Consider the following 288,358-nt stretch of genomic DNA (forward strand, 5'->3'; position numbering starts at 1 on the left):
CGACGAGCAGCAGTGCCCCCACTGTTCAAATCAGAAGCAATGTGGTTTCCCAGGGCATCAGATCAAAGCCATGATCTGTTCTCAGTAGGGATCGTTTGTAGGAAAATACACTGGAGCAGCTGAGCCCCGCCGATCCTACCTGTATCTATGAGGCAGTCCAGGGCATCAGGGGCGAAGCTGCCCGCACTGTGCATCAGGGGCGGGTGAGGCACTGAACAGCGTCATGCGGCAGGGGTGTCTCGGCCCGTCGGCTCCCAAGCTGTGTTCAATGGCATCAGACCGTGGCATCAGAGAGCGAAAGTGCAAGTGGGGTGGGGGGGGTGACAGACCTCTTCCCGGTCTACGTCGCTGACGAGCACAGCCCCCAGCCTCGGAGGACCCAACGGAAGGGAGCATCAGGAGCAGCACGCTCGAAAACAATGCCGACCAAGCTCCAGGGGGGCCCGTTCCAACAGAGGCACCAGGACGTAGAGCGGCGGCTGGCGAACAAAACGCGGATGCAGCGGTCGTCTCAAGGGGGGCCACAGCACCCAGACTAGAGGCGGCGTCGAGGGGGTCCCATCAATGTCCTTGGTTCAGAAGAGGCCTCCTACGTAGGGAGCAGCGGACCAGGTCTGTGACCAAGCCAATACAACGTAGCTGAGGCAGCAGGACGGGGAGCAGCAGCTGGCAATCCAAGTATAAATATCGGAGCTCATAAAAAACCCCAATCCATAATCACATAGTAATAAATCAATCACAGATTTCCCTCAATCTCAGGGTGGCTCTCAAAAAACATTAAAAATAACTTCTTCAGGTAACAATTGCAAATACAGAAATGCAGGATGCACCTGACGGAAATTCAGCAGAGGTATTATAAACACCTTTCTTGGAACCTCATACAATTTAAAAAACATTTTAAAAAAGCAAATAGTCCTGCATAAATGTACCATCGCCGCCACAGGACTCCCCATCGCAGCCACAGGACTCCAAAGGGGGATCCAAATTCCTCACCCTAGGGTATACCAACAACAAATGTAAAATACCAAACCTAAATCTGGTCAACAAGAATCACTCATATGTGCTTTTAACAATTACCAGATAAGGCTCAATAGAAGGGTGTACTTCAGTAAAAGATGTCCACGAGGATTCAAAAGAGCACCCTCTTCTCTATCGGAAGACCTAAGGCAACAAATGTTTTCTTTAGCTCATTTACAATCAGACCTCATGATTCCCTGCCGTGAGCTATACAGTTCACTTCTGCCTATGCTCTGCGAAAGATCATTCATATATTTAAGCCCAGCAATTTGGGATGACCTATCCAACTACATACAGTGTTCAAAAATCTCCTTGTTTAATTTTGACGTGGCTCTTGATCAAGTATCTAACCACAGCGAAAAAGGACAAAATGCAAATCTGTTTGGTATATAGCCCACCCCTAGTTCTTCGTGCACAGAAAATGTCAGTGCACTGTGCGGGACACATTGGAAGTGACTTCAAAACAAATTTTCCAGTTGGCAATTCAGCCTGATCAACAAACCCCCAAGCCTCACTTCTGTAAACTACTTTGGGGATATCCTTTCCCTGCTCAAGTTGTAATAGTGGCTGAATCAATCTTCTGCCAAGTGATTAAGCTAAATTTAAACCTTGAACTTACCTTCTAAATTTAGCACAGATGGTCTTTTATTTGCCTGCTAAAAGTTGTCGAGGGGAATAAACACTTCAAGATTATACTTACAATGTAGTCATCCTTTAAAGACCACAGACTCCGAATTCGAGTTTATTGATTTTATTATAAGGCCATAAATAATTGGATATAAACGCATCGGAGAATGAGCAAATATAGATACATGAAAATCAATACAGAGACAAATCTTCACATATAATTATTTCGGCAAAGAAGACAAAGTAGTAAACTCCAAAATTAGTATACAGCCCAAGATGGAGGCGGAATCCAAGTCATTTGTCATTAGGAAGGAAAGCATAAATTACCTTTCCCTACACTACTCTCATTGGTTATATTCCTGGCTGCTTCCCCATACCTCAATTCCCAAATGTGTCAGCACGTGTAGACTTCCTGAGAAGTACTCACATCAATTGGGTCAAAATAGCTTAAGACTATGGAGCTCGCTCTCAGGATGCTCCCTCTCCTCTGAAAATCTACAAGTCTGATTTTCCTGTCCCTGCGCATAATACAAAAAGGACAAACTCAGCCCCCTCCTAAATGTATCACATGACAAATCATTTCAATTCTAAAGGTTGTGGTGAATTTCCATTGCTTCTTTAATTAATTCTTCTTCTCTTCTAGCGACCTTGCAGTGTAGCTAGGCCAGGCACAGAAGATATCCTCCCTTCCCGCTTCCCAGACTCTTCAAAGACATTCCAGTTATCTCCTTAAATTAAAATAACAATGTTGAATTCTTTATCCCTGCAATGGGATGAGAGTATACTGTTCTTGTTCACGAAAACAACTAATTTAATTATTTATTTTAGCTACCAAGAGTATCGAAACTATCAACAACCTGCAGCTCTGAGCCTACTGTGCAGGCAACTTAAACAACACACAGTTACATTTATATGAATATAATGTCATTCTGCACATTCTGCATACAGAAATGATGGTGTCTCTACTACATGTAAATTCTATTTAAAAGTGTATATTGCATTCCTTGCTTGTAGATTAAATGCATTTAATAAACATAATAGACTGCACACAATACAAATATGATTGAATGAGTTTAAACCATGAGTATGATGCACCCATATATTTTAGTGTGCTGTGAGCACTCTATCACAAGTCTAGAGGCAAAACAAAACACCGCTGGGTTTGCCCTTATAAAAGCCTACTTCTTCCTGTGCACCAATGGATGCCAACTCAATGAGGAGTCAAATTACAGCCCCAGATAAGAGAAGACTCTAGTCTTTAAAAGAGCACTTATGTGATGGTGGTGGGCTCACAAAAGACTAAGACTTGTTAGTTTACTCAGGGCGTGGCCAAGCAGGCTGCGATGGCGGATGCGCTCTGCTGAGGCTCTGCGACCAGGCAGACAAGCAGATGACACCACATCGTCAAATCCGACACCTAGTCACTTCCACTGGTGTCAGAACAGAAGCTGCGAGTAATAGTGCCAACGACCTCCTGCATACTGTGGAACCCGTCGTGATTACTAAAGTTCTTTCCCCCGGACCCCGACTGCAAGATGGCGTCTGCCCGCACTTGACCCTGACTGTCGCTGTGACCGGATCACCGAAAAGCACGCCCCCCCAGCCCGGGGGTACATAGCTGCTGCCCCAGACGAGGACCGGACAAGGCGGCGCTCCCTCGCCCGAGATCCCTCTCGCCAGCCGCCATATATACCGCAGGCTACGGAGAGGGCTGGGGGCAATCGGCGGCAGCCCAGCACCTATGATAGTGCGACCTCACCTGAGCGGCAGACTTCCGGGGCATGCGCCGAGTGTGGCTGCCGAGTCGGTCTTTGCCCGTGCCGGCGTGCGGCTGCCGGGAGACGATTCGTTGGTGCCTCCCGCCTCGAGGCATCACTTGGGGCCTGTTCGCACCGAGTCAGCCTGACTCCAAAATGGGGCAGGCAAAGTGAGACGCTCTGGACCACTAGGAGAATAGCCCCGGGAGATCTACGAGCGGCGCCGCAGGAGGTGAGAGGCGGGGACTGGATCGACCCCACTGGCGCTGGTAATGCGATCCCCCCGCCCACTGCAGCGCCCAAGAGCTGGCCATATACAGAGACTACCCCTGCCTGACCTTAACATGGAGGCCTTAGGGGTGCACTGTGCCCGGTGTGCATACTAAAGCTTTGCCCACAAAAACAGCGGACAGGAACCTGAAACACCCTTGGCGCTGGCCCTAAATACTGCGCCACCAGCAGCGCGCATAACCGCCAGAGACTAGCAGCGCAGCCTTGAGTGCACAGGTTCTCTCTGAACACCATATTCAGTGAGGGCTGCCGGTATAGGGATTCCAATCGGGGGACTGCAGCTGAAATAACCGGTGAGTCCAGATACCACCCACCACACGTGCTAGGACGCACGTACCTATCCGGACAGAGCGCAACTGTCGCTGAGGGTGCCCACCACAAGCGTGACTGGCGGCTCGGCGGGGAGGGCCCCACTGGGGCGTGGGTGACCTGCGGGCGCACTATGCCCCTTACACCAAATGGTCGACAAAAAAGATAACTTGGCCACACAGTGACACCAGACCGACTACGCCCCCGCCGACGACAGCAAAGGGCATGAAGAACCTCACCCCAAATTTAGCATGGGGAAGCCCAGAGCTACGCAACAGACGATGGTCCCGGAAACCGCACCAGAGAACCTGCCGCGCACTCATGCACTGGCCAAGCTGTCCACAACCCAACCGGAACCGACCATCTCGGACAAGCTGGACCAAGTGATAGCGGCCGTAGAACTCTCTAAAGTCTCCATGGAGGAATGACTCGGCACCCTAACCACAGACGTTAGTCTCATCAGAGACGATCATAGAAAATTGGCCGACAATCGCACAACAAAAAACACTCAGATCTGTTCTGGACTGCCTAGCCACCGTGGAGGAACGTATGGATGATTTGGAGGGGCGCTCGCGGCGCTGCAACATCTGCGTCCTGGCCCTTCCGGAGGGAGTCGAAGGGACGCATCCACTAGAATACATGGAAGCCTGGGTTAAATCTTTCGCGCCAACCACGGACCGCATGGCTTTCTTCTCAATAGAACGAGCCCACCGGGTTCCAGCCCGCAAACCGCTGCCCGAAGATCCACCCCGGACGATGCTCGCTACATTTCTGCACTTCCAGGACCGCAACGCGGTGCTCAGGGCTACCAGAAATACAGGCCCCCTACAGGTGAAAGACAAACACATCATGGTTTTTCCTGACTATGCACAGGCATTGCAGAAACAGAGGTCATCGTTCCTGGAGGTGAAACGCAGACTGCGGACCAACAACATACAATACTCATTACTATTCCCTGCCCGCCTAAAAGTCATCCATGCTGGCACCACCCACTTCTACTCCAATGCCGAAGAAGCGTGTGACTGGGCAGACCACCACTGCACACAGAGCTCCACAGAAAAGCACCACGCAATAGCCGGCGCAACTGATAACAATCACAGACATAGAGACTGTAGGGAATGAGAGAGTTAACAGAACGTTGCATCCTGGAATCTCCGGATCTGAAGTAAATCATGCAGAAGCGGTGCAAGGCCCTGCAGGCGGTGACAGATTTGGGGACTACTCCACCGGGGGGAGACATAGATGGTGCCCCCCACCTTTTCTCATCGGAAGGAGAAGATGATAGTGATGAGACTCAATCCAAAACCGACTCCGTCACCTTGCCCCAGGTCACCCCACAAACTGACGATAATGTGCAATAAGGAAAACACGAGCCAGCGACCAGAAGTATCCCGTAAGATCGGCAGACATAAATTACAGCACCCCAATGGAACACACCCACAACATGCATCACGACACCTATGATGATTTACTGACCAGATAACGAACATTGATCCTACAAATGCCCTGCCGGGACCTCACCTCGCAGGCACGCCCTGCCACCCCCATGTATCTATTGTTCACTCTCACATGGCTTGGCAGTTCGGGCTGGACTGTTCCCGTGAGGCACAGGGTCAAGACTGATTTGCATATGGCCATGTCTGACCTGGGGTGGTGTGGAGTGCAAAAAAAACGATGGATTTAGGCCCAGATCTCTGTACTGGGGTGAATGTATGACATTGTTCTGCATTCTGTCCATCAATTGTTGTTTTTGCATTTGTCACCCCGAGTGGGATGGGTATGCTCAGATGTGAGTCCCATGCTCTCCACACCACTGGAGTCAAGCTATCCAGGCTGATGACGGCTGATAGCCAGAAACCGGTCCTTGGATGCTTGATTCCGGTCCAGAAAAGACATGGCTTGGCAGTTCGGGCTGGACTGTTCCCATGATGCACAGGGTCAAGGCTGATTTGCATATGGCCATGTCTGACCTGGAGTGGTGTGGAGTGCAAAAAAACTAAGGATTTAGGCCCAGATCTCTGTACTGGGGTGAATGTATGACATTGTTCTGCATTCTGTCCATCAATAATTCATTTTGCATTTGTCACCCCGAGTGGGATGGGTATGCTCAGACCTGAGTCCCATGCTCTCCACATCACTGGAGTCAAGCTATCCAGGCTGATGACGGCTTATAGCCAGAAACCGGTCCTTGGATGCTTGATTCCGGTCCAGGAAAGACATGGCTTGGCAGTTCGGGCTGGACTGTTCCCATGATGCACAGGGTCAAGGCTGATTTGCATATGGCCATGTCTGACCTGGGGTGGTGTGGAGTGCAAAAAAACGATGGATTTAGGCCCAGATCTCTGTACTGGGGTGAATGTATGACATTGTTCTGCATTCTGTCCATCAATTGTTGTTTTTGCAACTGTCCATAGCGTCTCCATGTACGAGGACGACCTCCTACTATATATCAGAGATATCACCATGGAGCTCACACCTATCTGGATTACCCTAGCAGAGTTCGCGGAGACGTCTGGTCTTAAAGTAAACTGGGACACATCCGCACTCTACCCGTTGCACCCAAACCTTGTGCCGCAAGAGGTACGAATTGGTACGCAGAACCTACCTTGGAGCACACACAGCGCCAAGAAACCGTCCGGTGAACGCAGCGCTCTACAAATCCTTTTTACATTACATTACATTACATTACATTACATTACATTACATTACACAAGCCCCCCGATATCTCGGCGTCCACCTGTACCACTCCCCCACCGACATATATGAGGGCAACCTTCGCAACGTGCTGGCCGGCATTAGATCGGCGGTGGGATTTTGGAAGAACCTTCTGCTGGCCCCGATAGGCCGTGTGGCCTTAGCTAAGAGGATCATTGTCCCCTGTCTGCTGTACCACTTCATGAACTTACCGGCAATCCCACCAAGGGCCTTGTTTTCGAGACCTAGACTTGGTCCTCCGCTCGGTCATCTTGGGGGCAAACAGACAACGGAAAGCCCTCACTAAACTGCAATTGCCCACCACACAAGGGGCCTAGGCGCCCCCTCCTTCGAATCATACTTTTTGGTGGCGCAGTTACAATGGCTCTCGTACTGGACAGCAGGTAGGCATACAGGAGAAACACACACGACCCAGGGCCAGGTCCCTACCCCGGAACTCCGCCGCCTACTGCTTCCAGGTACCAAACCTCGACGGACATATCCGTTGCAGGTGTCGGTGGCCCGTTGATGTATGCAAAGAATCCACCGCATGTCGACAAAGACCCCACATTACTCCTCTCGGCTACCGCTGGTCGGTTGGCCCAAGCGGGAGAAATACTATATGACAATAATGCCCGTATGTAGATGGATTGCGCTATAACAGAGGTGGAAGCACTGTTCGCAGAAGGGCAGCTCAGACCATACGACCAGCTCATGGAGGACTACGAACTACCCCCGGGACAATTTTAACCCACCGACAGCTGGAACACTTTCGGCCACACTCTGACCTTTCTACAGGCGAGCCAGCGACACACCCGGTCATTCACACCATCCTGCATATGGGTACAGGCCGTCATCTAGTGACGGCTCTATAAATCCATAAGAGAACTTACAAATAAACCACTACTTGCTCTCCGAGCCAAATGGGTGGACGAGCTTGAACGTCAACTGCACGACAGGGAGTGGGAGAGGGCCCTAGAGTTTCCCAAAAAAGTATCAAGGAACTCACTTTTAAAAACATACAGTTTTATATCCTACATAGAGCGTATCAAACACCAGCACGCCTACAGAGGTTCTACCCGGTCACCTGATTTCTCTGCCCCAGATGCCTTTCACCAGACGCTCACTTTCACCACATGTTCTGGAGCTGCCCCACCCTACGATCATACTGGTCTATAGTCCTAGAGACAGGTAAAGAACTCACATGTCTTACAGATATACACACCTGGGAGGCAGTCGCTCTCGGATATTCCGAAGACCAAAAACACACAAAGTGCCTGTCCTCTTCGCATCACTAGTAACGCTACTAGCTAAAAGAAGCATTGTCATGAACAGGCGAGCCCCACTGGGCCCCCCGATAGAGGCGTAGGTGGGAGCAGTAAAAAAGTGGGCGGCAGCAGAAGTAGAAACGCTTCGGGAGGAGGAGGTTAAAGGACTGCGAAAACATCCCATATCTATGGAATGGGCCCAATTATCAAACCAATTCCGACACTTACAAACGTGTACCGACCCAAACACATCTCAACATACCGCAACAGACTTGGAAGCATGTACCCCAAACGAGAGTACACATGACACCACCATCACCTCCTCGACCAACGCGTGAGGCACACAAAACCCCACAGTGCACTACACGGCATACTGTAACTGGCTCAATTTTCTAAATGTTTGCCCAAAAACCAGTGCCTTGACATCTACACACTACAGTTGAACTGACTCGGACGCCCTACCCAATCCACACGCCCTGGCTGCCCCCTCAATGCATCTCCAGTTCCATTCTCCCCAGTTCCCCCCGATGTCACCTTACAGGGAAGATATGTAGACTGTAACAACAGGTACCCCCTCTGAGTACAGGATATATGTCCTAGGACTGAACAGCACTACTACTGTCGATCAAATAAATATAATGAGATGTGATGTGATTGTGTTGCAAAAATGTTACTAACATTTTTTTTTTTATAAAAAAGACTTGTAAGTTTACTCAGTCAGTAAGTCACCCGGGCCTGGGGATCAGAAGGCCAGGCTGCAACAGCCCTTATAAGTGAAATTAGGCCATCATGAGCAACAGAGTGAGGGTGGGCTGAAAAAGTCAATCAATCAATCAATCAATACATTTGTAAAGCGCGCTACTCACCCGTGAGGGACTCAAGGTGCTGGGGGAGGGGGGAGTGCCGCTACTGCTCGAAGAGCCAGGTCTCGAGGTGTTTCCTGAATGTGAGGTGGTCCTGGGTCAGTCGTAGGTGGGCGGGAAGGGAGTTCCACGTCATGGCCGCAAATTAGGAGAATGATCCTACTCCAGCGGTTGTTCTGCGGATCCGTGGGACGGTGGCGAGTCGAGGCTAGCGGAGCGGAGTTTGCGTGTTGGAGTGTAGAACGTGAGGCGGTTATTGAGGTATTCTGGACCTATGTCGTGGAGCGCTTAGTGTGCGTGGGTGAGGATCCTGAACATGATCCTTCAGTTGAAGGGGAGCCAGTGCAGGTCTCTCAGGTGGGCTGATATGTGGCTGTGGCAGGGGATGTTGAGGATGAGTCGTGCGGATGCGTTCTGTATGCGTTGGAGTCTTTTCTGAAGTTTGGCTGTGGTTCCTGCGTATGGGGCGTTCCCGTAGTCTAGTTGGCTGGGGACGAGGGCCTGGGTGACCGTCTTTCTAGTTCCGGTAGGGATCCACTGGAAGAGCTTACGAAGCATGCGGAGGGTGTTGAAGCATGATGATGAGATGGCGTTGACTTGCTTGATCATCGTGAGAGAGGAGTCCAGGATGAATCCCAGGTTGCGTGCGTGGTCAGTGGGTGTCGGTGCGGTGCCCAGTTCTGTGGGCAACCAGGAGTCGTCCTAAGCGGATGGGGATGGTCCAAGGATGAGGACCTCCGCCTTGTCTGAGTTCAGTTTCAGGCGGCTGGGTTTCATCCATTCGGCGACCTGGAGGTTGAGTTTGGCGGTGGCTGGGTCTTTGGTGAGGGAGAGTATCATCTGGGTGTCATCGGTGTATGAGATGATGTTGAGGTTGTGTTTGCGTACGATGGTGGCGAAGGGGATCATGTAGATATTGAAGAGGGTTGGGCTGAGCGATGAGACTTGGGGTACGCCGCAGATGATCTCGGTGGCCTCAGAGCGGAAGGGAGGGAGGTGGACTCGGGTTCTGTCGGAGAGAAACGAGGTGATCCAGTCCAGGGCTTTAACTTGGATCCTGGCGTTGTGGAGGTGGGTTATTAGGGTGCGATGGCAGACTGTATCAAAGGCGGCTGAGAGGTCTAGGAGGATTAGGGCGGTAGTTTCCCCGTTGTCGAGTAGGGTCCTGATGTCGTCGGTGGCTGCGATGAGGGCGGTCTCGGTGCTGTGGTTGGCCCGAAAGTGCACACAGAAGCGGCTCAAGTGCTCTAACCAACCGAAAGTAACGTACCACGCTTGCACACAGAGGTAGCTGCAGGACTCCTCCCACAGCCTGCCCTTTCAAAAGCTAAACTACAACGTAGGTGGGGCCTGCAGTTGCCAATTGACTTGCCTTGCCCAGCCTTTACAAACTGCCTGTCGCTCAGCTTACTAATCTCGCTTGGGCCACACCAGCCAAAGCCCCAGGCCAGGCATATGAAGCCATGCCTAAAATGGCCATGCCTACTATCATGACATCACTAAACTGTGACTGTGTCTTGAGGGCGATTCACAGCATGAGCCTGCTAAGCTCACCCTCTCCCTAAAAGACTCGATCACTGTTTTTTATCCTATGCTAGCTCTGTGAAGAGCACCTTCCAGGTATTTTCCGTATGCTCCTATTTATTTTAAAGGTTTTATATAGCGCTGGTTAGACCCGGAGGTATCAGAGCGCTTTACATGAGCATCAGATCGTAGTTACAGGTTACATCGTTACAAAGGTTACACAGTTATTAGAGCATGGCAACATAGTTACTTGTAAGGTCAAGATAAACAATAAGCACAAATATGAAAGGGGAAAAGCAAGCAAGGGAAAAGATTCAGGGGAGGGGGGAAGGAGCTGGGGAAGTAGATAGGTAATGAAGGCGGGAAAGAGGAGGGGAGGGGGAAGGACATCGCAAGGAAAGAGGAGGGGAAGGGAGACGGGGACACAAACCAGTAGACGAGTCAAAGCAACGTCCAAAGTTCAGTAAGCTGTGATCCCAGGGGAAGTGGTATCACTTCCCTATCTATGTTGCGGGAGGCTCCCTTTACGCAGTGGATTCTCTCAGTGGGGTCTCTGAGACTCCAGGCCTACATACTGGAACCTTCCCCAAAAAGGGGAGAGGGAGTGCTTCGGCAAGGGTTGCCATACCATACCTCAGCTGTGAGTGGCTCCCTTGGCGCAGTGGACTCTTCCAGCGGGTACGCTGAGACTCCAGAGTATAAATATTGGATTTTTCCCCAACAAGGGGAGAAGGAGTGCTTAGTCAAAGGGCACAAAGGACAGGGGGCTAGGCAGACTAGCAGGTAAGGTGAGAGATTCAGGGGAGAGAGGATAGGAGCTAGGGAGGTAGACAAAGGGAGAAAGAGTACTAAATGGGAACAAATTTAATTAATGAGTTATTATATAGCGCTGGCTAGACCCGATGGTATCAGAGCGCTTTACATGAGGGACAATAATGTTGCAAATTACATCAGTTAAGAGTTACATAAGTCTCAACAAAAGCATTTAAAGAACATAGGGGAACAAGGTGAATGGAGCGTTAAGGGGATAGGGTAAAGGGGTAGGAGGAAGACAGGACGTAGAGACGAGGGGAAAATAGTTACAAAAGATGCCAGAAAAAACTTTTTAGGAGCATAGAAGAAAAGGAAAATGGGGTGAGGGCAAAAGGGGTAGTGTATAGATACAGCGTACAGACGAAGGGCAAGTTTGTCCAAGGTCCGGCTGGGTAGGTGACGGCCGAGGGGGAATCCTCAGTCCATCTCCTCTTCAGCTATCAGGTAAGTCCACCGGGCATCGGTCAAATGGCTAGGTCTCAACAGAAAAACATTAAAGGGGAAGAGGGCGAGAAGAAGGGAGCGTAGAGGGGGAAGTGGTGGGGTGAAAGGGTAGAAGGGGGAAACGACAGAGAGACAAAGGAAAGTCTGCCCAAAATCCTACTTCCTCCTTCAACGTAACTGATAGGGCAATGCCCCTTAATTCCAGCCGCTGCTGGGCTGTAGGAGGTAGTTTTTTTCCAGCACACACATACATGCCAACAGACCCAATTCAGTCCAGAGAAATTGGATTTTTTTTAAAAGTACAAAATTGCCTATTTTAGCTGTCTCCCACCTAAAATTGCCTCTACTCCAATGCAAGCCAATAGGGAAAATACATCCCCAATTTTTATTCTGAAATCTCCCACTTCTCAGTTTTCAAATTTTGGCATGTATGTGCACAACAAAATGTAAATACTATATAAATGAACTGCACACATATTTCAAAATTTGGGGAGAGGATGTAGCCTTAGGGCTAGTGCGGTCAACTTCGAAGCTGGGGAACCAGGTTCGGGTATTGGCAACGACGCTCAACATCCTGTGATTCTGGGCAAATCACGTAATCTCATGTAACGAAACTGGTGCTCATGTAATGCGCTCTGATACCCGATGTGTCGGGTCTAGTTCACGCTATATAAAACTCAAAAAAATATAAAGCATAAAAGAATCACATTTTTAATTCAAGGCACTTGGTGATGCACAAATGATACATATTCGTCGAAACTTGTTTGCCACAAATAAACGTACGCGTGCTGATAAATCAAATGTTTTATCTGCTTTACAGAACGACCTGACCTTAGTCCCAATAACCGGAACATTGACCTAAAATTAAGAAAAGTGTCACTTAGGACACCGGGGTTGTCCCGGGAAATCCGGGCCGCCTGCCCGCCCTAACATAAATGTATTCCAGCCAGGGCTACTTCGGTACACAATTCGGGGTTACCTTCCACAGCGATTGCCGATTGGTACGAGTCTGCGCACTGATCGCCTATCCTCATTTGTGATTGGATAGAGGGTGGATACTTTGCCACGATTGGCTAAACTGTCTCTGAGATCCGGAAGTCGGAAGTGAGCAGCTAGCTATACTGGGAGGATGGCGGCTGCCGCAGGTGCAGGTAATAGATTGTGCGACCGGACGGGATGTTTCTCTGGGACGCGGGCATATTGTCTTGGAAACCGTCTGAACTTTTTTTTAAAAATCAGAATGACTTTATGTTACAGCATACTTCCCAGCTGTAATTAGTGGGTTTATCCACATGGCACAGTGATAGGGCTGATCGGAGCACTTGTCAGCTTTTGCCTGGTGTAATGGGTTTTAATGATATGGGTATTTGTATAACACTTACGGCCCTCGACAATGCGCTAACGCCCTTTGAGGAAGGATAGCACCTTACTTCGTGGGAAAACAGTGTTACGGATTAAGCAAGTCTGATGCTATTTTAGTGACATTGATCTGATAGGATGCTTCATTCATATTAACGACCTTGTCATGCATGCATGTAATACATTTACCCACAATTTGTGTGAGGTTTTAAATCAGTTCGCCATGATGATGTGACAGTGCCTTGATGCTAGAAGTATATTGTTTCCCTGTATGTCTCTGCCAGAATGTATTCAAGCCAAAGTTGGAAGAGCCCCTAAGTGGTGTTATTGTATTCAGAGAAACGTGAAATGTGCTTGCCAAGTGTCTGCATGCCATGTGACATTTCCAGGAAGCATATTGTTCTAAAGTCTTGTAATGTCGATTGTAAACTGACATTTTTAGCCTTTAACATGCTACTTGCTAACAATAATAATTACGAGCAGTGACCTTTTTTTTTTTTTTTTTGCGTAAGACATTTATTGTACAGACAAAAGGGTAATAGGTACACTGCGTCACGCCAACAACCCGGAGGCAGGCCGCTATGATAATCACATCTTATATCCAGCAGTGCAGTAGTCTGAGGGGAACCAGCACAGTGGTCCTCGTGAACCCCACAGGGGGCATACAAAGCAAAGAATTACACGCATCCGAACAGTGTAACTTTTAGCATGATCAATGGTCTTACTTTTCACGTTTTACCAGTGCTGTAGACAAACAAGTGAACATGAAGGTTCTGAGGCCGTCACAAAGCTGGCATCAGAGCACAGCCTGTGGAATCGGCAAATCCAAAGGATGCATCTACCAGCACTATTGTCACCCAACCAGTTCACACACACAAAAGAAAAACTCGAACAACAAACAACGGTGCAGTTGAGAAACATCATGCAATCGATACCTACTCGCAAGTGGGGCAGTGCGCTCACGCGCCGGGCAGCCGTGTGCGAATGTCCAGAGACTGTGGGTGTATGACCGCGCACGTGCCAGGTCCCCAGCACGGGGTCATAAGGCAGGGGGGGGGGGGACTATAGGATCAAGTGGCCTAGGGGAGTTAGGGGGTGACAGCATCCTCTGGCTGCGGAAATGGATGCGGACCCTGGCATCAGGGCACGTCTCACCTCCCAGAGGAGGCCACATTTGCATCAGACACAGAGGCAGTAGGTCCACATGTACTCCGCACCCCTCTCATCCCATATCATCCGACACACCTACGTCCGCAGCACCATCAGACACGTCCGAGCCTGCCCGCTCCCTGGTCCAACACAAGAAGGGTTCCCAAATGTCATGAGGCCTGGAAGCAGTGGGCATTGTTTCCCAATAAGTAGTTAATTGTGCATGTCCGTATGTCACATCTTTCACCCAGTCTATGTATTTTGGAAGGACTGTCCTGCCCCAGTGTAATGATATTTGCCGTTTGGCGTATAGGAGGAGCAATGCATGCAATTTCCTATCACAAGGGATCGTGTCTTTGACATACCCTAACAAGCCTAGGAGCGGTGACGGTGCATCTGCCCTATGTAGAATCTGGTTAATGGCAGTGAAGATTTCTGACCAGTATCCTTCCAGCTTGGGACAGCTCCACGCCACATGAAGGAAGGACGCGTCTGCTCCGCCACATTTCCAGCAACTTGCATCCTCTCGGATGCCCATGCGGTGCAGTAGAGTCGGTGTGCGGTAATATCGGTGCAGAAACTTGAAGTGGATGAGCCTTAAACGATAGTTTGGAGACAGGGCTGTGAGTTGCGTGCAGCAATATTCCCACATGTCGTCCGTCAGAGGGTCAAGCAGGTCTGCATCCCAAGCCTGACGGGCCGTGGATATGGCAACCGGGGCCTGCTCTTGCATGCAGTTGTACAGTCTGGACACTATTTTTTTCGGGGAAGGTCTGGAAAGTAGATTTTGGAGGGCGTCTAGCGCCGTTGGTTCCTCAGGAAATTGGGGCCCCAATTTCTTACAGGATTCCCGAAGGGAGTGATACAGCAGTGCATCAGCAAAGGAACCAGGCTCGTTCTCACTATTTGCAGTCAGTGCCATAAAAGTACCCTCGGGATAGATGTCCGCAAATGTGTGCAGCCTCCGCCCCCGGAGCGTGAGTGTGTCCCCTCTAGTACTCAAGCAAGGCAGCATCGGGTTGCCCCGCAGGGGTATAGCTGGCGTATAAAGCAAGGAGAGGCCCGCTCTGGTTTGTAATTCGCGCCAAGACCAGCGAAGCATTTCCACAGTGTCCACATCCTTTGAGGGTCGTTTGACTTTACCATAAAGCGCCACCCGGAGTGGCATCGGGGCAGCAACCGCTAGTTCCACCGCCACGTGCGGTTGGTAAGGGGTTGGGAAGGCCCAGAAATGTAGGAACTGCGCCTGAGCGCATAGGGCGTAGAGCTTGAAGTCGGGAGCACCGAGGCCTCCCTGTCTCAGCGGGAGTGTGAGCAGGTTCCAGGCGACCCTCGCTTGTTTCCCCGCCCAAACCAGTTGGAGTAACAGGGAGCGGACTCTCGCATGGAAATGCGCAGTCATGGGCAGCGGAACATTCACAAACAGATACAGGAATTTGGGGAGTACTACCATTTTCACCAATGCTATACGTGCCACCAGGGATAAGGGCAATTTGTTCCAGACCTCAATCTTCCTCTCAAGCCAGTCCACCGCTCTGCCAAAGTTCAGAGACCACAGCTCCTGTGTATCTCGACTAATCCAAATCCCCAAGTACTTAACCGCGTCCGTTTCCCAACGCAGGGGTAGTCCGGTGACGGCTGACCTGTCTCATCTGTGAGGGGGAATGCAACAGACTTCGTCCAGTTTATGGACACTCCTGCAAGGCCTTCGAATCGCACAAATTCACGGAGCAATGGATTCATGTTGTCCCTGGGATTGATGATATACAATGTCACATCATCCGCGTATAGCGAAATCAGTAAACTCCGTGAGCTAAACCCAATACCCCTTGCAGTGTGGTGTTGTCGTATTCTGGCCGCAAGCGGTTCCATTGCAATGGCAAACAGGAGAGGGGACAGTGGGCATCCCTGTCTGGTCCCTCTAGAGATCGCAAAGGGTTTGGAAACGAGGCCATTGACACTCACTCTGGCTCTAGGTTCGCTATAAAGGAGTTTGATGAGGGTTATAAAATTACTACTGAATCCCATCCGTTCCAGAACCCTGAACAAATAAGGCCACTCCAAGGAGTCAAACGCCTTAGTGGCGTCAAGGAACACCACTGCAGCCTGAACAGAGGGGTGTAAGTAATGTAGGACCGAGAATATTGTCCTGAGATTATGGGACGTGGCACGACCAGGTATGAACCCGGATTGGTCGGGAAGTGCGATGATCGGCAACATTGGCTGTAATTTATCCGCAATTATTTTGGCATAGATTTTGGCATCAACATTAATCAGGGATAGGGGTCTATAGGAGTCTAGAAACAGTTCATCCTTGTCAGGCTTTAGTAGTGTAATTATTAAGGCTTCATGCATGGAGTCCGGAAGAGAGTTCAATTCAAGGGCCTCAACAAACACCGAATGCAATTTCGGCGCCAGTTCTTCCGCGTATGTCTTATAAAAGGTCGTAGTCAGACCGTCAGGGCCAGGGGCTTTATTGGCCGGCATGCTTTTTTATCACTTGAAGTATATCCTGAACTGTCACTGGGAGGTCCATATATTGTCTGTGGTTATTATTGAACCAAACCAGGGCGATGGAATCCAAAAAGCTCTCTAGGGAAGCCGGAATTTCGGACAGCTTGGTGGTATATAGGGACGCGTAGAAGTCCGTGAAGGCGTGTAGTACTGCTTCCTGGCCAAGAACCAGGGACCCTCCAGTGTCATGTATAGCATGTATGTAATGCGATTGTGTACGGGGTGCTATCAATCTCGCTAGGGTTCTGCTGGGCCTATCCCCCTCCCCATATCTCCGAGCCTCGGCCTGTTTCCCCAGGAATCTCACCTCACGTTCCGCTTCCTCATTAAAGGCGAGGAGCTTGGACTTGAAATCGCCTGCAGTTTGCAAGGATTGGTCACGGCAAAAGGCCGCATCAAGGTCTTTCAATTCACGTTCTAATCGTGCTAGTGTAGTGCGAATGGATCGTAACACCCCCGCCTTCCTCGCTATGCACTGCCCCCGTATCACCGCCTTAAAGGCGTCCCATACAATGGCCTCTGATGACACTGATCCCGTATTTTCAGCAAAATACTTAAGTATGTCTTCCCTGATCTCTTCGACAAACACTGGATCCGTTAGGGCATGTGGGGGAAGGCGCCATGTGAACTCCCTATGAATGGTATCAGGTAGACACAGCTCAAGCATGCATGGGGCATGGTCTGACAGGGATCTAGCTTGGACGTCAACTGCACTCACCCATGTAGCCACCTCAGGTGACACCAGCCAGAAATCCAATCGCGACCAAGCAGACTGATGACACGTAAAGCAAGTCCCCACCTTCTCCCCGGGGTGTCTAATTCTCCACACATCTGCCAGTCTCCCCTCTCCCATTATATCCAGGACAGCCTGTCGAGCTCTAGTATGTGTAGGTCTACCCACACCCCTACGATCCATGACATCATTCAGCACAACATTAAAATCGCCCCCAAGAATCACCGATTGGCAATCAAGCAAAGCAATACGTGCCCATAAATTCCGAAAGAAGTCTGGATCGTCCACATTTGGACCGTATATGGCAGCCATCACCACCGGGCGCCCTTGCAAGGTGCCCTTTAGGATAACATATCTCCCATCCGTATCCTGCACACATGTGTGTTCACGCCAGTCCAGCCCTCTGCGCACTAGTATAGCCACCCCTCTCGCATACTGAGAGTAAATAGCAGAATACACCATTGACCACCTAGCATTTCTCAGTCTAGGCGAAGGGACTGCATTGAGGTGAGTCTCTTGCAAAAAGCAAATGTCCACATTATGTCGGGCCAGCGTACTGTGCAATAACCGGGCTTTCTTGTAGTCCCCAAGGCCTCTAATGTTCCAGGTCCACAGCTTAACCCCCCCCATCACAGAAGTACAAACAGTTGTTCATGACATCCAACAGTACCATCCCTCCGGTTTCGTCAGGACCAGCCCGCCGCACGTTACGCGCCCCTGCGTGTGAAAATGCATGCATATAACAGTTCTCAGTGCACCAATAAAAATCTACAAACAACAGCTTCATTAACTCCCCCCACCTCCCCCCACCCTCACCAACCCCCCAATCAGGTTGTGACAAATCCCTTAAGAAAGCACGCACAACGTGATAGATCCCCAACTCAAGAAACAATGGGATGCACCCCATGGGGACGTGGTGCACCAAGCTTACACCCCCGTGTTAGCGGGGTGGCTACATTTAAGTAGTAAGTCTCCGTGGCCCCATTGTAACCCCCGCCTCTGGGTCGACCAATCCCACCACAGTCACTGCCATTTGCTGTGCAAGGTCCGGGCAAGCATAAATGGGCAGCTTGTAATAGAGCTGTGTCGTACCCCACACGTTCTCCAAGTCCACTGCACCAGCCAAAGGTGCAGGGATGTCACCGACCAGCAGTCCAAGACGTGAGGGCAGGAAGGATAGTGGTATTGCGCAACAGACGGGGAGCACTCATTTAGTCGTTGTCACGGAGTTGTTCAGTCGTATCCTCCAGCCTGGGGGACTTCCGTCTAGCTCCCGTACCAGCAATGTGTTTCGCAAATTTGAGCGCGGATTTCGCATCAGTGAAGAAGTGCGTTTCGTTGTCATGTAGCACCTTCAGCTTTGCCGGATATAACAGGGAATATTGCACGCCAGACTGCAGCAACACTTTTTTGGCTGGCAGAAATTCCTTGCGGGCCGCCTGCACCAGAGGGGTGAAATCCGGGTAAAAGGAGATGTTATTCCCTTTGTGTGTTATCCTCCCCTTCTCCCTCGCCAGCCGCAATATTAGATCTCTGTCCTGGTAATTTAGCAGTTTGGCCAGTATCGGACGCGGCGGCGCACCCACCGGCGGTTTCTTCCCAAGCGACCGGTGAGCCCTCTCTACCGTAAAAACTGGCGATAGGGCCGGGTCAAAGAGTTCGTGGAGTAGGTCAGTCACGAAAGCCTCCATCTTGCCTGTGTTCGCCGTCTCTGGAATACCCGTGATGCGCACGTTGGATCTTCGGGAGCGCGCTTCCAAATCATCTGATTTAGCGCGCAGATTGTCCAGTTCTTTCTCCAGGTTCGTAATATGTTTCTTAGCCTGCTGTTGAAATTCGCAGCACTCAGTTTGTCTGTTCTCCAAACAATCCCGTCTGGTCTCGTGCGCGCCCACCTTGGACTTGACTGATTCTAACTGTTCCGACATGGCATCTAGTTTGGTATCTATACTCCTCAAGCTAGATCTAACTTCCATCATAAGTGCCCCAAAATCTATTTCCGCCGGTGCACCTTGGGACGACATCTCACCTCCAGATATATCAGGTGTAGGGGTCTTTGGTGGCCTCTTATTATCAAAGCTTATTTTAGCCTGCCTGGCCTCAGCTTTACCCATGGTTATGGCCGTGTCCGGGCAGCAAGCAATTCTTTCGGCACCGCTTGTGTATTTGCAGCACTTAAGTACCTGTCGCGCCCACCAGCAGCCTTCCCGCAGCAAAGAGCACAGTTCAACACGCAGGCACTCCGGTCACAGGCATATCACCCCACCAGTCGCCCTCCACCAGCTGAATGCTGCTCCGAGTGTAGTCAGGCAACAAGATGGCGGCAGTCCCAGTCGCAGTTATCCGGTTTGCGCGCCAAAGCCAGCCCAGGATATGTCCACTTTACGGGGTCGAGGTCACAGTGGGTGGCCCCCGAACCCCCGATCCCTTCGGGTGGAATGTGCGTGATTGGCCGGCCGGGCCTGATTCGGTGGGCTCGATGCACCCCCGGCAGGGCAGTGTGTCCGCAGTAAAAGGCGGCCGCACCGCACCGCCTCCACAAAGTTTCCGCCTCACCTCATGTAAGTGCAGATGATCGCCGTGCGAGGTTCGTCCCAGCCACCAGACGGGTCGGTTCAGCGCCGCTGATCTTGCGCCGGTCACAGGGAGCCGGTCGGCATTCCGGAAGGATCACAGCCGGTCACAGTACCTCTGCAAGGAACCCCCCGCCTTCACCATTTCAGCAGGCTATCGGATATCCCCTCAAAGCAGCAGGGGGGTCCGTCAGAGTGTATCGCCGAGGTGGCCTCACCGCCGCCGGACCCAGCGATCTCCTGTACCGGATCTCTCAGGGCCTCCGAAGCCGCGGCCCACAGTAGCCCTCCGCAGCCAGGCCCCAGCTCCACGGTCGCGGGACGTCTCCGGCGGTCAGTGCAGCCGCGTGTAGGATGTCGGGTCCTTCGCCGTCCGGGGGTTCCCGCACCTCAAACTCCGGCCACAGGATCTCTATATGACCGTGGTCAATCCCCAGGTGTGACGGGGGTCCGCAAGGGCTGGAAGAAGGATCAATAAAGGATTTCTAGATGTAGCCGGCGGAGCTCACTCACTGAGCGGCCATCTCGCTGCTCGGCTAGCCACGCCCCCCTCAATTACGAGCAGTGACCTTGATGTCATTTATAGCATAGGATCACTTGGCAACCTTGATTCTAGAACGGGGTTACTCACAAACGTTTTCCAAGGGGCTGCAAAGTTTGGTCTTTGTTGTGACCGAGGTCCGCACTGATGTAATCGGGGGAGGGGGTGTAAGGTGGGTGTAGGGGAAGCGAAGCATGTATATCTATTGGCTGAACCCAATTGCGCAATGTGAAACCAGAAAACCTGTGATGAATCCCGGCTTCTCCACTTGACCAAATTTGTGTGATCCTAGGCAATTGCTTACATTTTTTGTCATTGTCACATACAAGAGGACCTTGAAATGCATGACTTCAGGATGTGTGCTGTACAAAACCATCTCCTGGTGCTTGGATGTAATCACTAATGGCATTGGTGGGGGGGGGGGCATTAATGTTTCTAGATTTATGTTTGAAAACCATCACTTAAAAATTATACTTCTGAATGCGCTGCTATAATTTGACTTACTAAGGTGAAATGGTTCTACAGGTCAATGAAATACTCTTTTTGAATTTTTACACGTCTGCTGCCTTTAAAAAAGGAAGCTGTGTCCCCAAAGTTAAGGGTCTAGTTACTTCCTCTACCTAACTGCACTTAACCTTTAAATAAGTGTTTGCTGTTTTTTTAATTTTTATGTTAGTGCTGAGTGGAGTAAACAGCAGCTGGGCTGCATCATGTAAAAGTCAGGAAGGCCGCATGGGACCCCGGGCCTTACTTTGCGTATCACTGCTCTAGAACGTCCACACCATACTCAACTATGTGTGCAGTGTATAAACTTCAGTGTGCCTATAAAGTTCATGAACATGTTCATTATATTGTATTGATTGAATAGCTTTTCCTTAGCACATTTATCATTTCTTTAACAAAGAGGTGTCTGCAGTGGCATATTTTTTTTTTGTATCCAGTAGGGGCAGAAAATAGAAGTCCATGCTCATCCTAGTGACCGCTCTTGCTAGGTAAAAAAAGAGTAGAGGTGCATGCAGCCCATCCACTGAAACCACTTTGATGGCTCCTCTGGGGCATGAAGTACTATATAAAGCAACAAAAATACAATGCAGTGCATGGCATCAACATAAAGTTGGATTTTGTTTTCTCAACTTAGGTACCCTGCTTGTGCTTTGGGGTCTGAATACTCAAAACTGTGATTGTTCTTGTGCCAGCTGGCAGCTGTATTTGCACTAGATGACTTTATGTACTCCCTGTTTGTTGTCATTATACCACATTTCCTGTTCGGGCCACGTGTGGTATAACTATTGATTCAATACACTTGCATACACTTCAAAAGTTGGTCAAGAGATAAACCAAACATTACTTTTTCAGGCACTTTAGAAAAAGCAAGCATTTCAGAGGAAAAGTGAAGTATGTATCTGTGATACTAGCATAACTATCCGGGACAGCTGAAATTACTGGAAAGATATATTGCGTTGTGTATTAAGATAGCCCCCAAACTGCATATCTTTTCAGTACACTTTTTATGTAATTTAGGAATATAGATCTGTGTCCGTGATATATTGATAATTTTGACACTTAATAGGTGTTAATTACGACCCAAGCCAATGTGTTGTGATTTTCTATAGCATCCAAGTTGGAATGTAATCCAACCTTCTAGAAGTGTAGACTAAGGTAGAGAATGTGGTGGGTGGTAAGACTCTAGGTAGGCAATTGGAGGTGGACACTGAGAAATAGAGACTGCTCCTGTCAGTCGGTGAGATATGATCAATAAAATACCAAAATTTACTTTGATTGGAATCTGGATCCTTTTTTTTGTTCCAAACGTATCAAGTTGTGACGAGGATGGGTTTACCTTTCCTGGTTTGTACCGATGACATGCCCTTGACACAATAGTTTGCTACAAGGAAGGATGATGAAGTCACACCTAGGATTAAGTGATGGGTGTCACACCTAGGATTAAGAGATGGGTATAAGGTGTGAGTGCCTTTAATTTCCATGTTGAACACATTCCTGGCAACAAGAACAGTGTTGCAGACTGTTGATCCAGACTTCCCATTGATAGGCCGATGTTCAGGATTGTCAGGAGTTGTCATTGTCAGGAGTTGACATTTTAATTGGGTCTGTGAAGATGCCATCCAGAAGGAGTGGAGAGAAGCAAGAGAAGGAGACACTGAAGCTCATCTCGCAGAATTAATTGTAAGAGGGTGGCCTGAATATAGATCTATTCTGGAAAATGTTTTGGGTTACTGGAATGTCAGAGAGGAAATGAATTGGACTGGGGATTAGATTTTCAGGGATGGTAAGGGTTATTCTTGCTAAGACTCTGAGAGAGAGAGTGAGATAAGGTCGTAAATTTGGTATATGAGGGTCACCTAGGAAGAAGTCTCACCAAGGCCAGGCTACGGGAACTGTATTGATGGCCGGGTCCAGACCGTCAAGTTGAGGCAGTGGTAAAAGATTGTGACTCGTGCCAGAAATGAGAAGAGTAAGACAGTTCTTAATGCATCATTATCCCTAGTTGCTTTTCCAAATGAACCTTGGAAAAAAACTTGAATTAGACTTTGCTGGTCCTTTTCATCTTTTACTTGAGAATGATCGGTATGTCATACTGTTGGTGGACTATATGTTCAAATGGGTGGTCATGAAGTGTGTGAAAGAGTTTGATAGGAGGGTGGTGATACAGTTTTTGAAGGCAGAGGCCGGGAATACCCAGTTACTTAGTAACTAACCATGGAGTCTTATTGACGTCACAAAAGATGCAAGAATTTTTAAAGAGACTCTCAATTGTCCATCTCAAAATGGCATTATATTTACCACAAGTCAATGGCTTAGCAGAACAGATGAACAGGTTGGTCAGGTCAAGTGTAAGATGCCTTTAGCTAAAGTTTTGGATGAGTTGTGGTGGGCTCCTTGCATTGCTGCCAACCTAGTAACTTCCAAATCTCCCTTCTCCTGGATGACGGGAAGAATGGGAAATATTAAGCTGAATCCTGCTTGGATGAATGATCGAATTCATGATTCAGGACGACTATATGATGAAGCAAATTTAATAGTTGCGGATGAGGGGAAGGATGGGAAATATTAAGCTGAATCCTGCTTGGATGAATGATCGAATTCATGATTCAGGACGACTATATGATGAAGCAAATTTAATAGTTGCAGAGCAAAAGGTAAAGTCTTGAGGAAGACTTACCAAAACAAATATAAGGTATAATCAAAATAAGTGTGTAAAAAAGGTATCTTAGACTGTTGGTAAATTAGCCTTGGTGAAAAAAAAACAGAGTTTGTGAGGAAAGGAATTTCTAAATTCATGTTACCTTTTTGTTATAAAAAATGTAAAGAAAAAAGTGGTGGAGTTTGAGAATGGTGATGTTTGAAGTATGCCCATACTGGTCAAATGGGGAAATCCCATTGGTGATCCTTCACTGGCCAGAACAAATTCTGACCATGTTCCACAGTTGTCCAATGATAGCAGAGTTTTATTGGGGTGTGGACGTGGTGTCAGAACATCACATAGACCTGGGTGATGGAAGGATTATCAAATAGTAAAATATTGAATGGAGGTAACTAGTCATTTTTAGTGTCTTATTCTGAACACATACATCTTGTGTTTGGTCTCCTGTGTGTTCGAACGAGTAATGTTCAGATTAGCCTTATCAAATGTGGCCATGTGGCCATGTTTAACTTATTGTTTTGTATTGCTTATTGTTTTGTATTATTTTATTTATTGTACTTTTGTGGGATTAATTTTAATTTTTTAAACATTTTTATAAATCTTTTTATTAACTTTGCTCAGTGACTCAAAAGATACACGGCAGTGCCTAAATGGCGTGTGCAAGGATAACAATACATTTGCATAAAAAAACAGACAATATAGTACCCTAGGACAACAATCGTCATCAATCCTACCCCCCCTTCATGGCTCTGTATTTACGCCAGGGACTCCAGACCTTCTTCCATTTCTTTTTTTTTGTAAAAGATATTTTTATTGCATTTCAGGAAGACAAAAGGAAAAACAAACAGAAGAAAACAAGCGGCATCAATGCTGCAATATAACCCAAGCCCCATCGGAGTATCCAATTCAGCCAGCATTAGACCCGAGCAGCAACTTGTCATAGTAAGCTGAACCTGTAAAGACAGGATCAGGCAATCATTCCGGCCTTCAATTGCTACCCAGAAAGTCTGTTGACGAAGGGGAGCCAGCTGAATGAACTGTCAGAGGGGTCCCGCATGGGTAAGGTCTCTCTCCATACTAGCATTGCCGCAACAATAACCAAGCCCCCCACCCCTGTCCCCCTCCCAACCCCCCCATAACCCCCCCCCAACAGGTGGTGGTGCCCACACACAATCACTGGCAGAAACCGGTCCCCGGTAGCTTGTCTCCTTTGTGGTGAAGAATTGGCTTGGTAGTTTGGTCTGCCCTGTTCCCATGATGCACTGGGCCAGGGACAGACTAATTTGCATATAGCCAGGTTCTGAGCTGGGATGGGGCAGTGAGCTAAATAACGGTGATGGATCAAGCCCTGATCTTTGGACTGGGTAAGAGTGGTCTGCTTAATTCAGACACTCTGTTCATCACCACCCCCTTTTCTGAATCATTTTGTCCACCATAAGCGTGGAAGGGTATACTCAGACATGAGTCCCTTGCTCACTGCTCCATCAGGATTCAAGCAAGCCGGGCCGACGACGCCTGAAATGGCAGAAACCGGTCCCCGGTAGCTTGTCTCCTTTCTGGTGAAGAATTGGCTTGGTAGTTTGGTCTGCCCTGTTCCCATGATGCACTGGGCCAGGGACAGACTAATTTGCATATAGCCAGGTTCTGAGCTGGGATGGGGCAGTGAGCTAAATAACGGTGATGGATCAAGCCCTGATCTTTGGACTGGGTAAGAGTGGTCTGCTTAATTCAGACACTCTGTTCATCACCACCCCCTTTTCTGAATCATTTTGTCCACCATAAGCGTGGAAGGGTATACTCAGACATGAGTCCCTTGCTCACTGCTCCATCAGGATTCAAGCAAGCCGGGCCGACGACGCCTGAAATGGCAGAAACCGGTCCCCGGTAGCTTGTCTCCTTTCTGGTGAAGAATTGGCTTGGTAGTTTGGTCTGCCCTGTTGCCATGATGCACTGGGCCAGGGACAGACTAATTTGCATATAGCCAGGTTCTGAGCTGGGATGGGGCAGTGAGCTAAATAACGGTGATGGATCAAGCCCTGATCTTTGGACTGGGTAAGAGTGGTCTGCTTAATTCAGACACTCTGTTCATCACCACCCCCTTTTCTGAATCACACACAATCACTCATCACTACTCACTCGCATCAGTCGGGTAATTATACTTGGAAGAGGTGAAGCTCTCTCAGGGCCGGTGGACAAACGGCAGAAGGTAAACCAGTCGATAAAAACCTGACCAAAGGTCCCCAGCGAAACATAAAATTCTTAAAGTTGCCTAGGAAGATATCCGCCATTCTCTCCATGTTCATCAGCTTCCACAACTTTGCATGCCATAAAGACAAGGCCGGGGCCGATTGTTTCTTCCACGCCGCAGCCAGTGTCAGCTTAGCCGCCCCCAAGCACAGCCACATAATGTGCTTATCTGCCTTCGTTTGGTATTCCAGCAGCGGGTCTCGGAGACCCAAGATAACAAAGGATAGGGAATCCGGAATTGGATATCCCAACACGTCTTTGATATGCGATAGAATTTCGGCCCAGAAGGGTCTAATGACAGGACAGTCCCACCAGATGTGGCGAAAATCACCCAGTAAGCCACAGCCTTGCCAACAGCGATCCGAAGACGCCGGAAAGATGCGATGAAGTTTTGAGGGGTATAGATACCAATCAAACATGGTCTTGAGATGGGCGTCACGCAGGTCTGCCGAGTGATTGTGGGTCTTAATGTCCCGCCAAAGACTCCTCCATTCAGTCTCCGCTATGTCCCTACCCAGCTGACCTTCCCAATGGTCCATATAGCGACGCCGTGGGGAGAGTACAGTGTCCAGTAGTAGTTTATATAAAAAGGAGATCGTACCCTTCATCGTGGCAGTGCGCAACAGGAACGCTTCGAACGGTGAGGGAGGTCTGACATCCGCTTCCCTTAGACCGAGTGAGGTTGCCCAATGGATCAGTTGGGCATATCGGTATCGTTCCGTAGGAGGGAGGTTGTAGTCCCGCATGCAGTTAGCAAAGGTCAGGGGCTCCGCACCATGGAAAAGATGCGTAAGGGCCCTACAGCCACCCTCCCTCCAAAGGCGAAAGGGTCCTTCTTGGAACGCCGGTGGGAAAGCCGGATTAAAGTGCAGCGGAGTAAAGGGGGAGGGAAACGATGTCCAGTGCTCGTCCCCCGATACCGTGTCCCACACTTTCAAGACTGTACTCGTGGGGGTGCTAATGTAGGCATTCTTTGGTCTGTCTGACTTAGGTTTCCAGGCTAGATCCCAAATCGACCACCCCGCCACACTCCTATCCATGTGCAGCCAGTGCTTTTCTGATTCCTGCTGCGACCACTCCACTAACACTCTCAATTGCGCGGCCTTATAGTACAGGTGCAAGTCCGGGAGACCCACTCCACCCCCCCCCCCCCCCCCCCCCCCTCGGTCGCCTCAGAGTCGCATAGGAGAGGCGTGCTCGTCCACCCTGCCAAATGAATTTCAAGAGGAGGGTCTTCATCCGCCGGAAGAAATCAATCTCTATCGGTATGGGTAGGGCTTGGAAAAGGTACAAAAACTTCGGAAGGAGGACCATCTTAATGGCATGGATCCTGCCCAGCCAAGAAATGTATTTCGGCTTCCATCTGTCCAGCTCCCTCCGCACAGCCAATAACATAGGTGGAAAGTTTGCCGCAAACAGGGAGCCCACAGAAGGTGTTAAGCGGACCCCTAAATAAAGCAGGGAGTCCGACGCCCACAACAGTTGCGTAAGTGACCGCAATCGCTCCACCTCAGTTGGCGGGAGCGTCAAGTTCAAGATATAAGATTTATCGAAGTTAACCTTAAACCCGGCCACCTCTTCAAAGCTGGAGAGCAGATTTTGTATGTGTGGTAGAGACTGCGCCGGATCCCCCACCGATAGGAGTACATCGTCCGCAAAAAGGGAGATCTTATGCTGCTCACCCGAAAAGGGGAGTCCCTTTATTAGCTTATGTTCACGTAGCGCAATGGCCAGGGGTTCAATGCTCAGGGCAAAGAGCAAAGGCGAGAGAGGGCAGCCCTGTCTTGTGCCCCTGGTGTGAGCAAATCCGGCGGAACGGTGACCATTGACTATCACCCTGGAGCATGGCGCCTTGTAGTTCGCACGGATCATGGTGAGAAAACGTGGGGCGAACCCAAATGCCACCAGGGTGCGGAACATGAAATTCCAGTCTACCCGGTCAAAGGCCTTTTCAGCATCCAGCCCTACCAGCACCGCTGGGAGGCGCATCCTCGAGGCCTTTTCAATGAGGTGAATCACCCTCCTCAGGTTATCATGCGTTTGGCGTCCCTTAATAAACCCCGACTGGTCCGGGTGGATGATAGCCGGCATCAGATCCCGTAGTCTATGCGCCAAAATCGCGGAGTAGAGTTTGGCATCTATGTTAAGTAAAGCTATCGGACGGTAGGAGGAGCAGTGGGACGGGTCTTTCCCCGGTTTAGGAATCACGGAGATTCGAGCCTCAGCCATGGAGCCCGTGGTACAACCCGTGTCCGCCATTTCGTTAAAGAGGGGCACCAAAAAATCGCAGAGCTCTGCAGCAAAGGACTTATAAAATAAGGCCGTGTAGCCATCCGGGCCGGGAGCTTTGTGAAGCTTAAGGTCCTTGATAGCGTCCAACACTTCCTCCCTTGAGATTGGGGCCCCTAAAAGCTCATTCCATTCTGTTGACACCTGGGGGATGGGGAGAGCAGCCAAAAAACGATCTTGAGCTGCCTGATCTCGGGGGTCACTCTTGTAAAGAGCCTCATAAAACCGGCCAAAGAGACCGGCCTTGTCTGCATCGCTGTGGCGAAGTGTGCCCGAAGAGTCCAGGATACCCCCTACATATTCCCTTTCCCGTTTGTCTCGCAATTGTCGTGCCAGATGTTTACCTATCTTGTTTCCCTGGGAGTAGGAGGTGCGCCGAAGTCGGAGCAAGGTGAACTCCGCCCGGTTGGCATAGTGGGCCTTCAACTTACCCCTGACAGCAGTCAAGGGTCTCAGGGTGAGTCTAGTTGGGTTATTTTTGTGGGCCTGCTCCAAGGCAGCCAGTTCCGATTCCAGATCCTCCCGCTCCTTCCGCCTCATCCAGTTGAGGTTGGCGTTGAGGTGAAGGCACGTGCCCCTTATCGAGGCCTTGCACGCATCCCAGGTGTTAAAGAGGGAGGTATCCGACGCCGGGTTAAGAGCCCGGAATTCCCCTATCGCCCTACGTAAGGCCTTGCAAGAGGTATCATCCCTGACGAGCGCTGGCGGAAAATACCAGTTTTTCACACCGTCTCCCCCGGACGGCCAACGCAGCCCCAGTACCAACAAGCTGTGGTCCGAGACAGATAGGGGAAAAATGCTCGCATCCCTAATACCCCCTCGGAGTGCCTGGCTTACAAAAATATGGTCAAGCCTGGAGTAGGAGTGGTGGACATGGGAGAAGAATGTGTAATCCCGCGACTGGGGGTGCAGAAATCTCCAGCTGTCAATCAAACCAAAATCCCCAATCACACTCTGGGACTCAGCAGAAAAAACTCCCGCCCCCGTCCTCTGCGCCCGCGAGCTGTCCAGGACTTCATCCCAAACCATGTTAAAATCAGCCATTAGTACCACAAGACCCTCCGCAAAGTCCCCCACCCTGTCCAACAGGTCACGTAGAAAAGCATTCTGCCCCGAATTGGGGACATACACCACAACAAACGTGCATGACACCCCTCCAAGCATCCCCTTGACCATAAGCCACCGCCCCTCCTTGTCACCGCTAATCCCCAAGGGTTGAAAGTGCAGAGACGCTCGGAAAAGAAGCGCTACCCCTCTATGCTTGGTGGAGGCAGAGGCCCTGTAAATCAATGGGAAGTGCCTATGGCGTAGCCGAAGCTCGTCCTTACGTGCCAGATGGGTCTCCTGGAGACCCACAATATCCAGATGGTGATCAACCAGGTATTTCCACACTTTTTGGCGTTTCTGCGGGGAGTTAAGACCCTTGACATTCCATGTCCCAACACTAAACGGCATAAGGGAACTCCATCCTCCACCCCAGGCCAATCAAAGCAGGTGCCGTCCTGTCCCCCCCCATTGTGGCACTCAAAGGCACCGGGTCCGATCGACCCCTCACCATCAAAATTCCACCTTGCTCCCCATCACATTGAGAGTTCCGTGCTGCATGAGTGGGAACAGCAAACGGCCAACCATGAAGCTCCCCATAAAGTCCGACAAGCCAGAGCCCCGAGATTCTAATCTCAGAGAGATATATCACGCCAAACATCCACACTAGGCACCACCACTCCCCAAACCCCCCACCCCCTCCCCCACAGTCCCCCACAACACCCCCTGGTTCTCTCCCCCCCTCAACAAACCCCCCCACAAACCCCCAGGTCAAAAACCAACAGAAGTACTTAGCAGTCTCAACGAGTAGTCCCAGATAGGTGCAGCGCACCATGTAGTCACTGGGGTGGGGGTGGGAGACTCCTTCCGGGACTCCCAGGGCCTCGGTCCGGGGTGTCTTCTCACAAAGTACCTGCATACCCACGGAACCGCAGAGCAGAAGCCCCCTCCGGCGCCATCAATCGCAGCCCACAATTCAGGCCGCTCCGGAGCTCTGCTGTGACGCCCTCAGTGTCGCCGATGCAACGGAGGCCACTGCATCCCCCCTTTCCTGCAAGGTGGCCGCCCGTTCGGGCCGTCCGCGGCTCGAAGCTGACCCCACTCTGTGCCAGGAGGAGGACCGATGTCGTCGTCTCGGGGACGGACTGCCCGCCCTCGAAGGTGGAGAATCATCCTCGATACCCAGGAGGTTCTTTGCCGCTTGAAGCGAGCGTAACTGCACCAGTCTATTCTCCCAGCGGAAAACTATGCGGAATGGATGACCCCATGAGTAGGTAATGTTACGATTCCGCAAAAAAGCCGTCACCGGTCTAAACTCCCTCCGCTTCTGAAGGGTCGTTGCTGCCAGATCTTGATACAGTTGCGGGCGGTGGTCACGGAACTGTAGAGTAGGAGTGTCACGAGTTTTCCTAAGGATCCGCTCCTTGAGTTGAAAATCATGGACACACACTAAAATATCAGGAGGTGGACCTCCGCCCCTCCGTGGCAGACCAACTCTGTGGACTCTATCCATCCGGATTTCCCGAATATCCTCCTCAGCCAGGATCTGAAGGAAGAGGTCCTGCACATAGCCCCGCAAATCACCCGCCTCACCATCCCATGGCACCGCTCGAATGCGAATGTTATTTCTTCGAGAGCGGTTCTCCAAATCCTCCGCGTGGGATTGCAAGTCCAAGTTTTGCTCAGTGAGTCTCAGCACGTCCTGTTGCAGTTGATGGACGTCGTTTGCCATGCTGAGATCGTGATCCTCTAGTGTGGCGACTCTCTCCCCCACCGCATCGACGTCCCTCCGCACCTCCCGAAGATCGGATGTCAGTTGTGCCCGGAGTTCCGATATATCGTCTTTGATAGATCTAAAGAGGTCAGTCATGAAAGCTTTAGTAACTGGAGCCTCGTCATCCGACCGCCTCGGAGAGGAACTCGGGCCGGGCGACGGCGGTTGCTGAGAATTCTTCGGTTGATTATCTTTACCGGTCTTCTTGCGCACGACGTTAGCCATTGCGGCCCTCCTTGAGTTCCCGGGAGACACCACGACCGATGCCCCTCCGCCACCAGGGGAAACGTTAACCAAGCTTTCGCCAACCTCCCCTGGAGTCTCGCCCAGAGCACCAGAAGCAGCTTCAGTCCGGTGCGAGAGATTGAGCAGGTCTGTGCCAGTAGAGGGAAGCTCTCAGCGTCCGTCCCCACCTTGACCGTCTGGGAGGAAGCAGTGGTCCAGTCACAACGTCGCCGGGTAGGCCAAAGAGTAGGGAATCCGCCTATTCTCACGTTCCTCCCCCACACAGGGAAATCAAGAACTCCAAGCGCAGTCCACCGGGGCTCTCTCGGTACCATGCGACAGCCCGATACTCCCTGTCCGTAAGCCTCAGCAAGAGTTCTGGGCCAGCGTTGGGGGCAGGAGGGGGGAGGGGAACCAGCTCGCCGCACCTGCCGCCACTATAGCGCCAAACGGGTCTCCCCCGCCGCAAATGTCTTGATATCCGACTCCTTGGTCCCCCAAAAGCTGCGGTGAAAGTCGAGCTCACTGGAGACCGGTAGCGGCACTTGAGAGGGCTCCGGGGGCCCCCGCTAAACAATGCTATGCAGGCCTGGCGCCGGAGGGGACAAAGAACGCGTCCTACTCCGCCGCCATCTTGGCCACGCCCCCTTCTTCCATTTCTTAACGCTACCCCTCGCCTTGTGGACTGTATCCTCCGCCCTCTGACACCAATCCAAGTCTCGCTGCAACTGGTCCCATTGGGGGGGGGCGCCTGCGCCACCCAAGCAGTAGCAAAATACTGTTTGGCCACGCCAACCAGATTTCGTTGTACTGTGACCAGTTCGTCGGTCCCTTCACCATCAACAGGAGCCACCTAAGCTTCACAGGGACCGGGGAGCCTACAACTGTTGCCATAGTCTGCACCACCCTGGACCAGAACGCAATTAGAACACAATGTCCTGAGAGGTAGAAATTAGCTAGACAATTATAAATAGCATGCACATAGCATTACTAGGGTGGACAAGAAGGAGAATACATATTTTTTAGTACAAAAGATAGTTACTCATCTTTATATAGCTACAGTAGTTGCAAGGTCGGATATATACAGTTAAACACAGCACTGCATAATTTGTAATAATGACAACCACATAAGACTTGGTGCAAAAAACGCGTTGAAGGTGGCGACGCAAGTGAAGGGTGAACAGCGTTGACGGGGCACTGTGCATAAAGTGCAAGCTATTTACAGTGGGTGGCTGAACGGCGCATGTGACATAGTGATATCACAGTGGGCGCGATTAGCAGCCTGATCTATAGGCGTACCTCTTTCTTGTGGCCTTAATGTCTAACTGAATCAATCGCGCCCACTGTGATATCACTATGTCACATGCGCTGTTCAGCCACCCACTGTAAATAGCTTGCACTTTATGCACAGTGCGCCGTCAACGCTATTCACCCTTCACTTGCGTCGCCACCTTCACCTTGTACACGTTTTTTGCATAGTGCGGCTAGTCCCATCAGGGAAAGAGGCAAGGATCTCTAGTGGGCAACGTCTGATGCTAACCGTGCCAAGTGTGGCTCAAGATTCTTTGCGAAGAACTCCATCCTGTCCCTAGTTTACAACCAGGAAGTAAACGGTTAGACGCGGTCGGTGGCTGAGCGAAGAGCATCTTGAGCACATCGGATTGATTCCGGCGGGTTTTTACACGTCCAAGGAGGCTGTACAAATCAAGTATGATGCGGTCTACCTCCAGGTGAGTTTCTACTTGTGGAGGCTTAATGTAAAACCCGAATTTCTACAGACCGATGCTCCCAGAACCTGCAGCTCATGACAGGCGTTCTCTAATAAAATCTGGTCGTGGTAGCACGAAGTTTTTAAGCACTTAAAAGTGTACAACTTGCACAGAATCCATCCTGTCTGCTATCCAATTGAATCGTAGTGGTGACCAAATCAACAATCCTTAAGAATCTTTTACTGTATTGTCAAGACGCCCTGAGAACCTTCAGAGATTAGAGGTGAATTACAGGCCACGTTAGAAAATATCACTTTGACCGGGGAGAATTCACCTTCTGTTGATCCAGCCCCTCTCACCCCCAGCGATAGGAGGTTGCCCACCCACAACTCCCTTTGTCCTGACGAAGACCCACTCTGTAAGGAACACACTCCTACTGTTAATCCGGGTCGAAACGTAGACTACAACACCAACGACCAACTCCGACCCCAAGCAAGACATTAACGGCTCCAGCGGAGTTAGGCCCTTGTTCATCAGTTATTTTTTGGACTCTTTACGAGCCTCGTGATGTGGCCTTTGGCTTAAGGGACCACGTTTACACAGTCTTCAAATTGAGAATAAGACTTGTCACTGAATGAATCGGAACATCCTTACCCTATCCTTGACACTTCCCTCACTTCACCCCTCCCCGTTGTGAATGTGGGCACGCACATTTATAGAAATTTATTATGTATATAATCAAATGTATTATGAATTTCAACCATTGAATAGTATGTATATGCAAATCAGAATTAAACTTTTTTGCAGTCAATAGCTTTGCTCTTTGAATTTATTGAATATAAACGCAATAAGTTTGAATCATTTGTTTTGTGTCTAGGACCCCTTCCTTTCGTACTGACACCTCTCACTCCAGCGGCTGATGTGCGGAATCTGGGGGTAGTTTTTGATAACAAGCTGATCATGGTGAAACATGTAAATAAAACAGTTGGTACTTGTTTCTTCCTCATCAAGGCCTTGCAAAAGATCCTCCCCATGCTGCGTCTGTCAGCCAGGGCCCTAGTAGTTAGAAGTGTCATCTTGAGTTGGCTAGACTACTGTAATGCCCTGCTTCATGGTGCACCTAGCTTTCTCATCAAGAGACTACAAAGAATTCAAACAATAACCGCCAAGTTAGCCTTAAAAAGGAGATGGGATGACTCTGCATCGGCAGCTCTTATCGATCTCCACTGGCTTCCTCTGGCCCAGAGAATCCAGTTCAAAGCTGCATGTATTGTGTTCAAAGCCCTTCATGGACTCGGAACACCATCCACTCCGGCTCCCCAGCCGACCCCTGTCCACACCACATCTTTAACAAAGCCGACTCCATCATCGCACCCCAACTCCGGAACATCATTAACAACTCCTTCGCATCTGCTACCTTTCCCGAGAGCTGGAAGCATGCGGAGGTCAGCGCCCTCCTAAAGAAACCCACCGCCGACCCCACGGACCTCAAGAACTTCCGCCCCATCTCGCTCCTCCCTTTCCCCGCTAAAGTCATTGAGAAGACCGTCAACAAGCATCTAACCGCCTTCCTCGAGACAAACGGCTCCCTCGACCCATCACAGTCCGGATTCCGAGCAAACCACAGCACCGAGACGGCCCTCATCACAGCCACCGATGACATCAGGTCCCTGCTTGACAACAGGGAAACCACTGCCCTCATCCTCCTCGACCAATCGGCCGCATTCGACACAGTCTGCCACCACACCCTAACAAACCGCCTCCACCACGCCGGGATCCAAGGAATGGCCCTGGAATAGATCACCTCCTTCCTCTCCAACAGAACTCAGAGAGTCCGCCTACCTCCCTTCCGCTCAGCGGCCACCAAGATCATTTGCGGCATACCTCAAGGCTCCTCGCTCAGCCCCACCCTCTTCAACGTCTACATGAGCCCCCTCGCAGCCATCGCACGCCAACACAACCTAAACATAATTTCCTACGCTGACGACACCCAGCTGATCCTCTCCCTCACCAACGACCCCACCACCGCCAGAGCCAGCCTCCAGGACGGAATGAAAGACGTTGCGGAATGGATGAAGCTCAGCCGCCTGAAACTGAACTCGGACAAGACGGAAGTCCTCATCCTTGGACCATCCCCCTCTGCCTAGGACGACTCATGGTGGCCCCCTGCTCTGGGCACCGCCCCCAAGCCCACGGACCACGCACGCAACCTGGGTTTCATCCTGAACTCCTCCCTCACGATGACCAAGCAAGTCAACGCCGTCTCGTCATCATGTTTCAACACCCTGCGCATACTCCGAAAGATCTTCCGGTGGATCCCCACCAAAACCAGAAAGACGGTCACCCAGGCCCTCGTCACCAGCCGACTGGACTACGGTAACACCCTCTACGCTGGAACAACAGCCAAACTACAGAAAAGACTCCAGCGCATACAGAACGCCTCGGCACGACTCATCCTGGACATCCCCCCGACACAGCCACATCTCTGCCTACCTGAGAGACCTACACTGGCTCCCTGTCAGCAAAAGGATCACGTTCAGGCTCCTCACCCACGCTCACAAGGCTGTGGGCCCCATATACCTCAACAGCCGCCTCACGTTCTACACACCCACTCGACAGCTCCGATCCACCAGCCTCGCCCTCGCCACCGCCCCACGGATTCGCAGAACCACCACCGGAGGAAGATCCTTCTCCTACCTGGCTGCCAAGACGTGGAACTCCCTCCACACCCACCTCCGACTGACCCAGGAAGATCCTTCTCCTACCTGGCTGCCAAGACGTGGAACTCCCTCCACACTCACCTCCGACTGACCCAGGACCATCTCTCCTTCAGGAAGCAACTCAAGACCTGGCTCTTCGAGCAGTATCAGCACCCAACCCCCTCTCCCCCCTCCCAGCACCTTGAGACCCTTGCGGGTGAGTAGCGCGCTCTATAAATGTGTTTGATTGATTGATTGATTGATTGACCCCAGCCTCTGCAGAAAAAACTTGTCTGGTACTCTCCTTCAAGAATGCTTCGCTCTTCCACTGCATATCTGGCCTGTACCACCAGAGTACGAACTTCTAGATTTAGTGGCAGAGCTTTCAGCTGGACAGCGGTACAGTTGTGGAATAACCTCCCATTTAATATCAGAGAAGCAGAGGAGTTTGTTTGTACAGTTTAGAAAAAACTTAAAACCCATCTTTTTCCCAGGGTGTAGTGTTCATCACTAGTGGTGGGCTAACTCTTCGTGTGTATTGGAACTTCTATCTTCAGTGCCAGGATACCCGTGGGGTGATAGAGCGCTTTATAAATATTGGATACATTACATTACATTACATAAATAAATACGGCCATTCGATACTGTCGAAGGCCATGGAGGCGTCCAGCGCCATTAATACCGTTTGAGTGTCGCCGATGTCCTCCGTCATATATAAGACTCCATAGAGCCGACAGAGATTGTGCCTAGTACTCCTGTGGGGCATGAATCCTGACTGATCCACATGGATCAGGTCCGGCAGAACCGGGAGCAGTCTAGTCGCCAAGGCTTTAGCCAACACCTTGGCCTCCACATTAAGGAGCAATATCGGGCGATAAGATGAGCATTGGTCCACCGGTTTCCCTGCCTTGTGTATAACCACGATCGTGGCCACGCGCTGGTCCGGCGGGAGCCTCCCCGCTTCCCTCGCCTCAAGGAACATTCGTCTGAGGGGTTCAATCACAACACTGGCGTGCCTCTTGTATATTTCAAGTGGGAGCCCGTTGGGCCCCTGCGTCTTCCCCGCCTGGAGTGCATTGAGGACCTCCCCCAGTTCCAGCGCCGTGAGGTCTAGGCTATCGGTCTGCTCCTGAGACAGCATTGGTAAGGCGAAGTCCCGAAGGAACTCCTCTGGTGCATACCGGGGGGTAGACCCCTACGTAATAGGACACAAAGGCCTCTGCAATAGCCGCCCCGGAAGATACCAAGGATCCAGACTCGCCCCTCACCTCCGTCACCCAGGATTGCTCCCGGTCCCTGCGCTTGAGCCAGGCCAAGAGCTTCATACTCTTATCTCCGGCATCATACACCCGGTGTTGCGTGGCGAGGGAATAGGCCCACGCCTCACCCTCCGCCAACGCGCGGAGTTCCCTATGCTTGAGAGCCAGCTCGTGACTATGCTCTACCGAGGGACCCTTCCTTTTTCTGAAGCAAAAACAACAATTGATGGACGGAATGTTGCACAATGGCAAAACATTCACCTCCAGTCACAAATCTGGGTTTAATCCATTGTTATTTTGCTCCCCACACCACCCCAGTTCAGACATGGCCATATGCAAATCAGTCTTGACCCTGTGCCTCATGGGAACAGTCCAGCCCGAACTGCCAAGCCATGTCTTTCCTGGACCTGATTCAACCATCCTAGGACCGGTTTCTGGCTATCAGCTGTCATCAGCCAGGATAGCTTGATTCCAATGGCATGGAGAGCATGGGACTCACGTCTGAGCATACCCATCCCACTCGGGGTGACAAAAGCAAAAACAACAATTGATGTACGGAATGTTACACAATGGCAAAACATTCACCCCCGTCACATATCTGGGTTTAATCCATCGTTATTTTGCTCACCACACCACCCCAGTTCGGACATGGCCATATGCAAATCACGCTTGACCCTGTGCCTCATGGGAACAGTCCAGCCCGAACTACCAAGCCATGACATGACACTGGCGAGTGATCCGAGATTCCCCGGGCAGTAATGCTGGAGTCCAGGAAGTCGCCCAGTTGGTCTCCCCGGGTCAAGAGATGGTTTATTCTGGAGAAGGAACCGTGCCATGCGGAATAGAAAGTGTAGTGTCTTTGTGAGGGGTGGTGTACGCGCCATATATTGCTGAAGCCCAATGCTGCTGTAAATCCGTGCAAGCCTGCTTTCCCCCTGCTTCCCTGTCTCTCCCCAGAACGGTCAAGGTCTGCATCCATCACCGCATTAGTGTCACCTCCCAGTATCAATGTGCCTCGGGGGACGTCAGCCAAATGGGACCCCAGCTTGACACAGGTCTGCGCGTGCAACCCTGGTGGGATGTATCAGGAACTGAACACCAGCGTGCACCCCTCCCATCTGACCGCCACAGCCACCATACAACCCGAGTCCTCCTCCCACGTACCCGTGACTACCATCGGGAGGGTTTTACGCACAGGGATCCCCACCCCCTGGAGCCAGACATGAACCCCGAGTGAGCCACCATCTCAAAACCGAATCGATCCAGAGCCCTGCACATATTGCCCCTGAGGGGAGTCTCTTGTAAGAGCACTACATCCGGAGCGTGGCGTTTCAAATACTGCAGGACTAGAGTCCGCTTTATTTTATTTCCCAACCTGTTAACGTTCCAGGACCAAATTCTGATGTCTGGTTGCCCATTAAGGTACCACTACTTAAACTGTCATTGATCCTCTCCCCGCCAGTGCCTGCCATAACAAGATGCCGAACAAACATTTACATAAGAGTCGCCATGAGCCAAACTTAAACTGTCCCAAATGACCCTAGCCCCCCAACTCGTACCCCCCTCCCTGCCTCCCTGCTAAGTAGGCCCCCAACCACCCACCTCTTAAACAAGCAGAGTGCCTGTCGACCCGTCAACCCTATACCAACAAGAAGAGGGAACATAAGCCTGCAGTCGCAGAAGAATGCATACGTAAATGACGGAGTGCACACCCCAAGAATGGATCTCTCTGCCTAGACTCTGCCCCACCCACTCCCACTTCTCCCACTTCTCCCCCAACGCAACCAACATGTGGCAGGGACCCTCAGTGATCAGTCACGAACCCCATAGGAGTCCTAAACTAGCATTAGCAGAAGAGTCCGCCACCCCAGAGCCTCCTATCCGACCACCTCCAAAGAACAAGGAGCTAGGAGGCATACCACCCCCGCCTCCCTCACCCGCAGTGCCCCAAGTCCTCTTTATCACCACAGTCACTTGAGGGATGTCTGCTCGATCTGCTGGGGCTCTCGTGGTTGATCGCCGTTTTTCTGGGACCCCTGACTGGCCCGGCCTATGGTAGAGCATATCATACCATTCTGTCGACCCACGGTCCGCCATCCCTCCATCCAGTCGCTCGCCTCGGCCGGTGAATCAAAGAAGTACGCCTTCTCGCCTTCCAGGATCTTGAGGCGCACCGGGTATAACATCATGTACTTTATGCCTTGGGTCCCTGAGGGCTCTTTTGACCACTTCAAACGACCTCCACTGGCGCTGTACATTTAGTGTAAAATTGGGAAAAAGCGAATCGTGGCGTTGTCCAGGTGCAGATCCCCGGACACCCTTGATGCCTGCTAGATGGCATCCCGGTCCCTGTAATTCAGGATGCGGACTATGATGGTGCATGGCGGGCCCCTGGCTTGGGCCCCCCCCCCCCCCCAACGCCCGGTGGGCTCTCTCCACTGAGAAAAAATGTGATAGGCGCTTCGGCTTTAGGTGGTTGAGAATGAGATCCTCCACAAACCATGCCCTCCGGAAACTCCCACGATGCAGACATTGTTCCGGCGCGCCCGGCCTTCCTGATCCTCCAGGCGGGCGGCCATATCTGCCTGGTTTTTGTTAAGTTCGGCCACCTGCTCCTCCAACCTCTTCGTCTTGGATTGCAAGCCACCGATGCCGCTTTCAGCCTCCGCAACCTTGTCAGACATCTTTCCCAGGTCAGCTCGGAGCAGGTTGACTTCCTCCGTCACAGAGTCTAGCTTGGGCTCCATGGTTCCTTGCATATCTTTTATAGCGCCACACACCTCCATGATGGCGAGCATGATGTCCCTAAGTGACGGGTCGGTCACACTGGTCGTCACCTCACTCCACTGGCTCCCTCCTGGCGATTTGTCCTCCCGTCCCATGTTGACGGTGTACTTGTCAATATAGTTGGTCTGGCCCTGTGTTCTGTTGCGGCCCATAACTCCGGGGCACCCTGACAGCAGGCGCACCCCTTCTTACACCCCCTGGACCAGTCCCAAGATCCTGGCCGCTATGTTGTTCAGATCCCGCAATTTGATGCAAGTCCCACTGAGTGCGATGCCTCCACGCCCCTCACAGTTACTCTGGTCCACACACCGTCCTTCATTGTACTACGTGGGGCCTATAGCGAGTGACGAGCTGCTCACCCAAGCCTGGCGTCGCCCTCACGGTTCCAGGAATGGAGCAGGTCTGAGCTGTCGGGGGGGGAATACTGTCTCCGGCCCCAGGGACCACACTTCCAGGCATGCCGTCACACTGCTTATTGCTCGAGGACCAGTGTCCACGATACCACTCCAGTGGGGGCAACTCCCAAGATCCAGTTGCTCCTGGCACCAGGCTCCAATGCCCACGGGCACTTAATCTGCCTTCTTACCAGAGCCGCCTCACCCACTGTCAGCCCGGGTCACTCCCGTACAGCCTCCTCACCTCCTCAGGACAGTCGGCTCCACTGTATTGGCAATGGTCCGTCTCGCGGCGCGGGCCCCCCACTCCTTCCCACGGCCCATGCCTTTCTTTTAGCACAAGACGTACGTGAGATTGTGTTCTCTGATGGTGGAATTGTGTTGACATTCCAGAAGCTGGAAGGAGGAGACCCAGACACGGAATTGAGAGAAGAAGAAATAGGGCTCCTTTCAAATTTAAGATATGCCTTTTCGCTAAGCAACACACTTCTGATTAGACTTCCTAAACTATTATTTGGTGGGCAGTAAGGGTGAAGGTTGAGACTGCAGCGCCAGTTGTGCACAGTGAAGGGAAATCTCAGAACCTATTTGGGGCCCATGGGTCAAGCACGGGCTACTGATCTTCATCCATGGACCCTGGAATCATTTGCCTTTGATGTCCTGGGACCCGTTCTAATAAAGTTCTGTAAAGTGGGCCGAGTACAGCCCATTCAACTTCTGACTCTCAGTGGTAGTGATGAACAGCAATCACATGCTTCATAGAAAGATAGTGTGAGGGTGCACAAACTCGGCACTCAACAATCACCATGCATTGCAACAACTGAATACCCAACTCGGTGCTTTTCTTCGATTAAAAAATAGTACTTTAATCTACTTTCTACACTTTTAAAATGTAACACTTCACAGCACAGAAAATAGGCACAATTCTCTTTCTGGTGCTTGGACTTCTGCACCTTGTATTCTGCCGCACTTTACCCATCTGTCAGGTGTCCCCTCCCACCTTCTTATGTCCCATGGCAAGTCTAGGTAGGTCTCCCCCGGGGTTTAGTGTCTCAAATAAGTATCCAGGTTTTGGTGTTGTTTACTCTTAAGTTCAGTTGTCAGCATTCAGCGCCTTTAGCAATTCTCAAACTTTACAGCCTCTACACAGTACACGCCCTGGAGTCTGATTGTAGCAACAGTAGGGACCTGCAGCTTCGTTTTGCTTAGCTCCTGCTTCTGTGAGACACACACAGGCTGGATGTATGATCCACGATTGGGCGAGGACCGCGACCGCAGCAAAACCAACGCAGAAACCTATGTCCTTACCGGCAGCTGTTGACATTGGCTAGTAAAGGACCCTCTTCTGGTTCACTGGTGAGTTATAATTTGCGGGCCACCAAGATCACAACAGTATGATGGCAGCCACTGTAGAGGGGTCACATGTGCAGTTGCACAGCACTTGTTGGGCACAGTTGCAGAATGGCGGTGGCAGGGTTCACCTCAGCGCATAGTTCTGGAGGGTCACGAACTCCGCCATGGTGACAATACTTCTTGGTGGTGGTATACTCCACCTTGGCATGCATATTCATGATAGAGGCACTGTCCACATTGGACAAAAGCTTCTTGGGGGCATTGACAATAACCATGATTCCTCGGGAGTTGTCCACTTGAAGAGTCTGCTGCCAGCATGTCTCAACGCATGCAGATCGCTTTCCTCCATTTTCCTTCATCTGGCGGACCCACGCAGCACCAGGGGTCAAGTTGCTGTGGTGTTTCAAGTCATTCACAAGTCTGCAGGGCTGCAGACCCTTTCCTTCTCTTAGCAGCAGGTTGGCATCAAAGTACGTCAGGTTAGAGATTCAGCTTTTTCCAGCAAGGTCAGACTCTAGATGATGTCCTTTCCACCCCTATGTAGCTGGCTGAAATGCGGGCTCACATCTCTGATTACACAGCAGTCCCCTGATTACTCTGCAGTGATGCTCATTGCAGCAGGGTCCTCTCAAGCCTGGAGTAGCCTCAAAGGAGGCACGAAGAGTTTCAAGCTTTCTGGATACAGCACATCTACAGCCACACTGAGGAGGATCAGGAAAGAGACAAAAGACTAATCCTTCTAAAAGGAACCTTCTCAGTCTTAACAAGTGAAAGAGCAGTCCCACCTTCACCGCCACCCACCACCATCCACGAAATGTCAGTGCTCAGGAAGACTAATCTGCAGCTCCTCTCAGCAAAGGGACCTAATTCAACTTCTAAAGAAGCCTTGTCTCCCTGTCTCCACTTCAGAGTCTGGATCTTCTCCCTCCAGCTTTAGAAATGTCAGCAATATAATACCACTGCCTGAGTATAAGTAAACAACCATACCTCTATTATGTGTAAAGCAAAAGTCCAGGGGCTTCTAAATTGGAATCTCTATTACATGGTTCACTCATACAAACGATGCATGTAACACGTAGGCCACTTGCACCCATAACATACACTTGGGATGTTAGTGCCAGGATCTTGGCAGGAGCAAAGAAGCAGAACTTTACACAAGTGAGCCAGTATGCCTCCTCTCCAGTGACAGGTGAAAAGATCTGTTCACAACTATGGATTCACCGCTGTAAATGCCAAACACATGAGAGGGACGGTAGTCCTCTGTCAGTTAAGTAAGAGCTTTCATGGTGCGCCTCTCCAATTCACAGGACTGGTCCAAGGCCTTACTCGTGTCAAGAACAAGGCCTAGATTTTTGCACACACACACTGGGGGGGGGAAAAAAAAAGAAACGGGATACTTAAGACTGTGTCAGGCACTCAGGGCAGGGTAACACTTTTGTATACCATGCAGGTGACTCTGCCCTCCAAACAGGGACTGTTTAGGTGAGACCCAGACTTTGTCTGCCCAGGGTTGCACTTTCAGTTGGCTGATGACAGCTAGACACAGGAATAATACACCTCGTTGAGCCTCTGTTGTGGGTTCTCTAGGCTGGAGATAACCCTGCTGTGAGAGCCATTGCTCTATATAAAGGCTGTCTTGAGAGCCTGGAAAGGACACCCCGGAATCTATTCTGACCATGCAGAAAGTGGATACACATATCCTGTTGGCTTTTGCTCTATAAAAGTGAGACCCACATCCCCATTTGTTGTTCTAATTCCAAGTCCTCTATAGCCAAGGAAAGGAGTGCTACTCTGAGAACTCGAGAAGATTGCTTTGAAACCACAGCTGGTGTCTGCCTGACAGCCAGCTTCTCAGAGGTGAGAAGACATCCACTTAGTCCCATTCTTTGCTGGAAGAGCTGCATCAAGCCAGCCTGCCTGCTGAAAGAGGGAAGGTACCTGCCAACCCTGCAATAGGAGTGACTATCAAGAAGGATTGAGATGCCATGGATCCCTGGTACAGGTCAGACATCCAGAAGAGGAGGACTGAGGAAAGTAGTCTGTGCAGCCTGGTCTGTGGGGAACCTGCAATCTCTCAGGAAGTAGTTCCTGGCAGGAACTGTGAAGACGTACCCTGAGAACCCCACAGCCTGGTTGTAGCTCTGATCTAAATCCAAATAAGCCTGTATGTGGCTTAAATGGCCAGACGAAGATCCGTCTGTGTGTGGTGGTATTGGCCTGAAGAAGTTCAGCTGTGTGTGGCTGCGTTGCCCAGAAGGAGATCGGCCTGTGATGGCTGCTCTGCCATATAATCCGCCTTGATATGCCTACACCAATCCCAGAAAGCATGTCCGCACAGGGTCCCACCGGTCAAGTACCAATACACAGGCCTTGTCTAGCTCTGAAAAAAGAGCCCTTATGGAGCTACTGGTGAGTCCACTTCCTTCCAGACGTGGGAAGGAGTGGGTACGCTGAGATGAAGTTAGGCGACTGCCCAAAATGACTGTTCCACCACTGATGATAAGAACTGAGCCACGGAACTGTATCAGACCTGAAACTACTGAACTGCATGAGACTGAGTGCCAATACCATAATGGAAAAGATCTGCACCTGAGCCGTAACCTCGCTTTTACTTCAATCCTAAACCATGAGGGAAGGAGCTGGGGCAAGGTAACAGATAAAGGTACAGCCCTACCCAACATTGGCCAGGACACTAAATTGTGATTTGTCTATGTTTGTGTTAGTATTCTGCTTTTGTGGCCGTTTAAGTACTTTTCTTCTTGAAAGAATAGCATGGGTTGAAAATTCATTTATTGTGTTGATGTGTGATTGTTGAGTCCTGAACTCGAGCGCCCATACCCTCCCTCCTGAGAAGCCTGTGACTGCTTGTCATCACTACTACTTACAGTCAACTGGTGAAGGGTATTGTACTTGGCCACGTTTCCAGAACCATAGTAGGACAGACCCTGAGACATCGGAAGAACACATTCTCAACCCCTATGGTTAATGCCCAGTAGCCCCTGCTTGCCCCATGATACCCTGAACAAGGTCTGACATGCGATCTACCAAAATGAAACACAGGGATGCAGGTGAAGGTAGCGCCATGGATAACTATATCTTTAAGCCAGATACTTTAACTAGGGTAATTATCTGTGTCGAATACTGCAGACATGTTAAGATGAAAGAGATTCCTTGCTCTGTTGTGGTCACTAATTGTTTTGAAGTTATCCCACATGGAAATTGTCAAACTCCTTTTTGGGGGGGGGAGTTGAGATCTGGAGGTTCTGAGAACTTTGTAACCCCTGAAGGGTAGAGTGCTCCTCTTAACTGAGGATGAAAGGATATGTCCTCCGTATGTAAATACTAATGACAAAAAAGTATCCCTCCTGAATTTCATGAACCTCCACAATGAGAAAATTGGAGGTATCTTATGTGCTGTATGAACAAGATGTAGTTGATGAATTGCCGCTACAGCTGTATCCGGTCACTAAATGGATTATTGTAATGGTGTTCTTTCCTTCAAACCAGCTCATGTAGAGGCAGGCAATGCTTGGAGCAAAAGTGCTCCCCGTGGAAGTCCCATGGTGCTGTAAATTGATGCGATCTTCGAAAGTGTAACAATTCTCAGTTAGTGCTAAATCTGTCAATTTCATTATCCAATGGAATGGGGCAGCCCAAGTCCATTCCTGTTCTAGTAGGAGATTATTGTTGCTCACACGTAGACTTTCCCCCTGCTGGATTCTCGTATAAAGTGCCTCAACATCAAGAGCAGATCAGTGTTACTGTTGTAGGGTCCTATTCTTCCTCTTTCAGTGTCATGAATGGTGAATCACATGATGGCAAATATCCTCCAACCATATATAATTTTTATTTACAGGTACAACCCTGGGAGGCAGTGCATGCTTTCAGTAATTTGCATGCCACACAAAAAAGACACATAAACACATCATTGGGGGAGTGACACATTTACAAACCCAACCTGACCAAAGCCCAGGACCTTCTTATGCCCTGAGTATAGGGCTAAAACATGTTGGTGATTTTGGGTCATAAGAACATTCCATGCTAATACCCCTACATAATATTTATTTTAACGGTTCCCATACATCCCACTAATAAATGGATACGTTGGGAGTGGATGAGGAATTTTTATCTTTAAAGTTACGCCCCCTATCTGACTATCTTCATAAGAGCTCCATGGACTATGGTCGAGCCCACCCTTACCTTTAGGAGTTAGGGTGAATCTGATGATGAAGCATGCCACTACTAGAGTGGATGAGGGTTATATTAAAAAAACTTTTTCCCCCCTCCCTACTCCAGTAGGAGTGATGTATAGGTGTGGCACGTAGGGATACTACTTGATCATTTGCCATTGGTGTCCATCCTACCATGGCTCTGTAAACTGGGCCAAGTACACACTTGACTCTCAAGGTAGCATGGGTTATGTTATGTTATGTTAAGCGGCATTTTTAAAGCGCACTGACACCATAAGTTTCCTGGCGCTGAAAGGTGCAGTGAGACAGGCTTAACCGGTTTGAGTAAAGAGCCAGGTTTTTAAAAGCTTCCTGAAGTTCAGTAAAGAGCAGCTTGTCTTGACAGACAGGGGGAGGGATTCCAAAGTTTGGGGGCCAGATGGGCAAACCTGCGTCCGCCCCACTGAGTTTTATGGTAGGGGTGACTAGCAGGTGGAGGTGAGCCGACCGGAGATTGCGTGCCGGACGGTGCTGCGCGATAAGGGTTTTGAGGAAGTGAGGACTGGTGCAATGAAGGGCTTTGAAGGTCAGACAGCCAATCTTAAAGGCTGCTCTTTGTTCGATAGGTAACCAATGTAGTTTGCACAGCAGGGGTTTTGCGGATTGCCATTTCGGAGATTTATGGATTAATCTGGCAGCCTGGTTTTGTACAATTTGGAGACGGCGGAGCAGAGACTTAGGTTGACCATGATAGAGGGAATTGGAGAAATCGAGACGGGATAGTACCAGGGAGATCACTACCTGTACCCGTTCCGCATGCGTGAGTAAGTGGGCAATTTTGCGGATTTTGCGCAGTTGGAACATGCTGGATGAGATCACAGCCCCCACTTGAGCCTTGAGGGAGAGCTCCGCATCGATGACCACCCCGAGGCTCTTCACTGTGCTCGCTGGGGCAGGAGGAGGGCTCAGCTCGTATGGCCAGAACTGGGGGCCCCAGTGTGCAGAGCTATTTCCAGGCAGGATGAGCTCTGTCTTTCCTGGGTTTAGCTTTAATTGGTTGTGATTCATCCACTGCTGTATGTGGAGCATAACTGTTTGAAAGCAGTTTGCAGCATCATGGGAAGCGAGAGGGAAAATAATCTGTAAATCGTCTGCATAGTTAAAAACCGTGATGTCCCACCTCTTTAGCGAGTGGATCAATGGCCGAAGATACAGATTAAATAATAAGGGAGAAAGGGAGGAGCCCTGGGGGACTCCGCATGCCGTGGGTGCCTTGGTCGCCCTGAAGGGACCCAGACTGACTGCTTGCGCTCTACCCGAGAGGAAGGACTTGCTCCACTCGAAGGCAGGGCCCTGGATGCCGGCCTGTCAGACACGGTGGAGAAGGATGTTGTGGTCCACCGTGTCGAAGGCAGCCGACAGATCCAGTAGCACAAGTGCCTGAGGGGTCCCCCTGTCCCCATTCCCCCTCAAGGCGTCCAATACTGCCAGGATAACGGCCTCGGTGGAATGGGCTGGCCTAAAGCCAGCTTGGTTGGGTTCAAGGTAGCAAGAGCTCTCGATGAAATTAGAGAGACAGCAGGTGACGTGGGCCTCAAGGAGCTTGGACAGGTAGGGCAGGATGGAAATGGGACGATAGTTAGAGAGGTTGGCAGGGTCTGCTCCTGGTTTCTTCAGCAATGGCACTAGAATGGCCTCCTTGAAAGAGCTGGGGACCGTGCCAGTGCTGAGGGAAGCATTCAGCAAGGGAAGGATACCATCTGGTAGAGTGAGACAGACGTCTCTGAAGACTGAGGGAGGGCAGCAGTCATTGGGGGAGCCTGACTTGATACGGGCCGAGAGCTCTGACAGGGTGCTCGGGTTGAGGGCGGGGAAGTGGGTCAGGGACAGATGATTTAGGGGAGAGGAATCCCCAGACCTTACAGGGGTGAGGGGAGGGCGTAACTTCAGTTTCTGTGCTTTAAGTGTACTAGAGAACCATCTGTGCGAATTACTGTGTCTGGTGCGTGGAAATGCAGTGAGAGGAGCAAACCGGTCACTGGCCGTTTGCAGCCATTTGGTGGTGTCCCCATCCATTGACTCGATACTGGCGTCAGTTGGTGGTGGGGCAAGTGTTGGCCAGGAAGTCGAGGAAGCCTTGAGAGTCATAGGAGCTCCATTTGCGCGAAAGCCCACCTGCCAGGATAGGGGCCTCGACCCTGCCTCGGACTGAGATGGTCGCGTCAATCAGGTGGTGATCCGATCAAATGCAGGGAGAGATGACTGGGCGAGATAGTACTAGGTCATGGGTCCAGATGTGGTCAAGGGTATGGCCCTTAATGTGGGTGGGAGTAGTGATTTGTTGGACCAGGTTGAGGCTGGTTAAGGCTTCGAATAATTCCGTAGCATGAGGACCAGCTTTGTCATCGTTAAACCAGTAGTTGAAGTCGCCGAAGAGGGCGATTCTGGCGTAGTGCGTCATAAGGTTTGCCATCTGTTCACTCGGGGAGATAGGGAACGAGGGCATGGATTGGGGGGGCCGATATGAGCGTGAGGGCGCCAGCCTCAGTTTCTAGATTAATGACCAAGTTATCCACCTCTGGTAGATCAAGGGAAACCGTGGTGATAAATTTAAATTGTTTCTGTATGATGGCTGCCACCCCACCCCCAGGACGGCCTGATGAGTGGTTTGCATTGAGCATGTAATAATCTGGGGGGAGGGCTGCCAGGATGTCCAGGTGGGAGTCTGCAGTAAGCCAAGCCTCCGTAATTAATAGTTAGCAGTCAGAGGCTTCTCAGGGAGGTGGTGACAGCACAAGAGCTCTGAAATCAACAGCCCACCTTTAGATTCAACACTGTATTGTCTAGCCCATTGCTTTTCATCTAGTTCAAAGAAAATGTTTAACTACAGTCGAAAATAAAATACTACACCGTGCAACTGGGAGTCTCAGTTACAGTGTTGAAATCCTGTTTGTGATTTTCAGTGAGATTCTACTTACCTTCAGGCACATGAAGTTTGAGTCGAAAGTATTCCACTGTTTAGATGCGCACAAAAGTTCAGTTTGCTTCACCAATTCAAGTTCACTTGGTGAAAATCTTAATTTTGTATTACAGAATTATTTTGCTTTTCAAGTCAGTTGTTCTACTTACAGTAGCACCTCTTGGTTACCTGTGTAACTGTGGATGCAACTCTAATGGTGCAGGCTGGGTGCATTGAGCGGTCTGGCTCCTGCAGTTGCAGCTTTTCTGCTGCTGATGGGGCTGTGGCTGTGACCTCACTTGAAATATATTACATAAGACAGTGGTCCCTATTTTCTGGAAACAATGATATAAAAACAACAATCAAACACTTAATAAGTGAAATGTCTTTGGTCCAGCCGGACAAGAATTTTAATTTTTTGTTGGTCAGAAGAATTTTTGAAATGGGAGAACCATTCAGTGTCAAGCGGGACATCTGTCCAAACATAAAGCGAAGGAGCACTATCGCTCGAATCGATGGCAGCCCAATGGCTGTATTTGTGCGTCCCGCGAGTCGCAGCAGCAGTGGCAGTGGCAGCGGATGAGTGAGTATGTTTGGACAGATGTCCCCCTTGCCACTATAAGTTCGCCAAGGAACCAACACTGAATTCTTGCCCTCCTTATGCCAAAAATTACCCGCGACAGAAACCACTAATTAATGTGACTAAAGGCATAGTGCAATTAATGCTCAAGACAACATTTGTTAATTTCTGTCGTGATGATGATGCCCTAAATGCAAAAACGGCATCGAAACGTCGTCGACAATGTAAACCCCAAATGCAATATATGATTTAAATATTGACAATTGCAGTGGTGTGTTGTAAACAATTCAAGTCTGTAAACACTGACTAAAAGGATACAGACGTAATTTTGCTTTGCCCTTTTGGCCACCAGTTTTTGTTGTCTTGTCTTATATGTTAAGGGTCACGGCTGTGCCCGCTTGACACTGAATGGTTCTCCCATTTCAAAAATTCTTCTGACCGGCTGGACAAAAGACATTTCACTTATTAAGTGTTTGATTATTGTTTTTATATCATTGTTTCCAGAAAATAGGGACCACTGTCTTATGTAATATGATACTACCCAAGGTCCCTATGGCATACCTTTTGGGTTCCCTTGTGTTTGTGTTAAAAAAAAAAAAACTCACTTGAAATATGACCACTGGGTGGGAACAACCCAACGGGCTCACACAGCCGCCCGCCTCTTCAGCAGTAGTGGCTTCTCAAGGACTGGTGAGTATGGGGTGCTTGGATAGGTAGATGCAGCTTCCAGACTTGCCGTTAGCGGAGGGAGAGGGGGGGTCTTCTGCAATTACAGCCTCCAGGCGGTTCATTCAGGGTTTTGCATTGGTCACAATGATTAGTGGTTGGCTATTTGAAGTCTTGGGGCAGTTAACAGCAAGAACCTATTGAGGAGACTAAAAGACCCCTCCCCCCCACACACTGTTCATTTACACACTGGGCTTTTCCTCCTGGACGGTTTTTCCTTCTTTACTGCTAGATACAATCCTTCCCTCTCTAATCAGACGTTTCTACACTGTAGGCAGACCCTCAAATTTTCCATCAGAAAGTGCAGACTCCCGATGATGTGCTGTCACTTCTGGGTGACTGGCTGTCATGCACACTCCACATCAGTCAACACAACATTCCTTCAAGTACTTTGCACAGTACTCCCTTCATTGGTTCCGAATAATTTGAAATTGGAGCAAAGTGGAGGTGGTTTGTATTCCACTTTTATACACATTTCCCAGATAGGGGATGTGGATCCAGTATCTAAGGTTTCGGTACCGGTTTGGGTTGGCTCTCTTTCAAATATTTTCTGGCTGCTCCTCAGACCCAGCCTTTGCGTAAGGTGATTGCTCTCACAACATGTAACAATGATGCTGGCTTCAAGCAAGAGTATACAAAACAAGGGTGCATTTATATATATGATCTTTGCACTCAACTGTCATCAACTTTCCTGAAGCAGTAATCAGAGGCAAACCAAGGGCAGGACGTGCTTATATGCATCCTCGACTGAAACTACAGAAGCTGCAGTCCCACCTCTACTATGTAATAAATGGAAGAGCTCTGGGAGAACTAATCCGCAGTACTCTGCTAACAGTGTTCTCACTGTATTTCTAATGTTAGCTCTGTCTCCATCCTCCCTCACTTGAGTTCCGGATCGCCTCCCTCAAGAGACAGGAATGCATTCAATATAATTGAACTCTCTGGGGAAGCTGAATCCACCACCCATCCTGTGCCATGCAAAACGGATCCCAGTGATCCTAGCACTCATTCTTACCACTCATAGTACAACTACCATACATGCTGCACACTCACTGCATATATAACTCACTTGCCACACATATGGAATATCAACGCCAGGCCTTTCAGCTCACCCAGGAGTGCAACTTTACAGAAGAGCGTGTCCGTAGACAACACTCTCTTCCACACATAGAAAAAAGGTCACAAACAATGGTATACCAACACCACTGCTTTATATTTACCCAAGGCATGGACAGTATCCACTGCCCATTATGAAGGTAAGATTTGTGGGGAACATGCACTAGCCTTTCTTCTACTGGCTTTTAGAGAGTTAAAAACATCACACTCTGAATCATTGTGGCAAATAATGGGTGATTTTAGTACCAACTTAATGAACTCAAGGCCAAGTGAGAGGTGGCAGGATCTCAACAATTAAATCGAGCTATCCCGTTGATGCAGAAACAATTTCAAAGACCAGACAAACCTGACCAAGATCTAAGCAATGTTTTAAGCAACCTACGCCTATGCACAATAAACAGCAGGTTTGAGGCTGAAACACCAGCTGCTTTCTCCCATTTCTCAAGCTCGAAGGTAACCACACTTGACTGCATTTGTGTCATTAGTCCACTTCCCTTATGTAAGCAAGTTCGCAGTACATCCATCCACGGCGAGGGACCATGCTATGTTAAAATGTGAAGTATTAGCGCTAAGAACCCGCCTTCCCAACACAAAACCATATTTGTACATGTACATGTATTTATATAACGCAAATCACCGACACGGTATCTAAGCGCTTGCTTAGGGAACCCGTCCTGGTATTCCCCTGTGAGATACCCCGACAGGGTATCCACAAGGTGAAAGCCAGGCATCCCGCCGCGAGGGGCCATAGTGGAGATTAAGCAAGCTATTGCCCAGAGTTGCAGAGTGTGACCCCGAGAGTCGAGTAGGCACCGGAGCGAGAATTATCGAGTCCGTGGAATTTTAGAGCCCGAGACCCGCCGAGGCGGGGAATCGAACCCTGGTCCACGGCCGATCTCAGCTTCCGGGTGTGCCGCCTCTAACCACTGAGCCACACTTCTCCACATATTGGGAGGCAGGGGGACCTGGAACCCATCACAAGAATAAAATGGAGCGAATACTGAATGTAGATCCATTGGGACCTCGGGCCACAATCTTACAGTAGGAGGATGGGCCCAGAATGAGCCACGCCAATAACAGAATCATTGTATAGATTAAGAACATGACACATATAAGTGAAGTAAAAGGGAAATATCCAGTTTAAAATTGAAACTAAACCAAGCCCTCAGAGCTCAATGTCTGGTCAAGAATGGAATTTAATTGTTGAGGAAAAGGTAGGCAAAATAAGATTGAGCTATAGGAAAGCTTTATACGCCAGATAAAAGGAAGAGAAACCAACAGGTGGGGTCAATCACATGAGATAATCAAATCAAAAGACCAAGGAAGTTTTGGATATCCATAAATAGCATGTTGTATGTAAACTGCCAGCAGGAAGCGCCTAATATGTCCCCAACGGACTGGGAAACTCACACTAAAAGTCCACATGTGGACCCATCCGAAAGGCAGTTCTACGCTTGCAACATCGTACCAGGAAAGACGCATGGGCATAATGGAAATAACAAAAGACCAATTTTAAAAGGCAATCATTGTAATGCGCGCAAATGGCACACTAGTCCAGAGTGGCATCCCATCTGCAATATTTAAATGTTCCTCCAGAAAATGGGCAGTCGTCATGTCTCCCATTTTCCAATCTTATATAATAGGCGCCACTATACCAGATAGTTGGAGAGGCTCGCTTCTGGTACCCATATGTAAGAAAGGGGACCGCACTTGCCTGAGGAATTATAGGCTGATGGCTCTCCTTGACACAGGGGGGGAAGTGCTATGCAAGCATAGAATTGCAGAAACGGCTGCAGGTAAGAATCTGGTTCCTTCCACCCAAACATGATTGCAAAAGGGCGGCCACTTTGAATACAATCTGATTTGCATCTCTGACAAGATCGAAGAAACAATGGCAGCCAAAAACAAGGCCCTATATGCAGGATTTATAGACTTCACAACAGTCTTTGATATTGCTTCAAGAGAGAAACTCTGGTCTAAATTAAACAACTGGAGTATTCCATCTCCCCTATTAACAGGTTTACTGCGGCCGCGATTTTGCCGAAGTGCGGCACTTCCGCAAAACGGGCGGGGCCGCGTCGGCCATTGGCTGACTGCAGCACTGGGGAGGTAGTGCTGCCGTCGGCCAATGGCCGACCGCAGGACGGAAGGGGTTAAAGGCCATCATATCACTGTATTCAAGCACCAGAGTAAAGATAAAAGTGAGCTCTGGGTTGTCAACAACTGCAAAAATTACGATTTATAAAGGCTGTATGCTGGCTCCATTATTATTCAACCTTTACCTGTCCGACCTAAAAGACCACCTGGAGAAGGCAAGGATGTTTCCGCCAAGGGCAACGGGCCTAGGAATCCAGACACTTCAGTATGCATATGACCCAGTGCTCCTCGATAGGGCGTAGATGGGCCTGCAGAGACTCTTAAATTTGCTGCACAATTATTGCGAAGTCAATAATTTAAATATGAATGTCACAAAGACAAAGGTTATGATCATTACCCTTAAGCGTATAAAAAGATAAGCATAGTTCATTCAAGTTAATACAATTGATACAGTCGACTCCTACAAGTATCTGGGGGTGTGGCTGGACAGTAGGGGTCGTGCACCACCCCACATTCTTACTCAACAGGCAGCAGTAAGCTCTTTGACCTGGGTGTTTTGTGAACTTCAAAAGTCAATGGTGAGCCTCGATCTCTGCCCCATTTTAAGGGTGGTGGCTAGCAAGCTATTCCTAATGAGCGCATATGGGGCACTGCCATTTAGAGAGAAACTGGCTGAATAGGGAGCAAATCACTTGCTATAATAAGGATCTTTGCTCTACGTGTATGTAGTTCACATGCTCAAATTCGCTTAGAACTGAACATCAGATAATGAATGCAAAATCTTTATCCTACTTCCTAAAACCTAAGTTAGAACAAACTGACACCTTCAAACATACTATTAGGACAGTAATAAACTCTTCACAGCCCAGCTGGCGTTGATAGTTGGACATTTCACTGGCTGATTTGGAAGCCCAAGACATTTGGACAAGCAACCTCACAGCTATCCAGATATCTAAACTACTTTTAAAACAAGCAAAATGAATGGGGATGTGCGGTCATTGATGGGAAAGGCACATGGTAGCTGGGTAGCCATGCTTTATGAATCAGGTGTTCTCCCAAGTTACTTTTCCCAACCATTGGGTAAGGAAATGAAAAAAACACTTGATGAGAGTAAGATTTGGATTAATTCCCTTTAAAAAGATCTTGATACGGCTGTAAGGAACTTGATGATAACAGTCACTGTAGACTATCATCATTAATCCACATTATCTGCATTTGTGTAAAGTTACTTCCGTATATTAGCTTCTGGCAGCCACCTATTCTTCGATCGTTAAATATTCGGTTATTCCATGATGCTGTACAATACTCCTTGAAAGGCAAATCCACAAAGCTATAGGCACGCTTTAAAAAAAAATGTAAGTTGCAATTTCACGTTAGTTTGGTACAGAACAATTGAAATACTTCTATCAGCCAGACAACAGATATTGCGGTCACCACAGGCATGCCCATGCGGATTTGCAGAAAAGGGTTGTCCAAATGCCTGCAGGACCTGATGCAAATGACACTTTGACTACCCTTCAATCGAAGACCCCCAAAATACACTCCCTAGGAGCCACAAATTTCACTTTAGCCATATTGTAAAATCCTTCGAACATTGGCTCTAAGAGAGAGCTGAGAACGTTTGTTAGACTTTTAGGCCAATCTCTTCTAAGCACTTTAATTCGAGGGTATACCACTTATAGAGTTTTACTAAAGTGGGTGTTACATTTTAAATAAAGAAGTTTTTAATTCGTAGGGACTTATTACTTGACCAGTTGTAAAATAGCTATTTTGAGAAATATTGTACTATTGTGATGATTTTAATTAATTCCGCAATAAAGACTGATTCTGATTCTCATTTGAATGCACCTCTAGGTCGCAGAACAAGACCTGGACCTTGCATTGCCCAGGACAGCTCTAGACCTCTACCCCACAAACTCTAGATTAGTGTAGTGGCAGTGCCAAAAAAGTCAGATTACCAGTTTCATATGCAGTCTGGAGCTCAGGGCAGAGATACACTTCCATTTAGCATGCAGGGAACTTTCCAGTCACAACAGAAATTAACGCATATTTAATGCTTATTGAGCTAATGAGCACTTGAGCTGGGGGTAAGAGTTTGTTTAACATGGTAAAGGAGTTTTCCCTTGGTGATATTGAACTTCACTTTCTCTAGAAGGGATGTGTAGTGTAGGTGTTTTGTGGGATACTGTGGATATGCTTGGAGAATAGCTCATTGTACGTGTATTAGATTTTGTTGGAGAATTGTTATGTTAGGTCTTCATATAATTCTTCAAGAGGCATACAGCATTGATGCATTCATTTAGATTTCTTAATCAAAGTGCTTTAATTGCTTCAGTGATTAACATATAGGTGCGATTTTGTTCATTTTGCCAGTTTTTTTTACGTTGTGCACTAATTCTCTTTAGTGTCTTTGTTGTAATTACCATGCCATCAGGTCATTGGAGTGATAGGTTGTTTTCTGTTTTCACTCCAGGTTACATGTCTGTTAGATTTGGGCGTCTATGGTTAGCACAGGTAGGTACTTGTGACAAATAGGGACCCTCTCCTCTAGTCAGGACAAGGGATTACACTCCTAAAATAACCCCTGCTCACCCTCTAGGTTGCGTGGCACGAGCAGTCAATGCTTATTTCAGAGGCGTTGTAAGTTAAGCAGTTGTGACTACATACAGTAACCCAGTGACAACACTAAAAATGGACACCACACAGGTTTTATATAAAAAATAATTGACTTTATAGAGTTACCAAAAGACCATAAACGACAAAAACACACAATGATTACTTTAAGATGGTAGATTTAAGCTTAGTTCAGTTCAGTTCTTAGATGCGACACTCTGCGTCAATGTACCTTAAGTTGCGCTTCCAGGACAAGCAATGTCGCAGCGGTGAGAAATGCGGCAAAGTTCAGATTCAAAGAAATAAAGACGTGTAGATCTTTCAGATGCGTCACGCTTCTCGGGGATGCGAGAAGTCCTCAGTACAATGTGTGGACTGGAGCGGCGACACCCTTACGATGCGACGGCAACAGCTCCAGCGGCGATGCTCTTATCCACGATGCGTGAAGCTTCCGCTCAATGCGACAACTACAGCAGTGACATCCAAGATGCTATGACAGCAGCTCCGACGGTGGCGCGCTTCTCGTGAATGCGAGGTGCTCTCGGTCGATGTGGTGCAATGTGACAGTTCCAGCGGTGACTCTCTCCTGCTTCAGAGTTGCGACGGCAGGCAGAGAGACGGCGACACGCTCCAACCTCGTTGCGAGATTCTCCTCCCGATGCGGTGCAGTGCGACAACTACAGTGGCGACACCCTCCTTCTTTGGAGTTGCGACGGCAGCAGAACGACGGCGCCACGCTTCCTCTTCGTTGCTGCACACTTCTCTCCGATGCCATGCAGTGCAACAGTTCCAGCGGCGACACCCTCCTTCGGAGTTGCGACAGCAGGCACAGCGACGGCGACACGCTTCTTCTTGTTGAGTCGCGCTTCCAGCTCCTTGCGACATGCAGTTCCTCAGAAGGCCCAAAACAGCAGCAGGCACTTCCACAAGGACTCTGGGGAGCTGGGGGTTGAAGTCGGTTGTCCCTGAGACTTCAGCAGGAGGCAAGCTCTTTTCCAAGCCCTTGGAGATCCTTCACAAGTTGAAAGCAAAGTACACAAAGTTCCTTTCTCCTTCCTTTGGCAGTAAGGCAACCACTGCAGGCCAATCCCCCAAGCAGCACTTCAGCTTGGGAACAGTCTCTCCTCAGTTTCTTCAGGTTCCTCTCCTCAGTAAAGGTGTTTTCTTGTAGTCCAAAGTGATCTAATTTCATGGGATCAGGGTCCCAATATTTATACCACAAAATTCTTGGTTCTCTGAGGGGAGAGGGGCCTTTGCCCAGTCCAAACCAGTTCTGAAGCACTCTGTTTACCAGACTTCTCCTTTCCTTTCACAGTGCAGGGCAGAAACATCAGACGCCCCACAGGAGGTAGAGCCAGCATTGTGGACGGCAAGTACAGTCCTGGAGCACTTTGTTTACAGCACTCCTTCTCTTCTCTCAGTGTGCAGGGCAGAGTCATCAGCCACTCCGCAGGGGGTGAAACCGGCATTGTGGAAGGCAGGCACAGCCCTATTCAAAGTTCAGGTACAACTTCTCCCTCCCATCTAGATGCAGATCTCTCTATTCACCACAGGGTGACTCAGCCTGTCTCCTGCAATTCCCCAGCCCGGTCACTCTCAAAACCAGACATAGCAATACACAACCTAGCAGAGGCAGGTTTGAATGGTTAGACAAGCAAATACCTACTTTCTAAAAGTGGTATTTGCAAACACAGAATATTAAAATAAACTTTACTAAAAGATGTATTTTATTATTCTGAGTTCAGGCATACTAAACTCGAATTTCTACCATGTTCTCTGAGACAGTTAGGATTATAAAATGTAATGATTCTAACAGCCCATTCTGGCCTATGGAGAACATGGTAGCCTTGCAATAGTGAAAAACGAAAATGGCTGTAATTCACTATTAGGACATGCCACACACATCAGGGCTTGTCCTACTTTATACTTACAATGCACTCTGCCGTTGGGCCTACCATAGGGGTGACTGATATGAAGAAAAGGGACGGTTTAGGGAAGGGAAGTGGGTGTACTTGCCCAGTCAGCGTGACAGTACCAGACTGTACGCAGGCTCTGCAATGGCAGACCTTAGACACATTTTACAAGGCTACTTCTGTGGGTGGCACAACCAATGCTGCAGGCCTACCAGCAGCATTTGGATTTACACACCCTGGGCACACTCAGTGCATTAGACTAGGGTCTGACAAGTAAACCAAATAGCCAAACATGGAACCACTGATTAATACATCAATTTACGGTAGGGAGCACTTGCACTGTGGCACTGAATAGCAGTGGCACAGTGCCCAATGCATCTAACACCCGCAAAAATACATGAGGCAACAGCAAAAATGGAAGGGGGACCCACACCAATGGTGCTAGGTCTAACAAAGTCTATCTTTTTTTAGGTCTGAAAAGTATAGGGAGAGCCACCTGCTTTCAGGGTCAAATTTACTGTTTATATCTGCGGGGAGGCACCTCATCCAGAGATTTGATTAGCTATTTGTACATTTTGTAAATGACATGCTGGTTGAGGAGGAAGAAGTTGAGGTCAATATGACAGTCGGTACCAGCATGTTGAAGCCAGTGTTTTGGTTGAGGAGGCCAATGTTGTTCCAATAGCGTTCCTTATTCTGCTCTTAGAGGGCACTGTCCTAGAAGGTCATGAGAAAAGGGAACAACTGTGTAAGCCCACCAGTAAGGTAGTATTGGTGCAAATGGAAAAATCTGGTTTGAGCTGGAGATATTAAGGGTTTGGTCTCTAGGGTGCATTGGACTTCTAATGTCATAGGTTACATGTTCAGAGGTTGCCGAACAAGAGACCTGCTAAGGGTCTGTTCAAAAAGTGAAACCATTTTTTTGCAGTTTTTTAGGATTTTGGAGGAGGTGACTGAGGATTAGGTTTGTGCTTGAGGTAGTGTGTCTGTGAACGGTCAGGATAAGAGTGTATGTGTGTTTCTATCACTTTTATTGCTTACTGCAGGCTTCCTGCTTGTGGAAACAGAAATCTGAAAGCAGGCCGGCTACAGTGCTGGTAAACCACTTAAGGTTTTGGTGAAGCACCAGGTCCCCAGTGATATGTGATCAATCTCTTAACAAGAAGGATGTACAGGTACAGTTGTTTTTTCCTGAGTGCAATAATGTTTATGTTTACACAAACTATTTTTCAGTGGTAGGTGCTAAGGACATATATTGATGTTATTGTGTTTCCATGCAAGACAAATTATTACTGTATTGATATTTGTAAAGTGCAGCAAATACTTTGAAAGGTGCCCCATGGCTGAAAAGACAGAGCTTTAAACAAGGCTAATAGCCACTTGTGGAAATACCAGATCTTCAAAGACTTTCTGAAATTCTATAAGTCAGAAATCTTACGAAGATTGTAAAGAAGCTCATTCCACAATGTAGCTGACCTGAGCGGGAAAGATTTCCCACCTGAGCGAGACCTCTTAACTGTAGGAACAACCAGCAGGCAAGCCTCTGAAGATCGTAAAAAGACGAGAACGATTGTAATTAATGAATCTTTTAGCTACATATTGTGGCCCTGTGTGGTTGATCGTTTTAAAACATGACATAATGCCTTAATAGTGATCTTTTTATTGACCAGCAGCCAGTGAAGAGCTTACTAGGCTTCAGAGGCATAGCTTGTAAGCCAGAGGGCAAGTTTGGGTGCTTTTTTCTGGACTCTCTGTAAACGAAAGGCCTTGGTCCATCCCTATGAAAGGGAATTACAGTAATCCAGGCAACTCAATATAGTTGCCTGGATAACTAGATGATGGCCTTTCATGGGAAAGCATAGCAAGATTTTCCTTACCAATATCTGAAGGAAAAAACAGTTAAAACCTTGTGTTTTACCTGTTCTGAGAGTAGCAAGTCAGGCTCCAAGTAGGCCCCATATTTTAGACATTCAATCAATTAATCATGGGGTATTTATTTAGCACACATATCACTCGTAAGTCTCATGGCGCTAGCAGACAACTCTGAAAGATCGGCTATGGGTTTGTGCAAATAGATGTCAAACAGCCATGACTTTAACTTCCTAAGGAAGCAGTTATGGTCATGAGTGATGCGTAGATGTAAGGGCAGTTTGTTCCAAAAAGTCGGAGCATGTAAGGAGAAAGTTCTCCCTCTATTTGTGGCCTTGCGAATTCTGGGAAGTACGAGAAGTGATTGATTACTAGATCTCAAAGTTCTGCCGGGTTGGTACCAACGTAGCTTTTTGGCCCAAAAGCTAGGGCCTTTTCCGTACATATTTTTGTGCGTTAAGCACAAAATCTTAAAACTTATTAGTTTTCTGACTGGCAGCCTATGTAGAAGTTTCAGGTTGGGTGCCGACGGGAATCTTGGTGGAAGATTGAGAACTAATCTGGCTGCGGTGTTCTGCAGAACCTGCAGCCTTGAAAGAAGATCTTCATTTATAGACGCCAACAAGGCATTTCCATAGTCCATGCGGTTGATAATCAATCCCTGGACTATCGGTTTTCTCACCTCCGTCGGAATCCATTTAAAGACTTTGTGTAGGTTACGCATGATGTCAAATCAGGAGCTAAATGTTTTATCTATTTGGTTTGACATTGATAATTTATTGTCCATTTGGAGACTCAAATTCTGGACCACCTGTTTTGGAGTTGGAAAGGGGCTGAGATTTGTCGGCCACCAATCATGTGACCAATGCTCATGAGCCTTGCCGTAGAGCAAGATCTCAGTTTTGCCGCTGTTTAATTGCAGATTATTAGTACTCATCCACTTATCAATGCGGGACATGCAGTCTTTGAAGCGTGACTTTGTTTGAATTGGATCTGGGCAAGAGTGATCAGAATCTGAGTGTCGTCGGCATAGGACACAACCTCCAAACCATAGGATCTGATCACCTTGGCCAGTGGGGTCACATATAGGTGAAAGAGTGTCTGGCTCAAAATTGAGCCCTGTGGCACTCCCATTTTGACTGGTCTACTGCACAAGATGATATTTCCCACCTGTACTGTCGTAGCTCGGTCGGTTAAGTAACTCTTGAGCCACTGTAGGACCTTCCCTCTGACACCAATCTCCCAGAGCCGATGTTCAAGAATGCTGTTGGAGGTGGTGTCAAACGCTGCTGATAGATCTAACAGGACGAAAATAGATGACTGACCTCTGTCCAATGCCTGTCGGATGTTATCCATTACTTCCAACAGAGCTATTTCGGTGCTATGGGCTGCCCTGAAACCCGATCGTGAGGGGTCTAACGATCCCTGGCTCTCAAGATGGACAACAAGCTGTTGGTTCACCAGCATCTCGAGCATCTTCCCAAAATACGGGAGCAGTGATATTGGACGGTAGTAGGAAAGAAGTTTAGGATCTGCAAAAGATTTTTTTAGTATTGGCCCAACTCTAGCGGTTTTCCATATTTTGGGGACTTCAGATTGTGTCAGTGACATATTAAATAAGTCGGTAAGGTTATCTAACAATGCTGGGGCTATGATTGAAAGAAATCTCGATGGCAAGGGATCTGTTGGTGAGCTAGATTTTATTTTTTGCATAACTTTGGTCACGTCTTCTGAGTTACACTTGACCAATTCGTCCAGAATGTGAGGAGGGTCTAAAGCTGTCCTGGGAGGATTACCTAAGACATTAATGATGTCTTGTGGGGGAAAGGAGATATGGATTATTGCAATTTTGTCATTAAAGAATTTAGAGAGGGAGTCACTGCAGGCTTGTGAGATAGAAGCTTGTGTCTGAACAGGTGGTGTTGTAAATTCTTTTAAAATTTGATAAAGCTCCTTATTGGAGTTAGCTGCCTTTTTAATCCGATTTAGGAGAAATAGTTTTTTGGTTGTCTGATGTTTTCCATATAATTGTGATGGATACATTTATATGTTTCACGATCTATTAGATCTTTAGTTTTTCTCCATTTCCGCTCCGCTGTCCTACAGGAGAGCTTTGCTAACTTTAGTTGCTCCGTGAACCAAAGGGCGGCTCTGGGTTTAATTTTTACCCTTGTAAGAGGGGCAATTTTATCTAACACATTGGTTATTGTTTGCTCAAGGGAAGTTGCTACCTGATCAATGTTGTCATTTTGGCAAAATTGGATGGGGTTGTAGTAGGTTGTAAAAAGGGGTAGGGTAACTTAACGCCATGGTCTTCGCCAGAGTAGTTCTTTCTTGTGGTCGGTTTTGATGGTGTAAGCTGGGATAACAAATTTTAATAGGTTATGATCAGACCATATTACTGGTAATGGTGGGTCAACCTTAATCTCTGTAGAATTAGTAAACAGTAAGTGAAGCATGTGACCAGCGATGTGTGTGGGCTCTATTACCAATTGGGTTAGCCCCAATGTGCTCATACTTGATTTTAGCTGATCTGTGTCAGGATCCTGAACTAGTTCAGCATGATAGTTAAAATCTCCTTTTAAAAGAAAGAGATCTGAGGCCAATACGTATGGAGCGATTGTCTCAAGTACCTTATGTGAAAAATCGTTTTTAGGGCCAGGAGGTCTGCATACTAATGCTCCTCTCCATACACCTTCAAAGAACCCTCCATTTTAAAGACACATAATTCCAATTTGTCAAAACTTATGGTTTCTAAGGAGGTAATACTCACACCGGGGATAGTGCCTATGAGTAGGCTTCCTCCTCTATTATTTTCCTATCCACACATATTGTATTGTGGTGGAAAGGCAGTGACCACATCTGTGGAGGCATACTCATGTTACCAGGTCTCTGTAATGAAACAGATGTCTGGTAACTCAGTATCCACGAAGCTCCATATTTCAACCGCATGTTTGGGAATAGAACGAGGGTTGACATATATTGCTTTTTATGGTTTTGGGATTTTGGTGTGATTCTGGTAACAAGATGTTTTGGTTATGCTTGGTGGAGCTTATGTATTAGGACACGATGTCCTTTGCACCCTACTAACAGCTGTGTCTCCTAGTGTGGCTGAATGTCTATGGTATGGATAATTTAAATCTTTCAGCTCCTGACTTGAATATTTAAACAGTCATCGTGGTAGCTTACCGGGTTGAAGAAGGAGACGCAGGGAAGTATAGAAATGGGCAGGGGATCAGGCAGCTGGCAGCGTTCTGGCGCAGACGGGCTTGCCTTTGGCACGCCTTGGCGCACCACTGCACATGTCCGCTGCCCTGCCCTGCCTTTTGTAGGGCTAGAGGCTAGTTGGAAAAAAGTAGTGTGCTAACTGCACTTCCAGTCGGCAAACCTGCAGACCGGAAGTAATAATTCTCCAGTATTAGGGGTGTCTTTCATAGATTCACATACTTGAATATTCCCCGTCGTCGAAGTGGGAGTCCCACGGTACATAGAATAGCAGTAATATATACATATATACACGAAAATTAATATAATTACATATATACATACATATATGTGGTAGAAAAAATATAAAGTTTAAAAGTACCATAGAACAGAATAGGCCCATAGAAAGCCTAAGGGAGAACTCACTTTAGTAACATATCAGTGTCATTATGTATCGTTCCACATTCTAGCCAATCAGGCTGTAGCTCCCTCTAGAACCTTCTCCTCAGAAGCCCAAGACCTCAGATTTTCTACCGCACGTCGTGTGAAGGGAGTCTCCCTGAGCTCTGCTCAGTTTTTTCTTCAAACATAGCTGTTTTTCTTCTCAGATGTCTTTCTCAAGAAAATCTTTGTTCAAGCCTTGTCCATCTTGTGGAAAACGACGTCTCTTTCATGAGGATCCACACAGTAAATGTCTCTACCCGGACCATGAGGTGAAGAACTGTAAGTACTGCCGTACTTTTCCACCTAAAACTTTAAGGGACAGAGAGGCCCGTCTCCTTCTGTGGCTACAGAAGTTGAAGACTACTGACACGGTGCTCTCGGAGGTTGAGAGTGTCTCTTCTTTGCAGTCTAAGACCTCTCAGAAGCGTGGGTCGGAGACGGAGATGTCTTCTCCTTTTCTCAAGAAAAGTAGACTCGTGGAAGTCTCTAAAGATGTCTCCCCACAGGATTTGCCTCCTATAACGCGTACGGGACCTGGCTCTCTGGCGTCACTGTCCAAAGCCATGCCATCATCCTCTAAAACGGGCACTGGCTCGTCAACGGGCTCATCGACGCGTCCGTCGACGACATCTACGACGACGAAATCCGTGGATGCTGTCTCCACGTCGACGACGACATGTTCAATGTCTTCGAGAACTACGTCGACGACGTCCACCTCGTCGACGACAACCCATGAGGTGAGACCCATTACCTCTATCTTAAAGATCTCGTCGACGACTGCCAAATCAACACCGTCAACGTAGAAGCCACCGTCGACGCGTCATCCGACGACACACTCCTCGTCGTCGACCAAGATCACAACACCAACCTCATCGTCGACGACAACTTCGTCGTCGTCTACTGCACCGTCGACGACTTCGTCGACGGTTGTCGCACCGTCGACGACCAAATCTTCGTCGACGGGATCATCTTCGTCGACGGGCAAGGCTCTACCCCCGTTGACGGCGAAAAAATCTTCGTCGATGAAGGTAAAATCAACTCTGTCTACATTTGCGGATTCCCAGCCGGTTCTTGGATCTTCCACCACTACGTCGACGGGCTCGTCGACGTTGCACCATCCTTTAGCCACAGCTACCACCTTCACAGTGGTCACTGCTTCCACATATAAAAAGGTGCCTCTTATACAATTGAGTCCGGTCAAGAGTGGTTCTACTCTTCCTGAACAACTATTTCAGTCTGCGGAGGAGGACTCCAAAGATGGTTCAGAGGTGGACAATGTCTTTGGCCAAGCGTCTAGCCCATCCGAGCTAAACATCAAGTGCCAGGATTATGATGAAGAGGAGGAAGAGAACATCGAAGATGGGACAGATCTATTTCCGGTGGACACTTCAGAGGCACCTATGGCAGAACAAACGACACAGATACCATTGTCTCTGGTAATGAATCTGCAGCACATGCGGGACGATTATAATCGCAGATTCCCACCGTCTAGGCCTGTTTCTCCAGTGCCGCAACCTCCTCCACAGCCTCAAATTCCTGCACCAGTTCAACCCAGGTCACCAGTGCGTACCCAGCAGGATACGGATAATGAGGATCAAGACCCTCACAACACAGATCAAAATGATGATGATGACAACGGCCTTCAAGAGTGGGACGACTACAGGGCTCATACACCTTCGACCCCACCAACGTCGCCTTTAGCTTCGCCTCCTGTGGATATTGGCAGTTTCCATACCTTAATGGTCCGCGCTGCGAAGAGGTTTCACCTCACTTTAGAAGCCCAACAGACTGATTGTTTTCTATACGATTTCAAGGACTTACCTCAACGGCCAGCCCACACTATTCCGATCATCGACCATATCTGGGAGGAAGGCCTCAAATTGATGGAGCGACCAAATTCGATCCCTGCTGTCTTACCAAGGTTGGATAAAAAGTATAAAGCGCCACCGAATTCTCCGGCATGCCTAGTGTCGCAGCCTAAGGCGGATTCAGTCATTACTCAGGCAGCTCAAAAAAGGTCTTGCAATCCTGCCACACCTCTCACATCTCCCCCTGATCAGGAAGGCCGCAAGCTGGACTCCATAGGGAAAAAGTTTACCACCATGGCAGCCACGACTGTAAGGGCGGCTAATTCCTTGGCTATTCTTCGACGGTATGACCGCCAAATGTGGTCCGAAATTGCAGCATTCATTCCACAATTTCCAGATGCCATCCGTGCGGAAGCACAAGCCATCATTCAAGAGGGGGGAAAAGATCTCTTCAGAGATCATTGACTGCGCCCTTGATATCTCCTCTACGGGATTCAGGCAATTGGCTGGAGCTGCAGTTTTGAGGCGTCAAGGCTGGTTAAAATCTACAGCATTTCGCCCAGAGGTTCAGGCTAGAGTACTCGATCTACCATATGACGGCGATTCGCTCTTCGGCAAACATGTCGATGAAGTCCTCGAATCAATCAAAAAGGATACTGATACGGCCAAGGCTTTGGCAACCCTCCAGTATAGAAAACGGCCATTTCGAGTGGCACGTGGTAGAGGCGGCAATTCTTCCACTTTTCGTGGATCAAACCAATATCGCTCTTACACTGAAAACCGTCAAAGGAATACTTACCAGTCCAAAAATCGACAGACCTCCTCCAGACCATACCAAAGAAAAACCACCTACAGAGGTGGTTCAAACGCAAAGAAACAGTGACAGTCCCAGCGTCAACCTTCCACCGACTGTAAAAATTGGAGGACGAATCTCCTGGACTTTACAAAATTTCCTCCCAATCGCCCTCCTTCTGGTCCCCACCTCCCCATTTCAAGGAACTATTGGCTCAAGTCAAATTAATTATCAGAAAAGAGGCTATTGAGGTGGTACCGCAAGGCCAGCGAGGCAAGGGTTTTTACTCCCGCTTCTTTTTAGTCAAGAAGAAGTCGGGAGAGTGGCGCCCCGTTTTGGACTTACGGGCTCTGAACAAATTCATCACGTCGAAAACCTTTCAAATGTTGACCTTGCTCCAAATTTTGAATTATCTCAATCCCGGAGAGTTCTTCTCCACGATCGACCTCCAGGACGCGTACTTTCACGTGCCAATTCACCCCAGGCACAGAAAGTACCTCCGTTTTACAGTCGGACACCTGCACTTTCAATTCAGAGTTCTGCCGTTCGGCCTCCGCTCAGCACCGAGGGTCTTTACCAAGATCATGGCCCCAGTAGCTGCTTTTCTGCGCCTGCAAGGCATTCAGTTTTATCCATACCTGGACGACTGTCTTATAAAGGCCCCAACCTTCCAGCTGGCAAATCAGCACACTCAGGTTTGTCTCTCTCTTTTTCGGAACTTGGGCCATTCCATCAATTGCCAGAAGTCACACTTTCACCCGTCTCAACGACGAGATTTTCTAGGAGCCTCGCTAGATTCTCAGCTGGCAAAAGTTTTTGTCTCCCAGGAAAGACAGGACCGCATGCTCAAGTTTGTACGATTCCTACAGTCAAAGCTGTACGTTTCAGTCCGGATGTTGAAATCATTCCTGGGCATGGCTTCCTCGTGCATTCAGTTGATCCCCAACTGCAGGCTACATATGAGGGTCGTTCAAGAGGAACTAGACAAGCAGTGGAAACAGATTTCAGGATCGTTCAACGACCGGATCCTTTTCACGCCCCGCGTTCAGGTGGCACTGAAATGGTGGTCTCACCCTCCGAACATTTCCATCGGTCGGTCTTTTCAAGACGCGACTCCGACTCTGACGCTCACAACCGACGCGTCCCTAGAGGGTTGGGGAGCACACCTCGAAGGAATGTCGGTAAAAGGAAAGTGGACCGCAATCCAGCGCACCTGGCATATAAACCGCCTAGAGCTTCTTGCGATCTTCCTTGCCCTGAAATCGTTCCAGAGGTTAGTGCAGGGCCAATCTCTGCTGGTGAGAACAGACAACACCACCAGCATGCACTACCTCAACAAGCAGGGCGGCACGAGGTCCCGTCTGCTTTCCGACAAGCACAGGAGATATGGGACTGGGCGATTAATCATCAAGTTCATCTTACAGCCATCCATGTGCCAGGTGTTTCCAATGTTCTGGCGGACTCACTCAGCAGATCTCTCTCGGACAATCGCGAGTGGGAACTCAACCAACCAACTCTCGAGTTCATTTTCTGCCAGTGGGGCCAGCCGCAGATGGATCTCTTTGCGACTGCCGCAAACAGGAAATGCCAACGCTTTGCAAGTCGTCATCCCCACAGAGAGTCGAGCGGAAATGCATTTTCGATCAACTGGTCGAACGAATTCATCTACGCTTTCCTTCCGATTCCTCTGATTCCGCGCCTGTTGCACAGGATGAGACTTCAACCCTGTCATGTCATCTTAATCGCACCCAAGTGGCCGCGGCGCCCATGGTTCTCGGACCTTCTGTTGTTTTCCCAGAAAGAGCCAATATCGCTTCATCCTCTGCCTCACCTCCTCACGATGAACCAGGGGCAGATTTGCCACCCAGATCCGGCATATCTCCAGCTCCATGCCTGGAACCTGAACACAATGAATTTTCACATCTAACCATCGACGCAGATTGCTGGGAAGTGTTGGCGCACGCTCGCGCTCCATCCACCATTAAAACCTATCAGCTGAAGTGTTTAGTGCCATACCAACGCCTTGGATCCAATGACCGCCAAACCGGAACAGATCCTGCCCTTTATCCTATCCCTTGCAAAATCAGGACTTTCTCACTCCACTATCAAGGTGTTTCTGGCAGCACTTTCCCGTTTCCGTCATGATGGTTCCAAGTCACTGTATTCCTCTAGAGTCATCCAACAGTTTTTCAAAGGCCTCTTCCGGATGTTTCTACCCATTTGTCGCCCTCCACCTGCTTGGCGCTTGAATCTGGTTTTGTCTCAACTCCTCCTGCCTTCTTTCGAGCCCATCCACTCAGCAAGCTTAAAATTCCTCACGTGGAAAGTTGCTCTGCTGCTCGCCTTAACATCATCTAGGCGTGTTAGTGACATCCAGGCATTCAGGATTCAGCCTCCTTTTCTCCAGTTCTCCAATGAGGCAGTTACGTTCCGTACTAATCCAAAATGTATCCCGAAGGTTCCAAGTGATTTTCATCTCAATGAACCTGTCATTCTAAAGACTTTCTTTCCTGATCCACAAACTCCTGCTGAACGTTCATTGCATTCATTGGATGTGAAACGCTGCCTTAAGTTTTACATTCAACGTACTACACCATTCAGGAAATCAGACCAACTATTCGTGGCCTATGGCCCGATCTGCAAAGGACAATCTGTTACCAAACAGACTATTACTAGGTGGATTTCTTCTACCATTACTTTTTGTCACCAACGGTCTGGCAAACCCCTTCCTGCTCCAGTACGAGCTCATTCAACTAGAGCTGTGTCAACTTCTACTGCCCTTTTTACGAGGGTACCTCTACGACACATTTGCAGAGCTGCTACGTGGTCGAGCAGCTATACTTTTACGAAGTACTATTGTCTACAGTCAACAGACGCTGCGGATGCAGCAGTGGGACAAGCGGTGCTGCGGAATCTTTTCCAATAAGGTGAGCCTCTGTTGCTACCCGCCTCCAGTCATAAAGGTATTTTTCTCTTAAATTTTGATATATTGCATTTTAAATGATATCAGATTGTATGCTTGGAGTTTTATATTACCTTTATGACTTATATAATGATTTACTGCTTTCTACTCTTATTCAAGCATGTGAATCTATGAAAGACACCCCTAATACTGGAGAAGAACATAAGTTACTTACCTGTAAACTGTGGTTCTCCAGTATTGGTGTCTTTCATAGAATCACATGCGACCCTCCCTTCCTCCCCTCAGAGGCTTCCTTCTCCTCAGGCACTTTGGTTACTTGGTGCTACGAAAATCTGAGGTCTTGGGCTTCTGAGGAGAAGGTTCTAGAGGGAGCTACAGCCTGATTGGCTAGAATGTGGACCAATACATAATGACACTGATATGTTACTAAAGTGAGTTCTCCCTTAGGCTTTCTATGGGCCTATTCTGTTCTATGGTACTTTTAAACTTTATATTTTTTCTACCACATATATGTATGTATATATGTAATTATGGTAATTTTCATGTATATATGTATATATTACTGCTATTCTATGTACCGTGTGACTCCCACTTCGACGACGGGGAATATTCAAGTACCAATACTGGAGTACCACAGTTTACAGGTAAGTAACTTATGTTCTTGTGCCTTCTCATTCCTCCGCTCAACCGGCACAAGCCGTGGCGGAACAAAGACTCAGGCAGCTGCTTTCAGAGGTAGGTGATAACAAAGTGTCAAAGTGAAAAAAAATACACAGCACAATTAGCTATTTGTATATTTGTATAGCTATTTCAGCGCGAGCGCTATCCATGCAGCGTCTATCTTGTGGCAATTCCAGCTTTTAAAACACCCGTTTTGTATTTTATTTAGAATTTACTTTTAGAATTATCCCCTGGTCTTCCCTTGCCTGGCCTCGCATTCCCCCACCTCTTCCATCTCACCTGCACTCTAATTGTGGTACCTCACCGCGTTTTGCGGGTCCTTCGCCCCTGACTCGTGGCGGCCATCTTGGGTGAGTGGGTTCCAGCGCACCAGCAAGTCCTCTCTCCATTTTGTTTGGAGACTATTTAGGGAGGCTTGATTGTGCAGCGCGTTCTATTTCAGCGCGAGCGCTATCCATGCAGCGTCTGTCTTGTGGCAATTCCAGCTTTTAAAACACCCGTTTTGTATTTTATTTAGAATTTACTTTTAGAATTATCCCCTGGTCTTACCTTGCCTGGCCTCGCATTCCCCCACCTCTTCCATCTCACCTGCACTCTAATTGTGGTACCTCACCGCGTTTTGCGGGTCCTTCGCCCCTGACTCGTGGCGGCCATCTTGGGTGAGTGGGTTCCAGCGCACCAGCAAGTCCTCTCTCCATTTCGTTTGGAGACTATTTAGGGAGCCATGCTTACGCGCAGCGGCTACGCGCAGCGGGGACGCCGGACTGACGCCGGAGTTACGCCAGAGTTCAGCCCGTCTGTGCCCAGACGGGCCCAGGGCCAGTCCTTATGCCCGATTTATTGGAGCCTCTTCGTACTTCTATTGTGTATGGGAGGGAGGAACTCATGTCCTGGCGGCCTTTCCACCCTATTACTTGTAAATTCGCCCAGGTAGGATCATTGCCGTTTCTGCCTTGTAGGGCTTGTACCGTGGGTCGGAATGCGGCTTCCGTTAAGTCAGTGCTCTCCATGGCATTATTGAATTGTCGGTCTCTACCCAGGCATGCTACTGAGATCAATTCCCTTATTTTGGACTATGACCTGGATGTGCTATTCCTTACTGAGACCTGGACTTCCTCCAGCTCGGGCCCTGACATCGTCAGAGCACTCCCTCCAGGCTTTCTCATATCCCATCGGGACAGGCCTGTGGGGAGGGGAGGTGGAGTTGCTATCCTCTACAGGGACTCACTAGTTTGTAAGGCTCAGGATGGAGGAGTGAGCGACTGTGAGAGCTATCAGTTCTCTCTTCGCTTATCACCTACGGCATCTATGGCGGGTTTGCTTATTTATCGTCCACCAGGAAGCTTGGGAAACTTTCTCAACTCCCTTCTAGAAACAACTGCACTTCTGGCTTCCTCAACGGGTAACTTTGTCATCTTAGGTGATCTCAACATCCACCTTGACGACCCTTCTAATTCTCTGGGAGCAGATCTGCTAGGCGATCTCAAAACTTTTGGGTTCAACCTGGCCAACTCGGGTGCCACACATGGGAAAGGCCACCTGCTGGACCCTATACTTTCCAACTCGATTGGCCTCAGAGCATTTCCACCGCTGGCCCTGCCTTGGACAGACCACTTTATGGTGCCTGCCCAGTGGCAGTTTGACATCTCAGCTGCGCGGGCCCCTAGGGTTTACACCATGGATAGAACCTGGTCTAGGCTCCAAGTTGATAAATGGGCGGCACATCTGGAGGCGTCGCGGCCTCCCCCTGGGTCCAATCCGCTAGTCGCGGATGAGAATCTTAACACCTGGCTTACCAACTCACTGGATGCTCTCCTCCCCAAAAAGAAACAACTCACCAGGGGTAAGAGAGTGGGATCTGCGCCCTGGTATACATCTGAGTTGAGGACATTGAGGAAGGGCTGCAAGAGGCTGGAGCGGACATGGAGGAAAGATTGGAGCGAAACGAGCCGGAGAGAATATCGGACGGCTCTTAGTACCTACAAATCTGCTATTCGGGTAGCTAAATCTGGATTCTTTGCGGAGAGAATTGGCTCTGCGGCCAACTCCTCGAAGGAATCATTTCGGGTCATTAAAGAACTTTTGAAAGCCCCCGAACCTCAGGTCATTCACGAGGACCCACGTGAGAAATGCTCCGAACTGGCCTCCTTTTTCAAGACAAAAATTGATAACATCCTTGCATCTCTCCCCCGGCTCACCGAGGATGTTGCCTCGGATGGTAGCCCAGGGCTTCAGCCAAGGGTGCGATCGGTAGAGCTGGTTTCTCTCGGCCCTGTCACTGTGGAAGAAGTTCTCGCAGCTTTGATAACCATGAAAAGTGGTTCTCCGAAAGACCCTGCACCCATGAAGTACTTGAAGCAGGTAGCCCCTACCATCGGTCGGCCAGTGACGGACCTTATAAATCTGTCTCTTGTCCAAGGAGTGGTACCCCCTAGCTGGAAGGGAGCGGTTGTGAAGGCTCTGTTGAAGAAGCCTAACCTGGACCCAGTCGACCTCGCCAACTTTAGGCCTATCTCCCTGCTCCCCGGCCTTAGCAAGGTGGCGGAGAAGTTGGTGAATAGTCGCCTATCTGGCTTCCTGGAGTCCAATTCCCTTCTGGCCAAATCCCAAACTGGCTTTCGTCCCGGTCAGGGGACCGATACTGCCCTGCTGGCAGTTGTGGAGAGTGCAAGGAGCATTTTGGATTCAGGGGGATCGGTGGCAGTGATCCTCCTGGACCTTAGTGCTGCCTTTGACACCGTAGACCATCAGGTGCTTCTCCGTCGGCTGTCGGGGTGGGGGTCTCCGGGATGGCCCTCAAGTGGTTCGCTTCCTTTTTGGAAGGTCGGACATTTGAGGTGTGGGAAGGCCATGAGAAATCACCCTCAGTACCTCTCCAGTGTGGTGTGCCACAGGGCTCATCGTTGAGCCCTACCTTATTTAACATTTATATGGCCCCCCTAGAGAGTGTGGTACTGCCTCTGGGTATCAAGATCATCAGCTATGCTGATGATACCCAGCTGGTGGTAGGTCTTCCCCAGGTAACTCACCATCCTGACCGGCTGCACACGTGCTTGGACAAGATCTTCACGTGGATGTGTAGCTCAGCTCTTAAGCTCAACGGCTCCAAAACGGAACTGATGTTGCTTGGGAACTCCCCTCCCTCCTTACCACCTAGCAGTTGGCCCAGCTGCCTGGGACCTGTACCCACCCCCAAGCAGGAGATCAAGAGCCTGGGGGTGTGGCTTGAGCAGGACCTTTCTTTTAAAACACACGCAAAAAAGATCTCAGGCGTGTGTTTTAGCCTGCTCCAATCAGCCCGGAAGATCCTACCTCTTCTTCCAGCGGCCTCTAGGAGGTTACTTATTCAGGGGCTTATCATCTCGCGGCTGGACTTCAGTAACGTACTGTTTTTGGGCGCCCCAGAGTCCACCCTAAACAAACTGCAGCAAGTGCAGAATGCGGCCGCCAGGCTCCTGACGGACATTCCTAGGCGCCAGTCGGCTCGTCCTGCACTGAAGGCGCTACATTGGCTTCCCGTCAGAGAGAGGGTGAAATTTAAGGCACTCTGTGTAGCCCATAAGATACTACAGGGGAAAGGCCCACCCATTCTCGGGGATATGGTCCAGTCGTACAAGGCCTCCCGCTCTCTTCGTTCTGACCATCAACATCTGCTGCTGGTCATGAGGGCGAGGAAGGCGAGAACAGGTGGTAGAAGATTCTCTATAAATGTGGCCATCCTGTGGAACTCTCTCCCCCTGTACCTGCGCTCGGAAGCGAGTTTTTTACGGTTTCGTAAACTCTTAAAAACTTTCCTGTTCCCTGCCTAATCCTGGTGCTTTGTGTGGTAGTGGCCTTTCTCTGGAAGAGCGCGGGGATGCCTAATGGTAACCAGGCGCTATATTAAAACTCGTTAATAATAATAATAATAATAATTAAAAAGAGGTTGATAGCACTTTCTAATCTCCTCTCGTTCTTGTCTGGGGCAGGTGGAGTATGCCAAGACGGTGGCCAGAAGTCTTGTCTTGTTGGTTTATTAGTTTGAATGAGATCTTCCGCTGTATATGTGTAACTTTTTCTCTTTAAAAAAAAAAAAAATACTGTTTTGTTGGATCATTCTTAGGTCTCGCTCACAAACCCCTCTAACTGCCTGTTGTTGAAGACATCTTGTCTCTGATACATTAAAATCTATACGTATGGTGGATTTTGAGTTAGCCCTTTGCTCTCGAGTTCTATGTTTTTTAAGGAGAATTTTATTGGCATAAACGTAGAATAAGAAAAACGTTGCGTGCAGAGTCGAGGGAACAGCAGGTATCCCTAAAGGGTGCCACATCCCACCTTACACTGCCTTGAGATTGTGCGACCAGTATGGATTCGTGCAACAGGGTCCGCATACAATAAGAAGGTCCAGGCAACAAAACATTGCTCTACCCCATCCAAAGCATGACAGCGTTGAGGAAAATTCAATCTACATGCATCCAGACCATTTTGGTAACTGCTGACCCTCCCCCAGAATTGCCAGCAGCAGCCTAACATTAAGAGCCATACATGTCACGCCTTTGGAGCATTTCATCTTTACTGTGTTCTCATTAGATGGCGTGTCACGTGTGTCCTTCCACTGCTTGTATTAAGGGAACTACATTTTTGTTCTTCATTTAGCACTCCATTTGAGTTAAGTTATTGAATTTTTAAAGCGCACTGATACCTATGCTGGTGTTGTGGCACTGAAAAAAAGAAAATCGACCTGAATAGAACATTGTCAATAAAACCAAGCTTTTAAATTGTTGTGAAAACATAAATGTCCAGAGGTTTTCCGCAGGGTCACAGGGCGCTTGTTCCAACCCACATATTCACAGCTGCCACTGAAAAAGATCTCTCCTCCCCCACAATCCGAGCCCACTTGAATTCTGGAATTCTCACCAGAGGGGCATCAGAGGTTCATAGATTACAGACATGGACATAATAAAAGAACTTATTTTAGATGTAGCCTGGTCCAGACCTGTACATGGTTCTATGGACAAGACACTTAGATTTAAAAGTGATCTATTAAGTCACAGGCTAGTGGAGGGTATCCAACGTTGCTGATGCTGAGCAAAAACAGGGCGTCCCAATGCCAGTCTCACCGCTGCATTTGGAATCCTCTGAAGTCTTGTCAGTGATCCAACAGCTGCACCCAAATGGTGAGCCTTGCAATGATCAAGGATACTAAGACTAGCCTCCTGTGCCACCACCGGGGGCACAGCACATTGAAGAAGTGGGAGAATTTTTCTCAACACCAGGAAGCAGGACAAACCAGGTGGATGAGAGATATCTGTTTTTCAAGAATCACCTTATCGTCCAAAAAGAAGCTGAGATGCTCAACTGGTTCGGCCTTGCAAAAAGGATTAGCCCAGGACAGGGACCAAAAATCAGACATAAAAGGACAGATAGAAAAACATTGTCCATGATTTAAAGCATCTGTTTCGTCTGCATTAAGCTTCAGGGTATTAACATGTGTTTGATGCCTCTCTCCCCAAACCCCTCTGCCTGGTTGCTTCCCTCTCTTCCCATGACTAGTCATTCCTTCCCTTCCCTCCGTTGCTCATCTGAACCCCTTCCATTCCCGCTGCTCCTGCCACTTACTGATGTCAATTTCTTCCCCATACACACCTCTGTTCCTCATCCACCCATCCCTGTTACAATCCTTTTTTTTAAATAAATAAATTAACTTTTTAGGAAGGCCGAGCAGCTGTACTCTGTTAATGAGCCGCTCCTTTCTTTTTCATGTTCTTTTGTGCATAATGTTTTTAATTTGCAGATCTAAGGTTGGTGCCCACCATCTTGCATGGGACAAAATAATTTTACAAAGTGGCTGCTGAATCTTGAAGAATGGCTGTGCATGTTTTTCTTTTATATAAACCACTGTCAAAGCCAAGTGGTCTGTATTAGCAAAGCCAAAACGGTGAGACCAGTTTGCTTTACCAATGCTTGTTGTAACAATAAGCGTTAAAATTTGAAAAGCACTAGAAAATAATGCCACAGAATCTGCAGCATGATATCTGAAAAAGTATGTGCTCCTGTGAAGAAATGGAGAGTATTATATGGTGTGGTTGCGTGACCTCACCGTGTGATACACTTAACCCCTTTTAGGTCCAGCTGGTTTAGTTTGTTAAACCCTCTAGCTCAACCCTGGGTATCGGTGGACCTGAGCAGCAGAATTAAACAATTCAAGAAAAAATCAGTGAGACACTCAAGAAATCCGACACCAATTTGAAAAAATAGACTGTATTTTTAGACACCACAACGAAAAAGATCCACTGGAGGGTTTGGGGATATAGATTTTACAAGGTACCGTAAATATGTACTTTTTACTTAACCATTAACAAGCATCAGCAAATTCAATGAATTTGACACTTAGAAACTTTTTGAGCAAAAACGTTGGTTGCAGTTGGTTAGAGGTACTTCGAGCAACCAACTCTGACATGGAGCCAGTCAGGGGTACCACCAACAAGGCCTAAACAGGTGAAGCAGTCTCAGTCCGTTCCAGGAACGTTTATCCTTTGAAATGGTTTCCTATAGTGATGATGCTGTAGGTGCGATGCAGTCGATGGGTGTCTTCCTGTGGCTACTTCTCAGACCACGAAGAGAGTGAGGCAGTCCTAGATACAAGGTCGACACCCATCGAAGTCCTCTCCGTACTGGTAGAAGTCCAGTCGCCATCAGGCAACCAGTCGTACAGTATCGCTGTCACAGCCAAATCCTTCCCTGGGCGATAACTTGTCTAGTGGGCAACTGTGAGCGGGATAGATGAAGGCAAGGACGCAGGTTCTTTGTGTTCAGGTGTATTATTTAAACTTAACAAAAGTTTCCTTCGTCTCGGAGAGGGGCGATAATATGGTAGGGAAGATTCTGGTTCGTCGTCTGGCAACGGTCAGCTCTTTGGGCTCCGACGTCGTCTCTCCAGGATGGCTCCTCCCAAGGCCGGACCCCAAAAGAAAAGCGAAAGGTACAGTCAGGAAATGCACTCTTTCCTAACTCAATAAAGGGAATTTATTTATTTATTTATTTATTTATAGAGTTTTGTATAGCGCGGACAAGACCCGTGGGTATCAGAGCGCTTCACATGTAAGATAAATTACAGACATTATGGAGGCAATTGTAACAACAGATATACATGAGTATAAGGTCTAAGGCGATAAGCTGTAAGGGAGATTATAAGTATGAGTTCTTCAGCCTATCCAATTAGTATTAGGAGGTGAGTGAGGTAGGGTTGTATAGCATAACAGTGCAAATAACGTGTGTAAACAGCATTAAGGAGTAAAAAGTGTTGCCATGTATCCGAGATCCTAGGCAATAAAACAAAGTGAGGTAGAGGGTATATCGTATTGTCTGAAAGTTACAGATATCGGATCCCCTTGATTTGAGGTAGAAGTAAAGTGTGTGGCCAATGTTTAAACATGAAATCAATCTGTTGACAGATAATTGATCTTCAGGATGTTCCAGTCGAGGCCGTCTCTCTTTGGTGAGGATGTTCTCATCAATAATCAGTACGCTTCTCTAAGAAAGGTATTTGCTCATCATGTGGTTCTTCAGTTCGCGTTTGAATGTTATCGAGTTTTGAATCTTCCTGATGTTCGGAGGTATTGAATTCCAGACTCTGGGGGCGGCTCCTGAGAACGCTCGGTTGTAGGTCTTTTTCTTACGGAAAAAGGCTGGCCTCAGTAGCAGTTCTTTAGCGCTTCTAGTTGGTCTGTTGCCTCCCGATAGCTTAATTTTCTTGGCAAGGTATCTAGGCATGTTGTAGTGAACTGCTCTGTGGGTAATACAAGCCATCTTCATTTGAATTCTCGCTTCATAGGGTAGCCAGTTTAGTGTCTACATGTGCATACATGTGATAGGGTATCTGTGATTCCCGAAGGATCTCCGTGAGAGGTTCAACATACAGGTTGAATAGATCTGGGGATAATGTTGAACCTTGTGGGACCCCGACGGCAGTAGGACAAGGGGAAGAGGTCGCTTGATTGACCAGGAAACGTTGAGTCCTATTCTGCAAGAAAGATTTAAACCAATTCAGCACATTTCCCGACAAGCCCATCCTTTCTTGTAGCCTGGTCATCAGCATTTCATGATTTACCGTGTCAAATGCAGATGACAGGTCTAGGAGAATCAGTAGGCATGCTTGATTTCTGTCTAGGGCTTGTAGGGCGTCGTCTACGATATGCAGGATCGCAGTTTCAGTACTATGCCCAGCTCTGAATCCAGATTGGCAATCATCTAGTAATGAGAACTTAGCGATGTGTTGACTCAGTTGGCCTTGTACGCATTTCTCAATAAGTTTGGCCAATAAAGGTATGTTGGTCACTGGTCGATAGTTGTTCGGGTCAGTTGCATCCGCTGTCGGTTTTTTGATGATGGGCACAACCTGACCTGTTTTTAGGCAGTCAGGCAGGGTCCCTTGTGCAAGTGAGGCATTTATTATCTCAGTCCAGATCGGAACTAGGGTGTGGCTAATTACTCTTACGCACTTTGCCGGTAGAGGGTCTTGATAGTGATTATTCGGTCTGATTTCCTTTAGCGTTTTGGTGATCTTATCTTGGTCATAAAGTTCGAATGTGTCCCAATTTGCCTTATTTTTTGTTTGGGGACTCTCTGTTGGCTCATTGGCCTCTTTTGTAGGTGAGGTAAGGGTCGAGATGTTAATCGCAGCAGTTGAGAGTTCCACTTCAAGCAATTTGGTTTTCTCCGTGAAAAATGTAGAGAATTCCTCACAACTTAAGGGAGTTTTTGGATTCTCGTGAACTGTTTTAGCTAGTTTATTCGACTGTTGTTTTAAAATCTCAAAGAGTTTCCGAGATCTGTTTGAGGCATTGTCAAGTTCGGCTTTTATAAAATCTTTTTTGCATTTAATTATCTTCTTGTTATATTGGCTTCTGGTATTCCTGAGGGCTATCAGCTCGGGAGAGGAGGGATGTTGCCTCCATTTCCTTTCGACCATTCTCAATTTGCGCCTGTCCTCATTCAGTGACTCACTGAACCAAGGATTTTTAGGTTTCTCGGATACTCTTTTCAGTGTCTGTGGCATGGTGTCATTGACGATGTTTCCTATTGAGGTTAAGTAGTGCTCCGTTAACTCGCTGACATTCAGTCTGTTGTTTGGTGGCTTCAAGACTTTCTCACATCTTTCCACCAATAGTTCAATATTAGCCTCTTTTGTGTCTCGGACCAGTTTTTTGACCTTGCGGGGTTGTATGGCCCTGCCCTTTTTCATTGTGGGGAAGGGAGTGAGGGAGGCACACGGTGCGATTATATCCAGATACACACGGTGAGGGTGGTGTACGGGAAGGAACGGTGTGTACGCGGGAGAGGGAGTATAGTGAGGGGATCGCTTCACACTCTTTTCCCCGCCCAGCCTGCTATACGTGCTCGTACCTGTGTAAGCCACTCTTCTCCTGAAGAGCGGCTGGGCGGTGCGTGTGTCCGTTGGCCCCCTGGCTCCTCTCGTCTCCCGCTCAGGATCGCTGTACTCGGACTCCGCTGGGGTTCTTGCTCCGTGCCGGTCGACTCCACAAACGCCGTCTCCTCCTCCATTTCAACTTCACTTCCTTCTAGTGGCTCGCACACTCCTCCAATGGGTGTCCAGGCTTCAAGTCGTCTTCCCCAGTGACGTCAGCGAATGGGGCCAGAATCCCCGCCAACTCCGTCCAATTAAAGTTACAGGGCTTCGAGTCTGATGCCGGTCTAATGCATGGAGGTTGAATGGGCAGGGGACACTGTGGAAAAACAGACGGGGAAGGCGTGAGATCGGGTCTATAAGGCTGTAATGTCTGTCTCAGACCTACTGACCCCTCTTCCCCGTCACAGCAACCAAGCTGCACTCTGATGACTTTCCCGGGCTCAGGGAACTCTAGTGCAATTTTGAGCATTGGTCCTGGTCTCTGGTGCTGCGCAGCAGCGGTTGATGGTGATGTGCAGATTCTGGGCTACCAACTTGCCCCAGCAGACTTCTCAGCTGTTGTGGCCCTGGTCTGTGAAAAGGAGATCAGCCAACTGAACTTTGGAGTCTCTTTTCTTCAGCTGGGCTCCGGAGATGACTCTGGACACAGCAAGCACAGTACCTTCTCCTTTGCAAGCCACCAGGTTCAAAAGGTGCATTCCATGACGGTGCAGCCACTCTTTTTAACAGGTTCTTGGTGCAGCAGGGCGGTCCTTCTTCCAGTCCAGCCAAGAGCTGAGTTCTGAGTGCCAGGGGTGCCCTATGCCTCAGGGTAAAACCGATCAGTAGCCATTGGGCTTCCAGGTTCCCTCCCTCCTTATGACCTCTTCCTGGGAAATGTGTCATCTTACTATCCCAAGATGCACCATTCTACCCACTCCTCACATGGCAGAACCCCTCTGTCAGCGTCTAGAGCTCCCAAGCCCAGCCCAGAGGTGTGGCTACCAAGGGGGCTACACTCTCCTGGAAATCTAGTTTCCCTTCTCTGTCCATAGTGCCAGCCTGTCTGCCTAGACAATGGAGCATCCCTTCTCCCAAGTGTTACCCATTTGCCCTGCAAAGGCGATATTTCCCTTGAAGCTCGTCCTTTAGGAAAACACTCAAGCGGCTTCCTGCAGTGCTGGCTTCTATTGTCTCCTTTCCTAAGTCATAGCACGTCTTCCCAGGAGGGCAGAAAGCTGTCTCAGGTACAAGCTCCTTGTGCAACCCTCTAGGGCATAAGAGACATAATGCAACAAAGTGGCAGCTTTGTAAAAGTTGCAGACTGCAACTCGTCCCGTTAATTTTTACTTTAGAGTCAAGTTGGGCTTAATGTTGTCTGATACCCTGGAGTATCAACTTTGGTCGCACTGTTTAGGAGTTAACACACCTGAGGGGTCATCTTGTAACCTTGTACTTGCCGATGGAGCAACCAAGTCTTTCACAATAAAAATTACAGTTTTGCATTTTTACAACCAGAACACGTAAAATACATGTTCTGACTTTAAAATATTTGCACTCTGCCTTAGAGCATGGTAGGCCTGCCATGGATAACTTACACATATTGCAGAGGGAGGTTTGGCTTTGCCATGGCTTTACATGGCAAAGTTGGGCTAGCACTTTAAAACTGCTCTTACAGTCTGCAACAGCAGAATGGGAAACTGTGTCACACCCAGGGTGTCACAACCAGTGCCACTATCTAACTTCCATACCCCGGGCACTCTGTGCACCATATACTGGGGACTTACAGGTAAGTTAGCCTAAGCCAGTTGGGTTTAGCCAATGTAACACACGTTTTTAGGTCGGGGACTGGCACTGTGGTCTGGTTAGCAGGCCTCATTGCACTCTCAAAGTCGACAAACCTACAGCATCAGTCCAAAAACTTGGAGGTGACCACACAAAAAGAGGCATTTCCTTACTGCTCCATTTTAAAGTGGGGTTATATTGTGGGACCACATTGGTCCTTGCATCAGTTCTAGGGGATCTCTAGGTCTCTGGATGGAGGCAGTGCAGTGAGCTAGTCCTCTGGAGTTTACAGCAGTTTCTGATTCCTTTGATCGTGACGTGAACAGACTTCAGATGATTAGTATACATGGCAGCATAGAGCAATGGTTCAGATCGTTTCTGAAGGATAGATTTTAGGTAGTCTCTGGTTTGTTGCACAGAAAGTACTGTGTCTAAAATAGCCCTGTTGCAGAAACACAAAACTTAGAACCAGGATCTGTGCTATTCACAGAGGCAGACTGTCGCGGCGATTAGGTTAGTTGTGTGCTTGTCAATAATGATACAAGCAATTCCTAGATTGACTTCTGATACAAAACTTACTAACATCATATCCGAGAGAAGGAAAGACAGGGGAACACCCTTCACGGGCAGACGAAACTGGGACAAGGAACACTGTCCCCGGTATATGGAAACATTGTCAACCGAACCTGAAAGTACTTACACTGGCAAACGTAAACACTGTCACAGGAAGCGAAAGTGATTGGCACAAGAAATCCCCAAAATGAAATGCAAACACTGGCTCCAGGTCTCGCCTTTAAGGGATCTCTAAAATTATCAGAAATGAACCCTCATTGCCCCGCAGCACACCACAGGCACCGACATAAATATTAGTCTTCTCCTTAAGAACTCTTAATTTTAGGGCAAGTCAAATGCACACGCACACAACACACATATGCAGACAAACACACTCTCCTGCAGACGCATGCATACGATCAGTTGCAGAGGCAGACAAACATTCATAGGGATTCACAAGACAGTTCGTCATACACTTAAGAAGAACCCACTATCGGCAAATATCACTCTGCTCATCCGAGATGGACTTCCGCACTAATCGGCCATGACAGTGACCGTGAGATAGCTGTTCAGAAAACCACCAAAATAACACTCCGCAGCGTGTATACACTAGGCTCATGGCAGACATACAAATGTGCAATGTTTGTTAGGTATGCAAAGTGTGCGTGGTCGTGGCACCATTCCATGTAGATCACAGAGAGTCTTACATTTTCCTTTACATCTCTTGTTCCTCGTTCTTGGAGCACGATAGGTCTCGTAATTTGACCCCGGATCTACACCCATGAGTATTATTCGAATGTTAGATTGTGTCTGATGTCTTACTAGCTTGGTCCAATGGAGGTAACTCTCCTCAATTTGTGAGTTTACACAGTTTGTACTTCTATTTATGATGATTGCTTGCTTTCCTTGCTATCATCTGTAAAGCGCCCTGAAACCCTCACGGGCCATGTTCGCGCTATATAAAACTGTATAGATAAATAAAATAAATAATCTCAAAACTGTTGTGACATGTTTTTCGATTCCTCCTTTCAATGAACGGACCAGCTGGCTGCACTTGTTCACAGTTAGAGGTTGAATGACTAGGTGGATATGGGTCATTTTCACTGAGATGTGCACCCTCGCAAGATCAGGCATGGAGGTAGATTTAATCGAATTAGCTCTTTTATTAGGCTGCAGTGGAGCTATTAACGTGGAACTGTACCCTTGCTATCTGTGACGAAACAGCTGTGGAACTGTATTAATGGCAATATTAGTGCTCATAACACCACGTAGAAACAAACATGAATGTCCTTTGTGTCCGAACCTTCCAGGTGGCCTGACCTGGCTCCAGATGCAATGTCCAGGTCCATGTTTGACTGTTTTTTCTGTCTTCTGTCCTACAGAGGCCTCTCGTGGGAAATGTGCAGCGCACGCTATTGCAGTTATTGCCATCGTTGTAGGGTTGCCACTGTGGTGGAAGACAACCGAGACCTACCGGGCTTCCTTGCCCTACTCAGACATTAATGAGCTGGACAGCCTATCGGTAAGTATATCTGGTGACCTACCAGATCACACATGCGCATTCAGACATATTGGAACTGGATGCCCTGCTGACGAGTGAATCCTCCGATTTCTCACTGTCCTCGTGGCACCGAAACCTGTTTCACGCTGTAGTCTGATAAAGATATCCACCTGTGAGCTGGAAACTTCTAAATCACCAAACTATAGCCAATAGATTCTTGCCTTTTGGTAACTGATTTCACCACTATCGTAGTATCACCAAGAAGTAATGTGCCTTTCTGCTAGAATTTTTGATCTCAAATTCTGGTTGGTCAGTCAACCCTAGCACGCAATCTTGTGTTATTGTGCAAAACCTACCATACCAGGCTGCTATACATGCACACCTGCTGGTAAGTGAATGTCCATAGAAACACCTTTCCTGGTATTCTAGAGACCCTTCCTAATCCCCAGCCTTCCTACCTCTGGTATCATTGAGCCCATATTGTCTCTTTTGCGCCATGTCTCAATATCACTCAAAATTTCCAGGCCATGCTACTGTGTTCATTCATCGTTGGACTGTGATTTACCACAACATCCCTGTCCTGGAGTTATAGGAACTGAAGATAAGACCTAAAGTGACAGTTGGAGATAGTTCTGTGTCTGCTTGTCATAATGCTGTTACTCATAGTTTTTTTGTACTGCAGTAGTGTGCCAGGGAATTCTGTGTGCTCCAGAGATGGGCGTTTAAGCTTTTGTGCTAATTTCTAAATTAGTTAAACAGCGCCACCACATGGCAGATGGTCATAAGTGCAAGTGTTGACAATTAAGTGCCGGTGCCAGCACCTGAAACCCCAGGCTCAAATTAAGTACTGGTGCTCCTTTTGCTCCTTCAGAGTTGCCAGTTAAAGACTGTTCACATTCAAGATGTTTTTTTAGTGGCCATCGGTGAGGCGCATCAATGAGTTGCAAGTACTGACCGCCTGCCTTTCACATGCCTCTTGCGAGACAAATTAATCCTCAGACCTAAAGTGGCTTTCCTACCAAAAGTGACAACCCCATTCCATCTGGGGTGGTCCAAGGTGCCTCATTGATCTGCATACATGGGTTTTGTGGCTCTCTGCTGTATTCGCATGGTTCGTGTGTATTTGTGATCCCTGTTTGATTCATTGTCGTTCCTGTAGGAAGTGCCCTTTTTGACCTTGTTAACTGAACGTTTTGCCTGGTATTTGATGTGATTTTGACTGGAAGTGCACAGGGGTCCTGCTAAACAGGTCTCCAGTGCCAGAGCTCTTTCCCAAAACTGTGCAATTGTTTGCCCAGTGGCGATCTCTTTAGTGCCCTCTGAAAGTCCCTAATAAGTGGTACGCCCAGTACAACAGAAGTTCCCTAAGGACGGCAGCATGAATTGTGCCACCCTAAGGGTCCCCTCACCAAGCTCATGTAATCTGCCACTGCAGGCTGCATGTCTTGGTGCAGACAAAAGTGAAAACACTATATGGCACAAAATCTGTGTGCCCTGCCTGCCGACACTGCATGAAGTATAAGTCACCCCTACAGCAGGCCTTACCACCCTAAGGTAGGGTGCACTATACTACATGTGAGGGCACACCTGCATGACTAGGTATGCCCCCATACTGGTCATTTCAATTACTGTCAGAACAAGTGATCAAGGAAGCCATCTTAAAAACATGAGCTGGACACTGGTTAAAACGAGTCCCTCAGCTACATGATGGCTTAACTGAAAATATGAGAATAGCATATGATATCCCAACTGGTATAATTCAAAGACAATTAGGCAAGATATGCATACAACATTATCAAGAGGAGGTAAGGAGACTCTGTTTGATTACTGTATGTGCTCGTGGCATCATTTTTAATGTAGAGGTATTAAAACGAAGGAAAATAAGCAGGGCAATTTGCAGTTGTTACAGCACTGCAAATTACAAATAAAACAAATATTGGCAACCCAAATTGTACTTGGTGCTCAGTGTGAGTGAGTGAAAAACACGGTAGCGACGCAAGTGACAATAATCAGCGAGGACGGCGCGTAGTGACTGGTGCTAAATATATACAGTGAATAGATGACAAACTGTGGTTAAAAAATTGCTTTAGAAGTTTGTTTGGATATGATTTGCTGGTGTTGTTCGTGAAATACTTTGTCTGGAGCGCCTATGTTCGCGCTGAACGGTCGACGGCGTTTCGATCCACTTTAAATCGGGATCATCATCAGGACTGGGTTGGGTGCAGTGCTGTAGATAGGGGGCAAGGGAATTAGATTAGTCATGGGAGGCTGTGGTGGAGGAGCAGGGTTAAAAATTAAAATGAATGGGCTTGACCAAAACATGGTCCAGAGTGAAGTGGCGTGGAAACTACTAAATAGCCATGTGTAGGGAGCAGGGTAGCCCGGTGTTCTAATGTGGAGGCAAAACGGGCCTCCTGGGGGTAGGTCAGGGCGATCCGGGTGCCGGGACGCAGTGAGCATACTGGAAGGGTGGCGGGGTAAGCAGGAGTAGATACATGGGGGGTGTCTCACCCACGGATGAGTGGATGATAGACACGGGCGTTGCGAGTCCAGGTGCGCAACGATTATCAGATGGCCCCGGGATAGATTAGGAGAGAGGCCAAATGGCTGTGGTATCAGTTCCAAGGGGGCCGGGAAACGGGGAGCGCGGCAACGAGGGGCAGGTTAAAGGAACAAGAGGGCCGGCGGTGATGAGGGAGCCCAGTCGGGCTGCCTATTAACTGAAAATAGGCATGTTTGGTATCCAACATCTCGTAATAATAAACCTACACTGATGCCAATGTCGGATTTAGTAATACATTGGCACAGAGGGCACCTTAGTGGTGCTAGCTGACAACCCACCAGTTACTGGTATGCTGACTGACTGGTTTTTTACCAGCCTGTCACCAAGGAGGGTTTCTGACCCACAAGGGCAATGGCCTTTGCTCTCAGAGGGACATAAACCAAGCCTGCTCGGGCAGAGAGTGCTTTGCACCCCCGCTCACAGGATGACCTGCTGATTAGCATTCCAAGGCAGGGAAGCTATGGTATGCAAATCTGGCTTCTCTCACAGGAGAGGAAACCTAACTCCTTTGTCCAGAGCCCTTGGGCACCTGGATAGATGGGAAAACTATCTAGGCAAGACAGGCGTGTCCACCCTCAGGCTAGTACGGAGCTGCTTCCCTGCATCCTGCAGGCACCCCCCCCCCCCCCCAAGAAGACTGTGAGACTCCGTAACCTCAAAAATCCGATGCTGCAAGGCACCACTGCACCTGTTCGTCCTAGCCAAAGCTGAAGTGGGCCAACGGTGCCAGCGTGGTCCCTTGGCCTTCCAGTGACAAAGCCCACCTGGTACTTGCCCACTGTGGACTTCCCCATGTCGCCTACAACCTCTGTTTGCATGCCTCCTCTACACCGAGAGCGCCAGGTGATGAAAATCTGACTCCTTAAGACACCTCTGCACTTGTCGCAGCAAAGTGCCTCAATTCTGATTTAAAGTATCAAAAACCTGTTTTCTTCAAACCTGCTATTTCAAAAAGTAATTACCTGATTTCGATGATTTTGGTGCCTAAAGTTACATAAAGTTAAGAGTTCTTTTTATAAATTGGTGTCGATCTCCTTATTGAGCCGTGTGTGTCATTTATTGGCTGTGTGTGTTCTCAGCAGATGTCTAACACTCCTCTTTGATAAGCCTAAGGCTGCTCGACCTCATTACCCCCTAAAAGAGCACATTGGGATTGCTAGAGCAAGCCTCTGTCCACGCTTAAGGGAATACTTGGACTCTTTGAACGGTATACCTCTTTTTGGCATACAATATCAAAAAACTGCTTCCTACAATTCCTTTATGATTCCTGTGTGTGTCAGTGCTGTGCCTTTGTGAACCTGGTATTTTGCAGTGACTTGCATTAGTAGTTCCTTTGTGCCTCAGTAGAGGTGCTCTCATCAGTCCTGTGTGCCTTAGTACTGCACTTTCACAATTGCTGTGTATCTCAGTAGCATGCGGATCTGGTTCCTGTGTTTATGTTCATTGGTTTTCATGGCCGAGTGCTGTGCAGTCAAGGTGCCTACATGTTTCAGTGTTGTTCTTGTGTATTCTCTGTTCCTCAGTACTGGACTCTTCAGGTACATTGATGTCTCAGTGGTGGGCTGTTCCATTCATATGTGCTGTATTGTTTCAAGTGTGACTTGTTGCTGCACTCCTATAATTACTAATTGTTGCAGTGTTGTGCTCTCAAGATTCTGGTGTATTTCATTTCTTTGCCATTGTTGTTCCTGAGTACTCTTCTCGTTTCTTTTGCAGCTCATTTTGACTGTTCCAGTTGAAATTGTTTTTGCTAAAGGTGTCCTGAGTGTGGAGCAGTTAAGGAAGATGCCATCGTCTAACCTCCTGGACAGGTCCTCCAAGTTAAACTGTACGTTTCCCCTAGAAAAATATCTTTGCCTGAATGTTTTTAATCTTTTCTTTGTGAGATGCTGCTTACTTATTTTAGCTTGGCAAGAAATACATTAAAAACGGGTCTAGACACTTATGTTTATTTGTATTGTTTTGATTGTCACACAAACGGGCATTTCTCTCTTCCTACTAACCAGTTTTTAAATGTGCATTATAACACAAGTGGTAATTGATATTTAACCTCAAATTGTTGTCCTTAGTGAAGACCACATACAAGCGGAGGTATGAGATCAAATACAGAAGAGCTACACCGCAGGAAGAGGAGGCGCTTGGTGGCCCAAGTCTGCAAGGTAAGCAGGCATTTTCTTCTTACAGCGCCTGCATGACGCAAGTACTACCAATGACAATAGATAAACACAGTTTTTAACTCTTTTTTTGTTTGTGCTATGTGAAACTGCCAAAATAAATGTGGAGGCCTGTCACATGCTCTAATCTCCCACTCCAAAAATGAACCCTTTCGTTGCTAGACCGCACTCCCCCACCCCCCAAGCCTTTTTTTGGCTATTTGGGGTAGTACGCGCTTAGTCCCCTGTAACATATTATCCACATAAGGTGTGTCTACATCAAAGTTGCGTCCTTTTTTTCCAACATCCTGAGGATTCTAAAGGTACCCAGGGTTTATGGATTCCCCAGGAGAGGACCGAGAAATTAGCCAAAATACAGCAACATTTGTTTTTTTTGGGGGGGGGGGGGGGGAGTGCTGCAGAAGAAAGCGTCTGTTTTTTTCCCCTGCAAATGTTATCACTAAATGGTTTGTGGTGCTAAAATCCCCATCTTCCCAGCTTTCAGGCACAGACAGACTTTTGTCAGAAAACCAAAAGTTTCTACAAAGTATTGGCATTTTACTGGGACATAGCCTATTTTTCCTATTGTTTGTGCTTTCAAACTCCTTGTTATGTTATTTTATCTTAACGGAACTTTTAAAGCGCACGTAGACCAGAATGTTTCATGGCGCTGGAGTCCGAGGGATACTACCACTTAAATGGTCATAGGCCTGGTGGAAGAGCCAGGTCTGTAGAAGTTTCCTGCACTGAGCGTAGGAGGTCAGTAGTCTGATGTCCAAATGGAGAATTCCAGAATTGGAGGGCCAAGAGCCCAAATTTTAGTCCCCCAAATTTCTTGCGTGTAAAGGATGGGATGACTAGGAGTTTCAGATGGGAAGACCGAGAAGAGACGTAACGCTGAACACGAGAGGATACATACACTGGGCTGTTGCCATGAAGAGCTTGAAAGGTTTTGCAGCTCGGCTTAAATACGCTGCGCTCGGCTACCGGGAGCTAGTGTAATCCTTCCATTAACGGGCTAATATGGTGCCATTTAGGATGGTGGTAAATTAGTCTGGCCGCCTGGGTTTGCACCAGTTGCAATTGTTTTGATTGATATGCCGGAATGCCAATGTAGAGCGAGTTGACATAGTCCATGTGGGAGATTACTAGGGCCAATACTACTTTGGTCAGGGCTTCAGTAGTAAGGAATATATTGGTCTCCTTGTTCCTTCGAAGCTGAAAGAAACCGGAACGAACCACTGTCCCAATCTGGGCTTTCTTAGATAGGTCGCTGTCGATGATGATGCCCAGGTTTTTGGTTGAACTCGAGGGAAGGGTGGGGAGGGGTTTCCCAGTTCGGTTGGCCAGAAGTTGGAATTCCAAGAGTTAGATAGCCCCCTGACTAAGATCAACTCAGTTTTTTTCAGGTTAAATTTCAGGTAGTTGTTGTTCATCCAGTCGCTTATGTATTGCTTGGTGGATTGAAAGTTGTAGATTGAGGATGCCGACTGATCAATAGCAAAAATCATTTGGAGGTCGTCTGCATAGTTGAAGATGCAAACCTTCCCTTCGCCAAGTGAGCGCATGAAGGGAAGTAAGTACAGGTTAAAGAGGAGCGGTGAGAGGGAAGAGCCCTTTGGCACCCCACAGGTCAGTTTTACCGGAGGAGTGGTGGGTGAGGCGTACAGCTTGAGAGCGGCCTTCCAGAAAGGATAAAAGCCAGGCCCTGTATCCTGGCGTTACTGACCCAGTCGGCCAGGAGTACATAGTGGACGTTGTTGAACTCTGCCGTGAGATCAAGAAGTACCAGGGCCTGAGTAGTGCCCCTATCGGCCCCCCTCCTAAATTCGTCTAAGACTGTGAGAATGAGCAGGACGGAAGCCCGCCTGGTGGGGGGTCAAGATAGTTGGAATGATCAATAAAGGTGCTGAGGCAGCTTGCCACATGGGTTTCCAGAACCTTGGCTAGCAAGGGGAGCAGGGAGATGGGGCATTAGTTCGTAAGAGCTAAAGGGTCTGCCCCTGTTTTCTTCAAGATAGGTGTAGGAGAGCAGGGTCTGCTTCCTATGGTTACCCCACTTTTTGCTGTGATTCTCTGGTTTTTCGACCTTAGTCTGGCTGTGGCCCTGCTAATCAGGACCACAGCCTAGCTGTTCTCTCTCTAAATTGATACCATGTACTTTAGGTACATACCAGATTGGTTCCTGGGTCACCCTTGTGAGCCCCTGTATAGTGTACCCTAGGTACCCAGGGCATAGGTGCACCCTAGGCCTACCAAGGGCTGCAGCATGTATTGTGCCACCCCTGGTTTGCCTTCCATACTGACACCACAGGTTTGTTCACACACCCTGGGTAAGGTGGTGTAATCACCCCTTACTTAGATATAGTATACCTATATCTATATATACATATAGACACATTAACACCTATAAGCCACTCCTAAGGCAGACCTCGACAATCCTGGAGGTAGAGTGCTTGGTTTTATGTGAGAGGGTACCCTAGCATGAGCTGAACCCCTCTGCAGCTTTTGGGATCATCTCCTTATGATATAGCCATACCATATACTCTTAAGTGCATTATAATCCTCGCGGTTAAGGCTAACTTTGGTTTGGCTTTATCGAAACATGTTGTGTAAGGTGTCAAACACTTTGGAATATTACCCCCCTGCCAGTCCTGGCGGCGGGGGTAGCATTCCACCCTTCTAGAGGGAGAAGACATGTAGTTACTGGTTTACCCGGTTAAAGTTAAACAGAGCCTCAGCATCACAAACTGGATGCTGCTGCCACAGACACGAGCCTGACCTCCTGCTGCTGGATGAAAACTCCGGCAGGGGAGGCCTGGACAATAGGTTTCCTGTCCAAGGAGGTGCTGGCACCTACCCAGACAGGCTTTTGTGTATTGGAGGAGAGAGGGCTGCATACAGTGAATGCTTTCCAGACACTGCCTGGGGCACACTAGGTGCTCCATGCATTTCCCAGTTCAAACCAGTTGCTGGGGCACTCTGCCCCAGCTCTGGCGTGAAACTGGACAAAGGGAAAGGGGTGTAACCACCCCCTTCCCAGGTCCACCCATAGGAGTGACCTTACAGGTAGTCCAACCCCTAAACTTAGTATAAGTATAGGAGCTGTGTCCCTAGGACGTTTGATTACCCTGGACGAAACCTTGTAACACAAATCCTGGACCTTCGACATTCCATTTCCACTGGAAGATGGAATACATCTCCCTTGTGGTCAAGGAGTGACCACCCTGTCAAAACAAGCACCAACAGCAACTTTGCCAGTATTCATTTTCTAGGCTCCCACCGGATCCCGAAGAATCTGCGACACAGGACACGGACTTCCAGACATCTCTGACGCTGCTCGACGTTCCCAGCAAAGCTGAGACCCGTGGCGGACACAAGAGACGTTGGACCATAACTCCTGGACATCCTGCATTTTGCTAACTGCATCGACTCCCGAGGTATCTCGCAGTTGTGCATTGGGGTACGAGAAGCCCCAGCGCCGAGCACCATTTGCACCGAAGCTCAGGCCTCCACACTCCACGAGTGTCCCGTGGGGCCCGCTCTTGCATTTGAGCTGGACGCGTCTTCCCGGTTCCTAGCCTGTTGGCTAGTGAGTCCGTGGAAGACTCCATCTAGAATCTAACTTGCTTTCCTGGTTGCTCCAGGCTTGCTCCAGCTTCCCTACAAAGGAGAAGCGCCACAGACCTTGCTGGTCTGCACCGAAGCCAATCTCGACATCCTGCGTGGATTGCGTTTGCCAAAGCTTGTTGGGTCCAATCCGGATACCGACACCGCAGTCAACTAGATCCTTCGTGGGACAGCTCGAATCCAGCTCCTGGTCATCGTCGACACCTCCTGGACCTCGTGGCTGAAGAGACAAGCTTCATCTTTTCACCTGAAATCACCCGACATCGCCTGGTTCCTTCCTGGTCACTGGCAAGTGACCCAGACTCTGTCCCTTCTGTTTTCAGGTTCTTCAGATCTTCGATCCACCCGGACACTTTTCCTCTGATCGCCTGCAGCACTTCTTTGCAGCTCTCCATTGAAATCGATGACGAAACCCGCCATCAAAAGACACCTATGCACCCGGCTTCCGTGGGTGAGGTAACACGAGTACTCTGGTAGTCTCGAGGGTATTGGCCCTCCTAGTGTCTAAGTCTAAAAGGGTTTCATCGTAGTACATCCGGAAGTATCCTTAAATTGTATAATTGTAACTTCTTTGTTTCCCATAGAAAGTCAATGGTAACCCGCGTCTGTGTTTAGACACTGCACGCGTCCCCCGTGGGCCTCCTACTTCCTAACCTTTGGTTGTTTAGAGTAGCTCCAGTGATTCCACTGGCCCCAGCCCAGGCCTGCTTTCTAATTCTCACGTGGTCCTTATACCACTATTTTAGTATATGGTTTGTGAGGCCCCTAGGGCAAAACTTATACTGTGCAGCTTTATCGTATGCTAATTGAGTAACTTGTATTGTACTTTTACCTCTGACCTCATAAAGAGTGCAGATGGGTTGTGTTTAGAATAAATACATATACATTTGATATATACCTCGTGTGGTGTCATTTCATTTGGTACTCAAGGGATTATAATTGGTAAAACAACTTGCTTAACATCGCCTACTGAAGTCTTAGCCTGATGACTGCTGGTCCATGCTACCACTAGGATAGCTTTCTATAACGTTGACTTTACAACCACCATCAATAAGGGTCGATTAGACTGGTGGAAGGTGCCCACTAGAACTAGTGGACATCATATGCCAGGCTAATGTCTCACAGTAAGGACAATTTCCGCTTCTTTAAATACTTTGGGAACAATGCCCTGATTAAGGGAGTTATTCAGAAGTGCAAGAGGGGGATCCGGACATATGATGAAGGCTTCCCTTAATATGTGCGGAGGGCAGCTGTCAGTAGGAGAGCCAGATCCCTCTTTTCTTAGAAGGTTGGAGAAGGCTTACCTGGTAATAGGAGGAACCTGCTCCAGCAAGTGAGGGTTCCTGAGCGTAGTTGGTTGGGCTTTAGAAGGGGCATTAGCAGGTATGCTAGACTTGATGGTAACGATAGTGCTTGAGTGGGGACGGGTTTTGCTGTGACTCTATCTGGCTTGGATAGTTCAGCCACAATAGCGAAGATTTCCTTTGATTTATTAGTAGAGCTCAATATCTTGTTGGAGAAATAGGCGGCCTTGGTTTGTAAGATGGCATTTTTATATTGTTTAAGATGATTTAGAAATATATCTTTTTTTGTCTGTGGAGTAATTTCGTCTCCAATTGAGTTCTGCTCGACGTAGGGCAAGTTTCTTAAGTTTTAGGTCTTAGGAGAACCAGCGTTGGGCCTCGTAAGGGTCTGGCTATATTGACTTTCTTAAAAACCTCCTTACAGTTAGTGGTAGAAATAAATGGGTGTGAAACCAATAATTAATCCCGGAAAGCTATACATTTCTGTAAAGTAGACAAAATCCTGAATTCAGCAAGGGGTCTTATGTTTAGACCCTTCAAAGTTTCTCATAGAAACTTACAGTTGAAATAAAAAAATATTGTAATTGAGTTGAAAAAAACAGGCATTTATGCCAACGTTTACACCTGTAACTTAAGTATGGTAGATTTTTTAAAGCAATATACTGTCACATCCGCTGGACCCTTCTGGTTGTGGTGATATATCGGACTAGTAGGTTCACCAATAAGCCAAGGTACCCAGAGCAATTACTGAGCTGCGCCTTGCAATGTTTTTTCATTCTGTACTGAGTATATAGCAGTTCTATTTGTAAAATATAAAAAGTGAAAAATGGGTATCATGGACACCTATGTATTTCTGAAATGGGAACAAAATATAGAGTTTAGAAGCAGCAGGTATTTGCACATCTCCCAAATTGAATTAGAGGACATGTGAATTAGAGGACATTTTTCAAAATGACTTACTCTTTACACATTCTCTTACATTTGGAAGGCAGAAATGCATTGAAAGTCAATTGGTAATAAAACTTGTTCTATAATTCTGTGTTAACCTAGGTCTCCCAATAAAAATGGTACCTCACTTGTGTTGGTAGGCCTAGTGCCCCCGTCAGGAAACGGCCCAGAAAGCAACATCGGCACATCAACTTTTCCAAGGGAAAACTGACCCTTTTATCGCAATGTGCCTAGCTGTGGATTGTTAACCCTCGCTCAGCCCGCACAAAGGGAAAGCAAGCAAACCTATACATTTTTGAAAACTAGTCATCCAGTGGAATCCAGGATGGGTTGACTTGTGTGGCACTTACCAGGTTCTGTTGCCTAAAATCCCTTGCAAACCTCAAGCTTTGCACAAAAAAAAACAATTTTCCTCACATTTCCGTGATGGAAAGTTCTGGAATCTGTGGGGTGCCACAAACTTCCACTCACTCATCATTCCCCCAAGTCTCCCGATAAAAATGGTACCTCACTTGTGTGGGTAGGCTTAGTGCCCGCGATGAGAAAGGGTCCAAAATGTAACATGGGCACATCACATTTTGAACTGTGAGGAAAATGTTATTGCTAAATGTGAGGTTCGCAGGGGATTTTGGGTAGGAAAATGTTAGAAGATCCATGCAAGCCGCACCTCCCTGGACCCCCCTGGGTATCTAGTTTTCAGACATGTCTGGGTTTTTGTAGGTTTCTGTAGATGGCCGCTGAGCAAAAAAGTCACATTTTCCTCACTTTTTTGTGTGAGAAAGTTGTGGGATCACAGCAACGGCACAGGTTTACTACCGCTCAGCATTCCCCTTGGTCTCCCAATAAAAATGATACCTCACTTGTGTGGGTGATACAAGTGCCTGCAACAGGGAAGGGCCAAAAAACTGAAGAGACCGAGGGAGAACCAACGTGGGTCCAAAAGGGCAGTTTCTTTATACGTTTTTATGCGGACTCTGCTGTGTGCACCCACAGAAGTGAGGTATCATTTTGATCGATAGACTGGGGTGAACGCTGGCTGTTAGGAAATTTGTACTGGTGCAATGATCCCACAGCTTTCTCACACAGACTGTCAAGAAAATAATACCTTATAGCTAAATTTGAGGTTTGAAGGGGATTTTGCGTAAAACAAACACTGGGAGACCACACAATCCACACCGCCAGTCCACACACACCCAGGTGAGGATGGTGTGCTGGGTGAGTGGCAGGGTGGACGTCGCTGGCTGGGGGAGGTGGGGCGGGTATAGGTGTCACGGGTAGGAAAAAGAAAAAAAATTATTAAAACTTACTTGCAGCCAGCCGCGTCTCACACTTCTCCAGGCAGCACAGTCTCCCAGAATGTCATGCAGCCAGTCCTGAAGCTCCTATTACGCATGAGAGCAGCTTCAGAATTGTCCTGAGCACTTTCAATTGGCTGTCCAGGACAGACTGTGACTCTGTGCCTGCTCTCTCCAACCCAGCTGCGTTTCTGGGTTGGAGAGAGCTTTCACTGCGCATGAAATTTTTTTAATGGGTGGGGGCTTTGGCATGCCCATTCTAGAAAGCTCCCATCCCGGACCTGCAAAATAAATAGTCTCTGGTTCCTAGTGGGCTTTCTGCCCCCGGGGGGCAGATCGGAGGCTATTGCCCCTAACTGCCCCAGGGGATGCAGAAAGACTGTCCAATTAGTTTTCGGGTGTGGGGGGCACTGGCATGCCCGTTTTGGGCAGCCCCTACCCATACTTATCAAACCAACTTAATCCAGGGTGCCTAGTGGGCTTTCTGCGCCCCAGAGGGGCACATAAGGGGCTATTGCTTCCCTCTGCCTCTGGGGGGGGGAGGACAGAAAGACTGTGGCAAATTCTTTAGGGAGTGGGGGCATTATTGTGCCCATTCTGGGCAGCCCCACCCCTCAACTACAAAATAAAATAGTCCCTGGCTGCCTAGTGGGGGGTAGAAAGACTGTCCAATAGTAGAGGGGGCGGCCATAAAAGGGCATGCCAGTGCCCCCACCCCGAAGTATAAAAAAAACATAATTCCTGGTGCTTACCGCCCCCTCACTCCCTGGGGGGTGGCAGCTCAGGGGCTTTTGCACAATTCCTTGCTCACTGGGGCCACAAACGTGCGCCTTGGTTATTGCTGTTTACCTCTCTGCTCGCCCGCTGGCCACCTCAACCCCTACTTTCCAATCACCTTATAAGATTTTACCGGAGTACAGAAGGACGGTTAACCAAAGAAAGAATGCACTGTCCTCATTATCGTACTTGCTTGCTCTTTCCAGCTTCTGTCCTCTGCCCTCACCTGCCCTTGCCCTTTGTCCCCACCCTGTTTTTCTGTGAACCTCTTCCCTCGCCACCTGAGACCGAACTATTTTGTCTGATGCCCGATGGAGCTACCTGGTTTAGCTATAGGGGAGATGGGCCGTGGATTCCCTCCTTGGTCGTCACCTACCCAGTCGGTTTTTAGACAGACTTCCTTTCGTCTCTACTGTTGTCTCTTCCCTTATCCTCACTTTTTCACCTCACCTCCTCTACCCCCCACTGCTTTTCTCTCTCCTTTCTCTCCTCTCCTAATGTATTGCTGATTGTTTGATGTAATGTGTAATTGTTGATCTTTCTCTGTTATATTGTTGAACCACATTGTTGCACTTCCTTTCGTCTCTCCTGTCGTCTCCTCCCGTATCCCCCCTCTATTAATGTCTCTCCTTCTCTCCTCTCTCAATGTATTGAGACTGAACTTTTTTGTCTGATGCCCGATGGAGCTACCTGGTTTAGCTATAGGGGAGATGGGCCGTGGATTCCCCCTTGGTCGTAACCTACCCAGTCGGTCTTTAGACACACTTCCTTTCGTCTCTCCTGTTGTCTCGTCCCTTATCCTCCCTTTCTCACTTCCCCTACCCCCTCCACTACTTTCCTCAATCCTTTCTCTCCTCTCCTAATTGTATTGCCTAATTTTTTATGTATTGTGTAATTTTTTTACTTTTTCTGTTACATTGTTGATTCTCATGTAAAGCGCTCTGATACCTTCGGGTCTAGCCAGCGCTGAATAAATCTCTTTAAATAAAATAAATAAAAGGGGGCAGAAAGACTGTGACAGGTATTTTTTGTGGGGTGTCGGCATTGGAATGCCCCCACCCCTAAATGTACATAAATAAAAATCCCAGGTGTCTAGTGTGCCCCCTCCAGATGGGCAGATACCCGGGGGTGGTAGGGGACAGAAAGATTGTTTCCAAATAGATTTTGGTGGGGGCATGGTCTTGCCCATTGTGGGTAGCTCCCACCCCTCTTTTATAAAAAAATAAATAAAAAAAATCCCTGGTATCTAGTGGGGTTTCCTCCCAGGGGGCAATAACCCCAATTTGTAGAAAGACTGTGAAGGTTGATTTGTTTTTTGTGGGGGGGGGGGGGGTTATTGGCAAGCCAATTTTGGGCATCCTCCACCCCTATATGTACACATAAAATACATCCCTGGTGCCTACTCTGCTTTCTTCCCCCCGGTCTTCAGAAATACTGAATTTTGCCAAAAACATTGGAGGTGGGGGGGTTAGGGGGAGCAGAAGCCCTTGCCCAAGGGGCGCTCCCCCCTCCTTGCTGCTAGTGGGTTGAAATCTGTTCGGGGATCGCCCTCCTGCGGCACATCTTCCTACGTGATCGAGGGGCTGAGATAGCCCCACGAGCACTTAGGAAGTGGAACTGAAATGAGCCGATCAGCTTCAGTGAAGTTACATCAGAGCGCCATGAGCGCTGATTGTCATTTCACTGAAACCCCCAGAAAGGCCTCTGGAGCTGGGTAAGCTATTCCCCAGCTCCTGAAGCTGTTTTGGGCTGTAGGAAATCTCTCTGGTGCCTGCACCAGAGGAATTTCCTGTGCCATGTACACGGACGGTCGGGAGGCATCCGACACACACGAGCACTGTAGTGTTGGACGGATCCCGGCTGAACGAAGTGTTAACCTTTGATGTCAGAGGTAATTCTCGGAGGGGGAGATTGGAGCGTGTGTGGCCGGCATTAACATTGTATTTTTGCCACTTTTACAAAACTCCGAATCGGGAGGTGGGAGACTAGCCTTTAAATCAATCAGTAGTCTCTGGTCTGTATTGTTGGGGGGGTGGTACTCTGGGGGGGTAACGGGGGGCAGTGGGTTGGCATGTCTGCTAGTTAGCATGGGGGCATCTTAACCACTTTACCTTTTCTACCTAAGAGTGAAAGCAGAGCTACAATAAAACTGTGCTCTTCTGTACTTTGGTGTGGGGGCGCAATCGTCGGGGACAATATCACCTACTTAACTCACAGATAAACATATGACCCAGGTGGTGACCGAGTAAGTTGCTCGGCTCCATGCTGTTCGCCCCTGATAGATATTTTGATCCTTGGTAGCGCGGCCCTCACCTCGCCTGCACCACTCTCCGGAGGCCCGAGAGGTGAAGACTAGAGTTCTTGACCACTCCGAAGGAGGGCAACCGTTCATCGGGCTCAGAGACGTGGTAGCTGGGTGCGGCCTCAGAGGCTCCACCAGCTGGAGAGGAGGTGCAGATGTTGTGAGGCCCAGGCGACTAAATGGTGGGTGCCTTTCGGTCTGCCAGTGCGTGACTGCTGACCCCAATCCCCCCCAGGCTCAACCCTGCACAGGAGAATCAATGTCGACGGATGTATTGCTATCCAGTGGGACAACTGCAGGGAGGACTCCGAGGCCCGACCAGTGCGATTTCTGGCTGAGAGCCAAGCCTGCGCTACATGGAAGCGAGAGCGGTGTCGGCCCTACACCTTTGTGGAAAAGTAAATTTTGCCATGTTCTGTGTCCCTACGCCTCACCCATCATATGTCATGTGTGCATGATCAATATGCATATGTTATTCCCCATTTCTGATTGAAGACGCAATTACAGTTGTGTCCACCTCTAGTATGTTAGTTTCCAGTCCTCGTGAATACTACGAATATCAGGCCTATGTAAGTAATGTTGCCACGTCTCTCAGTGTGCACGTTATTCAACTATAAAGTCTCCGTTTCCAGGCCTCAAAAGGGCCCGGACCACAGATTCAGCTCCTGTCTCCTGAAAGCCTCGCTGAGGAGCGATACAGCCCCCACCTGTATCCTCGACCCTTCACTTACTTCCTGCCTCGCAGTGCCCGGTGCACCCCGGCTCTGCCTCTGAGTCTGCCAAAAGTATGTTATAGTTCCTGCTATCAGTTCAGTCCTCCTCCTCTGCATTCCTAAGCTACTGAACTGCATCAATAGTTTCCGTCATTGTCTAGCCTTCTCGTCTCCACGTTAGAGAAATACTGTATCTAATGGTCATTTAATATTCTTCACGTACTACATGTAGAATAATGCATGGTCCAGTCTTAGAATCAAGTTAGCTTTTCCCCTCATGACTTCTAGTTTATATCAACATGTTCCCTAAACATTAGATACCAGATAGGGTTTAGGTACATGTCGCTCCGACCCTCCAGACTCTAGTCTCTGCTCCTAGCACAGAGTTCGTAGCCCCCAGCTTCTCCTAGTAACACGTCATTGCCAGTTTTCGCGCACCATTAGGTTAGAGGTCCCGGCTCCTTAGGTAGCCCCCTCCAATGTTTCCGCCCATTCATGACATATTCTGTTACGTTTTGCATCACATGTCTAAGTAAACTCCCAGTTACACCTCTTATTTCTCTTATCTCTCGCGACTGTTATGCGTCACGCCTTCTACTCCACCTACTGTTACGCCTACTGCAATGTAATGCTATGTGTTTGCGCTATGTATATAAGTCAATGTTTTGTTATTAAATGTTAGCGCGCTCATCCCAGACCCAGCCCCGGCAGCTGCCGGGCCACTCTAGCCCTGCCTTCCTATTCCCATGCAGGTTGTCCTGATCTTGTCCTTATGCTGTAATAAACCTGCAGAAACTCCTACTACCTCGAATCTTGACTCTTATTTATTGAGCTATCTGTTATGCTATAAGTCTAGTCAAAAATAGGGTATTATTTATTTATTTACCACATAATGGCGCCCGAATAGGGACTTGCCCTTTCCCCACGCGTCGGTGAAGCCACGCCGACCCCCTGACCCTCTGCAGTCGTGACGGAACCATACTGGCCAAGTGCAGATATTTCTGCTTCAAGTATCCCTCAGGCCCACGGAGGAGACGGAGGAGGCGGTCCAGCATCCGAACGAGACGGTGGAGGAACGCGGCGAGTCCCGACCAGAGCCCAAGCCGAGAGTCCAAGGTCCGAGGTATCCGGAGGTCCACCCGTAACTGAAGTCCGAAGTTCGTCGTCGTAGTCCAGTCCCGTCCGAGGCCTTCCGTTCCGTGCTGCCCGGTGAGTACCATTGCTGGGGTAGTGTCTAGACAGGGTCAGTCTAAATTGACTCCTGGTCCGTGGGTTGGTGGTACCCAAGCCCACAAACGAAGTGTTCACCTAGGTGGATACGGGTCTTGATGCGTTCCTTTATGGGACCGGTATGTTCCGTACTGTTACAGCAGTGCATCCAGTAACTCTAGTCTGTTCCGTTCTCGAGAATTCTGTTCTGTTTTCAGTATTTTCAGGTAGTATTCTGTTCGAACTGTTATTTATAATGTTGTTTAATGTATTTCCAATGTCGTGGTATGCCTGAATTGTTTTCCCAATTGTTATTGTTTTTCGTGTATTGTATTGTGTTCCGATTCAAGTTTAGAATGCCGCTCTTTTCCAAGTTACGTCAGTTAAAAACTAGAAAGGGTCTGCTGGAAGCAGCAGTTCCTGTTCCGCCTAGGGACAGTCCAGGTCATTTTATGTATCAGAAACATGGCATAAGCGCCATATTGTATCTAGATTTATGGGTAGAGTATACCAAACAGTTAGAAGAAAAGTATAGATGGCCCGTATCGGGTACATGGGATGCCGAATGTATCATGCGAGTAGAAGAAGCATTATGGAAAAAGAAAGCCAGACAGTCACAGAAAGATGCCATCGAGTTATGGCGTAAGGAAGCGCATAGAAGAACGGAAAAGGAAGTCAGAAAGTCAGAGTTAAGTAGAGAATCCCAAGAACGAGCCCAAGAAAGAGAATTAATCGAGATAGGTGAACAAGTCAAAGCCGAACAGTCAGACAGACAGAGGCATGCCCTTATTAAGGGTATGTATCCTCTTCTTGCCGAAGGCTTGCCAAAAGCGACCCCAGAGGCACCCAGTAATTTCCCGCCACCATTAGTTTCGACCAAGCTACGCCACAAACCGACCGCAGCTGATATTTTTATTTCGTCCTATTTGGACGACACAGTTCCAGAATATGCAAATCCAGTTCGCGCTCCACCTGTCCCTGTAAATCAGGCACTTCCCGTTCCTCCAGACACCGGAGTACCTGTTACGGTACCCCCGGGTCAGCCAGCCATACAAGTTCAGCCCACGTTACAATTACCGACCCTGCAAGCACGAAGAATGTCAGTCGACGATTCTAGTCTAGGGGCCGCAGGAGGAGGTCCTCCTCAAACCCCGCCGCCACACAAGCGTCTATCAGCACTCGAATTACATGCTCAAGCATCACAGCGTACTCCTAAAAGTAATAAGTCTGTTACAGAAATCAGACAAGCCCTTGCCGAATGTGTCTATGACACAGTCCCAGGCGAGTATAATATGGTTTTATATTCCGTACGCGTAAGAAGGGTGACCGAGTATCTAGTCACCTTACCAAATATGAAAGAAGATCTAGACAGAATATATCGTTTCATCCGTACAGGGGATGATCCAGAAAGTATTGGCGAGATTATGTCTCAAAGGAAAGCCGAGATTCAGCTCATGATATTAAAGTTCCTGATCAATTGTCTAATAAGAGAACAAGATTACCCGTCTAAAGATCCCGCCGAAATGAGAATCCTAACAAGGTGGAGTGATAATATAGCCGAGGGTAAGCACAAGACCATTAGTGCCATGGAAAGTATGTACAAGAAAATTCGTAAAGAAATAATAAGGTTACACGAACAGCGTAAAACAGCACAAGTAAGCGAGAAAGAAAGTGTCTCTGATCCTGAAGAGGAAGACGAGAATCCCGCCAGAATAGCGTATGTAGGAAAATCCAGATTCCCAGATCGCCATTTACGTCCAGAACCTAAGTCTATTTTTCATCATCCAGCACCAGAACGAGGTTCCCTAGAACAAGTATTTCAAGCTACCGATCACATTCTGAAATCACGAGTCGGTTATAACGAATTAAGTACCATGCACGAACAAGAACTAGCCCGATCAGCAGTCCGATGGATTACTGATTCTACCACTTTTCCAGACGAAATAGTGGCACAAATGTTCCTGAAACTGCCCCCAGCCAAGCAACGACTGGTGGGTATGTATATGATCCAACACCTCATTACTCTGTATGAGGGTCAACATTCTGATCCAGGCCCGTTACATGATATCCTGAACGAGTTACTCCAGTACAGATGGAGAGGTCTAGGTACCGATTTAATTAGTGTCATTCTAGAACAGCGCCACAAGTATAGAACGTTCCTGAACCCGCATTTTGTTCATGTTTCACCACCAGAAAGTAAACCATTCTATATAGACAGACAGAATCCGTTACGAGAAGTCCACCCAGTCCAAGGGGCGGGTGGCGTAATGCAACGAGTGTTTGTATACACTCCGATATCAAAGATGGAACTTCTTGAAATGAAGAAATTAATCCCCTGTCATGACAAAGATCCAGCAGGGTTCCATAGAGAATTAAAAGACATGCTCCGTATGGGAGAATACACTTACCCAGATATCATTAAAATGTTAAAGGTCCTGCTACCCGCAGGGGTGTATGAAAAGTTAAAGGAAAAAGAATGGGAGGTGGGAGAGAAAAAGATCGATTGGACAGCTCTAGAAGCTGAAGACAAGGCACGAGTACCAGGTACCGGTCTTGGAGATAAATGTAAAGATTTACCAGAATTATTGATTCAAGTTTTACCCAGATTATTGACAACTAGAAAAGAAGACTGGGATGCAATCTCAGCCTGTAAACAGAAACAAGATGAGGATATTAGTGATTTTTATTCTAGATTTGAGAAATGTTTCAGTATTAACAGTGGTCTCAAGACAAGTAGTGAGTCATACCCTCATCTTTTCGTTACCAAATTAGTCGAGAATTCAAGTCCACAGATTAAAAACCGAGTTTTGAAAGTCGAAAGCACCTGGCAAGCAAATACTCCGTCCCAGATGCTCCAGATGCTCCAGTATCACCAGAATAGAATTAGAGAAGAGCAAGAACACGAGAGAAAACGTATGAAAGACACGAAAATGAAAGTGCTAGTTGCACAATCTATTCCTCAAGACAGTCAGAAGAGGGGTCCGAATCAAGCCAGTCATCCTGCGGCTCCCGTTAAAGGGAACTGCAATTATTGTAAACAGCCAGGTCATTTTATAAACGAGTGTGCAGTTCTGAAACACAACATAGCTACTGGTAAGACTAAAGAAAGACCACGTCCGCCGAGACAAGAACAAGTTTCACAGACTCCTCAGTCACAGAATGCACCACAGACAGTTACAGTACCGCAGCCTATTGCTGCAACACAGCACGTTACATCGCAGATGTACCAGTATGCACAATCCGAGTATCCAGAGTACCAGTCATATTCATGAAACAGCCTAGAGAGGGAGGTAGGCTTGCCTCTCATCGAGATACCTGTAGACCAAGAAGGTCCCTATGTTCATAGTCAAGTATTAGGGAAAGACAGAAAGTTTTTGATCGATACAGGGGCAAGTAGGACCACAATTAGTCACGCCGAAGTTCCAGGGGCTCCGCTCTCAGGCTCAAGAAATGTTTCCCTTGGATTTTCAGGAAAACCCATAGTTAATGAGATATCAAAGCCAGTTACTCTAGAAGTAGGTCCATTGTCCCGTACTACTGATCTGTTACTTACTAAGTCATGTCCAGAAAATCTATTAGGCATTAAGACATTGAAAGAATTAGGTGCAGTTATTTGCTGTTCCCCAGAAGGAATACGTCTGTTCCTACGTGACTTTAAGGGCCACTATGTATTACGAGATTTTGATTCAAGATTGTCTAATGTTCCGCAGCATTTATGGGCGCAAGGTCCAACTGATGTAGGTTACATGCAAATCACACCCTATCGTGTGACTCTCAAACCAGGTGTAGTATTACCACGAATCAGGCAGTACAGATTGCCACCTGAGGCTGTAGCAGCCTTATCCAACATTATTGACGAGCTCATGGCTCAAGGAGTAGTTGTAGAAACTGACTCCAATGTGTGTAATTCTCCGATCATTCCAGTCATGAAACGTACTGATCCAAATGCACCCCCAGTATATCGATTAGTGATTGATTTACGAGAGCTTAATAAATGTATTATTCCTCAGTACCCAGTTGTTCCAGATATTTCTTCCCTGTTAACAGCCATTGATTCCGAAGCCATGTTTTTCACTGTTATTGACCTCAAGAATGCATTTTTTAGTGTTCCAATTCATCCAGACAGCCAGTTTCTTTTCGGATTTTGTTTAAATGGAAGGAGCTATATGTTCACACGCGCTCCTCAAGGTTTCACAGAAAGCCCTAGTATTTACAGTCAAGCACTCAAGAGACAACTAGACAACATTCACATGCCAACTGACACTGCCCTGCTCCAGTATGTCGATGATCTACTGATCACAGCCCGTTCTGAACGTGACTGCGAGCGTGCATCACTTACAGTTTTGTATTTTCTAGCCGAGATGGGGCACAAGGTGTCACCTTCGAAGCTTCAATTCTGTGTCCAGCAAGTGGTATACTTAGGACACTTGCTGTCCAAGAGGGGTAGGCAGTTGACACCTGACCGTATCCAGGAGGCAGCCGTATCGACTGTCCTCCCTTGGACATCTGACCATACACTTAGTTTTAACGAGTTAAAGAAAGCCCTATGTCAAGCTCCAGTTCTAGCTACACCGAACTACAGTAAGCCTTTTACACTTTTCGTTACAGAACGCGAAGGTACAGCATTATCTGTTCTCACACAAGATCAAGCAGGTCAATACAAGCCCTGTGCTTATTTTTCGAGCACATTAGATCCAGTCGCCCAGGCGTTGCCTGCGTGCCTCAAGTCAGTTGCAGCCACAGCACTAGCTATCAGACAAAGTGATTCTATAGTTTTAGGACATTCCCTGACAGTACAAGTTCCACATTCAGTAGAAGTTCTTTTAAACCGAACACAAACTCAGCACTTGACAATTGCACGTTTAACAGGTTATGAATTGACACTGTTCCAGCCACACATAGAAATTAGACGCTGCAACGTCCTGAATCCTGCTACACTGTTACCATCAGTTAGTTCAAATACAGACACACATGATTGTGTGGAAGTAGTTAACATTACGACAAAGCCAAGACAAGACCTGACAGATATTCCGTTACCAGATCCTGACCTGACACTTTATGTGGATGGTTCATGTATGAGAACTAGTACAGGAGAACTAGTCGCCGCGTATGCAGTGACTACTGACACTGAAGTTATTGAAACACACCGTATTGATACTCTGTCCGCTCAAGCAGCAGAGCTAGTCGCTCTGACACAAGCCTGTATACATGCCAAGAACCTGAAAGTTAATGTTTACACAGATTCACGTTACGCATTCGGAGTTGTACACGACTTCGGAGTGCTCTGGCAGGAGAGAGGTTTTATGACTTCTCATGGAACCAAGATTCAGCATGGTCTCCTTATTCAAGCCCTGTTAGATGCCATACATTTACCGACATCTATTGCTATCATGAAGTGCAAAGCACATACGAAAGTTACTGACATTATTTCCCAAGGTAATGATTTAGCAGACCGCACAGCCAAGCTTACAGCACAGACTCCAGACATTCCAGTTAATCAGACACATATTCCAGATCTGACTACATGTATGACAGTTAAGGACCCTACTCAAGACGTCATAGATATCCAGTTACATGCTACTCCCGATGAAATCAAGAAATGGTCTGTACAAGGAGGGGTCCAGACAGATCAAGGATGGTTAACGAAGGGTAGAGCCACATGGTTTCTCCCCGATTCTATGGTTCAAGTCATTATCAATACCGCACATAGTCCAGCACATTTAGGAGAAAAAGCTATGTTAGACAGTATCCAGAACATTTGGTTCAACAAGCATTTACGAGCTGCAGCCAAGCAGAAAGTCCGTACCTGTATGATATGTTGTCAGTTTAATCCAGGTAAAAGTGTCCCGGTGGAACAAGGTGGTTTCCAGCCCCCTGACCACCCTTTTGAGGTCCTCCAGATGGATTATATTCAAATGGAGCGATGTCGAGGTTTCAAGTATGTCCTTGTAGTTGTATGCGCCTTGTCCAGATGGACAGAAGCATATCCAGTCCCAGATTATACAGCCGCGACCACTGCCAGGCAGTTGGTTCGTGAATTCTTCCCTAGATATGGACTCCCTAGAGTCGTATATTCTGATAACGGCCAGCCATTCTCATCCGAACTCATGAAACATGTTTCCCTTTTGTTAGGGTACCAGTGGAAGTTCCATTGCGTACGCCATCCAGAAGCAGCTGGACTAGTCGAAAGGCATAATCAGACTTTGAAAATCCGTATAGCAAAAGTCTGTAAAGACAAGGGTGTGGATTGGTTAGTAGCTTTGCCAGTCGCTCTGTTTTACATGCGTATGGTCGCACATTCCAGATCAGGTCTGTCCCCGTATGAGGTCGTTTTCGGCCGCCCCCCTAACATGTGGGGTACTCCTAGACCCCGAAGTATTACCGATGTTTCATGTAATATGCTGACAGATTACCTAGCTTCCTTGATGTCTGCCCTCAACTCATGTCGTTCACAGGTTGCCGCCGCATTTCCAGACAATACCGAGGTGGCACCGCACGAGATCGTTCCAGGGTCCCTTGTGATGATCAGAAATTTCGACAGATCAAGTCCGCTGGAACCACGTTGGAAGGAGCCACGTCAGGTCCTCTTGACCACCCGAACTGCCGTCAAGTTGGAAGGCAGGAAGGGGTGGGTCCACCTTTCTCATGTAAAACTTTTCAAAGGATCGAAATCAGTCTTCAAAAACATTTCCAAGAACATTTCCCAGGATTCGAAGGATTGCCAGAACATTGTTTTAAAGGACTGTCCCGCACAAGACATTATTACAACCCCTCCCTTGTTAGAGAAAACTCCGCAACAGGAGTATAAGTTAAAGCTCAGGTCTAATAAGTCAGCCAGTTTGATTGTATAAGTCCTCCCCTAGGTGAAACGGTTAGACTGTTTCTGACATGTATAAAATAGACCCCCATAGTGAGAGAGTCAGTCAAAGCTCAATCAAATGTATCGTTTTTCTGAGTTTCGTATTATTCATCAGCATAATGATTTCCTGCACCAGCTATGCTTTCTATCTGTGTTTTTCAGTTCCTCATGTAAATATGTCTGCTCATGCTACAGTAGAGCACACGTTTAGTGATCTGCCTCCTCACGAATATGCATACCGCCTCGCCATGCGTAATAACACATTTATCCGTATGTTACATTATTCACACCAGACCAGCAATGCCACTAATTGTTGGGTGTGTGGTCGACTCCCCCCTTTCCAGACACCGAAGGGAGTTCTGCCACTCTTTCCTTATCCATTCTCACACAATGGTTCGTGTGGAGCATGGTCCACGTTAACGTCATCCTCAACAGATATGTCTTTTCTTAACAGTACATGTTTCCCAGACAAGCAAGGTTTCCCCCACAGAACAGGTTTAGATTTAGAAAATGAAGTATATAATTTAGGAAATTATTCGTCGAATTTCATGGTTCTGAATGTTCAGTCTGATACTACTCCAGACTCACCCGCTATTTCAGTACTACCAGTCAAAGGCGAATTATGTGTCCGTAGTTATGGTTCTGTACATATAGGTCATAGTGAATGTACTACTGTTATCCAGTATAGTGACAGTGGGAAATCTATTTTCAAAGCTTCACGTCATTCTTATTTTATTTGTGGTCAAACTGCATATGTCCGTCTGCCCCTCGATTGGGAGGGAACCTGTTACATTGCTTTCCTACTGCCACCTGTTTTTCTAGCCCCACCTGACTATCATAGGAATTCTTTCTTAGTACACACTAGACACAAGAGAAATCTCCCGATTGTCGATTATACTGAAACCGCCGCAGAGCAATTCATTGATATAGATAAAGGTGTTTTTCCTTATTTAGGTACAGTTGTAAATAGTAAGCTCATTCGTAGGTTAACAAGAACCCTTGAAGCAGTAGTAGATGAGACTGCCTCCGCTCTAGGTAACTTAACTGAAGAGCAATCCTTTATGAGAATTGTCGTTTTACAGAATCGTCTCGTCCTTGACGTCATACTGGCCGATAGGGGCGGGGCCTGTAGAATTCTCGGATCCAGTTGTTGTATTTTCATTCCAAATAACGCGCCGTCTGTTTATTCAGCTATAACCAGACTCCATAAAATTGCCCATCTGTTACACCAAGATCCAGGCACCTGGACATGGTCCGGTTGGTTCTGGAATGTAATTTCCACATGGGGTTGGAAAGTCCTGTCCTTTCTAGGTATTGCAGTAGCGATCATATTTAGCTGCTGCCTCTGTATACAATGTGGCCCTGCGATTTGCAGTATGTGTGCTACCTCTTGTATTCCCAGTCCCAAGCCCTGTTCTAAATCTCGTTCCAAGACAATTCGAGACGAGCAAATGGTACTGTATGAAATGATAGACGGTATCATGAATATTGATGTTTCCTGATGGAAACGTAGTGACAAGGAGGGAATGTGGAAAAGTAAATTTTGCCATGTTCTGTGTCCCTACGCCTCACCCATCATATGTCATGTGTGCATGATCAATATGCATATGTTATTCCCCATTTCTGATTGAAGACGCAATTACAGTTGTGTGCACCTCTAGTATGTTAGTTTCCAGTCCTCGTGAATACTACGAATATCAGGCCTATGTAAGTAATGTTGCCACGTCTCTCAGTGTGCACGTTATTCAACTATAAAGTCTCCGTTTCCAGGCCTCAAAAGGGCCCGGACCACAGATTCAGCTCCTGTCTCCTGAAAGCCTCGCTGAGGAGCGATACAGCCCCCACCTGTATCCTCGACCCTTCACTTACTTCCTGCCTCGCAGTGCCCGGTGCACCCCGGCTCTGCCTCTGAGTCTGCCAAAAGTATGTTATAGTTCCTGCTATCAGTTCAGTCCTCCTCCTCTGCATTCCTAAGCTACTGAACTGCATCAATAGTTTCCGTCATTGTCTAGCCTTCTCGTCTCCACGTTAGAGAAATACTGTATCTAATGGTCATTTAATATTCTTCACGTACTACATGTAGAATAATGCATGGTCCAGTCTTAGAATCAAGTTAGCTTTTCCCCTCATGACTTCTAGTTTATATCAACATGTTCCCTAAACATTAGATACCAGATAGGGTTTAGGTACATGTCGCTCCGACCCTCCAGACTCTAGTCTCTGCTCCTAGCACAGAGTTCGTAGCCCCCAGCTTCTCCTAGTAACACGTCATTGCCAGTTTTCGCGCACCATTAGGTTAGAGGTCCCGGCTCCTTAGGTAGCCCCCTCCAATGTTTCCGCCCATTCATGACATATTCTGTTACGTTTTGCATCACATGTCTAAGTAAACTCCCAGTTACACCTCTTATTTCTCTTATCTCTCGCGACTGTTATGCGTCACGCCTTCTACTCCACCTACTGTTACGCCTACTGCAATGTAATGCTATGTGTTTGCGCTATGTATATAAGTCAATGTTTTGTTATTAAATGTTAGCGCGCTCATCCCAGACCCAGCCCCGGCAGCTGCCGGGCCACTCTAGCCCTGCCTTCCTATTCCCATGCAGGTTGTCCTGATCTTGTCCTTATGCTGTAATAAACCTGCAGAAACTCCTACTACCTCGAATCTTGACTCTTATTTATTGAGCTATCTGTTATGCTATAAGTCTAGTCAAAAATAGGGTATTATTTATTTATTTACCACACCTTGACCCTACCTTCAGGCTCCCCAACTGCACCAGCAATCGGTAAACTGTGCCGAGTGTGCAGGGCTCAGCTCCCCCAGGAGGAGAATGACCCATCTCCTTTCCCTACCACAAGATCGCTGAGACCCCCACTGAGTGAAGCGACATGAGGTCCCCTGAGAATGGGGCATAGCCACTGGGCCCCTGTCTCTGACTTTTCCTGTGGCCAGAGGAGGTTTAACTTTGAGTGTGTAACCCCCTTCCATTGGTGAGTGGGCACAGCTTGGCAGTGAGGGGTGGGACCCACAAGGAAATCCCCAGCCAGCTTGCAGTAATACCGCAAGACATTGAATACGGCCGATGGGGACACTTCCTAGCATCACCCCTCATCCATACCTGTACTGAGTATGCCACCACTTACAGCCCCATCCTCTGCCTCTACAACCTACACCATGGTGAAACTGAAGTGCCCGAAAACTGGGGGACAAGACAGGCTACCTGACAATGGAACAAGGAATTAGGACCACACTCTGGGGATACCCACCGCTTCGTTGGCTGAAATGCATGTACTCGCCATCAACCTAGAGGATATATTAAGGGCCGTTCACAATGTGAAGTCAACTCTAGAGGCAAAATTGGACACAGTGGCGATCGAGGTGGGGCTGTTTGGGACGGACCACAGTAAACTTATGGAACGAGTGGAGACAAGTGAGTTGATATAGAGATTCTCCTTTCCTCAGTGCGGAACATGCAGTCACATATCAAAGACCTCCAAGATGAAGTTTGCTTTTTGAAACTGAAGGTGAGTGATGCTGAATGTCTTTCCATCTGGAAGAATGTGCGCACTGTGGGCCTACGGGCCAGGTGTCCCAGTATAAAACTCTACCTCAAGACGTGGCTTGTGGACAAGGTGCTGGCCGTTAAACAATTGTGCTTCTTCTCAGTGGAACTTGTACACAGAGAACCAGGGTGGTAACCGCCACTGGGGGCGCTCCTCAGACCAGTGGTGGAGAGACTTTTCAACTACCGTGACAGAGACCACATCCTATAGGCATCCAGAACATGTGGGTCCTGGTGGTCGAGAACGGGAAAGTGAACATTTACCCGGATTACACGACAGACACAATGACTTAGGGACGACGTAGAGAGTCATGGATGGGGAGAAAGTTCACTTCTTTTAAACTCAGGCAGAGGCCTGTACATGATTCGGCACCCATGGACAGCAACCACAGTGACCCTGCTGATCGTTGGCAGAACTGGACATACAAGACACAACACCATAGCTTCTACGGGCTTATCCTACTCTGGAACAATCCGCAAAAGAGCAAGCTATGATAGATGAGGAGATAAAACTTTACACCCGAAAGTCAACATTGGGCAACGACCAGGATTCACACTATGACGTAGACAATACCGATCTGTAAGAGCCTGTATAGGCCCTGCAGCTGGGCCCTTTGCTGACACCCTTGACTTCGGACTTGATTGGGTGACCAGTGGACACCTAAGTATCCTTTGTTCATATGATACATTGCCCCTGTTCGAAGCGGATAGCGGGGCAAAGAAACTGTCGGATCGGGGTGTTGGGCGGGCAGAGGCCCCGGATGGTAGGTGGATGCTGGAGGGGGTCCTGACAGGAAGTTCTGCGACCATAGTACATAACCCTGTTATGCCCCAACTGTCTATCGAATGGACTAGTTAAGTGGGCACCGCTTAAAGGTATCAGTGTTCTGGTGAGATGAGTTTCACGTCCTCGGCCAGGGAGGGGGAGTCGGGGTTTCTACAGTTTTTGCTTCGAGTGCACATGTTGGAAATCAAACCAAAACTGCACTATACATAGGCAGTAAGGATAACTCTTAATATAACATATTAAGCTGGAATGGGCACGCCCACCAAGCGCTACAGAATGCATGTGAATCTCACATATCGTCATACGATTTGCATGCCTACAAGAGACCCATATGATAGTAGCGGAACTTGGCAAACTGTGCAAGCGATGTCACTGCACATTGGTGGGCACCGCATTTTCTAACAATGCCAGGGGTGTACTAATTTGGGTCACACCTGGCAGCCAATTCCTGGTGACACAATCCAGTGCAGACCCAGACAGCTGCTGCATAACTCTAGAGGGGGGTGTTCAGCGGAGAGAGAATTGCATTGTAAGTTTTGTATTCCCCACAACACAAGCGCCACAGCATTATTCAACACACTCTCCTCCCTCTGTTCTTTCAGACCCAGTTTTACCCTGCGTCTTGTGAGGGGACTTCAATGCAGAGCCAGATGCCAACATTGATAGATCTGTTCCCACCCCTCCCTAGGGCTTACTCACTAGCGGTGTCTAAATCCTTGACACAAAGTATGACTAACATCACGGTCATGGAGGCGTGGAAAGCCATGCATACGACTGACATAGAGCACTAGTTTTTTCTCCTGGGTGCACACCCTGCATACAGGAATAGATCTGTTTTACTGCAATGAGACACTGGTGGATAAATTGATCATTACAGAATACCTGGCCCACCTGCTCTCAGCCCTTACCCCCTCAAGCTGACCATCGGCTGGGGACACATTTCTCTCTGCATACCAACTTGGAGACAATCATTAGAAATGTTGCAAGATCCCCTAACTACAACATAGATCTGGGAACACATAAAACACTATTTCACAGAGAATGAGGGGGGTGGCATCTAATAGATTGATAGAATGGAATGCATTTAAGGTGGCACTGAGGGGGTTATATATCAAGACACTCCACTGCATGGAACACACCATAATGCTTTGGAGGACCGCATATGCACACTAGAACGCGAGGCAGTAGACACTGAACTGGCTCGACAAGCTCTTTTCACAACCCGAGCGGACTACAAGACTACACTACATGGGTTAGGGCACCTCAAATATAGGGATGTAACGGCCAGACAACATGGGGAGGGCCACAAGATGGGACACATGCTGTCATGGTTCCTGAGATCAGACACCCAGAGGACCACAATTGCAGCGATTCGGGCGGCTGATGAAGTGGTTGTCAATGCGCTATCCATGATAAACAAGATGTTCCGCGAGTGCTATGCCACACTTTCTACCCCCGGGACCGAAGTGAATGAACAGGGGTGAAACAATACTTGAACATAATCCCCCTTGTCTCAGTGCTGCCTGGAGAACTGCATTGAAGGATCCCATCAGCCTGGAGGAAATACAGGAGGCGACAGCCCAAATTGACAGTGGTAAGACACCTGCTCAGATGGCCTCCCTCTGGAATTCTATGCTGCTTTCCGACCATTACTGGTAGCATGTCTGTTCAAGACGTATGAGTCAGCAAAAGAGATTGGTCAATTACTCAAGTCCGTGAGGGAGGCTTTTATAGTGGTTCTGCCGCAACCCGTTAGGGATCACCTAGTACTTGGCTGCTATAGGCTACTGTTGTTACTGAACCTAGACTACAAAACTCTAGGGAAAATATTAGTGACATTAATATGTAGCTTCCAAATTGTCTTAGTCACAGGTCGTCACAACTTTTTAAACCTTAGGCTCCTAGTTGGGATCGTGAAACGGGCCAAGCACCATTACTAAAGGGGCTTGTGATGGACGGAGCATCTGAACCAATCAAACACTCACACCCAGTCAAAAGATCTGGGTTTAATCCATCACCATTCTAAAGAACCGTGATGGATCAAAACCCAGATCTTTTGACTGGGTGTGAGTGTTTGATTGGTTCAGATGCTCCGTCCATCACCACCCCCTTTTGTACCGCTTTGGCCGCCATAAGTGTGGAAGGGTATGCTCATGAGTGAGTCCCTTGCTCACTTTGCCACTGGATTCAAGCAGCCGGGCTGAAGACGGCTGGAATGCCAGAAACCGGTCCTCAGAAGCTTGTTTCCGGTCCAGGGAAGGCATGGCTTGGCAGTTCGGGCTGGACTGTTCCCATGAGGCACAGGGTCAGACTGATTTGCATATAGCCATGTCTGAACTGGGGTGGCAGAGTGGGCTAAAGAACGGTGATGGATCAAACCCAGATCTTTTGACTGGGTGTGAGTGTTTGATTGGTTCAGATGCTCCGTCCATCACCACCCCCTTTTGTCAAGCACCATTACTAGACTCAATGTGTGGCCTCACTGGACATTGAAAAGGCCTTTGATACTCCAAGTTTGCCTTATTTGCTGGGAGTGCTACGTCGGCTAAGCCTGGGCCCTGGATTCCTCCAATGGATAAGTCTGTTTTACAGAGATCCAGAGGCAAGAGTGCGCACAGAGGGACTGAAATCATCCCATTGTCAGGTCAGTAGGGGCACACAGCAGTGATGTACACTTATCTTCGTACTAGCTATAGAGACTCTAGCATGTGACTTGAGAGCGAGGGCATGCGACTGAGGGATACAGATGGATGGAGAATGGTGCATCGAGTACGCAGATGGCGCCATGATATATTTGCATGGGGGATGACTATCGAACAAAACCTCGCCCCAGTGATGACAGTGTTGGAGGAATTTAGAAGGACCCTGGGCCTCAGAGTGAACTGGAACAAGTAACACCTGCTCTTCTTAACAGCCAGACACTGGCTTCCTCCGAACGCGGTGCTATGCTTAGCAACTGACTTTTTTAAATACCTGGGAGTGCATATCTACCTCCTCGAAAAAGACCTGTTTGATGGTAACTTGGGCAAGGCTTTACCTCAATTCGGGACTCCCACCCTTTCAGGAACGCTCTACCGCTCTAATCAATGGACTGCAGAGCTATATCCAAAAAGTTTATACTTTCTAGTTCCTAGGTTATTATATTTCTTCTTATTTTGAAAACGCACTTCTTCAAAGATTTGTGGTCCTTATTATGGGAGGTGAGGCACAGGGTGCGGTAGACGGATGTTTCCCACTCTCAGGATGATTGGTATTTATCTGCTCCCAAAGCAGCAGCGCAACTGCAGTGGCCCATGCAATGGCTAGCTGGGTCAGCTGATCCTCAGACTTATTATACAAGCACATTTAGATGGTTTGTCATTATTGTTAGGCCTTTAGGGAGTGGATGAGAAGTGGACAGCCACCAATCTGCTGTTTCGAACAGCTTGTTGGTGCTGGAACAGGTACGTGAAGGGTGACCCCAGAAAACTGGTGCAAGCACTGGAACTACCCCTCTTGCCCATACCGTAGAGCGTGGTGCTAGCAGCCATACACAACATGCGTCCCTGGTTGGAGGCAGACATGAAAGTGTGGGGGGAAATATTTGCAGAAGGGACACTGCAACATTTCCATAACTTGCAAGAGGCATGTAATCTGGGACGAGCACATTTCTACTACACCCATGATTTTAGCAGGCATGCTGTCACAGCACTTTACACAACCCTACTACACAGCAATGCACAACAGCCAGGACACCCCAGAGTGGTGGGAACATGCGTTAGGTGTGGAATTGTCAGGACAACAATGGGGGAAATGCTTAAGCGCCTGTTAAAAGGGTCTCCAGAAACACAAGAATGCGATACATACAGTTTATTTACTTACATCATACTTATTTAACCCCACAACAGTTGGGCCGCATGTTTCCAGGATTGGAAACCGCATGCCTCAGATGCGCGGAGGAATCCGCGGATTACCTGCACATGGTGTGGCGCGGCACGGCAATACTGAGATACTGGGATGCCATACTCCAGCATACCTCAACATGCAACGGATGCTGAGAGATGCCTCGATATGTAGGCTAGGACTAAAGGCCCATTCAATAAACAAAAACATGTCCCTCGATTTATTGACCTGGCATTTGTGCTTGCCAAACAGCGCATTGCCATGTCATGGAAGGCCGCAGTGGCACCGTCACGGGGGGACTGGCTGGCATATCTGCGAATATGGGCCTAAGTTGAGACTGGCGTGCTGCGTGGCCCCCTGAATGAGGGGGAAGAGGCACAATCTACTCAGAGGGCGAGACTTGGAAGCTAAATCACACACTCCTCTCCAGTGAACAGCAGGCTCTCTGCAGTGGAATAGCAGTCATGCCTGGGTGGGAGGCTCGATTGACCAGAGCGGGAACCCAAAGCATTTCATAAAGGGACTTGGAAGACATGGCAATGCTACGATAAAGGCCTCTGCTGGTTACATTACTCCTCCGGTAAAACACTTTCAAATGGTTTGTAATAAAGATCATGTAGTTCAGTTGTTGTTACACAGGTATCACTGATGATACTTCTAGAACAGTGAGTATGTCACACCCTCAGCACTGGAATTGCCTAGAAATATTTGATATTGATGTTAAACAGCCCATATACGTTGTCTGTAGGTGTTGTATAAAAAACTAACTAAATAATAAAAAAAACGTAGGGGTAAACATGCTTTATCAGGCTCCACCACCTATCTGCCTTCCCACCCTATACCTGGTACAACATGGGAATCGTGAAATCTTAAAAAACTCCACCTTGAGGAAAACAGGAATAAGGAACAGTTCAGGACCCTGATCTCCACAGCTTTTAATGCCAGTGACCGGTTCCAATATGAATATCTTTTTGTGGATCAATTTGGTAGCTCTGCCAATTGTGCCAGGAAAAGGTCTAGGGACGTGGGGCAGAGAATTCCACTTGTTTGCTTTTGGAATTTTTTCCCCTCAAATGAGCTTTTTTGTGAACTTGAAAGTAGAGCCAACGCTAGTTTTGTCAGCTCTGCAGGGACAAGTATGGTATCACTGCTGAGAATTTCCTCTTTCTGCATTACTAGCAGCCCTTATGCGAGGTCTTGTCCCACTGCAACCCATGGGCTGCCCTGATAGGCCCCTGGAGCCCTTCTGTGTGCCCTCTGCCTGCTTCCATAATCTATCCTTGCCTCCTATCCCCAAGCAGCCTCTCTAGGTACCCTGACCGCCTCTCATATCGTTGCTGGTCTTTCCCACCAGTGGTTTCCCTCTGTGGGCCGCTTTGCACCCCTTCTGCCTCTTTGTTTGCTGCCTTTGTGTTGCCCCTGCTGTTCCTGTGTGTGGTCCCACCCACATGCTGTCACTGTGTGCCCATTTACCTCTCCGTGTGTTCAAGCCCTCCATAGTCCCCCAGTGTGTCCTTGCTGCCTTTGTAGCTCTGTGTGCAGCCGTGCCCTGGCAGCCACTGTGCCCCAGCTCATGTAATACTGGTGAAGTCAATGGGTCAAGTTTGTAAGTGAAATTTTAGCCAGACCTATTTGCTTTACCAATGCCCTGCCCTTGGGCAAGACTTGAGGGCTACTGTTAAATTCCCCCTCGACAATGGACAAGGTGAAAGGGTGAAGGAGATATTCTCCCCAACTCTCCTTGTCCTCGGGCAAGACAAGCAGGGATGATTTGTAAACCCCTACTTGCCTTTTTGTGAGTAGGAGAGGAGGCCATTCCCCTGCTAGCTATTGGGTAAGGTGGAGGGGGGATTAATATACACTACCTCCATATTGCAAACATTGTGAGGAAAACACTTGTGAGTGTCCAGTGCTTACGCACACAGTGTTGTGCATACACACTGTGGTCCGGTTATCCGCACATGCCCAGTCGAGAACACACCAATGTTTTGAAAAATATACATGAGTTGACATGCACACTAAACATTCACATTTTGCCTGTCTTAAACATATCGGAACAGTATTTTACTAAACCAAGAAAAGATACCGAATGATCAAAAGGCCGATGTGCCATAAAATGTTCAGCGTTCTCGATGTTATTCACACACACAAATTTCCAATGGGAAATGCCATTTCACTGGTGACTAAAAACCTATTTATAGTCAAACGCCATGAGTATCACTATGATCCTAAATTAATTTCACATTTCCCTCTCCCTCTTTGATACCTGGACAAGACGTGCTAAGTATACACAACTGACCACCATAGAGGGGTCTGCTAAAGGAAACATGGAATTAGAAATCCAGCTGCTGGAAAAGGGCAGTAATAGTTAGGAGACAGTCAGAGCAAAGCTTAAGACCAATTGCAGGGTCTACTTAATGTGAGAGGTAGTAATATGTGTACATTTGCTGGGCCAAGTGGTAGAGGATCAACAGGCATTGGTAAGCTAGAGTGGCAGGAAGAGAAGGAGATGGGACAGTGCCAAGGATGTAGTTGAGGCAATAAAGGTAGCCTGGTGCAATGAGTCTTCATTTGTATTGAAGCCAAGTTCAAAAGTACATTTGATAAATACACATGCCACTGCATTTTAGTAACTTTTGAACCGTTTGAGCTGGAAACACATTTTTTTGGTTAAAATTTGCAGATTAGCAGCAGATGATGGATTCTGCAGCAATTTGGCAGATCCAGATCTCTTTCAAAACCGCCACAGTCGCATATTTAGAGTGGCCATGGCTACATGCAATATCCCTCTGTGAACAGATGGTTATCCAGATATGTGTTCATATAAACTGCACCAGAGTTGTGAAGCTAAAAGTTTACATCAGGCACAGATGGTCATTCTCAGTGCAGTGTTGTAGTGCAAATGGTCTCATGAGACATTGAATTTTGTGTGAGGAGGTAGGAGATTTGAGTGGGTCAGATACAATATGAAACAGTAAATACCACTCCATAACTTCAGTACCCAGTTAGCACTTCACTTTAGAGAACGAAAAGGATGTTTAACAATTAAATAAATTGGTGGGCAACAAGAAGGCCAGCAAGTCTCATCTGCCAAAGCTCAGACCGCCCAACCTTAATCCTGTTCTGAATCCTACCTCTAGAGCTGCCGCAGGCGACCCCTCTTGTTACCAGCTGCTCCTGGAGGTCTGAGTGCCAACTTGGTGCCGTCGTTACAATCCTCCGTGCAACCGACTAGAAGAAGGTCGGAAATGCATGAAGCAGCCCAAGATGGCGTCATGACTCCAGACCTGGAGCAGCCCCCGGAGGAAAGGGCGGCCTAGGACAGATTCGCTCTGTGGTTGTAGAGGGAACCTTGGAAAGTAACCAGGCGGGGAAGAGCCTACAACAGATACAACCTAGAGGTAGGCTTCCGGGATAGTGAAGACGCGAGCAATTGAGCCCGGTAAGAAGACAGAAGGACGCGTCCCTGCACCGCCGAGCGCTGGCTGAGTGGAGCAGCCTTGTAGCGGGATCAGCAGCAAATACACGCAGCGGGAGATAGGGGGTCCCGTGGGGTGTCCCGAAGAGGCAGAAGATAGTGGGGGGACCTACATTTCTAGGAGCCGACACATGCACGGAGGATGGAGCTGCCCGTTTCTCAATCCGGAACGGGGGCCGGCCTATGAATCTGTGAAGGAGGAGGCGGGAACGGCTGTACGCAACGGCGAGGGAGCCTGGTAATCACCCAACTGGGTCTTCCATGTTTGGAGGCAGTCATATTTACCTTCACAAACACCTGCAGTGACACTGACCGGGACTACTGAAGCCAGGGACACACGGAGCAAATTAGAGGTGAGGCAGTGAACTCAAATTAGAGATAGATACTGGTGGCTGGAAGCGGGGAAGCACGTTACTCTGGACTGGCATTGCACAGCTGAGGGGGCTCAGCAAGCTACAGACTAAGTGAATGTCACTGCGCTCCGCAGCCGGCTGTCAGGGATACCTGTAGATCTTAAAGGGATTCGAGTTGGGCCCAAGCCCGGTTGCATGAAGAAGTAAATTATACTGGAGCCCTGAGAGGACTCGTTCCTAGGCGATTGATAACCTGAGGAGAAAATACTGCTGTACTCCCCTTAAGCATAGCGGACTACCTGTCCTTGTTAAGTCTAAGAATGGCAAGAGATAAGGAACCCAAAGCCCCAAAACAAGGGAAAATGGACAAATATACAAAGGTGCTTACACAGCTACCGACGCCAGAGGGTGAGCCCTCAGGGCCGCCAGACAATGAGGCCATCCTCCAAGCAATTCACGCCTCCAGAGAAGCCATTGAAGGCAAAATGGCGGAGATAAGGTTGAGGTCCCTCTCCTACGCCAAGACGTACGTAACATCGCAGACTGAGTAACCCAAACGGAAACCCGCATCTCCGAGGTGGAAGATATGACTCACATGCTCCAAGCCGAGGTCAAATAAATAAAGGCTAATATGAGGGAGATAATGTGCAAAGTCGATGACGTGGAAAATAGAGCCCGAAGAAACAATCTCCACTTTATTGGGATACCGGAGGGACAGGAAGGCCCTGATCCCATATCTTATGACATGGCTGTGAGATTCCTTACAGTCGACGACATTCTCATCATGCTTCGTTATTGAACAAAGCGATACCAAAAGGGATGATGGACGGAGCGCTAGAGCAAATCAAACACTCACCCCCAGTCAACTTATCTGGGTTTAATCCATCATCATTCTTTAGCTCACTCCACCACCCCAGTTCAGACATGGCCATATGCAAATCAGTCTGACCCTGGGCCTCATGGGAACAGTCCAGCCTGAACTGCCAAGCCATGTCTTCCCTGGACCGGAAACAAGCATCCTGGGACCGGTTTCTGGCTAATCAGCCGTCATCAGCCAGGCTAGCTTGAATCCAGTGGCAAAGTGTGCAAGGGACCCACGTCTGGGCATACTCTGCCAACTTAGGGCGAACAAAGCGATACCAAAGTGGATGATGGACGGAGCACTTGAGTTATTGAACAAGCCCATAGGATACCAAATGTATGACCACCACAGGGCCCCCCCCTCGTCCCATGATTGCAAAATTCCTGAATTATCAAGATCGGGACACAATTCTTAGGGAATCGAGACGAACTGGTGTACTTAAAATGGCCAATGCCAAAATAATGATTTTTCCCCACTACTCACGGGAGGTACAGAGACAGAGGAAAACATTCAACTCACTGAAGGCGAAGTTAAGAGCCATGCAAATCCAATACATGCTCCTCTTTCCCACCAAACTAAGTCATTTTTCAGGACTCGACCCAGTTTTTTCAAATGCCTGAAGACGCGTGGGCCTTGTTGGAAGAACGCCCCAGGTTTAAACAAGGAGACAGCACTGATGTGTCACAACCTCAAGATGCTACACCACAGTGGGAACCAAGGCCGCAAAGAATAGAAAAGTAAAGACTTCTACTTCGTGGATGGAGAAGCCAGTAGGAGAGCACGTGCCTGAATACTCCATACAGACGGAGGAGAATGGCCTCGGACGACGAAGCAGTACACGTTCCCACCGATAACCGAGATCCCAACCGGGGGGACAGTACCCACACCGACCTATCAGACAAAGAATCCCAAGCGGACATGGATAGCGACCACCCACTCCTTAAAGACATTAATCGTACTGAGGAACTGGGCGCAAAGACACAGGGGGCAGGAAACGACGCACGACATCTCCATGACAAAAGTGGCACAAAGGAATGACAAAGAGATTGGGCCAGGGGCAGAGGCGTTACGGACTGATCGCTAGGCCCCCCCGGACTTCTTGAAGCTCAGGCCCGACTGAGCAGAACACTTTTCTTAACGTTAGATATCCTTTTGTGATTTAAGTAGTACTTAGGGACCAGAGGGAGGGTTTGGGGGGGGCTACATACTTCTCAAAGGAACCTTACGCCAAGTTGTCATGATGACGGTTTAGAGGGCAGGCGTGGGAAGAAGTGGGGTGAGGGGTGCTGGGCGGGGGTTGGGGCCATTAGTTGCTTAATTGTTCAACATGTTTTCCAATCAGCTAGTAACAGGTGCTCTAGGATCCACTGTCAGAAATGGAAGACATGGAGTGTCAGGTAGAAACACCAAGGCAGGCAACATCATCACAAATCACACACGCCATAGACAAAGAAATGTACATAGTCTTGACGTGGAACGTCAATGGGTTATTAGGTCAAGAGGGCGCTAGTCAATAGATATATCAAGAGACTCAAACCAGATATCGTGCTATTACAAAAAACCCACCTTAGTGGAACCCATTGCCCCTTTTTGGGGAGAGGGTCCTACACCACTTTGTCCCATGTTGGGTTCTCCCCTGGGGCACGAGGAGTAGCCATATTAATCAAGAAAACCGTCCATTTCAGGTCACTAAAACTTGGATAGACCCCAAGGGGACATATGCTGCTGTTCAAGGTATATGGAAAAGGCGAGAGATTACTCTAATTAGTATATATGCCCACAGAGGCTGCAACCACAAACAATGGAAGCAGTCGCGAAGATACTTCTGGAATCGGTTGCTTCCACACATGTAGTTGAAGGTGACTTCAACGATGTGGTAGATCCGATCATAGATCGTTCACATATCTCCACTGGCACCTGCACTCCCACTCCACTGGCAGACTTTGTGAGGCACAGATCTCTGGCGACGCAATCACCCCACTAAACGTAGCTATTCATATTTCTCAGGTGTACACAAGGTCTTTTCCAGGCTCGACTACTTGTTTGCCCCTTTAGAAGAAATCCAAACTGTACATAAAGCTGAATACTTGCAAGGGGTATAGCTGACCATTCTCCCCTATGGCTGATGGTGGGAAGGAGGGGGCACACACAGCGCACAGACTGGAGATTAAATGCCTGGGAGCTTCAAGATGAAGCAGTGAAGGGGCAATTAAAACCGAGACAAGCCTGTTTTTCCAAGAAAACGAGGACTCGGTGTCCTCAGATGCAATACTATGGGAAGCATACAAGGCAGTACTTTTGGGTAGGCTACAAGACATAATTGCGCAAAAAAAGAAGTGAGGAAACTTGCAAATGGAAGCCTTAGATACTAAGCTACTGGACTTAGAGGAACCATTACCCCAGATACTGAGACTGCTGCATTTAGACAACTCGAGGTAACAAGAAGGGAGGTTCGGGCTCTGGCTGAGGGGGAAGTTAAGACTCAAATTCAGGCCACACGACAGAGACTCTACGAAACAGAAGATAGGGCAGGACGACTCCTCGCTTGGCTGAACCAGAAAGAAAGAGAGGCGAATTGGATGAGCCAAATAGTGGAAGCAGACAGGAATTATACAACAGCACACAGCATTGCGGGTGCCTTTGCGCGCTACTATGGCAAATTATATGAGGCCAAGACGGTAGTGGGTGATTCTCAGATAACGACTTATCTGAGCAGCATAGAGATGCCTACCCTGCGACCAGAGGACAGTGAGGCCCTGGAGGCAGACTTAACCCTAGCAGAGGAACAAGAGGCCATTTATAAACATAAATCTGGGAAAACACCATTACCAAATGCTGAGTTTTTTTAAGCAACATAGTAGCTTACTGGCCACCCGGTTGCTAAATATGTTGTGTGTGGCAAGGGAGGACGGGAAATTGCAACCAGACCTCTATTACACCACTGTGGTGTTCATACCAAACCCAGGCAAACCCCCAGAGAGATGTGGCTCCATCTCTCTACTAAATATTGAAACTAAGACCTTGGCCTCCATTCTGGCGAAGCGGCTCTTAACAGTAATCACCTCATTAATTCATAGAGTCCAGTCAGGCTTTATGCCTAAATGTACAACACGTTTCAACCTCCGCAGACTTACGAAGTGGCGGGACACAGTAAAAGACAGTCCTCTACCGCTGATACTGTTGTTGTTAGATGCCGAAAAGGCCTTTGATACGGTTCATTGGCCATTCATAAGGCAGGTCCTCATAAAATTTGGCTTTGGGAGGAACTTCCGGACCTGGGTTGATCTACTATACGCAAATCCCAGGGCAAGTGTTAAAGTCAATGGCATAAAGTCTGCAGATTTTGTAACCCAGAGAGGTACTAGACAGGGTTGCATGCTGTCCCCTCTACTCTTTGCACTAGTATTAGAACCACTGGTGTGCCTAAATAGGGCTAATCCAGACATAAAGGGGTTTCAGGATACCAAGGGGCAGATGATAGACAAGCGGATCTCTCTTCATGCGGACGATATCCTGCTATACATATCTAGCCCGAACACAACGCTGCCCCTCATATTCCACCTGGTTAAAGAGTTCGGTACATATGCAGGGTATAATATTAATTGAGGGAAGTCTAGTCTATTCCCCATCGGGCTCACCACAGCCCTGCACTCTATAATGGGGCATCTACACATTGCCAAAAATGGCTTCATATACCTAGGACTGTATATACCCACGAATGAAGCCGACTGCCTCACACATAGCATTAAGCGGGAACTACAAGAATTCCGAGAAGACATTGCCAGGTGGAGACGTCTCCCCCCTGACATTGCTAGGGAGGGCAGCCATGTACAAAATGATTACGCTCCCCAAACTGCTTTATATCCTTCAAAATACATATTACAAAATCCCAGATGCGATCTTTAAGGCAATTTCAGATGAGGTGCGAACACTGCAATGGGACGGCGGCCACCCACGAGTAGCACTTCAAACTTTGCAGCGCAGTCAGTACAACGGCGGAATTGCCCTCCTAGACATACTGGCCTACTATAGAGCAGCGCATCTGATAGTCATTAATGAATGGGGACATGCACCCAGTGACCACCCTACATACATTCTGGAAAGGTTACAATTCCCGAAATACTCCCATCTGCATTACATTTATGAGGGACCTGGAACGCGAAGTTTATTACCCGCAACACAGAGGGTGATTGAAGCCTGGAGAGGGGCGGAGAGACAGATGAAAAGACTAACTAAATCCACACTACTATGGGAGGGCAACCGACTGCCAGAGTTAGCAAAACTGCAGGGCTTCAAAAAGTGGAACACAATTGGTATCACAACAATAGGGGGTATAATACGGAAAGAAGAATTTATAACCTTTCCAGAGCTCTAAAAGCAGTATAGTTTGTCCAATAAACAACAATACAGATACATACAACTCCAGCATGCCTGGAGAGCTCAAAAACCTGAGATAACAGATATCCCCGAGTATGCCCAGTTAGAAGGACGACTTCTACAGGAAGAAATACCAAAAAAGGCAGTGTCCTGGACGTACAAAACGATTGTTCATAATATCTCTGACACATTATCTCCACTTATAGGCAAATGGGAGGAAACCACTGGTGCACTAGAAGACATCGACTGGGAAATGGCACTGATGCATCCCAGAGAAGTAGCAATTAAGCTTAGGTTACACCTAATACAGTTCAAAGTCCTACATAGGCTAGATTATGATAGAGCAAGACTCCACACCGTAGGTAGAGCAGAGACCCCAGAGTGTTTACGCAGTAGGGCGGATAAGGGTTCCTATATTCGTACTCTATGGGAATGCCAATTATTACGCAGGTATTGGTTACGGATAGTAACAGAGCTTAACAATTTACTCGAAACGCAGACCCAATCGACCCAAAATACATTCTTCTAGGCATACACCCAGTGGTTGACATTCCCAGACACAATCTCCTACTGAGTAACCTAGGGCTGGTAGTCGCCAAGAGAGATATTGCCAAATACTGGGGTAGCGCAGAATTGCCCACCATAACTGAATGGCGGGCAAGTATGGATTTATACATGGGGACGGAAAAAACGGTATGCAAGGCAAGAGGGTGCCCCAGGAAGTTTAGGAAGATATGGCAGCCGTGGCTGACCTATTACGGACTACAGGTGATAGACGAGGGCCCCAATGCGACGCAGTTTAGTACACAGGAGGAGCGCACAAGAGGGGTAATATGTTCCGGGTCCATCAGCGGGACCAGTTAAATCAGACATGTCTAATGTAGAGGATGTGATGGTGGGGGGGAAATGTCAAAAGGACTTATGTTATGGTTTAGCCTGCATTTGTACCAATACTGGTTAAAGATTATACTCCTAATTTTGTAACATATGAGCTATACCTGCGGATGTTTTGGCTTTTTCTTTTGAAAATGAATAAAAACAGCTTTAAAATAAAAAACAATTAAATAAATTGTTCAGTCAAAAAAAATATAAATGAAGCAACTGACATGGTACTTGCACATTCTGGGCCTGAATTACAGCCCCAAACACTATTGTAGCATTTAAGTACAAGGCACTTAATTTCTGATGGTATTAGTGCTAGGGCCAGATTTAGGTCTTTGCGACTTGAGACTGCCGCGGTGACGCACCGGCGGTAAGACTGCCAAGATGTAAATCAGGCACCAAGTCTTTTTTTAGGTCTCGCCTGCGTAGGCTGCGTATGCGCAGTCTCGCTGGCGAGATTTTATGTTTTTAGGTAGCTTTCACTAGCGGGCTTTAAGACCCGCCCCTCTTTCCCATTGGCCGGCGTCACTGTTTATGCTAAATGGTGGCCAGCCATTGGGAAAGAGGTTAGTGTGACGTATACTTTTCTCTGTCACAGACGGCCCACTTGGACGGGCTCGTTCGACTTCCTTCTGCCGTAAAAGCTTTCTTATCTTTATGGGGCCAAACACATGGCCCCTTAAAGATAACAAACCTTTTATAGACCTCTCTGACTGAGAACGCATGGATGACCATAGAGATGTGCGTGCTGTAGTAATTTGTAAGAAAGAGCGCCTGCATGTTTTATAACAACGGAAGTAAGTTGCTAAAGAGCGGAAGATGTGATTTAGGCTCTCGGCTTCAATGTAAACTAGCTATAACATGGGAGACGCTGTCTTTTCTGCATCCGTTTCACTTGGATGAAAGTGTACTGGGTATGGCGTCTCTCTCTCAGGGATCCTTGGAGTGAGGTGGCCAGCCAATGCTTTCAAAAAGTGCTTTTTTCCCGTTGGTATTCAAATGTATTGTTGCTTTAATTTTTTTCAATGTAAATCCCTTCATGGCGGCTTCTCCATCCTCCTTCTATTCTCTCCTTCCGCGTTGTATGATTTTTGCTCTCTTGCTCTCAATGTCTGACGGAAATATAAGTGCCAGTCCTCACAATGCAACCCCCAACTCAAATGAAGCAGCGAGTCACAGTAGCTGAGACTCTGAATTCCAGCCTCGGAGAGGGCGGTGCAGCCTCAGCTGATCCCCGGCCTACGGGGCTGAGTCACCGACCCCTCCCCGCCTCTGCACACAGCGCAGGTTTCTCTTTCCCGAGAAACGAAACTCAACGCGGTGTAGTTTCGTTTTCAGAGCCGGGCTCCCTCTGGGGGCTGGGCCATCCTGGTTACCTCCTGTTGTGCAGCTCAACAGTCGTGGGCAAATGCCAACTGCAGAGTAGCTGTTCAAGCCTCCCGCTCTCAGAAGGAACTGAAAAGACGGACGATAAACTCCTGCACGGAAGCGGCCTTCTTACTGAGGTATGGGTGTGTAAGTAATACGAGAAATTATTAAAAGAGATTCTCAATTAGCACAGTTTTCCATTTTCCATTTTGATTTTTAAAATCTTTTCTTTCAAAACCAAAGGCATGTTTCAACGCACAACAGTTTTGGTGTGATAAAAACAATTGTATAGAGATTTCGTAAGTCTTCGCTCGGAAAACAGAAACTTATACATAACTGCTTCATAAATACTATTCACTACTGAATTAAGGCATGCACTCTTCGAAGTGTGCCTTTCTTGTCCGCAGAGAACCTAAGAAGCCATCTATGAGTGCACTATGTCTGTTTCGACTTAATTCAGGTAGGACATAAAACAAGCATTTTTTTTTATTTTATGCTGCTCCCAGGCCGGAAGGTTTGTTCATGCAGCTCCTTATACAGCAGTTGCCTTTGATTAAACAAGTTTTACAAGAACCGCATTCACGTTCTATATTCTTCAAAGCGCCTAGAAGCGATCTGTTTTGGATTTGTTGAATGGATACAGAAACTATTTGGATCTCTTAAATGCATACAGAAGTGTCTTCCACTACTGCCTCGGGCATTCCTCCCCTCTCCCTCCGCCGGGGCTCGGGCTGCGGGGCCCTGTTGCTTTATTTGTTTGTGTTCAGCCCAGATCGCAACACTTCCTCTCTCCCTCTCTTTCCATATGTCCCTCCCTCCCTCTCCCTAGTGGCTGACCTTATCTCTTCCTATCTCGTCTTACATTTCCCTTACTTGCCCCGCTGCCCAAGGCATACAATGAATGAAGAAAATGCCCTTAAGGTCTCCCCACTGGCTGTTTACCCCCTCACCCATTCGTGCCAGTAGTTCACATTTACACAGCCAAAAGGGCTGGTCTGTACACACAATTCAGCGAAAATTGGGAACAGGAAATACATTTACTTAAAAGGCCAACTAGGACAAGTGAAATAAAGTCCAGTTGTGATGTCACGTAAAACTGTTGTCATGTACCACTTCATTAGGCAGTTTTAAAGGGACTGGCCTCTTATAGGACAGTGCTCGGCCTGGGGTGACAAGTGTGCAAGGGCTGCTGTGTGCTGGATATATTAATTTCTCTCTTCAGCCATCCACGACGCAGGTGCGTTGTGAGAACATGCTGTGTGATCTTGCTAACCACATTAGCAGGTGCATGTGATCTTGCACTGTTTGTTATCTACTGGCCTGACATCACGGTTCAATGCACTGAGATTCACTTCTGGTGGCCCAAAGCTGCTTCTGTTGGAATGGCACATGGGCTGAGTGGTCTGTCGTGTCAAGGTGTGCCAGAGGCATAAAGCCTCCACCAGCGTGCAAGTGCAATCGCATAGTTATTAAGCCCCCCTCACTCCACCTTTAATCAAGTGTTGCTGTGCTCTTTTTTCCTTCCTCCTTTCAGCACAGGTGACAATCAAGAGACTGTAACAGCAGATGGCTTGCTATTGTAAAGTGCATTAGTGATCTGACCTTGTGATCTGATCTCATAGTCAGATGGAGTGAGGACAATTTTTGTCCTCGTTTAATGCTGTGATGTTAGTTAGTGTAGGTGTTGTAAAGATTTGCAGAATTAAGGGGCAGTGTGCGTTTCCACTAAATTCTGTTACCACTCGACCGTTTCAGTGAAGTTGTCATTTGAGCTCTGACAACAAGATAGTTTACACCAGAATACTCAGTTAACACTGGCTCTGACTTTTAAAATTTATTTTGAAAAGTATTTCTTGGTCCAAAAATCCCAGAGTAAGTGACGTTTGTCTCAGGAGCAAAAGTAAATTAGTCAAAGAAACAAGCATTTACAATGCAATAGGTCTCGCATTTACGCGAGTTTGAGCTATTGACATTGCAAATAACAATGCCTTTTATTTTTGTTTTCGTTTTTAAAACATAAAAAAAGGCGTTGTCATTTACAACGCCATTACTTGATTACGTAATCACGAAGGGAAAAAACTCCAATAACATTCTCATTGCCAATAGCTCAAAACAATGTCATTGCGAGACCTATTGCATTGTAAATGCTTGTTAATCTTTGGGAGCGCTTGAGGGCTGGGGCTTTAGCAAGGGATGCAAGTGTGGGGACCTTAGCTTCTCTGGCCATTTACAAATCTTGTATCTATAAGACGAGGACACCCATGGGCGTATCTGGTTTGACCAGGACCTACTTGGAAATAGTTCTTTAGATTAATGCTCTAGCCATAAATATAAATAACAATAGCTCATCAAGCATAAGGTCTAAAGCATAATTCCAGTGGCTCTGGAATCATGACAAAGTCCTCAAGCTAGCAAAATTGGTTGCTGTGATGTGAAAGGTGACCGCTTCCTGGTCCTTCTGAACTAGAGAAAGGGAGCACCTTAAGAGAATCTCTAGGTGTCAAGGACAGTACAGGCCAACCTTTCCAAATAACAGTAGGTGACATTGCAGCTCCTAAATCGTGACAATGCATTTGTTGAATATTACATCCACATAAGCTGCTGAATTTTTGAGACCTCATGTTTCTGGAGTTCTCTTGGTCTATCCAGATGTTCTCATTCAGCTCTTTCAATCGACTGGGCCTTGTGCCGATCTTCCAGTGGATCAGCTTGGCTGTTCCTCAAAAATGCATTCTGGCTCTTCAGCTGGTAGCTGTGCTAATCGCAGCAGCAAAGCAATAGCTGACTTCCCAGACTCGGGCCAGTCGCAATGATGAATTACACCAATGCAGAGTATCCACTCCTGGTCACGTTGTCCTCTTTTCTACTACTTGGTTAGAGGACATTGGTGCGCTAAGTACTGGCTGAGAGGTTCAGATGCTACAACCCTCTGATGGTCAATACAGGCCACAGCTTATCAGAGAGTGCAACATTTGAAAGTTGACATGCTCCTGTAATCATGAAGTTACACCCTATCCTTGTTGCTGAGCAATTTATAGTAAATGGGGAATGGATGAGTTTCAGCTAGGCAGGTCATACATGCACTGAGCAGAGGGTAATAGGCTTAGACCACCCTCACAACATCCAGGTACCTAGATAGATAGATAGATGTTTATTTGCACAATTAATTAAAATCATTGCAATTCATACGAAAAAACAACATAAAAAGCACTTTCTGCTCTCAGTTTAAAAGAAAAGGAAAGGTACATAGGTTTTAGGGAGGGAAATGGAAGGGTGTATATACATATTTGCATATTCTAAATGGACATATTCGACGTATATTTAACTACCATTATATTTGTAAGAACACAGTCCTAAGTGGAATTCACAATTTGCTGGAGGAATTCCACATTCCACATAGCTGTACAGTTTAGAAACCTAGATGTACGATGGAGGCATTAGACCCCAGTTAGGAGCTAAATTGACCAGTGCTGGTGGACTTTAATCAATATGTTCCCATCATTAGCCATGGTATAGCCTGGGATGAGGAGACTGTACTCACCATGAGTGAGAAAGGAACTACACTTTGAGTTTGTCTCTGACAGGTCTGTTGACAAAACCAAAGTTGACATGAAGCACCTCCAGTAACCTTGCATGACTACCCAGTGTACTCAAGGAAAAACTGTAGGGTTCAAGGGCAGGGCAGGCATAGGATTTTCTGCAGGGTGTTGAGGAAGTAATCTTTAAAAGGGGTCCATCTGCTGCAAAGTTTGTTTAAAAAAAAAAGTTTTAAAGGTTTTGTAGATCTATTCAGTTTGCGTATATTTCTACAGGCATTCGCATTGAAAACTAACTATAAAAGTTCCCTTCACCTTCGATCTATCTGCTGCAAAGTTGACAGAAATACAGCAGGTACTTGCAATCCGCTGTGGGTGTCTACTGTATCGAGGAGCACAGTAAGAGCGAGAGTGTTGTCAGCTAAGAAGGTCTATGGCTGTTAATTGTACACAAAACCAGAGAGAGGGGGGGGACAAGGAGCTACATAAAGGTCCAGTGACTCGTGCTCCCGAAAAATACACTTCAACCAACGAGAGTCACTGTTACTAACAGAGGAAATCAAATAAAAAAAGAAAGCTGTTGTCGTTCTACTACTGTGATTACTGGGGACAGTGTGTCCTGTTCTTGGTGCCCTCACACACCCGGAAGGATGTCATGCTTCATCATTGGGCTATTGCTACTCATCGGGCCGGCGCTGCAATGCCCTACAGGGCCCCCCCAAAGGGTCATTTTTTCGGAGATCTTTTAGATAAGGCCGCAAGAGTGTGTGGGGGTGAGTGGCAGTAGTGTCCTAACGTTAAGTTAAAAAATGACTGGAGGGGTCCCTAGAAAGTTTACTGAGAAAAAGAGTCCCTCTGTCACTAGTAAAAACCAAGAAGTTAGTGTTGCTGTGAGGGATGTAAGGGCCCTCTGTAGCTAGGTTTGTGACACAACCCTAGTAGGTATGTTTTTTAGGTTGACATGTTTCGCACAATTTACCGGTCTCAGGAGGAGATCCTAAGCGCTTCGTCAGGACCAGAACGTGTAGTGATAGATAAAATGGATTTGTTGCCTGTGGAACTTAATCTAGTGCCACTTAGTAGGTAACGAGGTAGTATTCTGGACCGACAAAAGTATAAAAATAAAATAGAATTGAGTTTTTATACACGAATATTTAAGGCCGTCAAAAAAGTAGCCTGGGTCCACCATTGGTGGACTAGGTGCTCGTTCTTTTCTATTATTAGCATACATCATGTGAGGCTATAGTGAGCTATGGAGAAAAGTTAATAACAATACAGGACGAACAACCATATAGGTTTACGTGTGAACGTTTTGAGCCATGGCGAAAATGCCAAATCATGATTGCAGAACAGACAAGACATATTGTATCCAATAACATTGTCAAGATCGCCATGGTCGGTAGGCAAGCTATGGTGCGTATGACATATACATTATACTAGGTCCCACGATTGATGGTAAACCTCAGGTCACTGTGTACAAGTAGGAGCAGGTAAGTATTGGTTGTAATGTGCTCACCCAAGATTAGCGGGAAGAAATCCCCATGAGAATCGGCTGAGAGTCCCTCAAGACCTGTTGCAAGCATTTGTAAATTTAGGCATTGGTAGCGTGACATATAAAAGCAGCAGATGGCCGCTCTAGGTGGCCGATTAAACAAAGAATGCTGTGGAGAAATATCTACTTGCAGTTCCTCATAGGAAAGGAGGCCCGTACATCTACCCGACCTTACGCCGTCTCCGCTGGTACTGGGACATTGCAGATGCAGTGTTTATGTAGCGCTCTGGAGACCCGGCCTGGGGGCGTGGCAGTTCTGGGTCACGTGTGGAGCTGTTAAGCAAGAGATGTGCTTGGAGGCTGCACGCACGTGCGCACTCTGGTGCTATATTGAAATGTTCAACCCGATGAAATCGGTGAAGTGTGAGTGGGTATTACTGCAGGAGAAATAATCAGTTATTTCTAGGAATGCAAACTACGTGTGGGGTCGCCGAGTGAAAATGAGAAAGTTAGAGTACATGTATGGAAACCATGTGTTGGACCGCTGAGCCACGGACGTGATTGGCGATTGTATAAGCGTGGATGGGTGCCATGTTGAGATGGTCATCCCGGTTTATTAAAAAGGTTAATGAAGGTAACCAAATTGAGAGACGCCTAATTTTTGGGATGGCACCTATACCGATCTTCTGCAGGCCACAATGTGGTGAGACTAGGGAAGATAAATCACCGGGTGATGTGATTAATCTTGGTATACAGGTCCTAATGTGATAAGGGTATGCCACTCATGGATCACGTGTCATATTTGTTGAGCACTGAGAAATGCTCAGCAGTGTAAGCACACATTTGCTGGTGTCACACATACGTGATGTGTCCGGTTCTTGGTTTGCATGGTAATTACCATAACCCTTAATAATGTACGTCATGAATGTTGTAGTTGTACTAAATGCCAGGAGGATACTCAATGGGATTTGTAGAGGGCATTCAAGGCCATACTGCCTAGGTTCCAAATGTAGTATTGATATGCTGAGGGCCAAGGTATAAACGAGGCGACTAAAGAGTGTCATATGAGTTCTATCCAAGGGATTTCATCATTAAGACCCCGTGTGTTCGTCTGTAGTCTATTAACCCTCTCTGTTTTTTCTGTAACAGTGTTGCAGTGTTCCACTGAGGGTTGGTCTCTAAAATAGCCCAGTAAAGTTGCTCAGTCGTGTGTTGTTTCTCTATGTAGTGTGTGCTCATTTTTGTAGTGCTGAGTCTGCAGCGCACATTGCTCCTATGTTCATTCATTCTTACCCTGACTTGTCTGGCTGTCATCCCCTCATAGAGGAGATTACAGGGACACCTAATGAGGTAAACATAGTTCTTGGTGTTGCAGTTGGTGTGTGTGCGTTGTGTCCATTTTATGTCACCAAGCTGAAAATTCTCGGTGTTGGTGGTCAGGGTGCAGACATTGCAATTACCACAAGGGTAATGTACTTATACAGTCGGGAGGTCCCATAACGTTGTTTGATCCTCGACCAGTTTAATGCGAGGTCTGGTGTGGACTATTAAGTCTTGGAAGTTCTGTGTGCATGTAAAGGCGAATCTGGGGCGCTCCAGGTTAAGGTCTCCTGTATTGATAATATGCCAATGTTTAAGCACTATATTTCTTACTTTGTTGGACTTATGCGTGAATGTGGTCACGCATGCGACGACGTCCTGCTGTGGTTTAGGGTGACTCTCCAAAAGGGCATCTCAATGGTTTTATCATGCTCTTTTTCTTGCATTTCTGATGGTTTGCTTGGGGTAGCTCCTTTTTTCTAGATTCGCACTTAGCCTGTCAGCCTTTAGTTTGTAGTCATGAATGGTACTGCAATTTCTTCTTAGCCTCAGGAATTGTCCATAAGGCAGATTTTCCCTCAGGGCTTTAGGATGGTGGCTGTTGTGAGGCAAGAGACTATTGTGGAGGTGGCGACCGGGCCAGCCCCTCCCCCACAGATATCGATTGGCTGTGTGTTGTTCACTAGAACAGTGAAGTAGTCAGAGGTTAGTAGTGACTGTGCCTCCCCCTGACTCAGTCACGGCCTGAGACAACGACGGACAGGTAGGATTACAGGTCTACCTGTTTTACTAGCCTGACACTAGGTTTTTCTTCATTGTGCCAGCTATATGCTGGATTTAAGTAGTCTTGAACACCACTGTTTGTTTAGCCTGTAGTTGACAGTGAGGTGGAGAGAGGGTGTTTTGTGAATCTCTCGATGGTTGTTAATTAGCTCCATATACAGAAGACCTTGGATTACGTAGAAACATACATCGCCAGAGTAGATTAATGTCTGACCTTCTGGTCTTTGTAATTTACGCAGTCGGTTTCTGTTATTGTAGAGCGGGGTCTCACATATCCTGAGCCAGGTCCAGGAAGAGGTGAGGTCCACTCCCCGGACACTCTGGGTGAGTAAGCAAGCTGATTTATTCTTGTGAAACAATTTATTATGTTTTCTACAGACCAGTGTAGCTGATTGTGAACTTCCTGTACGTTTGTCCTCTTTACACAGTACATATTCAACCAGGTGCCGAAGAGAGGAGTTGATACAGTCGAAGGAACACTATATCCTTTACTGGTTTTCACTTGTGTGTGTTTTTTTCTATATTTTTTCACACTTTAATCACATTTAAGCAGTAGTATAATTATAGAACACAGACCCTGACGAAAGCCTGAGGAGTTAACCTTTAGTGGCTGAAACATGTTGGTCTCCTCGCAGCTATTTGTGTGGACTGCGATGATGATACTATACTGTTCTTGTTTTTATTAGGGAAGGGGCCAACAATTATTAAAAGTATCCTTGGTTGAGTTCCCTATCCTTTTTTAGACCACCACTCATTTTTGTTTACACTGCACTTCCCATCATATCAACATCATGTGGTAGTACCGAGTGATTGTGGGTCGCTACCCCGTATCTGGTTATCTGGGTATGCCGGTCTCAATGATCTAGAGACACAATACCCGATAAGGACTACCAAATGATAATATTGATCATTACAAGACCGTTGATGGGAATCCTAAACCAGGGGTGACTTACGTTACTGGTTCTTCACATCTTGTGATCTGGTTTGTTAGTGTTATTGTCATCGTACCCTTGTACCATTGATAAGGTTACTAAGAGCTGAGGATTACTGTTGAATCCCTAATGAGACCCCTAAGTTTTTAGTTGTTTGAAGAGACTATTGTGGTCAGTGGGTTTTCGATATGTCTTCGTAGCAGCTGTTATCCAGTTCGATCAATAAATCCAGGAGGGGAATTTCCTTTGTTGAGTTCGAGAGGGTGAACTTCAGGAAGGGATCCTGTTGATTTATCCAATCATGGAATTCAGTACAGCGTTTCTCCGTGCCGGTCCAAAGCACCATGAATGTCATCGTTGTAGCGTTTCCGTTCTTTTATCTCCTTTAAAAAAGGGATTGTTCTCTGTCAGTATATGTAGTGCCTCAAAATTCACCACATGCAGACATGCCAAACTCGGCGCAAATGTACTACCCATGCATGTCCTGTGGACTTGATGGTAGATCTGGCTGTGGAATCTGAAAAAGTTGTTCTTCAAGGTCAATTTGATACATTCCATGATGAAGTCAATAGGTAGATGTGTTGTGGTTGTAGTAGTCCTGAGGGTCTCCTCAATCACTCTGATGGTAGCCTTCTTTGTATAGTGCCACCACGTCAAGAGTAACAAGTAGGGTGATCTCTTGAGGCTCCGGGAGGTTCTCAATGAGGCAGATAGTGGCTTTTGTATCCTTCAAGAATGATGGTGTTGTCTGGACCAAGGGTTGTAAAAAGTGGTGACAATATTGACTGAGAGGTTCAAGGATAACGTTAATCCCAGACACAATAGGCCAAGCACGTCTCTTGCTTGATGGCTCCACGCGTGACCTGGAACTGCCACACCCCCATGCCGGTCTCCATAGCGCTATATAAACACCGCATCGGCAACGTCCCAGTACTGTCGGAGACGGCTTGAGCTCGGGTAGGTGTACGGGCCTCCTTTGCTATGAGGAACTGTAAGTAGATATTTCTCTGCTGCATTGTTTGTTTAATTGGCCACCAAGAGCAGCCATCTGCTGCTTTTATCTGTCACGCTCCCAATGCCTAATCTTATGAATGCTTGCAATAGGTCTCGAGGGACCCTCAGCCGATTCTCATGGGGATTTCTTCCCGCTAATCTTGGGTGAGCACATTATAACCAATACTTATCTGCTCTTACTTATACACAGTAACCTGAGGTTTGCCATCAATGGTGGGACCTAGTATAATGTATATGTCATACGCGTCATAGCTTGCCTACCGACCATGGCATTCTTGACTATGTAACTGGGAACTATGTCTTGTCTGTTCTGCAATCAAAATTTGCCATTTTCGCCATGGCTCAAAACGTTCACACGTAAACCTATATGGTTGTTCGTCCTGTATTGTTATTAACTTTTCTCCATAGCTCACTATAGCCTCACATGATGTATGCTAATAAGAGACAAATTCGACCACAAGCACCTGGTCCACCAATGGGGGACCCAAGCCACTTTTATGACTGCCTTAAATATTCATGTATAAAAACTCAATTCAATTTTATTTTTATGCTTTTGTCGTTCTAGAATACTACTTCCTTACCTTCTAAATGGCCCTATATTTATTTCCAAAGGCACAAATCCATTGTATCTATCACTACACACTTTCTGGTCCTGAAGAAGCGCATGGGATCTCCTCCTGAGTAAATTGCGCAAAACATGTCGACCTAAAAATCATACCCACTAGGGGTGCGTCACAAAACTAGCTACAGAGGGTCATTACATCCCTCACAGCAGCACTACCCTCTTGGTTTTTACTAATGACTGAGGGACATTTTTTTCCACAATAAACTTTCTCGACACCCCTCCAGTCATTTTTTAATTTCACGTCAGTACACTACTGTCACTCACCCGCACGCACCCTTACGGCTTTATCTAAAAGATCTCTAAAAAAGTGACCCTTTGGGGGACTCATAGGGCATTGCAGCACCGTCCCGACGAGGAGCAATAGCACAATGATGAAGCATGACATCCTTCGGGTAGTGTGAGTGCACCAAGAACAGAACACACTGTCCCCTGTAATCACAGTAGTAGAACAACAACAGCTGTTAATTGTACTCCTGGTAAGTTGATTCTTCTTCTAGGGCTTCCTCAAACACCAGGACGTAACTCACATCCAGTTGCATTTGACTATAGACAGACTTTGAGGCAACTTGGTCACTGAGATCTTCCTCTATTTCAGAGGACAGATTCTAGGTGAGCAAGCTTACCATCAGCTTCATGGGTGAAAAGGTAGCTGTAGGAATGCTCATTGTGGACTGTGTTTGTGTCAACAACTATCTTAGCTAATAATGCAACCAGTGTTGAAATAGATGGTGTTATCGTCAAAGGCAGTGTCATCGGTGAAAGGAGGGACATCTATGGATTGGTTGTCAAAGGTGTCATCATTGAATGAATGAATGAATAAAATTTATAATCCGCAAACAATAACCCGAAGGCATCAAGGCGCCTAACAAAACAGATCAAAAGGGGAAACGCTACATTACTACAGGTACGCTTGCGCAAAGAGGTGTGTTTTTAAAGCCCTTTTGAATGCCTGAAAGGTGGGTAGTGATCTTATTTCCAGAGGAAGAGCATTCCACCATTTGGGCGCCAAGGTGCAGAAAGCCCTGCCACCCCATTTCACTCTCCTGAAACGGGGGGCCGCTAGCAGGAGTCTGCCGGAGGACCGGAGATTCCTGACGGGAGAATAGCGAGACAGGATAGATCCTAGACCGGTGGGGCTATTTCTGGCCAAAGCCCTGTATGTCAAGCATACGGTCTTAAAGTGGATCCGCGCCTCAATAGGGAGCCAATGTAGCAGCTTTCTAGCTGCTGTGGCTGAGGTGCGCCTGGGAAGATCCAGAACAAACCTTGCAACGGCATTCTGGACTACCTGTAAGCGCTGCAGAAGGCTCTTTTTCAAGCCCGCATACAGCGCGTTACAGTAGTCCATTCTGGAGCCGATAAGGGCAACAGCCAGCTGTTTCCTTGCCTGTAAGGAAAGATAGTGCCTGATCCTCCTAAGGATATGGATAATGCCCCAGCAGGTAGAGATGGTTCGGCTAACCTGCTTACCCATGTCAAGGGCAGGGTCTATCATAACCCCCAGATTTTTTGCGGAGGAGGTGGGGGTGGGACAGGCTCCTAGTGAGTCTGGCCACCAACAGGAAGACCATACTTCCTCTTTCCCTCCGAACACCATCACCTCAGTCTTCTCTCCATTTAGTTTGAGCGAATTTAGGATCATCCATTTACCGACCGCCTCCATACAAGATCTAAAATTGTGGGCAGTCGGGACGCTAGCGTGGGAGAGAGAGACCAGGATCTGGGTATCGTCCGCATAGGAAACTATCTCCATCCCATAGGATCTAATAAGCCTGGCAAGTGGGGTCACGTAGATGTTAAAAAGGGTCGGACTAAGGGCTGACCCCTGAGGGACCCCACATTGCACAGGAAGGGATGGAGATAGATACTCCCCCAGCTTCACTCTTTGCACTCGATGGGTGAGGAAAGACGTGAGGAGATCCAGGGCTGCTCCACGCACCCCAATCTCCCTCAGCCGAGATGTTAGTACTGAGGGAGAGAGGGTATCAAAAGCCGCTGTCAGATCTAGAAGGATCAGGAGGGTGGTCTGGCCCTCATCAACACGAGTGCGGATATTATCCAACACTATGGTGAGGGCTGACTCAGTGCTGTGTTCCCTCCTGAAACCATGTTGGGAGGGATCGAGACATTCCGAGCTCTCAACAAAAGCGGCAAGGTGTGCATTGAGATGCGCCTCTAGCATTTTTGCCGGAGCAGGGAGTAAAGAAATGGGCCGGAAATTTTTTAGGACCGACGGATCCAGGGAGGGCTTTTTTAGAAGAGGTTTTACAACCGCACTTTTCCATTGGATGGGAAAGACGCCCTCTCTCATGGCTCTATTCATGATGTCTACCAGAGGCGGCAGGAGAATTTCTCTGCATTGTTTAAGAATCCTTAGGGGACACACATCCAGAGGAGAGCCTGATTTAGTTTTTTTAAGGAGGCTATCAAGCGTGTCCACAGAGAGAGGGGGAAAAGAGTCTAGGGTTCCCGGGAAAGATATTTCTACCGGGGCGGGATCCATAGCCCCTAAGACAGGGGGCCCGCTCATGAGCAATTTTTGTGACTCCAAGGCAGAGTAGATATCTGATATTTTTGTCTGGAAGAAAGAGGCGATGTTATTACAAAGCTCTTGGGACGCCACTACAGGATCCGGGGTTTGGAGGGTTATAAGTGAATCTACAACCCTAAAGAGCTCTTTAGGGGAGGACAATGAAGTTGTCAGGGTCGAGAAGTGCTCTTGTTTGGCTTTTATAATTTCGGCCTTGTATTTTCTAAGCAGGATCTTATGAGCTTCCTTATCTTTTAGGTCCCATCCTGTGTGCCAGAGGCGCTCCTGTCTCCTTACCTCCTGTCTCAAGAGTCTAAGGTGTTCAGAGAACCAAGGGGCTGAGGGCCTTTTCCTGGTACGTCAGCAGGGTTGTAAAGGGGCTAGTTCATCTAGAGCTTCCATCATGGTTCTATCAAACTGCATTGCAGCTGTGGAGGCACTTTCTTCCTGTGATGGACACCAGCTGGATGCCCACCGAGAGAGGGAATTATTTGAGATGTCCTTGTAGTTCCTACGGAATTCCTGCTTGCTAGGTATGTTAGGGGGCGCAGATGTATGGGGACAGCTAAGTAGGAATGGGACAGCCAGGTGGTCAGACCATGACAGAGGGATAGATTCCTCAGTTGATAGCCTCTCATCATTGGTAAAAAATACCATCGAGCGTATGCCCAGCTCGGTGAGTGGCCCCTTTCATCATTGTCCATGGTATTGCTGTTGACGGGATTATTGTTGTCGATGACTATCACTTGTCTCATAGGAACTCCAATGAGAATGCTGTCGATAACAATGTTTTTTTTATGATTGATGAGAATGATTTAATAGTTACCAGTGAGGACAGCATTTAAGCCAGAACAGCATATTAATTGGATTTTCGCTCTGTTTTTGTGCATGTTGGTGTTTGTCCTTCCTGTAGTGTTCTTCAGAGAAACTGCAGCTGCATTTTTCTTTCAGGAACTCTGGACATGGGCCATATAGGCACTTTTTATGAAAAAATTTAGAGTACCTATTTTCTTACTACTTTAAAGATGGTTGCTGTGCCTCTGGTTAGCCACACAGATTCCTGGGGACATGGTCACATGCTGCTAACCCTTCCGATTTGAGGAGATTTGACCCACAATCTGCCTTCTCTGCTGAAGAAGATGAAACATGCTGATCCCTGCCAAGCGTGACAAATCAGAATACACCCTACTACTTTAAAGCTGTCTGCAATGTGTCCGACTAGCCAGGCTGAACCCTAGGAAATGGGTCCTATATTGCTATCCCTTCCCAATGTGAAAATATGATCCCCAATCTGACTTTATCGGCATTAGAAGAAACAAATATGAAGTTGGGAACAGAATACTACCTACCACTTTAGAGCTGGTTGCAATGTTAATTCTTGGATACTTGGTTACATCTTGCTAGCCCTTCCCTTCATTTAGAAATGGCCTTCAATCTACTTTTATCAACATTTAAAGATAAAAGTATGTTGAGCCCTGCCGACCAGGAAAATCAAACTATGCTCTACCATTTTATGGTTACCCTGGCTGATTCCTGGGCACTTGGTTCTGTCCTGCTGCAACACCTAATGGCAGATATGTCGCTAACAACATGCTGATATCAGCATTTGAAGAACATTGACACCCACCCCACTAGTAAGTTTAGACACTCCTAACTTGAATCAAAAATATTTTGATGACAGTGATATTATTTGGTGCAGTCTTTGGAACATTGCTCTCAAGTCTGCTCTTCAGCAGATGAGCTTTTACTCACTTGCAGTGTTGTATAGAAGCATTTGTATAGTGCTTATTACCTGTACGCAGCAGGCTGAAACACCCAGATGGATTGCAAGCTACACGATGTAGGTGAGTAGTTGCAAGGGTTTTGTTCTTGTTTTGAGGGTATGTGGGAAGTGTTTTCATGTTGTGCGTGATGACTACTGAGGTACGGTTATTGTGTTATGGGACACAGAGTCTGTCCGTATAATGAACGAGTGTTTGTGACAGATAGAGATGCACATTTGAATTGTAATAAGGAACAATAGCCATATAGGCATATACACTGCACCAGCATAACAATAGAGGCAGCAGAATTATATGTGCGTGTACACCAAAAAGTTCAGCCCTTCTGGAGTATCCCTCATGATGGAGCTGTTAGTACCATGTGTGCAGTGTTTAGGCATAAGGGTGTCCACGAGTTTTTTCGGATGAAGGAGGGACTCATGGAAAAGGCGAAGTAGACTAAATGATATTTTGCAAAGTTTGAAGGGTATAGGGAAGGGTACGTATCCCACTAAACTTCTCCAGTGGATGCACCAATGCCTTTTTTCTAGTCTCAGTTAACATAAGTGTATCAGAATTGGTTTTTCACCAGTTCTTCTTATCCTCCACAGGTACTCCCAGTTTTCTGTCCACTTGGCTTAATATTGTCTTAACAGTTATTAGATCATTATTTCTAAATTGATGATTCTGCCTCAGCACCATCTTATGATAGATCTTTCTTGTTACCTCCATTATTACATGGGTATTGTAACTGATTTTGAATTATGACAAGCACTGCCTACAAAACCCATCATTCCTTCCCATTGTCTTCAGGTATGCTCTAAACCCTCATCCTCTCCCTTTTTACTTTCATGGACCCCAGACACTCAACAATGTTCCTTCCATCATCCCCGTCCTACTTGACTCACCCTTATTCTCAACCCCTCCCACTTTTTATCCTACTTCATTTTCCCTTACCCTCTTTCCCAGACCCATTACCCCTCTGCTCTCATCCACACCCCTCTATCCTCATGTATTTTCCCTGTTCATCTGTATGCAGTCATCATGCTCGTTCCTTCTCTTCTTCACCTTTTTCTGCCTGACCCAATAACTTTTCACCATCATTACCTCCCTCTATCATCCTCACTCCTTATCACTCTTCCACACCATTTCTTCTTCGTCCACATCTCTAACCTTTACCCTTTTCCCCCAGAAAGGGAAGCGGAGGCTTCAAACTTGTCCATACTGTCAGATGTGTCGTATGTTCCAGATGTTTAATGCTTTCTGTTTTCAGACCCATGACTCTTCTTAAAAAGAGTGTTAATGACCTCTTTATCTCCAGGATGTGACGAAGCTCTATATCAGCTGGACAAAGGGACCCAGGGTTCATTAACAGTGTATGTGATCCCAGAATCATCTACCCTTCTTCCTCAGGTAGATTCTTTTCTTTTTCATACAGTCTTGCCACCAAGATGCCACTCTGTCAGAAGAGGTGTTGTCTCTAGCTTGCCCTACCTCTTTAGAGTCCTCTCCTCCAAGGTGCATATGGGGAGGGAGAGGGTGAGAGGGAGAGAGAGAGAACCTTACTATAATATCAATCTGCGGGAAGGACTGGAGAGCTATTTTTATGAAGTTTTTCCCATTACCCTACGTTATAGTATTTCAAGTATTTATTCTTTACAGTTAATACAAAGACAGTACACATGTGTCAAGCCAAAGTATTTGGCAGGTAATGGTAAATTGCAGCTAGATATTTAGATGGTGTAGGTGAGCAGCGGGCCACTGGATGATATGCATTATAATATTTATGGACGGGGCTGAATGTCATTGCAGAATACTTCATATAACTACACTAACTCCCCATCAAATATCGGTGCCATAACAAGCTCCTCTACATCATGCCCTGTGCTCTTCACAAAGAGAAACCTGCCTACCTCACAAATTAAACTCTTCCTTCACAACCAAAGAAGCATATCTCGATCACCACCACTGTCCTTTGCCCCATACAAAGAAAGATATTCACCTTACTGAAGGGTGAACATAACAGTCAACGCTCCTCTTCTCTGGGACACTCTTTTACAACACATTAGAGCCACCACCAACTTCTTGCCTTTGAAGAAACCAATGCAAATCTACCTCTTGTACCATTTTCTTTACTCTTTTGAAGTTGATTACACAACTTATCCACCATCCCTGCCTACAGACTGTCACCTGCTCTGAAGAGAGCATCTGCATCATCATAGAGGGTACACTGGGTCCTCAGTTGAGCAGCAGATTTCTGTAAGGCAAGATTTGTTCTACTATATTTATTGTCCTTTCTACCCTTTCGGCCTTGCAGGGTATTGGTGTCTCCATAGGCAAGCACCGCACTGCTGTGATGGAGAGTCTGCACCTACCTTCTTTGAGGGTGGAAGAGGTTCTGGCTGTTGTGAACAAGAAAGCGGAGACGATCGTCCAAGCCATGTGTTTCAATGATGATGCTATTATGGCTGCATTATCCGATCGAATTCCTATTGGCCAGTTTACCAAGGAGGCTTATGCAGACAGCAGACGAGCATTCAAATCCAGCCCAGGTACATGATGGTGGGAGTTTTGTGATGGTTGCTGGACTTTGATCTCTAGATTACATTATGGGTGCACCATCAGAAAGCTTTTGGCCTCATGCTAAACCTAAATAAAAGCTTATAGTGGTGAGCCAGTATTTAGTTTGCATTCTTTTGTAAATGATATATACTTTTAGACCATGTGGGTGCACTTTACCATCTCCTTCAGGAATGCTTTGTGGTGTCACCCGACATGTTTTTGATGCTGTCTGATTGGTGTCTGTGTTTTCTGCCCCTGCACCCATCTGTGTTCCTTTTCTGTGACTGACTGCCCTAATCTCTTGCTCTGCCCTCTTTGTTGACATAACTCCCTTCCCTTTGATGTGTCCTCTAATTTGCAATAACTGATCCCCTCATGTACATGCCATGATTTCTATCTCTACCTGGCCCCCTTCTTTGCACCTCCCCCCTACCTGATTACTTAGACCCCCATGCCTGTTCTGAACTGTTCATTTGCTCGCTAGAGATCTGTGTCTTCTCCCTTCCGATCTATACTTTGATCACCCACTTGGTCCGCCTTTTGATTGCTTCTTCTGCTGTGCGTAGACTGAGCTGCTTGTGCGCCCTCCATCATGTGCTTGCCTTGATACAAATTTAGTAGCATCCTCAGTTGGGACACCTACCCACTCTGCTGTGGCCCATGCTGCTGTAATCCTTTGCCTTCTCTTAATACCCAATACCTTTGCTCTTATCTCTGAGGTCCTTCTATGCCAAGTACTGATCTCCTCTCTCTTGATTCTCAGGCTACGAGATCACGTTCAGCTTGCTGAACCCAGACCCCAAATCACACGACCTGCACTGGAACATTCAGGGTGCTGTGGACGGCTACATCCAGCCATTCCTGGACAAGCTTGCACCTGTGGCCAATGTTTCTGTAGACTCTCAGGTGGGCTGGACTCCTGATCTCTATTTTTATGTTTGATGGAGTTCTTTTGGAACTAAAATTTACTTCTTTCTCCACTTTAGATTTTGTACTATGCTGTTCTTGGGGTCACACCTCGCTTTGACAAGGCATCTTCCGGTTACATCCTGAATGCTCACAGTCTTCCTCATGTTATTAACCCGATAGAGGCCAGACTTGGTAAGAAGCACAGAGTTATTTAATTTTTCAAGGTTCTTACCTTGTATGACATAACCCAGCTGTTTTTATTTATGTAGTTGCTGAATATCTTTAACAGGCTCTTGGGGTTACTTCAAGTAATACATTGGAACTTAGCCATAAATGGTAACAAAAAGGCAACTTATGGTGACAGGACTATGTTTGGGGACTGATTACATACATCAAACATTATACGTTCGTGGGTAGGACAAGTTCAGGATGTACCCTGTGCAAGTGACTTACACCTTGAAGAGTTGGGGAGCTGATGAGACTTTGGAGCCCAAGGAGGTGGTGTTTGAGACCATTTTAAAGGTGCTCTAGAGGAGGCATTTCTTATGCTTAGGTTGTACTGTTTCAAATGTGGGGTGAAAGAGTGGATAAAGTACTGAATCTGGAGGCATTGAGGACTTGTGGTGCTTAGTTGATGTGGAGTTTGATTATGAAAGGTTGTCAGTAGTCAAGAGTGTGAAGGGAGATTTGTCTATGCAAGGTAAGTGGTGGGCATGCTGATCTGCATGTTTGAAGCCAAGGATGAGAAGCTTGTAACATGACCTGTGGTATACTGTGACGAACGTTCATAACCACGGGACTCTGTTCTAGATCGCGTACATCAGGATGTATGCTGGGTTGGGAGTCATGTGCCTCACAAGCAGTGGGGCTGAGACTAGAACTGGAAATCCAGTCCCAGTACGGAGGCTTATTGCCTGAATCTGACTGACAGTCTGACTCCGAGACTGCAAATTATACACCTTTAGATCTCACCGAATGTCAGTGGCCGTGTAAACCAGTTTCCTTGCTGGTGGCAGTACATCCTCCGTATGCTACCGACATAGGATTCTGAGCCAAAGGCCTGGCTTTCAGTGTAATATAGTGGGACAAGCAGTCTCCCAATAGCTTCAACACTGTCGTTGAGCCTTTTCTTTCTGCCACGTGTTAACTCTAGGCACCATATGTTTGAGGTAAAGGCTCAAAAAATAAACTTTGGGTGGAAGGGACTAGGTATTACAGAATTCCTTTGTTTCCCAACTATTCTGATTTTCCCCTAATGTCAGGGCATCTTCTAAATGTAAACTAAATGTAAATGTCCAATTTTAAATTATGCTTAACTGATGGTAGCCATTTTCTGAGCGCTCCACTTATGGCAGACAAGGAAACTAAAATAAAGAGAGAGAAAATAATTGGCTCAGGATTGCATAGTTAGGCCCACTGGAGAAGTATGAAATAGATAGAATTGAAGCTTCATAGTCAGTGTCCTTTATCACTGGAGGACTGATAACATTTTCCGATGAGTTTAGGGGGTGGGGGTTGAATAGGCAGGGAATAGGCACATGTAATGTGGATAGTCCTGTTAGTGATTTTGCTTTTACAGGTCTGTCTCAGAACTAAACCGTGGCGCAGCTGAATGGTGATACAACAAAGAACGTTCTACCCTTATGTATTCCTTTCTTGCTACAGGTTCCAGTGCTGCCTCACTTTATCCGGTTCTGAACTTCTTGCTGTATGTCCCTGAATATTCCCATTCGCCTCTCTACATCAAAGACCATGATGGAATCCCCGTAGTCACTAATGCTTTCCATAGTCCCCGCTGGGGTGGAATCATGGTAAGGAGCCTATAACTGTAAGCATTCTGTGCTATAAGAAGCTATAAAGTCCGCGCTTGGATGAGGTGAGTGATGGGTATTTGAGGCAATACTAGTAGTCTTGAAAAGTTTGGGTGCATGTAGGGGAAAGTGATGCTGAGATGGAGGTAATCTTGTGGAAAGCAAAGAAAAGTCTGAAAGCATCTTTTAATGGTGCATATTGGATAAAGAGTCTAGCATAAGTGAGCTGTAACCTGTGTGGTACCTGCAGTACTATTCTTTGTGCCAAGACCAAACTGAAACCAGCGTGCACCCATAAGGTTTGTGTCTATATTTGATAAACAACATTTAAATACATCCATTGCTCCTGTAGTGGATTTATAGCCTCTTGTATGCAATGTTTGGCATTAGTTTTTGCTTTACGACAAAAATACAAAACTGGCAGAAATGTGTATAATCTGAAAATTAAGTTATTTCACCCACTGTCACATACACTAGTTGATGACATCTGAATAGATCAAAAATAACTTTTTACAAGGTGGTACTCTAAAATGAGTTCTCTTGTATTGTGAAATTTTTATACAACAAATATGACCAAAATCTAAAGACCCCTCATACCTGGGGAAATATATAACAACATCCCCTCAAAAGGAATACAACCAACCCGATCCTGTCAACTAGTTCATTAACCTGGTATGCACTTGGCAGGGATTTTGTTTTTTTGTTTGTTTTTGTGTGTCTGTCTGTAGAAAGGGTGGAATAGATGCATCTCAAGGTAACCCCAAGGAACCTACTTACACATTTCAATTATTGCAAGATATTAATAATTCTCAACCCATTCCAGCAATCCAGCTTGAGAAAACCTCCTGGAGGCAAAGAAAGTGCAACCATGTAATCGTGCAAGCAGTGAACCTTAATTCTAAGTCAGTCACAGCTTCGCTCCCCTTTTTAATTACATTTAGGAAGAACCAGGCAATAACCACTTACACAACTCATGTCCTTGCTCTTCATGTACCATCGAGGGTATCTCATCATCCCACATCCCTGCCTTCAGGCCTTTCTCTACAGATTCCTTCCTCAGGTGCTACAAAACTCTGCTTGTGTCTCCCTGCTTAATTCTGGGAAAATTGGTACCTAGTTCTTGGAGGGATGTAATAGAGAAGCCCAGCCGAGAAATACTGAGGAAAGGAAGACCCTTTGGGCAAGAACTAGGGACTCTTCATGACTGGCAGCCAATGTAGTCCTGAGATGGGGAGAAATCCAATCATGTCGGGAAAGTTTCAAGATCTGACGCACCACAGCATTCTGGAATATGTTCAGCCATCTGATCATGTCCTGCGGGAATGTAGAGGAAGAAAAACTCTTTAAAGGCCTGAAGCCTTGCAAAGCATGAGCCCCGCCCCCCCTCCACTGAAGACACCTGGGACTAGAAGGAAAGCGGAGTGTCAAACCTGACCCCTAGATTCTTTTCCGCTAATGTCAGTTGGGGAGGTTATGGTAATGTCTCCGACCAACAGCTGTGCTGCCAATTTGTTTGAAAAGGCCTGAACAGAAAAATGTTGGTCTCCACCAAATTGCATTTGATGTGACTAATGCGCATCCTGTCGAAAACCGCTCGTAAGTGGCTTTAAAGTGTTTCCGGTGGCTGTCGACCCAGTCTCTAGAGTGGAGCAGCTGAGTGCCATCCAAGCCAAACACCTCAACAAGGCGTGCCAATGGGGCTATTTAAATATTGAATAAAGTATGCTCTGGGATGAGCACTGTGGCACCATAATGTTGTGGAATCTGATCGCCAAGGAGAAAGGTGCCAAAACAAACTTCCTGCCATCAGTTCTCCAAAAGTGACTCAACCCAACTCAGTGCCTGGCTCACGAGCCCGCTATTAGCAAGAGTTGTAGGCGAATGCCATTGGAGATGGTATCAAATGCTGCCAACAGTGGTTCCTTTGTGGCCACTATCGCAGAGTCTGCCTCTTCCCCAAGCAGCATTTAAAAAAAAAAAGAGAGAATGAAAATTTAAAGTGGCCAGTTTTCCACTGAGTTCTTGTTACAGGAGAACCCAGAATTCTGATGACTTGCAGAGTGGGCATTGTTGTCCAAGCATTTCAACTTTCTCTTCACTGTAGGATCGAGTGAGCCATACTATCCTGGAACTCCAACACCTTGCACTACCTTTGAAGCCCAGACATCGGACTCAAACTACCCTATTTTCACCAGCTTGTCATGTCTGTCATGAGGAGATCTCTGCCCAACAGCATGTGCAGAGATCTTGAGGCTGAAGATATCCTTCTTACTCCCCCAGCCCTTATTCTACTTAGATGACATGGAGCTCCGGTGTATAAGGGAACTACCCCTGAAGATATATGGGCAGTTTGGGAGGGTCGGTTAACACCACCAAACTCTGCCTCCGGAAGGGAAAATGTCCACAGCTTTCAAAGCACATAGACTCAGTCATTCCTTCTGTCTCTGACTGTCCAGCTGATGCTTATGTGATAAGAGAGGTTAGGATTTTCGGAGGTTCGAGGACAGAGGTTTGTGGGCTATACAGTCACCAGTTTTCTAGAGAGTGTGGAAGATGAGTGAGGTGTTTGGGTATTGTTTTCTGGTCTCTTAGCTTGAGAGAGGCCAGCTGGAGTCTGGGATTCTGGTGAGTAGGTAATTAGATCAGTCTCATTGGTTGATATAAAATTTAAGTTTTGTCTGGGGAGAAGGATAGGAGCAGGTTGTGTTTGCTCTGGTGACTGTTTAGGTTAGTTCATTCTTGACTGATTTTCCCTCTTCTTTGTTCTTTCTCAGGTTTATAATGTGGATTACAGTGAAGAGCAGGAACGTGTTCTCCCGGTCCATGTTGATATTGACATGGTAAAAGTAATGGAGGTCTTTCTGACCCAGCTTCGGTAAGATGGAAGAAGGAGAGTTTGTCAGCCATTGCATTTCTTACCCTCTGTGGTTCACCAGCACTCTGACACTGTATTTTCTTTCTGATGTTAATAGCCTGCTTGAGGTCTTCTTTCTCTATAGTATCCCATTATTGAGACTAACTTGTAACCATAATACCTATACCGTAACTACTGGGGGTTTGAGAGTAATTAGATCCACCCTGCCCTGACATAAAATTATATTACAAGTTGACTTTAATAGGAAGCAGTATATATATTTTAAAACAAGGTGTGGAATTTGATTAAAATATGCACTTGTCCATGGGACAGGTTGCTTCATAAATCTACATGTCCTGTAAACAAATCTACTTGTCCCTTTGGTGCCACAAAGTGTGGTGAAAAATCATGGCAGCAGTCTCCTTAAAGAACTTTGATAATAGCCTCTCTGATTATGTGAGGGCTCATGCTATAGTAGAGCTTGAATAGAAGCAATTCACTGATTTTGCCACGTTCCCTCAGATCTCTTTATTGGGCAGGTAGTGGTCAGCAATAGTTTCAGGGTTGGAGTGCCCTTTTGAATCTGCGTAAACCAATTAACTTGCATGTGTTAGGGGTCTCCAATGTTTTCTCATACTGAGAAAGGTTGGAAATTTACTCTTGACAAGGGCTGTAGTAAAACTTATTCCAAGGTTGTGAAAAAAGGAGTTGGAAGAAAAGTGAATTTGTAAACACTCAGCAGATCTTCATGTTAGCAAATCTACACATGCATGTATACTCATGCTAAAATGTAGTTCACAGATATTTTCTACGAGGACCATTTCCTGGCCTACTTCTGTAAATTCTTGTAAGTTCATGAGAGCCGAAAATCTGCACTAATGCAAGTACATATACCAAGGTGCACTTTTGTGACTTCTTTTAAGAATTGGGACCCTACATAGGTCAGGCGTTCACCAAGACATTTTGTTTTTATTAAAGTTCTATCTCTTTATCGATCTGCCATCTGGCCTCACTGTGAGTGACTGCATTTCTCTCTTTTTCTCGGAGCATATTGGTACACAAGGTAGTTTTGTTAAGTACCAGGGACTACTATGGCAATGTGTGTATTTTGAGGCCCAAAATATTTTCACTTTTTGCCACTGTTTGTTATAATTGTGAGGGCATTGCAGCTCCCAAAACATTTAAGTTTTACAATAATCAAGTCAAAACAAGACGTGTATTGACAAAAGCCAAAAGGCCGACCACAATGTCAGACCTATTGGCTTTGCCAGTGCTTGTTTATTTTTTTTCCATACTCTTGTTAAAACTGGTTGCACTGATTTTCTATTATGACAAATCTTGGAAATACTAGCATGTATCAACACATTTTACTACATAATGCTTCAAAGAAATGGTACCAAATTTTACAGTAGTTTAACAAAACGGGTTTCCTAGTTGCATTTTTTTAAACATTTCATTTTGAAAGCAAAAAATCATCAGTCTTGCTTTCAAGCTTCCTCAGATATCTGTATCTAATCAGAGGGCATTCATACGCAGCCGCATATTGTTAAACTTTGCCAACATGTGTACGCATTTTTATACTGGAACCACTGTCAGTAGTGCAGTCTGAACTTACAATATTTACTGAGTGCTCACGCTAATAATAAAGGCTTTGTATTAATGAACCATTAATACAAGTTTCAACAGCATTAACATATGGACGCAAATATTATATGTTATATTATATGTTATTATATAACTGCAGACAATGCCCTTCCCTGATAACGTTGTACTGTCATCTGGCAGCCAGTTTGTGCTGCAGGAGGTTGGGCCTACTTGTCCCAAGAACAAAATAAATATGAAACCTTGTTATCCTTGACCCCAAACAATATATCCTTGGCGTCAGGCTATAGGAGTTCAACACCCCTGTTTAAAACAACACTCACAAATGTACAATAAGGTTAAATAGGACTTACGATACAAAAATGAGTACAGAAAACGTAGTTGTTTACTTATGTCATGATCAAATATTTTCTTTACATTTATTTTTCAATACAAGTTACAGTTACATCTCTGGAAACAAAGAGAAGCCATGGTGGAACCTGAGAAATTCGATACCCCACATATCTGTATTTTTTTTAGGAGGGAAAACATTGGTGAAGCATCACTTCTCCAACAACCAGAGTTGCACCTTTTCTGCTGTTCATTGATCGCAACGTTCCTCGGGCACATCGAACCAGCTAGTTTGGCAGGTGTTTTGTATGGAGGCAGAAACATTAAAGGCTTTTAGTAAATAATACCTATTGATATGTCTAGTACACCTTCCTCAATATACCTGAGGCATTGCAAAGAATCTAAGCTAACATAAGGGTGCTGCACATCTCACTGACTGTCTCACCCAACACTTTTTTGAGTGGATCCTTGCAGATGAACTTCAGAGGTCTCGCCCGCCAAAATTATACTTGGTCCATACTGCTTCCAAACACATAAACAGAGATGCCTCGAAGAGGAGGAGGATGACCTTGCAACCGAATCAGGGTATAACTGTTTGGGCTATTTATGCTTCTGAAATGAACCGGTCTGATGCCAGTATTCTACATACCCCAGATAACTGAGCCCTCATAGCAAATAGATTGTGTTGAATTCATTCAGTCACCTGGTGTCAACTTCTGGTAGATTTGAAAATCTGAATGTTAATGAAAGATTAATGTGTCTGCACAATCTCCGTGAGCCTTTTTAGAATAAAACAAGGAAGGATTTGAGTAAAGCAGGATGAAACGTTCACTGGCTTAACTGGCTTGACAGACAGAAGTTCTTGTAATCTTTAAGCAGTTTTTTGGGAAACAAGTTATAGGCTATGAACTTAAGGGCAATCTGCAAAGCTTTTCAAATCTGAACTGCAGAGATTGTGCACGGAGGAAAATATGTATAATAGCTTATTAGTATGATGTTGAACCAGTGAATTCTGTGCTGCAAAACACTCAACCTCAGAGGTACTTTAAGACACATTGTACAGGGCTCCACCAGGATATTTTCGTCTAAGTAACAAAATAGTCATAACATAGTTAATAAAACTTAGAAAATAGATCATCTCTTTCTCCAAAGCCTATTAAGGTAATGGTACTACTTGTTCAAATATTGCTTTTGGGTGTAAGACTAAGTTGCCATCCCCAGGATGCCTATATTGCCCTGAGAAAGCAAGATGTTGATGACCAGATATTCAGGCATGAAGTCCACAGCCTAAATGAGATGTGGAAATAGGTCACTGAACCCCTTCCTTTGACATCATTAGGACCCTTTAATCTAGATAGAAGACAGAAAAAAGGCTTGGCTGTTGCAGAATCAAATCAGTAGAGCTACCACTGAGACAGCTACATTGGCTCCCGGTGACCAGGAGGATTGAGTTTAAGGCACTCACCCGGGCCTTTCAAGTTTACCGTGGCCAAGGACTGTGCTATCTTAGGTCAAGGCTCATGCCATATCATCAGGAGTGAACTCTAAGATCCAATCAGCGGCGCCTTCTCACTGTCCCCCGTTTCGCAAAAATGCGACAAGGAGGTAGGTCCTTCACAGTTAGTATGTCTAAACTGTGGCACTCCTTGCCCAGCCACCTGCTTGGCTGGATACGGAACAGGAATTCAGAAAAGCTCTAAAAACCTGGCTCTTCAGGCAGGGGCAGTAGTATTTGGCACTTCTCAATCTGGCTAGTCTGCTAGAGCCGGAATACCTCTTCCGAGGTAGCGGTGTGCTTTATAAGTTGCCATTCATTCATTCATTCATTCATTCATTGTGTATGTTTTTCACCACATCTTACTATTCATTCTAGAGACAAGGGGCAAAGACGACAAGGCACAAGGGCATTCCAGGTAATATACATATCTACTATGCAGAGGAAGCTCCTTCCATTGCAATTGTTCAGAAACCTTCAAAGCTGAGCACAGAATTTTGTTTTTGTTACATCATTGGGTCACAGTTATGGCACCTCCGGATAAAAGAGGAAGTCAAACTCTCAGTTTGGAGCACTCGAAAGATTCAAAATTCAACCCCTTTAAGGCCCTTCTGGTGTTGAGCATGTATGTATATAGCTGCACAGTTAGCCTCAACAAGCCAGCCTCTTTGAAAGGATGAACCTGTACCCTGCTCAGACATCTCAAACGGGTAAGAGGTATCATGACACTTCTAAAATACTCCAGCAAAGAGTTAAAAGACTTACATAAACCTCATCTTGGTCCCACGGAAACACTAGAAGGGAAAGTACTTAGAAACCAATATATATCTTGCTCATTAGACCTACCAAATCAAATAAAGTTCCAGTGTCCCAAGGCCTAAATCAATCTAGTTCTCCAAAGCAACTAAGCGCGATCTACTTCAATGCTCGGTCTATCCCAAAACATTCAGTAGAGATATGGAGCCTCATAGATTTGGAAGCTCCAGATATCTGCTTTGTCACTGAAACTTGACTGCACGAGCATGCCTCTACCGATCTGCATATCGCCTTTCCTCCTCGGTACAATGTAATCAGAGTGGATAGGAAAGAGACAAGAGGTGGAAGCTTACTTATAGCTTCCACTGCGGGCGTGACCATCACTGCCCTAGAAACCATGATTATAGGCCACTTAGAACTATGTATCTTTAAGTTAGAAGGATTATCTTTTGGTGCCTGGAGGGGAGCCTTAATATACCGTCCTCCAGGCCCTAAAAGTGACTTCCCAGATAAACTATTAGAGATTATTGCGCCACAAGTACTGGCTTCTGACAACTTTCTCTTACTTGGAGATTTTAACTACCATTCTAAGACACTGTCGAACACTGACACTGAGCAGCTGATCACTAATATGAATACTCTCGGACTCGCCCAGCTGGTCACCGGTTCTACCCACAGTGCCAGTCATACACTCGACCTTCTTTTTACTAACTCCACAGGTACTACAGTTGAACCCTCCACCCCACTGCTATGGTCAGACCACCATCTATTAAAATATTTAATTCCAGCCCATACGACCAACAATGACCATTGAAACGAACTTATATGGTGAAGGTCATGGCGCAAACTCACCCCACCTCTTTTCTCAAAACATTTTTGCCTCGACCACCGAGGCCAAGATGACAGTATTAATCAAGTGGCATATGCCTTCGATGAAGTCATCACGACTACATTTGATAAAATTGCCCCCCTTACCCAGGTTAAAATTAAGCCTAGGGCTGCTCCCTGGTTCACCGAGCAATTAAAGATAACAAACATTCGTGTAGAACAGCAGAGCGAAAGTGAAGAAAAAGCAAAAACATGGCCAACCGTGAAATTTATAAAAAAATAATCCACCACCGCTATTTGTCGGACATCAAACAAGCAAAAAAACCTATTCCTCCTGAATCGGATAGAGCAGGCAGAAAACTCATGCAAGGAACTTTATCAAATCTTGAAAGAATTCACAACTCCCATCAACCAGCCATCAATCCCTGACTTTCAAGAATCGACGGACTCTCTTTCTCACTTCTTTGAAGAGAAAATTATAGCAATCCATAATTTTTTCCGCCTCAACAAAACAATACCAATTCTGAAGATGTAGCTGGTATGTCTCCTGACCCCCTCCATATCTTGGACGAATTTGTTAAATGCGACATCAAGACAGTAACAACTGTCATGCAAAAAATAAAATCTGTTTCTCCCACTGACCCGGTACCACAAAAATGTGTTCCTATTATTGCACCAGTACTGTTAGAAAATCTAACAGGTCTATTTAACAAATCACTTTTGGAAGCTGAGTTCCCTAATCTATGGAAAGCTGCCAGGGTCAGACCTATTAAAAAAAATAACACAGCTGACCCAAAACTTCTTCTGAACTACCGTCCTATCTCACTAATTCCCTATTTTGGAAAAATGCTGGAATCTCTCATAAATCAACAGCTTGTCGGTCACCTTGAGAGCCATGGACTGTTGGATCCCTCACAGTCCAGTTTTAGGACGGCACATAGTACAGAGACAGCACTGGTCAAGGTAACGGACAATATCAGGCTTGCCTTGGACAGACGCCAGTCCGGCATTCTTGTCCTGCTTAATCTGTCCGCTGCTTTTGACACCATCTCCCATAGCATCTTAGAACATCGGCTCTGGGAGATTGGTGTCAGGGGAGACGCCCTCAAGTGGTTCAAGAGTTACCTTACCGACCGAATCACAACAGTACAAATGGGTAACGTTGTTTCATGTGAGAGACCGGTCAAGATGGGAGTGCCACAGGGCTCTATTTTGAGCCTGACTCTTTTCAATCTTTATATGACGCCGCTGGGCAAGGTGATCAGATCTTACGGTTTTGATGTCATATCTTATGCAGATGACACGCAGATCTTGGCCCAGACCCCGTCGAAACAAAGCAGCGCTTTAAATAAGGCATGTCCCACATTGATAGGTGGATAAGTACCAACCACCTTCAATTGAACGGAGGCAAGTCGGAGATTATGCTTTTTGGTAAGGCTCAGGAGCACTGGTCTCATGATTGGTGGCGCACCAGCCTTGGCTCCTGTCCAACCCCCCAAACCGACTGTACGAAATTTAGGATTCTATACTGTAGTGTAGTTCCTATATTCCCAATAGGCTCTGCCCATTGGAATAATATACACTATAGATTTGACATAGGACTAAGGTCAGTATGTCTCTATCAAGTATACTAAACTTAATTGTGTGTGCCAGCTAACTCAGAGGTCACTAGACACTTTCTTGAGTAAACCAGAAGGGATTAGTCTCTGACAACCGCATAAACGTGACAACTTTGTTTCCCCTAGAACCGGAACAATATCTTCAGAGTCGTGGAAACAATAGATAACTATTTCACTCAGTCAATCGTACATGCTTAGTTTCTACAGAGTTGCATAGAAATAGCGAGACAGGCGTTTCTATAAAAAGGGTTTATTGAACAGTCTTATTTCTCATGCAAGGGATATGAATTGCTACAATCGTTCGACAGAATGCGAAGTATAATCCATACAGCGTAAACCGTAATATAAAATAACACTGTAATAGCATGGTCTGTTGCTATGACATATATAAAAATACATACATAAATAACTCAGGCTAAAATACTCAACTGGTGCTTCTAAAATACGCCTACCCCAGTGTACCTAACCTAGGTATAGTACAAGGGAAGAAGTAGGTGCTGTCTTTAGTATAGGTTTAGTTTTGCCAAGAATTGCCAAAGGTTTCTCTAGGTTTTAATCAGCTCCATAGCTTAGAATGAGAGCGGTTGGTATCTCTTTTCCAGGACTCGATTTCCCAACACCCCGTAAGGGAAGTCAGAAACACTGGAGCTGGATTCTCAGCAGGAGGATGACAGATTCTGGTGAGTGCGTCAGCTGGAGAATTGGCTTCCTTCAGCACTTGCTGTAGCGAGCTGCGTCGTGCAAGTAGGTAGTTGAACTGCACCGAACCACACCGTGCTTTGCCATAGCAAGTGAAGGTATATTTATCCCTTCTAGGTGTTTAAGAATGCCAGTCATGGATGAACCCCTAAGGAATAGATGTTCATGTGAAAAATAAATGAGTTCTTGGAGAAATCAATAGTCAAGCAAGGGGATGTCCCTTAAGAGTCTGGTTTTCCAAGTGATAGTTGTGACGTAGATGAACGGATGGAAGTAGCCATGCCTGTATTTGAGTAGCATGGACTATGCCTAAATAAGGACTGGATATTTATGCCTATATACGGGCAATGTGAATTGTACCTATATAAGGGCATGAATCAGGAAAATTCATACGGAATCTACATCGACATACAACAATATGGACAATCAATTGTCCATGAAAAGTCAGACCAACCATATTATCGGTACCTGTTTTGGAGTGATGTGTAGTCTACGAAAGGTATTCAAATAGATCCCTGTTGAGGCCAGGAAACCATTAGACCCAGGGACTGATAATGAATCGTATGAACTACGGATGTGCCCTGTTGTTCTCAATCAATCAAAGTCTTCTTAACAGACTTGAAATCTTGCAGAACACCGCAGCTAGGCTGGTCCTAAATCTTCGACCTAGATCTCCCTCCGCCCCTTGTTTAAGATCCTTACACTGGCTCCCGGTCAGAAAACGAACTCTTTTTAAGATTCATTGTCTGACACATAAACATATGTGTGGCAAAGGTCCAGGATACTGGTCCAAAAAGCTATGTTGGTACCAGCCTCGCAGGGTGTTAAGATCCAGCAATGAATCATTGCTTACTCCTCTTAGAATTTGTACCGTCAGAAAAGGAGGCAGATCCTTTTCCTTTCTCGCCCCGGCATCTGGAACAAAATTCCTTCAAACTTACGTACCATCACTGATCTCAACTGCTTTTATAAGAAGCTAAAGTCATGGCTATTTAACAACTAAGCAAGTACTCTATCAGAGCCGTCTGCAAGCGCCACGAGACTTCTAAGTGATGTGTGCGCTGTACATTATTCCCTGATTTGATTTGATTTGATTTGAATTTAACTGATATTTATACTTTTACAGACCCGAACCCACATGTGCTTGCTGTAGAAGAAAGGAATCTTTTGATAAAGCTCTGTCAATATACCGTCATCACAGAGGTGGACATATGCCATTCTGTTTGCAAACTTGACAGACAGCTATGTCTGACGGCAAAGGAAAATTCCAAAGGCATAGAACAGCTGTCATTGCTCTAAAGGCAATGTTTAATACTTTTCTTAGTTTTCCCCCTTACCCACATCTGCTTTGCTCCATGAGTCTTGATTATTTGTATCCCTGTTCAGATTTACTGATAAAATGGAAAAGCTCCAGTTAAGGAGTGGCCTTGGAGGTCTGCAGTAAGGGAGGAAATTGATGGCAGGTAACCACTCAGCAGATGTTGAAGGAGACTGTTGAGAAGCCTACATAAGATAGCGAGGATTGACCAGAAATAGAACAAGCACTCCAACTGCATGAAAAATGTAACCAAGACCAAAACTTGGATTTTGGCAACAAGGTATTTGAAGATGTCCATCCTGTTGCCTTTCATAAAAGTCGTGGACATATTCAGTAACAGATCATCCCCAAAAACCTATATCAAACTCATTGAAATGTCTGTGTGGGACTGATAGCAATGCTTCTGGCCTAAGGGTTTGATTATAAGTGGCACAGTAATTGCTATCCACCCGGAATTATCAGTATGATGGCCTGGCAGACACAACAGTGTCTGCTGCACAAGAACAATCATCTCTCATGCTATGGAGAGGCTACTGGTGTTACCAGTTCAAGGCAGTGAATTGGACAAACTATATTCCAGAGAGCCCTATGTGCACTACGTCAGCATACAACTGTAAAGCGTCAGCATAGGGCTTCGCATCAACTATGTAAAGAGTCAGGGGGCGTGGCTAGGCACGCAATGAAGGCAGCAGCGCCCGAGTAGAGCTCCGTGCTGAGCTTCCACTTCCCCGGGCTAATTCTCCGGTAATTATCCTCGACCCAGCCTGAAAATGCGGGCGGACCACCAGCGACCTGTTCTCGGCACTCTGGCCGACTTTTAAATTTTGAGTACCGCCACAACGTCACCGGACTTTCCTGAGATTCCCTGGCGGGACTGGCTGGCACCTGAACGGCGAGGAGGACTACGAGAGGCCGTGGTCTGGGCCATACAACTAGGCCCCACCACACGGCCTGCAATCCGGAATCACCTGCACCTACACGCGCCGAGACTCAGGCCTCGGGACCCCCCCGGACATACTGATCCCTGTGCTCCGCCGCAGGAGAAGAGTTGCACGCACCTGCCTGGCGAGCACTGGAGGTATTGAGGGTGAGCGAGGAACGCTGCGCAGACGGTGGCCCAGGCCGGAGATGTGAATACCGGACTACCTACCTGTGCTCCAGACGGCGGAACGGCCCGGGAGGGGCCTGTAACCACCCGGTCAGCGAAGGCAGTTGCAGTGGCCTGAGGCCAGGACCCACTGCCTGGGCCCTGCGACGCGACCCGAGATGCCTGTCGTGTGTGGGGCCCTGGACCCAGGGGCCGACGGGATTTGCTGACCGCTGCCTCTCTTCCACCGCGGCGAAGGGGTCGCAGAAGGCCTGGACCGGCAACGCCTAGCGAACCGCTGGCGAGTAGCGGACGATGCCTGGACAAGAGTCACAGTCACCGGCCCACCTGCCCGAGTGCCTGTGGAGACGCAGCCGACGCCCGCGGAGGAGACCGAGAGTGAAGGTGAGAAGGCCTCACTAGCCTGATATAGCGGGACAGCCTCGAACACCCCCCCCGCCGGGTCTCCCACTTCTAGCAAATACGGCGAGACTGCGAGGGGCGGACATTAACGAACGGCAGCACATGCCACCTGAACGCACGTGCTGACAGCACCGAGAACTCACCAGACCCGGAGCCCCTTTGCGAGACGGGCTGCGTGAAGAGGGGGTACTACTGGATCCGGACCCCTTGCTTTCCCCCTGGGCCCCCATGGGACAAGCCGGCCAGTGAGACGCAGTGGCGGCTGGCTCCCGGAGTTCAAGGCGTGGCCCCAACCCTGAGTGACCGTAAACCTACGCGGGACGGACGCAGTGGGCCCGGAGTGGGGGCACAACCAAACACTCCCTTGGAGACACTAGGCCACAGCTACACTACTCTGCTACAGTCGATTGGGAGGTGAACATTCGCCGCAGTCTGCTAACCCCAAGTTCTCCGGCAACCGCGATCTGAGGACCGACTCTCCCCACTAGCCTAGAGACTGACTGGGGCCCTTGCACCTGTGAAATCCGACCCAGCCGAGGACTCGGCTGGATGCTGGGATCGCAAGACACCTGAGGCTCGGGTCAACGACTTGCCACGGCACACCACTACACAGACCCATCACCCACGCTGGAGGTGCACAGGGGGCCAGCTGCTCTGCCCCGGAACAACGGATACCGGAAACACCTCCAAGCGGGCTAACACCACTGCCAGACCAGGAGACGACGATCGCCTCGCCCCAGGGCTCAGCGGGCCTACACCGTTGATTGAGTCGCCTCGCACATGTCCGGAGGGGTGAGAACCCGCACTGGAACCGGAGGGGCCCCGCCGAAGGGAAAATCTGACAAGTCACTACACAAGATGGCGGCCGACCAAGTAACCTCCCGGCTAGATAACATGCTCGCCGCTATGGAACGATTGGAGCAGTCGCTCCAACAGACTAGAACGTCTCTGGAATCCAAAATAGACAGTGTCGCCATAGACCTCACCCACCTAAGAGACGACCACAAGAAACCGGCCGATAGGACGAAGACGCTGGAGGGAACAGTACACGACCTTGGCCCCGCAGTCTCGCAAACTGATAAGCAAGTACAAGATCTCCTGAACAGTGTGGAGTACCTAGAGGACCGCGCTGAGGATGCGGAAGGGAGAGCGAGACGCAATAACATCAGGCTCGTCGGGGTCCCGGAAAAATGGGAAGGCGCCCGACCGACCCAGCGTGTAGAAGACTGGCTACGTGAGCTATTGCCAGAAGACGCACTCTCGCCGCAGTTCGTGGTGGAAAGAGCACATCGTGTACCCACGAGACCTTATACTACTGGCTCCAACCCGAGGCTGCTGTTTTTCAGGGTCCTGAACTACCGTGACAGAGACACTATCCTGAGGGAAACCAGGCGGCTCGGGGAAGTCCGAATCGACAATACTACGGTGATGTTCTTTCCAGACTACACCATACAGGTACAACGTCAGCGCCATGATTTCCTGGAAGTGAAACGCCGACTACGAGAGGCAGGCCTCAAGTACTCTCTACTCTTCCCCGCAAAGCTGAGAGTGGTGGCGCGAGACAAAACCTACTTCTTTAACAACCCTGTGGAGGTGAGCGACTGGCTCGATAGTGGAACGGACACAACACCCAGGAACGAACAGACTCCTGAGACACGACCTCGGAGCCGTGGGCCGCGACGCCGGCGTAGAAACAAAGACCACAAAACCGGCCGCCCGGACAGCGCGACTCACCACTCCCCACAGCTGGACCAAATGCTCCAAGAACAACGAGACGCACTCCGGAGGGTCTCCCAACACAGCTCTTCACCGACCTCGGAAAATATTCAAGCCACGAGCCCGCAGATGGCTCAAAGCGACGATGAGGCTATCTACGGGATACCAGACTCTCAACTATCGGTGGAACTCCCAGATGTCACGCCACAGACGGCCGACATGCCCCATTGAAGCACAGCGCATGCAACCATCGGATAATACCGGGGCGGCGGGGATGGGACTAGCGGACAGACAATGCCTGAGACGCCTCAACCAGGGCTGAATCCGATGATATCCCTCGCTGCCTTGGTAGCAGACGGAGAAGCACTAACGCAGTGAGTACTCACCCAGAGGTATGGACGCTGTGAGAGCGTTACGTGGGTGGGATTGTATACATGTCATGGCATCAGCCCGCTTCGCAGGGAAGCATTCCTACTCCGTGAAACTGGGGAGTACAGTTTGCCTCTCTCACTTGTACACACATGGTTAACATAACGGCCACACTGTTGGCGATAACACTAACTCCATGAACGCCACATTTGAATACTTGGTGGGAATGACTCGTAGTCCTTGGAAGGGCTACAGATCGACCTCACTTGATTGGATATTGAAGAACTGCCTCATTGATACCTAGCTCAAGCTGCCCCCTGACTTGAACGCTAAAATGTCGTCGTCTTGGCGTGTTTGGACGGCGACATGTTCCGTTGCCGACCTTTTGGTATTTACTGCTACTTAGCACTGTTAGTACACCCTGTTACATTTCCCACTTCCCACCTCAGAGAATTGCCTACACTGTTGATAGAAATGTCGGAATTTGTGCCTGCGGAGGGTGGAGGGGGGGGGGGACTTTGTGGAGACGGTCGCATGGGGGTGGGGGACAGGGGAGGCGGATGCCTCCTACCAGGACAGTTGTTATGGCTGAAATTAGGATTTGCACGTGGAATGTGAGAGGAATGCACACACCATCGAGACGCTACCAAATATACTCATACCTACATCGCCATAAATTTCATGTCGTCTTACTACAGGAAACACATCTAAATAGAGCTGAGGTACACGCGCTGCGCAAACGGTGGCGCGGACAGATCTATGCCACGGAGTACTCCTCCTATGCCCGCGGGGCACTCATATGGATAAGGCCGGGCACTCCTTGGGCAGTCATGGATACGCAGATAGACACAGGGGGTCGGTAGGTAATAGCGAGAGGCAGGCTTGATGGGCATCCTGTAGTTCTTGCCTCCTTATACTCCCCTAACACTGATCAGGGAGGCTTCCTTGAGTGCCTCTCCACGGCGCTGGCACCCTGGCATGGGCTCCCATGGATCCTTGGGGGTGACTACAATTGTGTCCTGGACGTGCACTTAGACAGGTCCACTGCACCCCCACCTAACGCTCAAGCACACAGCACCACGAAGGCTCTCCTCAACTGGGCCCAGCAATGGCGCCTACACGACGTACGGAGGACTCGCAACCCAGCGACGCGCACGTACTCATATTGGTCGGGCGCACATGCGCACTACATGTCCGCTTGGACAGATACATGGTTTCCCCCGATCTTCTTCCAATGGTCCTAGACACCCAATACATGGGCCGTACCCACTCAGATCACAATCCACACACACTGGTCATTGCCTGGGATGTCCCACACCCTCCCGTTCCCACATGGCGCCTCCAACCAGACCTCTTACTTGACGCGACCTTCCGCGACTCCATGCTTACACAATCGGCCCAATACTTCGATCTCAATACTGGCACAGCGTCCTCTCCTCAAACTGAATGGGATGCTTTCAAAGTAGTGACCCGGGGGCTCTGCCTGGGGACGCAGGGGCACATGAGACGCCAAATTGAACGAGACCTGACACGATTGGAATCGGAACTGCTAGACCTCGAATGCCCTGTGGGAGAGGATGCACACGCCCGACTGACGGAAGCTAAGGCGGAACACGACCGCCTACTAGACCGTCTACAAAGTATCAACTTCGCAGCACACTCCGCCCGGGTCCATAGACAAGGCGACAGACCAGGCAAACTGTTGACCTGGCTGATCGAACGGGAAGATCGATCTGCCCCAATATCGGCCATACAGGCTAGGGACGGCGAATTGCTATACTCCCAGCGCCAAATACACGAGGCGTTCACGGGTCATTACACAGGCCTATATCGCTCCCGATTACGTGTACCACTGACTGCCATCACGGAATATCTCTCTGACATACCATTACCTACCCTACCACCGACACAGCAGGATGACCTCGGGGCACCGCTGGATCCCGAGGAACTCCGCGACACCATCTTTAACCTCTCGAATGGCAAAACTCCGGGACCGGATGGCTTGCCGGCCGAGTTCTACAAGGCCGCCTCAGACATTCTGATCCCACACCTGGTGAAGATGTACTCTGCGGCGGTAGATGACTTCGCCTTACCCCCGACACTTAACGAGGCCACCCTTGTCTCCTTACTTAAGCCTGGCAAGGATGGCACACAGATGGGCTCTTACCGCCCTCTCGCACTCCTGAATACAGATTACAAAATTCTTGCCTCCGCGCTTGCTCGCAGGCTGGCCCCTATGGTTCCTGCGCTGGTACATCATGACCAGAATGGGTTCGTACCGACGAGACACACATCCCACAACATCCGCCGGCTGTTCCGATTGCAGGAATACGCCACTAGACAGTGGCCACGAGCAGGGTGCCTCGTGCTCGACCTAGAGAAGGCGTTCGACTCGGTCGAGTGGCCCTACCTACGAGCGGTCATGGAGAAGTTCGGGCTGGGGGATGACTATCTGACCATAGTCGGACTTTTATACCGCAAACCCACGGTCCGAGTCCGCACTGGCGCGTTACTCTCTGACCCCATTCGTGTGCGGAGAGGCAACAGACAGGGTTGCCCATTGTCACCCCTACTGTTCTCCTTAGCAGTAGAACCCCTGGCTGCGACACTCCGGTCACAAGGAAATGACTGGGGCATACCATTGGCGGACGGACTGCATGTAGTGTCATTGTATGCTGATGACCTTCTCTTGTACGTTAGAGATCTGAGTGACGTCCCGGAGTCCCTCACTGCCATCTTCGGCACCTTTGAGGAGGTGTCGGGATTGCGAGTAAACTGGGCCAAATCGGGGGTATACTCCTTCAGCCCGAACGTTCCCGAATGTGACATACATATCGGAGGTGAGAGGTTGCAGTGGTACCCCAGCACGTTCAGATACCTCGGGATACACATCTATCGAGACCCCATAGACATCTTGGAAGGGAACCTGATGAGGGCGATCGCTTCTACCCGAGCACAGGTGGGGTTCTGGAATACATTACCGCTGAATGTCCCAAGTCGCATAGCCTTAGCAAAAATGATAGTCCTACCACGGCTGTTATATTATTTTGCGAATATACCAACGTATGTACCCACCCGGGTGTTCCGAGATCTCGAGATCCTGCAGAGAGACCTAATTTGGAACAAGGGTCGACCTCGAGTTGCATTGACGAAACTCTATATGCCCACTGAGGAGGGCGGACTAGCGGTCCCCAACATGGAGCGCTACTATCTAGCAGCACAAATGCAGTGGGTGTCACGCTGGCTGGGTGGTAAAAACCTGGGCGACACGGCCACGGACACCACTGTCTGGTCCCTAATCCAGATTCACGTACTGTTCCATCCGCTGACGCGGACTCCCCGACCGCCGCAACTGCTACTCGCGGTGGCGCGCAGATGCTTCCTTCGCTGCTTGCGTCTAACGCGAGCGACGACTCCATATGCGCCGATATTGCCACTATTAGGTACTCCGACAGCGGCGGGGACCCTGACCACTGTGAGGTTGGATAGCTGGATCACTGCAGAGGTGGAAACGTTGGGCGACCTTTACTCTGACAGCGCCCTCCTCCCCTTTGCAACCCTCGCGAGAGATACATCTCTCCCGGCTGGACAGTTCCTAACTCACGCGTCCCTCGTTCATGCATTGACTACCGCTTGGGGAGACATGTCAAGTGAGCCACCAACACATCACTTCCTGCAGTACCTTCATGTCATGAGCAACGGCACACACATTATCCATTGGTTAACGCAAGCACTCCTTTTACACACACACCCGACAACCATACACCTGAGGGAAAAATGGGCGACTGACAGGGGGAGGGACTGGACGGATAAAGAGTGGGCTATGATCCTAGCTAGCCCAGTGAACATCCCCCGCAGCCCTCGCTTCAAAACCATACAGTTTTACATATTGCACCGCGCGTACCTCACCCCGGGCAAGATAAATGAGTATTTTTCAGTCACGGACACTGCCTGCGGCCGCTGCTCCCTTCTAGGTGCAGATCTCCTCCACATGCTCTGGCTCTGCCCCGCCCTCCAGCAGTACTGGGACGGAGTGACCGGGTTACTAAGGCATTGTACCAAGGAGCGAGTGCTGCGCACGTGGGAGGCCTGTATATTGGGTTTGTACAAACGCACGAGACTAAATAAAGTCCAGACTAGGTACTGGGATCTTGGGCTTATCACGGCTAAAAGACTACTTACCAAGCGGTGGAAAGCGGCCACGCCCCCACATCTCCGACACTGGTGTCTGTCGCTGACTAACTGGGCAAGGGCTGAGAGCTCCGTCCTGAAGCGGGAAGAGACAGCAGGGCTCAGAAAGTTCCCCATCGCACAACAATGGGACGACATACTACATTCTTTCCAACAGAAATGTATGGAACAGGGAGTTATGTGAGATATCATGTACCGCCTCCCCTCACTCCCTAATGCGCATTCCTGCGAATCATGCACGATGCACCATACGCCACCCAACTGACCAGTCTACAGTGCACACCGCTTGACATGTGTTTTACAGTTTCACACTGACGACTACCTGCCCCACTCCCGAACGCGCGCCACCGTAAGAGACGCTGCAACAGGGGCCCGGGCACTGCACCGGAATACCACACCTAACGAACGCTTGGGGACTCCCTCCCCCCCAATATAATACTGCCTCATGAACAGCCTGCATTGTCCCACCCCCCACCCCGATCTCCTGCCTACCTACCCCGAGAGACACGGCTGACACACTGATTCCGATCCCCCCCTCTCGACATTATGGCGAATTCTGCCCACACTTACCCCTACCCGCCTCCTATATAGCCCATGTTCCTGTTTTGTAGTTCATTATAGATTTGGTTTTATCTCCTCTTAGACCATATCCGTACACATACAACTCCACGTCTCATACCATTTGAGCCTCATGGCACCCTCGGACGTGACAGCTAGGAATTAGACACCTCTCCTGGGCGCTGAGATACAGAGCAACTATTTCCACGGGAATGGGCAAACAAGGCGGTTATGCGCCCCAAACACGCTTAGGCGCTGCATACCCTCATCACTCGTTCATATGAAACAGTACCCGTCTAAATGTCGACCCACACAGAGACACTTCCCAATGACACATGTAAGATATAACGGGTTCGAAAGTTGCAACTGCTGTTGATGAGGGTTGGTTCAGCGCAGCTACTCTGGTCCACTGACTAAATAAGGAAAACCCATAGACCACACACTTACATGACAACGAATGCTTGCATGATAACAGAGATATGCAATGTACTGATACACGCTGCCGGACCCCAGGGTTGTCGGCCTTGCAGCTGTGTTCACTTATCCCACCCAAAATAATGTTCTTTAACTGCGGCTGGCCCGGCTGTGTTGTAAGCTACAACGCTGTGTATACTGTATATCGGACAATAAAGGTCTTTTTCAAAAAAAAAAAAAAAACTATGTAAAATTTCATTTAATTTAATTTAATTGTGGGTTTATATAGCGCTAGGAATCGACTCCCGGAGGAGTATCTCCACGCTTCGAAGAGTCAGCACGGAACTTCGAGTCATTAGAGGGTGCCTTTGATTGATGTCTGAAGCATTTTCAACATGGATACTTTTGTATTCTAGAGAACGTTTATTTTGTTTTTCCTGATACTTGATGTAAAGGAAGTGACCGCCTGCTGTTTTTCCCTCTCTCAACCAACCTCTGCCTATTTTTCTCTTGAAGGCTGCTTTTTCTGGGGGGGTTTCTGGGTTATTACTCTGTTACCACTTTTATGATGGACTGTATTGCATTGTTTCACAAGGCTTTTATTCTCGTCTTCAACTAAATTCTGCTTTAAGAAATGTACTGGCTGATGGTTGCCAGCTTTTGGTTAAATATAGACTAACTTTCCCTCCCACTTTTCTAATCCCAGGTCCTTGTTCGCTCTTATATGCAGTGCTGGTGTTCTTTTGTCCTGTGCTCTTTTTTTCTCTTTTTTACCTGCTTTTTCATGTCATGCTCCAACAGAAGTGTAGGTCTCTTGTAGCTTATTCCAGCATCACTTCTGACAATAAATCTTAGTAACCGGATAGAATTATTGTCTATGGCATTGAAGAACTGCCCTTTTCCAGCCACTAACTACCTGGTTCATTTTGAAATCCCGGATCTCGAAAGACTGCAAGTCTACTCACACATTAGTATTATACCACAATTGTAAAGCAGTCAATCAATCCTATAACCTTTTGCAGACACACTCAAGTAAGTTAGTCTTTATGCTGTCAACTTAAAAGTATCAATGAAAGTTAATACCCAGAGCAATGATTTTAGACCAGGTGGCTTCTATCAAAACTAACTAAGAAGGTGGCCACCAAATCTATTCTATGCCCATAGTATAGCTTTGGACTCGGGGAAGGAAAGGAATCGCTCATTTTGTATGATCCCCGTGCCAGAAATGAACTATACTAAATTAATGGATCAACATAATCATCTTTTTAGAAAGACGATGGGAAAACTATTATTTACAAAAAATCCTCTCTGCTTAAAATTCTGGTCAGAAATTCTTCAAACTTGTCAAATAGTTAAACAATCTCCAAGCCAGCAATAGTAGTATTTCATCATCACTAAAATTACTAAACACCTTTTCCTCTTCTTTTTCTATAAAAAAGTGAAAAACATCAAGGAAATACTTGCTTCATATTTGATGCCACAGAATGGCACACCCTGCCTCAGTGACTTCTGATTCTTTTTAGAGACATCTTTCACCTCCTTTGCTGCCTCTCAGAAGAGAAGTGTTAGAAATAGATAGCCACGCATAAACCCTCAGGCATCCTCTAGATATTTGTCTAGCAGTACAACTCAAACCTCTGAGTCAATCTGCTACTCCAGCTATTCCACAGATCATCCCTGACTTTGTAAGCTCTGAAGAGGAACCTGTAGCCTTCTATAATGGATTTTGTACGCCCTATCCTTAGAAAGTCCAGAGGATCCACCCATCTTCTATCTGATTTCATTTCTACTTTTCATGGCAAAACTCCTGCAGACTGCTGTCACTTTCCAACTACAGTCATTTGTCGAAACCAGTAATCTGTTAAACTCCTCCCAAGCTGGTTGTAGACTGGGCTTGGTAACGAGTAAGAGATCACCTCAGCCACTGGTGATCTTAGAATATTGTCAGGCAGCAGAGATTCGGTAGAATTATACTCCTGGATCTATTCACTACCTTTGCCACCACTGATCACAGTCTTCTGATTCTGTGCATAGAAAATGTAGCCATCAGTGTAGTTACTATCCAGTGGTTAGAATTTTTCCAGATTGACCAGATTGACACCTTATGTTTAAGTGTTCCTCAAGGTCTGGTTTTATTATCCCTTCTCCTATTTAACCTTTGCATCCAACCACCTGTAAACCAATTCAGTGCAATAACCTATCTCTTTGTACATGACACCCAGATCATATTCAACTTAAAAGATGATTCCCGCAATTCTTTTACAGGTTGAACCCTTACACAGGCTCAAGTGAGTAACTGGATGCATTAATCCAACTCACACTGAGCACACCCAGGCCTGAAATTCTCCTGTTTTAAAAGAAACTGAATGTTTGGGATCCTTCCCCATGGTCTCCCTCTATGGGGGTATGTCCCAACCTGTCCTCCTCCATGATAGACTTAAGCATGATCCTTGATTCCAAATTACACCTGGAGAACCAAATTACACCTTGTCATTGGAACTTTTCCTTACTACATATGCGCCCTTATATGTATCTTCGCCTTTGTATCATTCACTCACAGAGTGACTGTGGCAATGCCTGTTTAAAGTCCACAATTGATTATGGAAACTCTTGCAATGAAAATTCAGAATACACTAGCTAGATGCATTTTCAATGTTAAAAAAAGTTTGAGTCCATTTTGGATCACCTACACAAATTACATTGGCTACCGGTAGAAAAGGGTATTTTTTTTTTAAACAGTTTGTTTTGAGGTAATAATTCAGAGGCTTGTGTATGCAAGGGCAATCTCTTACCTCATAATCTCTTACCTACATTTTTATGTCCTGAAGCAAGTGTGTGTGTGTGTGTGTCTCAAAACAATACTCTTTCAAGCATGGAATGACACAAAAATCATGCAAAAAAGAAGCAGAGCACTCTGGGTGGTTCTCAAGTTTAGGTGGAAAGCGGCTCATGTATAGAGCACCCTCAACACCAGTGACACTCTAGATCTGCTCACCTCAAATGCCTGCTTTTTTATCAAAGTCTTTAACCCCTTCAGTGCTGATGACAAAGCCAGCTCGTCATGGGCGTTACCTGCGCTACGCGGATGACGAGCTGGCTTTGTCATAAACAAGCCTTTTTTTTTTAGCGCACAGCGGGAAAACGCGGTAGCGCGGTAGGGGTTAAGCATAGGATTAGTACAATACCATCCACGCTGAGATAGAAAGGGATCAAGTATTTTGCCATTTCTATAGCAAAGTCTTTAAGCATAGGACTAGCGCAATGCTGTGCATGCTGAGCTGTAATATGACGAAAGCCTTTTACCACTCCAGGCACAGTATTGCAGATTTGAATAGGTAAAATACCAACCAAGCCAACCTGAAATTAATAAGAGCAACCATGACACGTGATTCACTCTCATTAGAGCTCTTCAGAGAGGTATAGCTTTGTCCAGACGCAAAGGAGCACCCAGAGTTCTCTGCTTCTTTTTTGCATATGTGTAATATATGTGTGTATATGTATGTGTATATATATATATATATATATGGCAGCTCCAATCGTTTTCCTTTTTCCACAAACGATAACGCACTCACGGGGGTTCATGCAGCAAATTTTTAATTAGCCACGGACAGACAAAAACAGACGCGTTTCAGACCTAAAGTCCTTCGTCAGTGTTTACACTCCCGTGTCTATCTGACACATTATATGCACATCACTTCCTGTCAGTGAAATGAAAGAGGGACATTTTAAACAATTAATGTGGCGGCCATTTCATAATGTTATATACAATAAGAGACACATTTGAAACATTGTTGAGTTGTGCCATTGTCGGTATAAATGGAATCAATCTAGCTGTGTATCAGCATATTACCGACAATTACTTGCCGCAATTTTACAATTTTACAATTTTACAGTCAAATGAAGAATTTGATTGTTTCAACACCACACAGCTACAAATAGCTAACAAAAAAGTATGCAGTCCTCAGTCAATCACACGGGGTTCCCCACAGATTTAAACACAAATGTAATTATAACCCATTAAATAGGAATTATTCCCCTGTCGGTGAATAAAGATGATTATGCCGTGTATCGGCACCTCACCGACTAATGTAATGACAGTGAGACTGCAACGTATTACCTGATACACCCATGGCACCCACAAAATTATAAGTCTCATAATTTGGCCACCAATAGACCACCACAATCACATATGACCATAAACTCCCCATCAATTGCATCTTGGAGAGTTGGTTAAAACCAGAATCTAATATAGGTCAATAACAGGTGAAATTCCATTATAAATTGCTTGGCCAACAATTATGAAAAAAGTACTCATAATTCTATATGAATTTTAAGCAAAGTTCAGCGAGATACGTGCAGAATTCAACAATTGAAAAGGAAGCAGCGAAAGATATGATAATGAAGAAAAAAAGATAAATAAAAAATAAAAATAGAGTGTCTACTGAGAGAGAAAAAAGAGGAAGAAGAAGAAGAAACAGAGAAAGAGAGAGACAATTTTATATACAATTTTATATATGATTCAGTTACTCATTTCTATAAGCTATCCTCTCCCGGAAATTCACAACGTGTTCCTATTAATCCAATCAATATAGTATATGGAGCCCAATATCCAGCCAAACCAATGCCTTATTTGCCCAGATGTACAGTGAGTTCCTCCCCAATATTGAGACCACCCGGCTGTTTAGTCTGCATGTCTATTATATAGCGTGACTCCAGTCTGCGGAGACATAGCAGTCTATCTCCCCCTCTCGGGTTAGGTGAAACATGGTCTAAACCAAAATATTGGAGTAACTGGCGGTTGCTCTGATGTTCCTGCGCAAAATGCCTGGCCACGGGGTAAGATGCATCTTTGTTCATTATGGCCCGTTGGTGTTCCAGCACTCGCATCTTGACGTTGTTGATCGTGCTGCCCACATATTTAAGGCCACAAGGACACACCAGGCAGTATACCACATAAGATGTCGTACATGTGATAAACTTGTTAATTTTCTTAGGGTGGGCTAGACCTGGGATCTGATAGGAGAGAACCCTCTTGCTATTTTCACATGCTCGACATTTTCCACATGGGAAAAAGCCTGCCATGTCCTTGAGGGTGCCCTGTACTGTAATTTTGGTTGATGCTAGATGGCTGTGGACTGATTTTGAAAAAGGGGGGTGGTGATGGACAGAGTTTCTGAATGATGCAGAATACTCTTACTAAGTCAAGAGATCATGGTTTTAATCCATCACCGTTTTTTAGCTCACTGCACCATCCCAGCTCAGAACCTGGCTATATGCAAATTAGTCTGTTCCTGTCCCAGTGCATGATGGGAACAGGGCAAACCAAACTACCAAGCCAATTCTTATACTGGGAAGGAAACAAGCTCCCGGGGACCGGTTTCTGGCATCACAGCCTTCTTCGGCCCGGTTTGCTTGAATCCTGATGGTGCAATGAGCAAGGGACTCACGTCTGAGTATACCCTCCCACACATAGTGTGGATAAAACCGATTTTGAAAAAGGGGGGTGGTGATGGACAGAGTTTCTGAATGATGCAGAATACTCTTACCAAGTCAAGAGATCATGGTTTTAATCCATCACCGTTTTTTAGCTCACTGCACCATCCCAGCTCAGAACCTGGCTATATGCAAATTAGTCTGTTCCTGTCCCAGTGCATGATGGGAACAGGGCAAACCAAACTACCAAGCCAATTCTTATACTGGGAAGGAAACAAGCTCCCGGGGACCGGTTTCTGGCATCACAGCCTTCTTCGGCCCGGTTTGCTTGAATCCTGATGGTGCAATGAGCAAGGGACTCACGTCTGAGTATACCCTCCCACACATAGTGTGGATAAAACCGATTTTGAAAAAGGGGGGTGGTGATGGACAGAGTTTCTGAATGATGCAGAATACTCTTACCAAGTCAAGAGATCATGGTTTTAATCCATCACCGTTTTTTAGCTCACTGCACCATCCCAGCTCAGAACCTGGCTATATGCAAATTAGTCTGTTCCTGTCCCAGTGCATGATGGGAACAGGGCAAACCAAACTACCAAGCCAATTCTTATACTGGGAAGGAAACAAGCTCCCGGGGACCGGTTTCTGGCATCACAGCCTTCTTCGGCCCGGTTTGCTTGAATCCTGATGGTGCAATGAGCAAGGGACTCACGTCTGAGTATACCCTCCCACACATAGTGTGGATAAAACCGATTTTGAAAAAGGGGGGTGGTGATGGACAGAGTTTCTGAATGATGCAGAATACTCTTACCAAGTCAAGAGATCATGGTTTTAATCCATCACCGTTTTTTAGCTCACTGCACCATCCCAGCTCAGAACCTGGCTATATGCAAATTAGTCTGTTCCTGTCCCAGTGCATGATGGGAACAGGGCAAACCAAACTACAGAGCCAATTCTTATACTGGGAAGGAAACAAGCTCCCGGGGAACGGTTTCTGGCATCACAGCCTTCTTCGGCCCGGTTTGCTTGAATCCTGATGGTGCAATGAGCAAGGGACTCACGTCTGAGTATACCCTCCCACATATAGTGTGGATAAAACCGATTTTGAAAAAGGGGGGTGGTGATGGACAGAGTTTCTGAATGATGCAGAATACTCTTACCAAGTCAAGAGATCATGGTTTTAATCCATCACCGTTTTTTAGCTCACTGCACCATCCCAGCTCAGAACCTGGCTATATGCAAATTAGTCTGTTCCTGTCCCAGTGCATGATGGGAACAGGGCAAACCAAACTACCAAGCCAATTCTTATACTGGGAAGGAAACAAGCTCCCGGGGACCGGTTTCTGGCATCACAGCCTTCTTCGGCCCGGTTTGCTTGAATCCTGATGGTGCAATGAGCAAGGGACTCACGTCTGAGTATACCCTCCCACACATAGTGTGGATAAAACCGATTTTGAAAAAGGGGGGTGGTGATGGACAGAGTTTCTGAATGATGCAGAATACTCTTACCAAGTCAAGAGATCATGGTTTTAATCCATCACCGTTTTTTAGCTCACTGCACCATCCCAGCTCAGAACCTGGCTATATGCAAATTAGTCTGTTCCTGTCCCAGTGCATGATGGGAACAGGGCAAACCAAACTACCAAGCCAATTCTTATACTGGGAAGGAAACAAGCTCCCGGGGACCGGTTTCTGGCATCACAGCCTTCTTCGGCCCGGTTTGCTTGAATCCTGATGGTGCAATGAGCAAGGGACTCACGTCTGAGTATACCCTCCCACACATAGTGTGGATAAAACCGATTTTGAAAAAGGGGGGTGGTGATGGACAGAGTTTCTGAATGATGCAGAATACTCTTACCAAGTCAAGAGATCATGGTTTTAATCCATCACCGTTTTTTAGCTCACTGCACCATCCCAGCTCAGAACCTGGCTATATGCAAATTAGTCTGTTCCTGTCCCAGTGCATGATGGGAACAGGGCAAACCAAACTACCAAGCCAATTCTTATACTGGGAAGGAAACAAGCTCCCGGGGACCGGTTTCTGGCATCACAGCCTTCTTCGGCCCGGTTTGCTTGAATCCTGATGGTGCAATGAGCAAGGGACTCACGTCTGAGTATACCCTCCCACACATAGTGTGGATAAAACCGATTTTGAAAAAGGGGGGTGGTGATGGACAGAGTTTCTGAATGATGCAGAATACTCTTACCAAGTCAAGAGATCATGGTTTTAATCCATCACCGTTTTTTAGCTCACTGCACCATCCCAGCTCAGAACCTGGCTATATGCAAATTAGTCTGTTCCTGTCCCAGTGCATGATGGGAACAGGGCAAACCAAACTACCAAGCCAATTCTTATACTGGGAAGGAAACAAGCTCCCGGGGACCGGTTTCTGGCATCACAGCCTTCTTCGGCCCGGTTTGCTTGAATCCTGATGGTGCAATGAGCAAGGGACTCACGTCTGAGTATACCCTCCCACACATAGTGTGGATAAAACCGATTTTGAAAAAGGGGGGTGGTGATGGACAGAGTTTCTGAATGATGCAGAATACTCTTACCAAGTCAAGAGATCATGGTTTTAATCCATCACCGTTTTTTAGCTCACTGCACCATCCCAGCTCAGAACCTGGCTATATGCAAATTAGTCTGTTCCTGTCCCAGTGCATGATGGGAACAGGGCAAACCAAACTACCAAGCCAATTCTTATACTGGGAAGGAAACAAGCTCCCGGGGACCGGTTTCTGGCATCACAGCCTTCTTCGGCCCGGTTTGCTTGAATCCTGATGGTGCAATGAGCAAGGGACTTACGTCTGAGTATACCCTCCCACACATAGTGTGGATAAAACCGATTTTGAAAAAGGGGGGTGGTGATGGACAGAGTTTCTGAATGATGCAGAATACTCTTACCAAGTCAAGAGATCATGGTTTTAATCCATCACCGTTTTTTAGCTCACTGCACCATCCCAGCTCAGAACCTGGCTATATGCAAATTAGTCTGTTCCTGTCCCAGTGCATGATGGGAACAGGGCAAACCAAACTACCAAGCCAATTCTTATACTGGGAAGGAAACAAGCTCCCGGGGACCGGTTTCTGGCATCACAGCCTTCTTCGGCCCGGTTTGCTGTGGACTACCATATCTTTTATGGATCTAGATTTGCGAAAAGTGATCAGGGGTCTTACAGGTACATCGCATCCAATAACTGGATCTGTGCGCAAGATATGCCAGCTTCTTGAGAGCATGCCTCTTAGGGCATTAGCCCCCTCCGAGTACGTAGTGATCATCCTGAATTTGTTCTCAATTTCAGAATCATTCTTCCTTTTCTGATCACAATCCAATAATTCTCGTCTCGGAATTCTGGCTACTTTTTCTAAGGTTCTATTGAGTAGGTCCGGATCATAGCCTCTCAGATGGAACCTATGTATGCTCTGATTTGCTGCTGACATAAAGTCGGTGTCACGTGAGCAGTTCCTTCTTAGTCTGAGCAGCTCGCCATACGGTATACTTCGTATGAGGCTGGATGGATGGCTGCTCTCGGCATGAAGAATACTGTTCCCTGCCGTTGATTTTCTATAGAGGGCAGTCTGTAGCTTCCCGTCACCGACAAATACCCTCAGATCCAAATAATGTACTTGTTCCCTATCGATATCTGCTGTGAACTTCAGATGTAAGTTGTTCTTATTGAGGTCCACAATGAAATCACTAGCTTCAGCGGAGGAGCCCCTCCACACTAGGAACAAGTCGTCAATATAACGACGCCACACCACAATATGCCCTGCCCATTTTGAGTTGTCCCCGACAAGGGCCACCTGCTCCTCCCACCAGCCCACGAAAAGATTTGCGTAGCTGGGGGCGAAGCAGGTTCCCATCGCCGTCCCTGAGGTCTGTTTATATAGTGTGTCCTGAAACAAAAAGATATTATTCTGTAAACAGAACTCTAACATTTCAGTCAACATCACACCATGTTCTAAATATTTGGCCGGTCTCTTGTCTAGAAAATATTTTACAGCCTCCACCCCTTTATCGTGCTGTATGCATGTATAATGACTGGTGATGTCTAAGGTAATGAGCAGAAAGGAAGGATCCCATGTGGTGTGTTCGATCTGTTCAATAAAATGCTTGGTGTCCCTCACATACGACTTAAGCTCAACCACAAATTTCGCTAGGAATGAGTCAATATAGATTGATAAATTCTCTGTCAATCCCCCCTTAGACGAGACAATAGGTCTCCCTGAAGGATTGACCAGGTCCTTGTGAACTTTCGGAAGTTGATAGAAGGTTGGTATGGTCGGTTCAGGATTACGTAGGAACAGGAACTCATTCATATCCAGCATTGACTTATTTCTCCATTTGATTAAGAGGTCATGATACATTTGTCTGCTGTGTTCATATTCTCCTTTATTAGTGACGATGTAATTGCATGGATCTTCCAATTGTCGGAGAGATTCCTGGCAATATTGGTCTCTGGTTAGCAGAACAATGTTCCCCCCTTTATCAGAAGGTTTCACAATAATCTTATCGTTCCTCTGTATATTCGAAAGAGCCACTGCTTGTTCTTTGGTTAAGTTCTTATTGCTCTTCCAGTTCTTATTTTTATTTTTGTATTTGTCAGTGCTGGCTCTGAATTTGATCAAGTCCTGTGTGACAGCATCTGAGAAAGTGTCTATCGCGTCATAAGACATCTGGGGGTTGAATTGCGAGGGCGCACGGAAATTTGTTAGTGGTGATTCTTGTTGGATGACATCAGAATTCCCCTGTGTTTGTGTTTGTTCAGCCCTCAGTTCTTTTAATGTCTGAACAGCATTTAAATCCTTCACCGTCAACACGTCAGTGGGTTGCGTAGCCACCTTTTTCTTTGTTTTGCGAGAATCCATGATACTGGGTTTTGTTTTATGGAATTTATGTAACTTCATTTTTCTCGTAAGTTTAAAGAGATCAATCCTCGTTTGTGTAAATTCCAACTTGTCCCTAGGGCAGAAGGTGAGGCCCAGTTGCAAGGTCTTCTCTTCAGCTTCTGTTAAATTCTGGTCAGTTAAATTGATGATAGTCAGATTTTCACCCGAATCTACCACCTGTTGCCCTTTTTCCGGGTATTGTAACTCAACCCCTTGCCTCTGCCTCTTCCTCTTCCTCTGCCAGCCCCCTCTTCGGGGTTTTCGTCATCTTCCGGGGGTTTGGTTTTTCCTCCCCTGAGCCAGGTTGTTCGAATAAGGTCGAACTCCGAGTGAAGAGGACTCTTCCGTGTTTCATTCTTACTCGAGGATCCTTCATCCCCAGATGGTTCCTCATCCGTGACACTGGATTCAGATGTTGCCGGTTCGACCACTGGCCCTGCCATTTGTTTCTTTTTGAGTGCTGCTCTAGGACCATCAAACTTCTTGGAGAATGTCAATACCCTACCCAGGGCATAATCACGCTCATCGCGTTCGAATTTCTCCTGTTTCCTGGACCTGATTTTTAGCTCGTATTTAGTCAGTCTCTTCTTCATTTCATCTCTCAACTGTTGCACTTTAATTAAATCTGTCTCCTTCAGGAGCTCCTTTTCCAGGGAGGCGATCTCTTCAAGGGCTTTCGCCCGGTCACTCCAAGCAAACTTTACCAAAAGGTCCAGCATTGCTTTACATGACGCTGCTGTTCGCTCCGCCCATTGCTCCAGTAGCATAGGATCCGGGCTTTCATATGCTGGGACGGTATATATTCTGAGCCCCCTTGGAACTCTGTCCACGTCATTGTAATTTTGCAGCGAGGTGGCCTCCCACCATTTTCGAATCTCCCTTTCACTGCACCTCTCCAACTTGTTAAATAATGTCACAAGGGTACTGTTGGTTTTTCCCCCTTCACCACCTGAGTCGGGTGTAACTCGTGCAGTGGATGTTCTTTTTCTAAAGATGTCCAGAGCCGCCTTTTGGCGGTCGCTTTCATCGCACATTCTGTCCGTTTTAATTCGTGCCAATGCGGGAAGTTTCACCGCAGTTCACTGACATAACCCCCTCGCCCTGCTTCGTTCTCAGCCAGTTTGTACGTTTCAACACTATGCAAACGAAGTGAAAGAGACTTACAAATCGCCAATCGTCCTGTCTCTTTAATCTCACTCCTCTGGCTGTACGTCGCGGTGCCCCGATATATATATCAGGCTTCAGGGGCATTCAAACCCAGTTCAGCAGCATGTACTTTGAATAGGTAATGCAGATTAGGAATGGTGTAAGGCGGGAGTAGATCACAATAAATAGGCTAAGGAAAACACTATTGAGTGTAGCATAGTCACCTCACATAAAGACAATTTAAGTCACAGAGATGGGAGAGCGTATTGAATAGCAAATCAACACGCCATCACGGACTACGGGAATTGATGCAGCTGATAAGAATAACAGGTCTATCTGATGTATTCATTTGAATCCTCTTGTATCCATCTTATTGCCTTCTTTCTGTTTACAACAGGTTACTCTTTGGGATTTCAAAAGTGTCCATCCCAGCGGATTTTCATATGGAGAGTCCTGGTAATGAGGTCTTGTCAGACTGGGAGCTGGATCGGTTGCTGTGGACCAGGACTGTCGAGAACATAGCCACTGTGACTACAACCTTGACCTCCTTGGCTCAGTTGCTTGACCAGATTGGAAATATTGTCATTAATGACAATGTGGCCTCAGAGGTGAGTCTTGAGGGCACCGGCTGGGTCTTCAACCATAAACCCTGCCCCATGATCGTTCCCATCTACCGAATCACTTTAGCACTTCTTTTATATATACACATTAGTTCAGCAAGAATGTGTCTCCTAGTAAAGTTGAACAAATTTTCCAATATCCAGGAAAAGGTTACACAGCTGACCATTCAGAGCTCTGTTTCTGAGGATAGGTAAAGCCTTGGAATAGTGAGCCTTCTAGCTTGCAGTATTAGCTCATTAGTATGTGAGCTCTCAAGGCTCTGCCACTTACCCTTTGGTATGTGAGCGTGCATGTCTTAAACTAGGAGGCCATGGCAGTATTTCCTCTTATTGGGTTTAATGTGGTGGGGCAGAGTTGTTACTCATATTGATTTTGGTAATGTAGGATGGGGAATGTCCACTAGGTAGATTTGTTGTGTGAGTGAGCGGGTGGATTGCCTCCTTTATTCAGTTATGGCTTGGTCGGAGAGAGTCCCTCTGTGTTAATAAGGGAAGCGTGTATAGCTAGGCTGAATAGCTGTGCAGAGGGAGTGGCTAGTATATCTATCAATCAATCAATCATTGATCTTTATTCGGATATGTATTATCCATGAAAGTACACACATTTCACATAGTCCATCGTCAGTAAGAAAGTTGTAACTCAACATTGAATATATTATGAGCTTAAACATTTCTCATAGTCAGTTACATAATCCTTCATCAATAGTGGCTAGTATAACCTCTGGAAGAGGTATGAAGCGAGACTTGCTATGCTGGCATCGATGCTTAGAGGAAAGCCTGGTTGGGGGGGAATTGCAGACTGCAACCTCTACTTTATGTTCGTCGATGTCAGAACTGGTCATTATGACAGGAGTCTAAAATTAAGCAAGTGGGCAGTTCCTAATTCTGCAATGCATGGGATTTATACCCTATTCAATATAGCAGTGGAGTTAGGTCATGAAACCTCCAGAATTACCCAGTCTGAGAGAATGTGATGGCTCCCAGGGCAGTGTTCAATCCGACCTCAGTTGCACCACCCAGTATTACTCTTGCATGTGTAAGCACAAGGTACTCAGCCAAATAAAATGAGTACTGAGACTGAATGACGGAGTTGTTAACACAGTGGCCTTCAGTATAAATGGCACAGCAAGGGCCTGTCCAGAAAGTCCCGCAACCAGGGTTTCCAAAGGTAGACTTGAGCATCCAGTGAGCCTATATGTCTAGATGGTGGTGCATTCAATCTGTTATAATTAAATTATATGCTGCTAATATTGACTGATTTCCTCTAACATTATGTGTTCCGTTGCTTGCATTTCTATTGCTCTTTCATGTATTATTATGGTACTGGTGCTCTTTCGTGAACTGAGCACCTTTATGTGGTTAATGTCCTTTATTCTATAAGAAGGAAGGCACTGTTCAAGTGTATGTATATTTATAGGAACACTGCCACTCCAGCACCAGTTCAGTCCTTGTCCAGGTGCACACTCAGAATGCAGACCTGTCAGAGCCTGTTTGGGGGACCACAAGGCAGACTGGGGTTTCTGGGCCCCAACCGTGGTGTTTGAGGTAGTTTTGCTGCTGGTGCTCGAGGTCCATCCTACTGTGACTCTACAAACTGGGCCAAATATATCCTTTCAGTAATAGACTGTCAGGGTAGCAAGAATAAGGAGTTAAATGGAGGGTGAGCAGTTAAATGTTTTTCAGAAAGGTAGTGAGGGAACAGAAGATCAGAACATAACAGTAAAACAACAGACACACGGCGAGACATGTGACTTCCAGGGGGCATGAGGACCCTGGGGCGCGGTGGAGGCCCATTTCGGGAGGTGCCAGCTGTCTGGTTGGACTACTGAGGACCCCACACTTAGTGGGGCTGATGCAGGCCCGTTGGGAAGAATCGGGCCTAGCCCCTCCTCTCTGGAGGACACTTTCAGCATACTGCGGTGAACCCCCCATCGGCTGGGGGGCCCTTTCATGACAAATGCTTCTGCCTGGGCAAGGCTGAGGCAGGCCTGGATGAATGCAAGCCTTTCCTTTCGGCCCCAACTATGCTGTACCTGAGAGCATCCTTGGGCCCATCTGCAATAGGTGCACTGCTGGCCCCGATGTATTCCTGTGGACCCATTGAGCTGTGGCGACGTATGGCTCTGGTGCTTTAAAGTTGAACTGATAGAGGTGAGCGAGATTGGTTTCATTTCCTGCCAACTGGACGCTAGGCTGAACTCGCGATTTGGGCGGGGGGGTCTTCCTTTTATTGGATATGCTTTGCTTGATGCATATGGTGTGAGGGATCAGATTGCCGCCTTGGGCCGGGGTAGAGGCCCCAAAATGCAGCAAACGAGAATGGACAAACATATGGATTAGCCCTGATCCACAACATTCTGCGCTAGGCAAGAAAAGGGAGGAACCTTGGAGGTTGCTGAGGAGCCCATGGGAGCCGAAGTACTAGGGCCATCGCGCCCACAAAGCAAGCGCTAAAGGGTAAGATTGACTCTCCATAGAGGTCAACCTCCTGCATGCAGATGTGCGCGAAGTGCCCTCTTTGTGATAGAACGTGCGCACCAGCCTTAACTAGGACCCCTGCCAAGGGCCTTGCTAGTGAACATGTTTAATTACTGCGATCAAAACCGTATCCTTCACTGGGTGCGTAAGCACGACGATCCTAAATATGAGTGCCATACCATCCGAATAAACCCTGACTATACGCACAGGGTACAGGCCCTGCAGTGCACATTTTTGGACGCCACACAAAAACTCTGATCTTTGAACATCAAGTATATGTTGCTCTTCCCTTCATAGTTACGGGTGGTGTGCTATGGTCAATAACGATTTTCACAAGTCCAGAGGAGGTGTGGACCTGGATCGATACGTTACATCAGGAAACTGACAGTGTGCTGGGGAAATCCACAGGCCCAAGCCTGAGCAGGGTGCCAGGCCCAGTGACTACGCTGAGAGGTGACAGTGGAGCATGGACACTGTTGCAGGCGGCCCCCATTTAGAAGTGCAGCGGGATGGCATGTTGGCTGTTGCGGTGGATGGCTCTCAGGGGGACGTTCTGGGCGGCCATGAAGAAGATGCCACACCATGACAGACATCACAGACATAGAACATATGATGGGCATTGAGGAAGCTTCATGACATTTGAACATGTATTACACGGTGCGTGCTCCACTTTGACATTCAAGATGGTAAATGATGATGCTCTTCCCATCTGGTGTCTGGTTCTCTACATAGGGAGGGGAGAGGGTGTTTGGAGAGTCCTGGATTGCGAGAACGAGGCTGGCTTCGGCCGGTGTGCGACTCGTAACCTTACAGGCCCTCTGCATGTTTAAATAACTGTTAAGTGTTGGTTAGTTATAGACCTTATTCAGACATAGATGCCATATTGAGAGAAGAAAGTGGGGTGACACTCAACAGCATCGTACATAGGAAAACATCTTTGGATTAGAAGGGTTTATGTTTACCTGGGAGAGGGGTTCATTTGGTTCTGTTCATTTTACTGTTTTAAAATTGTTGTAAGGCCGGACTTATTTACAAGCAAAATACATGCACACAGACCACCGAGGGGTTGTGGATAGAGGGAGGGAAAGGGACCGGCCTTCCTACACAGGGCATTGGGAGACGATGGGTAATTTTGCAGCAGAGCGTGCCACTGAGGGGCTTGAAGTGACTGAAGAATCTATGGTAGGAGAGGTGAGAATTATCAATTTAAATGTCAGAGGCATGCAGGACTACACAAAACGTTGCGGGGTGCATACTTACCGTAGACGCTACAGGGTGGGAATAGCCCTTCTGCAGGAGGCTGACCCAGAGGAGAATAAGAAAGAAGAAATGGTGGAAGCAATTATACACATCCACTTACTCCTCATGTGTGAGGAGTATTGCCATATGGATTGCTCCGGGGGTGTCTTTCCGACTAAGAGAGGTGTACGCAGATGTTGAGGGCTGATATCTGTTTCTCATGGGAAAACTGGATGGCAGGGACATAAGTATCTTGAATGTGTGCGGCCCCAGCTACGATGACAGGTCCTACTTCGGGAAGTTGATAAACATGATTACACTGCACATAGAGACAACCCTAATTTGGGAAGGGGATTTCAATTATATTTTAAATGGGAATATGTACAGGTTCCCCCCTAATCATAACACACAATCGGGCATGTTGATGGTCCTGGCGGAGGCAATGGGACAGGTGGACAGTTTTGATGCCTGGAGAGCACTACACCTGACGTGACTGGAGTTCACATACAACTCCGAGATGAACTGTATGTATAGTAGTGTGGACAGAATTAGGCAAGTCGGTGGCCGCTGTGGAGTCCTGGGTTGTTTTTTGTCCGACCATGCCTCGGGACATGTGGGGATGCTTTGCCTATACCCGTATGACCTTTAAACCCAGAGGCTCTGGGAGATGGTGCTTTTCAAGCGGACATACAGGAGGTCCTACACTGATTCTTTGAAGGCAACTAGGGATCCACTGCTACTAGAGCTAATGAGTGGGATGCACTTAAAGCAGTCCTATAAGGGGAGTGCCTTTCTAGAGTGTACGGAATTAAGGATCCGCTATGGAGGAAGTTACATGACCAGGCAGATACATTTAACACATCTTAAATGGGTGCGTAGAGGTACAGAAGGATCCCCTATTGCTGTGCAAGATAGTGGTTTCTAAGTGAGCATTGGGGTAGACCTGGGATCGGCTAGATAAATTTACCCTGAAGGAGTACGGCATTTATTGCATAAGATGGGGACAGACCTGGTTGACTCGTGGCATGGCTCCTCTGTAGATAAAGGCCAACCGCTTTGATTATGTCCCTATGGGCAGAAAATGACAGACTGGTCTACACACAGGTCGCAATCAACAGGGAACTCCAAATATATCTGTCAGTTTTCTACCATAGATGTGATGACTGCCGTCACTGACGTGAATGAGTTCTTGGCGGACTTGGACTTACTGAAACTAGCGGTTTCACAAGAGAAGCCCTGGACATTACGCTAACTAAGGAGGAGATACTAGAGGTGGTAGGGGACATGCCGAGACACAAAACCCCAAGTACAGACCGGTTCCCAACAGAATTCTATGAATACATATGCAGCAGTGTTATCTGAGAAACTGCTAGAAATCTACAATGAAGCAAGGAATAGGGGTGCACTCCCCCAAGCCATGAGCGAGGCACTTCTAGTCATGCTCTTTAAATCAGATCGGCATCCGGAGATCGGCTCCTACCGCCTGCTCTCCATGATTAACGTAGATGTGAAAATAGTTTCCGAAATCTTGGCTAATAGACTGCAAGGGGTAATCGGCCAGATGGTTCCCAGATAGAGATGGCAGTGGTAGCATTCGTAATAGAAAAAGCATTTCATACTGTTGCTTGGGACTTCATATGGGTAGTATTTTTGCATATGGGATTTGGCATGAATTTGCTGAAATGAATAGCTCTACTTTGTTCCCCGCCAATGGCCAGGGTCCGGTCTGCGAAGTGTGTTTAAGATAGTTGGGTATGCAAAGGGGGGTCAACGGGCCTCCATTTAATATCCTCTAATGATATGAAAGAGGTTGGCTTTTTTGTAAATAAAGAAGATTAAGATGTAACAAAAATCCTGCTTTACTTTGGGCTGGTTAGAGATGTCCTACTTAACGCTAAAAGTGAACTAAAATCTCAAGGGTTAAAAATTTCCCAGGAGACCGAGTTGGATCAGTTTGATTCCCCTAGATTGGGCTTTTTGCAATGCCATGGTGTTCTTCAGATAAGTCAAGTTAGACTAGATTAGCACAGGAATCAACTTGGGTCCAGGCATATAGTGGAAAATAGAGAAGGCAAATTGAAAATCACTTTGCCCCAATGGGAGGGAAATAAGAGGAGGCAAACCCATTTGGCCAAAATAGTTATAACTGTCTAGGTTAGGACGAGGAAGTCAGGGAGGGTTGGAACAATTGGAGTACTGTAGACTAAGATGGGAATCGATGCACGGAATTACCTTGGTTTCCTGGAATACACATGGGTTCAGTAATGTATGGAAGCAGCAAATTTTAAAGTAATAATTGATCAGTATGCAATCTTGTCTTTCCAGGAAACATGACTGTGCAAGGACCCCCCCCAGACAGATAATTTATTATCAGCTTTTATTATAAAAGATTGCTAATTTGCTAGTTTCCCGGTAAATGATGCAACAGGAAGAGATGTACCCTTGCCAAATTTTCTTACATTGAATGGCTTTGTGAGTCTTAATAGCTGCGTACCTACTGATATCCCAGCAAGGAAAATCTTCTTTTATACTAACCAGAATTGTCCGATAGATTATGTGTTTGTCCAGGCATGGGTCATTAGTCATGTTAGGAAATTCTAGGTATTACAGATGGAGGGGAGTGATCACTCCCCTTTAAGTACACTTCTTAGTCTGGGCATTGCTTCAGATAAGAAGCTGTTCCCTGTAAAGGTTCAGTATCCAACACGGTTAAGGATAAGAATGTCTGAGAAGCATTTAAATCAACTGAAGGCTCTGCAATACAATTATAACGAAATTACTGTAGAAGAGATACCCCCAGACTTAATTATGTGTAATTAATCAAGGAAGTTCCATCATGCCTAAAAGTCGAACTGAAGATTTTAAGCAAAATGCAAGATGAAAACAAGGTTGAGAAATACTCGAGGAACATCTGGTTTGACAATAAATGTAGACTTATATATAAAAAGCTGAATAAGGAATCTAGAAAAAGAAATAAGGGTCTTAAGAAGCAAAGAGGGTATACCCTGATTCAAATGATTTAAGAAAAGTATTTAAAAATCTGGTAGCAAATAAGAAATGGGTACTTAAGGAGGAATGTTAGAAAGTCATGCTTGAGACAATAGAGTCAATTAACATCAAAACTGTTTGGAGGTTAGTAAAAAATGGACAGGAAAAGCCCTGGGAAATCGACATGTTCGATGGAGGGGATGCTTGGGTAGAATACCTGGAAGAAGCTTACAATAAAGATGCTGTAATTACTCAGAGCCCAGTAAACCTTCATATTAATGCGGAAATAAAGGAGAGGTTTTCAGCACCAATAATGAAGAAGACAATTGAGTTCTTAGAACTTACCAGGGCAGCCGGGACAGACATTCTACCAGCAGTAATAATAAAAACCAATATTGCTTGGCAGACCAGCTTGCTCTATCATCTTTTTCAGAAAATCCTCCTGACCGGACATTTCCCGGATAGTTGGAAGGAAGCAGTTCTCTTCCAGGGGATCCTCATCAATAGTCATAAGCACTGAATATTCCCACCCATGTGCGGGACCCCGGAAACAATATAAAAATATATATGTAAAAAACACATATATCTCGCTCCACATATATGTATGTACATATATTATTTTTCTCACACCAATGCAGCTCCATAACTGAGGCTAAAACAATGTAAACACATATACACGCACTGCAATTAGCAAGGAAGCAAAAGAAAAACACATTAGGTCAAATAACCTTTGAACTTTGTGTTTTAATGAGTAGACCACATATAAATCCTGATAAATTGCTTGTAAATAGACATTGTTAGCCCTCAGGCTGCATTGCAAAACAATAGCATAGAAAATGAAACCATTTTCAACAAAAAACTGGCACCGTGCCTTTAAGGCAACCATGACCCCAGGCTTCCCATCATGCCTCAGGGGTGACAGTTAGGTCAGTTGTTCTTTCCGGTTCCTTCAGTCAGGACCCTGGTGAAACAGCTTCCTTTCTTTTTGGCTTTTTGTCAAAAAATACTCTTGTTACCTACAATTTTTTTGCTTTCACTCGACGTCTTTTAGACCTAGGGTGTTATTGCTACCTTTTTTAGGCTTAAAAAGGGTGATTTTTCTGTCAGAGATGCCTTCCCTCTTTGACAAATGCCCTTCATGTGGAAGGAAGATGGCCAAGACTGATACTCATTCAGTGTGTATCCTGTGCCTACCAGACTCTCATTCCTCGAAAACCTGTGAACACTGCCAGGTTTTAACATCCAGAACTCTGAAAGAACGTGAGAGAATTCGTGTTTATGGGCTTTCTGAGAGAGGAAGATCTCCCAAGAAGCAGAAAAGTCGGAAGGCGCGGTCGACGTCGAAAGAAGCCCCGACTGGTTCACATTCGGCGTCGAGATCGGCGTCGGAGAAGCAGTCGACGGCGACGAAGAAGATGTCTTCAGCGTCAACATCCAAGGTACCTCCGCTACAGACAGCGTTGAGGGATAGGTCACCGTCGAAGCGGAAGAGTTCGACGGCGAGCCACCTGACGTCGAAGCAGCATCATCATGCTGTGACGTCGAGGCATTCTCCGTTGACGCCTGGCCACCGGCGTTCGGCGTCGAGACATCCTCCGTCGACGACTAGTCATGGTCGTTCGGCGTCGAGGGAGCCTCTGTCGACACATCATCGATCGACGTTGAAGCAGCCCACGTCGACACCCGATCAATGGCGTTCGACGTCGAGGCAGCCTCCGTCGCATTCAGACAAGCGGCATTCGGCCTCGAGGCACATCCCGTCGCCGACTGAGCACCGGCGATCGGCGTCGAAGCAGCCTCCGCTGTCGTCGAGCAGACAACCTTCAACGGCGAGATGCTCTATGCCGAAGGACAGTCATCGCCACCCGAGGTCGGCGTCGAGGAAACCACGGTCGACATCGAGAGAGCGTCTATCTGCTCGGCGTCGATACAGCCACCGTCGATGGATCAGCGGAGATCCAGGGAACGGAGCGTTTCGCAGCCAGTGAACATCTCTCCTGCAATGTCACAGGAGAGGTCTCCTTTGAAGCAGGTGATGCAGGAGAAAGAGGGTGCACCATTGGACCAGTCTCAAGTCCTAAGGCCTCAATTGGGTTCTCCAGGATCAGCATCGGCTGCGGAGGTGGGACAATCTCCAGTACAGGATCCTCCTGCCAAGAGAAGGAGGGTCGCAGAAGAGAGATCTCGGTCGAGGTCTTCCTCTAGATCTCTAGTGAGCCTATCCTCCTCCTCCTCAGCATCTCGAAGTGGCAGATCCTCGGATGGACAAAACAGAGATTCGGATAGGGAGAGGTCCAAGTCTCCTGCAAGGTTGCAACAGGATCAAGCGGATCAGCCTCCACGGTCACGTTCCCCAGTGAAGGATCCCACCCACAAATCTCCTCCTGTTCGTCTTTCCCCAAGGTGGTATAGACCCCTTCACCACTGGGCCAAGGACAAGGAGACGGCAGATCGGCTGAGGGCGTATCGAGACCAGGCTCCCCGCCGCAAGGAACAGTCTCGTTCTAGGCACTCAAGTAAGAGAAGATCTCATCACAGAGAGCGATCTCATTCTAGAACGCGCTCAAGTAGAAGATCTAGGTCCAGGAGGACCCGTAGCTCTTCAAGTTCTTCGAGGACCCGATCTCACAGGGATTACTCTCCGACCCTGACAAACAGTCCACCCTCGAGGATATCTACAACTGAGGATATTTTCTTGTTCCACGACATCTTGGGCAGGGGAGCCCTGAAGCTAGGAGTGCCTATGACAGCTCCGCAGATCAAGATGACGGTCATATTTGAAACCCTACAGCACAGAACGACACCCAAACCTTTGTTGCCGTTGGTCCCGGGTATAATGGACCCAGTGAATGAAGTCTTCCTGACTCTGGCAACGGTGAAGTCCGTCCCAGCGAGGATTCTCAAGAAGAATCGTCCTCCTGATGAGGATCCTCTGTTCCTCAAGTCCGATCCCCCGCCTGATTCAGTAATCATTGCGGCGGCTAGAAAGTCCAATGCGGTAGCTTCCTCATCCACGGTACCGCCGGATAAGGACAGCAAGGTGCAAGACTCATGGGGGAGAAGAGTTTGTAACACCTCAGCTTCTTTCCTCAAGGTCTCCAACGCGGAAGCGCTGCTCGGCAGATATGATAGATCTCTACCGGGACTCACTTCAGAGGTTTTCTGCAAAACTTCCTCAGGAAGATAGAAAGGATTTTGAGGAGGTTCTGATGGAGGGCAGTCAAGTCTCCAATCAGATTATTGGAGCGGCGGCAGATGGGGCAACGCTGGCTGCGCATGGTTATGCGCATGGAATCACAGCGAGGAGATCCTCATGGTTGCGCCTTACAGCATTGAAACCCGAGGCGCAAGCCAGAATTCTAAATCTTCCTTTTTCGGGCACGTCTCTCTTTGGTGCGAGTGCTGATGAGGAGATGCAGCGGATGAAGACTAGGTTAGACACCCTCAAAGCCGTGGGGCTTGAAAAGAAAAGGGAATTCCGGAAGAAGTTCCGTTCGGACAACAAGGGCTCTTCGAAGCAGAGGCTTCAAACCCCTCACTGGCAGAAGGGCCAGAACCATCAAGGCCAACAAAAGTCGCAATACAAAGGCAAGCGCAATTCCAAAGGAAATGGAAATCAGCGACAAGGCAACAACTTCAATAAATCTCAGCAGAAGCAATGAGTCTTCACTTCCCCCAGCGCTGTTGTCCACTCCAGTGGAGGGAAGCATTGCGCATCGCAGGACAGAGTGGCAGGCCATTACAAAAGATCAATGGATGTTGTCTACGCTACAGAATGGGTACTGTCTTCGTTTCCCTCGTCTACCTCCACCCGTTCCTCCGATGTCAACGTCAAGCCACCAGCTACAACTGTTAAAGAAAGAAGTAGCGACACTCCTCGAGAAATCAGCCATCGAGAGGGTGCCGGTGGCTCAAAGGGGGAAAGGAGTATACTCGAGGTATTTTCTGGTCAGAAAAAAGGGCCAGAAGGCGGAATACAGGCCTATTCTGGACTTGAGAACACTCAATCTACATGTACGAAAAGAAAAAATTTGCATGTTGGCGCTTCACCAAATATATCCACATCTCAGGAAGGGGGATTGGATGTGTTCGGTGGACCTTCAAGACGCATTTTTTCATGTCCCGATACGAACAGATCACAGAAGATTCCTTCGATTTCGGGTGGGGACCTCTCACTACCAGTTCAAAGTCCTTCCGTTTGGGTTGAAGTCGGCCCCCAGAGTGTTCACGAAGTGTGTCGCAGTGGTGGCGGCAGCTCTACGCCGCATGGGGAGTCTTCGTATACCCATACTTAGACGATTGGCTGTTGAAAGGTCCAACTCCAGACAATGTAAGGAATCAATTCCAGACATGCATAGAACTTTGTCAACGACTAGGCCTGCATGTCAACTACAAGAAGTCGGTCTCCCATCCCACTCAGAAGATTCACTTCCTAGGAGCTCTGCTAGACTCCGAGGTAGGAAAAGTGTTTCCTTCGGAGGAGAGACAGTTTTCAATAGCACTCAAGTGCCAGCAAGTTCTTCGAAACAGGACTCCGAAAGTGCGAAAGATAGCCTCCCTCTTAGGATCGATGGCTTCCTGCATATTCTTGGTACCGAACGCCAGACTTCGGATGCGTCCTCTTCAGCAGGATCTGGAGGACAAATGGGACCAGCAATCAGATCGCTGGGACGATCAGATCACTTTGTCGGAGGTAGCACGATCTTCCATCCTGTGGTGGACGAAGAAGCAGAACATGCAAGTGGGAGTTCTCTTCCATCAATCTCCTCCTACACAAACGATCATCACAGACGCGTCATTGCAAGGCTGGGGGGCGCACATGGGTCCTCTTCAGGTGCAGGGTCTGTGGTCGACCAAAGAAAGCACCTACCACATCAACTTGCTGGAGTTGAGAGCAGTCCACCTGGCCCTCAAAGCGTTCCTTCCCTCGCTTCAGAAAGAGGTGGTTCTAGTACAAACGGACAACACCACCACTATGTACTATTTAAACAAGCAGGGAGGAACCCGCTCAAGGACCCTGTCACTAGAAGCTCAGGGCATCTGGCATTGGCTTCTGGCTCACAAGTTGTCTGTTCAAGCAGTCCACCTCCCAGGAGAGCAGAACGTGAGGGCGGACGCACTAAGTCGGCACTTCGAAGACAGAGAAGACTGGGTTCTCAACGACGAAGTGCTAGAAGACGTTTTCCAGTCTTGGGGTCGTCCTTCCATAGATCTCTTCGCGGACGACGTAAACAGCAAATGCCCAAGCTTCGCCTCAAGGTTCTATCGACCAGGAATGAGGGGGAATGCTCTTTTGTTCGATTGGTCAGGGGATTTTGTGTACGCCTTTCCACCCCTTCCTCTGATCCCGAAGGTGGTGAGCAAGCTGAGCCACTCGTGCACAACAATGATCCTGATTGCCCCCGACTGGCCGAGGCAGTGGTGGTACACGGACCTACTTCACCTGTCAGTGTCTCCTCACAAGAGGCTTCCATGCAGGCCGGACCTGTTATCGAAGATGAACGGGAGGATTCACCATCCCAACCTTCCGTCACTGAACTTGGCAGCATGGCTCCTGAGGTCATTCAGTACGGCCATCTAGGACTGCCACAAGACTGCATGTCCATTCTGAAAGAAGCACAACGTCCTTCCACGAGACATTCTTACGCATGCAAGTGGAAGAGGTTCTATATGTGGTGCGTGCAGAATGGTCACAATCCGGTGAAGAGTCAGGAAGAAGCAGTTCTTCCATACTTGTTGTACATTGCTAAAGCAGGTTTGAAGTTTAACTCCATTAAGGTGCATTTAGCCGCTATAACTGCTTATAGGCGATCACCTTCACAAACCTCTTTTTTCCAGTTACCAGCAGTAAAAGATTTCCTGTAAGGTCTGAAAAAGGTGTACCCTCCTGTACGGCCTTCTTCTCCTCCCTGGGAGCTGAACCTAGTACTATCAAAGTTGATGGGCCCACCTTTTGAGCCCATTCATAAAGCTACTTTACAGCATATTTCCTGGAAAGCGGCTTTTTTGGTAGCGATTACGTCAGCCCGGAGGGTGAGCGAAATTCAGGCCCTATGTACTAAAGAACCGTATACAGTTTTTCATTTGAACAGAGTGGTGCTCAGAACGCACCCTTCTTTCCTGCCGAAAGTGGTGTCAGATTTTCATGTCAATCAGTCTATCTCTTTACCCTCTTTCTTTCCTAATCCCTCTACTCCAGCTGAGAGGGCGTTACACTCTTTGGACCTGAAAAGGGTTTTAAAGTTCTATCTGGACAGGTCCAAGTCTATTCGACATTCTGATCAATTGTTTATTAACTACGGATCGATCAGAACTGGCCATGCAGCATCGAAACGTTCCATTTCCAGGTGGATCATTTCGTGTATCAAACTTGCTTACCAATTGGCGCAGAAACCTCTGGGGTTTACTCCTAAAGCGCATTTCACTAGAGGTAGAGCGGCCACGGCGGCTTACCTACATGATGTGCCCATGTCTGAGATTTGTAAAGCGGCGACCTGGAGGTCTGTCCATACATTTACCAGACATTACTGTCTAGATTCTGATACGAGAGCAGATACCCAGGTGGGCCAGGCCTCCCTGAGGAATCTGTTTAACAGCTGAGTTATTTGGCTGTTATGGCTTGGTTGGGTCATGTACTTCTCATTTACCTGCATGTGGTTGATGGGCTTGCTATTCTATTCAGTGCTTATGACTATTGATGAGGATCCCCTGTAAGAGAAGGATAAGTTACTTACCTGTAATCCTAGTTCTCTTCCAGGGGTATCCTCATCAAAGTCATAAGCAACCCACCCGCCTCCCCAGGTAAATGAGATTTGGTACTAGTTCAATCTTGTGGTTGAGCCCTGTCTTCAGGGTTATGCAAAGAACAACTGACCTAACTGTCACCCCTGAGGCATAATGGGAAGCCTGGGGTCATGGCTGCCTTAAAGGCACGGTGCCAGTTTTTTGTTGAAAATGGTTTCATTTTCTATGCTATTGTTTTGCAATGCAGCCTGAGGGCTAACACTGTCTATTTACAAGCAATTTTTCAGGATTTATGAGTGGTCTACTCATTAAAACACAAAGTTCAAAGGTTATTTGACCTAATGTGTTTTTCTTTTGCTTCCTTGCTAATTGCAGTGCATGTATATGTGTTTACATTGTTTTAGCCTCAGTTATGGAGCTGCATTGGTGTGAGAAAAATAATATATGTACATACATATATGTGGAGCGAGATATGTGTTTTTTACATATATATTTTTATATTGTTTCCGGGGTCCCGCACATGGGCGGGAATATTCAGTGCTTATGACTTTGATGAGGATACCCCTGGAAGAGAACTAGGATTACAGGTAAGTAACTTATCCTTATTAACCTATGCATAAACAAGCATTTGCAATGCAATAGGTCTTGCATTTACACTAGTTTATGCTATTGGCATTGTAAATGACAATGCTTTTTATTTATGTTTTGGTTTTAAAACATAAAAGGCATTGTCATTTACAATGCCAATGGCTTAAACTTGCGTAAACGCGAGACCTATTGCATTGCAAATGCTTGTTCAGTTTTAGAAGAGCTCCTGTTGAAAGCCGGTATATTTCCTGCCATGTGCATACCCCCACCATGTTGCATATTTGGAGATTAGTGCACATAGTTATTTGAAAGTTCGAAATCTAAGAATCCTAGATGTATTCCAGTAATGCATCTATCCTAAAATATCTCAGGACTGACTGTTATCTACGTAATTCTAGACTTCAATGCAAACCCCTCCCCCGGACTTAATCTAGCTGATTGTACAGATGACAAGCAAGCATGTTTGTTTTCAGCAGGGTGGAGAAACCATTTCTACTATGCACCAGAAAGTATGGAGGTGGTCGTTTCTTTTTACTCCCAATAGATGCATGTCCACTTGCCTTTGCAAAGGAGATTTTGCGGAGATGTGGGCTTTCATCCATTTTGCGTAAGTGAAAAGCCAGAGACCTCACACCCCCAGACACAAATAACCTTTCCTTCTGCTCCTTTTAGTGGGACTGGCTGCACCATTGTGTGATACATACGAAGTGTGCATGATTCCCCACCATGTTTCAGGTTCAGGGCTTTCGGCACTCTGGTTGTATAAAGTGCAACCATTATCTAAACTCGAAGTTTGGAATGTTTAGCGGGTATTGGAGTTATAGACTAAACCCAGAAGAGATGACCAGAGCGAGGAAGTGGGTATTTTTTATAGTAACCCTTTTAGGAAATACTGATGCTGTTAGATGTAGCTGTCCCGGTTTATCCGGAGCACTGTATCTAACAAAGACATCACATGCCCTACCCCTCATTAATGAAGACATTTTAATTAGCATGAACAAATTCTAGTTGATTAGTGTGTATGTGACGTAACTTATCCCCTGGGATTGTGGAAGGTGGATGGGTCTCAGCATGAAATTTCTCACCTCCACTCCATATCCCCAGTCGATATGCCCGAACTCTTTCTCCAAGGAAGGCTTTCTCGGCATGTTTTCATGTTTCCTTGGGAGGCGGCTTCCTGATGGTGAGAATTTTTCACAGCGTGTAAAAATCGCTTTACTTAGTCACGTGTTACAGTGTGAAAACCATGGAGCAACAGAGGTTCGATAGACATAGGGGCCCGCTCATATACATAAATTAGGCTGTAATCCCATGTTTACAAATGAGAAGTACTCTTTTTGGCAGGTGTCTTGTATTTACGGATGTGGACACTGCTGCAGACAAAAATACCACTCATGGGGTGAGGCGTGGGCCACACAAGTTGTGATGTGTCTTGAAAGTTTGGGAAAGGCAACACTGTTTCAGTACATTTCCAAACGTGGGGTATCCCTTTTCGCTCTGTAAATGGTAGGAGATTTACGCCACCCCTGGCTGGAATAAATGTACAGCCAGGGTGAGAAGGGGAATGGATCACCCTCAGATTTGCTGTGGTTGCAGGGAAAGGACTGTCTCCACGAGGGGGAGAAAAGCTTATCCACAAGTGCATTTGCACAGGGAACGTTATCGGTGCTGCGCGGAGTTCTTCGCTGTGGAGAACTTGTTGCAGCTGGAATAGGAGCCTGTATAAAAAGCCACATGACCTTTCCATAAGTACACCCTGTAAACCTGCGCCTGGCTCCGCGTTTCCAGTGTATTCCCAAGAATGTAGGAAAGGTACGTTCTGTCGAAGATCTTTCTTTGCGAACTTTTCGTGAATTGGGCCCATAGTGTCTATAAACCAGTCTTTTACATTAAAAATAACTTTAATCTCGCAAACATTGACTTTTCATTCACCCAGAATCTCACAGCATAATTGAAGGTCACTTAAGGAGGAACGCGCGCGAGCCTCTTTAGCACCCCCTGACTCACTTCACGCATAATCAAAGGAGGGTAAATCCTACCAATAAACTCCAGAAAATGAAAGTGTGGGGTCGCGTGGCCTCCAGGAATTCCATTAACGCTTTTTGCTGCGTGCCATGCACGAGGTTATTTTCAGCTGATCCCCACCACCTCCTATGACACGATCGTGCCTAGGTGCGCGGTTGCCTTTCCGTGTTTCTCCTTGCGTATGTAAACCTGCCAAACCCCAGCACAATATCCCTCGCTGTTCACCTGCAGTCCATCCGTCCCCTCGACCACTTCCCCAAAGATGTCTGCCTTTGACCGAAACCTGATACGAATCGTGTCCACATTAACAAGCCGTGAGCGTGCATGCTCCCGAACTTCCGGTTTTGGGATGTGCACGCTCACGGCTGTCGTGGGGCGGGACTTCCGTCTTCTGCGAGAAGCCCACGCCCACGGAGTGGATGGCCCAGAGGAGCGGTGGCAGCAGAAGTCAGGAGTGGCGGCTGAGGCCGCTGATGTGCTAAGTGGGACTTAGTCGGGGGGCGGTGTGTGTGTGTGTACGTGTATGTGTGTCCGTGTGTGCGCGTCTGTCTGTGTGTGTATGCGCGTGTGTGCGTGCCTTCGGCCGGCCTGCGTAAGCGCGTCCACAGACCCTGATCGGCTCGTGCACCGGTCTGTACCACTTCGGAGGGAAAACAACAACAATAGGTCTCGCTGGCGACATGCGTCGCCAAGTGCGAGACCTAAAAATGAGAGCTTTCCCTTCCTGGAAGCTATCGGCAAATAAACATGTTATATGCGAGTGGGAAAGTCTGTTGAAAAATCCTTTTGAGGATGTTGAAATAATGAGCAGAAGCAAACTCACTAAATCCCCTAGAGCAAGGAGGTTTCAAAGAGGGTCACTTAACGTCAGCCCATTGTTTTAGTCTATGGGCATTAGCCAGGAAATCAATAGAGCAATTTGGTAGATTATACTTTTTTTTGTGGTTTTTCACTCCGCTTTTGACTCTGTTGATCAATCCTTGGTAGGAGAGACACTAAGAAGCTATGAAATTCCGGATGGTCTACTCCTGATTTAACAAGAACTGCATAGAGATAACTGGGCCCAGGGGGAATTAGATCTCAAGGGATCTCTTTCAAGGAGAATAAACATAAGAAATGACCTGAGACAAGGGTATGTGTTAGCCCCCATTTTGTTTTCTTTATTCTTGGCTTATTTACCATAAACACTAAACCAATCGAATAGCTTCAGCCCTAAAATGAATGGCATGTAAGTTGCCTCTTATATGCAGACGATCTAGTAATTCTAGATCTGACAGAAATCGGCCTCCAGAGAAAGCTATACATCTTCACGGATCATTGTAGGAGGAAAAAACGAATAATAAATATGGAAAAGGCAAAAGTGCTTCCAATTAGGAAGAAAAGGATAAAGGCGGTTTGGGCTACAAATAAAGTCAAAATCGAGACAGATATCAAATATAAATATTTGGGGATGTGGTTCTTAAATAATTTGTTGTAGAAGGAACATATTGCATCTCTGGAGGTTAGGGCACCCTCATCCATAGGTGGGGGAGGGGCTAGGAAATTTGACAGCCAGTTCGGGGGCCCCTCCATAAGACCGGTGCTGGCACTCTATCAGGGAATGATATGGTTTCTGATTCAGTATGGTGCTGAGATAGTCTGTATCAGTTGGAAATCAAATTGGGACCTTGAAGATGTTAGGTGCCTAAAAAGATGACTTTCTCTTCCACCATCTTCTATAGCCCAAGCTGTTAGAATAGAAACTGGTCTGACGGGATGGACTCATTTACCATATGCAGAGACAATACAATTCTGGACAAGAACAGATTGTGCAGAGCTCCCCAAAATCTCATCACTATGCAAAAAAGAAATTGTGAGAAACAAGTTAACTTGGACAAGATATCCTCAATTGCTACCAGAAATTAAAAATAGAATGTAAGATTGATCGGGCTTGCGTGAGTAAATCTGAGCTCAAAAGAGCAACGCAACAGGTATGTAGAGAGTAAGACTTAAATTATTTAAGGAAGAAGAAATTAATGTCCCTCCTGATAAAATCGTGGATGGGGAGAAGACATTTCCTTATTTGGCGAAGCTACCTAAGGTATGACTACAACGATATTTATTGAAATTTAGATGCAGGGTAAACCAGGTTTTAATTTGTAATGCTCATGGTGCTCTGTTACACAAGGCTAAAACCTGCAAATGTGGCCTTAATACGAAGGGATATCTAAAACATATTTTAGTGGATTATTTGTGGTTTTTAGCTCAACGAAAGTTAAAAAAACCAGAATATGATATTGGGGAAAGGTGACAAGCAGTTAATCTACTCTTGGATATGGGGTTCTTGGATGTAACCTGCCCCTTGGGGCGATTTTATTGTATGATGAATTGTGGTAACGTTGTGTTTTAACTGTGGGTTCGGACCGATTTAGTTAATAATTTTACATGTTTGTATATTGGTTTTATTGTGCTTACGTTTAAAGACCAAAGTATAAAATAAACATATGTTTGACTGACTAGACTTTGAGGAGGGAGGGTTCGGCTTGCCGGACATGGAATTATACTATATAGCGGCACAGCTTCAACACGCTGCTCAGTGGTGTGGATGGGCCCAATGATGAGAAACAGGTTGGTTTACCGATTATATGGAGTGCTGCAGTGGGATAGGCCTGGAACCTTGATGGGGGTGGGTGCCGGACAGCGTCCTCAGGAACGAGGAATGGGCAAAAGCCTGAATATTAGTACAAGAAGTCTTGTGCAAGGCGAGTCTTAAATTGGCGCACTTCTATGTTGTACATTGTGCAAACTTATCACTGCAGAGATTACATAGCATATACAGAACTGGTTTGGATGCTTGCCCTCGGTGTGGAGCAGCGGAGGCGGACTTCCTGCACATGGCTTGGGGGTGTGAGGGTTGGTGCCCTATTTGAGCACAATCACACTGGGACCCTGGGAGGTGACTGACATATGCATAGATAGCTTGGTACGCCACTGTCTGCTACACCTCATACCATGCCCTGGAGGAAGTAAGGTTCATTATACATTTTCAATGCTGGGCCTCGTATTGGCCGCCAGGATAATCGCTATTAGATGGCCGTTGCCCAGGCCACACACATACGACCAATGGAACAGGGATATGGGTGAGTGGGCTTTGGCTGAAGATCGTCAAATGTGAGCAGTCCGAACTGACGAGAAGGTAGAGAAGGACTGTTTTGATTGGGCAGGAATGCTGCAAGAACTTCTGGCCCCAGCCTTGGAGGGGAGCGCTGCTAATGACTAAGACACTGGCGCACCTACACAGGCGGCCTGTAATACTTACCCCAACAGATGGCTGCTGCTGGGGTTAGTGTGTGTTTGGGCCCCTGCAGAGGATGGTGCAGGAAGGAGAGGGTGCATGAGTACGTACCGAATAATGAACACTTGCAATGTCTTGTATACTGAACTGCCTGAAGTTGTGCATTTATGTGGATTCATCGTAAAATTAAAAATAAATGTGTTTCAACATAAAAAGGATGTAGCACCAGGCTTTTCGGATTGGTGGCAGAAATGCTGGGCAGTACGATGTCGCCTTGGTGCACAATATTTTCCTGTCCAATCAACAAAAAACATGCTGGGTTTTCCTCCTACAGGACCAGGCACTCTTCTTTCGTAACTGAACAAACAGCCAGGCTTCAGGTGGTGTGTCTTAGTCTACAGTGTGAAAACATGCCAAATGAAGGCGACTATGTGTTCAGCCAAAACGAACATCTCTTGATCATACAGATCACAAAGTTCTTGTAACTTCCCCCTCCCCATAATATTTTGCACTAATTTTTCCGTGGACAGAAGCAGCAGGTTCTGTTCTTTTGAAAGTGCTAGTGAGTATAGGAATGGAAAGCCTAGCCATTGGGCAAGTCTTTTCTGTGCCCAAAATGTTGTAGCCCTTGTCTTTACCTCTCTGGATATGCCCGTCGGTAACCGAGCCACAAGTGGTATACCCTCCATTTGCCCTCGTTTAGGTTTAAAGTATGGCAGTCTAGCATCCGGAATGTACCAATGTCTGACAAGCTGTTCCTGAGCTAAAAGATAGTATAATTTGTCTTTCGGAACCTCCAGTCCGCCCTTCTCATACGATAGTGTAAAAATGTCACAACTAACTCTGGGTTGTTTCACAGCCCACACTAGTTTAAGAAGTGAGCTCCGGGCATCTGGAATTTTTTTTGTGTAAGTGGGATAGGTATATTCATAAACAGATGTAAAAATCAGGTGAGACCACTATTTTGAGTATGTCTGTTCTGCCAGCAAGGGACATGGGGAGTTTATTCCAGCAATCTATTTGTGTCCATAGCTGATCTATAGCTAGGCCATAAATTCAGACACAGGATTGTGTCTATCTCTGTGAAGAATTATGCCCAGATATTACACCGAATCTGCCATCCATTGAATGGGAAATTCAAAGTCAGCTTGAAGCATATGCTCAGTAAGGGAGGAACAGCTCGGATTTGTACCAATTAAAGGTCAAACCAGAAACCCACCAAATCTAATGATTTCACAGTCCAAGGCAGCAATGTTCAGGACGGGTCTTTGACGAACAATAGCATGTTGTCAGCATACATGGATAGCAGTAGTTGGCCAGTACGAAGCGCAAGTCCCCTGTGTAGATCCCTCACCTGTACTTCTGCACCAAAAGGCCTATGAGGAGGACAAACAGATGGAAAACGGGTCTGATGTCAAAACATTCACTAGGACCCTAGCTACAGGTTATGTGTAAAGGAGCCAAACTAAATTAGTGAAGCCTTATGGCTTTCCCACTTTGAATAGTATTTCCATAGGAAACAACAATTCCAGAGAATCAAATGTTTTTTCAGTGTCCAGAACAACAACTATGCTTCTAAGTCTGGGTTCTGATGATTCATTACAGCTTAAATAGTGTGGAGATCAATAGCTCTAGAACTGTTTGGCAAAAATCCAATTTGTACTGGGGAGAGAAGTTGTTCCATAAGTACAGACAGCCTAGCGGCAATCACCATAGCTATTATCTTATTATCTTCTAGATGAATCTGATACGGTGGCCTGTATGAAGCACATGCCATGGGTTCTTTACTGAGTTCCAGCAGTAGTGTAACCACTGCTTCGTGGAAATATGGTGGTAGAACGCCTTTGTCCAGGTACTCAGTACATACCTCGGGCAGGTGAGGAGCAAGTGTGTGTTTGATTGCTTTTTAAAAGCCCCCATTGTTGTCTAACATTGTGAACATGCATATAATGCAACACAGGTCAAGTCTGTTCTGTTCGATTCTATGGACGTATTATGCAAAGGGAATATGTTAGTACTTCTGCACAACAGCTGTAGAAATGAAAACTACAATGAAAAGGCAGCTTGGAATAAAACTCAGACTATGTCCAGCCGACGCAAGGTCATCTGTCAGAGCTAAATTCTTGGCTTCTCTCTGTCATCTCACACCAATCAGCTGTCAGATTAAAGGAGGTGAAGACCAAGATTTGATGTACTTTTTGCAGAGTAACCGTGCATCCGATGGGTTAACATATACATGTGATCTCCCCTCAATGTCAACTTTTAGTCGTGCTGGGTATAGCATACCATATCAGACACTCTTAGCACAAAGCAGCTTGTTGACATCAGCAAACTTCTTATGGGCCTCTTAAACCGATGGTGTAAATTCAGGAAAATGGATAGCGTTGAACCTTGATATTGCAGAGGCCCCCTACTCTCTTGCAAGATGCAAGGCTGTGTCACTGTATTGGAAATTTCATACCAGGCAATTTGAGGTCTCGGAGGGCTGGATGTGGGCCCTTTCAACCAGAAACACCTCGAGAAGCTGAACTTCCCAAAGAGTTTGGAGAGCAATCCCTCCACAAATATATCTGGTTGTCCTATGTTTGTAGACTCTGCTATCCCAGAGATGCAAAAATATTGCAGTAAGACCTGCCCTCCAAGTCTTCATTTTTGACCATCATCGCAGTGCGTTCTTTCTATTTTAGCCACCTTGGTGGTGTTGGATGTGGCATCATGCTCTTGGGCCGAGATGTTCCGCTTTGACAGCCGATCTGGCGCTATGCCTGTCCAGTGTTTCCGAGAGTATGTCCAGCCTGGACAACATGGAATCCATCTTGATATCTATAGATTGGAGCCTAGACTTAAGCTCCAGCAGAATGTCCTCTATTCTGGTTCGTAGAACCACCAGGCAGTCCGTCCAACATGCCCCCCTAGCTGTCTAACATTGTGGTCATCTTTCCTGCAGTTTTCCTGGGATAAAAATGAATTTTACTCTGTCTCAAGTCCCTTTTTTCCACGATGTTCTAAGTACACAGTTAGTTACTGATAAATAGTAGAGGGAGAGGGACATTCAGGTCCACACTACTGCGTCCCTCTCATCTCTTGGTCAACTCAAGTGGGCTTGAGGGAAACACCAGTAAGAGAGGCTCCCTATGGGGGCCTGTTCAAACGCAATGCATCACCAGCAGGAAGGAGCAGTAAATAAGTGTTGGATCATTGCATCAATCACTGACCCCACATTCAAGAAGGTCCGGTACACAGGATAGTAAGGGTCGTTTCGCTTAACGCACCCCGCGTGGTCCAATGTGTCTACCAGGAAATGGACAGCTACTCGTTGAAAGCTGTGCACCGGTGACTGCCTCACATCAAGGATCTCACAGTGCCAAGCGATTAGAGCCTCTGGCACTACTCCACACAATTACAAATGGTGAGCGTCAGGATCCAGGTGTTGTCTAACAGGCCCGTGTCATCGTGAGGGGGGCTTCTGCAATGGCCTGAAGCTCACTCACAGTCCCTGACCCCTCCAGGCCTCTGAGTCCTGACATGGTACATTCAAGTACCAAGGAGCTCGGTGCATGGAGCTAGCCAGGCATCAGACCAGAGCACCCACTGGCGCCAGCCGCTCCAAGGTTTACTCAGAGACCCCAATCTGCTGCCGGGAGAAAGTGGGGTCCCTGTTTACTGCAAGATACCTGGTCCGACTGCAGAGCTCCGTGTTAGGCAGCCATCTTGGTTGCCAGAGTGGTCACACCTCATGGCAAACAATTATTCCTTTTTTTTAAACAAGATTTTATTGTTTTTAACATGTACCATAACACTGTGAAGCCTGTGCTGTGCGAGCATACACCTACTGTATGATCAAGAGATACAGTATAAGTCATGGTATTCCCCCCCCCCCATTTAACCCAAATATTCTTGTGTATTGCCGACAGCTCCTAGCCGTGTATTTTGGTTCTTCCACGTTGGCACACCAGTCTATCGAAGCCCGTCAAGACTCTAACCTTGGGGAGGTGGCAGAGGGGAGATGCTGAAGTCTAGTGTCTCACTATGTCCCTTTAGGCCAATGTGGTTCTGAGCCAAACCAAATTGTGATCTCCCTGGTTCCCGTCTGTATCATCCAGGATATCCTGTAAAGCTTCCCTGGGTGATGGCTCCGATACCCTCCAAGGACAATTGATATTATATTGACGATATTTCCCCTGTATAATGTTATGACTGGACAGTCCCATACCATGTAGAAGAAATCTCACGGCTCCGGGCAATGGAAGCAAGTAGGTGCTGTACGTCTGTTTGACTGCCATAGCGGTAAGGGCACCATGTGTGACTGTTGAGGTACTTTAGTTGGATGAGATGAAGTCTTGAGGAAATTACCAATACGCTCATGGACATGAGCGCATCCCTCAAATCACTGTCGTCTAGTCGTCCCACCCAACCTTCACAGCTCGTCTTCAGGGACTTGAATAGATCCGGTGCATGGAGCACCAGGATCTGTAAAATTGTAAGACCACTTCCTTCCACATCTGGTCTGATAGGACCCTAGCCTCAATCGGATGATATTTAGGTAGTTGATCGAGGAAATGTCGTGAGATTGGAGAGTATGGCATACTTGCAGAAAGATTTCATGTGTGTTCTGTGCCATAAGTCACCTAATTTAATTCTACCGATTAGGTCCTCAGTTCTTGAAGGCCTCCAGCATTGCCGTGTGTCGCTGCCAGGCACACTGCCAGTGGCGGGGGGGGGGAGGGGTAGGGGGATTGAGAGTGAGTTTTTTATCCCATCCATCTCAATGTAGGACACATAAAACAGCCCCATAATTGAATCTTGATCCATCAGGTCACTTTTAAACGGAAGGCGGGGTTGTGCCATCTCCCAATCATTCAGGCATTCACTACTAGGATCGGTGCTGCCCAGTAGTAGAGGCAGACATCTGTTATGTCTATACCCCCATCATATGCTGATTGTACACATTTACCAAAAGACAGCTATTTCTGCCTGAGAAAGGCACACATTTTTCTTGATAGCTCCTCAAACCAAGTCTGTGGAATGAGCAGGGCAAGGTTCTGGAGAACGTAAAGTAAATGCTGCAGCACCAACATTTTAAACAGGGCTACTCTACCAAGAATGTTTATGGGGATTTTTGCCTATCTAGCAAGGTCCTCAGTTATCCTAAACAACGCCGAACAAGAATTAACATCTGCGTCATCCCATGAGGCGGACTCTCCTTCATCAGAGTCTGAACTCATGTTCCAGTGGCTCTCACAACAACAAGGCCTCTAGCTTTAGTCCATGCTACTTCTCTTATTGCAGTTGCCCTTCTGGAAGATCAGCGACTGATGGTGAGATTCACCCTGTGAGCTCTCATAAAGTGTTCCGCCCCACCCCCTCAATATCGGACCATGGCTGTTTTCAATGTAATCATGAAGCCGGTGATTGCTGGTCACCAGACAATCTCTCTGGGTCTTCAAGAGATGGTGACTGAAGTGAAGTCACACCAAGAGATGCATGCTGTATGTCTTCCCTCGCTTACCCTAAACTAACTCTGGTCTGTTAAGATTCTCATTAGCTGTTTAATGTGGCCCCACAGCCCCTCCTAGTGCCTGTACGTGTGGAGGAGGTCTTAGTAGCTGAGTAAGAGGAAGGAGCCCAGGCATTACTTCCCTCAACTCGTGGAAGGTATTCTACCACGCTACCTGGTTTGGGAGTTTGAAATTTCTTTTCCAGAACATTTTTAATTAGGAACTGCAATTGTTTTGAACATTTACATTACTTTTGTGGATGTAAACCGCTTTTAACTATGCACGTAGGCTGATACCCTGACATTCCTAATATGTTTTTTAAGTTAGCCACACCCCCACCAAGTTAAATGAACCTCCATGAACGAATACTCTATTTTTTCTCCTTCAAAGAACAGTTTACTTTTTTTTTAAGCAAATGCTTAATTTAATGTGAACTTTATTTATATATTTTATATAAAAATATTTTCTAATTTATAAGTAGTTGTGTTTTGTACTTTTGTACTTTTTGTTTGTGTGTTGGGATGCGTATGGAGGTATGCGATTGTGTTATTCTAATCTAAAGCTTATTAAGTATAACACACTGCAGTACATCATTCTAACACCCACTTATTAAGGCAAGGTGAACAAAATATGGTGCACAGGTAAAGTGTAAGTGAAATTTATTGAAAAAGATCAAATAAAGTGTTTCCACATGCATTGAAAGTTGTGGGAATGGCAATTTTCACAATTGGAATGTTTTTGTGAGGATGGGCGCTTGACTAGTAGATTATAAAGTCATAGGAGTGAAGTTTGATGTACATGCTGGGTTGTTTGAGTGGTTTTCGGGAGGTTGGAGGATAGGATATGAGAGGCGGGATGTGCACATGTTGAATAATTCTAGTAGGGAACCGGTGCACTCGCTGGTCGTAACAGAGTGAATAAAGTAATCGATAGTAATCAAAGCTTTGGGTGCTCCAGGTGTTCACCTCCTAGTCCATGAGGTGCCAAACACTATAAGACAATAGAAAAACCTTACACTGTGTAAGGTATAACCTGGTGCACTTAAGGAGAGCAAACAGCGTGTAGTATTTTCAAAAGAAAAGTAAATAGTTTGATTCTGGAAGATATTCTTCAATTTTATTAATCACTGGATTCCATAAGTCATCATCTTTTTTCTAATGATTTGAAATCCATACTTTCATAGTGATGAAATATATGTCAATTATTCATGATTCAGTTGATGTAACATAATTTCAAGGTAGGCAACATCCCCTATACATTTCGTGCATAGCACTTCATCAGGGGGAATCTGTAAACAAAAGTAAGTGTAAAACATATGGTCGCTGATCAAGAGGCCAGTTAGTGGTAGTGATGGTGAATTGGTAGCGAACTTCTCTACATGTACATTGTAATAAGGGTGCTGTTAGGATGGGCACAGGGTCATAAAGTGTATAGCGTGGTATCAGGTCGTGTGCAAGCTGATAACTCTAATCATATGGGTTAGTGTGAAGGTAGTAAGGATTTAGTACGACATCCAGTAATGTGGCCGATCTGCCCGTGCACTCTTTAATCTTTAAGAAAATATGAGTTGTTTGGAAATGTTACACGCTGATAGAGGTGCTCAATGGGCTCTGTGACAAGACGTGGGTATCTGGTAGTATGAAGTGTAGAAGAAGAAGTGATGTAACCTTCACCAAAAGGAACATGGATTGTGCAAAAGGTACGTGAAAAAGTTCCCCCTGATGAAGTGCTGTGCACGAAATGTATAGGGGATGTTGCCTACCTTGAAATTATGTTACATCAACTGAATCATCAATAATTGACATATATTTCATCACTATGAAAGTATGGATTTCAAATCATTAGAAAAAAGATGATGATGACTTATGGAATCCAGTGATTAATAAAATTGAAGAATATCTTCCAGAATCAAACTATTCACTTTTCTTTTGAAAATACTACGCGCTGTTTGCACTCCTGGAGTACACCAGGTTATACCTTACACGGTGTAAGGTTTTTCTGTTGTCACATGTTGAATAAGACATACTAGACCAACTGTAGTTGTAGAGTGGGAGCTGGTAGGTTTGTGGATGGCTATGAAGGTTGGATGTTTATGGGAGAGAAGAGCTTTGCACATTGCTGTTGTGTCCCAGAGGCATATCCATTGACCCTCCAGTTTGACACAGCCATTGTTGTATAGCCTTTATTGTTTGCATGGCCAAGGCATGCTGCCTTGCATTCCCCTGCCCTTCCAAATAAATATGACTTGGAGAGATATTTTAAACTCCTCCAAGACACTCTCTGTCTCTCCATCACTCCAGGTTACTGGTGAATTAGGATGGTGTGATGGGTATCCCAATTGACAACTGTCTCCCCCTCAAAGACTGTTGTTGCTTGAAAAAGTGATCCTCCCATTGCACGTTTACATTTGTGGCAGTCTACCAATGCCAACAGGTTGTCGACTACATCGAAGTTTGACATCTGGGAGGTTGAGAGCGGGAGAATTGTTGAATGGGGAGAAGTCCTCCACAACCAGGGGGTTCTCTCTCAGAAGGTGGAGAGAGACCGGAGTTCCTCCTACGCTGGAGGTTGTTGCTGGGGAGTTAACTGGGGTACTTATAAGCTATGGGGTGTATTTAGGAGAGTCCTGCCTAACCAGTAGGAGCAGCCTTCCACTAATAGCTACTGATTTGCAAATGATGTGTGTTGCGTAGAAGGGAGTCTGCTGGCCAGTCTTGGCGAATTTATGTCTAGGTTTTCCTGGGTGAGACCAATTGTCGTCTCCTCCTTTTCTTATTCTTTTGAGGCCGTGGTTTTGTCGACTTGGAGAATGATAGGGTTTTCTCCTAGTACTGCATGCCGCACTCTGCTTGTGGATGGTAAGGCGTCAATGACAATCTATTCGTCTCCAGGAGCTTCAGGAAAATGAGAAATAGAATTAGTAATTTTCATATTAGAAATTAGCTTTAGCCCTTATACAGGAAAATACAAATAGATGAGTCTTTTACACATATGATTCAATTCAGTATTACTTATTGCTAGTTATTAATTACTATATGGCCAAAAACATTATCTACTATATTGCATGGTGCAGCGACTGATGCTACTAATATAGACATACCCTTAGGTGTCAGCTGCTGCACCTTGATCCTGGAAAAAGTTGGAGAACATATGTTCCTAGCTCCAGTAGCTGGTAAAAATATTAAAATAAAAATTCAGTTTTTCCAGCAAAGGATAATCGTGATGGTTTAGACTAACTTTCTCAAGGCAACTCAAATCTCTATTTATGAATGAAATATTCACTTGAGAGAGCTTTGTCAGTGAACCGAGATTTTTTTATTTTTATGAATGATAAATATATACATTAATTTGGAAATGACTGTAGACCGTAGCAGATGTAGTGTGGACACAGGCCTGCCTTACTGATGGAAGGCAGAAGGCCATAATAATGATTGGAGATTTTCCCTTGACTTAAGGGTGGGACGTAGTATGGACATCATAGTCTGCAGGATCACTAAAGCTGTGAAGATATTCACATGTTAAGGAATAAAATAAATTTTACTCAAATAGTAGCAGTGTAGAGTAAGGTGACTTTGATCCACATGCCAGAAACGACAACATCAAGGTCTTGTGGGTCAAAGTGAATAGGATCATTTTGTTATTACTACACCTATTCTGTGATTACATAAATGAAATGAAATTAAAGTAGTATGAATGAAAATTGATATGAGCAGTGGGGATGTGGATGACTAGACGTGTTCCTATGGGAGACGGAGAAGGATGTATTTAGTGACATAAAGACAGCAAGATTAAACTTATAATTCTTGCAATCAACTTTTCAGTTGGAGTTTAGCTTAATTATGGAAGAACATGTTGACCATCTAAGCACTTATGAAAAATATATACTGAAAAAATTAATGTTAAAGTAACGTTATAGTTAGGTGAAATGTTCAGTAATAACGTAATGTTTTAAACTCGAAAAAAAACTGGACTAGTTATACTTATCTCAAGTAACTATAACTCATGTCTTAAGGAACACTATAACTCACATCACTGCCATGCAAAGTGTTCTCAACAAGAATTTCATTGCAGTTGTTGCAGTAATATTATTAATGATGTCATAGAAGATGTCATGAGCGTTGTAATATGTGGGGTAATTAGCAGTGCATGGCAAGGGTACGAGTTATAGTTACTTGAGGACCTTCACCATTTCACCTAACTAAAGATACTTTGACCTTTAGTTTTTTCAGTGAATGTCTAAGGTTTTTTGTAAACGTACAGTAATATTTTATTACCATACTTAAATCCATCCCCTGCTGCACACAGCCTTTGGAGGTTAAAGGTTGGCCTGGGACATCCCCAACCAAAGGTAGCCATACCCCACGCTGCGCAGGGCCTTCAGTTGTGCACGGGTGGGAGGGGTGGGTTGGCAACATGGCCTCGCCACGGCCAACCCCCACTTGCAGCCAATAGGTTGCCGCAGACAGCCGGGATTGAGCCTTTGCTACACGGCGTAGGGTTTGCCATCCCCTGGGGCCAAAAGATGTATATCATGAGATAAGGGCATGCAGCCCCACCCTTGCCAACCTATATTAGGCTTGGGGACCCGATCCCCAGGGCCACATTCATCCAAAAAATTATGGGGGCTGCCCTGGTAACCCTATCCCCTGGAGTCAAGTCTTTTTGAGCCCAGTGGCCAAATATTTTTAAAAAGGGGAGGGTGGCCACGTTGGCCGCCTCCTCTGAATCTCATTAGGCCCTGGGACTTCATCCTCGTCCTGAGCCTAATTAGTTAACCAGATCCCAGTTTGAGATCTGGCGGCTTTGGGGATCCTCCGTGGCGTGATATATACAATTTGTTTTAACCTTCATTTCTCCAAAACTACTAAATGGATTTACACTAAAACACTAAAAGCACTCTTTCTGATCCCGCTTTCTGCCAAATTTGGTGTAAATCTGTTCAGCAGTTTCCGCTGTAGCTGTGTATAAAGTGTTCATGGCAAAATGAATGGGGAAAACGTGTTTTGGGACCCTCCCTATTTTTCTCGTCCCCCGCTTGACGAATCACCCCAAAACTTTCCATGACTAAACTAGTCAAAAAGAAGCACTTTTTGTGACGTTTCATGGAAATTCAGCGAACTGGACCAAAGTTATTGGCAACACAAATAAAGCTCTTCGTTAGAAACACGATTCCAAATAGAACTACCACTGGATAATATATATGTATATATATTCATTTTTCTGAAGACTTGCCAACCTTTGGTATCTGACGGTTATACGTGGCCAGTCTATGTGAGCAAACTGTTTGGGAAGGTGAAAAAACCACAATATATACAGAAGCAATGGTCCGTCCTCAATAAATGAGTAATTAATATTTGTTTGGGAACCAAGGTTGATGATGCGCCATGAGTCGCACTGTATGGAAGGTCGACGGCGTTTCGATCCTATATAGTCAGGATCTTCATCAGGACCGGGTTGCCAGTTTGGTTGGTGAGAGGCGAGTGCTGGCGGGGGTATTCAAGTCTGATACAAAAATGTCACTTGGTAAAGAACCCAAATACCACGTAGTTGTTTGAGGGGGTCCAGGAGAATTCATGGTAGGCTCGACAGAGTCCAAGGAATTCGCGCCGGGCAACAGATTCCTTTCTACTAACCAGATTTTCAACCGCCCCGCGGCCCCCGCATAGAGACGGTGGACCGCCACTACCATTAGGTAACCACACGTGGACACAGGCAGTGGATCGAGTGGTCCCGACCCTGCCTCCGTACCTCACCCTCGACGAAGACTGGCCAGAGCGGGGCTCCGTCTTCTGTGCCTAGGCTTAGCAAAATGTAACTACGAACATCACCTCGGACTCTGTCGAGCCTACCTTGAATTCTCCTGGACCACCTCAAACAACTACGTGGTATTTGGGTTCTTTACCACGCAACATTTTTGAATCAAACTTGAATACCCCTGCCAGTATTCGCCTCTAACCAACCAAACTGGCAACACGGTCCTGATGAAGATCCTGATTAGATAGAATTGAAACGCCGTCGACTCTCCATACAGCGCGACTCATGACGCATCATCAACCTTGGTTCCCAAACAAATATTAATTACTCATTTATTGAAGACGGACCATTGCTTTTGTATATATTGTGGTTTTTTCACCTTGTCACTCTGCGTCCTTCGCTGTGTTCAACCACTGGTCACTAGCGTCGTCACTCTTTGCTTAACTAACACCTAGTGCACAAAGCCCTCTTGGGTTGCCATCACATTTTATGCCTACAGTGCTGCTATGACTGTCCTGTATAAAATGTGTTCTTAAATACATGATGCTATATGCAATTTCTAAAACTGAAATTCAAAGTCTCTCTTCCTTTTTCCGCGTTCTTGTAATGTCTTGTGCATACATATATACTTACCTTTGTACTGAATCCGATTGAGATATTGTTGTTGAAAACATGTACACCCACATCTCAATCCGGTATATGGGTTATACTCCTGTTGCTTTTCCCTCCTTTGGGCACATGCATACATACACACACACATACATACAATTTTTAGAATTACTCTTTATAGGTGGCCCCACTAGTTTTATCTGTGGCCCAATTTATACCTCCCTAAAAATCACTTCTAGATACGTCACTGAAGGGTCCTGATAAAACCCAGCAACCCCACTTCACCTCTACAACATCTGCCCCAATAACCCGGCTCACTCTGCGCAGAGCTGCTCCACTTGTATGTGGGCTTGGAGGTAAAGGGATGGAAGATGTGTGCATAGGAGAGCATCTATCTCGCCCATTCCAGGTGATTGTTTACAGCTGTCTTTACCACCCCTTGGATTCTCAAACGCAGATTATAGCTGATCCGTGAATGCAGCGGCACAGTCATTTGCAATCAGGTTTTAATTTGTAATAGCGGCAGCATAATGAAGCCGGAAACAAAACAAAGACCAGCCGAGCTGCGAATTACAGCCCCACCGCTGCAGGTATGACCATCTGCGTCTTATCTCAGCACAGAGGCTCTCGCATCCGCTTTCTCATTGTCCATTCGAGTGACAGAAGCAGTCTGCGCCATTATGCTGTTGGTTCAACACTGGCGCTTCCTGACAACAACCCCCTTCTTTCTGCTCTGCAGACAGGCCCCTCTGAGAACAAAGCTTGGCATGCTGCCTTCCCACAAGTCTCGTCATACACTTCACCGCTTAATGAAGGGCTGCCTTGGGCTGTCCTCGCCCTCGGGTCTGTGGCTGGTAATGTTTTGAATCTCAAAGCCTGTGTAATGTCTTTTTGTAGAGATGACATTTTGTACAACGCACAAATCATCAGACAGAACTGAAAAGACGCGAGCAAGCATAACAAACAAACACCGGGAGCAGCACTTTAGTGCAATCTTAAACAAGCATTTGCAATCCGTAGAGCACTCACATGGCGATCCTCCAGCTGCTGCGGGTGGGGGTGAACGCGGATCAAGCGGCGCTCATGTCTGGCCTGCCTGTGGCAGTACCTGCGCATTGAGAAGGCACCGACAGCGGAAGTGCAGGGGAGAGAGGGGCGAGCGAGCACGGACAGCGAGAGGGAGAAAGTATTGCGAGCGGTGCGGACAGGGCAGTAACGGAGGGCCCGGGGGCTGCGGCTTGGTCGTGGTGGGGGCTGAAGGCGCTCAGCGCACTCGGGGCAGCAGATGTCCACGCGGCTCTCGGTGATCTCAATGCGCGGTGCAGACAGGGCAGTAACGGAGGGCCCGGGGGCTGCGGTTCATGGCACAGAGGACATTCAACGGTGCGCGCATGCGCTGTCTATGCTAGACTCAAAAAAACAACGAAGTAATGCTTACATTGAAAGGCACCGCACGCAGTGTAAGTTTACTGCGCTGCCAAGGCGAGACCTAAAAAAGGGCCTAGGATTAAACTGCTGACACAGAAGCTCCTTTTGGGGAAAAGCATGCATTATCTACCAGTCGATATTTCGAATGCCAATGACTACTTTAACTTGTTGGCGTGATTCAGTATTTCATTTTTTGGAGACTTGATGGGTGATGCGGGTTCTGTTTGATGTGTAATAAGCTCCTTGATACTCTTCGAGTCAGCAGAGGGTTTTAGAAGCAATACGTTAAGAGTGAATGATTATGAACATGTATGTATCATGAAATAGGTGAACTGTATAATTTCTTTGAATATATGGCAAACTGGTGTACATGCGTGTATAAAGTGACCATTTTCCCTGTGCGGAGGTCTGATTATTTGATATTTCCCCCCCTTAGGTATATCGAGCTGTCTCTGCTGTGCAGTTGGCTATGTCGCATCTTGAGAATGGCATGTTGGAGTTTGCTTTCCAGGCCAGCAAAGAAGCCATCACATCCTCTGAGAAGGCCTTCTTCGACCCATCCCTCCTCCATCTCCTATATTTTCCAGATGACCAGAAGTTTGCCATCTACATTCCACTGTTTCTGCCCATGGCTGTGCCCATCCTCCTGTCTCTTTTAAAGACAGCCAAAGAATACAAGCAGCGCAGGAAAGAGCCCGCCAAAGAAGACTGAGCTGTGCTGTTCCTCTGGTGCACAGAATCAAGTGGTGCACTCCTGTGAAACCTCTGGTTTGCTGCAGTGAAGTGAAATGTTGGACTCTGCTCCATCTTACAGGAGTGCATTGGTGGAGGGCACGTGGGAAGGGACTGTGTATTGGATATTATGCTGCATGAAGGGAGAAATAACTACTGAAGGCAAATCCTTTGTTTTCTCCAGTGGAATTTCTGAATGTTGAATCCATCCGGTGGCCATGGTGAAAATTGGATTTTTCAGCACTTTTGTTCAGCCGTTGTGGTGGAATTTGTCTGGACATGAACCCAGCTGTTTGTTACGAATGGTTACTAATATATGTTCGCCTGCTGACACGCCTCAAGCCATTGTTGGCAGGTAGTGCCCCTTCGGGTCACTGCTGTTGCTCATGTGCATAGGGAAGGCAGAGACGCAGAAGAGGTGGTGTCATTTGGACGCGGGGTTGCTGGTTCAATTTGTGAAGTGAGACTGGCTCCTGGCCCTTGCTCTCTCTCTGCCTTTCGTGCTACCATATACTACAAAAGCATTTTTCCACAGACGTGCGTAAGTTCTCAGGATGGTTGTAATTTTATGTATTACTTGAAAGAGGAGGAAATAAAACGGCGATAATTGTAAAACGAAGGAAAACCGGCTTGCTGTGACTTTTTTGCTGCTGCACAATATATTGTTCTCTCATTTCACATTGAATGAAGGAACACAGTATTTTATGCCGTGCTTTTATTCATCCACTCATTCATTGTCTTTCATGATTGATCAATCTTGTAAACGCTCTCATTTGTACGTTTTCTTGTAAAGCCACCGTGGACCGACCTGGCAAGACTGGCAACCCAGGCAAACATTTTCACTTCAGCCACACCTTGCACTGTTCTAGCGAGCAAGCATAATATGACACTAAGTATGCCTGTCAACCAGGGGTGCCCTTAAGGAAAGTGAGACACTCTCTCTCAGAATGTGACCCTTGCAGTTTTGCATCTGGGTTGTGACAACACCATGCTCCGCACCCTCCCAGTCTTCTCACTGCCCCGATAGGAGCCCCTACATGTTGCAAGTTATTAAGAGTCTGAAGACCACATTAACCCCACCTTGATGGACCTCCACTGGCTCTCCTTGCCTGTTCTCCTCTCCTTCAGGGCCAGCTGCATCATTGCTAAAGCCACTGCAACTGGCACTGCCACCTCTCTGGCGGGCAAGATGACATTTCCAGTAACTCTTGGCACACCCACAGCCAGTCACCGTCAGACTGGAGAAGGCACGAGAGAAGGATAACCAACTAGGCAACAGGACTTCTCCATCCATGCACCAGGATATGGCAGCACAACCCTGATCAGTCAGGACCACCGCCTGGCCATTTTCAGTTTGAGAGAGCTGAAGACACACCTCTGTAAGAAGCATCATGATAGTGATGCTGTAAATTGGACTTCCCTCTCTCAGGACTCAGCCCTTCCAGCCTAGAATGACTCTTTATTTGTCTCTCTGCCATCTACCCAGTAGAGTGCTCCGTTTCATATATAAACCCCGCATGCTGCAGAAGCTAGTGCCAGGAGTTCTTGCTGTGGTGTGGCATGGCTTCCACTGTCCCGTCTCACCAGTAATAATGAATATAACAGATTTAGGTTAACATTTGAACGTTGATGTGACACAGACAAAATATTTCACAGGATAATTTAGAAAATTAATTTAAAAAAAAGAAGTGATGGAAAAGGTATGTAAACTCTACAGTTGTTTTGGGATATGAACTGGGGCAAAGCAGAGAGGAGAGACGTTGGTGGTGTTCCCCCATTGCCAAAACGTGATCATTGCATTGAGACTTGGATGTGGGCAATACATCTTTAATCACGCTTTAAACATTGGGGTGGAGAGGTACAAAGCAGCGCAGATGCGGGTGTGGGGAGACGGTAGGGACTAGCCTCCTACCTCTTATTTACTATTTTATTACAAGAAATGAACCTTTGAAACTTATTCTTTGGATAAATGTTTTTTTTGTAATTTACTCACTGAAACGTAAGTTTTTTTTGTTTGTTTTTACCCAAAACGATTATTTCAAATGTGCTGTTTACTTTTCTGTTCAAATATTTCACCGGGATCCATGTGGGGTCTTACAACTCCCCCCCCTCACCCCCCTCTAAGAACAAGCACTCTCAAAGTCATTAGATTTGGATGTAATGTGTTAAGAGTTGCAAACAGCACTTGCCATGCAGTGTTTGCATGTGTTAGTACATTTAATCCAGAAATTGAGCCGCAGATACTATGACATTTACTTTATTGTGGCGCCGGGAAACCCTCAGGGTAGCTGTCGCGCCATATAAATGCAATAAATAAATAAATTGCGCACAGTGACGTAAGAGGATGCTGTGATGTGCTTTCTCAAACTAACATCTACACAGTGACACAGACAAATTGATACAATATGACCCACAAGCGCGAAGTGGCGCACGCTCACACGACACACACAGATTTACACTGACACACATTGTGACACCAAACCATGATGTTAATAATAATAATAATGATGATGCTGATGGAGAAGAGGGCAGGACAACAGAATAAGGGAGCGAGGGGCTCAGAACCTCCAACGCTCACGCAGAATGCAGGTAGAGAGGAGGACAGATCAATGCATGTGAGGAAACTGATCACTGGGAGGGACAGGGCTTTAAATGTGTGTGCACATACCAGTGAATATGCAGGACAGGTGTGTACTTGCACAGTTTAGTGACACTGAATGTACATACTATTGTCCGTTGGTGTGTATATATGTTTGTGTTCTTGATTGATTAGTGGTGATTGTCCAGATTGTTACTGAGTGCAGAAGAGTGTGGGTGTGAGTGTGATTCAGCGGTGTGGGTGCATGTGTGGGGATTAGTGATTGTATGTTTGATGTGTAAGTAAGCTTTCTCAATAGGGAGGTGTGTATGAGAAACCGAACTTGTCTCTGAGTGTGCAAGTAAAAGTATAGTTGATTTTACAGAAGGAGTGACAGTGGGATGCATGAGTGCTTTTTAGGTCTCACTCTCGAGACCTATTGTTGTCAAAATGTCTCTCAAGGGAGACAGACCGGGGCATGCGCGGCGATTCGGACCGTGGACGCGCACGTACAGGCACACGCGCGTTCACATCTACTGTCCCGCAGGCAAACCAGCATTCAGTTTCACTGCTTACAGTGAGACAAGAGATGGCATGCTGTTCACACACACACACACAGACGTGCGCGCACACACACACACAGGCACACATGCACACACACCCCCGCCCTCTCTGCCACCCCCCACTTACCCCCCCCCCCCACTCACCGGGCTCTTTCCGCATGTCCCTCTCCCTCCGCAGCGGGTCAGCCTCGGCAGCAGGCAGACTCGGAGGTCGGGCGTGTCTTCTCCGGCGATGTTCCGCTTGCGTCGCTACAGCTGATGTGCACGCGCACGGCGACTGCGTTTCGTCTCGTGCGCTCCCACCGCGCTGTTTCGCGCCCGGCGATCCTCAGCTTGTCTTGCTTGCATTAGTGCCCGTGGCACCTGCACTGGTCCTGCATGCCTTGAGTTGAGGGCTTCCACTCTCGGACTGGGTCAGAGCTCCTTACACTAGAATAAACGCAGCTTCCATGGACCGAGGAACCTCATTCAGGTTATACAATTAAATATACAAGACAAAGTAGTGGCTGTCGCAGACTGAACTGTGTGTGTAGAGTACACAGCGGATTTATGTCATTCTTCTGCCTTCGTAGCGCTTTAATCCCCGCATTCAACGGTTTCCCACGTGAAACAATAGCAACAACGTGTCAGGCCGCATTTATTACGTGACGGCCACGCACTGAGATGCGGGGTCTGGTTCTCTCTGACGTTTTAAGGCCTCTCGCGGGCCCCCTCTAGGCCCGCCTCCTCCTCGCCAGGCTCCTCCCTCGCCCCTGCCCCCCTCTGCCCTCCCTGCACACCTGTCTTGTCTCCTCCTGTTGACATTGAGCTGTCAGCCCGTCTGCCTGGCACAGGGCCAGCACCGACGCATGACGACAATGGCTGAACCCGCGCCTCTTGCCTGTGCGCACACCAGCCCCATAGAAAACGGCTGGGTGAAGTGGGTCAGGCGAACCGTGTGGTGAAGTAACGGGCCTTGAAGAGGCCCCGGTGCCTCGCAGCGCTGAGCTCCGTCAGCAAGACGAAGGATTCCAGTCTCCATCGGGGGTTACGTGTTCATTCCTCAGCAGAGCCGCTCTGGTGGTCTCTAGAGGACAGACTGCAGCCCACCCCTGGCTATCTTTAGCCACAAATGGGTCTCATAATCCCCACGCTTATAGAGAGAAAGACCAAGAGACAGGTGGAGTGAGTGGGGGTGTCCCCGTCTGCCCCCGTGGTATATTCCAGGAGCGTGACCCACTCACAGCTCTGAGACTGCATCTCACTCTCCGGCCACAGCGCCACCTGCTACTCCCGCAGGGTCACCTGCCACAGCTCCGTCCCAACTAGCAGCACCCCCTGCTCATCCAGTCATGGGACCCTCCCGCAGCTCTTCTAATGCACCCCAGTCCCGACAATCAGCGCTCCCTGCTTATCCAGTCATGGGGCCCTCAACAGACACAGCTCTGCTGAAGCACCTCCGTCCTGACCAGCAGCAGCCCCTGCTCATCCAGTCACAGGTTCCTCCACGCAGCTCTTCTCATGCACCCCATCCCGACCCAGAGCTCCTCCCCTCTGCTAGGGGTGACCCACTCACAGCTCTGAGACTACATCTCACTCTCCGGCCACAGCGCCACCTGCTACTCCCGCAGGGTCACCTGCGCACAGCTCCGTTCCGACCAGCAGCAGCCCCTGCTTATCCAGTCATGGGACCCTCCCGCAGCTCTTCTCATGCACCCCCGTCCCGACCCGGAGCTCTAACCTAAAGCACGTATTGTTGTCCCAGGAGTGTGATCTGCCTCACACCTACGGAGAGGCCCGAGTGAGAGGCATTAAAATGTAGCCAGCCCGAGAGAAAAAGACCCCAGAGAAGGGCCGCTCATCTCGTTGCGTGGCTGGTGTGTAATAAATGCGGCCTGTCACGTTGAATCCGGCCTGTCACTTTGAATGCGACCTGTCACGTTGCTGCTATTGGTTCACGCGGGAAACCGTTGAATGTACGGATTGCAGCGCTACAACGGCATGTGCCCGCTGTGTACTCTATACACACAGTCCAGTCTGCGGCAGTTTGGCCTCACCTTGGCCACGCTCCCCAGCTGGGCGGTGTCTGGCCGTGTAGTAACATTATGCCTGTTGGGATGAGGCGAGTGAGCTCACCATGGTAGATCAGCCCCTGAGGTGCGCCAACTGACCTGGGGCCTACACTGTGCACACAGCACTCTGGGACAGGGGCTGCACCCACTGAGTTACCTGTCCGAGACTAGACCATGGATGAAGGGCCTGTGTCCACGGGTGTGTTTGTGTCCTTGTGGTATCACTGTCACAGCCAGTTCCTTTATACAGTTTGCTGGAGAATCTGTTTTCTCTGTTTATACTTGTGTCTGTGTCACACGGAACCGCGTACATGCCTATGTGTTTTCGAGCCTAAGCGTCCCCTTTATCATCGGACAGGTTTTTGCTGCAAAACACAACACTTTCTTCTTGCAGTCCAACAACACATAAACGAGACGCACTTTCTTCTTGCGAGACAAGGGTGTTTGCGGAATACCCCTGACTTTTGCCCCTTCAGGATTTCGTATGTGCCTGCTGTCTGCCTGTCATGGGGAGGTCGCTAAACATGAGTATTTTAAATTCTTATGTGAACTGCACGTATTGGAAGTATGTACGTTTGGTGTCTCAGTGGTGTGGTCCCATTTGTATACACTTGGTATGATTTCATGTTCTACGTGTCCTTCCTGTTCGTTTGTTTCATGTGTATACTTTATATGTCATGTGTATCAATCTTTATTATTTCTGTGTATCTATTGTGTGTGCTTCTGTTAGGTACTTTTATGTGCGTTTTAATGCGCTTCCTTGATCTGATCCAAACGTGTGCAACCGGTGTGCACTGTGCCCATGCATGGTTTGCGTAATTGAGTACCAGTTGTGTGTGCATCTGAATACGTATCACTGCTATATTGATATTGTGTGCACTCAAGTCGGAGTTTTGTGTATCCTGGGTGGCGTTTGCGAGTCTTTCGTTGGCATGTTGGCTGTGTGCTTGTCTATGATGTGTGTATCTGAGAGTGTCTTTTTTAGGTCTCGACCTGCCAATGCGCTTGCGCATTGCAGCTGTTGAGAAATATAGAGGTGCACCAGGAAAGCTTACCAAGAGGGCTTTGGCAGGCGGATTACGCACAGTGCATGTGCTCCGTGCGCCCGCTTGCCATTTGCTCCCCGAGCGACTTCAAAGCTGCCGCTCCCCCGCCCACCGCATCAGACTTCAAAGAAAGGCTGCCGCTCCCCCGGCCACCGCATCAGTCTTCAAAGGAATGCTCCCCCCCGCCCGCCACAGCAATGTCGAGAGCTTGTTTCCCTAGCAGCCTCTACCCCTTTTCACCTTCAGCTCTCCCCTCTCCAGACATGATCTACTATTTTTCTCTTAAACCACTCTCCGACCTCTCTATCTCTTAGATGCATCCTCCACCCTAGTCACCTCCAATTCTCTATCCATGGGCAGCCTTCAGCGTTTACCTTCTCTCCTGAAATTTCCGTGGCAGAACCACCCCCATCCCTATAATTCCTTATTCCTTCGCTTCCCATCCTGCTCGTGCTCGGCCCGCTGCTCCTCCGGGGGAAGGAGGAGTTTAACACGTACACACCAGAGAAACAGAAATAAGGTGTGTGTTTCCTGTCTCTAAACCCACCTTTCAGTTCCTTGTTTCTCACAGGCCACAGCCTATCTCTTTACAGATTCTTGCTCGGGGACACCCGCACCCCTCATCTGTGTGCACAGGATCCGGGCAGTATATTTTGACAGGATACGACCTCTCTTAGGCACCTGACCTGTCCGAGTTCTTGATCACGGCCTCAAAGTGACTACCGGTAACCACAGACCGGGTGACAGCTTTTTCTTTCCGTAACTGGCTGCCTTTTGGAGAGAATGACGTTTTCTTTTTGTAGGGTGATAAAATAACACACGTAACTTTCACTAATCCCCTTTTCGGAAGACTTCATCCCAGATAAGATTATTCCCCCAGCACAACATCGGCATGTCATGTTTTATCCTTCTCCCATTGTGATTTTCCCCATATGACATTTTTTTTTAATTCATTCGTTCTTTCAATTTACTGTACGTAACTCAGTGACGTTGAATTTTTATTCCATTTGTCGCAGCATATTTTGTCTGTCTTCTCCGTCTTTGCTCATTTTATTTATTTTTCTCTTGATTTTTTTCTTTTTCTTTCTCTCATTGATGTTCTTTTGTATATTAACCCACCGTTGAAAGACTCTGCCGAAGTTCCGGCCTCGGACTCTGAGTTTAGATCACGCAGTTGGTACCTTAGCGTTAACCAATTGCAACGACACTGTAATTGGCGGGTCGTGGGGGGTAGCAGTGTGGTATAATTTGGTTCACTGGTGCAGTTGTTTGTATAGTGGAATGTTATTACTCTGCTTTCATGCAGACCGCTGTTTGAGGACTTCGCACCAGCTGTGAGTCTGCTCATTCACTACTTTCAGGAGATGAGTGTCAGTCATTTTAGATAAAAGGGCTGACTATTTCGTACTAAAATGTGTACAGTTATGTTTTGTAAGCAGCGTCCGTATAGCGCATATCTGCCAGTGCCATCTGTTCAGCTTACTGTCGTGATGTTTCTAGAACTGCTGGTGGGAGCAAATGCAATTATGCGCCCATTCTCATTTTTATGGTAACAGCATTATACACCTGCTAGAGAAATCATTGTGCACAATGTTAAAAACGGTCTGGGTTGTCAGAGTGCCATGTAGTTAGCTGTCCAGCATGTATCGAATTCACATGACTAATTACATATTATATCAGAAGGGGAAGTGCAAGAAATGGAAAATTCTCGTGGATGCCATAAATAGGGATGAAAGGAGTGACGAGGAGAGGAGTCTGCAAGTCTATTGGTACTTTTATATGTTAAATCTGACCCATAGAAATTGTAAACAAGGAAAAGTATAATAGTATATATGTTCTGGCTTACTATGTTGATCACGAACAGCTCAGAGCTTGAAATATCATACGGGGCTCAGGGTCTTCCTTCAAACATCATTATGTACCCAGCGAAATCCAGTATATCATAGTAGCAACATAAATCTTGTTGATTATGCACGTGCTGGCGTGCTCTGTGTCCAGTCTAATCACACGTTTTCCCACCATTGACTAACGTAGAGCTTGCACAGCAGTAACCTACTGTTTCACAGATTTTATTTTTTTTGTAGATTGCTCAGTGCACTGTTTTTGTTGCAGATACTCTAATATTAAGGTTGTTTCATTTGTGTTTTTCTTCATTTCGTTTTCTTTCGAATATTCCTTTGTTCTTTCTTTTGCCCAATTTTTTTGTTCCATTTAGTACTTTGTTAGTTTGTTTATAGATTTTTTCTTTCTTTCTAATTTTAGCTCCCTCTTTCTATTTTTAGGTCTCGCTGAAGCAATGCGTAAGCATTTTTTTTGGCGAGATTATAGTAAACTGATTTAAAAACTCATACAGTTCATGTGAGAGCCAGGCGCGTGTACAGCAATTCCCTCCACCTACACCTCGCACAAAACAATACAAGAACATCAAAGCCATTTGCCAGCAGCCACTTCACGCGCTCCGCAGGTCATGAACAGGACCAACAGGACCATCTGCTCGTGCCCAGCCCCCCTCCCAGCACTGCCTTGAAGGCTTTCCCCACATGCAGGAGACAAGGAGAACACGTTTTCTTAGGACTTAAACCAGACCAGACATTTACAAACTTTACATTCACTTAATGCACCTCCTTAAGGCAATTTACTAATTTAGCCAAATACATGCAATTGATGCCAGACACAATCGTTGCCTCTCCATATTCATCTTATAGGTATTGATGACACTTTTTGTATAGCTGATAATTATGTACTTCTGACAAAAAATGTCCAACTTGCCATCACTGGTTTTGCCTGATCTTGGTATTAGTTTTACCCTGCAGGCTATTCTTTCTTGTCGTTCTGGTGCTTCTTTAGCTTTGTGCTCTCTTCACTATTCACTCACTCTCCCACTCACAACCCTCTCACCCCACACCCCTCACCCTCACACACCCTCACCCTCACACACACCCTCACACACAGCCTCACCCTCACACACACCCTCACCCACCCCCTCACCCTCACACACACCCTCACCCTCACACACACCCTCACACACAGCCTCACCCTCACACACACCCTCACCTCACACACCCCCTCACCCTCACACCCCCTCACCCCCTCACCCTCACACCCCTCACCCTCACACCCCCACACACACCCCGTCACACACTCCCACCCCCTCCCCCTCACACCCACCCTCACACACCCCCTCACCCTCACACACCCCCTCACCCTCTCACACCCGAACACACACCCCCAGACCCCCACACACCCTCAGACCCTCACGCGCTCACTCTACCGCCCTCACTCTACCACTTTACCGGCCTCCCTCACTCTATCTATCTATCGCCCTCCCTCTATCGCGCTCCCTCTATCTATCCCCCTCCCTCTATCTATCTATCGCCCTCCCTCTAACTATCTATCGCCCTCCCTCTATCTATCGCCCTCCCTCTATTCCACCCACCTCCTTCTCTAACTCCCTGTTCTCTTCTCCCGTGCTGATATGCTGCTCTCTTCCACCCGCCTCCTTCTTTATCTCCCTGTTCTGTTCTCCCGTGCTGATCTGCTGCTCTCTTCCACCAGCCCCCTTCTCTAACTCCCTGTTCTCTTCTCCTGTGCTGATCTGCTCTTATCTTCCACCCGCCTCATTCTCTAACTCCTTGTTGCCTTCTCCTGTGATGATCTTTTTGCTCTCTTCCACCCCACCTCCTACTTTAAGTCCCTGTTCACTTCTCCCGTGCTGATCTGCTGCTCCCGTCCACCGCCTCCTTCTTTAACTCCCTGTTCTCTTCTGCTGTGCTGATCTGCTGCTCTCTTCCACATACATCCTTCTCTAACCGCACACACACACACATACATACAACCACACACACACACATACAACCACACAAACACACACAACCACACACACAATTGCACACACAACCACAGACACAACCACACAATCACACCCAACCACACACATAACCACAGATACAACCACACACACACAACCACACACAACCACCACACACACACACAACCACACACACACAACTACACACAACCACACACACACACAATCTCACACACAACCACACACACATACGACCACACACACAACCACACACACACACAACCACACACACACAACGTCACACACAGCCACACACACACACAACCACACACATCTATCTATCACCCTCACTCTATCTATCTGTCGCCCTCACTCTATCTATCGCCCTCACGCTATCTATCTATCTATCGCCCTCACTCTGTCGCCCTCACTCTATCTATCGCCCTCACTCTATCTATCTATCTATCGCCCTCACTCTATCTATCTATCGCCCTCACTCTATCTATCTATCGCCCTCACTCTATCTATCTATCGCCCTCACTCTATCTATCGCCCTCACTCTATCTATCGCCCTCACTCTATCGCCCTCACTCTATCTATCTATCGCCCTCACTCTGTCGCCCTCACTCTGTCGCCCTCACTCTGTCGCCCTCACTCTGTCGCCCTCACTCTGTCGCCCTCACTCTGTCGCCCTCACTCTGTCGCCCTCACTCTGTCGCCCTCACTCTGTCGCCCTCACTCTGTCGCCCTCACTCTGTCGCCCTCACTCTGTCGCCCTCACTCTGTCGCCCTCACTCTGTCGCCCTCACTCTATCTATCGCCCTCACTCTATCTATCGCCCTCACTCTATCTATCGCCCTCACTCTATCTATCGCCCTCACTCTATCTATCGCCCTCACTCTATCTATCGCCCTCACTCTATCTATCTATCGCCCTCACTCTATCTATCTATCGCCCTCACTCTATCTATCTATCGCCCTCACTCTATCTATCTATCGCCCTCACTCTATCTATCTATCGCCCTCACTCTATCTATCTATCGCCCTCACTCTATCTATCTATCGCCCTCACTCTATCTATCTATCGCCCTCACTCTATCTATCTATCGCCCTCACTCTATCTATCTATCGCCCTCACTCTATCTATCTATCGCCCTCACTCTATCTATCGCCCTCACTCTATCTATCGCCCTCACTCTATCTATCTATCGCCCTCACTCTATCTATCGCCCTCACTCTATCTATCTATCGCCCTCACTCTATCTATTTATCGCCCTCACTCTATCTATTTATCGCCCTCACTCTATCTATTTATCGCCCTCACTCTATCTATTTATCGCCCTCACTCTATTTATCGCCCTCACTCTATCTATGTATCGCCCTCACTCTATCTATCGCCCTCACTCTATCTATCGCCCTCACTCTATCTATCGCCCTCACTCTATCTATCGCCCTCACTCTATCTATCACCCTCACTCTATCTATCACCCTCACTCTATCTATCGCCCTCACTCTATCTATCGCCCTCACTCTATCTATCGCCCTCACTCTATCTATCGCCCTCACTCTATCGCCCTCACTCTATCGCCCTCACTCTATCGCCCTCACTCTATCGCCCTCACTCTATCGCCCTCACTCTATTGCCCTCACTCTATCTACCTATCTACCTATCACCCTCACTCTATCGCCCTCACTCTATCTATCGCCCTCACTCTATCTGTTTATATCCCTCACTCTGTCTATCTATCGCTCTCACTCTATCGCCTTCACTCTATCTATCCATCGCCCTCACTCTATTTATCTATCTATCGCCCTCACTCTATTTATCTATCTATCGCCCTCACTCTATTCATCTATCATTCGCCCTCCCTCTAGCTATCTATCGCCCTCACTCTATCTATCGCATCACCACCACATCACTCAGGGGCACCAAAACATCACTATGCGCTACTACAGCATCACTGAACACCACAGCATCACTCGTCGCCACCACAACATCACTTGTCGCCACCACAATATCACTCGTCGCCACCACATCACTCATCGCCACCACAACATCACTCATCGCCACCACAACATCACTCGTCGCCACCACAACATCACTCGTCGCCACCACAACATCAATCTGTGCAACTATTCAACAACAACTGGTTCAAATATGTTCTCTCAATGTTTCAAGCTTTATTACAAATGTCACAAAAATATGTTAATATTTCACTTCTGTTCTTGGATTTTCATCACAATAAAATACACTGAACATAATCTTCACAAAAGTTATTTACTAAAGTTTAAGCTTTTGCCATTATAAATTACAATAACTTTTATTTAAGTATTAATTATTTTTAAAAAATTAAAAGCCATTGTTATTTGTAATATCAATACATCTAAGTCACGTAAATAAAAAACATGTTGCATTACAAATGCTATAGGTGTCACATTTGCAAAAGTTAAAAGTATTGGCATTGTAAAAGACAAAGCTATTAATTTCGCTCATAAATAAAGTATTTGTCATTTACAAGACCAATAGCTCATACTTTCCTAATGCGAGACCTATTGCATTGCAAATGCTTGTTTGAAGGTGGATGCAAACGCTGTCAGTGAGTGAATCGGCGAGTGAGATAGTGTCACTGAAATACTTTCATAGCATCTGAATGTCCACCTGTGACAGTGTGTTACTTGATAATGTGTGGGCACATTGCAAGCACAAGAACAAATGTTTACCTCACTGGGCAAGAGCAAAAGCTTGGTTTTATGCCACCAAATGTCCCCATAGTGTAAAATGTATTGAGTGGTGCGTGTAAGGTTTGGGACGTGAATCGTACAGGGTCTGCTTAGAGGCATTGGGGCAGCAAGTGCTCTCTGGGCCCCAATGCAATGAAGGATAGTGGTTAGCCCCATCCCTGAGGTTTGTGTTAGTCATTACTTGGAGGAGGGGCGGAGGTGGCCCCGGTGCCACTGCACCTGCTGCACCCCAGCTTAGATGTGGGTGCGTGGTGAAGATGCACGCATTAGTGCAGCACTTCCCATGTTTCAGGGGGAGTATAGAGGCTCCCAAGTGCTGTCCCTTTGCATCATGTCATATAGGCGAAACAGACGAGGCAAAGGCCACGTTCCACTTCCTGCAGAGGAAGAGAGCTAAACGGAAGGTAGATGTATTTTGCACGTTACGAGCCTGAATGCAACTGACTAGTGCTGTTCTGTTAAGTAAAGACAATTATTGTTTTTTCTCGTTCCTCTGCGAGTCAAAGAGCATGAATTGTTTTTGTTAGGAGGGCAGAAACAACAAATACATTTATGTTTTTGTTTTGGCTACCTATGTATTAAAATGCCGCTTTTCATGAATTTATCGAGGAACACTTATTTTCTTCTAACACTAGTTCCTCCTCACACCTCGTGATTTTGAAAAATATAGCTCTCCTGTGCTATTCCCCTCTCCTTCAACCAATCGTTGATCGTCAAGCCGCCCTGTCGTATCAGTAGTGTGTACTGTAGTGCACTTGAAGGCAGCCGATCTAACAGCAGTAAATTAGAAATAAATACACTCATAACAAAGCCCACATAGTCATATTAAATATCACAAGCTGATGTACAATTTACATAATCTGAGCAAACAAGGCTGGAAAACAAAAGACAAGCAACAGAAGGTGCGAAAATGTACACATCGTAGACACGAACAACAATCTATGTGATTTCAGCACACAGGGAGAGGTAGCCGATGCTCTCTGAGGTTTGAGAATGTGCCAGCTAATATCCTACCGTGAAGGGAGATGGGCTATTTGTACCTTTACACTTGTAGTAGTTGATGCACAGCTGATGTTTCAACAAAGGTTTAACTCAAATTATAGAATTGTTTCTTATTGTTCGTTGGTGCTCTACCAGGAGGCGTCGCGGGTCCTACCGACGTCAAGTAAACATTAATAACGTGATGCTAGAGAAACTCTAGTTTCATCCCTGAGTAGGCACACATAATTTGTCGACCTCCCTTAAGTAAAGAAAAGACGACTTAGATGAAGTTCCTTATGTTTCTTGGTTTTATTTTATTTTTCAAAATTTCTTGTTTCAAAAATTTCTTAGAATAAGGCAGATTCACATAACTGTAATTTAAATCATTTTTCAACGTTGCAGTTCAGGCATTGTCTAATGAGTATGTCCAATGCATTTCGGGCATTTAGAAACCAGCCCTTCATCAGGGACTTGACACTAGGAGCAAAATAAATTTAAACACAATTTAGTAAATTATAGTGATGAGATAGGCAAACATATGTGGTTGTTAGCATTATATCCTAAAACATTTTGTCCACAAGGAAGGTTAAACAGCAAGCACTATGCAACACCGTAATCATTACTGTTGATTGCATCTAACCGTTGGTGCAAAGTTACACATTTGCACCAACGGTTAGATGCATAACTTTGTATCAACAGTAATGATTACGGTGTTGCATTGTGCTTGCTGTTTAACCTTCCTTGTGGACAAAATGTTTTAGGATATAATGCTAACAACCACATATGTTTGCCTATCTCATCACTATAATTTACTAAATTGTGTTTATATTTATTTTGCTCCTAGTGTCAAGTCCCTGATGAAGGGCTGGTTTCTAAATGCCCGAAATGCATTGGACATACTCATTAGACAATGCCTGAACTGCAACGTTGAAAAATGATTTAAATTACAGTTATGTGAATCTGCCTTATTCTAAGAAATTTTTGAAACAAGAAATTTTGAAAAATAAAATAAAACCAAGAAACATAAGGAACTTCATCTAAGTCGTCTTTTCTTTACTTAAGGGAGGTCGACAAATTATGTGTGCCTACTCAGGGATGAAACTAGAGTTTCTCTAGCATCACGTTATTACTATTTGTACCTTTACCACGCAGGCATTTTTTGTTATTAACATACTTTTTATGCTATTTAACAAACTGATTTTATGGTTTATGGATGGGTAGAGGTAAGGGAAGGTAGATAATTTTAGGGTTCGGGGTAAGCAGAGGTAAAGGGAAGTAAGAGTACGTTTAGTATATAGGGGTGGGTATAGGTAAAGCGATTTATGGGTGATTTTTGGGTTCAGGGATGGGTAAAGGTAAAGGGCATTAAGGGTGCAATTTAAGTTTCAGTGGTGGGTAGAAGTAGAGGTAAAGGTGATTTTAGGGTTAAGGGGGTAGAGGTAAAGGAAGGTAAGGGTGATATTCGAGTTTAGGGGTGGGTAGAGGTAAAGAGCGATAAGATTGAAACAAATCTTTTGAAAGCAATGCATGAATAAAACATCCTTTTAAATTATAAAAGAGGCAACTAACAATTAAGGAAATGTGACAGCAGGAAACATTAATTCAGAAAAACACATAATGTATGGCAACATTCTTTAATAAAAGGAGTATGTGTATAGCTTCATCATCATTTAAATTAACAGGTGGCTAAAATGTATGATTCGGATTTGGTCACATACAACAAAGTTTTACTATTGCTAGTTGTTTGTGTTCAGCTCTTAAAAATACTGGGAAATGCAAGCTTCAACGATGATGGTTTCAAGTTGTCTTGCAAGCAAAAGCACACAAAAAAAGTACCACAATCCCAGCGCAAGCAACACAAAGAACACCAATCAATAAATCAATCAGTACCTGGCCCATCCTCCGGGGAAGAAACGAAACACTAGGAGACCAAGTGAAGCCAACATGTGCTCACCAATGAAGTGGAAAAAAATAAAAGTGACAATAAAGCCAATCAATGGTAAGTAATGCACGGGCTAAAAGCCCTTTTTTTTGTAAATCTTTTTATTAACAAATTGGCAAGAAAAAGAAAAACATCAGCTCTGTCAACAGTTTCATCATTGTTCAAATTAAGGTATCGCTCGTACAGAATTACAAAGACAATATATGATTTATGGATCGGGGATACCTGCGCTTCCGCTTCTCCTCAACGCACCGGGGGCGCACAAATCTCTGCGGTGGCTATTCCAGGCCCCCCAGACCTTTCCCCACTTCTCTGGACAACCCCTGGCCACATATACAGATTTCTCCCTAAACATACACCAATCCATGTCCTCTGCCCATTTGGAAACCAGGGGTGGTTGGCTGGCACCCCACAGCTGAGCAATATTTTGTTTCGCTACCAAACACGCCAGTGTCACCCATTGCTTCCGATACACATTCAAGTCCGTGGGTTCCAAAACATTCAGTATACATCTCCGGGCCTCTGGTCATATCTCCTCTCCCAAGGCCTCCCGTATCTCATCATGAACCTTCGTCCAATATTCCTGTACTTCCACGCAGTGCCACAAAATATGCATAAAGGTGCCAAGCTCTCCACATCCCCTTCGGCACTCTCCACTCTCCATTTGCGCCATATGTACCAGTCGAGACCCTGTAATGTACGACCTGTGCAAGATCTTTAATTGCACCAGTCTAAGTCTCATCTGGATCGCCACCACCCTCGGGGAGGAAATCGCCTCTGTCCAGTCTTCGTCATCTAGCTCTATCCCATCTGCACTCCACCGCGTTCTGATAAGTCCCAGCGGGTCCTCCATATTATTATTAAGCTTTTTGTATATTAAACAGATAGTCTTCTCGGGGAGGTGCCCGTCCAACACTCGATCCTCGAGAGGAGAGGCCTCTGGGAGCGTGGTGTCTCTAGGTATGTGCATGAGGAGGGCATGTCGAACCTGGATGTAACGATAATACTCACTATCATGTAGGCTGTATTGCTGTTTGAGAGAGTCAAATGTATGTATTGTGTCCCCTCCCCACACGTCTTTGATCTGAGTGATCCCGATGAGATCCACCTTGTCAAATCCCTTAGATTTCCACAAACTCCCAAGTCTCTCAGAATTCCATAAAGGGGTAGCTAAAGTTAGCTTCCCTTCCCAGGCAAGATATCTATTGGCCGCATTCCATGCGTGGACTGCATGTGCCGTTGGGCTCTCTAGTGAGAACAGCCTAGGTCTGGCATAAAGCGCCCTGGTGAAATCCCCAATTGGCGCCTGCCCACGATCCATGGCATATCCTGGATCTTCTGGGGGTCCGTACACAACGTGGTTCACCACTACAAGTTGTGAAGCCCAATAGTATTTCCGCAGATCTGGCAGTCCAATCCCACCACCATGCCGTGGGAGAGTGAGTTTAGAGAATGCTATACGGGGTCTTCCGTCCCAGAGAAGCTTCCTCTGAGGAGCCTCTATTTCTTTGAAATAGGATACTGGTACTGGGTCAATTGCATTCTGGAGTACATACTAAAATCGGGGAAGAGCCATCATCTTAAACAGCACCGCCCTACCCAACAGGGATAGTGGAAGAACTAAACAACCGCAAAGGTGCACCACTAAATACTTCAAATAACAATATATAGCAATATGATCAATCACAAAAGAAGATGATGTTTTTCTTGTCTTTCTTTATTTTCAATAATGAACACCAAACAGCCGACGCGTTTCGTCCACAAAGGACTTCTTCAGGGCTTGTTAATGGAAAGGACTATTTCCAAACTGAATCCTCAATCGAAAAGCTCCAATACAGCTCCTAACACCAAGTTGCTTGCTCAAAGGAGTTTAAAAATATTGAAAATATATGCTCTAATGTTCAAGCGTGACTAATAAAAACTTTGGAACGTCACGCAAGCTGTGAGTAATCCGGATCTCCTGCGTTTATGTACTAGCTCTATGGAGATCTTATCATGAGTTCAAAACTCGGTAGGTCAGAGTTCGGGACAACCTAACGTTTCTTAAGAAGTCCTCTCGGTATCCCACTCCGAAAATTTTATTCAAGTGGAATGCGATGGCGACCTGTCCGGTCGATCATAATAAATCGTTCCGACAGAGAAAAAGTCCAGAGAGCCCTCGATTCCACCGTGGTCCGTAGTTCGAAGTGCCTGTGGGTGTCAGACAGTGTGCACACAACACCCAATTGGAACTTGTGGGAGGAGAAACTTCTGGGGAGACAGGAAGTCGGGTGCTGACAACGAGAAGGGTTCACCGTTAAGCTTCAGGGATAGTGGAACAGCCTTCCAGCGCTCCACATCTCTTTTAAACCGGTTCAATGGAGGACCCAGATTGTTGGTATAGCGCAACTTCGAGTCAAGTGTTATGTAAACACCTAGGTATGTAAACCCTACTGGCTCAATCCGTATAGGGCATGACTGCGGGATTACCGGTGGCTCGCCCGCGAGGACGAAGAGCACCGATTTCAACCAATTTATAGCGAATCCGGAGTATATTCCGAATATGGTTAGCACATCCAGAAAACCGATCAAAGATACCCTAGAGTTCGTAAGATAAAGCAGAATATCATCGGCACATAATGACATTTTATCCTTCCACTCCGGCGTCCACCACAGGTCACGTATTGACCGATCCCATCTGACCCACGCCGCTAGAGGCTCCAGTGCAAGAGCGAAGAGAAGCGGGGTCAAAGTTCATCCCTGTCTCGTGCCCCTACCAAGGGGAAAATCAGCCGACTTACAGTTGTTCACAACTACTCTGGCCAAAGGATTAGCATATAGTAAACGTACCCAACCAATAAACTCTGGTCCAAAGCCCATCTTCGCCAGTACCGCGAACAGTTAGGACCACTCGACCCTATCGAACGCCATGGTGGCATCCAATGACACTAGAACCGTCGGCTCATGTATCTTCGGCGAATCCCATGCACCTCTGCAAGTTGAGAGCTGTGTTTCGGCGCCGCATGAAGCCAGACTGATCGGGGTGTATCAAAGTTGTGATTACCTTAACTAATCTAGTGGCAAGTAGTTTCGCCAGGATTTTAGGCTTGGCGTCAAGCAGTGAAATGGGCCTGTATGAGGAACAAAGCGTCTTAGGTTTGCCTGCCTTATAAATAACCGCAATATTTGCCACCCGCTGGTCATATGGGAGTCGACATTTCTCTCTACTTTCTGTGAACATGGATCGTATGTATGAGGCGAGTTTATGAGCATTCAGGTTATACAATTCTATTGGGATTCCATTGGGGCCAGTCGCCTTCCCAGATCTTACCCCTCTAATCGCCTGTGCCACTTCATCGTCGGTAAAAGGGAGTCCAAATATCCCTTATCATCCTCAGACAGCTCTGGCATATAAATTTCCCTGATTATTTCACTGTTCTCAGCCTCTGTATATCCACCGACCGAGGTGTATACCCCTCTGTAATAGAGAACTCCTCCGCCACTGCCTGCGGGTCTGTGACCACAACGGAATCTATTACCTGCAATTCAGGAACCAGCCTCGATGCCCATTCCTCACATTCAAGCCACTCAATCAACTTACCAGCCTTGTCTCCATGTTCATATATTCGACTTTGGATGACATTATTCTGGGCAATCGCCCTATCTCTGGCTAGGCCTTTATATTCATCCTGTCGTAACTTCAAAAGGTGTAGGTCTTCCAGAGTGGCCGATCTAGCCACCTTTTCTTCCAACCTTATCACATCTGCCTCCGCCCTGACTACCTCTGCCTGATGCTTCTTTTTCTTCCCCGCCACCAAAGACAGGACCCCCCCCCGCACCACTGTCTTATATGCTTCCCACAAAGACTGCGCTGAGTCAACAGTACCCACATTTTCCTGGAAGTATCGTTCCGACATCATGACAATCTCTTTTTTTAGTGGTGGGGTCTTTTATGTGCCACGCACTAATAAAAGCAACTCTGCCAACTGCAGGCTGCCCAAGCTCCACATGCAACCACATTGAAGAATGATCAGAGATACCTTGGAAGGGGTAACGTGCCTCTTTGACTGTAGCCGCCATAACCGCCGGTATCAACACGTAATCTAATCTGGACATGCTGTGGTGTGCGGTGGAAACGTGTGTGAAGTGCGTCTGTGTCGGATTACATACCCGCCAGCTGTCCACAAGCCTAACTGTTTCAAGGAAGTCTGGGAGCCACCGCTGCGAAGGTCTGAGTATCCGTGCCGGATGCCTGTTAATCTCCCCGTCAATCACTGCATTAAAGTCGCCCCCTAATACCGAGAGTCCCAGGGGCAGGGTGAGAAAGACAGCCCCCAGGTTGCGGAAAGTGTCGGATTGGAGGCAAGGCGGTATATATATTGACAAGAAAGTAACCGTCCTACCCCCCCCACCCCCACCCCACCACTGTCCCGAGACATCGATATATTGGCCCCTCTGGTCGGACCACGTAGCCTTGATTGTTAAGGGAAAGAAGTTCTTCATCAAAATACCGACTCCCCTGGACCCCGTGGTAAACCCTGCACGAGCCACCAATTTATTTCCTCCTTTATGGAGAGCCATGCAGCGGTTGCCAATAAGATGTGTCTCTTGCAATAGCACTACATCTGGGGAGTGCCTTCTCACCAGCTGATTAACCATTCCTCTCTTGATTCTGTCTCCCAGGCCATTCACATTCAAAAGTAGAAAAGAGGAGGAAGTCAAGACCCAGTCACTCCCCCCCCCCCCCCCCCCCCCCATCCCTCTAAGAAACCACCCTCTCCATGTCCGTGTCAGCACCAAGTCCTGGGACCAAAATCAAAACAGTACACGTGGGTTGGACCCACTACCTGACTCTCCAAAAGTCCCTGACAATCTGCGGTCTCCATCATTCCTCTTCCTGCGGTCCGCCGTCTCCATTACAGTCTTGTCTCTCTGGTCCGCTCGGGGGACGGCTCTCCAGCCAGTCGGATGCCACCTCTGGGACGTCGAAAAACCAGACCCTCCCCTCAGCCTCGACCCTCAACCGGGCCGGGAACATCATTGCATATTTCAGTCCTGCATCTCTGAGTTTCGTCTTCACTCTGAGGAAAGTTTGGCACTGCTTTTGAACAGTCTGGGTAAAATCCGGGAATAAAGAAAGAGTGGCATTCTCGTGTCGAAGAGGCCCCCCCCCCAATCGGGAGGCTTGCAGGATAGCGTCTCTGTCCCGAAATGTTTAACACCCTAGCAATCCTGGGGCGAAGGGGGGCCCCGGCTTGGGTCCCCCCCCAGCACTCGGTGCGCTCGTTCAATCGTGAAGAAGTTACCAAGCCCCTTTGGCTTAAGATGGTTAAGGATGATATCTTCGACGAAGAGGTCTGGGGCCGGGCCCTTGGCTTTCTCTGGAACACCAATAATGCGGACATTATTGCGTCGAGCTCTCCCCTCATACTCGTCCAACTTCTGATTGGTCAGGGCGCTGGAAGCCTTGAGGTCTTGCACTTCCTGCTGGAGCTGTGCGACGTCTTCTGTTAAGCTGGCGGTCTTAATATCCAGAGGCTTCACTTTCTCACTCGTCTTAGTAAGGTCAGCTCGAATGAGATTGACCTCTATGGTGACCGCGTCCAACTTGTTGTCCAGCGACTCCTTTTTTGAACCCAGGGAGGTCTTTGCCCCATCTATCGTGGCCATCACGTCTAGGGTTGGTTCAGCCTGGGGCCAGCAGACTCCACTCCGACTGATTGAGCACGCCTCGAATCCTGCGGCGACCCCTGAGGCATCGCGTACCGGTCGAGTTTGTTAATCTGGATCTGCTGTGACCCTTTAGTGGATCTTGACTGCTGTCTGGCACCCTTGGATTTTGACACCATCCCTGGTGTCTCTTTGGTGGACCTTGGGTCACTCCACTACGCACAGACTCAACCACAGCGCGCTAATCACCCAATCAGAGGGGGCGGACCATCAGATGTCAACACTGATCAGTGCGGACAACAAAACAGGTATGTGGTCCGGTCCGGCCGCAAAAATGTATTCCCCAAATGCAATTCAGACCACCAACATGCGGATCTTCAATCCCTGGGGAGGCACAGGGCCAAGGGATCCCCGTCCAGTTCACTTAGGATCGCCGCTGTGTCCAGGACCACCCCGGGCGAGCCAGCCCCCACGCCAGCTCCCAGCCGCAATCTCCACTGCCCTTCCACTGCTCTCTGCAACTCTGGCCTCCTCAGGTACCCGAAATCCCGGGCTCCCAGCCGGATCTATAACCAGGGATATGCATGGGTTTCACCCCCAGGGGCCCCGGCCGCCGTCCCCACCGACACTCTCAGGGTGGGCCCCCAAGGTATCAGGTCTCCCCTCAGGGCCAGGTGTCCTTTATCCCCTCTTCCGTTAGTCCTTTGCTGTGGTAAGCTCCAGCTCTAGGCCGCAGGGGGGGGCCCTTCTCCCCAACGGTGATCCTCCGGCCCAGACAATCAATGCTGGTCCCTACAGATGCGCGTGGGCACCGGGGGCTCCTATATGTTATCAGTGCACTGCACCGTGATCAGCAGTCGCGCACACTTCTTCTCAGCAGATCCGCTGCGTCTGAGCCCCAAGCGGCCTCCGGGAGGGATGACTCACAGAAGCCCCGCTGCAGCCTCTAATCAATTATATCACCTGCTTGTGGCAGGGGGGTCACATATCGGCACTCTCCGCCGCTCATCACCAGTTCCTGGCGGTGGGGTGTCTGTACCGGGGCCCGTGACGACCCCGGGTCCGCGACCCCGGTGTTGTTGCACTGGCGGCCGGAGCCTCGGCCAACTTTAGTTCGTTCAATTTCGTTCACTCCGCAGGCCTCACAGGATGGGCGACGTAGCTCCGGTCCCCGATGTCGCAGCGGGTTCGGAGGGTCCGCAACTTGCACCGCTCACCGTCAGTCGTACAACGGAGGGGTCTATGTGCAGGATTTAGATTGGGATATTAGGGATGAGGGGACAGGACCGGAGGAGCTGTGTCGTCACGCGGCCATCTTAGTCCGGCGCGTGACTCCTCCCCTAAAATCCCTTTTTTAAAATGTTTATTTAAGGTCTCGTCTACACAGCACATGCACTGTGCTGCAAGATGTATTGCTTACTATTCAGTGGGCTCATAACCTGCCCACAGCATACCAATCGTTGTTTCATTGCCACTCATGTTTGCAGTCTTTCAATTGCTTAGCTTTCGTAGACTGGAAGTGCAATGTGCTTTCCTACTTTTAATACAGGCATAGGGCTTTTTATTTATGTTGCTTTCACCCAATCCGCCGTTTTAGTTATTTACATCCACAACTGTACTACTTCACTCTACTTAGTGCCATTCTACAGCACCCTGTGCCACTCTACTCCATGTCACTTTACTCTACACCAATCTACCCTACTCTTTGCCACTGTATGTCACTCTCCTTAATGCCACATGGCTAAAAGACATTGGCAAAACCAATAGCTCTCACATCGGTGAGACCTGTTAGCTTTACCAATGCTTGTTAGAGGTTTTTTAAATAAGAAGCGACAGATCATCGCAATAGATAGCACATGTGCTGTCTCAAGCAGTCCTAAAAAGGGCTGTCTCCACCTTCTAGGAAGCAACTTAAATGCCCTACATGGGAAGCATAAAAGAGCTAACTCTGGTGTTGCTAAAGTCTACCAAATGGAAAGCATGATTTAAAGAAAAAAATACTACAAGCACTCTTTCAGAGGAAGCACACAATTTCAACCAATCTGTGGATGAAGCCAAAGCCCCTGCTAGTGATTCTCACATAACTATCTGGAGACAGCTGTGTTGCTAAGCCAGCAATGACAAAGTAAGCAAAAGAAAGGCTCATGAAAATTGAAGAGGAAATGTCAGACAATAATCTTAGCCTGTTTCAATGTACAAACAGTCCATCTCAGACCTAATTGTAAAGCCATTAGATCAACTAAGAAAACATGAAAGTCCTGATTCCCAATGCATTTTTATTGAAAGGTGTGATTTACTCCTAGAAATTAAAAACTCTGGGCCTGATCTATACTATGGCAGATGGATTAAGTACCGTCGCCATGGAGGAGAATTTACCCCCGCCATGGTGAAGGTACTCCGCCCGCCGGCCCAGCAGATATCTCTTGCATTTACAGGAACCGCCTTGACAAGTTCCTGTAAATGCATGTGAATGTTTGGTGGACGGGGTCGCAGGATTTTTTGGGGGGGACGGGGATGAGGATAATGACCTTCGACATTGGAGATTTCTTTCAAGATGTGGGGGCAGTTTGCAGTTTTCACTGCCCATTACTGCCAGTATTTAATTGGCTGTGACAGACTGCGAAAGTTTGCCACATGTTCACCCACTCTAAATAAGGTAAGAGAACACTCAAACCTCCGACAGCCCTTACTCCATCAGGCTATCGGAGGTTATGTAGGCACGGAGACTTCTACATGCTGAAGTTTCGCCTGATTTTAAATGAGGGGAGCGGAACTTCACTTTGGCGTAGAGGAAACTTCATCGGGGGTAGCAAGCGCTAAATAAATGCAAACTTTTTTCCCTCTTCTATCTCTCCACTATCCTTATCAAGCCAAATAACTGACTAACATATCCACCACTCAAATGACTTTCATATTTCACTATACTAATTTACCACTAATCCTTTATGGGTTCCGGGGTAGTGTGCTTCTTGCCGAAATAACGCTTTGACGCCTCTTCAGTGGTAGTAAGCACTATATAAATGCAATTCCAAAACAACACTCCTTCACAACGGCATACAATCCATTAAAGTCTAAATCAGACCATAAGTCACATCTATTCACAAAAGTGTCTTTGTTAATCGGGTTATGAGACAGTTGTGGAAGATTCCATTAAAATATAATGTTATCTAACAGCGCACAGGAGGGCTTTAATGTGGAGTGGAGAAGGCAGCCAGTGCATCAGTCTGAAGTGGGAATTAAAGATTGTGTAAGGAGCCTAAGAGGTTTAAGCTTGAATCTCTGCAGTACAAAAGGTCAGCCCCGGTCTGACACGATTGCAAGAGTTTAGGGCGACTGAAACCACCACAGAAAAGGAAATCCCAGGCTGCCTGGCAGTAGGCAAGTCTCTTGCGACAGGTCACAGGACGATGCCGTTGACAAGGTGGGTTGCAGTTTGTGTGACCCCTAGCAGAGTCCAAAGAGGTCCTCTAAACAAACTGCTGTGAAAGAGTAAGAAGTGTAAATGTGTTGCACAACGAAATGACAGTAGCAGAACAAAGTGCACACTTAGTAGTGTTCCCCATCTCATTCTAACTCGTGGAGTATAACACCCCTACTTTCTAAGAAATCCCTAGCTCCTGCCTCCCCCTCCATCAGGTTCGCAGTATTACCATTATCTACAGAGATAAAACACTTAACAAGACTCTCGAGCGAGGATTAGCCCTTTCCGTCTGCCCTGACGCTCCGCACCACAAACCTGTTAAAACAGAATGGCAACAGTGCGAGGATAGAAAAACCCTCTCCCCGCCTTCCCCCTTGTGTCACAGCCCATGAATCAACCCCCCTTAAACTAAGAGAGCGCACTCCTGAGTTTAAGAAAAAACACCCTTTCTCCTTAAAGAGCCCGTCGCAGCCTCCTGTGCTCTTTATTGCTTTGTAATATGTGCTTCTAACGCTAGGTAACCGAACCTCCAGGGATCTTTTGTAAGCGCCATCCATGCTCCTGTACATCAGGCACAATGGAATATATTCATTGAAGTGCTTGATGGCATTCATGGCTAGCCCTGCAGCTCATAGATGTGGTTGGTTACTGTGTTTTGTGTTAGTTCTAGTTTTTACACATGCATTTGTTTTGCGGCCTGGCGGCAGTCCATAGTGCCAATATCAGCAACACTCCCCATCCCACAAACAGCAATATTATTAGGAAATAAACCACACGACACCTTGTTTGTGGAGAAAATTGCTGCAGGTTTATTTGCATACCAAATATGCGAACATGGTGGGTTATGTAACAGGCGATCCAAGGGCAGGCAGCCACTCCGCCGCCTGCCCGCCAAATTACACCGTGGCCGTCGCCAATCGTTGCTTACCAATTTGTGGGAAGGGGATAACCCCTCCCACCGGTGGACTGCCAGTCTACCCCCTTACTCACGGCCCGAAGGGGTGGAGCGTTCCAGGCAACCCCCGGTTGCTCAAGATTACAACCTCCTATAGGACTAACGGGGCGCTGCCGCTCCTCCAGGGTCCAGCGCGAGGACTTGCTGGGGATGTTGGCGTTTGCACCCTTTGTGCTCCTGAAGAGGGTACCCTGGAGTGCCTTTCCGCCTCTGGATCGCCCTGTAACTCCGCCTGCAACACAAAACAAGCATTTACAATGCAATGGTCTTGGCATTATTAAAGGTAGAGCTATTGGCATTGCTCATGACATTTTTTTTTTAAATCATAAATAAATGGCATTGTCGTTTATATTGCCAATAGCTTAATGGCTTGCATATGCGAGAACTATTGCATCAGCACCCACACACAGAGTAAATAGTAGAGTAGTAGAGTGAGTAGTTGATAGTGAGTAGGAGAGAGTTATTACGCTCTGTTTTTAACCGAGACCTGGCTTCACGAAAGCTCTGGACCTGACATTGCTATGTGATGGTACGTCAGGACAGGGCTTCCGGGAAGGGTGGGGGGATCGCTATTATTTTTAAATCCATCTACCAATGTAAGTTGGAGTCGTTTTCCCTCCCTGGATGTAAGGCCGCTCTATTCAAATTAACGATTGGTCCTCAACTAACGCTTACTGGTCTTCTAATATATCGTCCTCCGGGCAATGCTGGCCCTTGGATATCGTCTTTGGCACTAAAGAGATATCATGTTAACTGTAAACTGGCCATGGCCACTTTTACGGCATCTACGATCACTCAAGCCCAGAATTGTCCGCGGACTCTTTTTACAATGATAAAGAAGCTAACAGGAGCAGACACGGTGCCTTCTCCTCCGGCTTTGGACAAACCACAGTGTGATGCCATTGCTGATTTCTTTATTTCTAAGGTGGAGCGTATTCATGAATTTTTGTCTACCTCCCCCCCCATCTGCTGAGTCCTCACTGGTGGTTACTTCTGGGAGTCCTCCCCTCCCTTCAACGATCATCAACGACTGGTCTTTGTTTGATGACACTACCTTTTTATCGTGCCTAAATAGTATCAGGTCAGGCTCCCCTCGGGACCCTGTCCCTATGAAAATTTTAAAACTGTTGGACCTCGAGCCACGGAGAGTCCTAATGAGACTTTTGAATACCTCTCTTATAAAGTCTACGATGGCACAGGAGTGGAAACATGCCATGGTCGTTCCCTTGTTGAAGAAGACCGGCGCTGACATCACGAACTTAGCAAATTTTAGGCCCATATCCCTGCTGCCTGCATGTTCTAAAATTTTAGAACGACATGTGAACACCCAGCTCAATTCGTTCGAAATGTGGGATATCTCCATCCGTCCCAATCCGGGTTTCGCGCACATTATTCCACTGAATCCGCACTCCTTGGGGTGACGGAGAGGCTTCGGCACGGTATCTATCGCGGGGAGACCTTTGCACTCATCCTTTTGGATTTGAGTGCAGCGTTCGATACCGTGTCTCATTCCATCCTTCTTGACTCTCTCCGCTCCCTTGGTGTTGCTGGATCTGCGCTGGCCTGGATTGCCTCCTTTTTAAGCGGACGCACCTTTCAGGTATTTTCGACAGAAGCTGAATCTGCTGTCTATTCATCAGCATACGGCGTCCCCCAGGGGTCGATTCTCAGCCCTTTGCTGTTTAATATCTACATCAGACCCCTTGCCACCATCGTGGAGGACGCCGGCCTAACAATCTATTCGTATGCTGACGACACGCAGATAGTGTTCTCTCTCTCTAGCAGTGAGGGCCATGAGGTCTCTGCTTTGAAGTCTGGCATATCACGCGTTGCTGCCTGGATGCACGACCATCTGCTCAAGCTCAACGGTGATAAGACCGAGGTTGTTATTTTGGGCAAAAATAAAGATCTGTGTGGCCCTCGACATTGGCCCTGCGACATGGGTCCTCTGCCGAATCCAACCCCCATAGCCCGCAACCTCGGCTTTCTTATTGACGAGAAGCTCTCAATGAGACAGCAGGTAACAAAGGTCGCTGCAATCTGTTTCTCCATCTTAAGATGGTTGCAGAAAATCTTATGGATGTTACCTTGCTCTACTCGGAGAACTGTCGTCCAGGCTCTTGTGATCTCCCGCATCGACTATGGGAATGTGCTTTATCTTGGGGCCGATAAGGCCACAATAAACAAACTCCAGGTGGTGCAAAATTCATCAGCTCGTTTATTGTGTAATGTACCCCGGAGATCTTCTGCAGCCAAGGCTCTGTGTGACCTTCATTGGCTTAAGGTCCCGAACCGCGTATAATTTAAAACCTTATGTCTTCTTTTTAAAATTCGGCAGGGCTCTGCTCCTAAATACCTGCAGAACTTGGTTCAAGCCTATGAGCCTGGTCGTACTTTAAGATCCTCCACCAGTGGCAATCTCTTGGTCCCTAGAATTAAATTGGCAAAAATGGGCGGCCGCTCGTTTTCCTATCTTGGTCCAAAGATGTGGAATGCTCTTCCGCCGGCTCTGAAAGCCGAGACTGATCTCCTCTCATTTCGGAAAAAATTAAAGACTCTTTTGTTTAATTGATCCGTCTGCACTGTTTGTTCTGTTTGGGCTTTTTGCTTGCTTTCTTCTCTTGTCTGTCCCTGGCGCGGGGAAACCCATTGAGGGTAGCTGTGCACAATACAAGTTTAGATAAATAAATAAATACATAAATAAATTAGTAAAGAGAGTATTAGAGAGCGAGTAGTAAAAAGTGAAAGAGCGAGTATTAAATAGTGAGAGAGTGAGTAGTAAAGAGTCCTAGAGCCACACACATTTACATGCATTTACATGCACAGCCACACCCTTACATATACAAAGTGTATTTTTAGTTTCAGTAGTAAAGAGTGAGTAGTATAGAGTGACTAATTATGAGTGAGTAATGTTGAGTAGTAGAGAGTGTAGCAGAGTGTGTAGTACAGTATTACAGTAAGTACTATATATTAGATTCTATTTAGTAGAGTGAGTAGTAGCGAGTAGTTGATATTGAGTATTACAGTGAGTAGAGAGTGTTATGGAGTTGTGTAGTAAGTACTCGAGTGAGTATTGATAATATTTGATAGTGAGTAGTATAGAGTGACTATTTGAGTGAGTATGTGTGAGTAGTGTGAGTGTGAGAGAGAGAGAATGTGTGTGAGAGAGAGTGTGAGAGAGAGTGTGTGTGTGAGTGTGAGAGAGAGAGAGTGAGAGAGAGAGAGAGTGTGAGAGTGTGAGAGAGAGTGTGAGAGAGAGTGTAGACGTACTGCATCCAAGACATATGAGTGATCTTACCAGAGTCAATCCAGCCTTATGTATGACAGGTCTGCCTACAAATCATTTTACTTACCAGCCTGTGGATAGCTCAAAACATTTCATTGTGAGACCTTTTTGTCAGTGCACGAATCGAGGTTCATTAAACTTACATTTGCAGCATGAACCTGCCTTAAGGCTGTCTGCACAAATGAACAGTTATAAAATACCATGATTCAGAGTGCCAACCTCGGTGGCCTTCTGAGAAATACCTCACGCCCTGGCAATTATAACACTTAACCACAGGCTTTAAAAACACCCAAAAGTGAGAGGAAACAAGAATCTGGTGCACTTCGTAAGAGCTACGAGCCATGTACTAAGACTTTCACTTGGAAAAATATATACAGACTTGTCCTTGACAAACATGGGAAATTGGAATCTGTAGTCTCCAACACAGAGGGCAAGACTGCAGCTTCCAGTAGTGTACATGTTTTAAATATTACCCTTTTACAGTATTGTTAACATGAGTTCAGGGTGTACAGCAGTTCAGCACAAGGATGCTCACATCACTCACTATTCCTGGAAACTCGTTAAAACCCACCAAAGTGCTGAGTGAGATATATACGAGTATCTCCATATGCCAATCCAGAAATAAAACTGAAAAACACCAACAACCACATAGAAGAACTGGATACTGCCACCTATAAACGAGAGCATGGCATGAGGGGGCTAACTATTTTCCAGCTCTACTGGCCTTGCAGAGGACTCAGCTGTGGAATAGAGGAATGTTCAGTGGTGTGAAATTAAAAAAAATGGGAGAAGAATCTTATGCTTGAAATTGAGAGTCCATTGCTGTAGACAGTGGAGCTGACAAGCCCTCCTACCCTGGAAGTCCTGGGTATTGATCAGGCTCCTGCCCCTCTAATGGCACAGATCTAATTCCAGAGGCACTCACCCAAGCCGCCCGAAGCCCCCCTCACTCCCTCCCCTCTGTGTGGCCAAAATCAATGCTGCGGTGCCCCTTGAAAATGGGCCCTAATCACATCTGGGGACGTAACTTTCATTCATTCACATTCAGTATGTACACAAACACAGGTGTGCTCCAAGGGAGAGGGGCCCGCGCGGACAAAGGGGACAGGGACAGGCCTGGTACACGGGCGGAGACACCAAGAAAGGCACAGGGAGGTAACGAGACACACCAACAGGCAGAGACAGGCAGGGAGAGGCACAGAACACAGAGAGAAATGAAGATGAAGAGACCTTAAACATAGACAGATGGGACAGGGGCGCGAACACAGACACGGGGATAGAAGGAGACACACCAGGAGAAAGAGACATGCGCAGACAGGGTCAGGAAGAGGCAAAGAACGAGCAAAGAGGGGGGGCAGGACAGTAAGCACTCACCTGAGGACGACTTCTTCCGGCGGCGGTCGGGCTGAAATGGCTTCAGCAAAGCGCCGACATTTTCCGATTCGGGCGTGGTTTTCTTTCTCTCATCTTCCCATTGGCTGGAAGGTCAAATTCCAGCCGATGGGAAGATCAAGCCGTTCTATTATGAACATATTATGTAACATAGCGCTTCCTTGCACATGAATATAAATGTTTGAGTGACATCGTACTCAAACGTTCATATTGATCGAAACCAATTGCAAATTAAAAAAGTTCATGAAATCGCACTGTAATGTAACATTGCATTTCCTTCCACTTTTCAAAAGTCTGTCAAAATAGCATATTGCGTTGTGAACGTTTACATCGTAAAGTTGCGTTGTTGATGCTTACGTTGCTATACCTTATGATATAAACGTCGAAGCGTTGGTGTGCCTTGCGATGTAAAGGTTACTTCAACGTGGTAATTGCGTTGTATTGTGCTCGCGAACTAATCACTGCGTTGCGATGGGTGTTCGCCCTCTAATGACTTTATGCTACCAAAAAATGCATACTGAACTTTGCTCTACTCTGCACCACTTAATGCCACTGCATGCTACACCTCTCTACTCTATGCTAATGCACTCTACTCCATACTACTCTTCTATACACCACTTCACTCTATGCCACTCTACTCTGCAACACTGTACTCTATGCCACTGCACTCTATGCCCATGCAATCTACTCTGTACCACTCAACTCTAAGTCAGTGCACTCTATGCCAATTCACTCTATGCCACTGTACTCTACCATGCACCACTACGCTCCTCTCTACTCTGAAATAATCTGCTCTATGCCATGGTACTCTACTTGGCACCACTCTGTTCTGTGCCACTATACTCTACTCTCCAACACTCTACGTCACTGCACTCTAAGCAAAGTGGACTCAATGCCATTGTACTCTATGCCACTCTAGTCTACTGCAATCCACACCAATGTACTCTACGCCACTCTACTATATATCACTGCACTCTACAACATTCTGCTCTGAAACACTGAACTCTTTGCCACTGCACTCTATGCCACTGAACTCTGCACCAATCTACTGTACTGCACTCCAGGCCAATGCAATCTACACCACTCTACTGTACACCACTGCACTCTGACATTCTGCTCTGCAACACTGCACTCTCTGCCACTAAACTCTCTACCATCGAACTGTATGCTACTGCACTCTACGCCACTGCACTGTACTCAGCCCCACTCTACTCTACACCACTCTATGCAAATGCACTCTATGCCACTCCACTCTGCATCACTTCACTCCACCCTGCATTACTTCATTCGACGCCACTCTACTCTGCAAAACTGCACTCTGTGCCATTGCACTCTACTCTGCACAACTCTACTCCAGGCCACTCTACACCAATGCAATTCATGTCCCTACACTCTATACCCCTGACCTCTACGCCAATCTACTCTTAGCCACTCTAGTCTACTCTGCACCACTGCACTCTACGACACCCTGTTTTATGTCACTGCAATCTACCCTGTGCCGCGCCACTCCACTCTATTCCACCCTACTGCACTCTACACCACTTTACTCAGATCCAATGCACTCCACAGCACTATACATCATCATCATCAAAGAGGCTTTATTCGAGTATTTCTCATAAAAGCACATTGCATACATAAATTTAAAACATCATTAAATGGTTGCCTCAAGCAGATAAGAATCAGTTACCTTACATAAAAGGGATACAAAATTACATATGGTTAAAATTAACACACTACATCAAATGAGTTCAGTAAAACAATCCCTATGTTAGCAGTCTCTCAGCTATGGCTTTCTGCCTAATAGTCTTAAATATTTGGGGTGTGGTAACGCACTCTTAGTTTAACTGGTTGTTGTTTGTTTGTTTGATTTTCACAATTGTCGTTGGTGCATAGGTAGGTACCCTGCTGAGCTTTCAGGGTTAATTGATACAGTACTTTGACATGTGTTTCCTGTGACACAGGGACCACTCCTTCCTTGCACTCCTTTTGTCTTTCACTCAATTATTACTCAATATTTTCAAATACTGTTTGTAAATTTTATTTTCATTTCCAAACATTTCTTTTTAGCGAGTTTTTCATTCTTTATATTTCATTTCTCAATTTCTTTACATTTCATTTCATATGGTATTTAGTCCCAATGCATTTCAAGCGTAAAGCTCTCCATCAGGGGATTTCTTTTATCTGAAAACATTATACATCATGTTGAGTACTCAGTAAACCAAAATAATATATATGCATAATTTAAAAAAACATCTACTCATGTTCATGCCTGCTCCTGTCATACATCGTATGTCCCCGATGTGTATGCCTCTTATAACCCATGGTTCTACTCAATGTTATCGTATTATTCAACAGGTGTGCACGCTGTACCTCTTCTGTAAACATCGCTGCTGTTACACCTTATAACCCATTTCTAAAGTATCGCACGCATATCGTACTAACCTTGAAAGGTTCACTTTTACTTTCAAGCTGTAAAAAAACTAAACGAACAGTACGGTAAAACGCTATGTTCTCTATCAGTATCACGTTTTCTGATGTCAGATATTAAGGAGCTTACCTGGTACAAGTGTCTGTCTCCTCTCCTCGCTACCTCGGCGTGTGATGCTCTGTCCCTACGCTCTGTCTACGGCTCTATGGTCTTCTCCCGCTCACGTGACCGCGACGGTTGCGTGCTTTGTTTACTATTTGTTAAAGTAAACCGCAATTTGTGAAACGGTTGCCCGAATGGTGCACCGAGTGTTCCTACCGAATGTGGGTGGTACCTTAAGGTTTTTAATTGTGCTAGACATAATCATACAATAGGGTATCATTCAAGGGCATGCTTGGTATTCAACTGTTATCAACATTTATCAACAATACATGTATAAATATCAAATCCAGTACGTAAATCATAATTTGTGAAGTCTTCTGAATTATTTATGTTATGAAATTACAAGAAGCAATTTAGATCCATCCGCTCATTAAGACCCTTTGGATGTATGGTACACAAATAATTAATCCAAAATACTTCTCTTCTTAGCAGGTGGTTATTATTGTCTCTCCCTGGAAGGGTTGCCACCATTTCCAAAATGCAAAATTTCAACTGACTTGCATTATGGTGAGCTTGATTAAAGTGAACTGCCACCGTTGATTTTCGATTATTGAGTCTGATGTTGCTTTTGTGCTCAATGATGCACGTTTTTATTTTTCTTTGAGTTTTACCCACATAGGATAGGCCACACGGGCACCGTAGCATGTATATTACATTACTTGAACTACATGTGCCTGATACTTTCAATTTTATGGGCGTTCCTTTAGTTGGGTGATTGATGGTGTTGCTTTTGATGATGGCTGAGCAGTTACCACAATTGTAACATGGTGATGTACCATTGTATTTTGTCTGTTCTTGCGTGTTGGGTTGTTTAAGTAGTTCTTTCAAATTTCTTGTTCTCTCATACGCAAAAATTGGTGGTTTGTTAAATATTCCCTTAAAGTCTTCTTCCAGTGCCAATAATGGCCAATGTTTTCTGATTGTTCTCTTGATTTTGGCACTACGTGTTGAGAATTTGGATATGAATACACTTCTTTGTTCCTCTTGCTTGTTTGCGGTTATTAATAGGTGTTGACGTTGTAATTTATCTGCTCTCTCAGCTGCTGATTCCAGGATGGGTTCCGGATATCCTCTCTTCTTGAATTTTTGTAATGTTACACTTTTGTGTTTCGCATATATTTCATTGGTAGACGCTATTCTTTTTATTCTGAGTAATTGGGAAAATGGTAAGTGATGTTTCAGCGGGGCCTGGTGAAAACTGTTATAATGTAGTAGATTGTTTCTGTCTGTGTTCTTTGTGAACACACTTGTTATAATTTTTCCATCTTTGTTAGTTAATAACACATCCAAAAATGAGAATTCATTTTTACTCAAAGTGAATGTGAACTGAATTCTCTCATTTATTGAGTTCAAATTGAATAAAGCCATTCTTAAGCTCTCTTCATTCCCTCTCCAAAGGACAAATATATCATCTATAAATCTTTTATACACAATTAGGTTACTTGTCCAATTTTCATTCTCCAGTATGTTGTCTTTCTCAAATCTATGCATGAATATATTTGCATAGGTGGGCGCGGCACAATTGCCCATAGATGTTCCAGACGCTTATATGTAGAATTTATCTCCCCATTTGAAGTAACTGTGGAACAGCGTGAAGTGTAACAGTTCCATGATAAATACTTTCAGGTCCTCAGTCTTGTCCTCATGTATAAGCAAACTCTCGACTCCTGATATACCCAGATCGTGTGGTATTGAAGTATAAAGAGATTTTACGTCTATACTTGCCATTATCATGTCTTTGGTAAAATTCATTTGCTCTTCTTCCAGGATGTTTACTGATGTCAGATATTAAGGAGCTTACCCGAATGGTAGGAACACTCGGTGCACCATTCGGGTAACCGTTTCACAAATTGCGGTTTACTTTAACAAATAGTAAACAAAGCACGCAACCGACGCGGTCACGTGAGCGGGAGAAGACCATAGAGCCGTAGACAGAGCGTAGGGACTGAGCATCACACGCCGAGGTAGCGAGGAGAGGAGACAGACACTTGTACAGGGTAAGCTCCTTAATATCTGACATCAGTAAACGTGATACTGATAGAGAACATAGCGTTTTACCGTACTGTTCGTTTCGTTTTTTTACAACTTGAAAGTAAAAGTGAACCTTGCAAGGTTAGGACGATATGCGTGCGATACTTTAGAAATGGGTTATAAGGTGTAACAGCAGCGATGTTTACAGAAGAGGTACAGCGTGCACACCTGTTGAATAATACGATAACATTGAGTAGAACCATGGGTTATAAGAGGCATACACATCGGGGACATACGATGTATGACAGGAACAGGCATGAACATGAGTAGATGTTTTTTTAAATTATGCATATATATTATTTTGGTTTACTGAGTACTCAACATGATGTATAATGTTTTCAGATAAAATAAATCCCCTGATGTAGAGCTTTACGCTTGAAATGCATTGGGACTAAATACCATATGAAATGAAATGTAAAGAAATTGAGAAATGAAATATAAAGAATGAAAAACTCGCTAAAAAGAAATGTTTGGAAATGAAAATAAAATTTACAAACAGTATTTGAAAATATTGAGTAATAATTGAGTGAAAGACAAAAGGAGTACAAGGAAGGAGTGGTCCCTGTGTCACATGAAACACATGTCAAAGTTTCTGCCTAATAGACCATGCCCACCCCAGAAATTTCGCTGTTGCTATGAGAGCTAGTGCATATGATTCTCAGAGCTACTAAGCCACTGGTGGTACCTACATTTTTGCAAACAGGTATTAACCAAATTCGCCTGGGGACGACATAGGCTTGACAAGAGAATAAAAAGTGCCCAATAGTTTCCTTCGGAGATCCACAGGCGGGGCAGATAGTATTAGAACCCCTCCACCTGCCAGTAAGGGACCTGAGAGGGAGAGCACCTATCCTCATTTGAAATAGAAGCTTCCTGTCCCCTGGATTGGTTATATTGTCCCAATAGAGTTCTTGGTTAGGGAGGATTTTAGCTTCCAAGAAACGTCCTGTCAAGGATTCGGCATCAGTGTTTCTCCAGTCCTGCTTGGCCACATAGTCCCAATATAGCTCCTTTAGTGTTTTTTTGCTAGGGAAAAGTTCACCTGACGGGTTATCCCAAAGGGATTGGAGGCCCAACAAACGTAACATGGTTCTAAGGTCTTTTAGCCATTTTATCCTGTGGAATACATCAGCTTTGATCAGCGCTATTAAGCCCTCGGCATAATGTTTGAGCTCTTCAGTATTCCAGAGCCGCCTCCAATACAAGATCGGGCGTAGCTTCGCCAAATCTTCCACAGCCTTTCTGCCCAACTCATATCTAAGGAGGAGGAGAGGGGTACTTTTGGGGAGACCAGTAATTGCCCTGAAAAACTTATTTTCGGACTTCTGTATTGAGTGGAGCTTCCCAAAACCCCACAGCTCAGCCCCATATAATGCTGAGCCAAGGGCTTTCGCTTCGTAGACCTGTAGTGCTGGCATAATTGGTTTGGATTTTGGTTTTCTATGCTCTGCCCCAAGGGCTCCAGATAATTGTCTATGCCTTATTGTTGCAAGGTCAATATGCTGGGACCATTTCATATAATTGGTTACATAAATACCAAGATAGGTATAAGCTTTGACTACCTCTAAGGGACGATGGTTCATGGTCACCCTGGATCGGAAACTACGGTGGGGGTTAAAAATCATTAGCTTGGTTTTGGCCACATTAACTTCTAGACCATGCTCCCCACAAAATTCCTCAAAAATATAGAGAGCACACTGCAAGCCACTCGGGGTCTTTGATAAAATAAGGGTGTCGTCTGCGAACATTAAAATTGCCACCTTAATGTCCGCCAGCGAGGGAGCATCTAGATTAACAGACAACATTCTTTCTACTACCCCGTTAACAAACAATGAAAAGAGCAAGGGGGCCATCGCACACCCTTGCCGGACACCCCTCTCGACCGGGAAGTCGGCGGTGATCTCACCCTGTCTGCCCCACTGTATCTTGGCGAAGTTCGCCTCGTGCAACCTCATGACCAAAGTCAATAGTTCCTCCGGTAGTCCCAGGCTCCACAGCACCAGCCACAGTTTAGTCCTGGGAACCAGGTCGAAGTCAGCCCGCAGATCCACAAAAGCGGCATACAGGCTGCCCTCGCCTAACACCACAGTTCGCCACCGTAGCAGGGTAAAGCGGAACACCTGATCCATCGTACTAGTGGACTTCCGGAACCCAGCCTGATAGGGGGATAATGCGTTGTTCTCATCAACCCAGTCCATAAGCCTGTTCACCACCATCCTCCTCACCACCTTTTGAATGGTGGCAATCAAGCTTATGGGTCTGTAATTACCAGGCAAACCCCGATCACCTTTCTTGTATACGGGAATAATAATTGCACCCTTCCAGGATGACGGAACCAATGCTCCCTGGGCAACAGCGTTAACAAAAAGATAAATATTTACCCCAGCGTTCCCTATCGTTAATAAAAAGATCCGCCGGGACCCCATCCAAGCCAGGGGCTCTTCCTCTAGACACTACACTTAGGGCCAACAACACTTCTCCGTAACTAAAGAAGTGATCTTTGTGATACACAGCCTTAAAACCATCCATCTCGGAGCCAGGGTGAGTATCAGCATATTGTGGCTTAAAATAATTGACCCAATCCTCCTCCGGAACATTATTATCAGGGCAATCAGGTAGACCACCTCTACCCCATTTGACAATGTTCCAGAAAAGCCTGGAATCTTTAGTCCTACTTGCCTCCCTGAGTTCACTCCAATGCCGCTCATCCCATATTTATTTTGCTGTAGCTACACTATCTTTGTAGTTTGTTCTGGCACTACGAATAGCCACCTGTTCCCTACTCTTGATAGCTGCGCCCAGAGCTAGCCTAGCTTTCCTACACTGGGCGTTGTACCACTTCACAGGTCCAGTAGGTGCCTTGTTGGTTTTCCTAGCCGGTTTCTGAAAGTGGGATTTAATAACACGAAAGAGATTATCGTGTATGGCTGTTGTTTCATTTGACCCTGGCTCGACTATATTAGCCTGCTCCAGGGCAATTATCGCCCTGTCCACCTCTGTATTTATACTAGCCATGGACTGTTGATTAGCCAAAACACTTGGCCATTTTAGCCGACGCATATCGTTAGTAGGGACAGGCAAGGGGACACCATCCCACACTATAACTGGATTCCCTTTTGAATGTAGCCACCATTTGTGCACTACGCACAGAGGATCGTGGTCACTTTCGAGCCTATGCTTAACTTCCATATCACAGACTAGCTTGCATAGTTTAAGGCTACACAGAACGTAATCTATCCTGCTACTATTTCGTCCATTGTCAAAGGTACAAGCCCCCCCCTTGTCACTCTTTGTTCGCCCATTTAGAGCCCTAAGGCCCCTTTCAAGACAGATAGCATTTAAACAAATAATGTCCTCAGACCAACGTTTGATGGGGTCTAGATTTGTTTTGGGAACTCTCCATTGCCTATCCTCTTCCGCCCTAACGAGATCGTCACAAATGTCCAGGGGTTCGAACGTGCGGTTAAAATCACCGGCAATAATGATATTATTGTCCAGGGAATATGTTTCAAGTAAAGTGACCAAAGCCGCTAGAACCTCTGATTTCCCACCATTATTGCCCCTGGCATATACATTGTATATATATCCAGACACCCAGATAGACCCATGTCCACTTTTATAAGTTGGATATCCTTGCTACCAGTTTCAACCACTTTAACGGAGAAAGGCAAACATTGGCGTACACATATAGTCAGGCCTCCCTTTGGATGACCTTTGCGGCCTTTCATTGCTGGAACCGAATAGTTCAGATACCCCTGGAGAAAGGAAGGCTCGCACATCCATGTCTCTTGGAACATACACACGTCAAAACTATTTACAAAATCTGCCCATTCTTGTGACTCCAGTTTATGGCGCATGCCAGCTATGTTCCAAGAGACCAGACTTCCCACACCCTCCATATAATTTTTTACTGGTTCCCCAGGAGTGCCTAGCAGGGGTACATCTGGATCAATAGCGTTACCAATTACATCTACTGGATTAGTATTCCCCTTTGTTGTAGGCACCCCATTAGGAGAGTGATCATGGGAGGGATTAGAGTTGTGCGCCGAATTACGGCCAACTTGTTTAGAGCCAAGTCAGTCGCAATCATTGAGCCCCGACAGGGCATTGAATCTATTTGTAATTTCTGCTTCGCCTCTGTCCCTTAAATCTCCCCCAGGCCAAGGGCCAGTTGATGTCAAATGAGTAATATGCCGCAACCCCTGTCCTCCTATTGGGCGACTTAGGTTGTTAAAATTCCTCGATATGGGAATCCTATGTGGGGGTGCTCCCTGGGTACCAGGTCTATAGAAGAACCCGAGGGGCAACATTTCAATACCCTGCCCCCTCGCTAGTGAGTTCTGTTCTGTCTCCCATAGTATCCTGGCAACTGCATTCGAATTGTTAAAATTTATGACTATGCAGTCACCCTCTCTAGTCTTCCTTGAGCGACCCACACATCCTACTCTACGAACCATGAGAATGTCGCGTCCTACTTCTTGGCCCTCTTCCAGATTCTTTGAAAACCAATGGGTGACTTTAGACTTTAATTGGTAGAACCCCTCTGTAAAACCAGCACGAAGAGGGGGAACATTAGTCCTAACCACCACTAAGGGTGCACTTTGGGGGGGTAGGTCCAGTATAGATTGGTTACCTGTAGCTAAATCCAAATATTTAGGGGGCAAATGCCCAGATGCCAGTCTCAGTTGTTCTGCATGAGCCTCCTGGTTTAATTGCGGTGCCCCAGTATGGCCCTTGTTAGACTCATGGCCAGCATTTTTATCACCTAGCTTTAGCAGGCTTGCATCATTGTGTACCACTAATCTGTTTCCATTCTGCAGGGGAGATTTACAGGTAGTGGGTAATTGGTTACCTCTACGGCCACCTGTTCGGGAGTAACAGTAAGGTCTTGACCCTTCCTCTTTTCGCCAACTAGAAAGTGAAGCATTTGTGAATTATCCTTAGCTGCTATTTCAAGTTTATCCAAACTGACAGTGACTAATCTCAATCTCTCAATGATAGGGAGTAATAAGGATCGAATCAAATGTTCTATCTGCCTCACCAGAGACCCGTCACCTTGCACTACAGAAGGAAGTTGTGGCGTGGAATTGGAATGCAGCGGAGTATCAGTCTCTGTAGGAATCCCCACACCCATTAACTTATTCTCCTTTTTGGCTGGCTTTGAAATTTTAGCTCTTCTGCGTTTCGGACCGGCCTCTCCTTTTTCTTTTACCTGTCACTTTATTACATGAGGGCGGAGAATCAACTACCAAACAAACAGGAGTACTATGGGGCGATGATATACAAGTGGGAATTTCTGCTAAATCAGCACTTACTGGCTGTATGTATGATTTGTTTACCTCAAGAATATTCGCAAGAGAGTCCAGTTCGATACTGGATTCGGGCAGACCCAAATCACTTAACCGTTGACTGATACGATTCTCGGGCGTGGTACAATGCTGGATCGCCCCCAGAGAAGACCGTTTCGAGAAAATTTCAGTTGATAATCTTTTCTCAACAGCGCTTATCTGGTGTTCCAATGCAACAGAAACCCGCGTAAAGTAGTTATCCAGAGTACCCAAGATGCTTCCAGTTGTAGATTTCTCACCATCTTTACCCCCTTGGTCGGCTGAGCCGCCTTTGCACCTATGAACAATAATATATATTATACACAATGGATACCTTAATGCAAAACCCTAAGGGGTCACAGTAGAGATACAACAAATATTTAAATAAATATTAAACTAAGGGGGGCGGCCCAGCCCGGCCTTGGAAGGCCATAGACGGCCCGCCCTTTGCCCGGCCTTAGCCTGGCTTGCCCGCGTGCGTGAGCCCCTCGTCAGTAAAATAGGAGGAGGAGGTGGGGGCGGGAAGAGGACCAGCTGCGGCAGATTGAGCACCGCACTGCCCGCTGGTCCTCTCAGTCCCGCTGGGGTCCGGAATGAGTCAATTTGCAGCCCTTCAACAAAGTCTCCTCTCTCGAGCGGCTCCCGTGGAGCGGGGGCCGGGAGAAGTGGGCTGGAGTCCAGGGGGCAAAAAGAAAAAAGACCAAGCACAGCACTCCCGTAGGTTCAGGCTCGACGATATCCCTTAGCGCGTAGGTCACAGGAATCCACCCAGATGCAGTCAGCATGGCGCTTTAATTAATCCGGGAGGTGGGGGCGGGAAGAAGACCAGCTGCTGCAGATTGAGCAATGCACTGCCCGCTGGTCCTCGCAGTCCCGCTAGGGTCCGGAATGAGTCAATTTGCAGCCCTTCAACAAAGTTTCCTCTCTCGAGCGACTCCCGCGGAGCGGGGGCCGCAAGAAGTGGGCTGGAGTCCAGGGGGCAAAAAGACCAAGCACAGCACTCCCGTAGGTTCAGGCTCGACGATATCCCTAAGCGCGTAGGTCACAGGAATCCACCGAGATGCAGTCAGCACGGCGCTTTAATTAATCCGGGAGGTGGGGGCGGGAAGAAGACCAGCTGCTGCAGATTGAGCAACGCACTGCCCGCTGGTCCTCGCAGTCCCGCTGGGGTCCGGAATGAGTCAATTTGCAGCCCTTCAACAAAGTCTCCTCTCTCGAGCGGCTCCCGCGGAGCGGGGGCCGTGAGAAGTGGGCTGGAGACCAGGGGGCAAAAACACCAAGCACAGCACTCCCGTAGGTTCAGGCTCGACGATATCCCTTAGCGCGTAGGTCACAGGAATCGTGTAAAGTTGCAAGGTTTGGGTGACATTGCACTGAAATTCAACATCGCGCTTGTCTTTCATGCACACGAATATAAAGGTTTGAGTGATATCGCACTCAAACATTTGAATATAATAACGTAACATAGCAACTTATGATCGTGTAAAGTTGCAACATTTGTCAACATCGCGCTTCATTGCACATGAATATAAACGTTTGAGTGACATCGCACTCAAACGTTCATATTGATCGAAACCAATCGCAAATTAAAAAAGTTCATGAAATCGCACTGTAATGTAACATTGCATTTCCTTCCACTTTTCAAAAATCAGTCAAAATAGCATATTGCGTTGTGAACGTTTACATCGTAAAGTTGCGTTGTTGATGCTTACGTTGCTATACCTTACGATATAAACGTCGAAGCGTTGGTGTGCCTTGCGATTTAAAGGTTACTTCAACGTGGTAATTGCGTTGTATTGTGCTCGCGAACTAATCACTGCGTTGCGATGGGTGTTCGCCCTGTAATGACTTTATGCTACCAAAAAATGCATACTGAACTTTGCTCTACTCTGCACCACTTAATGCCACTGGATGCTACACCTCTCTACTCTATGCTAATGCACTCTACTCCATACTACTCTTCTATACACCACTTCACTCTATGCCACTCTACTCTGCAACACTGTACTCTATGCCACTGCACTCTATGCCCATGCAATCTACTCTGTACCACTCAACTCTAAGTCAGTGCACTCTATGACAATTCACTCTATGCCACTGTACTCTACCATGCACCACTACGCTCCTCTCTACTCTGAAATAATCTGCTCTATGCCATGGTACTCTACTCGGCACCACTCTGTTCTGTGCCACTATACTCTACTCTCCAACACTCTACGTCACTGCACTCTAAGCAAACTCAATGCCACTGTACTCTATGCCACTCTAGTCTACTGCACTCCACACCAATGAACTCTACACCACTCTACTATATATCACTGCACTCTACAACATTCTGCTCTGAAACACTGAACTCTTTGCCACTGCACTCTATGCCACTGAACTCTGCACCAATCTACTGTACTGCACTCCAAGCCAATGCAATCTACACCACTCTACTGTACACCACTGCACTCTGACATTCTGCTCTGCAACACTGCAACACTGCACTCTCTGCCACTAAACTCTCTACCACCGAACTCTATGCTACTGCACTCTACGCCACTGCACTGTACTCAGCCCCACTCTACTCTACACCACTCTATGCAAATGCACTCTATGCCACTCCACTCTGCATCACTTCACTCCACCCTGCATCACTTCATTCAACGCCACTCTACTCTGCAAAACTGCACTCTGTGCCATTGCACTCTACTCTGCACAACTCTACTCTAGGCCACTCTACACCAATGCAATTCACGTCCCCACACTCTATACCCCTGACCTCTACGCCAATCTACTCTTAGCCACTCTAGTCTACTCTGCACCACTGCACTCTACGACACCCTGTTTTATGTCACTGCATTCTATGCCACTCTAGTCCACTCCATCCCATTCCACTTTACGTCACTACAATCTACCCTGTGCCGCGCCACTCCACTCCACTCCACTCTATTCCACCCTACTGCACTCTACACCACTTTACTCAAATCCAATGCACTCCACAGCACTATACTCTACTCTGTAACACTCTGTTCTGCTGCTCTCTGACACACTGCTCTGCAACACTGCACTCTCTGCTACTGAACTCTGCGCCACTCTTATCTGCACCACTACACTCTATGCCACCTAACTCTACTCTACGCCACTTTACTGCACTCTGCGCCAATTCCCTATAACACCAATGCACTTTACCTCACTATACTCTGCACCACTACACTCTATACATTCCACTGTATGCAACTCTAATTCATTGTGCACCACTGTACTCTAATACACCACTCTCTTCCTTTCTACTCTGCACCACTCTACTGTATGCAAGTGCACTCTACCCCACTCTACTATGCACCACTGAACTCTACACAACTCCAGTCTACTCCACTCTGCATAACTCCACTCTGTCACTTTACACGGCAACACTATTCTCAATGCAACTGCACTCTACGCCACTACTCTACCACTGCACTCTAACCTGCACCACTCTACTCTATGCCACTTCACTATAGTCTGAAACACTCTACTCCACGCAACTGCACTCTGTGCCTTTGCATTCTACACCAGTCTACTAAACTATGCGTCACTCCACTATACGCCACTGCACACTCTGCCACTGAATTCTAAGCTATGCCACTCTACACCACTGCACTCTACACCACTTTACTCAAAACCAATGCACCCTATGCCGACTTCTCTGAACCACTATACTCTAAGCCAGTATACTCTACTTTGCAACACTTTATGCCACTGCACTGTATGCCATTGCACACCAAGCCGCTCTACATATGTGCGCTCTGTGACTGCACTCTATGCCACTCTACTATATGCCACTGCACTCTAAGCTACTTTACATTTTCTATGAGCGTTATAGCTATTGTTTTCCTTACATTTTCCGGGATGATTATAGCATCCGGGTCATCTTGTTGGATACCTGTAACGTCTAAACCCGGTTGGGTATTATTTCCTGCGGATCTACCGTTCTCTTCGTCGGTATCTGACATTCTGTTGAAAGTTTTTGCAGAGCAAGTTTCAGGGAAACAAAGATAAGGTCCACAATATTTTGGAATATTTTGGAACACTGTATCCTTCAACGTTGAATAAAACCAAAGCTAATACATAGGATTTTTCATCCTACTTAGTTATGGCGGATTTTATCCTTTAACCCACTCCGGACGTCTATTGGAGTATTTTATGGGAAAAAGGGGTCTCTGTGAAAAGCACGACTGAGTTACTCTAGAATCTAGCGTTAAATGAGTGCCTTACCAAACGTTGGGCACCATGTAATGTAGTTCCTATATTCCCAATAGGCTCCGCGCATTGGAATAAGATATCCTATAGATGTGATGTAGGACTTATGTCTACTAGGTCGCTATTGAATATATTAAACATAATTGTGAGTGCCAGCTAGCTCAGAGGTCACTAGAAACTTTCTCAAATTCACAAGGAGGGATTTAGTTTCTGACAACCGCATAAACAGGACAACTTTGTTTCCCCAAGATAAAACTGATCTTCAGAGTCGTGGAAACAATAGATAGATATTTTACTCAGTCAGTTGTGCATGCTTCGTTTCACCAGAGGTGCAGAGAAATAGAGAGACGGGCGTTGTCAATAAAAGTATTTATTGAACAGTCTTCTTTCTCAAGCAGAAGAAATGAATTGCTACAATCGTGATACTGGTTGCAAAGTATAATGCGTACAGTAAGAAAAGTATTATAAAATAATACTGTAAAAGCATTGTATGGTTCCTAGACCATAAATAAACACATACATAAATAACAAAGGCTAAAAAGTACTCAACTGGTGCTTCTAAAATACGCCTACCCTGATGTACCTAACCTAAGTTTAGTACGAGGGAAGAAGTAAGTGAGGTGTAGCATAAATTTAGTATTCTTTGTCAAGAATCTATCCAAGATTTCTCTTAGGGTCTATTCAGCTCCGTACCTTGGTTTAGAATGAAGGAGGTCAGTCTCAGGACTCGATTTCCCAACAACCCGCAAGGGTAGCTGGGAAACACTGGAGCTGGATTTCTCGGCAAGAGAAAAGACAGCGTCTCTCTCAGTGCATCTGCTGGAGGGTCAGCTTCCTTCGGCACTTGCTGTAGCAGGATGCGTCGGGCAAGTAGATAGTCGAACTGCTCCAAACCACCGTGTGTTTGCTTGGGCAAGTGTGGGCATGTTTATACCTTGAAGGTGCCGAGTTTGAAGTAAAGGTGGACATAATAACGTTATCAAAGAGTCTCAGTTCTTTGAAAACTCCATGAGTTCTTGGACAAATCAATATTCAAGCAAGGGGAAGTCCCTAGCTGCTGAAGCCGAGTTTTCCAGGAAATCGTTGTGGATTTTCGGAACTAGTGGAAGTAGCCATGCCGTACTTGGACTGCATGGCCTATGTCTAAATATAGTTTTTGATTTCTATGCCTATATAAGGATATGGTGATTTGTACCTATATAAGGACGTGAATCGGGAAAATTACACTAGGGTCCTAAAATGCTATACAACAGCACCACTCTATGCCATTCTTTTCTATGACACTGCACTCTATGTCAATGCAGTCTACAGCATTTTACTAAAAACTCTAGACCAGTGCACTCTACGCCAATCTACTCTGTACAACTTTTAATGCCACATCACTCTAGGCCACTCTACGACACTCACCTCTATGACGCTCTACTACAATAAACTCTACTCCATGCCACTCCACTCTTCAACACTGTACTCCACTCTATGCCACTCTATGACACTACTCTACAACGCTCTATGCAACTCCCTCTATGCCACTTTATACCACTCTATTGTATGACACACTATTCCACTCTGTTCCACTTCACTACTCCACTCTATGCCACTCCACTCTGACACTCTATGCCACTCTACTCTACAACACACTTCTCCAGTCTATGCCATTCCACTCTCCAACACTACTCTACTCTAGGCCACTCCACGCAACTAACTCTGCTCCACGAAACTCTACTCCACAACAATCTACGCAACACCATCTACACCACTCCACTCTGCTGTACACCTCTCCAGAACATTCAATGCCACTTCTCTGTGACTCTCTACTCCACTCTACACCACTCAACTCTACTCTATGTCCTTCCACTCTGACATTCTACTTCCTCCATGACACTTTACACCACTTCACTCTACGCCACTCCTCTTTACTCCACTCAACGACTCTCTATGCCACTCCATAACTCTCGTCTCTACTCCACTTTATAAAACTCCTCTCCACCCCACTCTCTTTTACCCCACGACATTTGAGCCATGCTAAACAGCAGTTACGCTGGTGTACAACATGGCTAAAACATATTAGCAAAGCCAATAGCTGTTGCATAGGCGAGAACTATTGGCGTTGATAATTCTTGTTACTTGTGGGGAAAACATCTGTTAGGAAAGAACCTAGCGATCACTTGGAGGGATCCTGGAGACACTGATTGCCAGGTTGGTGGAAGGCATGGGAGACGCAGCCCGTTTGTTTGTACTACTTACCATACTTGGAGTAGCTCTGCATTTTGTGAGAGCTGCCCCATCTAGATAGCACAAGTGTCCCTTTTGTATTCTTTATGTTGTTGAATTGTTATATTTTTTGTTGCAGTTCTATGTAACACAAACTAGACTGGAAGTATTAGAGGGCTTTTACATGATCGTCAGTTAGATTACTGAGACACGTTCATTTTTTTGTGGGTATGAAGTGGCAGGATTGCAGTGTTAAGATTACGCATGCAAGCCTATATGAGTGTGACTGGCTGTAGGGGCACAACTGTACTGGGCCAGCTCTTCCGTTGGAGTGGAGGAGCGTCGCCTACTTAAATTACCTGCACAGCAGTGCATGAATGTCAACTATGATTCCCAATTGGTCAAACTTTTCAGAGTTCCAGAGAAATGGCAGCCCTCTTGGATTATTGGGTATAACTTTTTTCATGGTTCATGGCATCCTTTCTAGGCAAATGTGCTACAATGTTCCTGCGGCCAGGATCCTGCTAATTGAATATCAGATTCCCTTTATAGATACCAGCTGCCTGTTAAGGATTGTACCAATTGTTGATGAAAATGAACTTTGAATTTGAACTCATTTTAAACTATTGAAACTGAGATCGAGATTCTTAGAAATGGGGGTGATGGAGCAATATACCATGTCAAAAGAATCACTGGAAGAAATGAAAATATTAATGAACTAACACGTAGAAAGAGAGCTCGTTTTTCGGAAATAATAGGTGACATATTCAGTGCATTGATACCTTCAGTGGGAGTCATACTAAATTCACATAGAATCTGTCAATTGTCAACAGTAGTTAATCGTCTTTCGACTGATACTGCTGGAGGTTTCTTGATGATTAATAAAGAAATGGTTGCAATTAGGTCTATGTTTTTGTAAAATCGACTTGCGCAACATTTGGCGGAGAAGGTGCCTGGGACCCAAGGACACAGCAACAGTTTTGGAAGAAGATGGACCTGTGCTGGAAAAATAAGAGGGGCTGCACCTGCCTGAAGGAGGTGTGCCACGGGCGTGTTTACTGTTTTTGTATTTTGTATTAGGGAAAGTGCCCCGAGGGAGGAGAGTGAGTTGAAGGCAGTCTCAGTCGCAGGGAGGTTAGAGTTGGAGTCAGTCAAAGTCCTGTCTAAGGCAGTCCAATTGGAGATGCAGTTAGACAGGGGTCCAAGTGAGAACTAGGCAGGAGAAATTAAGGAGCATTTTAGAACAAGCTCAGTAGCTTCGGCTAACTATTTGAAGAGAGTGAATGGGCTTCTTAGGGAGCCTTCACAGCTGACACATTTTCTCTTGCCTGGGAGGTATGTTATGTAGGGATGTCACCCTAGAGTTAGTATAGGGACAGACTAATCTTTTCTTTCTCTTTGGAACAGATGCAGTCGAGACTTCCAGTGGGAACTGTTATTGCTTGCCTAATGCTTCTTGAACTTATGTTCCTCTTTATTTTGAGTCGTCTGAGACTTTTGCGTAGGATTAAGTATATATTAGTGCCAGTTTATTTCTTGAACCTCTTGCTGAGGTGCTTGTATGTTCAGTTATTTTTGGCTTTGTAATAAATCTTTAAACTTTACTTCGTAGTCAGTGGTCCTTTGGATTGAGATGTATTTGGTCTTTGAAAAATTGTCATAAGTATGAAAATAGAGAACTTCTCTTTACACTTCTTTGCAGACTAAAGAGATTCAATCGACCAGGGATTCTAAGAATTGATAAGGAAAAATCTGTATGAGAATCCCAGCGTCATCAGTTTGTAGCCAGAGGAAGGTTTGTCTCTGGAAGTAAGGGAGTTCTAGATTAGGATAAGAGTTCCCGAAGGCCCATAGAATTCAGGCAATGACCGTCCAGTGGATTACCAGCGGAAGACGGCGTTTCATGGAAACTGACGGAGAGTGGCGGTGCGGCGAAAGCAGCAGTTCGCGGGAGAGTGAGTATGAACAGGGCTATATGTCGTCAGATTGCGGTGTTTGTGTTGTGATATCTTGCGGAGTTGGAATGTCTGTTGTATGAAAGGAGATCAGGCTGTGAGCGCACGCAGCCCGGGAAAGTCTTAGGCTCAAGGAGTAGCTTAAGCAGTTAGGGTGTGACAGACACCCACTGTAATTGTCGACCATTGTTAAGGGGATCGCGAGGTACCATTGATTGCCCGCTGGACCGAGATAGGGGGAACGAATGTGTAAGTGTGTGAGTAACTGACGCTTGGTTGCTGGGTGCTTGTAACCTATCAGTTGAGGTGATTGTCCGGTCGTTTCGTGGACAGACAGTTGCCAGTTGAGGTAGACAATTACACGACTGTGGACGTACAATCAAACTGCGGATATACAGTCAGCGAAGTAATTGCTTGGATGTACAGGTGATTATTTCAGTGTATGTATGGGACGTGTGCGTGAGCGAGAAGTAAACTGTAAAGGAGGGGAACTGCTGCGAGTGGAGGAAAAGTGATGTCAGAAGGTGCTGCGCTGTGATAGAGCGGTTGGTGTGAAGCCGGATCATTGAAATAATATCGAGTAGAAAAATATAGACATACAAAAATATCGAGGATAAAATATCGACTACAAAGATATCGAATTCTTATCTACAAACAGGTAAGTACAAAAATATCGAATCAAAAATATTGTTTAAAAATAATATAGTTAGTCAAAATATCGAATTTTTGTAAATGTCTTAAACCTAATTTAAAATAAATGAAATATTAAAAATAATTAACTAAAAAGTACTTAAAACTACTTAAATAACCTTAAAATTATAAAATAATTAATTTCATCTAAAAAAACATACAATTGTATTTTTTAAAACATATATATATATATATATATATATATATATATATATATATATATATATATATATATATATGTTCACATGATATTAGTAAAAAACATACAATATTTTTACATAGGATAGCGGGAGGGTAAAATTTACTATTACCACTCTAGTGAGTGTAACAGTAGGAAAAGCTTTGGATAGCGTAGGGGTAACAATTGCTATTCCCACTCCAGTGAGTGCAACAGTAGGGAAAGCGTTGGATAGCGTAGGGGTAAAAGTTACTATTCCCACTCCAGTGAGTGCAACAGTAGGGAAAGCGCTGGATAGCTTAGGGGTAAAAATTACTATTCCCACTCCAGTGAGTGCAACAGTAGTAAAAGTAAATATTTAATATATTAATAGAAATAAATTAAATACCAATACCAATAAAAAATTAATTAAAAGTAAATACCAATTTAATATAATATAATAATCAATTAAAAAATATTAATTATTACAATTCATAAACTATTATTACAAATTAATTACCAATTTACAATTAATTAATTAACAAATAAAATGTAATTACCAATTAATTCAAAATAAATACCAATAGATAAATAAAAACGCTCGCAGCCTTTGAGGGATCACTTTGCAGAACGTCGCTATTTTAAAAACTGCTTGGAGACTGTTGGCCTGAGTAATCCTGGTATCCTGACCCACGAGAACCCTGGACACACGCGGACGCTGCCGGGGCCGGGACTGCGAGACCCAGAGTGCCTAGCGCTTTGAGATCCCAGCGCACCTGGTGTCTCTTCCCGCCCCCAGCTCTCCGCCCTTCACCGCCCTTCACCGTTCTTTATTGCTTACTTAAGGCTCGCGGCCCCCGCTTCGCGGGAGCCGCTCGCAGCCTTTGAGGGATCACTTTGCAGAACGTCGCTATTTTAAAAACTGCTTGGAGACTGTTGGCCTGAGTAATCCTGGTATCCTGACCCACGAGGACCTTGGACACACGCGGACGCTGCCGGGGCCGGGACTGCGAGACCCAGGGTGCCTAGCGCTTTGAGATCCCAGCGCACCTGGTGTCTCTTCCCGCCCCCAGCTCTCCGCCCTTCACCGTTCTTTATTGCTTACTTAAGGCTCGCGGCCCCCGCTTCGCGGGAGCCGCTCGCAGCCTTTGAGGGATCACTTTGCAGAACGTCGCTATTTTAAAAACTTCTTGGAGACTGTTGGCCTGAGTAATCCTGGTATCCTGACCCACGAGGACCCTGGACACACGCGGACGCTGCCGGGGCCGGGACTGCGAGACCCAGGGTGCCTAGCGCTTTGAGATCCCAGCGCACCTGGTGTCTCTTCCCGCCCCCAGCTCTCCGCCCTTCACCGCCCTTCACCGTTCTTTATTGCTTACTTAAGGCTCGCGGCCCCCGCTTCGCGGGAGCCGCTCGCAGCCTTTGAGGGATCACTTTGCAGAACGTCGCTATTTTAAAAACTGCTTGGAGACTGTTGGCCTGAGTAATCCTGGTATCCTGACCCACGAGGACCCTGGACACACGCGGACGCTGCCGGGGCCGGGACTGCGAGACCCAGGGTGCCTAGCGCTTTGAGATCCCAGCGCACCTGGTGTCTCTTCCCGCCCCCAACTCTCCTATTTATTTGTAGCGGTGAGCGCGCACGCGGGACGCGCGCGGGACATAGCCCGGGCAAAGGGCGGGCCCTCTGTGGCCCTCCGTGGCCTGCAGTGCCTGGCCTGGGCATGTCCCTTTCTTTCTTCCTGCATTTGTCTTGTTAGGGTTACTGGCATTGGCCTACTAGTTTAACTGCCATTTATTTGTTTAGCACCACTTATACTTATTCAGGCTTCTGTGTTATTTGTTATTGCGTTTTTTTGCCACTGGCTTTTTGGTTGTTGGGTTTTTGGCTAGCATTTGTGTTTTCGATTTCTTGTCAGTTCCCCTCTCAATGGCGATGTCTACTCGTAAAACCCGTAGCCAGAGAGCTGGTAATGTTAAAACCAAAAAAGTTATTGGCACTCTAGATAACTTTATTTCGCGCACTAATTCTCTGATCGATCAGGGAATTTCCCTTATGGAAAGGAGGGTCTCGATGGATCTTGCTCAAGCGAGAAGGTCATCACTCGGCAATATTGCTTTAATTCGTTCCCCTTCCCAAGGAACAAATCATTCTGCTTCCCTTTCTAGCCAGGCAGTTGACGATCAAACCCCTGCCACGTGCTTATTATCATTACCTAATAATCCTCCCCCTACGAGTATACCATCTACTGTTATCCCCCATTCAAACAACTCACTAGCAACAGTGGTAGTAATTCATCGTGATAACGAATCTTCACATGTGGGTGGCCCTGATATTACTATGCCAGCTTTAATGACCACGAACACTTTAATTGATAACCCTGTTATAACTTTACAAGAGGCCATGTGCTCTAATGTTGGGGAGACTAACTTGGGTGTCGGGATGGTGGAGGAAGGGATTCTCTTGGCACCTACTGATCAATTAGAGTCCGATATGCTGAATTCCACCCCCCATTTACTATCACTGGGTGTTCCAGATGACATAACGCATGATAGCAGTTTGGCCAGTATCTTGGACATTAGCGGAAGCAATGATTCATCAATTAACTCTGAGGGTGGGCTTGATTCCTTAATGAATTAAATGTCTACTCTTATCAAATCACTGCTCTCGTCCTTGGAGGCCAGGCTCGCTAACATAGAACACCAACTTGATACTATTCTTTCGCTACAAGACCCGAAGTTGCCTCACCCCGGTCCCTCCACTTTGGTAGTATCCTCTTCTGTTCCTAACAATATGCCCATTATAAAAAATCCACCTACGGGGGCTGCCTCGGTGTCTTCATCCGGCCCGTCCAATACTCCATTGTTGGCGAACAATACAAAGAGCATCAATAAACCTCCTACCTCCACATGCCCGAGTGTTGCGAAGAGAAAGGTTCCTAGCAATCCTGCTCCTACTGTTTCCCAGCCACAGTCCAGGAAATCCAACACACGACGAAGTATCAATTTACCACCTGATGCATGCCCGTTCGTGGTTGTTTTGACTGGCATTCCCGAACTGCCCACGACCACTTCTGAGCCCTTTTGGGCAATTAATAACAAAATATGCCATTGGCTAGACAAAAATTACCCGCCACCTCCTGGTTTGAACAAAAACATACTTATGGTAGAGAGGGCCCCTTGGGTAGGTGGGAAGAAGAAAAGTATAAAGGGTGATTGTGTGGTTATCACTTTTGAGGACCCTCGATTGGTGGAATTTATCTGCTCCGTTCCTCCATGTGATAACAAGTCGGTGATATCAGCCAAACCGTTGTCTTTTTTTTACGCTCAAGAGGGCCATGAGGATGCCAGATGGAGCTGGTTGAGGGCGGCCAACAAAGGGCCAGGGAGAGGGAGTAATGGGAGCGTTAAGTCTACCTACCAGAACCCCCAAAAGTGGGGAATGGCTGTTGAGGAAGGATGGAATTTAGTCCCTAGGAGGAAAGGGCATCATTGGATGGGCGATTCCCAGCTGAATGGAGAAGGGTGGGGTCCTCAGCTTAACTACCCCCTATTCCCTTGCTATAACCGTTTTAGTGGGTTAGAAGGGGTGGACTGACCACCATCCGAGTCCCCTGAAGTTCCTAAAGAGCGAGGGGTGCTTACTCTCCGGGACACTGGTCCTACTTTCAACACCAGGGAGGTACCACCCAATCTAGTTAGCGCCAGTTCAGAGATATTGGTAGGGGACATTGTTAATTTGACATCTTCGATAGACCCTCCATCGTCCCATCCCCCCATCAAAATCCTGTCTTGGAACATAGCAGGTTTAAAGAAAAATCTGTCTAATCCTGTTTGGAATAATTTCATAGAGGATCACCACATTTGTATGTTCCAAGAAACCTGGTGTGTTCAACCAGAATATAAGCATGGCTACTCTACATTCTTTGTTCCTGCAATTCTACCGGGGAAGGGGCGTCCATCGTGAGGTTTACTTATCTGGATAAGGATAGACCTGAACTGTGTTGTCACTGTTAATCATATCCCCTCCAACGACATATTGCATATCACTGTTAAAAGCCAGTCTAGCCAAAATTTCCTGGATCTTTTTTGTGTTTATGCCAGAGGTCTATCGGGTGGTCAATCTTCACCCACATTGGAGTTGTTAGATAACAGTCTATCCTCCCTCCCCCACAAATCTACAGTACTAGTGGGGGGCGATTTTAACTGTACCTTTGAGCCCTTGGATGAGGAGGACCTCTCGGGTTCTCATAACAAACTAGGAAACCAATCTATTCCATCTTTAACTTTGGCTCCAATTAAGAAGTGGTCGGCTAGAGCTATTCAGCTAAATGCCCTGGTTTCGACCCACGACCTATGGGCCCTAAATGGTCGCACTACAACAGATCGTATGGGCGCAATGACCTTTAATCGAATAGGCTGCCCTTCACGGATCGATTACATCCTTTTAGATGTTTGGTCATGGGTTAGCCTTGTGGATATGAAGGTGTGCTAGAGGACTGACAGCGATCACAATCCCCTTTGTATGGGTATGTTTTGGGGTGATAATATCGGTAACAGAGTTCATTATGAGCTGGTTACCAAAGAATTAATCCCCTCTAACTGCAATCGCAGGCTCAAATGGAATGTAGTCAGGTGCGATGAGGGGATACTTGATGATATTAAAGCTCTAGTTCTGGCTGCCTCGAGTGATTTATCATCAGTTACCCCAACCCTCCTCCATTCTCGAGGGCCCACGATAGCAGCCAAGTACAAGAACTTAATAGGCGAGATTAGCACGTTTTTTATTAAAAAAAACAAGGGCCGCCAATTAACTAAGCACACCGGAAGGAAGGGTAACCCTTGGTATACAGTCTCCTGTAGAGAAAAAAGAAAAGCCATTTCTTTGGCCATAAAAAACAAGGATCCGATAGCTGCTAGAACTGTAAGACAAGACTATCGTAACATCATAGCGAAAGCCAAAAAAGAATGGGAAGAGGAACATTGGCAGGCACTAAAAGAAGCAGCCCATGGGAAAAACGCCACTGTATTTTGGAAATTAATAAATATTCTTGACAGGCGTGGTGCTGAGCCCATTCCAAATCACATCACTGAGTGCCAATGGCACTCCCATTTTTCTAAATTATATGGTGAAGGTAGCCCGGAAGTTGAGCTAGCTCCCCCCGTATTAGATACCGGTTGTTTGGTCCAACCCAATGGTCATATTATAAATGAGATGTTTACGCCCCGTGAAGTCCAGGATGCAATCCAAAAAATAATTCCGGGTAAGGCTCCTGGCCCGGATGGAATCCCTGGGGATTTATTGTTGCATGACCCTATGGTCTGGGCCGATTTTATTGTACAAATTATGAATCTCATCCAATCCGGCCACCAAGTACCTGTTTCATGGAAAGGAGCCGAAGTTGTCACCATTTTTAAAAAGGGTGAGAGAGAGGATCCTGCCAACTACAGACCAATTAGCTTAATTGATACCATTCAAAAAGTAGTTGGCAGGGTCATAATAAATCGGATTGAGTGTTGGCTAATGGAAGATAACATCTTGTCCCATTTTCAGGCAGGTTTTAGAAGTAATGTAGGAGCAATGGACCAGGTTTTTAGATTCTGTGCAGTCTTTTGGAAAACAGTCTCAATAGCCAGGGGGAGTCTATACCTGGCCTTTATAGACTTAAAGACTGCATTCGATGTAATTCCCCGTGCCAAATTATGGGATGTTTTATTGGATATGGGATTCCCACCATATTTGTTACAATTCATTATTAGACTACACGAGGGTACCTTTGCTAGGATTCGGTGGGGGATGCAGGGGCAACTCACAAAGAGTATTCCTGTCAATAGAGGGGTGCGGCAGGGGTGTGTGATGGCCCCCACTTTGTTTTCCCTTTTTATAAATGGAGTGGTGAAACATCTACAAGAGATACCGGCAGATGCCCCCATCATTGCCGGGGAGAAAACAGCATCGCTCCTCTTTGCCGACGACACCCTTCTGTTATCCAAAACCCCCAAAGGTCTCCAAATTCTCCTTGATCGTTTTAGTGTTTTTTGCCAGGAACGGGGACTCACAATAAACACTACAAAAACGAAACTAATGGTTATGACCGCTAAGAGAAATCACAGCAAGATACACTTGTTTTTGAATGGATCACCTCTAGAGGTAGTGGAGGAGTTTGATTACCTCAGGGTTAGAATTAACAATAAGCTGAAATGGGAACCACATATAAGCAAAATGATTTTAAATCTTAAAAGAGTTTCTGGCATTATTTTAAAGAACCAGCGCCTCTCAGTTAGTAGACCAATAGCCCCCGCCCTTTCAGTTTATGAGGGAAAGGCAATAGCCTCAGCGGTCTATGGTTCAGAAATATGGGGTATTGAGAATACCAATACCCATGTGCTAACTGAGAATAAGTTCATGCGAGACTTAGTTTCCCTTCCTTCCTCCACCCCATTGAAACCACTATTTGCAGATTTGGGTAGAAGGTCCATTCGGGACATTGTCCAGCTTCACCCTCTTCTATATTGGGTGCGCCTCAGGAGAACCCCCGAACTAGCTAATTATGCTACAGTCTTTGATGAGATATTAAAGCTAAACACAGCGGGTAAGATCAAGTGGCTAAATGTGTTAAAACAACTCCCAGCTAGCGTGGGTTTAAGCGATGCATGGGCTTCCCAATCCCCCCCACCAAAACAAACGGTAAAAAAACTTTATTGGGACTGGATAGAGGCTAAGGCTTTGCTTAACCCAAACTGGGGGCAACTAACTGAGAATTTTTTTTCCCATGAGTGCACCACAAAGCTGGAACTGTTTCTGGATTTCATCCAGATTCCCCGGGATAGGACCCTTTACCTGAAATTTAGATACGGTACACTCTCCCTTAAAATTTTTATGTGTAAATGGGGTGGAAGGAGGGAAGAGGACAGAAAGTGTCCGGGATGCTCCTGCCCAGAAGAATCCTTAGGTCATTTCCTCTTTGCCTGCAAAGCATATACTCTAGCGAGAAATAAATGGTTAAAACCTGTATTAAAGAACCTTGGAGTCAGGGATTATAAATCAGCCCTACGTATCATCATTTCCAATACATCCTGTATGGTCACTGCTTGTGGGGTTTCAAAGTTTTTATCATGTGCCTGGATCATTAGGTTAAAGTTGTTAAACAATGTGTCTTCAGTCAATATTCCCATATGATTTTCATATGTATTTTTTGTAATGATGAAATGGTTTTTATATTCATGTATGCATTGTTTGTTTGTACTTTTTATGATACATGTGTCGAATAAAAGTATAATGACTGACTGACTGAAATAAAAACATTTAATTAATTACAATTAAGTATCTTCCCACCCTATTCCCCTATAAACCCACAACCTGCTACGGAAAATAATAAAATTAAATTCACATAATTATCAATTAATCAATTAATAAAAATTAATTACAAATTTAAAATTAATTAATTATCAATTAAAAATTCATTAACAATTTATTCAAAATAAATACCAATATATACATTTAAAATATTTAATTAATTATAATTAAATTACTTCCCACCCACAACCCGCTACAGAAAATAAATTAATAAAATTCACAAAATTATCAATTTATAAAAATCAATTACCAATTAAAAATTAATTCATTACCAATTAAAAATTAAAAATGTATTCAAAATAAATACCAATAAATACATTAAAATATTTAATTAATTACAATTAAATTACTTCCCACCCTATTCTCCTATAAACCCACAACCCGCTACATAACTAAAACGCAAAATTAAATAAAAAATAATGAATAATTTCTAAAAATGTATATTTTATTTAATATAATTACATTACTTCCCACCCTATTCCCCTATAAACCCACAAACCGCTACAGAATTAAATTACGCAAAAATTAAATAACATAAAATTCATTATTTAAAATAAATTACAAAAAAATATACACTTTTCACACATATACTAACATACAAAACAATTTTTTTTTTAAATCGATATTATTAAAAATTCGATATATTTTAATAATCTATATTATATACTTTGATATTTTGACTTTCTATATTTATAAAAATCGATATTACATTACTTACCTTAAATTCGATATTTATGCTGACTATATTCTGTCCATTCATTATTTTGTCCATTTTATATTTGAAGTCGATATTTATGTAATTCGATATTTTTTACTCGATATTTTGTATACTGTGAAGCCGCGCTGGGATTGGTGGATTGTCATCAGGAAGTAAACAAGCCCTGAGAAAAGAAAAACGCTGGTTTCATCATGAAATGTTTTAAAGTTTTGCGAGATTTGTTCAAAAGAGAAAAGAATTTAGAGCCCTTGGGGGGGGCGGGGGAAGGCTCCACCCGAGGACACTCCAGCTCATTACATAGCTACGAATGTGGGTTTGCATACTATACTGTGGCTTGAATATTGGTGTAAAATGACTGAAGGAAATGAGGAGTTGACCTTTCCCAGATATGGAACTTTTAGATTGGAAGTGTTATACCAGTTGAAATCGATTATGGCTTCTTTGCGACCTTTGCCTAGACCAACACAGTTTGATGCATTACATGCGTGGATTAGGGCAGCACACGAAAGAAACAGGTATAGGAGACAGGAACGAGTGAAGAGGTCAGTTAGGGCATGATGCATTGGATAAGAGATGGAGAGTACAGACAATCGAGGGGGATAAATTGTATCCATTGTTAGTGAAGTCAGGAGACGCGCAGAAAAAGAAGGCTGACGATGAAGACAGTGATACTGACGATAGCTTGATAGAAAGACTGTTATCTGAGAGACCACCTCCGTACAACCCGGAGTCAGAGGGGGATAGATCAGCCCCGACAGAGGGAGCTAGGGAACCACAAGCTCCACCGAGTTCTGAAGTAGTTGGAAAACTCTCAATAGGGGAAATGCAGAATGCAGAAAGTGTAAATTCTCAGAGGTTACCGGATGCTCCTTAGGGTACCGGTTACTATTGGTCCCATAGGGTCAGTGTACAATCTGGAGCAGGTGAGGAATGGAAGCCCATCACAGACAGGAATGGAAGGGAGTGTTGGCTTTGGAGGGCACAGTGTAATGAATGAGTTGGTTCCTTTACCGAGGCCTGTAGAGTCGAGCACACCGTTGCTGGCTACAGCAGATTCATCAAGAGGACCGAAGGATCTGAGGGGACCAAGACCAAAATTCCTGGGAGAGTTGAGGTCAGATTTGAGGACCTGTGAGTTGGTTGAAGGGACTCAGAGTGACAGGCAAAGGTAGGACTGGGATCATGGCAGTGCCGAGAAAAGAGTGGCTTTAAGGGACACCTCTGAAGTGAGTAGGTGCAGGGAACAGGGTAGTGACTGCAGAGAGTTGAGTGGTGCATCTAGTAAAGGTACCCTGAAGGCAGCAGTAAGGGCAAAAAGACTGGATATGATGCGGTTAAAAGCAGAAGTGGAAAAGATTGTTGAAGGGAACTTACCTTTAAAGAGGGTGGAACTCAATGAGCCAGACGAGTTGTTGTTTGTGGCAAAGGATGTGACCCACAAGGCAAAGTTGGCACATGAGAAACTATCTGAATTGGCAAACAGGTATGAAGTGGATTTGTCTAACACGAAAATGTTGCAGGGTGGTCACCGGTGACAGTATACTGTTCAAGATTTGGACAAAAAGAGGGTAATTGGCCCGAAAACCCACATCAGAGAGCTGATTATAGGGATACGAGCATGGAATAGGCTTGATAAGTGAGAAGAAAGATGGTCCAAGAAAAAGAGTGTTAAGAGACATGTGGCAGAACCACCTCCTCCGGGAGGGGGATTATAAGGAATTGGGAACTACCCTTTACGAGAGGTAGCTAGTGGAGGGTATGTTCCTTAGAGTAGAGGAGATTTGGCGGCATTCACAAATGACTTCCCAAAACTGAGAAAAAGTCCAGTTGAATGGTACAAACAGGTTGAGAGGTTTTTCAGGATCTCGAAGGTGTTATGGATTGATTTGAATACATTGTTTGACATTGTGGTTCCGAGTGACTTGTGGGTAGCATGTAAGGTTGCTGTCGAATGGCCCACTTCTGAACCGGACTGGGATGTTGTCACTAATGGCCCATCACATCTTGTTATGAAAAAGTACAAGCAGATGATCACGTGGTTGAAATCCAAGGTACCACAGCAGGACAATGGGGTGAAAATAGATCGGACAGTTCAGGAACCAAAAGAGACGGTGCATGAGTATTATGAAAGGTTGTTGCAAGTCTTTAAGCAGTACAGTGGGTTGGATGTAATGGATCCTAAGGATATGGGTCAGTTTGTGTCGAAGTTTGTTCTAGGGTTGAGACCTGAGATTTGTCTTTTGATCCAGCAGCATTTCATTTGTTGGCAGAACAAGCTGTTGGATGAGATATTGAGGTATGCTAGATATTGCAGTGATGAGGTAGATTCGAAGCATAAGAAACTCAAGGACAAGCTGATGCTGGTTCAGATGAAAGCTGCCGATAAGGGAGGCCAGGTACAGTTAGGTGGATGTACACTTTGGAGGAAACAGAATGGTCAGAATAAGGGAAAGGGAAATATAGAGGATTCTAGGCCAAGAGTGGATTTGGCAACTCTGAAAAAGACTACTGAGTGTCATCAGTGTCATCAGATTGGACACTGGAGACGCAAGTGTCCTTTGAATCCTGCAAATCAGATGCAGCAGGAGGAAGAGGTAGTGCAGGTACAAGCACCCGAGGTGACAAAGACAGTAGTAAAGCCAAAGTCGATAAAAGGGGGGAATTCGGCTCCGCAAGTTCTGGTTCCCCTGCCTCTGAGGATCTCGACAGGGACTCGGACTTACCAACAGATGCCTCTTTTTGATGACAGCGATGATTGTTACCTAGACCCGTTGGCATGACGGTGCCTGAGGGGGGAGGAGGACTGCACTCTTGGGACAGTCTTTGAGGTAGACCAGAGGGGACCATTTGTGGAAGCTAAAGTTGATGGTCACCCTACACACTTTCTGGTTGATACTGGTGCTACCCGTTCTACTGTGAGATCTGCAGTAGTCCCCAACCTACCCCTCTCGGGACAATCTATCTAAGTTGTAGGTGTTGCAAATAGGAAAATAACAAGCCCTTTGACTGAGCCGGTTCCTGTGAAGATAGGAACTTTTCGGGATAGACATCAGTTTGTGGTGTGCGTTTCGAGCCCTGTTTGTTTACTAGGAAGAGATCTCCTTTGTAAACTCAACTGCACCATTTAATGCACCCCTAAAGGAGTGGAACTGCAAACCAATGACGATGATGCTGCTTTTAAGCTCACAAATCAACATTTGTGCTTTGAAATGTACCCTGTTGTAACAGTGGAAGAGCTTTCACTTGATTTGAGAGACTCAGTCTCATGGAAAGTGTGGGACTTCACTGGTGAGGACATAGGTTTGATCAAAGGAGTTGAGCCAGTAAAGATTCAGGTCAAGCAGTATGTTGAGTTCCCCAGAACACCTCAGTACAATTTGACGCCAGACAGTTGCAGGAATAAAGCCTGTGATTGAGTCCATGATTAAGCAAGGAATTCTGAAGTAGATAATGGGCAGTTCATATAACTCGCCTATTATTGGGTTTCAGAAACCGAGCGGAAAATTCCGAATTGTGCAGGATTTGCGCCGGGTCAACAACATAGTTGTTCCCTGTTGTCCAGTGATACCGAATCCATCTGTAATATTGTTTCAGATTCCGTGTCAAGCAGCGTGTTTCACTGTGATAGACCTTTGTAAGGCTTACTTCTCAATTCCAATGCATGAGGAGAGCCAATTTCTTTTTGCGTTTAAACTGGAAAACCGTGTTTTAACATGGTGTCGTATCCCTCGGGGGTATCTTTAATCAGATCTTGAAGAAGAATCTTGAGAGTCTTGGACTGCCGCAAAACTCCGTTGTCGTCCAGTACATTGATGACCTCCTTGTGGCGTCAGAAACTAAAGATGCATGCAGGATTGATACCATCGCCTTACTGAACCATTTAGCAGAGAATGGACACAAGGTGTCGCCAAATAAGCTACAGTACTGCTTGAATGAAGTGCAGTATTTGGGTCATCGGATAGAAAAAGGCAAGAGGAAGGTGTCACCAGACAGGATAGAGGCGATTATGGGCATGATGGTGCCTTCTACTCAGAGAGACGTCAGGATGTTCTTAGGAATGGTTGGCTACTGTCGTCAGTGGATTGCCAACTTCTCTTTAAAAGCGAAGCCTTTGCAGAGACTGACGCACAAGGATGTAAGTGATCCGGTACCATGGGACAATGACTGTATGAAAGCATTCTTGGAGTTGCGAGAGGACCTTTGTCGTGCTCCGGCACTGGGGAAGCCTGATTACAACAAACCTTTTTTACTATTCTGTTGTGAGCGAGAAGGTTGTGCACTGTCAATTTTAGTTCAAGAACATGGAGGTGCCCGTAGACCACTTGCCTAGTGTAACGGGGAGGACCGGAGGGTGGAAGACCTCACCCCCTCTTGTGAATGGTGGGTCGCTGATTATATCTCCCCTCCTACCCTCCAGAGCGACTGGACTTCATTTCCATTGATAACCAACACGGAGGAAAACAAGGAAGGCGCCTTTCACTGAGCGTATACAGAGAATGAAGCCACACACCCTCATGACATCAGGACAACTGGAGTTGAGAAAACCCAGGAAATCCAACAGCCGGCGTGTGACGACACCCAGGAGGTTCGAGAAGGAGCGTGGCAGAGAATTGACGGTGACGAGAGCGGAGTGCGGATTCAAGGGAGAGGAGAGAAGGAAGGTGAGCCAGGAGACCAACGACCCTGCGGAGCGCCGTGCCACACTCCCGAGGGAGGAGTGTGGCTGAGACAGGTACGGGAGCGGCTCGCAGGCTGGGTCGGGAGGCGGGGAGACTCTCCTCCTTAGCTCTGCGAATGCCTACCTACCACTCTGCATATATACCCTGTAAATATACCCTTTCCCCTTTTTTCCCACATCCTTCCTTCCCCCCTTACACCTTTTCCTCACTACGCGACCCACATCACAGTCGCTACTGTATAAATACACTTGACAGCGGTGATCCCTCACAACCCGGTTCCTCGTGGGTGCTTAGGTAAAGACCTTGAGCCCTGACGGCCTCTCCTCTGTTTTTTTTGTGTCTTGTCCACTTCTGGCCGGTGGGGAGCCAACAGACGCCTGACAAAGAGTAAGACGGAAGACAAGCTTTCCAACCGACCCTACGAGGGAGACCGCAAACACGGAGCCTGCCGACTTTGCTCGTGAAAGGCTAACATCCCGCACTAGAAAATCTTTGACAAAAATAAAACCCTATCTCACAAGAAAGAGTCTCCGGTCCTTTACTTCACCCAAGTCACACTACTTTTCAGCTACTTTAGATCCAGTAGCTTCAACAATGCCCGGATGTCTCAAGTCCGTTGCTGCAACGGGTGTCAGCATTGAAAGGTGTGAGAGTATTGTCATGGGTCACCCCTTAACTGTACATGATCCACATTCTGTTGAATTGTTGATGACTGGGACCAAGACACAGCACCTGACCAAAAATAGGCTCACGCGCTACGAGCAGGTTATACTTGCTGCGGAGATTGTGACCCTCAGGAGGTGTTCTGTTTTGAATCCTGTCACATTGATGCCGTTGCTTGATGAAGATTGTGCGGACAATGATTGTCTTGATGTGACTGAGCTTTGCACCAAAACGAGTGTCATTGCAAAGTATAAATGAATGCATTTTGATTATTTGAAATCTTCCTTCCTGTGAGAGACGGGGTTTGTTCCTTACTGTATAAGTGGTTCACGTGAATTAATATGAGATAAAACTTTCAAAGTCATTCCGACTCTGTGATCATTTTTAAAAAGTCATTCCTGACTCTGTGATCATTTCCAATGTGTAAGTATATTGAAATCATATGTAATTTCACCATATACTAGTTCAACTAATGGTCCATTGACCAGAGGAAAGAACTTTTTGATCAGTGAAAGATTAGTTAGAGAATAGAAATAACTAATCTAGAGAATTATAAAAACATGACCCCAGCGGTTATTGCCGGTGTGTTGTGAATTGAATTTATGGGCCCAGGTGAGTATGTGGTGTTAGATTACCTGTTGCTGGGGTCTCAAGTTGGCATTGGTATACACCCTGTCCAAGTAGGGACTCTACCTTCTGGTCAGGGTAATGGGATTACACAGTTAAGATAACCTCTGCTCACCCCCTTGGTAGCTTGGAACAAGCAGTCACGCTTATCTCAGAGGCAATGTGTAAAATATTTGTACATAACACAAACAGTACCATAGTTAAAACACTACAAAATGGACACCACACCAGTTTAGAAAAATAGCCAATATTTATCTAATCATAACAAGACCAAAACGACAAAAATCCAACACCCCCAAGCTCCTGTGCCCGTGCCTGCTCCCGCAGCCCCAGCCACCCGAGGGCCGCCGAGCCCACACCAGCCTCCCGCAGCCCCAGCCACCCGAGGGCCGCCAAGCCCGCTCCAGCTTTTCCCGCCGCCCTAGCCCGCGGCCCCGCCGCCAGCCGATTGGCTCTCGCTCCCGCCTCCCCGAAGACCCTCCCGACCGGCTCCCTTCCTATGACGTCCCCAGAGCGACCGCGCAGCGGACGCGCGCAGCGGGAGCACCGATTGAGCGCCAAAGGTAAGCCCGTCTACGCCCGTCCGCGCCTGGACCGCGCCCAGTGCCAGGACCCCTGGCCCCCGCAGAGGCCACCCCTCCCGCCGGACATACGACGCCACCACCCTCAACACCGGCCGAGCCCCGGGATGCTACCGAGCCACTCCGAGACGCACCCACGGACCCTTCAGCTGCCACGCCTGCAAGTTCACATGCATCCGGACCTGCACTACACCAGCACCCACCACGCCGAACACCAGCAGCAACCACCTGAAGTGCATCCTGCTCAACACCCGCTCCGTCCACAGACACGCCGTTCAACTCTGGAACCTCCTCGATACCACAGCTCCAGACGTCGCCTTCCTCACGAAAACCTGGATGAACGCCTCCTCAGCGCCCGACATCGCCATCGCCATCCCGGACGGATACAAGATCACCCGGAGGGACCGCATCAACCAGACGGGAGGAGGCATCGCCATCATCCACAGGAACACCATCCGCATCACGACCAACACCGACGACACCCTGACAACCGCCGAACACCTGCACTTCCAGATCCACACCGACCCCAAGACCACCCTCAGAGGCACCCTGATCTACCGTCCCCTGGGACCCCGCACACAGTTCAGCGAAGACATCGCCGACTTCATCAGCCTGCACGCCCTCCCCTCCGCTGACTACATCCTCCTCGGGGACCTCAACTTCCACCTGGAGAACAACAATGACCGCAATACCACCACCCTGCTTGACAACCTTGCCAGCCTCGGACTCAAGCAGCTGGTGACCACCCCCACCCACCTCGCCGGACACACACTCAATGCCGTCTTCTCATCCAGCAAAGACATCGCCTTCAGCCACGCCACTGGACTCCACTGGACGGACCACAGCTGCGTCCACTTCAGCTTCAGAAGGACCACGATCCACCACCACCAGCAACAGGTTGCACGAAGAAGCTGGAACAAGATCACGGCCGACCAGCTCACCGCAGCCCTGAACCAGCACCCTCCCGCCAGCTCCGCGAACCCCAGCCAGGCCGCCGACAACCTCACGAAGTGGATCAGCAACTGCGCAGACGACCTCGCCCCACTGAGGACCCCGCCCAGCAGACCCGGCAGCAAGAAAGCATCCTGGTTCACCGACGAACTCAAGAGCTCCAAGAAGAACTGCCGAGCTCTCGAGAAAGCATGGAGAAGAGACCCAACACCGGACAATATGACCACCCTCAAGCTCGCCACTCGAAAACACCATCAACTGATTCGCGCCACCAAGAAAACAGCATTCAAGGAAAGACTGGACAACAACGCACACAACAGCAAGGAACTCTTCAACATCGTGAAAGAGCTCTCCAACCCCAACGCCGGAATCAACGACATCACCCCATCACAAGACCTCTGCAACTCCCTCGCCTCCTACTTCCACAACAAGATCGCTGACATACACAACAGCTTCAGCACACAACCAACGCTCCCCACGACCGCACCAACGCCCCCCACCACCACCCTCAGCGCCTGGACCCCTATCAACACCGAAGACACCATCCGCACAATGAACTCCATCCACTCCGGATCTCCAACCGACCCCTGCCCTCACCACGTCTTCAACAAAGCCGACGCCGCCATCGCACCCCAGCTACGGGACATCATCAACGCCTCCTTCGACACCGCAACCTTCCCTGAGAGCTGGAAGCACGCCGAACTCAGCGCTCTACTAAAGAAACCAACAGCAGACCCCACCGAACTCAAGAACTACCGCCCCATCTCGCTCCTCCCGTTTCCAGCCAAAGTCATCGAGAAGACAGTCAACAAGCAGCTGGCCGCCTTCCTCGAGACGAATGGATCCCTCGACCCCTCACAGTCGGACTTCAGGGCCAACCACAGCACCGAGACCGCCCTCATCGCTGCCACCGATGACATCCGTGCCCTGCTCGACAATGGAGAAACAGCGGCCCTCATCCTCCTAGACCTCTCCGCGGCATTCGACACTGTCTGCCACCGCACCCTAGTGCAACGCCTCAGGAACGTCGGAATCCAGGAGAAGGCACTGGAATGGATCATCTCCTTCTTTGCTGGAAGAACACAGAGAGTCCGCCTACCCCCGTTCAGGTCAGAGGCCACCGAAGTCATCTGCGGCGTTCCTCAAGTCTCCTCGCTCAGCCCCACACTCTTCAATGTCTACATGAGCCCCCTTGCGGCCATCGCACGCCAACACAACCTCAACATCATCTCCTACGCCGACGACACACAGCTGATCCTCTCCCTGACCAACGACCCCGCCACCGCCAGAGCCGACCTACACGAAGGGATGAAACACGTAGCCGAATGGATGATGACTAGCCGCCTGAAACTGAACTCAGACAAGACGTAAGTTCTCATCCTGGGCTCCTCGCCCTCCGCCTGGGACGACTCCTGGTGGCCAACCGCCCTGGGCTCCGCACCCAAACCAACAGACCACGCACGCAACCTGGGCTTCATCCTGGACTCCTCCCTCTCCATGACCAGACAAGTCAACGCCGTCTCCTCGTCTTGTTTCAACATCCTGCGCATGCTACGTAAGATCTTCCGGTGGATCCCCACCGAGACCAGGAAGACGGTCACCCAGGCCCTCGTCACCAGCCGTCTGGACTACGGCAACGCCCTCTACGCCGGAACCACCGCCAAGCTCCAGAAGAGACTCCAGCGAATCCAGAACGCCTCAGCAAGACTCATCCTCGACATCCCCAGACGAAGCCACATCTCCAGACACCTGAGAGACCTGCACCGGCTCCCGGTCAACAAGAGAATCACCTTCCGCCTCCTCACCCACGCACACAAAGCCCTGCACAACCAAGGCCCGAGTTACCTCAACAGCCGCCTCAACTTCTACGCTCCCACACGCCACCTTCGATCGACCAGCCACGCCCTCGCCGCCGTCCCACGCATCCGAAGTGCCACAACAGGAGGAAGATCCTTCTCCCACCTGGCCGCCAAGACTTGGAACTCCCTCCCGACCCACCTCCGCCTGACCCAAGACCACCTCGCCTTCAGGAAGCAGCTCAAGACCTGGCTGTTCGAGCAGTAGCGGACCCCCCCACCCCAAGCGCCTTGAGACCCTCCGGGTGAGTAGTGCGCTATACAAATGCTATGATTGAGTGATTGATTGATGATTACCCCCTGTAAACTGAGTCCTGGGTTTGGAGAAACATACACACAGGCATCCCCTAGGCTCAACCCTTCTTTTATACCACCGTGTGACTGGGTTGCGAGTGTAGAATTAGGATTGTCAATAAATAGCCATAACATGTACTACAATACCCAGAAGACATCAGGCAAGTAGCCCTTATCAACCAATCACATAGGAATCCAGTGGTATTTAAGCCACTCCCATAAAGTGGACCGGTGCTTGTCAATCTGTTTCGGGGATCCTTGTGTTTTGGAACACACCCTCTGACTCTCCAGCGTGTTCATTTACCAAACATTTTTTCTGCACGTTTGCGATCTCAGCCCAAGGATGGCCGGCATGCCTCTCTGGAAAGAAGGGGGGCGCTTCCACTGGAATGTTAAGTCGGTGGGTTTTCTCTAAGGATCGAATCTGTGTGGAGCTATATTTTTAACCAAGGCTTTGGTTGTGAAGGATTACATTTTTTACCCGGTCTCATACGGAGCGTTACTCTCTTGTTTTTCTTGCTTCTGTGACATTAACAGGAGAAGAGGTTTCTAATCTGTTCAGGGGCAGATAAGCATACGTTTTCCTTAGTTCTGATTTGCTTATAGACTGTTTTGTGGGCCTGAACTTCATTCTTTTAGTACAAGACTGTTTGCCTGTTTCATTACGGATTTCAAATGAACACACTTTTGGTGTAGTTATATTCTACTAAATGCTTCTGTTTTGAGTGCATGGTCTCACATCAGGCTGTACATCTCCCAAGGAAGAGGTATTTTTCCTACATGAGTGCAGACTGAAGGGGCATTCCTGTGACATTCTGCAGCATTTTATTATATTCTCCATTCCCCTTTTCCCCTATGTGCATTCTTGCGAAATATTGGTTCCTTTCACTCTTTGTTGATCTGACCAAGGAGGAGTGGGTGGACTGTCATCGCTCCCGCTGGTTTTGTTACTGAAGCTTAGTGGCTTGTGTTCTCCGCTAAAATGACACATACACAGGCGTAGATATGAATTTCTTAAGAATAAAGCAAAAATACAGTTCTTTGAAGTTGATAGTGCCAACCTGGTCTATCACTGCGTCTTGACAAACAAATTCCACAGTTCAATCTAACCTTGATGGAGTCAAGGGCTGGCTCCGGCATCGGGGAAGACCCACGAACAATACCTGGGAGTTGAGGCCTCTAGGACCTTGCAGTGAAGTATAGTGGTGAGGCGTCGCTGGAGTCATGTGACGTTGGTGTAGGAAAGTGCCCCTTTTCTGTATGGTTACCCCCCACTTTTTGCCTGATACTTGATGCACTTTGACTTATATGTGCCCTGTGTCCCTGACAATCATGTTCCCAGGCCCTGTGTTCTTTCCCAAAGCTGTACCTTTGTACCTACTATTGGCACATCTCTGACCACAAGTAAGCCACTAGTAAAAGGTACCATGGGTAGCAAGATCCCGGTGATCAGGGAAGGCCTCTAAGGACTGCAGCACCTATAGTGCCACCCTTAAAAGCTTTGCACCTTGACACTCACACACTGCCATTGCAAGCAGTGTGTTTTGGTACAGAGAAAAGTGAAGAGTCGACATGGTACATGTCCTGTGTGCCATGCCTACAATCACCTGCCTGTGGCCTGGGTAAGCTAAGCCCCCCCCCCCAGCAGGATGCACTAGACCACAGGGGAGGGGAGAGCTGTATGAGCAGTGTACCTCTACAGTGTGTAAAGCCATAAAGAGTATATGGTCTGGGAGTTGATCTTTACGAGCTCCATTATGGCTTTACTGAAAACTGGGATGTTTGGTAGCAAACGTCTCAGCACATTAAACCAACACTGATGCCAGTGTGGGATTTAATGCAAAATGCACTCAGAGGGCATCTTAGTGATGCCCCCTGAAAAATGACTAGCCCTGGTGTGGTTCCAGAATTGTTGCGCCCACCAGACAGATTTCTGGACCCCTGGGTAGATAGCCTCTGCTCTCTGGGTCCAGAAACAAAGCTCATCCTGGGCAGAGGTGTCATGCCTCCTCCCCCAGTATGGGCTAGGTCCACGACGGGGAAGCTTCAAAGGCCTACCGCCATTGTGAACTGTCCCTGCCTTTTGCTGCCCCCAGCAACTGGCTCCCACCAGTTCTGACCCCACTTTGGGCTGGAAAATTGCTGGGAAAACAAAGTGAGGAAGAGAGGTGTGCCCACATTTGCCAACCCCACTCATCAGGTGGGGGAGCGAGGTGAAGCACATATCTCAGTCCCCTCCATCTTGAAGACGAGGGGACACAGCCAATGAGGGTGGCATAATAGGGGGTGTAGCCACCCCAAGGAAGGGACCTATTGGTCCCGACCTCCAATTTAGTATTTAGGAGCTAGACTGAATCTTGTCAACTCAGATTTGTGGAAGTAAGAAGAAGGACCAAGGAGATTTGCTGACCCAGGAAGAAGAGGACACCACCTGCTTTGCCCTAGCCCTACCTGCCTTTCCTGACTCCATCCTTCTCCCAGTGTAATCCAGGCGTGTTCAGCAGCCATGCAGAACCCGCACGACCTGTCCCTGTACTCACCTGAAAGACTCTGGCTCCCGTGATACCCGGATTGGCTCAACAAAGACTCCAACACAGAGCCCGGATTCAGGTGACTCAGTGGTTCTGCACCACTCTGCACCCGATGCCCACTACCCAAGTTCGAGTGGTCCAACACCACGAGGTCTCCCCAGCGATCTTGGCCTACCTTGAGCTTCAGACTGATGCCTACAGGCTGAATCTTAAGGGTCCCCCCCAACCACAACTGAAGCTGGTAAGAAGATCTGACGCCTAAAAACACCCCTGCACCCAACGCCCCATGGCCTTGGGTATCCCAACCAACAGTATCCAGGCATCCCCCAACAACCCAAATTACCTCCCCTTCTGGTGGTTTCCTTCAGGAAACTTCTCTGCCCGAGCATGCAGCCTTTACTTCAAACCAGAGAACTCCATTGCAAACCACAGGGTTCTCAACGTCGTCTTGACATTCTGCATTTGCTGCCTCCGTGCTTCTGGTGATGCAGCTCCTGTGCTGATTGTTGGCCCCTGCAGGGCTGATCTTAACCCCAGGAGCTTTGCTCCCACAACCAAGTGGCCTGCTCGTACGCAGCCCCTGACCGAAGGCCCCCTTAACCCCACTGGCTACCATTGAGCCCCTGCCCTCTGCACCCGGCTGCCATAGTACTGCTGGTAGTGCACTTTGAGTGCCTAACTGAACCTTGGGGAAGCTTAATTCTAACCCTCAAAAGCTATTCTTGCAGGTCGTTTACCTACCTGCAAACTGATAATCTTCTCTCCCCTATAGGAACCAATGTTATGATTTTTGTTTCAAAAATGTTCTAAGTGTTGAATTTACTCTAGGAATAAAAAGCCAAGTAACTGGTGTGATATCTATGCATATCATCCCAAGTAGTCAATGTAATCCAAAAGCAACACAAAAGTAATCCAAAGTCATTTCTATGAATTCTAAACTGTTTTAAAAGCAAATACAAACCTGTTATGATTGCAATTATTTTTGCAACTGCATTTCCTTGTAAAGTTTTGCATTTCAAAGTATATCCTACTTACCTATACCAAGTCCTGTTTGGTTCTAGAAATAAAACTTAAGTATACATTTTTAATACTTACCTAATTGGTCTGGACTCTGTTTCTGAGTATGTGCCTTCAGTCTGGATTGAGTGAATACAATAAATGCTTAACACACCCTCTTGACAAGCCTAACTGCTTGACCACACTACCACAAAGAGAGCTGTTCGTGATTATCTAATTACGCCTCTGCTATAACTCTAGGGATCCCCTGGACTCAGTGCACACTATACCTTACTTTATTATGTATTGAGTACCATTTATTTGTATTTTATTTTAAAGGTTTTATATAGCGCTGGCTAGACCCGGAGGTATCAAAGCGCTTTACATGAGTATCAGACCATAATTGCAGGTTACATCGTTACACAGTTATTTGGGCCTGGCAAAACAGTGACAAGTAAGGTCGCGACAAACCAAAAGGACATATACGTAAGGGAAAAAGCAGGTATGGGGAGAGATTCAGGGGATGGAGGTAAGAGCAGGGGAAGTAGACAGAGAATGGAGGAGGGAAAGAGGAGGGGAGGGTGAGAGACATAGCATGGAAAGAGGAGGGGGAGAGTGACGGGGACACAAACCGGTAGACTAGTCAGAGCTGCGTCCAAAGTCCAGTAAGCTGTGATCCCAGGTGAAGTGGTATCATTTCCCCATCTCTGTTGCGAGAGGCTCTCTATACGCAGTGGACTCTCTTAGAGGGGTCTCTGAGACTCCAAGGCCTACATACTGAATCCTTCCCCAAAAAGGGGAGAGGGAGTGCTTTGGCAAGGGATGCCATACCATACCTCAACTGTGAGTGGCTCCCTAGGGGTTGTGGACTCTCTCAGCGGGTTCACTGAGACTCCAGAGTATAAATACTGGATCTTTCCCCAACAAGGGGAGAAGGAGTGCTTAGTCAAGGGGCACAAAAGGACAGGGGGCTAGGCGATGTAGTGGGCAAGGGGAAAGATTCAGGTGAGAGGGTATAGGAGCAAACAAAGTAAGACAAAGAAAGAAAGAGTGCTAAATGGGAACAGATAGCTAGATAGGAGACAAGGAAAAAGAAGAGATACAGAAATATGATGGGGGGGGTGGGCGAGACAGGGAGGCCCAAAGTCCGGCAGGGTAGGTGACGGTCAGGGGATGAACCAAGGCCGATCTCCTCAATAGCTGAACTGAGCAGCTCCACTGTGCGTCAGACATAGTGCTCGGACTCCGCTGTCAGGATGGAGATCAGGAGTACTCAGAGATTGTCAAATTTGTGGGGGGGGGCGGGCGGAGTAAAAGAAACCATGGTCCAAATGAATTCCAGACGCCATCTTGAGGTCAGGGACAGTCCTGGTAGGATTATGTAAGAAAGATTTCAGCTAGGGGGGAAAAGTCACAACTGGCGGCCATGTTAGGGTCAGGCACCCATCAGCCTCAGCTGGGACCCTGTTGGATTGTGAACTAGTAACACTTACTAAGGACTCTTGGAAGGCAAGTCACTTGATAGGGATCACACATCAGGCTTTCTACAGAGAGCATCTCCACAGTGGAGCCACCATCTCAGGTATCAGTGAACAGGTCAGTCCAGGCAGATCAGACTCTTGTACATCCAAAGGAGATTGTTTATATTGCTGAATCTTGGTTGATGGCGTGTTGTGCTCCCATGGTTTCTAAATTGATATCCATCAACTGATAGCCTACTTTAGACGTTATATTAAAAGTCAATACATATTTGCCCAGCAAGATGCTATCCAAGTGCATCAATAATTGGGGCGCAGGGTTCGGAGCCTCTCCCTCTGTTCTCGCCTCGGTGTTGATGAGCAGGGACCCCAGAGGGCGGGAGACACCTCAGAATCACTTTCGTGATCTTTATGAAAATGCTGCAGCATCGGCGGCCATGTTAACGTCAGGCACATCCAATTGATCCTTCTTTGGGTGTGGAGCCATGCGGGCTGGTAGCTCTCTATAGGCCAGTGATGTCCCCGTCCTCAATATGAGCTCCACACGGCCTCTCCTTCTTTCCCTTTCACTTTCTTGTAGTGTGGGAAGTAGTGCCGGCTGCCCTCGTTTAAGCTTTCTCGTGGGCCGATGGCAGGGGTCTCCAGCCGCGGTGTAGTTCTCTCTGCTACTGAAGAGGGTGCTCTGATGTAGGCTCCCCCATGTGGCGGTGGGTCTCTTATCATCGTCAACATCGTCAACCATTGAGTTGGGTAACAATAAACATCTGTTATTCAGTGCCAGGACACCTTCGAGTAATTGTGCGCTTTACAAACACACCTGTTAGGTTATGTTATTTTATTATAGTATATTCAGAGCTAGCTTGCTACAATTGGTGTTGCACATCAGTCCAGAAATCAGTGAGAACTTGAAGTTCACTCCGTGAAGTTGAAGTCTGGAGGGCTAACTTGGGCAGTACGGTGTTGTCGTGGGCGATGCGTCATGCACTTTACGATACGGTGTCTGTGGCATCAGTGCAGGCAGTGGAGTGGCATCTATGCAGCGCTGTGGTCGATGGACCTGGGGCTGCGGTGTCTTCGCGGTTGGTGTCTCGTGTTCCGCATGAGGTGGTGACCGTGGCTTTGGTGCAGGCAGCGGTGTCGGGTGATGATGTTGGAGTCAATGGTACTATTGTCGGAAGACGAGGTGCTGCGGTGACATTGAGGTCAGCTGACAACAGCTGTGGTGCAGGCAGTGGAGTTGTGATGCTGCGAAGCGTCATTGTTGGTGAGACCAGGCTTGTGATGTTGTTGTCGAAGTAGGTGTCCATGGCCACGGTTCAGGCAGCAGTGTCGATGACAGCATGAAGCATTGTCGCCGGTGGGACCAGGGCTGCGGTGTGGTCAAGGTCGGTGCTATAAGCACCCAGCGAGTGGTGATCACCACGTTGCTGCACGCAGCAGCATTGGTGACTGCAACGGGAATCATTTTCTTAAAGTTACAGAACCTGCAAACACCTCCAAGGGACTAGAACTGGAATTAGCACCACTTGGCAGGTCAGAACTCCCTGCAGTGGAGTTCAGGTGTTGTAGCTGAAGGTGAAGTCTAATGTGAACCTGAAACTTTTAACAGTAGGCAAGCACACACAAGCACTTGGAGAAACTTCACCAGCAGGATACGCAGCAAATGCAGGCCAACGCAGCAAAGCAACACAGCAAAGAGGCTGTGTGTTGAAATCGTAAACCTGGGAAAGTGCCAGAATGCTATGCCTCCCCAGGGGAGGTGCAACAAAGAGAAATGTTTTCATTTCTCCTAGTTTTTTCCCCTTTCTATGTGTGCTACATTCTGCAGCACACATAGCAAGAGGAAAACACCTCTTGTGATTGTTTTTGTGCAGGAAAGTGTCCCTTCCTGCACAAAAATAATCATCCCTGCAACGCAGGCACCCTTGCACCATGGTGCAAGGGTGCCTGAGTAAGTGCATTGCAGACAATTGTGTGCAAGCGCAGGGGGGAGCAAAGAGATGAGTCATATAGTTGTAAATATGACGCATCACTGTGCTTTGAACGTGACTTGGTGCTGCGCACCAAATGGCGTGCGGCACCATGCTGAGTCACTTTCTCGTAAATAAGGCCCAAAATCTCAAACAATAATGGCTAAAAGAGTAACATAGATATTGAGAAGTGTTAAAGTAAGAGATAACCACAGTTGCACCTCACATGAGATAAGAACAGAATTTGATTTGAACGGGACGAGATGAATAGCTTTCATTCTTTTTGACAGGAATGATTGAAACCACAACAATCTTTAGATTACATTCCTGTTTCCTGCAGTCTTCTGATCAGAATAGCATGCAACACTGTATCAAAGACTGTGGAGAGGTTGAGTAGGAGGAGGCCTGCTGGCCTGCCCTCATCCATACTCAGTCTGATCTTATCAATCAGTGTTAAGAGAGTGGTTTTACTACAATACTGTGCTCTAATTCCCGAATATGATTGGTCCAATAGGTTGTTTTACTACAAATATACAGATAACCAATGACTGATAAGTTTTACAAAGATTTTAGGCAAACGATGTAAGTAGAGATTTGAGACAAACATTTGATAAATCCGATAGATCTGCTGAGGATTTTTTAAGCAGACAGAGCAGATTGCGGCAGATTTACTATTTTTTCACGTAGCGCACTGCAGCAGCCGCAAATTCTGGACTGCACTTCATGAAAAGGAGAGAGGAGGAGAGCGCCCTATTTACTCAAATAAGACACTCTCCTCCCCTTCTCACTAGCGCCAGTGCTGAAAGCTGCAGTGCACAACGGAGGCACTTTGGGCCATGGTGCAAGGGTTTCTCCAGGAGTCTAGCATAGGTTTGGTACTGGAAGGAACCCTTCCAGTACAAAATACTATGCACATACTCAGGTTAACCATTTTCCAACCTTGCATGTGTGCTGCACTTTACAGCCCACATACAAAGTCGGAAAATGAAGGGGAAATGAAAGTATTTCTCCTTCCTTCCGCCTACTTGAAAAGGGCTCCATTTTCTCTTGTTAAACCAAATCTACTTTATTTAGTAAATTGGGTTTAGCATGAAAAACCTTGGGTTGTTGCATGGGAATGTCCATGCACCACCCCTTGGTTTGCCCCGTGGCGCAAAGTACTGCGAAGCAGTGCATAACGTATCCATTATTTCCAGCGCTAAACAAGTTTAGCGCTATAAAGTAAATTAGCAAAAAAAGATTTTGCGCTGATGTGCATCACTTTCGTGATACAAATAGGGCACAAAATCTTAGTAAATCTCACCCATTGTGTGTTTTTCATCTACCAGTACGTTCACCGTTGGAAGATAACGATTAAAATGTTCTACCAGACAAGTCTTAAAAGGAGCAGAGTGAGATGCGATCATATGACACGTACATATGCATCCTCTGGAGAGCCTTCTCGAATAGGCTGCGAGTATTTTTTCCACTTCACGATGATAATAGTCCTAAAGTTCCCAGGCCAGCAGTTGGATCCTGGGTCGGATGGATCTTGAAGAGGGTATTCAATCGGGCTGTGGGACTAAACTGCCACACATTTTCCAATTTTCTCTAGGCAAATATAGACACAGGAGTGCAAAGCGATGGGGAGGCTGGGATAGAAAACTCACATGCCGAAGTGTGAGTGAACCCTTTCATTCTTTAACAGAAAACGTCTTGGTTTCAATTCTCGTGTGAAAGAAGTCCTGCCAAGCCATACAAATGCTGTAAGGATATGCACTTAATGTGGATTTGTACTCAATGTTATAATTTTCAGATTTTGTACATCATCAACACAGTAGGATGCGTTCACACTGAGTTTTACTCGCTCTCAGGACATTCAAATACCAATTGGCTGTAGGCGTTTTCCAGTCTGGTCTGCTGGGTGTAAGAGGGGCAATCAGGTCCAAAGAGTTAGTGATGGCGGTACCATAATGATGCACTGCTATATTAATGACTGATTAATCAATGGTTGGTAAAGCTAGCAGTTAAGCTGTAACTCTTGACAAGTTTCCAAGAATGGTAACAGGATGAGATAGTGTTAACAATATAAGGGGCTCATTCTCAATCGTAAATCTGAAACGTAAAAGAAGGTGATCTGAATATAAAAGATGAGTGGGCAGCTCACAAGGGAAGGAGATTTTGTTTGTGAATACAAGAGCTAGAGTGTGACCTTCAATGCGGGTGGGATTGTCATTTTTAGAAAAAGTTCTGTAGTTTCAAACTCCTCCTTAAATTTGATGTTAGTAGGACTGTTAAAATCCACAAAATGACGATTAAAATCCCCTAAAACCAGTGGTTAAAGTTAATGAAGCGAGGAGCTAATTGTTTCATCATGACAGAACTACATTCCTTTTTAGGACCAGAGGGTCTGAAAATTAAAGCTTCATCAACATATAATGCGAGTTTCAAATCAATTCAAAAGATAAGAATAATGTGACTTTATTAACATTCGTTTGTGCTATTGATTAACAATTATGGCTATACCTCCCCCACTCTTACCCACTCATTCTAATTTAATAATCCGGTAGTTTGGGGGGGGGGGAGATTGGGGGGCAATTGTTATATGGGGATTGGTTGAGTTATTGAATCAAGTTTCTGTTATATAGCAAATATTCGGTGTTTCACTATAAATGATATCATAAACTAGCGTACAGGAAGAGATCTGACATTAAATTATATGTAATTTGCCAAATTTCAAACTTAACTTTTCAGCAATTAAAAACGTATTTATCCTCAAAACGAGGGTTTGCAGCATATAATTGAAATTATGGAGCAGTTTTATAAACCCCTTTCAACACTTTTGCGCCACTGTTGCGTCACTTTTTTGACGCAGCGACGGCATGAAATATGCGGCCAATTTACAACATGACGCATGTAGGGAGATGCGTCACGTTGTAATGCCCTGTGTCACAATATACCTGCATCAGGTATAATGTATGCAGGGTGGGCATTCCCACACAAGAAAGCCTTGTAAAAGTGACGTCACTTCTAGGTCACTTCTAGGTCTCCACTGCGTCAAAACCTTACGCCTGTGTGAAGAAGGTGTAAGGAGTGATACAGTTTTGTGGGAATAGGCCTCGAAATGTATTTCTGGAGTTGCGTTGTGCTTGCGACACGACTCTAGCAATGCGTGACTTTTGCCCCAACAGATGCGTCAGAATTTCTGACTCATCTGTCAATCCTTGCTTCATGGTGCGCCATATTGTAAATAA

General features: G+C 46.9%; 1 protein-coding gene across 1 annotated transcript; it reads left to right on the forward strand.

Moving 5' to 3' along the window:
* Window positions 1-12,610: 12,610 nt before the first annotated feature.
* On the forward strand, window positions 12,611-211,445 carry PIGS (phosphatidylinositol glycan anchor biosynthesis class S). The gene is made up of 12 exons (XM_078680112.1): window positions 12,611-12,758; window positions 82,426-82,565; window positions 86,824-86,935; window positions 87,177-87,266; window positions 141,160-141,251; window positions 142,156-142,390; window positions 143,164-143,306; window positions 143,387-143,501; window positions 144,975-145,120; window positions 147,895-147,995; window positions 177,247-177,457; window positions 210,531-211,445. The coding sequence occupies exons 1-12, from the start codon at window positions 12,737-12,739 to the stop codon at window positions 210,804-210,806; spliced, it is 1,683 nt and encodes a 560-aa protein (XP_078536238.1). The 5' UTR covers window positions 12,611-12,736; the 3' UTR covers window positions 210,807-211,445.
* The last annotated feature ends 76,913 nt before the right edge of the window (window positions 211,446-288,358 follow it).

Source organism: Lissotriton helveticus, chromosome 3_1 (genome assembly GCF_964261635.1).
Source record: "Lissotriton helveticus chromosome 3_1, aLisHel1.1, whole genome shotgun sequence".
Lineage (NCBI taxonomy): Eukaryota > Metazoa > Chordata > Amphibia > Caudata > Salamandridae > Lissotriton > Lissotriton helveticus.

Bases quoted from the DNA above. Each gene is read 5' to 3' on its own strand.
- PIGS (XM_078680112.1), top strand. From the start codon at position 12,737: ATGGCGGCTGCCGCAGGTGCAG. The intron at 87,267-141,159 runs GTAAGCAGGCAT...CTTTATCTCCAG, and splicing joins TGGTGGCCCAAGTCTGCAAG to GATGTGACGAAGCTCTATAT. The intron at 143,307-143,386 runs GTGGGCTGGACT...TCTCCACTTTAG, and splicing joins ATGTTTCTGTAGACTCTCAG to ATTTTGTACTATGCTGTTCT.